This window comes from Trichosurus vulpecula, chromosome 7 (assembly GCF_011100635.1).
Source record: "Trichosurus vulpecula isolate mTriVul1 chromosome 7, mTriVul1.pri, whole genome shotgun sequence".
Lineage (NCBI taxonomy): Eukaryota > Metazoa > Chordata > Mammalia > Diprotodontia > Phalangeridae > Trichosurus > Trichosurus vulpecula.
This window is the reverse complement of record NC_050579.1, coordinates 227,741,015-227,986,866: the sequence shown is the minus strand read 5'-3', so window position 1 is coordinate 227,986,866 and position 245,852 is coordinate 227,741,015. Positions and strand designations below refer to the sequence as shown.

Here is a 245,852-nt window from a genome sequence, read left to right as displayed (position 1 = left end):
TTGGCCTAAAGGTTCATTTCAAATTAACAAGAGAAGTAACCCCATACCTAAAGAGGTACAATTTTACATAGATTCCCATGCTGCCCATGAGAATGGGAATAATCCCTGAACAACTACAAGCTCCCAGAGTTATGTCTCAGTTGGAATATGTTTAACAGTTCAATTCTCAGCAATTGTCTATGCCTCTCTGATGCTTTACCCTATTTCTTAAGTTGTGGGAGTTTTCATCTGGGGCTGGCATTGGGGCTCTTTCTTCAAAGGAAATATTAGCTCTCTTTTCTGAGCCTCTCCAGGCAACATGCCTGGAGTTAACACCATTTTCAGCTCCTTTGGTTACAGGCTCAGCCAGTAAACAAGGGATCCTCAACCTACTGCCAAGATTTTTTTTTTCAATAATGCTCAACCTCCTCCTTCAAGTAATTCTTGTAGCCTCCTGGATATTTAGGTTGGGAAGACTAAATTTCTCTCACAGGTCATTTTAAAATTATATTAAAACTTCTCCTTGAAAGGCAAATGCCTCTACATGCACAAGTGATCTCATTCTATCCTACCTTCTCCCATAGACTGCCCCCTCTCTCAGCTCTCTTCTCTCACTACTCTTCATTCTTGCCACTGGCCACTTGTCTACTGCCTACAAAACTAAGAAATGTTTCTGTATTTCAAAATAACAGATTTGGCCCACGGGCTGTACTTTACTGACCCCTAGAAAAGTCAGTAACGGTCTCAGAGAATATAATAAAACATATATCCTCTCTTGATGGGGTGCTTGTGCTTGGACCCTAATTCTAACAGCCTCTGCTTGGATGCCTGTGCCTGAACTCCAGTACTAAAACACATTCTGTCCCAGGCAGTTTCTCTCTAGCTAAAGGGCAGTGTGCCCCAACTTATCTCTGCTCCTTCCTCAGTAAGCAACTGTGCCTATCTATAGATTGATTTCCGGATGCTGATAATCGACTGTACACTGAGTCATAACCATATTTACTATTTACTGACCTTTCTAATATGTATCCTAGACATAGTATTTTGTCTAACAAGACATTAGATGAGAAACTACGAAGTGATTCCCCTTTAGCCCTGTTAACTTAGTGACATTTCACAGTAAAAACCACACGCCCTAGTAACCCCACTGTGGGTTATTTCCTAGGAAATGCTGGGTAATATGCTGCACAGTAGATACTATAAATGTGCATGTCACTTTAAGAACTAACCACTCCTTAACCATGCCTTAACTACTCCCTAATCCCACCCCAAAACATGTAACCGACATGTTTCCCCCCTAAAACCCTTTTATAAAAATTCCCCCTGTACCCCTGAAAGGTTGCAGTTTCCCTAAGAACTCTTGCCCATTGTAAAGCGTAATAAATCTTTGCCACCTTGACTGAAAGAATGCTTGGGATCATGAATTCATTCCAGGTGACCTTGCCCTGGGAACTTTGGTTTGGGATTACCAAATCCCTGGTTGTTTCCCCCTCAACAATCTCAAAACAGAAAAATAGGGGAATCAATACAAAATGTTCTGTTTGGCATTCAAAGTCATCCATAACCTAGTGCTCTCCTACCTTTCCAGTTTTCTTATGCTTACTCCCTTCCACACACTCTTGGATTCAGTGATATTGGCCTCCTAACTGTTCTACAAATAAGACACTCCATTTCTAGGTTCTGGACATTTTCTCTAGCTGTCTTCCATGTCTGGAACACTCTCCCTCCTCCACCCCAACCACGGACCTCCCTGGCTTCCTTCCCTCAACTAAAATCCATTCCATATGAAACCTTTCCCAACCTCTCTTATTTCCAGTGCCTTCCTTTTGTTAATTATTTCTTATTTATTATTAATATAGCTTGCTTTGTTTATATTTGTATGTTCTCTCCCCCATTAGATTGTAAGCTCCTTGAGGTCACAGACTGCCTTTGTAGCCCTGGTGCTTAGCATAGTGAATGGCACAAAGTAGGTACTTAATAAATATTGGTTGAATGACTTCTAGAAAAGAATCCTGTATACATTGTCAGCCTAGGTTTCTTTATTATGAAACAATCATTTAAGTTGTTACCACAGACTAGATAGCCTTCAAAGAAACGTTAAATCAATAAGTAGATATATTTTTTAAAATGAAGGGGTCCGATTGCACCATCTCTAAGGACATTCTGGATCTATGATTCTAGTTTTTTGTTTTTAACCCCTCTCTTCTTTTAGCTTATGCTCCATAGCTTATGCTCCACTGGTCTTTGGTTGCGTGTATACCATTCATTGTTCTCACTGACAACAAAAAACAAGTTTCTATCAGTTAAAGTCTCCCCCCCCCCCCATTCCTTCACACACTCACTCTCTCTGTCTCTCTCTCTGTCTCTCTCTCTCTCTCTCTCTCACACACACACACACACACACACACCCCTTAACTGAGAATTTTCTTGGTGTGGATTCTTACTCCATCAATACAGACCTAAACCTTTATATTTGGAAGGTCTTAGTAAGTTGCTGTGGCTGAAAAAGAGGCATCACGGAATGGCTAACATGTTGATGAATCTCTCTGAAATCACTGGTCCTTGGATGACTAAGGTCCATCACTGGACCTATTCCTTCCTTTCCATTAGCTACCACTCTAGTTCATGCCCTCATCACTTCTTGCCTAGACGATAATAGCTTTCTAGGTCGGCTCCCTGTCTCAATACATCACCTACCAACCTGCCAAATCTATATTCTTTTTCTTTTTTTAGAGTTTATATATTTTTTTTATTTTTTTTTAAATTTATTTAACATATTTAGTTTTCAGCATTGATTTTCACAAGAGTTTGGATTACAAATTTTCTCCCCATTTCTACCCTCCCCCCCACTCCAAGATGGCGTATATTCTGGTTGCCCTGTTCCCCAGTCAGCACTCCCCTCTGTCACCCCACTCCCCTCTCATCCCCTTTTCCCTTCCTTTCTTGTAGGGCAAGATAAATTTTTTTGCCCCATTGCCTGTGTATCTTATTTTCTTGTTGCATGCAAAAACATTTTTGTTTGTTTTTGAACATCTGTTTTTAAAACTTTGAGTTCCAAATTCTCTCCCCTCTTCCCTTCCCACCCACCCTCCCTAAGAAGTCAAGCAATTCAACATAGGCCACATGTGTATCATTATGTATAACCCTTCCACAATACTCATGTTGTGAAAGACTAACTATATTTGCTCCTTCCCAACCCATCCCCCTTTATTGAATTTTCTCCCTTGACCCTGTCCCCTTTCGAAAGTGTTTGTTTTTGACTACCTCCACCCCCATCTGCCCTCCCCTCCATCATCCCCCCCCATTTTTTTTATCTTCTTCCCTCTTCTTTCCTGTGGGGTAAGATTCCCCATTGGTTATGTATGGTATTCCCTCCTTAGGCCAAATCTGATGAGAGCAATGTTCACTCATTCCCCCCTCATCCGCCCTCTCCCCTCCTCCCACAGAACTGCTTCCTCTTGCCACCTTTATGGGAGATAATCCATCCCATTCTATCTCTCCTTATCTCCCTCTCTCATTATGTTCCTCTCTCATCCCTTAATTTGATTTCATTTCTTTTAGATATCTTCCCTTCATCTTCAACTCACCCTGTGTCTGCTCTCTCCCTCTCTCTCTCTCTCTCTCTCTCTCTCTCTCTCTCTCTCTCTCTATATATATATATATATATATATATATATATATATATATATATATATATATATATATACACATACCCACATAGATATATACATACATACACATTCACCCATATATATATATATATATATATATATATATATACATAAACATATATGTATGCATATTCTCATCAGCTACCCTAATACTGAGGTCTCATGAATCATACACATCATCTTTCCATGTAGGAATGTCAACAAAACAGTTCACCTTTAGTAAGTCCCTTGCAATTTCTGTTTCTTGATTACCTTTTCATGCTTCCCTTGATTCTTGTGTTTAAAAGTCAAATTTTCTATTCAGTTCTGGTCTTTTCACTGAGAAAGCTTGAAAGTCCTCTATTTTATTGAAAATCCATATTTTGCCTTGGAGCATGATACTCAGTTTTGCTGGGTAGGTGATTCTTGGTTTTAATCCTAGCTCCATTGACCTCCGGACCTTAATGTAGAGGCTGCCAGATCTTGGGTTATTCTGATTGGGTTTCCACAATACTCAAATTGTTTCTTTCTGGCTGCTTGCAGTATTTTCTCCTTGATCTGGGAGATCTGGAATTTGGCGACAATATTCCTGGGAGATTTCTTTTTGGGATCTACTTGAGGAGGTGATCGATAGATTCTTTTGATTTCTATTTTGCCCTGTGGCTCTAGAATAACAGGGCAGTTCTCCTTGATAATTTCTTTAAAGATGATATCTAGGCTCTTTTTTTGATCATGGCTTTCAGGTAGTCCAGTAATTTTTAAATTATCTCTCCTGGATCTATTTTCCAGGTCAGTGGTTTTTCCAATGAGATATTTCACATTATCTTCCATTTTTTCATTCCTTTTGTTCTGTTTTATAATATCTTGATTTCTCATAAAATCACTAGCTTCCACTTGCTCCAATCTAATTTTTAAAGTAGTATTTTTTTCAGTGGTCTTTTGGACCTCCTTTTCCATTTGGCTAATTCTGCCTTTCAAGGCATTCTTCTCCTCATTGTCTTTTTGGAGCTCTTTTGCCATTTGAGTTAGTCTGTTTTTTAAGGTGTTGTTTTCTTCAGTGTATTTTTCAGTATTTTTTTGGGTCTCCTTTAGCAAGTCATTGACTTGTTTTTCATGGTTTTCTTGCATCCTTCTCATTTCTCTTCCCAATTTTTCCTCTACTTCTCTAACTTGCTTTTCCAAATCCTTTTTGAGCTCTTCCATGGCCTGGGACCAGTTCATGTTTTTCTTGGAGGCTTTTGGTGTAGGCTCTTGCACTTTATTGACTTCTTTAGGCTGTATGTTTTGGTCTTCTTTGTCAGCAAAGAAAGAATGCAAAGTCTGAGACTGAATCTCGGTGCGTTTTCACTGCCTGGCCATATTCCCAGCCAACTAACTTGACCTTTGAGTTTTACAGTGGGGTATGACTGCTTGTAGACTAGAGAGTTCTATGTTCCACGTTTGGGGGGGAGGTGCCAGCTCTGCCACACTAGCACTGCTCCTTACCCAACCCCCAACCCGAACTGGGCTTAGATCTTCAGCAGGCCGTGCACTCCTGCTCTGATCCGCCACTTAATTCCTCCCACAAGGTGGGCCTGGAGCCGGAAGTAACAACAGTTGTAGCTGCCCCACCTCCGCTGCCCCCGGGGCTGGAAGCCGAACCGCGAACTCTTTCTACTCCCACAGCTTTTCCCACTAACCTTCTCTGCAGTCTTTGGTGTTTGTGGGTTAAGGAGTCTGGTAACTGCTGCAGCTCACTGATTCAGAGCGCTAGGGCGCCCTCCGCCCGGCTTCTGGTCTGGATGGTCCACACCACCCACGCTGGACTCTGCTCCACTCCATTCCCAGCTCCCAGCTCCCAGCTCCCAGCTCCCAGCTCCCAGCTCCGTGTGGGATAGACCTCACCCAGAGACCATGCAGGCTGTCCTGGGCTGGAGCCCTGCTTCCCTCTGCTGTTTTGTGGGTTCTGCCGTTCTAGAATTGGTTCAGAGCCATTTTTTATAGGTTTTTGGAGGGACTGGGTACGGAGCTCATACTAGTTCCTGCTTACCAGCCGCCATCTTGGCTCCGCCTCCCAAATCTATATTCTTAAAGCTCAAGCACTCCCCTGCTCAAGTATTCTAGAACCCTACAGGAGACACACAACCAGTCAGACTCTGGAGACCTGACTTATCAGTGTGAGTGGGAATTGGGATAAGGTTCCTCAGAGTTTTAATATATGCTCTATTTGTATTCCAGAATTTTATTGTCACAGAGTAGGTGCTTAATTAATATGTACTGACTGACCCAGCTCATCAGAGTAAGTGTGAATTGGGATAAGGATCCTCAGAATTTATATTCGAGGCTGCATTTGCATTTCCAGTCTTTAGTATAGACTGGTACATAGTAAGTGCTTAATAAATGTATGCTGAATTGAAAGTCTTTTTAGTTTGGTAGGACCTGCCAGACCTCCATTCCTGCAGACAAGGATTTTGACAAGCCAGGATCACCTCCATTCCAGCAGGAGGCATCACAGGAAAACTTTAGTAAAGAAACACATTGTATTAATGTGATCTATAATGAGAATATAGGATACTAAAGCTGAATGAACTTTAGTCCAACTCCTTCACTTTATGGATAAGAAAAATAAATCACACAAGACAAAGTTCAAATTAGCACCAACGTCATACTGACTTCTAATCCAATGTTCTTTCCACCACACCACACAGGGACAATTTAATTAGGAAAATTAAAAGGGAGCATAACTGTGTGCAGAACAGGGAGTTTATGATGTTTACTTGAGACTTTTCAAGTTGGCCTTTTGAATTCTAAGTTTCTCTCCTTGAATTCTTGGCTAGATCTAGTCAGTACTAAGGAGGGCATAATGTGCTAATTTATTGTCTATTGAAAATTCTATTCAACCCAGGTCTGGCCTGGGAGCGCACACTGTTCAGTGTTTGGACAGGAAGAGGACTCTCCCACCATCTCAACAGGATTGATTAGGATTAGTTCCTCTCCACCAGAATATTCCCACCTCTTGAGGTGTTCATGACACTCCTGCCATCTAGTTCTCTCTTATTCCATTCCTCAATATCCTTTGGTGCATTTTCATGTATTTTTAGCCTCTTCACACGTACCACAAGGCTCAGTCCTCAGCCCTCTTCTGCACTCTCTACACTCTTTCTCTTGGTGACCTTCATCAGCTAACATGGTTTCGATTATCAGCAGATGACTCCCAGATATGATATGTGTGTGTATAAATATATAATATATGTGTATGTATATATACATATATAAGTATATACTTTTATAGATAAATAGATAGCTATAGATATTCATTCCCCACTCTCTCTTCTGACCTCCAGTCCCACATCACTACCTGCCTATTGAGCATTTTCCAACTGGGTGCCCCATAGGCATCTCAAACTCAATATACCCAAAATGAAATGGGATACTAGCTTTTATGTTTTCTCTAAAACCCACCCATTTTCTTATTTCCCTGTTTCTATTGAGGATGTCATCAGCCTTCTAAACACTCAGGTTCACAAACTTGGAGTGATCCTCAACTGCTCACTTCCTAATCTCAGCCACCTTCCAATCAGTTGCTAAGTCTTATTGTTTCTACCTCCTCATCCTATCTCATGCCCATCCCTTTCTCTGTACTCACTGGTAACCGCTCTAGGTCAAACTCTCATCACAACTCTCACCTGGAGTAAGCCTCTGAGTTAGAATCCCCTGCCTCTCAGTGCCTAGGCAATTTTCTAAAACCAGTGGTTACAGACACCAATCTGTTTGTGTTCTAGAGGGGGAGGCTTCACAGTGTGAGTTCCCTACATGCTACATCAAAGAAACCTCAAGTCCAATTAAAAAAAAAAAAGAAAAGAAAAATGGGGGATGGGGTGGAAACATACAGATACTGGAATCAAAGTCTAGGAGAAGTTATCCTAGAGGATTACTTATAATTCTTACAGTTGCATATTGGGGAATGAGGAAGTGGGGCCTAGCAGCCTTTTGGTGAAAAGCATTTGTATTGGCAATTAATGTGGGACTTTCTTTTACTGTTTTCCCTTTTAGCACTTATTTAATCAAGTGCCCTAGAAGAGTCTGGCCTTCGTTTCTTTGATTAAATCAGGAGTCTTTGATGACCTCCTTGCCTCAAGGGAAAGCCTAGGTCATGTGGGTTAAGATACATGTTTGTGATTCGTTTAGGTCACTTGGGTGAGTCACATGTTGTGATGCACTTTGACCCTGAACAGAATATATAAACTCAAGAGGTTGGTGTCTTCTCTTGGGGGCTCTCAGTCACTGGAAGAGTGGTGTGGAACTCTGGGCAGCCGTTTTAAGAGCCCCACCACCACCACCACCACCCCCCACCCCAGCTCATAAACCCAGATGTTGATGCTTTCCTGGTAACCATGAATTGTGATTTGGTCTGTTTTTATTGTATATGTTTGTAATATGTTTGTATTTGCTCTGAAGCTCAGGTTGCTGGCTTTTCCTCCTGAACTAAGTGAATGATATTTGTATGTTGGATTAAAGTAAGATTGTTAACCCCTTAACATTGCTTGTGTTAGCAACCTTCTGTGTACTGGTTGTTGTTGGTTTTACACAGCCACAGCAGCTACTGGCTGAATTGTTGCTACAGCATTTGACCCCAATCTCAGGCAAAATCATTATGTTAATAGTCAAAGTCAAATATTGTATTTGACTCTGACTTCCAAAAACATTCCATCATTCAAAATTGTTGTGTCATCCAAATCAGCAGGCTTAAACTGATGCAACATGGCAGAGGACATGGCAGACCAAGACCTGAGGACAAGATGAAATAGTGGACTACCTTCCTAAGGTTGAAATTTTCAATAAAAACTATTAATAGTATTAGTCTCAAGCCAAAGAACAAGACCTAATGCAGTGAGCAAAGCCCTTTCAAATCTCACCAAAATTTACCTTTTCTACCTTATCTTACAATATTAGCTGACCAAGTTTGAAGCCCTGGAATTAAATCTAAGCTCTGTTGTTTACTATCTTACACAACTTTGTCCAAATCATTCAAACTCTCCTGCCCTCAGTTTCCTCCTTAGTAAAGCGAGGGAGTCAGACTAGATGATTGTTAAGGTTCCTTCCAGTTTTAAATCATATGATCTTTTGTGTCCCTTCAGCAACTTATAGCCAAGTTGGACTTTTCACTGTTCTCTGAATACATGCACTGTTTTCCTTTTAGGTCTTTTTAGAAAAAATCATTATTTATTTCTTTAATATTTTTAGTTTTCAGCATTAATTTTCACAAGAGTTTGAATTACAAATTTTTTCCCCATTTCTACCCTCCCCCCCCACTCCAAGATGGCATATATTCTGATTGCCCCATTCCCCAGTCAGCCCTCCCTTCTGTCACCCCACTCCCCCCCTCACCTTTTCCCTTACTTTCTTATAGGGCAAGATAGACATTTATGTCCCATTGCCTGTATATCTTATTTCCTAGTTGCATGCAAAAACTTTTTTTTTGAACATCTTGTTTTAAAACTTTGAGTTCTAAATTCTCTCCCCTCTTCCCTCCCCACCCACCCTCCCTAAGAAGTCAAGCAATTCAACATAGGCCACATGCGTATCATTACGCAAAACCCTTCCACAATACTTATGTTGTGAAAGACTATGTTTTGCTCCTTCCTAACCTATCCCCCTTTATCCAATTTTCTCCCTTGTCCCTGTCCCTTTTCAAAAGTGTTTGCTTTTGATTACCTCCTCCCCCTATCTGCCCTCCCTTCTATCATCCCCCCCTTTTTTAATCCCCTTCCTCCTTCTTTCATGTGGGGTAAGATACCCAATTGAGTGTGTATGTTATTCCCTCCTCAGGTGAAATTCATTGAGAGCAAGATTCACTCATTCCCCCTCACCTGCCTTGCGTCGCTTCCTGTAGAACTCCTTTTTCTTGCCACTTTTATGTGAGATAATTTACCCCATTCTATCTCTCCCTTTCTCCCTCTCTCAATATATTCCTCTCTCATCCCTTAATTTGATTTTATTTTTTTGGATATCATCCCTTCATATTCAACTCACCCTGTGCCCAATGTCTAGATATGTGTGTGTGTGTGTATACATGTATATATATGTGTATATATATATATATGTATATATATATATACACATATATATATGTATGTATATTCCCTTCAGCCTCCCTAATATTGAAGGCTCATGAATTATACACATCATCTTTCCATGTAGGAATGTAAACAAAACAGTTCAACTTTAGTAAGTCCCCTGTGATTTCTCTTTCTTGTTTACCTTTTCATACTTCTCTTGATTCTTGTGTTTGAAAGTCAAATTTTCTAATCAGCTCTGCTCTTTTCACTGAGAAAGCTTGAAAGTCCTCTATTTTATTGAAAATCCCTATTTTGCCTTGGAGCATGATACTCAGTTTTGCTGGGTAGGTGATTCTTGGTTTTAATCCTAGCTCCATTGACCTCCGCAATATCATATTCCAAGCCCTTCGATCCCTTAATGTAGAAGCTGCTAGATCTTGTGTTATTCTGATTGTGATTCCACAATACTCAAATTGTTTCTTTCTGGCTGCTTGCAGTATTTTCTTCTTGATCTGGGAGCTCTGGAATTTGGAGACAACATTCCAAGGAGTTTTCTTTTTTGGATCTTTTTGAGGAGGTGATCTGTGGTTTCTTTCAATTTCTATTTTATCCTCTGGCTCTAGAATATCAGGGCAGTTCTCCTTGATAATCACTTGAAAGATGATATCTAGGCTCTTTTTTGATCATGGTTTTCAAGTAGTCCAATAATTTTTAAATTATCTCTCCTGGATCTATTTTCCAGGTCAGTGATTTTTCCAATGAGATATTTCTCATTGTCTTCCATTTTTTCATTCCTTTGGTTCTGTTTTATAATATCTTGATTTCTCATCAAGTCACTAGCTTCCACTTGCTCCAATCTAATTTTTAAGGTAGTATTTTCTTCAGTGGTCTTTTGGACCTCCTTTTCCATTTGGCTAATTCTGCCTTTCAAGGCATTCTTCTCCTCATTGTCTTTTTGGAGCTCTTTAGCCATTTGAGTTAGTCTATTTTTAAGGTGTTGTTTTCTTCAGTACTTTTTTTTGGGTCTCCTTTAGCAAGTCATTGATTTGTTTTTCATGATTTTCTCACATCATTCTCATTTCTTTTCCCAATTTTCCCTCTACTTTCTTAACTTGCTTTTCCAAATCCTTTTTGAGCTACTCCATGGCTTGAGAACAGTTCATGTCTTTCTTGGAGGCTTTTGACATAGGCTCTTTGACTTTGTTGACTTCTTCTGTCTGTATGTTTTGGTCTTCATTGTCACCAAAGAAAGATTCCAATGTGTGAGTCCAAATCTGAGTCTGTTTTTGCTGCCTGGCCATGTTCCCAGCCAACTACTTGACCCTTGAGTTTTTTGTTGGGATATGATTGCTTGTAGACTAGAGAGCTTTGTCCCAAGCTTGAGGGGATGTGCTGTTATTTTCAGAGCTATTTCTATACAGCAAGGTCTGCCACACCAGCGCTTCTCTTCCCCCAAGGATTGCCAACCTGGACTAGGCTCAGATCTTAAGCAGGCTCTACACTCCTGCTCTGATCTGCCACTTAATTCCTCCCACCACGTGGGCCTGGGGCTGAAAGCAACTGCAATTGTAGTTCTATAGCTGCACCACCCCCGCTGGCCCTGGGGCTGTGGCCGAACCATGAACTCCTTTCACTCTGTCCCTGCAGCTTTTCCCACTAACCTTCTCTGTTGTGTTTGGTGTTTGTGGGTTGAGAAGTCTAGTAACTGCCACAGCTCACTGATTCAGGGCGCTAGGGCCTGTTCCATCCGTCTCCCGGTCAGGTTGGTCTGGGCGCTCTGCTCTGCTCCACTCCCAGCTCCGTGTGGGATAGACCTTACCCAGTGACCATCCATGCTGTCCTGGACTGGAGCCCTGCTTCCCTCTGCTATTTTGTGGGTTCTGCAGTTCTAGAATTTGTTCAGAGCCATTTTTTTTGGAGGGTCCTAGGGGAGAGCCCTAGGCAAGTCCCTGATTTCCAGCCACCATCTTTGCTTCCTATTTTTTTAAACTAATTATTCTTGCTAACTAGGTGGTAATCCCAGTTATTTCGATGCTGCTAAGAGGTTTAGAAGTAGATGGAATCTTAGAAACCCCATCTGAAGAAATGAGTCTCATAAAGCTCAAGTCACCTACCCAAGGTCACACACTAAATGACGGAGGTGGGCTTCCAATTAACATTCCCTGAATAAAAAATTCATACCAAAACTGCGCCAAATGGGGGCTCTCAATACCTGCTAAATTTTAGAGTCCAATCCCTACCTATTTTTCTTTTGTTTTTTTAATTTTCACATTAGTCATGTTGCAAAGAAAAATTAGAACTAATGAAAGGAACCATGAGAAAGAAGAAATAAGAGGGAGAGGGAGAGACAGACAGAGAGAGAGAGAGAGAGAGAGAGAGAGAGAGAGAGAGAGAGAGAATAGTATGCTTTAAACTGCATTCAGTCTTTATACTCTGCAGTTCTTTTTCTGGATGGGGAGAGCTTTTTCCGTCAGTCTTTTGGAGTTGTCTTAGATCCTTGCATTGCTAAGAAGAGCTAAGTTTATCAAAGTTAGCCATCCTACTATGTTACTGCTATTGTGTACAATGGTCTCCTGGTTCTGCTCATTTCACTCAGCATTGGTTCTTATAAGGCTTTTCAGGTTTTTCTGAAGTCTGCTTGCTCATCATTTCTTATGGAACCATAGTATTCTGTTACATTCATATACCACAACTTATTCAGCTATTCCAAAATTGATGGGCATCCCCTCAATTTTCAATTCTTGGACACCAAAAATGAGCTGCTATAAGTATTTTTATACATGTGGGTCCCTTTGCCACTTGTGTGATCTCTTTGGGATACAGACCCAGAAGTGGTATTGCTGGGTCAAAGGGTATGCACAGTTTTCCCTTTGGTCATAGTTCCAAATTGCTCTCCAGAATGTTTGGGTCAGTTCTCAACTCCACCAACAATGTAACAATGTTCCAAAAAAAAACCCAGAACCAGCTGTTACTTCTCAGCAAACAAGGTTCAATATTTTGTGTCTCATGTAAGTAAACAAGTATCTATTTGTCCACTCTGGATCAAACACTCTATGTTCTGATTGATTCTTGTTTCTTTTCATCTCCCATTTTATAGTCACACCAAAAACTTGAATGTTAGAACCAAAGAGTCCCCATAGCAATTGCTCACATACCAAAAAATACTGAACTGTCTGACCTGGGAGAGAGCAGCAGACACTCATGTAACTTGGAGGGTGGCCATGCAGCCAGGGAGGGGTAGAATCCCTTGCATTGTTGCCACTCATCACATAGCTGGACGTCAGCTGCGTTGGCTCACGGCTGCACTCACTTTGCCCTTGTTCAATGCGAGTAACAACCAAAAACACAGGGAAAAGATACAACTTTTGCTCCTCTTAGACTAGAGACAGACTGATGATGGTTGGCTGCAGTGACAAACAGGAGAGAACTCCCAGTGCCAACCTACCCATTAAGTTACATGATGGGCACAATAGTGACTAGTGGAAGGCAGCTTAAGAGGGCATAGACAAAGCACTCATTACACCTTTATTTTTTTTCCTTTACATTTTTCTTGGACTGCCTGAAATCCTTTGGTAGGCCGCAAGCAGCCCGCAGGCCATGTTGTGCAGGCCTGTCCTAGGTGATAAAAGAGTGATAGACATTCTCCAGAAGTTGATAGAAAACTGGCTCTTAGGTCCATAGAGAGCAGGGAGATGTTGGGAGAATGAATAGCAAAGGGAGCCTAGGAGGAGAAAGAGGGAATTTAATGGAAGCTAATAGGATTGAGTCTGGCTTCCGATTGATGAGTGTATTGGTATAGGCTTCAGCTATCCACTACAACGCTGACCCCGTGCTATTGATAACAACATGGCTAAAATCTTTATACTCTTTATTTCATCATCATTGATATAGAGCTCAAAGAGACCATGATCCACCCCCCTCATTTTACAGATGAGGAAACTGAGAGCCAGGGACAAGTTGTAAGCATCAGAGGCAGGATTTGAATCCACATCTTCTGATTCACGAGCTGAATCTCTTTCCATTTCTTAATTGGCCTACCCTTGGCCGTTAAGACGCTAGAACCTTCTTCACAGTAACAAAATAGTGGTCATCTGGTAGAGGTTTCCTCTGACTACCAGGCTGAAGGAATTTCTTAATTGTAGGGATATTGCTGATTCTTGTTTTAAATGCCTAATTCAAGTGGGGAAAAACATAATTAGGTGGTGAATTGCAAAAACAAAAAACAAAAAAAAAAACCCTACTATTCACAAGACAGACCCAAACTCTACGTGCATGCATGCTGGCTCCCTGACCCACGATACTGACAGAAATATTGCACCTGTGTGGACTGAGACATTGTGTGAGGAGGAAAAAGGAGGAACTAAATCAGCTTCTACGTGGAGATTAGTTTATCTGATTCAAAGTAATCCCTACTCAGATGCCAAGAAGAAAATAGGGTTGTGGGTACAACAAAGGAGAGCCAAGTTTCAATGCTGGGTAAAGGCAGAGGGAAAGGTCAGAGCACAGTCAGTCAACAAGCGCTTAGTAAGTACTTCCTATGCATCAGGCACTGTGCTAAGCACTGGGGATACAAAAAAAGGTAAAAAACCCTGCCCCACCCTCGAAGAGCTCACATCCTAATAGGGAAGAGAGTAGGTAGGTAACTATGTACATGCAAGATATATAATAATAATCTTTTTTGTTGTTCAGTCATGTCTGACTCTTTGTGACCCCATTTAGGGTTTTCTTGACAAAGAACCTGAAGTGGTTTGCCATTTCCTTCCCCTGTCCATTTTACAGATGGGGAAACAGAGACAGAAAGGGATCAGTGAGTTACCCAGGGTCACTCAGCTAGTATCTGAGGATAGATTTGAACTCAGAAAGAGGTGTCTTCCTGACTCTAGGCCCTGGCATTCTAACCACAGTACCACCTAGCTGCCCAATAATAATAGCAGCTAACACAAGGCCTACTATATGCCAGGCACTTTAAAAATATTACCTACGATTTGCAGAAATATTGTCTCCATTTTACATATGAGAAAACTGGAGGTAAACAGAGGCTAAAGTGACTTACCCAGGGTCATACAGCTAGCATTTGAGGTCACATCTGAACTCACTTTCCCTGACTCCAGGACTCCCTATCCACTGTACCACATAGCCACCCCACTATTTTACACTGAGTGGATAAAAGGTAGTCTCAGAGGAAACATACTAGGAAGGGGAGGGGAGGTGAAGGGGATCCTTAAAGGCCACCTTCAGCAGATCAGATTTGATATAAATATTGGAGAAAGTCAGGGACTAGGGTAGCCAAGAGATAGAAGTGGGGGAGGGAAAAAAAGTATTCTAGGTCTGGGAGACAGCCAGGATAAAGGAGCAGAGTCTAGAAACAGAATAACATGTATTTCCAAGCAGACCACTATAGCTAGAGAATAAATAGGTGTGGAGGAATAGGTCACTGCTATGAAGGGAGCTATGAGACTGGCACGCTAGGCAGCCAGTGGACAGCATGGGCTACTTGGCATGATGTAGAAAGGGGTAGGAGTGAGATGACCCTGGTAAGAGCAGTACTGAAGATAATCTCTGTAGAAAAAAATTATTTTTTTTGCCTAGGGTCAGTCCTTGCTTCCATTCAAAAAATAACACAAAACACCCTTGCAAATGGCTAAACAGTCAAACTAGAGACCCAGAGGATTTAATCTTTTCCCTATCCAGAAGACGTCTCCAAATTAGACGTGTTAGGCAATCAAAAGAACAAAACTAAATAGAAACACCTGGCTGGTCTCCTTTAATTTCTTTAGGATACCACATGGAAGCCCAGGGGTTAGCTTGGATGTATCATTCCTATTTCAATCTTTGTTCCAGCTATTTCTTTCAGGTGTATGTGGTGAGGTGGGTTTCCTCCTTTTCCCCTCCTTCTCCCAAGCTTAACTGGGTACCTGTAGCACAGGAAATTCAGAGAGCGCAGTAGCACATAATTCTTCTACCATTAAAATAACTTACAGCAGTTGTATGTCAGCCCAACTAAATTTGTTGCCAACCAGATAATCTTGTCCAGGATTTTTCAAAACCTGTAGAAGGGGAAAAAAAAACAACAAAAGGATGTTGGATCAAATCAAGCCCTTTCTGACCTTGGCTCAGTACACACTAAAGTATGCCATCATTTACTAACCTGGATAGTAGTCGTTTGTGTACACTGCTTTGGGTAGCTAAGTGGCATGGTAGATGGAATGATGGGCCTGGAGTCAGGAAGACTTATGGTCCTGAGCTCAAATTTGGCCTCCAGTATTTACTACTGTGACCCTGGCCAAGGCACTTAACTCTGTTTGCCTCAGTTTCATCTGTAAAAATGAGCTGGAGAAGGAAATAGCAAAACCACCCTAGTATTTCTTTGCCAGGGAAACCCCAAAAGGAGATCACAAAGAGCCAGACAGAACTATGCATATGAGTCTTCATAGGCTGTGAACAGAACTGGGTTCTTTGCTTGAGCTGGTTTCCTCAGTTGGCATTTAGACCAAGGTTTAATCCTCATAAAAGCACTTGAGATAAACTGCTTCACAGTCATAGTATCATAGGTTTAGAGCTGGAAGGGACTTCAGGGGCCTTCTAGTCCAACTCCTTTATTTAAAAGATGAAGAAACTGAGATGGGCAGATGAAGAGATTTGTCCAAAGTCACCCAGATAATAAGCGACAGAAGCAGGACTGGAACCCTAGGCCTCTGACTCCAAAACCCGTGCTCTCTTTCCAGTGTACTGTTGTAGTTGGGTCCTGTGTTTTCAAAGAGGACCAATAACATCACAGGGCTATGTCCTGACTCTAGTGAATTGGATTTAAGTGAGGCAGAGTTGCACAAAGCCCCTCTCTCTTCACAGGTCACCCAAGTGCAGCGACAGGACAAAAGTCAAGACAACTGCAGATGGCCAGGCAGTCATCTTGATGTTTGACCCAGCTCTAAAATGCTCCACAGTGCCTGCTTCAGTCACCTTCATGACCATTAGAACAAACTGCTCTATTCAGCCACTCCACCACGGGAAGTCTTCACATCCTTGGGGTAGACATCCCCCTAACTCACCTATGGCTTTGAGGTCCACTGCCAACCTCCACTGTACCAGTCACGTAGTGAGTTCCTAACTGGCCACCCCAAGGTGTATGTTCTTGGCCAGGAAGCTCATTCAGCCCAAATCTGCATGGTAATCTTGGCATCCAGAGAAAGCCACATGAAATACTAACTCAAATCTCCTTTTTAGGACAAATTCAGTTGGGTGAGGGAGAGGGACTGTAGGATACCATCCTGTGGAGTGGAGGCAGAGACCTTGGGACAACCAACCTCAGGAAGGGTAAAGGGGTGGGGCAGGACTGGGAAAAATGAACTGAGAAGGTACTCCCCTAGGATATAGATGGTGGAGGAAGGGGGCAGTTGGAGAATAGGTTTTTCTTGTTGTGGAGTCTTTTCAGTCATGTCTGACTCTTCATGATCCCATTTGGGGTTTTCTTGGCAATGATACTAGAGTGGTTTGACATTTTTCTCCAGCTCATTATACAGATGAGGAAACTGAGGCAAACAAGGTGGAGTGACTTGCCCAAGATCACACAGCTAGGAAGTGAATGGGGCCACATTTGAACTCAGATCTTCATTACTCAAGGCCCAGTATTCTATCTACTTCAACACCTAGCTTCCCTTGAAACATGTTACATACTTTCAAACTCCTAAACTCATTTAAACAGCTCTGTCTAAAGTATTAAAATCTTTTTTTCTAAATTTTGTAACTATTCTTCACCCTCAAAGCTTTATGACAGCCTTTGGCCAAAGTCCATAAAGTTCTACTCTGATGTGGCCTCCTCCTTGTTAGACGATATACAAATACTCTCTTTTGGGACAACCTTCAATTTAATCCCATCCAATCCAACAAACAGTTCTAAGTGCACACTCTAGTTAAAGCCTCACTCTAGATATAGAGACAGAAACAAAATAGCCCTTGTGTCCAAGGAGTTGGCATTCTCCTGGGGGGATACAATATGGACAGAAATAAGGTTGAAAAGTGAATGCAAAGTAAAATTCAAAAGGAAGGGCCTCAATAAAAGCAGGGGGAAGGGTTACAAATGGCCTGCTGTAGAAAAGGCCTGCTGAATTATGCTTTAATGGAAACCAAGGATTTTTTGAGGCCAAAGTGAGGAAGTAAATACATTCTAGACCCTGGTGGACCTATGCAAAAGCATGGAATTAGGAACTAGAATGTTGCATAAAGGGAACAACTCTCAGGCCACTCTCTCTGGAACAAAGAGTAGGTTCAAGCCTAGAAAAGAGAAAAAGGAATTTTTCATTTTTTTAAACTTATGGACTAAAACAAGCATTTCCATAATATAGACGATTAAGGAAAAAAGGAAAAGAACCTATATGTTTTAAAAGGTTTAGAACAGCTCTCTTTGGGGTGGCAAAGTACTGAAATTTGTCATGGTAGAGCATGTGAAATCCTTGGCTCACAAAGATTTACCTTTTCAAAGACGGGGAAATACCGCCTTTTGGCTTTCTCCAGGGTAACTTTAATCTGCTTCTCCTTTTCTTCAGGTGGCTTGGAATAACATCCATGGTCAAAACCATCAGGTCTGAGATGCCATCTGTATACATGTTAATCCTGAAAGCAGAGCATTTTAAGTTTCACTCAAAGCTATCCTTTTGGAACAGTTAATTTCTACACCAGTCTTTTCTATGCTATTTAGGTCATAGGCTCATAGATTTAGAGCTGCCAAAGAGCTTAGGTTCAGTCCAACCCCTGCATTTTACAGATGAGGAAACTGAGACACAGAGAAGCGAGATGACCTGCCCAGAGTCACACAGATAGGGATTGTCTAAAGATTCAAAACCAAGTCATGCCTGGCACATAGTAGGTACTTGTGGCCTTGACTATTCAAGACAACACACTGGTAGTAGTTATGTTTTCCCAGCTATCATTCTTTCATCTCTTAAATTCAGGAGCTATGAAACTGTGCTTGATTTGGGCCAAACTTACAAGTGGGCTTTGGCGATGGTGGTGAGATGTCCACCAAATACCTTTTGCAACTGGCTTGCTGATGCCTATAATTCTACATCATCCTTTTCTGAGTAATGTAGCAGAAAGATAATTCATTCTGAGACAATCAGAAACATGGGCATGAACAGAACAAAGGCTAGGTACACCTGTGCATGCTGGCTCAACTTGGAGAGATCACCACCATCATGGTGTAAAGACTAGAGCACACAACCTGGAGTCAAGAAAGACCTGAGTTCAAATCCTTCCTCAATCACTTAGTAATTCTGCACCCCCAGCAAGTCATTCTACCCCTCTCAGTCTCATTTGTAAAATGGGAAGAATGATAGCACAAACCTCACAGAATTGTCATGATCAAATAAGCTAATGCAAACAAAGGGCTTTGAAAAGCTTAAAGTGACATAAAAAGGCTATTACTAACATCACCATTATTATGTGATTTTTGAATTAATTTTTGTTGGGGAGGGATTTCTTTTCGCTAGGAGGGTATTGAGCTGGCTGAAATCCAACCCATGGGATGTGAAACTTACTTAAGGCCTCAGATAGGCAGCTAAAAGGTGAATCAAGGCTTCCCAAGTAATTTGACTTGGCTTGAGGAACGATTCATCTGATGCTGACTCTGTAGGCATGTAAATGTCCCCTCTCAACCTACCCTATCCTGAACCTTCTAAATGCAACCTGTAACTTGACTTAGTTTCCCTATAGAATCTATTTAACTAGGCTTGTTTCTTTAGGGGATATATGAGATTATGATTCTGTTTAAGTTTGTTCAACTTTTATGACATTGAAGAAGGCATGAGATTACAAATCTGTCTTAATTTTTATGGCCTAAAAGAATGCACGAGATTATAACATGTAAAAGAATTATTGCTCTGTCACTCTGATGTAATTTGGTCTACTAAAAGCCTCTTTATAATCCTGATTATTTTTCTACCTCCTGAGTCTGTGCTTAAGCATAATAAAACTAGGGAATGGCAAAACAAATTATGGTATATGAACGTAACGAAGTACTCTTGTAAAGTAAATAAAGATGAAAGAAATAGGTTCAGAGAAACCTGAGAAGACTTATATGAACTGATTCAGAGTGAGGTGAGCAGAACCAGAACAATTACTCAATAATCACTGCATAGTAAAGAAAACAACTTTGAAAGTCTCCCGAATTCTGCTCAATGCATCAACCATGATTCCAGAGGGTCAGTGATGAAGAATGATACCCACATCTCCTGACAGAGATGTGATAGTCTAAATATTCAGAATAACTCACATTTTAGGGCATGGCCATTATAGAAATTTGTTTTGCTTGACTATACATATTTGTTACAACGGTTTTATTTTTGGGAGGTGGGTGAAAGATGGGGAGGGTAGAGTGAGAAAAAAATGAATGCTTTTTAATTGAAAAAAATTAATTTAAAAAATTTCCCCAGGGTCAGTCAAGTCTGTCATTACATAACCCACCCTCATTCTCTTCTAATCAATCTACCCTCAGGTTGGCCTCCTCCAAAAAGCCTGTGACATCTGAATGGGATTTCTATTATGGGGAACTTATATTGTGCCAAAATCAAGGAAGAGCAGAGCTGATACTGTACAATGCTGTTTCTTTCAGGTCCTTCCCATACAGGTTGTATTTAGCAGCCAGGTAGCTAAGAATGGCTCGACTTTGGATGAGTTTCATTCCATCAATTTCAACCAAAGACACTTGTTGAAAGAGCAGAGATCCATCTGTGGGATGAAAACAGGCAGGTTCATTAAATCTATTTTCATGGTTGTAGGAACTCTTAAAGAAATACATTTGTTTTTATGTGGCTTAAACATCACTACTTAGGATTTTCTATAGAATAAGAATCTGCTATGACTCTTTTAAGGAACACAGTTATTTCATTGCCTTTCATTGCCTGTGCCTGGATGAATAAACACTGTAGTTAAAGAGATGTTGTATATGATTTACATGGAAACATGTTTTGCATGACTGCATGTATATAATCTATATCAAATTGCTTGCCTTCTCAATAAGGCATGAGGGAGGGGAGGGTGGAAGAGAATTTGGAACTCAAAATTTTTAAAAAATGAATGTTAAATTGTGACATTGTTGGTGGAGTTGTGAACTGATCCAGCCATTCTGGAGAGCAATTTGGAACTATGCCCAAAAGGCTATAAAAATATTCATACCTTTGATCCAGCAATACCGCTTCTAGGGTTGTATCCCAGAGAGATCACACAGGTGGGAAAAGGATGCATATGTTCAAAAATATTTATAGCAGCTCTTTTTGTAGCAGCAAAGAATTAGAAATCAAAGGGATGCCCATCAATTAGGGAATGGCTGAAGAAGTTGTGGTATATGAAGGTAATGGAATACTACTGTGCTATAAGAAATGGGGATGATACGGATTTCCTAATAACCTGGAAAAACCTATATGATATAATGCTGAGTGAGGGGAACAGAACCAGGAGAACATTATACACAAGCACAGATATGTGGATTCTGCGATGACTAACCCTGATAGACTTCTCTCTTCTCAGCGATATAAGGTGCAAAGACTACTCCAAGGGACTCATGATGGAGAGAGCTATGCACATCCAGAGAAAGAACTATGGAGTCTGAATGCAGACTGAGGCACACTTCAAACTCGCCTTTTTTTTCTCTTTGTTTTTTTTTTTTTTTGGTTTTGTTTCTTCTTTCTCATGATTCATTCCATTGGTCATAATTCTTATTTACAACTTGACTATTGTGTAAATAAGTTCAATGTCAAGTTATATGTAGAAGATATATCTGATTACTTGTCTTCTGTGGGAGGAGGGGGAAGAAAATCTGGAACTCAAAGTTATGTGGAACTGAATATTGAAAACTACAAATAAAACATCTTAATTATAAAAAAAGAAATGGAACACAGAAAAAATGAATGTTAAGAATTGTTTTTACATGCATCTGTGTAAAAATAAAATATTAAATACACTTTTTAAAATAAAAATTCTTTTAAAATATAAAGTAATATTGCAAAAATGGGTTTCTATTCATGTTAATTGTTACATATTGTTTACAACAAGAATAACAATCTGACCAAGGATAGAAGCCAGAAGTCACCAATGTGTCCTCAGGAATGTGTTGATGCTTTTTTTTTCTTTTTTTTTCCTCTTTTTAAAATGCTATTTATTTTTTTATTAAGTTAAGATTTTTTATTTTTAGTTTACAACACACAGTTCCGCATGATTTTGAGTTCCAGATTTTCTTCCTCCCCTTCCCCCTCTCCTCCCCCAGATGGCATGGTATCTGATATATCTTCTACACATAACTTCACATTAAACTTATTTACACAACAGTCAAGTTGTAAAGAAGAATTATGACCAATGGAATGAGAAAAAGAAACAAAACCAAGAAAAAAAAACAAAAGAGAAAAAAAAACAAAAGAAAAAAAAGGTGAGCAAATAGTTTGCCTCAATCTGCATTCAGACTCCATAGTTCTTTCTCTGGATGTGGATGGCTTTTTCCATCATGAGTCCTTTGGAGTTGTATTTGAACCTTGTATTGCTGAGAAGAGCCAAATCTATCAAGGTTAGTCATCACAGAATCCATATATATGTGTCTGTGGTTGTGTATAATGTTCTCCTGGTTCTGCTCCACTCACTCAGCATTATATCGTGTAGGATTTTCCAGGTTATTATGAAGTCTGTATCTTCCCCATTTCTTACAGCATAATAGTATTCCATTACCTTCATGTACCACAGCTTGTTCAGACATCGTCCAATTGATGGGCATCCCCTTGATTTCCAATTCTTTGTTACTACAAAAAGAGCTGCTATAAATATTTTTGTATATATGGGTCCTTTTCCCACTTGTGTGATCTCTTTGGGATACAACCCTAGAAGTGATGCTGCTGGGTCAAACGGTATGAACATTTTTATAGCCCTTTGGGTATAGTTCCAAATTGCTCTCCAGAATGGCTAGATCAGTTCACAACTCCACCAGCAACGTAACAGTGTTCCAATTTTCCCACATCCTCTCTGGCATCTATCATTTTCCTGATTTGTCATGTTAGCCAATCTGACAGGAGAGAGATGCTAAGAGTTGTTTTGATTTGCATTTCTCTAATCAGTAGTCATTTCGAGCATTTTTTCAAATGCCTATAGATATCTTTAATTTCTTCCTCTGAAAACTGCCTGTTCATATCCTTTGACCATTTCTCAATTGGGGAATGACTTGTATTCCTATAAATTTGGCTCAGCTCCCTGTATATTTTAGAGATGAGACCATTATCAGACACAATGGTTGTAAAGATTTTCTCCCAATTTTCCGCTTCCCTCCTAATCTTTGTTGCATTGGCTTTTTTATAGAAAAAGTTTTCAATTTGACATAATCAAAATTATCCATTTTGCATTTTGTAATGCTATCTCTTGTGTCATGAATTCTTTCCTTTCCCATAAATCTGATAGGTAAACCATTCCTTGCTTTCCCAAATTGCTTATATCAGCCTTCATTCCTAAATCATGAACCTATTTTGACTTTATTTTGGTATACGGTATAAGATATTGGCCTATGACCAGTTTGTGTCCTACCATTTTCCAATTTTCCCAGCAGTTTTTGTGAAATAGTGAATTCTTAGCTCAGAAGCTGGATTCTTTGGGTTTATCAAAGAGTACATTGCTATAGTCACTGACTACTGCGTCTTTTATACATAACCTATTCAAGTGATCCACCAGTCTGTTGCTTAGCCAGATAGATCTAATTAAAAGAGATAAGGAAGGACACTACATCCTGCTAAAAGGCACCATAAGCAATGAAGCAATATCATTGTTTAACATATATGCACCAAGTGGTATGGCATGCAGATTCTTAGAGGAGAGGTTAAGGGAGTTACAGGAAGAAATAGGCAGCAAAACTATAATATTGGGAGACCTCAACCTCCCCCTCTCTGAACTTGATAAATCTAACCTCAAAATAAATCAGAAAGAAGTTAAGGAGGTGAACAGAATTTTAGAAAAGGCAGATATGCTAGACCTCTGGAGAAAACTGAATGGGGATAAAAAGGAATATACTTTCTTCTCAGTGGTACATGGCACATATTCAAAAATCGACCATGTACTAGGGCATAAAAACCTCATAATCCAGTGCAGAAAGGCAGAAGTAGTCAAAGCATACTTTTTAGATCACGATGCAATAAAAATTATTTGTAGTAAAGAACCATCGAAAATAAGCTGAAAATTAATTGGAAACTAAAAAAATCTAATTCTAAAGAATGAGTGGGCCAAAGAACAAATCAGAGAAACAATTAATAATTTCATTCAAGAGAATGTCAATAATGAGACAACATACCAAAACTTATGGGATGCAGCTGAATTTTTTTATTAAAGCTCTTTTCTTTCTTTTAATATTTCTATCACTAGCTACTGACTTCTCCCCATCCTCTAATATATAATTACTTTGAAGACACATAAATACAAACAAGGCCATGGGCTTGTTAGAGGGATACATAAACTGGACTGCTACACTAATATGTTTGTTCTGCTAAAAGCTTGGGTCCATGCAGTTCTACCATGTGTAAATGACATCATAGGTTCAGTCCCCCCTCCCCAAAATTAGGTCTGTGGCTTGAGTCACTGATATTTTCTTGGTCATTTTGGGGGTGATGGGAGAATAACAGTAAGGACTGAAATATTTTCTAAGATTTCAGCATCCTCCTCTTCTCTTCATCATCCCCATCATCATCATCATCAGATTGGCATGTGGCTATGGCCCTGGCACAGCTGGCCCAATCCATTCATGGAAGGAAATCTGAGTGTAAGGTTGGTATGATTATGGTCTGGGTACATCAGGGTCTATCTATTCTAATGGATGCCTTCCTTACAAATGGGGTGTGCCCATCTGGAGCAGGTCACCATGCGACTCTAGCTGCATAATTATAAGACAAAGTAGAATTTCAGCTTACTTTTTACGTCTGTGAGAAACAAACTGAGATTGTGATTTTGTGATAAACAGATTGGAGACAGGCCAGTTTACAATTACCTTTCCTATAATAAGGGTGTAATGAGATCACAGAGTTGGGAAAGATCTCAAAGGCCTTTTAGTTCAACCCCTCATTATACAGATAAGGAAACTGGGGCCAAGAGAGGTTCAATGGTCTTCCTAAGGCTGCTCAGGTAGTATGTGGCAGAGCTGGAATTTGGACCCAGGTCCGCTGGTTCTTTCTCCAGCACTCTTTCCTCTGAACGTGCTGGTAGTCAACAAACAAAGAGCACGGTGGAATCTCTTCTTCCCTTTACTTTTCAGTCAATTATGTGACTGTAACAATGTGGTCTGACTACCTGTCACCTTCTGTTTTCTTTATAAAAAATGCTCTCAACATAGATTGTTCCCATTCAAATTTTTCAATAAAAAATAAAAGTGGGAAATGTGGTATAGTAGAGAGCTGGCCTCAGATTGAGAAAGGCCTGGGTTGAAGTCCTACCTCTGACACATACTGGCTGCCTGAGCTGGGCAAATCATTTAACCTCTCAGTGTCCAGCTCTCCCTCACTAAAATCCAATTCACTTGCACATCACGGCATCACTTCCATGACATCATGGTCCTCTCTGAGAATGAAGGAAAAACAACAGCCCCAGGCAATTCACTAAAGCAATGAATTGCAAAATTGATGCCAATCTGCATTAGTAGAGGGGTTCCTCCATCAGGAGTTCACTGTGTATGACTGACATCATAGGTCCAGTCCCCTCAAAGAATTAGGTCTCTGGCTTGAGTCACTGATATTTTCTTGGTCACTTTGTTTGGGGGAGGGGAAAATAACAGTAAGGACTGAAATATTTTCTAAGATTTCAGCATCCTCCTCTTTCTTCATCATCTTCTTCATCATCACCATCATCATCATCTTTGTCTCCCCAGCACTTTGAGGGTGCCTTGCATGTAGGAGGCACTAAATACATTAAATAAAAAGCTCAAAGATATTTTCCATCTAAATGAATGGGCAGTGATGTCCTCGGCAAGGACCATGATCCAACCTCCTTTAAAACTACACCTTCCAAGAAGCAAAGTTACTGCGGCTGTTCTTTCTCAACAGCTGCAAAAGACTGTGAACCAATTAAACCACCAACTACCCCCTTCATCTCCCAGCAAAACTACTAACCAAAATTCCCAAGATACAAGAACAGGATGGAACCCACAAGACTGAGACTTTGTTTACATGGAGGGCTTATATATCAAATAGAAGCTCATTTTTTATATTAAGGTAGCACACAAAAAAGGTAGCTAGGTGGCACAGTGGTTAGAGTGCCAGGCCTGCAGTTAGGAAGACCCAAGTTCAAATGCAGCCTCAGACACCTGCTAGCTGTGTGACCCTGGGCAAGTCACTTAACTGTTTGTCTCAGTTTCCTCATCTGTAAAATGAGCTGGAGAAGAAAATGGCAAACCATTCCAGTATCTTTGCCAAGAAAACTCCAAATGGGGCCACAAAGAATTGGACTGTACACAACTGAAAAACAAGTGAACAACCTACCACACAAAGAAAGGAAACACAACTCTTAAGCTCTTCTTAACAACAACAAAAAAGTATTACCTCTGCTGCCAAATTTTTCCCAGAGAACAGTCACCAGCCAGACAGGGACTGCTGTCACTCATCTGGTGAAAGAAGAAAGCCCTGCCCTGGGATCCAGTTTGGAGACCTCTTCCCCATTCCAGGAACCTGCTACCCTGGAATGTCCCACTAATAACACTTGACACTTACCAAAGTTTTTTTTTTAACTTTTAAAAGAACTTTTACATTTGTTATCTTAATTGGCTTTCACATCAACTATTTCTCTAACATTGGAGAGGCAGAATGGTGTAGTGGATAGGATAACAGACTTGAAGCCAGAAAACCAAACCTGGGTTTAAAGCCCAACTCAAACACAGAATTCTCCATGAAACCTTCGCTCTTCACTCCTGTCAGCAACCTTGTCCTTCAGACCTCACATAGCATTTTGTTTTGTATTTGTCTTATGCATTTATAAAAGAATTCTATGTCATAAGATTATCTAATTTTGTGTCTTATGTTTCCAGACTGTAGGTCTTTTCAATGCATGTGTTCTGTGCCTAGTATAGTACTTTGCACATGACAGGCACTAATTAAATATTTGTTGGATAGATAAATGAATGAATTGATTAATGAATGAAGTGATTCAATGAATCCCTAACTCCTTTTATGCTGAGCATTTTTTTAAAAATAATTGGTCATTTCCCTATAGGATTGTCTGTGTTCCTTTTTCTCCCTAATATGATCCTGAACTTTTCTATGCTGAACATCATTTCTATGCTGACCAGTCCTCCAGGGTAACCTGGCCTCAGGGGGATGACCATGAACAATCAATTATCTCTCCCAGCCTTGTGTGAGACACGATTTTCAGGCAGAAGTTTCAAGATACAAGGAGAGTCTACAGAGCAAGAGGTGGGGAACCTGTAGCTTCGAGGCCAAATGAGGCCCTCTAGGTTCTCAAGTGCAGCCCTTTGACTGAATACCAACTTCACAGAACAAATCCAAGAAATACAAAAAGGAGGGGTCATAAAGGTAGTAAGTGTCTGCAGCCAGATTTGAATTCAGAAAGATGAGTCTTCCTAACTCCAGCCCCTTCCTGACTCTATCCACTGCACCACCTAGCTGCCCAGCTCATATTCAGATGGGAGCCATGGTCTTACCCAGGGGTAGGGAACCTGTAGCCTTGAGGCCATGTGTGGCCCTCTAGGTCCTCAAGCATGGCCCTTTGACTGGATATAGGAACTTCATAAGTTTGGATTCAGTCAAATTTCCACACTTGGGACCACATGTGGCCTCAAGGTCACAGGTTGCCCACCCCTGTCTTACACCATATGAATAAGCTCCAAATAGCTATGTGACCTAAATATCATAGGTTACATCACAAAAAAATTAAAATAAAATGACAGAAGTAGCTTTTTACAACTAAGGTTATAGGAACAATAACTAAATGAGTGATAGTTGAGGTCATAAAAGAGAAAATATATAATTTTAATTATATACAATTTTTTAAAAATTTTACATTAACAAAATTAGTGCAAGTATAATTAAAAAACAATTAGATGGGAACATATTTGCATCAAATGTTTCAGATAAATACTCACATATAATATGCAAAAAGAATTGACAAGAATATATAATTGAAAACATTCCCTAATAGATCAATAGGTATGAATAATTTTAAAAGGATTACAGACCATCAACAACCATATGAATAAGTCTTCCAAATCACTAAATAAGAGAATATTAGAACAACTTTGAGATTTCACCTCATGCCCACCAGTTTCACAAGGATGCTAAAGGATGGAAATAATGTGAGCAGGCACATAAATGCTGTGAATCAGTCCAACCATTCTGGAAAGCAATTTGGAATTGTATGAGAAAAGTTACCAAATTGATCATAATTACAACCCAGTAAGCATCCATCTACCACAAAGTAATCAAAGACAGAAAGTGCAATCCAATACTCATAGTAGAACTTTTGATCTGGCAAGAAGCTGGAAGGAAAGTAGGTGCCTATCAGATTAGGTAAGGGCAGGCAGGTGGCACAGTAGATAAGAGTGCCAAGCTTAGAATCAGGAAGGTTCATCTTCCTGAGTTCAAATCTGGCCTCAGACACTTAAGTTGTGTGACCCTGGGCAAGTCACTTAACCCTGTTTATCTAAGTTTCCTTAGCTATAAAATGAGCCAGAGAAGGAAATGACAAAACACTCCAGTATCTCTACCAAGAAATCCCCAAATGGGGTCACAGAGTCAGACAACTGAAAAATGACTGAACATCAGAATGCGATAGAATATTCTATTGCGTTATAGAAAATGGCAAATACAAGAAATTCATAGAAATTTGAGTGGACTTGTATGAACTGAGGCAGAGATAAAAATGAAAAAGAAAAAGAAGACAATGATACAAATGAAAAGAATGTTGAAAGAAGACTGAACTCTAAGGCGATGACCAATCTTGACTCCAGAGGACAGACGATGAAACATACCTCTTTTCTCTTGTAGAAAAATAGAAAGAGTATTGGATTCTGGAGTCAGAGGGATCTAGGTTTAAATACTGTCTGTCTCTCCCACTACCCGTTTGATCATAGACCCTCTTTGAGCCTCAGCACTCCATTGTAAAAGGAGGGATTGGATTAGACAAACTCTAAGGGACCTTCCAGCTCTAAACCTGTTATACAAAATTAAGGTAGGGAACTCTAGGAATAGAATATTGCATACAGAGTAAATGAAGTAACTATTCATTTTTACCTTGGATTCTACAGTGTAGGGGTAGGGGAGATCAGGAGTGTGCCTTGTGTAAAAAATAAAAGATAATAAAAGTTTTTTTTTAACAAAGAACACTAGGCAGAATCTGAATATCAAAGTTTCAGTCTATCACTTATTAACTTTGTGACCTTAATCTTTCTGAAACCCCATTTCTTTGTCTATAAAATGGGGAAAGTAGAAAGGCAGCATGATGTAGTGATTAGAGTGCTTGACTAGGATTCAAGAAAACCTGGGTTCCAATTTCTATCTCAGATACTTGAGGGTTGTGTGACCCCTGAGGAAATTCACTTAACCTTGATGAGCCTCAGTTTCCTCATCTATAAAAAGGGGATAATAGCACCTCCCTCACAAGATTGTTGTGAGGAGCAAAGGAGATAACATATATAAAGCACTTCAAAAACCTTAAAGTGCTATATAAATTCTAGGTATTGTTTTTCCTACCTCATGATGTTGTAAAAATTAAATGAGAATATGTAGGTAAAATGCTCTATAAATGTAAACATTTTTATTGGGTGACATATTGACAAATACTAATGTCAGGAAGAAGTGTGCAATCATCTTTTTTTACTATACGTTGTTATGGAAATGCTTGTTTTATTCCATAAACTAAAAATAAAATAAATAATTTTTTAAAAAGAGAGAAGTAGAGCCTTGGTGTATTTTGGCTCTTCGTGTTAGGAGTCTGAAATCTCCATCTTTACCTATCTGCTTTTGCTTTACGACAGCTCGCTACAATAGCTCATGAGTACTACGTCTATCTCTTCTTCAGCCTGCACTCACAAATGAATCAATCTAAAAACAGCCTTCACAATGAAGAGAACCACAGGTGTAGCCAATGACATAGGGCAAGATGCTCCAAGGAGGAAGACGGTGACACGGGCACTTCCCAGGCTGTGTCCCCCAGGATGCTGAACAAAGTCCAAGTTGAAAGAATTACAAATAGAGCTAGGACCACTGGGAGAATAGGCAGTGGATCCTGCCTTTCTGTGTCAAAGTCCACAGAGTATTTGAGAAGTAGATAAAATACAGGAAGAATGGATGCTGCCAAAACAAAGGCAACTCCATCAAAAGCCTAGATAGAAGCCTAGATAATCAAACAGGGAAGTGACTGATGAAAATGATGACTCAGACTGATGAAAATGATGACTCAGACTGATGACTGATTCCCATCAAAGAGCTCAGGATCAAAGGGGCAAAGACTAGGGATTGTTTCAAAAGTTAATAATTAAGGTATTAAAGAAGAAAGAGCCAACTTGGTTCAATAAGCATGTAGTCTATGTTGGAATCTTCACCCCCCACCCCTCGCCCACCCATTAGACAACCAAGGGAAAAGTGGGCAAAACTTTTGGGAAGAGGGACCAATACGTGGAATAGCCAAAGAGGTGAGTTGGCAACCACTGGCCTTTCACCTTCCACAAAATCCCTTGTTTTAGACACTGAATTACTGAGCCTAAGGACCACTGAATTTGGAGAGAGGATCTTGTGGAAAAGAAAGACTATATTTAAATAACAATTATCTTTAAGGTTTTCGAAGCCCTTTAATGTTCTCATTTGGTCCTCACAATAATCCCATGAGGTTGGTACCATTATTGGGAGGAAATTGAGACTCAGAGGTTAAGCAATTGATACCTACAATCACAGAGATCTGATGAGGCAAGATTTGAACTCGGGTTTTCCGGACTCCAAGTCCAGGGCTCTACCCACTATACCACTGCCTTTCGGGAAAGTACTTCTCAGATTCCCAAATAATTAGGAGCGTAAGTATACAAAAGCATCCAGGCATAGGTCCTATGATGGCCCCTTTCATATGTTATAGGCAGACAGTGACAATAGTTCCAGATTATTTGAACCCCAATAAGATCCAAAGCCTGAACTAAACAACCAAACTGCTTTATGTTGCTCTAAAAATGCCCTTTCCTTTGTCAGCCACTTCAAAGACCACGTAAGGCTGACAAGGAGTATTCCTCCTGTTTGTAACCACTAAATGATAAGCCAGAATAATGGGATTTCTCTTATCTTGATATCCTAGGGCCATATGCTTATATAGGAGAAACACAGACATCTTGGGATCCTAATTTCTAACTAATACTACTTTGTCGATTGTCTTTAGAAACTTCCTTTCTCATGATATGGAGACCATAAATTGGAGTTGGGATTGTTCTAAAGTGTATTTAAACCTTCTCATTCTTTTATCAGTCAGTCAGAAGTTCCCTTCTGACTCCGTGATTATGTATCTGCTAGCTTTAAGGGAATAAGTAATATAAATGTTTATCACCTGGCCTGTTTGCCTCCTCTAACCAAACCTTCAGGTGGACAGTTGCCATAGACATCAGATTGAACTGGTGGAATGGGTCAAAGACAGAGCAGCACCGCACCTCACCAACACTAATGACTCAGGCACCTCAGCATTCATTTTTTTTCCTGGACTCTTAAACTTGACAGGGTCAGGCAAACTTGACAGGGTCAGGTAAGTTCCCCCTATTCCGAGTTTCCAAAGGACTCTCACTAGTTTGGTCAAAGTTCAAAATTTCTTTTTAAAGCTAGCTCTAGGAGCAGCGATCAAATCTTTGGTCAAATGCTCTCTGTAGATCCTCTGGAGGTAATGATGGATCTCAGGAAAATTAGCACAAGTATTGCCAGCGCTAGTGTCAGTTAACTAAAGATAGTCCAAATTATGTTGGCCACAATAGGGCTTTTTTGGGTTGGTCAAAGTTATTTTATCTTAAAACCAAATTAAGTTTAAAGGCCAACAAAATATCTATCTGGGGGTGGGAATGTTTTCAGAAGCCTTTTCCTTTAAGGCTCACAAAGCTGCTTCAGCATCACCCCCAGTACTGGCTAATTCCCTCTACCCCACTCTCCCACCTTTCCCAACAACCCCAGCCATTGATGTTCCTCCATTCTTTCTGCCCTATGCCTCACCTCCTTCCTCCCTCCCTTCCCTTAAAGGCTCTGATCCTGTGGAGGATAACTGCACTTTGCCATTACCCCCTCCCTCCTTGCCTTCCCTTACCTCATCTAGTCCTGAGGAAGATATCTCTGTTGCACCATTGCCTCCTCCCCCTCCCCACCTCCCTTAAGGCCTCTGGTCTTGAGGAGGACAGCTTTACTCTGAATGTAGGCTATGGAAAGTCAGAGACATCCGGGACACCAAGGCTCCCCCCAAAGATCATAGAGGTGCTCAGAGCAAAGCTTGCAGGATCCATCTCTGTCAGGTCTTGAATCCTTGCAAATTCCCCAACCTCCATTCCTTTGAGTGATAGTAACCAATTCATGATGGGGATTTCTAACAAGCCTCTAATTCCCCCCTCTCTGTCGTTCATTGTGAGCTCTGTTTGCATTCGTCATGTTGTTAATTGTGAATTTTGTCTGTCAGTGTGTGTCTGTGTGTATATGTGTGTATGGGTGTGTCTGTGTGTCTGTGTGCTGTGAATGAGTCTATTACCCTATAAGATTTAAAATGCAGGCAGCCAGAGACTTCTAAGCGCTGCAGCTGGTGAAACTGCAAGACTCTTCCTTGTGGTTCCTGGTCTGGCCAACCTGGAGCTACAGTTAGAAGTTCAAAAAAGCTAAAAACATCTTAGCAGATTCTGGAGGTTGTGAAATTAATCATTAAAAAGTTTGTCATTTTGGCAATGCAGGGAAAAAAATTCTGAGACTTTTGGGGTAACTCCAGGAGTTCACTCATGCTAAAACACCTCCCCCCAATCCTGATCACTTCTCATTCCTCACTCCCTCCCCAGAGTTAAGAGGGTGTCTCAGTGTGGGGATTTTTAACAGCCACAAGAGTTCTCGTTGACTCCTCTCATGTGAGATCAATATTAAGAGAAGAAAATGCAGAATCATAGGGAAAACTTAAATCACCCTTCCCACTCCGGGAAGAGGAGGGGAGCGATGGCACTCGCAGACTGGCAGTGATCCTAACAGTCCTGTGCCCCTGGACACCTTGTAGCCCACCCTTCTCAGCAAAGCTTGGAAATGTCACCCAGGTCCTCCTGTACATTCTGTCCACCCTGCCCCAGCAGCTGCAAACTGCCCCAGGCTCAGTAAATTCTGCAGTTGTGGGGAAAGGGAGAGGTGGATAGATTGGGTCTGTGGGGAGCATTCCCTAAGCCCTGCCTCCAAGAATTCTCATTACTGAGAAACCAGCCTCTGCCCTCAGTAAACTCCACACTTCTCTGTTCTGGTTGCAAAATGTATCAACTTTTGGCAAGCTATTTTAGCTCTGTTTGACCCGTTTCCTGATTTGTAAAGGGAAAAAAATGGCTGTTGGTATGGAATCAAAATGAGATGATTGTAAAATGCTTATTAACATAATGACTTGCATATGTTAGAACAACATTGTTATTATCTCTACTGTAATTGTTAACTTTGAAGTGGTTTTTAAATACCAAAAATAAGTTGAATAATTTCTATATGTGGTAATCTAGAAATGCAATGGATGTCATCTGAAGTTTATTGTTTCTGTGTTTCTAAAACTGTATTTCTAAAGTTCTCTTAGATTGTGAAATTTGACAGACTATTGTGTGGTAGAAACAGTGTTAAAGCAATTTTAATCTGAATTTTGTTGTATATGAATTGGGATTTTTAAAAGGATGTGATAAAAATTTGGTAATTTGAAACTGTTATATTTGTTTATAAACAAGAGGTAATATTACTGCTGATATTTCCTATGATAGCAGATTTTCCCTTTGAAATCTTGTCTGTTATGAGTATATATATATATATATATATATATATATATATATATATATAGTCATTTAAAGTTATAGCTTCAACATGTTAATGATGAGATGAATGATTCACTGTGCAAGGAGATTTAGAAATGCATTCACCTAATTTGACAATAGGTTGTTTCAAGTTTTAAAATACATAATAATGTTTAGGGTGTTGCAAGTTTTTAAAGGCCTGGTAAACTTTGTTAATTGTGATAAGGCTAATTTAAGTGGGTATGTTCTTCTTGACTTGTAGAAACTAAGTGTCCTCTCCATTACAAACACCTTTTTACTAAGGAACTTTGTGAAATCTAGGAATTCTGACTAGGGATTTCATTTATTATACTTTGGGAATGAATTCCAATTTTAAAGGTTTAGTTTTGCTTTAAGGAGGAAGGCGTAACTATTGTTTTAAAGGTTTCCAACTAATTTTCTTCATAAATGTTTAGTGACTATTCCTCTTAATATCAGGATAAATTTTAAACTGTTTTTAAAGAAAGGGAAATACTTTTAGAGTAAATATTTTGAAAAATTTCTAAATTTTCAAGATAATTTGTTGCTAAATTAATGTAATGAGCTATAAAGCAGAAGAGATCTTGCTGTCTTGATCTGAATTTGTAGCTATTCCATGGCCTAGCAAGGGTTAAAATTAGCATTTGACCTTATGATATGTAAAAGATTTAATTCCTCCTCAAAGACTGAGTATAATTAGAGAAAGGTAAAGGAGCTTGAGAAACAAAGACGTGTATCCATTCACTTGTGAGATCAAAGTCAAGAACCTCTTTTGTTTAAGGCAGATAAGAAGTTTTGGGGACAAATCGGGGTTATCCAAGCCTCTCCTGTCACTAGATAGTTGTTCAAGTATGCTGAGAGTGAGGAAGTACTTTAAGAAGACAGAAAAATTAAGTAACTTGATTGGATAATTAATAGCTTAATCAAATTCGAGATGGCTCTATCTGAAGGATATCTGCTCATATTTATTTGCTATTTAAGACTTTATAGGACTACAATTTACTATTTCTTTAAATCCTAATTACAGGTATAGTTGTCTGAGCTGTCATGAAGCCAATGGTAGGATTACATGGACTGCAGGCTGGGAACTGCTAAAGGTGGATGTCTGTGTCTTGGGAAAGGTTTTGAAGATAACCTTGGACATGACCTATGTGGGATCTTTTTAACTTTATTTCCAAATTGTGCTATTTCCTTTCTGATAAAGGAAAATTCCCACCTGATTAATCCTGAGCCTTGCTATGACTCATGCCTGGAATCAAGGAGTGCTAAAGAAGTGCTTTCCTTTTCTTAAGATATGTGACATTGTCCATCTTTTTCTTTCATAGCAAATTTCTATAATCAAGAAGTTCTGTAAGTATAAATATAATACAGAGATAACACCCTCCAAAAGGAGGAAATGATTAGACAAAGTAAGAAGACAATGACGTAATGTGACAGAGGTCTAATTAAATAGGATGGCAAATTTTGAGAAAAGCAACAGTATCAGACGGATTCCTCTAAGAATTATATACAAATGCATATGATTGGCTTCCAAAATTTATCATGTTTTGGTAAATAGATCTTAAATTTGGATTTTGCACAAAAATTATATAAGATAGTAGTAAAAGTGAAATTATTTCTCCTTTATTAAAGTACCTGTCTGATAATTTTAAAAGGCAGATGAGCTCATTTTACAGTTGGACCCTCACATTTTAAATAGCTTCTTATACCAGGTACAAGATTTAGGTAAGGATAGAAACAGCAGGTGATACACAAACTGAAATTCTCTAGTTTCAAAAATGGAGACCCAAATGTAAGTGATGGTACTAATTTATATTGTCAAAATTATTCGGGAACTTTTAGCCCTGAACCAGAGAAGCAGAACTCCCTTTTTGAACTGTCCTAAGAATAAAACCTATTATCAAAGAAAGGACCTCTAGGGACCAGATAACATCAGGCATCTGGGATTCAAAAAGTGCTGTTTAAATGGACATTGGGAATAGGTAACTGGGATACAAGGAATTTAATGTTAGTTAACATTTTTAATAATGATTGTATTGCTTTGTATGGTTCATGTTTAAGTTTTCTTGGTTATCTTGGTGATATGTAAATCTCCCTTCTCAAAACTAGTCTATTGTGAGCCATCTAAGTAGCTTAATCTGTACCCAACTTAATATAAATATTCAATTTTGTGAACTGTGAGAAAAACTTTATCGTATTGTTTGAACCTAGCCCTGCAAGGTTGGGAAACTGAACCATTTCTATGTGCCTTTAGCCATGTTAGCTATGTTTGTGTTGTTTCCTCTCATTTGTCAAATCATATGTCTTCTGGGAGCCATCAGGTCTGACTACTCCCATAGCTGCCAACCTGTGGATATAGACCCTTGGATCCATACGTCACTTCTAAAGATTGCCCTTGCTCATGAGTGGACATCTGAGCCCATAAGAGACCTTGTCCTCCAGTTTTGAAGGGGCCCAAAAAAAGATATCAGACAGCTTTCCCAAGAGTCCAGATCAGGGCTGCATGAAGCAAAGCTTCCTCCCCACCTGAAGTCTCTCCCCTGGGCTGGGTAGCTTGCTCAGATCCCTCCTCCTTTCTGCTGCTGGGGCGATTACTATACCTGCTCCCCTCCTACTAGGGGGTCTGAGAGGGCTGACTTTGGCCCACAAATGTTCCACCACCTTGGCAAACAAAATAATGCTGTCCATGGCTGTTTTCCTTTAGTCTGCGGGGCCCACTCCAGATGCAGAGAATAGCTCATCAACTTGGTCAACAAAGGAAGATTTTTTTTAGAACTTCCTTTCTCTTTCCCTGAAGAGGAGTAAGGTTTTTTTCCCCTCTTCTTCCTGTACCTTCCTTGTTCTACAGGTGTTGCCTTTGCTCACCTCTGGCCAAAAGGAGGAAAAGACAATCCTTTCAGATTATTTGAACCCCAATAATATCCAAAGCCTGAACTAAACAACCAAACTGCTTCACTTTGCTTTAAAAATGCCCTTTCCTGTGTCAGCAACTTCAAAGACCAGATAAGTTTGATAAGGAGTATTCTTCCTGTTTTTAACCACTAAATGATAAGCCAGAATAATGGGACCTCTCTTATCTTGATATCCTAGGGACATATGCTTACATAGGAGAAACACAGATATCTTGGGATCCTAATTTCTAACTAATACTACTTTGTCAATTGTCTTGTCTTACTTATTCAACTAAGAAACTTCCTTTCTCATGATATGGAGGCTATAAATTGGAGTTGGGATTGTTCTGAAGTGTATTTAAACCTTCTCATTCTTTTTATCAGTCAGAATGATCATGTATCTGTTAGCTTTGAGGGAATAAATAATGTAAATATATATATATATATATATATGTATATATATATATCACCTAGCCTGTTTACCTCCTTCAACCAAACTTTTAGGGCCACAATAGCTATCCCCTGAGGAGACCCAATAACAAGAATACCATGGACCAAAAAAATCTGATGATGGAACAAGTGGCATGTATATGTGTGTATATATACACATGTATATGTAAATCTGTGTATATATTTATAAATATATACATGGAACTATAGAATGCCACCAGGACCCCTTTGGGGAGACAGTATGGTACAGGGGAAAGAGCCCTGGTCTCCTATAAGGAACACACATGATGAAGGACAAGCTCCTCTGGTTTCTCCCTCTCTCAAGTTCCAACAAGTAAATTTCAAAATATGCCATCACACTAGAGGATTCTGGGAGAATTTTTGGTCATTTGCAAAGTCTGGCATCTTTATGGCATCTTTCTCCAAACAATAGCCTTGCTATTGCCATCACACCCCTTAAGGAACACTGGATGTTCCCACGTCCCTTGCAGCAGAGCTCTGCTGTATGTGATCTCTCTCCCAATTAGAATGTGAAGTCCTTGGGAGCAGGGAGTATCTTGCTCAGCTTCTTGTATCTGCAGCACTTAACACAATGCTTGACATTTGTATATGGTTAATGCAGGTTTTTCCACTCATTTACCTCAACCTGGGCCTAGAAACTAAATTTGTTTTCATGTTAGGCATATGAAGAACAGCAGAAAGAGAAGGAGAGTTAGAACAGGATGGGAAGGGAGAGAGAGGAAGACAGAGAAGGCTGGAAAGGCAGAGAGACACAGAAACAGATAGGGAGACACAGAGAGCACAGATACCCTGACAAACCTTCCTTTGGAACCAAAACAAAGAGAAGCAAAAGAGCTCCCCAGACAGAGCTCGTACTTGGATCTGTGACTCTGGAGATTTACATACAGATCTGGAATTAATTGTTGTTCTTTTAAGATTTTCTGGTTTTTGTTTCCTTCTTTTTGAAAGGAAAATGTCTTCTTTAATAGTGTAGCACATGCTTGCAAGTTGTAAGTCATTCTCAGAATACTGAGGGAGGGAGGAAAAGAGTTATATCTTCCCAGTTTTGAGTGAACTTGCAAGGAAAGAGAGTGAGAAAGTAGCATGTGACTCAAACCTAGGACCTTCTCCCCAAATCCCAAACCATGAACCCATCATCTATTCCATAATATTTGGGTCAAGTATATCAGGTATCTCTCAGTGCACTCAGACAGCAACCAAACACATGAAAAAATCTCCATGAGTTAACCCTCTAAGCAGTAATCATTTTGCCTCATCATCCTAGGGTTTATTCAAAGGATGTACTCCAAGAATTTTCTCTGCCCCTCATAATCTTCCATCTTCCACCTCCATGCCTAGAATGCTCTCCTTCCTCATATTCCTCAAGAGAACGGTGGACTTACCCTTAGGATCATTGTGCCTCCCCACCTCAGAATGAGTTGGGATAAAAACCTCACAGGAGATAACCATTGATACTAGGCATGAAATTTATTGAAGGAACACAAAACCTGGGAGAACTGTGTGGCTGGTTAGTAGATTCCATCCTTCCCCATCCCTGACCCTCAAACATCTTAACCTTTGAGTCAATACTTTCTGCCAGGGCTTGGAGTCAGGAAGACCTGGGTTCAAATGTGACCTCAGATACTATGTGATCCTGGGCAAGTCACTTAACCTGTCTGCCTCAGTTTCCTCAAAACTGGAAAGTGGAGATAAGGAGAACATCTACCTCCAAGAATTGTTGTGAAGATCAAAGGAGATCATTGTAAAGTGCTTAGCACAGTGCTTACCACATAGTAAGTGCTACATAAATGTTAACTATTATTATAACTAAGACCATAGCATCCGTGCTTAATCATTTATGTCTGTGAAGTGAAATATGTATACATTTACTTAAAGCACACTATGTATTTTCTAAATATTTTAAGAGCTTTGAGTTCTATGGTAATATTCTCTAAAGAGTTAGTTTCCATTTCAAGCATAAGATATCAGTAAAATAATTCAGCCTTACCCTCCAGTAACTTCAAAAATTGTTCTCTTGTTTCCAAAAGCACTTCTTCAAACTAAAAAAAAAGAAGACTATTTTGTTTCCAAAGTCCTAGATAAAGACACACTTCTACAATAGAAGCAAGAAGAGAACATCGATTACCATATTTTTTTTTAAAAAAGTAGTTTTAGAAACATAGAATCTCAAAGTTGGAAGGGATTTCAGGTGTTACCTAGTCCAACCTGTACCTGATGATACAGGTACCTTTATGACGTACCCTACAAGTGGTCATTGCCTCTGTGATGAGAAAGTCTCTACCTCCCAAAAGATCTTGGTTAAATTTATGCCACTTATGTAACCTTGGGTAAATCATTAAATTTTCCTGAACCTTCGTTTCCTCATTTGTAAAATAAGAGTTGGGCTAGATGGCTCATGAGGTTCCTTCTAGCTCTAAATCTATGATCCTGAGTCGCCTGTCCTATCTTGGGAGATATGGCAGTTCATCTGAAAAAAGTTTACTGCAGGGGCAGCTAGGTGGCCCAGTGAGTAGAGCACCAGCCCTGGAGTCAGGAGTACCTGACTTCAAATCTGGCCTCAGATACTTGACACATTTACTAGCTGTGTGACCTTGGGCAAGTCACTTAACACCAATTGCCCTGCCTTCCCCCGCCTGCAAAAAAAAAAACCACACCAAAAACCAAAAAGTTTACTGCACTGAAATCTCAATGTGAGCCAACAATGTGATATAGTAGTTCCCCCGCACCCCACCTCCCCCGCCAAAAAAGCTAATTTGATCTTAGATTGTATTAAGACAGGCACCTTACTCCTGACCCTCACCAAGCTATAATGCAGCCAAAGTGGCCTAGTGCCATTTTCTCTATACAATATTCTCTCTTCCACCTTCATGCCTGGAATATTCTCACTCCTTATACTATATCCACCTCTTAGAATTGCTGTCTTCCTTCATGGCTCAGCTCAAGGGCCTCCTGCTGTGAAAACCCTTTCCTAATTCTCCCAGTCTTTAGCAGTCTCCTCCCCTCCAAAACATTTTGTATACATTTTTAATTTGACTCCTCTGCATGCGTGTTGTTCTCTAAAAATTGTAATTCTGTGTCTGCAGCCGATATGCCCTCTTCTCTTCCTTCCTCCAGGGTTTCTCTATGTACTTCTTTCCATGATGAGTTGCTAATAAGACAGAGGGCAAGGAATAATCTTAGGTCTAGGGACATAAATGTTCAGGACATGTGATGGGCACAGAAAGGCCTGACTAGAGAAGAGGGATATCCCAAAGAACCCTACCCTAACTTTCTCCATCTCTTTCTCCACGTAAGAGTTTTATTCCTTCATTTGAAAAAAAAAAAAGGCGGGCCATTAGAAGCAGAAGATTGCAGGTGTACCCATGGAAACTGCAGGACTTCTTTTTCATGGAATACTGGCCATTTAAAAGAAAGTCCAAGTCCTGCGCAGTACTTGGCCCTAGAAAAAAAACAAACCCCAACTCCAGCTGCTGCTAGGAGCCATCGAATGGACTCCATCAGGCCTCTTCCGTTAAAGTAGTAGAGTCTGGGTTTCTCTGCCATGACTTCAGGTTATCAGTTGCCTATGGAACAAAATAAAGAGAAATACTGTATGTTTTTTTTTAAACAAATTAGGAATTGATTGGAGGATATTTTTCACCCAGACACTCTGTACTTGTAAACATCCATTTACGACTGAGTGGAACTATTCCCTGACTGTTCATTTTGTTGACTATGCTATTTGAGTGATTGTTACACAAAATTTATGTCCATCAACCCAAACTGTTTGCAATAGTTACAAGTTTGCAAAGAGATAGAGGGAAGGAGGATTCCATTAGTCTGAGGGAAAGATGACTGTGTCCCCCTCAGTGCACGATGGAGGAGCAGGGAGAAGTCAGGGAAAAGGGGCCTCTAATTTTCACAGCCTTTTAGCGTTCATGTGGGTACAAGCAATACACTAGACAGGGAGAGAAAGAATCACTCTTGGAACCCAAAAAGTTCACACATTGGAATTAAAGTCCACTTTTAGCTTTAGAATACTCTAAGAGTAAGTAGCTTCTCCCCCACCCCTTCGAGTGGCAGCTTTCCAGAGCAGCTGGCAAAAGGGAAGGGTGATGTCACCCATTCATCACTGGTCAGAACCAGAGGACTGTGCACAGGCAACAGCTTTATTGAAAACATGATTAGCAAGCTGCTATCTGCACTCAGAGCAGAAGAGCTTCTGGTTATGCAATGATTCATTTTTCTTAACCAACTGCTTCACATTCTCTAACTACAAAAATCAAGTTTTATAGTGTTATAGAAAAATTGAATAAGCTTATGCACAAAAATCCCCCAATAGTAAACCTCACCCAAATCATTTTACTGAGCGTTTGAAAGAAATAAGCCAGGAGGGAGAGACTGAAGAAGAAAGAAAAGCAATGCCTTCTATAGTCATATTTCTCTACTCTAGAACCTTACCTTACCTTTCCTTATCTGAGAAAGAGAACATCTCAGGTCTTTAATAAGAGATAATCTCTTTTTTTGGCCTTTTTTCTTTCTTTTAAATTTGAGCTCTGTGCTCAGGGCTAAAGGCGCTCGTGTCTCAGGCTTCTTGTTCCAAACTCTGGCTGTTTACCTGTTGCTGTGCTGATATTACCCAGAGACCTATGCGGGACCCTCTTGTCTAGTACTGTGTTGAAGTGGTACCTAGCACTGGCTTGGAGGGGTCTGGCAGCTTGACTGGTGCTGAGAGGAGTCCTAGTGGGGGTGTCTAGGGTGTGATGAATCCCTGTGGGGTTTTTCTGCATTTCCCTGGGGCTGTACTGAAGCACGTGGAGGCCTGAACTACCTTCTCTACAAGCTGGAGGGCACCTGTTTGCTGGATGCTGTGCTGAAGCACCTGCATATCTGTGCTACTGGGGAGGGGGTGGTGTGTTCCTGTTTGCCCAGGGTTACACGGAAGCACCTGCAAGTCTGGTTTACTTTCTCTACAAGCTTAGGGGGTGGACATGGTGGGAGAGGTGTCTGTTTGCCCTGGGCTACACTGAAGCAAGTATGATCTGGGTTAAGTTCCCTACAAGCTGGGGGTGGGGGTGGGGGGGTGGGTGTTCCTGTTTGCCCTGGGCTGAAGCAATCAAGTCAGAAGCACGGTCTTTGTACAAAAGAATCATAGTGGACAGTTGTGTGAAACCTTTCTGCCTATGGCTCTGGCTAGTATGGCCAGACTACTCCCTTTCTCCCTATACACACAAACAGAGAGAATGGCTCATAAGTTCTTTAGTGTAGGCCCTGACAACAAAAAAATCCCTACCTGTGTGGGTTCTTATCTAAATCATTATTAATGGATTTATCCACAAGGTACCAAAGGTCTGCTTACCCTAGGTTATTCCTTTGCCCCTCTGAGTATAAACCAATATTAGCCCTAACTGGTGCAGCCACTCCCGTCTAACCCGACCTAATGGGCACAGCTGGTTTCCTACAGCTACCTTTCTGCTGCTTCTAACTCTTGTGACCAGAATGGACATCTTTCACTTGTGTGGCCAACTAGCATAAGTATACTTAGAGCTTTCTGTTTTGTATGTTCTAGAAGGGTTTTTTAGGGCCAAGTATACAAATACAGAAGAAAAACAATCTCTTGGAGGTAGGTTCTAGTACCTTAACTTTTACTTTTGCATATGTGTGTATGTGTGTGCATGTGCATGTGTGGGTATGTAGTATACACACATATATATGCATAATATATATATATATATATATATATATATATCACAAGAAGTTGCACTGTTTCCCCTTCTCCCAAATAATTTTTACCCATATCCTTCATTTTTATATCAAGTTCATTTCCAAATTTATCCCTCCCACCCAGGGAGCTAGCCCTTTCAACAAAAAATAAAAGAGAAAAAAGAGCAGATAGGAGAAACTGAGTAACAGCTGAGTCTAACAGTATATGCAGTATTTCGCACCTATAATCTCCCACTTCTGCAAAGGGAGGAAAGTATATTTTATAATCTCTTCTTTAGGGACAAGCTTGGTCATTATAATTATACTTGTCCCCTTCTTAACAGGAACTTTCAATATTAGAATTATTAGAATATTAGGAAACTGTTTTGTAAGGTTCTTAACCTTCAGGACTTAAACCCACATCATTCCCAGCCAGATTCCAAGGCTGGTTCTCTATCTACTATGCCACAGTTTCTTGTGATGGGGCAGGGGTGGGGTTGGTGAGATATATGACCCAAGATAAAGTTTTCCAAATCATCCACTATAGCATTTATTTTTGTATTTGCAGCCTCTGAACCTAAGCCTGTGCAAAGACTTGAAGGCTATGGAACTAGTGGCATTTCACAGGCGTTGTAGTTTGGGGTGTTTCAAGTTTTGTTGTTCAGTTGTTTCAGTTGTGTCCGACTCTTCATGACTCCATTTAGGGTTTTCTTGGCAAAGATACTGTAGTGGTTTGTCATTTCCTTCTGCAGCTCGTTTTATGGATGAGGAAACTGAGGCAAACAGGGTTAAGTGACTTGCCCAGGGTCACATAGCTAATAAGTGTCTGAGACAGGATTTGAACTCAGGAGGATGAGTCTTCATGACTCCAGCCCCAGTGCTCTATCCTCTGAACCACCTGGCTGCCCCATTTCAGGTTTTAGTATGATTAATTTATTAATAATTCATATTATTAATTTAATATATCTTATATTATTAATTTATAAATTCATATTATTTTCCTAATGTTGAGCCTTCCTTACATCCCTGTTCAAACTCCAACTTAATCATAGTGAATGATGTTTTTTGATATAATGAAATAGTCTTTTTGTTCAGATTTTAAATTTTTGAGTCAATATTCATTAGTGATATTTATTTTTCATTGTTTTATAATTCCTTGGTTTAGGACTGTATTTGTTTGGTATATAGTAAGTGCTTAATTAAAGTTTTTTCATTCACTCATTCATTTTCATTTATTTATTTATTTTTTAAGACTAGATCTCTGTATCTCATTCAGCCTGGAGGTATGGCTACCACTCATGGGCTCAATCCCACTGTCCATCATCATGGGAGATTTAATCTGCTCTGTTTCTTATGTCAATTCACCCCTCCTTAGGCAACCTGGTGGCCCCCAGCTCTCAAGGGGTCACCATACTGATACCAGACTTATCTCAGAAAGGTGTTTGGCATGGCCCACTGCAGCTGAGGTAATATTTGTAAAGTGCCTGGCATATAGTAGGTGTTTAATAAATGTTCCTTCTCTTCATCTTTCCTTCCTTTCCTCCTTTCCTCCCTTTAGAATTCAAGAGATCCACCAGTCTCAGCCTCCTCTGTATCTGGAGTAGCAGGTGTGCACCACCACATCTAGCTATTCATTTATTCATACATAACAAGAGGCAGTATATCACACTGTGGTGTAAGGGTAAGCTACAGAAATGGGTTCTGGATCATTAAATGACTGAAGCAGTGGAATAAAGGAAGATCCACACAAAACCCTATTTGATATAGTGAATACTATTCTACTATGAAGAGGGCATCACTGAACGGGTCCTGCAGACTGCTTGGGATTCTCTAGGCAGCAATAGATGACTGGGCACCACCTCTAGAAGGGAGAATGGGGCAAATGCAGCTGTGTGTGAGCATTCTGAAGTACTGGACTCTTCCAGGTTTCCCTACCCAGAGAATAGAAACATGAGGAAAGTGACTACCAGAATGGAAATTCCTTGAGGGCAGGAACAGGTTTTGCTTTTTATTCATATCCCCAGTGCCAATCACAGTTCTTGGCACATAGTAACAACTTACTAAATGTTTCTTGAGTAAATGATTGTTGATAAAGTCTTTTTACTTTGGACTTTCAAACTGAACCCTAAAGAAATCGACCTTGACCTCCTTTCTGATCAAGAGAGTAATGTGTCAGATCTAGCAAAAGCACTAGAGTAGGACATTCCCCTGCACGGGCTTGTTATCAGGATAGCCCAGGCTCTTGGGCAAACTCTGAGGCAGAGATCACATCCACAACCAGAGAAAGAGTTGCCATTGTTTTCAGGAGATAATACTTGCTCTAGTAGGATAAGAGGAAGTTGAACCCTGTCTATCATATGCTACTAGAACACTGCAGGAGTGGAAGGGGCCAAGGAGTGAAAACCAACAGTTTGGGACAGTCCGAGGGAGCTTTCACATGTGAAAAAGGGGAGGATGGTCTACTTGGGGACACGAATGACGAAAGAAGGCATTGACTCATCACTCTGGGAGTATGAAAAGCCCTGATGGCCTCATCAAGCTGCCAACTACAGTCAGGAAGAGGGTGAAAACATTTCCACCTTTGACATCCTGCAGAAAATGGTGGTTAAAGGCACAATTTTCTTAGAGTATACGAACTATACCAAACTTGTCCAAATGTACAGAGGGGCCTTTGATGCTAAACTGCCACTGGAAACTATGACAACCTGAAAAACAAGACTGGATTCCCAAAATGTACTTAACCTTGAGCTGCAGATGATGTCATAAATATATTGCCATCTAGTCACAGAGAGGTTTTTAAGTGTTTCTTCTGTGACATAACTCCTGTTTCAAAGTGTTTTGGCTCCAACACCACTTAATTGGGCTTTTCCTGATTCCCTCAGTTGTTAGTGCCCACCCTCCCAAAACTTACCTTCTATTAATTCTGTATATCTCATATATGTACAGATTTTCTGTCTGATAGAATGTAATTTCTTTGGAAGCAGAGGTTGCTTAATTTTTGTCCTTGTATTTCCAGTGTCCAATTGATTGTCTCAAATTGTAAGCCCTAGGCAAAGAGCCCAGGAAATCCCCTTTTTATGTGATATGATCCACCAACTATATATCATCTTCCTGTGATACCTCATTGTGACATGGAGGTTGTCCTAGGTTTTCTAAGACATTTGAAGTGCACAAGTTCAGATGCCTCTTATATGGGGTCAGACATGGCAAGATCTATATTGGTTCTTTTGTCCATGGATCATCCTAACTAAGTCCAATGTATCTCATTACCAGGTTGGCCTTTTGCAGTCTGGGGATGGAACCCCTTTTAGGGATCCATCATTAGTGCCCCATTAGGCCCGGGGGATGAGTTTTTCAACCCCAGAAACTTTCCCAAATCATTCACCAAGTCTCAGAAGGGCTGCTATTTATGTTTATGAAGTGAATTCCCATGTGGAAGGAAAGCACAGCTCCTGGAAGATTCAGTACAAAGCATGATTATAAATTCCCACATCTTAAAGACAAATCAGAACTTGAACAGCAAAATGAATGTTGTCTACCTCAAAATCTTCAGGTTAAGAAGCTACGCCCTTGTTTCAACAATGCTCTCATTGCTTATAAATTCCTATTTTTCAAATTTTCCTTCAGGGTCAGTTTATGGATATTCAGAATTAGTCTCATTACTTTATACTTGTACCTCAATTTTTTAAACTCCAAATGGCACAAGCCAGCTAAAAATGATGGGTTTATATAAGCGGGCATGAAGGGTTTCTTAACTCATTAAGAAAAGCAAAGAGGCAGCCTATTAGTCTTATCTAACTCACTGCACTTTTTATTACAATTTGTAATCTCCCCAGGTTTCCTGGGAGAGGCAAACTCAGAGGACACACCTCCTCTCCAAACACTCTGAGTTTTTTTTATGTCATTCACCTTTACCCCAACAAACTGCCCATTCCCCACACAGTTTATACCACAAACTTTGGATACTCTCAAATTGCTGACTTGGATTAAACTCCCCCGAAGTAAACACAGAATATGCCTACTTATATAAAACAATTTCCTTTGTGTTTCTTACCTACATCCCAGGACTATCTCTAAACCAAATGAATAAACATCTATCTGGGTGGGGGTTTTTTTTGCACCTATAGACAAGCATGGAAACAGTCAATTAGCATTGAGTCATGAAGTCTAGAAACAGGAAATTCATCCCCCAAATAGCCTGTTTGCTGAATTAAGCTATCAAGATGCATTTTGAAAAATCTGTTCCTGTTGACCAAACCTTGAGACACTTCTATGAAAATATCACCACTAACCTTCAGTTCCTGAGCAGTCTCTTTGCTGTTCTTGACTGTATGAGAGCTTGGGACTTGCAGCTATATATCAAATGCCCCACCCCCCTAAAGGATAACATACAGGGTAACTCAGTAACTTAGTATTTACTAGAGCCCCTTTGTAGTCACATGCCTGGTCCTGGCTCTGAAGTCAGCCAACTGTGTTCAGGTTCTAGCTCTGACTTTTATTACCTGGGTGACCTTGAGCAAATTCCTTAACCTTCCTGGGACTCAGTTTCTTCATCTGTGAAATGAAAGGCTCAGATTAGATGATCTTTATGTATATGAACAAATGAAAATTAAAGTAAACAGAACCAGGAGAACATTGTACACAATGTTCTTATAGCCCTAGGTTGATGATTGGATGTAGAGTAGAATATAACAACGACCATCATCATCTCACATTTATACAGTACTTTAAGGAAGGAAACAAACATTTATTTAAATGTCTGCTATGTATCAGGCACCATGATTAGCATTGTATGGATATTATCTCATTTGATCCTCACGGCAACCCTGGGAGGAAGATGCTATTATTGTCTTGATTTCACAGTTAGGGAAACTGAGGCAAATAGGTTGAGTGACTTGCCTGGGTAACACAGCTAGAAAATGTCTGAGGATGAATTTGAATTCAGGTCTGCCTGACTCCAGGTCCATCATTCTATTCACTATTTGCCAAATACTTTCTGCCCTACCACAGTGAGTACAGGTATATCCCTATGTTATGAATGAAGAAACTGAGGCTCTCAGCCATTTGGCTGGGGTTGTATATTTATCATGATAAAGCTGGGACTTGAAACAAGATCTTCTGCCTTCAAGACCAGTGGTTTTTTTCAATAGGATCACCAAAGGGAACATATGGCTGCTGGTCTGGCCACAAAAGTGGTACAAGCTGGAAATATGGTGGCATACGGTGGCCACTGGTGCATAACAGAATGCATCCTCAACATGATGTCATGAAACTTGGATTGCAATCCTAGAGCTGCCTCACTTGGTACTTCCCCCTACTGTGCCTTAGTTCCCTTAACTATAAGACAGGTTTTTGGTTGTCGTTTTTTTTTTTTAAACAAACCTGTGGTTTCATTGCTATGGAGAACTCCCAGTAAGGAAACTCCTTTTACTGATGCATAATAGCACTTGCTCTTCAATTTATAGTCTCAGAAAGTTACCCAGAGCAGTGAGAGATTATTTTCCAGGACTCCCCCCCAATCTCGCTCTCCAATCTGAATGTGTGGCAGACTTTAACCCTGCCCTTCCTGATGCCAAGGTCAGTTCTCTCTCTCTGCCCCAGTGGCCTTTTGGAATCATAAACTGTTATCTGAATATATGCTGTTATTGTGAATTTATGGAAAACAGAATCGTGTTGGATTATGGTATTGACAGGAATGAGGATGATTTATATTAGATCCCTAATCTAATCTAATCTAAACCCTAATAAGGTCTGACCCTCTATGCAAATTCTGTTCTCCTGATGGGGGTGACAAGAGTAAACAAAATCCACAAGTACTTCAGAACTTTCTCTTTATGTAATGATTCTCACAGCCTCTCCCTTTGAAGGCTTTAGTAAGCCTGTTCCTATGAGGCCAAACAGGCTGAATGGAATTTTTCTTCCTCTGCCTGACCTTGTTCCCTGATGTATAACCAGCAAAGAATGGTCAAAGGGTTGGAAAGAGAAAAGCAGAGAAAGAAAGAAGTGCATATTACCTTCCCATAGGATAATCAGCTCAGTGCTGAGGACAGACCCCTACCAGGCTACTTTCCACCTTGTTAATTTTATTTTTTACTATATTTTTTGAAATGGGGAAAGCAGGGCAATTGGGTTTAAGTGACTTGCTGTATTAGCAATTTTGATTTGAAGATCTTTCCCACCCATTAGTAGGCCATGTGACATGCTTACACCACAGGAAGCCTAAGTTACATGGTGGGAGGAGCTTCTTGACAAGAAAAGGAAGTTATATCATAGAAAATGCAGAGAGAGAGAGAGAGAGAGAGAGAGAGAGAAATGTTATGGCTGCTGGTGGCTGCTAATGGCTGCCCTCCTGATTGTTAGAACTGAACAGGCTGACTTAGCTGTACTGCAAGTTTGTTTTGTTAAGACCCCAGCAGAGGGTCAGAGAGGTTTTGGGGTGTTGAGGCTCCATGTTGTGATTTTCTGTATTGAATGCTTTGCTGCTGTGGTTGACTGGATAAATGGCTTGTGGGATATAGTTCTCTGGTGTCTGAATAAATGGTTTACTTCTTCTACCTTCTATGTGGAGAGTCTCATATACTTTGCGATACAGAACTACACAGGCATTTTGATAATTATTATCTATGTTGTTATTATTACCTTATTGTTTTATTTGGTGACTAGGAGGATGGAATCACAAGGTATAAGATCTCTATGTAGAGGTAGAAGGACTTTAGAAGAAGAAATGGTTTTCCTAGGATGGGAGGATGTAACTTATTGCTCCCTTGGGAAGGAATGGTCTAAGGGCACTGGTCTCTGTGAGGACTGGAAGCAGAAGCTGCAGAGTGGAGGACCTAAAGATCTGGAGCAATGCCTCAGAGAAGTTATTGTTGAGCCAGGAATGGGGATCCCAAGAGCAATCTCTAGACGAGGCTGGATTTTACTCAGTCCATGTTGTATCGTATGTGAACACAGAGACAGACTATTAGGAGAGAGAGCTCAGGCTCAGACAGTTGCTGAAACGTCTGAAAATACTCAGCCTGTACCACAGCAAAATAGAGAAACTCAGGTGGCAGAACAGCAGGAAGCTAACAGCCTTGTAAATTCAACTAGAAGGCAGAGGGAGCCAAAGAGGTCAAGAGTGCACCTCAGTTCAGCCTAGGTCGAATCTGGCATTCAGTCTGGTTACCATGGTAACAGGGACAAAAAATCTGGACAGGAGGTTACAATGTTAGAACCTCCAGGAAGAAATGATACTTTGTTGCAGGGTACTTCTCATAGAGACAGGGAGACTGTATCTCAAAGAGAAGTGAGCCCCATAGAGCGGAGAACGCAGATAACAGAAGGTGATAATACCCAGTTTAAGCTGGTTTTAGAGGATTTTACACAGTAGGAAATCACAGATATCTTCAGTAGGTTCACCCAGAGAATGGGAGAATCATTAATATCTTGGATAGTGAGAATCGGTGATGAAGGAGCTGCAGGAGTGTCTGTAGATTCTGTGGATTGTATGAGATTTATAAGTATTAGTCAGAATTCTTTTGTACAGCAAGCTTTTAGGGATTATCATTTGCAAAGAACTAATCCAACAACCAATTTGTTGCCTTTGGCTGTGATAGGCTGCAAAGAGGAATATCCTGCTGATACCATGTGGCCTACTCCAAAGAGACCCTGGTATTCAATTAGGGTCTATACAATAAAGTTAAAGGAAGAGGTGATGAAGACTGCTATTATGTTGGGGAATGCCAAAGTTTATTATGAAACTCCCTTGGGAGTCTCTCATAGGAATTTGATCATTAAGGTGGCACCCCCCACTTATAAACAGGTGATTCTGACTCTGCTGATTGCAGAAGTAGGGAGCCCTTTTTCAGAGGTGCTAGATAAGATTTCACAGTTAAGTGACTTAGGAGACTGGGGAAAAGATGATAAGTTTCCTCGGGAAAGAAGGGTACACAGCCAACAGATTTAACATCCAAGGAATATAGTGACAAGGAAAGAGATGTTTACTGCTCTGTTGAAAGCAGGGGTAGATTTCAGAAGAATAGATGGTATTCCAACTAATAAGCTATACAAAATGTAGCAAGATAAGGGGCTTAATAGCAAACAGAATAGAGAAGTGAGAACTGCCCCTACAAATCCTACAGATCTTGAACCCTCATATCCGAGTGAGTCACACCTTCAAGGAGACTAGGGAATAGGCTGAGCCCCAGCTCAGATTAAAGAAACACAGACAGGATTATAGACCCCATATTAATCTGACGATATATTGGAAGAATGGATCAAATACTGTAACTAGGGCATTGATTGACACTGGGGCAGAGGCCAGCTTGACTTATGGAAACCCTGACAAATTTAAACATGGAACTCCTATTACCATCACAGGACTAGGAGCGGCTGATATATCAGCCAAACAAGTGAAACTGATGATGAAAGTTGGACAATTGCCTAAGAAAGAATATACTGTGGTCATTGTACCTATTCCTGAATACATCATTGGAATAGATATATTGAAAGGCATGACTGAATTTGCCTGAGGGGAGATATCAATTTGCAGTAAGGAAGATAGGAATTAATACAGTTTTGGTGGGAAAAGTAAAAATGGACCCAATCACTTTACCTGAACCTTCTAAAGTAGTTACTTTGAAGCAGTATCATTTGCCAGGTGGGCAAGATGAAGTTGTTAATACTATAAAGGAATATGTTGAAGTAGGAGTGTTAGTACCTACAACCACTCAATGGAATGATCCTGTATGGTCAGTATGAAAGTCACATGGAATGTGGAGAATGACAGTGGATTATAGACAATTCAATAAAGTGACTCCTACCTTGTATTCTGCTGTTCCAGATACTGTTACCTTAATAGAAAGGATCCAGATATATGATGGGACTTAGTACACAGTTATTGATTTGGCCAATGTTTTCTTTGTGATCCCAATAGACTCCAAACAATGGGACCAGTTTGCTTTCACATAGCAGGGCCAACAATATACTTTTACCGGATTGCCACAAGGACATCTGCACAGCCCAACTATTTGTCATAGGATTGTAGCTGAACATTTGGATGAATTGAAGTTACCTGATGTACAGCTTACCCACTATATAGACGATATTTTGATACAGGGAGAAAATGTAAAATAAGTGGAGAAGAGTTCGATGCTTTTAGCTGAGTGTACGAAAAGCAAAGGATGGGAAATTAACCCTGCAAAGATTCAAGGGCCAGCTCAAACTGTAAAGTTTTTGGATATACAATGGAATAAAGGACTGCAAGAAATTCTCCCAAAAGATTCGAGATTTTTCCTATCCTCACCAATAAGAAAGAGGCACAAAAGTTCATAGGATTGTTTGGATATTGGATATTCCACATCTTGGACAAATTTTGAAACCCTTATATAAAGTTACCCAGAAAAATTATGAATTTGATTGGGGACTTGAACAGAGAAAAGCTTTTGAAGAAGCTACAGCTGTACAATTAGATATACAATTAGCTCTGGATTTATGGCCTATGCAAAGTGGACCAGTGGAATTACAAGTGACTGTACAAGATGACCATGTGAATTGGAATTTATGGCAGAAACAACAAAGCAGAAATGTACCATTAGGATTTTGGTCAAGGAAATTACCTTCATCTGGATTACAATATACACCTTTTGAGAAGCAGTTGTTAGCTGCATATTGGGCTTTGATAGAGACTGAACAACTGTTTTAACAACCCAGCTAGCAGCTTCTCTGGGGGAGTAAGATCCCTCCCCCACAGCCGGCACCAGGGGGCTGCTGGGACCCAGGAGGCTGCCGGGATCCAGGAAGCTGCCAGGAAAGCACAGGTTCTTTTTATCTGCTTAAACAAGCAAAGCACGGTGAAGGGGTTGACCAGCTTACTTTAATCCAGCATTCACTTAGCATACAGACAACATTCATTTAGTTCAGGGGAAAACGCCAGCATTCAGTTAGCATTCGGTGAGTTCAGGGGAGCATACAGACAAGCACCAAGAGACAGACCAAATACAGATTCATTGACTTACTTCAGGGGAAAAAACCAGCACCCTGAGGCTCAAAACATTCATTTAGTTCAGGGGAAAAACAAACCAGCATCCCGAACCTCAAAACCAAAATACAAACAAATTACAAATATCAACAGACAGACCCAATACAATTCATAGTTACCAACATCTGGGCTTGGCCCGAGAGCACGGGCTGGCCCAGAGTCACGCTTGCTTGCCGCTGCTTCCCACACCAACTGGAAGAGGAAAGAGGGATCTTCAAGCTGTTCTCTCCCCTCTTATAGAGTTTTTGACATCATCAAGCGCCGCCAGAATGACCAGGGCCGATTGGTTCTTGACTTGGCCCCTCCCCCTAGCGTAGACCAGGTTCTGGAGCTAACACCTCCCCTCAGCCAGCCCCATGACTCATCACACAGGAAGTTGTCTGCTTCCTGGAATGCTCTTTGGGCTTCCTGCCCCGGAAGAGCAAGCCACAGTGTCCAGAGGCTCAATGAGGTAAGCTGAGTCATTCAAAGAAAACAAAGGCCATTCTGGGTACAACAACTGACTCTGGGCCATGAAGTGATATTGAGGCCTGGAATCCTGATTATGACTTGGGTAATGAGTATCCCAGCATCTCACAGAATTGGACATGCACAAGAGGCTAGCATAATTAAATGGAAATGGTATATTCAGAATAGATCAAAAACAGGCAAAAATGGAGTTTCTGCTCTACATGAATCCATTGCAAGCATTGACATTGATGGTAAAGACAAACCCTCTGAACCAAGGCAACACTTGGTACAATCCTTGGTAAAATGGAATGATGGATATGATGGACTGACTGAAGAACAGAAGAAACATGCGTGGTTTACAGATGGGACAGCAAAATATTTGGGGTATAAAAGACATTGGAAAGCAGTAGCCTATAACCCATGTACTAAGAGAACTTTGGAAAGTACTGGGATAGGTGGAAATAGTCAATATGCTGAACTGATGGCACTAGCACATCAAGCTATTAAAACAGACAAAGGAGGACAGTGTCATATATTCACTGATTTGTGGGCAATAGCTAATGGGTTAGCTACATGGATGCCAATGTGGAAAAACCAAAATTGGGAAATTCATAGTAAACAAATTTGGGGCAAAGAACTATGGGAAGATATATGGGACATGTCTTTGGTTACTAATTTGTCGGTTTTTCATGTAGACGCTTCCATGTCCCTCACTACACCAGAATGTGAGTACAATGCACATGCTGATCAACTAGCAAAGATTGTTACTGAACATATTGTCTCTACTCAACACCAACTGATGATCCGGTACTAGCAAAACAGGTCCGCCAAACAGCCAGCCATTTAGGGGTCCAGGCCACACACCGGTGGGCACAAGATTGAGGTATTAGTATCTCTTATTCATTGTTAAAGCAAGTAACAGAGAAATGTCATATATGTCAACTGGAAAAGGAACATACTCTTCCTTGGGTAGTAACTGGAGAAATATCAAGGATAAAAGTTCCAGCCCAGATTTGGCAGATAGATTATATTGGACCACTACCCCAAGATAAAGGATGTAAATTTATATGTACTTGTGTTGACACCTATTCAGGTGTACTAGTGGCTTGTCCTTATAAGAATTCAACCCAGAAAAACACCTGTAAAACTCTAGACATTATAAGTCTATATTATGGAACCCCAATGCAGATTCAAAGTGACAATGGGTCACATTTCAAAGGTAACAAGACGAAGAGATATTGTGTATTGAACAATATAGAGTGGATCTATCATATTCTATATTATCCACAAGCATCGGGATTGATAGAAAGAATGAATGGATTCTTGAAAGAACAGTTAAGAAAGTTAAATTCTAATAATTCATATCAATATTGGAAGGATAATTTGTTCACTGCTTTACATAATTTGAATAATAGACCATTAGGAGAAAGTACACCTCTAGCCAGAATGATGACCCCAAATCTGCAAATCAGAATACAGCAAACACACAAGATCCAAAATATTGAATATTAGACTGTGAGAGAAGTCCCACCACCATATCCAGGAATACCTGGTTAGGCAGGATATAATTTACATTGTTTAGAGGACTTTTGGTTGGATAGAAAAGAGATGAGAAAAATCTCTACTAGGATATGGATGAGAATCCCTAAGAAATATTTTGGACAGATATTACCTAAACCAGGGTTAGCAGCTCAAGGAATACATGTATTGTCTGGAGTGATAGATGCTAATTATCAAGGAGAAATTATTGTGACACTCCAGAATTTGGGTGAGGAACCTATACAGTTGTGTAAAAATGATAGAATAGTTCAATTGATTGTTATTCCTTGTGAAACAATACCTCTTGTGAAAACAGACCCTCCTTCCAAAAATAACTATCAGAGGAAAGGAAGGATTTGTTTCTACTGATAGAATAAAATTGGGAGCTAAAGTATGTAAAATGGAAGCCAGACAATGTTTCAAAGGCTGCAGAAATTGTAGCATATATTAAAGACAATACTGTAACAGTGGTCTGCCCAGGAGAAAATACTTATGAAACTCTATCTTTGACTCATGTTTTCTATCATGAATGAGGCTATGATAGTCTCTTTGTTTCTTTTTGGCTTTTGTCTATTAATTTTGTTTGTGAAATTTGTTTCCTGCAGGCTTAGTACCCTGCAGATGCCTGGTCACTTAAGCCAGATGTCACCCTCTGATATGTTCAGATGTCACCCCTGGACCTGTCCACGACTGTGATGTGTCATCTCTGGACCTGTCCATGACTGTGATGTGTCATTTCTGGACCTGGCATCAACTGAATTCCAGATACCAGATTGCTAAAGAACTGACATCTTGAATAGGACTCTATCTTTTGGGGCAGGGACAGCTCTACTTCCAATTTCAGCAGGAAGAAGCTTTGGAGGACGAGACCTTCACCCCTTACCCCAAGATTTTGAGCCCCATTTGTTCAAGGGGGGAATGGTGATATTGTTTTATATACTTATTTTGTGTTATCCCTGTTATATTATTGTGTAAAGTTCTGTTGACATCAGTTATCCCAGAATTCCTATTGCCCTATGTAATGGATAAGAAAGATCTTGGGGCTGAATGTATTAGCAATTTTGATTTGAAGATCTTTCCCAATCATTAATAGACCATGTGACCTGCAGGAAACCTAAGTCATGTGTGGTAGGAGGAGCTTTCTGACAGGAAAAGGAAGTTATGTCACAGAAAATGCTGAGAGAGAGGAATACAATATGGCTACTGGTGGCTGCTAAAGACTGCCCTCGTGATTGTTAGAACTGAACAGGCTGACTTAGCTGTACTGTGAGTTTGTTTTGGGAAGACCCCGGCAGGGGGTCAGAGAGGTTTTGGGATGTTGAGGTTCCATGTTGTGATTTTCTGTATTGAATGTTTTGGGTTCCTTGCTGTTATGATGAAGTGGACTGACTGGTTGTGGGAGCTGAGCATTTGGTTATGGGATGTGGTTCTCTGGTGTCTGAATAAATGGTTTACTTCTTCTACCTTCTATGTGGAGAGTCTCATATACTTTGCGATACAGAACTACATAGGCATTTTGATAATTATTATCCACGTTGTTATTATTGCCTTACTGTTTCACTTGTCCAAGGTCACACAGCTAGTAAGTGTGTCTAGTGTCTGAGGCTAGATTTGAACTGAGGTCCTCCTGACTCCAGGGCCTGTGTTCTGTTCACTGTGCCACCTAGCTGCCCCACACCTTGTAATTTTAAGCAAGTCATTGTAGTTTCCTGGGCCTCCTCCCTCGGTTTCCTTATCTGTCAAATTGGGGAGTTGGGCTTTAACTGTAAGGTCCCTTCTAGCTCTGAATCCAAGGATCTTAATGTCTATGTAAATAGATCTCCTCAATACGGTTGGCTTTTTCTGTTTCTGAGGAGGATTCTTTTTTTTTTATATGTGAAAACACAAATATTTATTATTTACATTAGGTTGTTAAAAAGACTTTAATAAATTTAACACGTAACTTTTAAATCTGTCATATTTCTCTGTGTTTCCTCATGAATTTCCTTTGGATTTCTTCTAGGCATCTCAAACATGTTGAAATAACTCCTTTCTTCTTTTTTTGAGGGATAGGCATTCTATGGCTAGCTCCCTCTCCTTTTTACCCCCTCAATACAGACAAATCAGCTAGTCAATCAATAAACATTTATTAAGTGCCTACTATGTGCTAGAAATCGTGTTAAGTATAATCTTCGTAAGAAATCAATATCATAAAGCAAAAAAAAAAATCAAATATCATCCTTGGACTCTTCCTGCACCTTGAGTCTATTGCACCTCTGTACACTCCTTTTAATTCTTGTTCAATAATCATCAGAAATATATATTTCTACCCCTTTTAAAATTATATTCACAATTTTAAACATCTTCATTTTTTTATATTTCTTATTTTTTTTTTAGTTTACAACACAGAGTTCTACATAATTTTGAGTTCCAGATTTTCTCCCCTCCCTCCCACCTCCCTCCCCAAGACGGCATGGAATCTCATATAACTACCATATATAACTTCGCATTGAATTAATTTATACACTAGTCAAGTTGTGGAGAAGAATTATGACCAATGGAATGAATCACGAGAAAGAAGAAACAGAACCAAAAAAAAAAAACCCAAAAACAAAAACAAAAAGTGTGAAGCATGAAGTGTGCCTCAGTCTGCATTCAAACTTCATAGTTCTTTCTCTGGATGTAGATAGCATTCTCCATCATGAGTCCTTTGGAGTTGTCCTTGCACCTTGTGTTGCTGAGAAGAGCAATGTCTGTCAGTGTTGGTCCTCACGGAATCCATATATCTGTGATTGTGTACAATGTTCTCCTGGCTCTGCTCCGCTCACTCAGCATTATGTCTTGTAGGTTTTTCCAGGTTGTTATGAAGTCCGTATGATCCCCATTTCTTATGGCACAATAGTATTCCATTACCTTCATATACCACAGCTTGTTCAGCCATTCCCCAATTGATGGGCATCCCTTTGATTTCCAATTCTTGGCTACCACAAAAAGAGCCACTATAAATATCTTTGTACATATGGGTCCCTTCCCCTCTTGTGTGATTTCTTTGGGATACAACCCTAGAAGTGGTATTGCTGGATCAAAGGGTATGAACATTTCTGTGGCGCTTTGGACGTAGTTCCAAATTACTCTCCAAACTGGCTGGATCATCTCACAACTCCACCAGCAATGTAACAATGTTCCAATTTTCCCACATCCTCTCCAGCATTTATCATTTTCCTGTTTTGTTATTTTAGCCAATCTGACAAGAGAGATGTGGTATCTAAGAGTTGTTTTGATTTGCATTTCTCTAATCAGTAGTGATTTAGAGCATTTTTTCATATGCCTATAGATAGCTTTAATTTCTTCCTCTGAAAACTGCCTGTTCATATCCTTTGACCATTTCTCAATTTGGGAATGGCTTGTATTCCTATATATTTGGCTCAGTTCCCTGTATATTTTAGAAATGAGGCCTTTATCAGAGATACTAGTTCTAAAGATTTTCTCCCAATTTTCTGCTTCCCTCCTAATTTTTGTTGCATTGGCTTTTTTTGTACAAAAATATTTCAATTTAACATAATCAAAATTATCCATTTTGCATTTTGTAATGCTCTCTATCTCTTGTTGGGTCATGAATTCTTTTCTTTTCCATAAATGTGATAAGTAAACTATTCCTTCCTCTCCCAAATTACTTATAGTATCAGCCTTTACTCCTAAATCATGAACCTATTTTGACTTTATTTTGGTATATGGTGTAAGATATTGGTCTATGCCCAGTTTCTGCCCTACCATTTTTCAATTTTCCCAACAGTTTTTGTGAAATAGTGAATTATTAGCCCAGAAGCTGGCCTCTTTGGGTTTATCAAAGAGTAGATTGCTATAGTTGTTGACTTCTCCATCTTGTATTCCTATCCTATTCCACTGATCCACACCTCTGTTTCTTAGCCAGTACCAGGTAGTTTTGATGACTGCTGCTCTGTAGTACAGTTTAATATCTGGTATGGCTAGGCCACCTTCTCTAGCATTTCTTTTCATTAATACCCTAGATATTCTAGACCTCTTGTTTTTCCAGATGAATTTTGTTATTATTTTGTCCAGCTCAGTAAAATAATTTTTTGGCAGTTCGATTGGTATGGCACTGAATAGATAGATTAATTTAGGTAAAATTGTCATTTTTATTATATTAGCTTGGCCTAACCATGAGCAACTGATATTTTTCCATTTATTTAAATCTGACTTTATTCACATGAAAATTGTTTCATAGTTATGTTCGTATAGGCCCTGGGTTTGTCTTGGCAAATAGACTCCCAAATATTTTATAGTGTCTACAGTAACTTTGAATGGAATTTCTCTTTCTATCTCTTGCTGTTGGGCTTTGTCAGTAATGAGGATTTATGTGGGTTTATTTTATATCCTGCAACTTTGCTAAAGTTGTTTATTATTTCAAGGAGTTTTTTACTTGATTCTCTAGGATTCTCTAAATAAATCATCATATCATCTGCAAAAAGTGATAATTTAGTTTCTTCTTTTCCTATTCTAATTCCTTCAATTTCTTTTTCTTCTCTTATTGCTACAGCTAACGTTTCTAGTACCAAATTGAATAGAAGGGGTGATAATGAACATCCTTGTTTCACCCCTGATCTTATTGGGAATGCATCTAGCTTATCCCCATTACAAATAATGCTTGTTGATGGTTTTAGGTAGATGCTATTTATAATTTTAAGGAAGGTTCCTTTTATTCCTATGCTTTCTAGTGTTTTTAATAGGAATGGGTGTTGTATTTTGTCAAAGACTTTTTCTGCATCTATTGAGATTATCATATGGTTTCTGCTAGTTTTGTTGTTGATATGGTTAATGATGCTAATAGTTTTCCTAATATTGAGCCAGCCTTGCATTCCTGGAATAAATCCCACCTGGTCATAGTGTATTATTCTCGTGATGAGTTGCTGCAATCTTTTTGCTAATATTTTATTTAAAATTTTTGCATCAATATTCATTAGAGAAATTGGTCTATAATTTACTTTCTCTGTTTTGACTCTACCTGGTTTGAGTAGTAGTACCATATTTGTGTCATAAAAAGAATTTGGTAGGACTCCTTCTTCACCTATTTTCTCAAATAGTCTGCAAATTATTGGAATTAGTTGTTCTTTGAATGTTTGATAGAATTCACATGTAAGACCATCTGACCCTGGAGATTTTTTCCTAGGCAGTTCATTGATGGCATGCTCAATTTCTTTTTCTGGGATGGGGTTATTTAGAAATTTTACTTCCTTTTCTGTTAACCTGGACAATTTATGTTTTTGTAGATATTCATCCATATCTCTAAGGTTGTCAAATTTATGGGCATACAATTGGGCAAAATAATTCCTAATTATTGTTTTGATTTCCTCTTCATTAAAGGTGAACTCACCTTTTTCATTTTTGATACTGGTAATTTGATTTTCTTCTTTCTTTTTTTAAATTAAATTGATCAAAGGTTTATCAATTTTATTGGTTTTTTCATAAAACCAGCTCTTTGTTTTAGTTATTAATTCAATAGTTTTCTTGGTTTCAATTTTATTAATCTCTCCTTTGATTTTCAGTATTTCTAATTTGGTATTTAATTGGGGATTTTCAATTTGTTCTTTTTCTAGCTTTTTCAGCTGCATGCCCAGATCATTGATCTCTTTTTCCCCTATTCTATTCATGTAAGCATTTAGGAAAACTTCCCCTAAGAACTGCTTTTGCTACATCCCATAAGTTTTGGTATGTTGTTTCATTATTGTCATTCTCTTGAATGAAGTTATTAATTGTTTCTCTGATTTGTTATTTGGCCCACTCATTCTTTAGAATTAGATTATTTAGTTTCCAATTAATTTTTAGCTTATTTTTCCATGGTTCTTTGTTACAAATAATTCTTATCACATCATGATCTGAAAAGTGTGCTTTGACTACTTCTGCCTTTCTGCACTGGATTGTGAGGTTTTTATGACCTAGTACATGGTCAATTTTTGAGTATGTGCCATGTATGGTTGAGAAGAAAGTATATTCCTTTTTATCCCCATTCAGTTTTCTCCAGAGGTCTATCATATCTGCCTTTTCTAAAATTCTGTTTACCTCCTTAACTTCTTTCTTATTTATTTTGAGGTTAGATTTATCAAGTTCAGAAAGGGGGAGGTTGAGGTCTCCCAATATTATAGTTTTGCTGTCTATTTCTTCCTGTAACTCCCTTAACCTCTCCTCTAAGAATTTGTATGCCTTACTACTTGGTGCATATACGTTAAACAATGATATTGCTTCATTGTTTATGGTGCCTTTTAGCAGGATATAATGTCCTTCCTTATCTCTTTTAATTAAATCTGTCTTTACTTTTGCTTTGTCTGAGATTAGGATTGCTACACCTGCTTTTTTTACTTTAGCTGAGGCACAATATATTATACTCCAGCCTTTTACCTTTACCCTGTGTGTATCCCCCTCTTTCAAATGTGTTTCTTGTAAACAGCATATTGTAGGATTATGGTTTTTAATCCATTCTGCTATCCGCTTCTGTTTTATGAGAGAGTTCATCCCATTCACGTTCAGAGTTATGATTTCTATCTGTGTCTTTTTCTCCATCCTGTTTCCCCCTGTTTGTGCTTTTATTTCTCCCTTTCCCCTTCTCCGAGGACGATTCTTTTTAAAAAAATAGAAACCGCAGTCCAGAAACTGAGACCTCCACAGTATAATACTGAGGGGAGAGGCATGCTTTTAAATGCCTAACAATAATCTGGCAGGGGAGGGGAGGAAATGTACCACAGACAGACTTTTTAGCTTAGTCTTCGTTACTAACATTTTCTCCATCATTTTCTTTTTTTTATTTAGTTTTCAGCATTGATTTTCACAAGAGTTTGAATTACAAATTTTCTCCCTATTTCTGCCCTCCCCCCCACTTCAAGATGGCGTGTATTCTAGTTGCCTTGTTCCCCAGTCAGCCCTCCCTTCTGCTACCCCACTCCCCTCCCATTCCCTTTTCCCTTCCTTTCTTGTAGGGCAAGATAAATTTCTACACCCCATTGCCTGTGTATCTTATTTTCTAGTTGCATGCAAAAACTTTTTTGTTTGTTTTTGAACATCTGTTTTTAAAACTTTGAGTTCCAAATTCTCTCCCCTCTTCCCTTCCCACCCACCCTCCCTAAGAAGTCAAGCAATTCAACATAGGCCACATGCGTATCATTATGTATAACCCTTCCACAATACTCATGTTGTGAAAGATTAACTATATTTTGCTCCTTCCTAACCTATCCCCCTTTATTGAATTTTCTCCTTTGGCCCTGTTCCCTTTCGAAAGTGTTTGTTTTTGATTACCTCCACCCCCACCTGCCCTCCCTTCTATATCTCCCCCCTTTTTTAATCTTCTTCCTCCTTTTTTCCTGTGGGGTAAATGGGGTAAGATACCCAACTGAGTATGTATGGTATTCCCTCCTCAGGTCAAATTTGATGAGAGCAAGATTCACTCATTCCCCCTCACCTACCTGCTCTTCTCTTCTTACAGCACTGCTTTTTTTTTTTTGGCAGGGCAGTTGGGGTTAAGTGACTTGCCCAAGGTCACACAGCTAGTACATGTGTCAAGTGTCTGAGGCCGGATTTGAACTCAGGTCCTCCTGACTCCAGGGCCGGTGCTCTACTGACTGTGCCACCTAGCTGCCCCACAGAACTGCTTTTTCTTGCCACTTTTATGCGAGATAATTTACCCCATTCTATGTCTCCCTATCTCCCTCTCTCAATGTGTTCCTCTCTCATCCCTTAATTTTATTTTATTTCTTTTAGATATCTTCCCTTCATCTTCAACTCACCCTGTGCCCACTCTCTCTCTCTCTCTCTCTATATATATATATATATATATATATATATATACATATATATGTATACACATACATATACACATACACATTCACATATACATATGTATACATAAACATATATATATATATATGTATACATATGTATATTCCCTTTAGCTACCCTAATACTGAGGTCTCATGAATCATACACATCATCTTTCCATGTAGGAATGTAAACAAAACAGTTCAACTTTAGTAAGTCCCTTGCAATTTCTTTTTCTTGTTCTTTTTCTTGTTTACCTTTTCATGCTTCTCTTGATTCTTGTGTTTGAAAGTCAAATTTTCTATTCAGCTCTGCTCTTTTCACTGAGAAAGTTTGAAAGTTCTCTATTTTATTGAAAATCCATATTTTGCCTTGGAGCATGATACTCAGTTTTGCTGGGTAGGTGATTCTTGGTTTTAATCCTAGCTCCATTGATCTTTGGAATATCGTATTCCAAGCCCTTTGATCTCTTAATGTAGAAGCTGCTAGATCTTATGTTATTCTGATTATGTTTCTGCAATACTCAAATTGTTTCTTTCTGGCTGCTTGCAATATTTTCTCCTTGATCTGGGAGCTCTGGAATTTGGTGACTATATTCCTAGGAGATTTCTTTTTGGGATCTATTTGAGGAGGCGATCGGTGGATTCTTTCAATTTCTATTTTGCCCTGTGGCTCTAGAATATCAGGGCAGTTCTCCTTGATAATTTCTTGAAAGATGATATCTAGGCTCTTTTTCTGATCATGGCTTTCAGGTAGTCCAATAATTTTTAAATTATCTCTCCTGGATCTATTTTCCAGGTCAGTGGTTTTTCCAATGAGATAGTCCACAGTGTCTTCCATTTTTTCATTCTTTTGGTTCTGTTTTATAATATCTTGATTTCTCATCAAGTCACTAGCTTCCATTTGCTCCAATCTAATTTTTAAGGTAGTATTTTCTTCAGTGGTCTTTTGGACCTCCTTTTCCATTTGGCTAATTCTGCCTTTCAAGGCGTTCTTCTCCTCATTGGCTTTTTGGAGCTCTTTTGCCATTTGAGTTAGTCTATTTTTTAAGGTGCTGTTTACTTCAGTATATTTTTCAGTATTGTTTTGGGTCTCCTTTAGCAAGTCATTGACTTGTTTTTCATGGTTTTCTGGCATCCTTCTCATTTCTCTTCCCAATTTTTCCTCTACTTCTCTAACTTGCTTTTCCAAATCCTTTTTGAGCTCTTCCATGGCCTGAGACCAGTTTGTGTTTTTCTTGGAGGCTTTTGGTGTAGGCTCTTTGACTTTGTTGACTTCTTTAGGCTGTATATTTTGGTCTTCTTTGTCACCAAAGAAAGATTCCAGAGTCTGAAACTGAATCTGGGTGTGTTTTTGCTGCCTGACCATATTCCCAGCCAACTAACTTGACCCTTGAGTTTTTCAGCAGGGTATGACTGCTTGTAGAGTTAAGAGAACTATGTTCCAAGCCTGGGGGGATATGTCAGCTCTGCCACACCAGCACTCCTCCTTCCCCAAGAACCCCCAACCCGGACTGGACTTAGATCTTCAGCAGGCTCTTCACTCCTGCTCTGATCTGCCATTTAATTCCTTCCACCAGGTGGGCCTGGGGCCTGAAGCAACTGCAGTTGTAGTTCTGTAGCTGCCCCACCTCCTCTGCCCCCGGGGCGGTGGCCAAACTGCAAATACCTTCTTAAACTCTGTCCCCACCAGCTTTTCCCACTAACCTTCTCTGTTGTCTTTGGTGTGTGGGTTGAGAAGTCTGGCAACTGCTGCAGCTCACTGATTCAGGGTGCTAGGGCCCACTCTGCCCGGCTCCTGGTCTGGTTAGTCCACACCACCCATGCTGGGCTCTGCTCCATTCCGCTCTGCTCCGCTCCCTGCTCTGCTCCCAGCTCCGTGTGGGATAGACCTCACCCAGAGACCATCCAGGCTGTCCTGGGCTGGAGCCCTGCTTTCTTCTGCTATTTTGTGGGTTCTGCAGTTCTTCGCCATCATTTTCTCAAGTCTAGACAATTAATAAAACACTAAATCAAGCTGTGTTTTGTGGTGTTTGCTGATTTCCAAGGTCTATCAGGGTTGGGGAAGATGCTGGCCCTCTAGGTCCTTGAGTGTGGCCCTTCGACTGAATCCAAACTTCACAGAGCAAATCCCCTTAACAAAAACATTTGTTCTGTAAAACTTGGACTCAGTCAAAAGGCTGCACCTGAGGACCTAGAATATGGCCCTCTAGGTCCTCAAGTGCAGCCCTGTGATTAAATTCAAACTTCACAGAACAAATCCCCTTAATAAAAGGATTTGTTCTGTAAAACCTAGACTCGGTCAAAAGGCTGTACCCAAGGACCTAGAAGGCCACATGTGGCCTTGAGGCCGCAGGCTCCCCACCCCTAGTACAGTTGCTCATGTTAACAAGTTAACAAAGGAGACCTGAACAGGTAGGAGCTAGCTTAAATACACCACTGCCTGGCAATACCCCTCAACTCTCAGGACAGGTTCCCCAGAGGACAATTACACCAGGCCCAAGGTAGGTACTCCATTGTCATTTTCCCTAAAACTAAAGCTCACAAGCGTCCTCCAATGGGAGGTCACATGGTATGGTGGAAAGAACACTGCTTTCGGAATCACAGGACCCAGCTTCAAAAGCTGCTTCTGTCTATGTGACCTTAAGCAAGTCACTCAAATCACTGTTGGTCCCAGTTTCCTCATCTGTAAAATCAGGAGACCTGAACTAGATCACTTCCAAAGTCCCTTCACATCTTTGACACGCTGACTTTAGATCTTCACATGGCTGCCTGGGACTGACTTCTTATGTTAAAGAAGAGGGATAGAAAATGGAGGAGTCCCTACTAAGGATCTACTATTGACTGTTGTCTAGTTCTTCTGTCTAGTAGCTATGAACAAGAAGACTGATCCAGCCACAAACTTTATTTGTTTATTTGTTTATTTTGTTGGAGTGGGGAAGGCAGGGCAATTGGGGTTAAGTGACTTGCCCAAGGTCACACAGCTAGTAAGTGTGTCAAGTGTCTGTGTCCAGATTTGAACTCAGGTCCTCCTGACTCCAGGGCTGGTGCTCTACTCACTGCACCACCTAGCTGCCCCTCCCCCCCCCCAGCCATTAAATGGTTGTATGACCTTGAGTTAAGTCAATTTACCTCTTTGGATCTCAGTTTCTTGATCTGCCAAATGGGGATAATACTGCCTATCCTTCCTAAGTTATGATGACAGATTATAAAAATTTGAGCTGGTTACTACTATCAGGCTAAACATTAAGTTCTGAGGCATCCAGAGACACTGATAAGAAAAGAGAGTGGGTGTGGTATCCCTCCACATTAATTCTTATTAATAATTAAGTTTTAGTTTGCACAAATATTTTTGTGGGCATGGAAACCATTTCTGGAGCTGAATTATTGTAAAATTTATGCATACTACCCTGTCCTAAGCACACGAGCTTCAAAGAGAGGGTTCTTGCCCAGAATGCTTTTGTATCAGCAACTCTGTTCTGTGGTTTCCTAAAATACCAGGTGATTGTCTATATAAGCATCGATAATTATATCTTCTAAGTCTTGACATTTCACTCAGCTGAGCCAGGATGAGACATTCCTGTGCCCTAGGCAAAGTTTGAAAATTGTACCTCCTAGGTCTATAAATGTAAATATTGTCTTCCCTGCTTCCCCACTGGATTGCAAGCTTCTTGAGAGCAGGAATTGAGTTACTTTTGTCTGTGTGTCTTCTGTCCCTAATAAAGAGTCTAATACAGGTACCTAATAAATGACTGCTGATTAATTTACTTGGTTGTTCAGTCAGTCTTTGTCATTGTTTGTGAGCCCAGTAAGGGTTTTCTTGGCAAAGATACTGGAATGGTTTGTCATTTCCTTCTCCAGCTCATTTTACAGATGAAGAAACTGAGGCAAACAGGATAAAATGGCCTGCCCAGGGTCACACAGTAAATGTCTGAGGCCAGATTTGAACTCAGGTCTTCCTGACTCCAGGCCTGGTGCTCTATTGTTACTACCCACTGTGATACTTCACTATAAGATATGTAATAACATCACAGAATAATTATCCATGTGCCACTGATAATAGAAGTTAGGGTACTAAATTGTGCACAATTCAGAAAATATTAAAATTCATGAGAACTTCTCCCTACTTCATGTGTGCCTTTTTAATTTTTAAAAAATAGATTGCATTGATATCTTTTATTTTTACAAAACCTCCATTTCTTACAGTACCCTTGCCCCGAAAGTGACTTTCTACGTCTTCTACCCTTAGTCCCGGTTCTACATCTCACAAAGTTAAACCTAGATGGCAGTGTGATCAAATGAGACAATGTTTGTAAAAGCATTTGGCACATAACAGACACTTAGTAAGTGCTTATTCCTTCCCTCTCAGTTTGGTAGAGTGGAAAAAGCACTTGCTCTAGAGTCAGAGGTGGTTGCTGTTGTTCAGTTATGCCCGACTTTTCACGACCCTGTGGACCATAGCATGCCAGGTCCTTCTATCCTCCACTATCTCCTGAAGTCTGTCCAAGTTCATGCTCATTGTTCCCATTACACAATCTATCCATCTCATCCTCTGCTGTCCCTTTTCCTTTTGCCTTCAATCTTTCCCAACATCAGGGTCTTTTCCAGTGGGTCCTGTCATCTCACTATATGGCCACAGTATTTAAGCTTCAGCTTCAGTATTTGACTTTCCAGTGAATAGCCTGAATTAATTAAGTATTGATTGATTTGATCTCCTTGCTCTCCAAGGGACTCTCAAAAGTCCTCCAACACCACAATTAGAAAGTGTTGATTCAGGTTCATGTACCACTTTTGATACTTACTATCTGTATAACCTTCAGCAAGTCATTGGGCCTCAGTTTCTTCATCTGTAGAATGAGGGATTAACTAGATAGGGGAAGGAAAGATGAAAGGAATGAACATATACCATGGACTATGCTCCAGACACTGTGCTAAGCACTTCTACAAATATCTTATTTTATCCTCACAAGATGGCATCTGAAGTTCTGTCTAGCTCTAGCAGGGATGCTATAGAGTTCATCTATGTCCAAGAAGCAGACTATACTGCAAAGTCATCTCCCCTCATGAGTCTCAGCTATTCCATTTGTAAGGACAAAAGAGAGAAATTGAGGTTTGTGGTGGAGCAGTCCTCTGTCACAAGGTATTGTGGCTTTTGTCAGAAATAGCAACAGGGCAGAAGTGGCATGCACTGTGGAAGAAGCACCAACTAGACAAAGGGGACGAAGTACATTGTTGGTGCTATTGCAGCAGAAAGGACACTGACTTGAACTGGGAAACTCCATAGATTTCCCAGGAAGTCAGGCCAGACAGAGACCTCTCCAAAACTCTTCTGATATGACATAATTTGACCTAGAGAGAGTGGTTCAGTCTTCAAAGTTTTTGGAGGTCTGATTTTTTTTTCTCCCTAAAAGAAAAAGTCTTATAAGAGGAAAAATAAGAAAGAAGGTCAGAACTCAGCACAGCTCTGATCATGTCATTTCTCTAGTGTAAAGGTAGGGAACCTGCAGTCCAGTAAACACGTTAAGATGCTCCCCATTAGCTACCACAGTGGTATCCAACTGAAATAGAAGGGGCAGGGGGCACTGTATATAAGGATCTCTGCTGGAAGCATGTTTACTTATTTGTTAAACATTTCCCAATCACATTTTAATCTGGTTCTGACTGCATTGGGTAGCGTTGTGTACCACATGTACCCTAGGTGGCATATTTGACACATCTGGCTTACCATATAAAATATATTCTAAGTCCTCTATATTCACATTCCACCTTGCCCATGTTGTGTCTAACTGAAATGGCTTACTATCTTTTCTTTTTCTTATCCTTTTCTCTTTCCAACCTTCATTTGCTGAAGCCCCAAGTGAGAAGCCACCTCGTTCATCAGTTGTGTTTGTCTTTTTTTTTTTTTTCCTGAAGAGGACCATGACATCAGGGAAATGATGATGTGACTTGCAGTTGACTCTGATTTGAGTGAGGGAGGGCTGTGCAAGGTCACCAGTCTCACTTTCTCCTACAGAGCCATCTGGATTCACTGAACAGTCATCAGCATGACTGGAGATGACCCAGGATGTAGTCATCAAGTCTTTCCTGAATACCCTCAGTGAAAAGATTCTTTCTGTCTCTGCTTCTATCTCTCTTCAAATTTCTCATAATATCTTACCCCAACCACTTTTTCTTTTTGGAGGAGAGAAGGGAAGGCAATTGGGGTTAAGTGACTTGCCCAAGGTCACACAGCTAGTAAGTGTGTCAAATGTCTGTGGTCAAATTTGAACTCAGGTCCTCCTGACTCCAGGGCTGGTGCTCTACTCAGTGCTCCACTTAGCTGCCCCCCAAACCACTTCTTTCCACTTATTTTAGGATTATAGGTTTGTAAGGGCAATCAGTGAATGGGAAGATCTTTCCTGCCCATTTGAGTGGGCTTTGGGGGCAGGGCTCTCAGGGTCCTGGGGGGAGTGGCTAGGACTGGAACCAATGGAAGCCTGTGGTGGGAGGAGCTTGCCGAAAGGTTGGAGCAGAGCTGAGAGGCAGTTGGAGAGGCAGTTGGAGAGGCAGTTGGTGAGAGCAGTTAAGAGCTGAAGGAGAGAGGAAGCAGTCAGCTAGCTGAAACACAGCTTGGAGATTATGGCGGAAGCAGTGGTGATAGTGGCAGGCATTACAAAAAGCAGGACTGACCCTCATGGAGACTGGAGAGTGCTGAGCAGGGGCTTGAGGCCAGTGAGTGGTCTTCTTGCTGGAGGGCCCTGGCATTGGGGGGGAAGCACCAATATGGCTTGGCTTGCTGCCATAATGTTTTTCTGTAGCCTCCTGGTCACTATTGTGAGATGGGCATACTGGTCTTGGAAGATTCTTGCCAGGATGTCGAACTGGGGACACTGGTCTGTGGGTCTGCTACTTTTGAGTTTCAATAAATGCTTTAACTCCTCTGCCTTCTACTTAGAGAATTCCTTATATCCTGCGATTCTGGACCATTCAGGCATATTCATGGTTATCTTTGAAGTCATGAATTCTGCCTTACTGATATAAGGTTTCAAGCCATCTAGTCCAACTTGACCATTTTACAAAAGGGGAAACTGATACTCAGAAAAGTTAAGTGACTTATCCAAGGTCACAGAGCAAGTAAATGGAGGAACTAGAATTTGAACCCAGGTCTTCCCGACTCCAAGTCCATCACTTCATACTGCTTCTCTTCCTCTGCCTCCCTCATATCATGATTATTTGTGTACTCATCTTTTCCCCTCACTTAGATCATCAGAATGGGGTCTGTATTGTAGCTATCTTTTTATTCCCAAGGCCCAGGACTGAGCTTTATACATAGGATGCCCATGGTAAATGTTTGCTGAATTGGATATACAAGGGAAGACAGTGGCCCTGGGACCTAAAGAGGGAAGAAGCCAATTCGCCAAGATGGAAAATGCAGTTCACCAGATTTAAACTAATGGGGAAAGTGTGAGCAGAATAGCCAAAGGAACCATTCTTTTGAGGTCATAGCCCTAGCCTCATATACTTCCTGAGTTTTAGTTGCCTGATTCAAAAAGGACTGTTCTTCCAGATCAGAGGTAACCTTCTGGCTTAGTCATACATAGGGCTAGCTCTATGGTACCCCCGTGTGTTTATAGAAAGAATTACAATTTAAATTGTAATGTCCACAACTGAGGCCCAGAAAGGTCATGCAGGAAAAAAGTAGGAGGAAGAGAAGGAGAAAGAGGAGGAGGAGAAGGAGGAGAGGGAGGAGGAGGAAGAAAAGGGGGAAGAAGAAGAAGAGGAGGGGGAGGAGGAGAAAGAAAAGGAGGAAGAGGAGGAGGGGAAGAGGAGGAGGAGGTTATATAGCACTTTACAATTTGCAAAGAGCTTTACATGCATTATCTCGATGGTTCCCCTCCCTTCCCTCCCTCCATCCCGAGGTGCACCCCCCGGCCCCCCAGTAATCCCATGAGTCAGATTGATTAGGAATTATCAACACAGTAAAGCCTCCTCAGATGTCCCATTGAGGCATGGAGATGAAGCCAGATTCTTGAAGGCTGTGCTAGGAGAACAGAAGCAATAGTGGGCTCTACCAAGCTGGAAAGGCCTCAAGTATGACCTCAGAATCATAACTTCTACTTGTGACCGAGGCCACACCATCTGATGATGCAGAACTGCCTCTTACTATACAACCCACCTTCTCTCTTTTATCCCAGTCACTAAAATAGTTGAGATCCATATTATGATGAGATAGAATTTTGCAGCAGAGATTTAGAACTTGAAAGAGACCTTATAGAGAATCTACACAGAACATAAACTCCTTGTCATTGTAACCCCAGCTTTTTGAACAGTGTCAAACACTTAATAAGTGCTTAGTCAGTCATCCAATCAATAAATATTTGTTAAGTGCCTACTATGTACCAGGATCTGTGCTAAGATTTGGGTTACAAAAGAAGGCAAAAGACTACCTGTACTCACATAGCTCACAGTTTAATGGTAAAGACAACATGCAAGTAACTATACACAAAGAAGCTATAGACTGATTGGAAATAACTAACAGAGGGAATACACCAGTATTAAGAGGAATTGGGAAAGGTTTCCTGCAGAAGGTGGGGTTTTAGCTGGGATTTAAAAGAAGCTAGGAAGCAGAAATGAGGACAGAGAGCATTTCCTTCATGGGGACAGCCGGTGAAAATGCCTGGAGTTGGGAGGTAGAGTCCAGTATTACTGGATCAAAGAGTATAGGGGTTGTTGTGTAAGGTAGGAGAAGACTGGAGAAGTAGGAGGCTTAGGTTATGACAGATTTTGAATGCCAAACAGAATTTTCTATTTGATCCTAGAGGACATAGGGAGTCACTGCAGTTTACTGAGAAGAGGAATGACATGGTGAGACCTGCACCTTAGGAAGATCACTCTGAAAGTTGGGCAGAGGATGAACTGGAGTTGGGAGAGACTTGTGGCAGTGATGAAATACCTGTGTCATTTTCCTATACTTGTTTGTATCTCTCATTTTAGTTTAACTTAAAGAATAATTTGTGGAAATGAGAACAATTTCTAATGCTATGGCAAAGGTGCTAGAAATCACAGGGCACCTATAAACATCATCTTAGCTGCTGGTACCCTAAAAGTGAGACTTTTATTCAATGACTGACAAGCTGAATGATATATTCATGAAAGAACTGGACCACATCAATATTCTCACAATAAATGAAACTAGAAGATAGTTGCAACTAAATGGAAGGATGGCCAGGAGGAGAAAAAAGAAAGGCTAATGACCTTGAACCTAAGCAGATGAACCAAAAGAATAGATATCAATAACAGAAGGGAATGTGGCTTCCAGATCAGCTAAACAAGCCCATATATCTGTGATTAAATATTTCAAGATAAAGAAAAATGAATCGATAACCGAAGAGGCAGGGGACCTATGGATTCCCAAGGGAGCACAAAACCAAAGCAGGAAGATGCTGAGAAAATCAGATTCCATTTTGTGATTGATTGCATCCTGTACCAACCTTTTGTATAAGTGCATTCACAATGTTTCTTTAGCTTAGAGTTAAATTCAGAAGTTCAGTCTTTTTGTAAATCACTGTTTTATTTTTATATCAAGAAAACCTGTCATCTCTGTACCACCAGCTCTCCTTGCGAAGATACAGGTGGACACAACCAATCAGCTTCTCCTAGCAACAAGGAGGAAAAATCTCATTCCTCTCACTGATAGAAAGCAGACGACTTAATCATACATCCTGCCTGTGTGCTGCTCTATTTTTATATGTTTTCCCTAAATGAAAAGAAGTCTTGAAAAACCCAGCTTGGGGTCTTTTGGCTTGCCTAGGAGCTAAAGATCCCTTTTATTGGTAACTGCTAGCCTTATCAATAAGTTGAACATGCTTGGAGCTTTGTTGCCTCAGTTTAACTTAATTTCAATCACTATAATCCCAAGTAGTTTAAAAGAGAAATAAGAATTGTGAAATCAGAATGTATGGCCTGCTCAGCCTAAATAATCAACAGAATAGAGTGTAAGCTCAGTTGTGAATATTAGAGAAGAAAATATCAGAAGATCATGAACTGTATTGCCTCATAAGTCAAGAAAAAGCATGGGAGGCAAGAAGTATTCAGGAAGGTTAGCATGAGACCCAATAAACTGTTTCATCCTTAAGGCATTTATAACTGAAACTAGGAGGAAAACAAATAGATGAAAAGCGGACCGATATGGCAAATATTGACTTCATGGCCATTGGAATAAATTGTTCTCATCCACCCATTTTGCCAGAGGAAGTCTTCATATGCATAGAGTACAGATTTCCCTAACTCACCGATGGCCTTATATAGCCATCCCCCTTAAATGGATTTAGCCTGCCTGCCCATTAGGCTTTAGTGGGGCTTTGCCTCTGCATGTGCTACGGCTTCTTGGAGCCACAGGTGAAAACTGGGTGAAGGGTGGACACCAAAGGTGGATGAGCAGCCCTGAAAAGGGCTGGGCAAGCCCTCACACCAGAAATGCCAGTCCTTCTGAACTCCCCATACACCCCGTAGGCAGTTTAAGTAATTAATTAACTCTCTTCTTTACTGAACAACAAGAACCAGGAAGAATCAAAATTGCAGGTAGAATGGAATGACAGTAAGTTCATAGATTCAAAGCTGGAAAGGATCTTACAGGTCATCCAGTCCAACTCTAATATTTTACAGGTGAGGAAACAGGTTCAGAGAAGTTTAGAGATGAGAGGATTTATCAAAGGATATGGACGAGAATCACACAGAATGAAAAGCATGAATCTCTTGGGCTCTGCATTTTTGCACCTACACTTGGGAAATCCTGTATTCACTGGAGTATAGAAGTTTACTGTTGCAAGAAATTGAGGAGAATTCTGCATTCCCAATAAGGTTTTCTATTAATTCTCAATAGAGACCTGCAGCAGTGATTCTCAAAGTGTGGTTCAAAGACCCTTGGGGGGTCTCTAAGACTTTCAGGATGGCCCTTGAAGTCAAAACTATTTTCATAATAATGCTAAGATATCATTTGCCTATTAAAATACTCCTCTCTTTTCCAACTACATATCTGGGTGAGGCTGGCTTTTCTTCATATACTTCAACCAAAACACCATATCACAACAGGAAGAATGCAGAAGCAGATGTGAGAATCCAGCTGTCAAATGAGCCATAGCATTAAAGATATTTGAAAAATATGTAAAACAAGACCTCTGTTCCCACTAAATTTTTGTTTCATAAATAGAGCTATTTTCACAAAACTTATTTATAATAACATGTAATGGATTTGATATTGCTTTTTAATGAATTCATATTTCAGAATTTTATCAGTTTTAATTTCTGATATGATAAATGTCAATAGGCATAACCCAAATAAACAAAAGCTCTTTGGGGTCCTTAATAATTTTTAAGAGAGTAAAGAGATCTCAAAACCAAAAAGTTTGAGAACTGCTGGCGTAAATTATTAGATTTTCAATGACTGATTGTCTATCCCCATGAGGTCACAAAAATAACATCAGAGGAAGGATTTGAATCCAGGTCCACCACCTGCTCCTTCCACTATGATGGAGGGAATCATGTTTCCACTATGTACTGCCCTCTAGCCAAATGCAAGCAACATGTGCCCTACAGAAGTTCTTGGTGGATTGAATGAGTACACTTCAGAATGTCACCAGGGTCAGTAGGGACAGGGGGAGAAAAATGGAGTTTCACAGAATAATAGACTAAGAGCCAGATAGAACCCTGGGAATTATCTATCCAATCTCCCCATCCCCATTTTGCAAAGGAAGAAAATGAAGCTCAGAGATGTTAAGTGACTTCCCAGGGTCACACACTCTGCAAGTGTCAGAAATCAGACCCAAGTCTTCTTGATTCCAAATTTTGTGTTTTATCCGTTATTCCATGCTTCTGGACCAAAATATTCTTTTTGGCTACTCCTCTCCACTAGGTAAATGGTTACTGGACTGGATGAAAGCAATGCATGGGAACATGGGGGGTTCCTTTCCTGGTTGACTTCTCTTCCAGCAAATATACCTTCAAGCCTGGGCTCATTTTTGCCTCTGATATAAGCCTAAGCAAAGTGGATTTTTGTTGGTATATTTTGGAGTTTGGCTTTCTAGGATCCATTGCCATAACAATCTCTTGTTCCCAGGTGTTAGGTATGAGTTCTATGGTTTAAAACATCTCCACCATGACTCATTAGAGTATAAGGTCCAGGTGTCACCTGTCTAGATTGTAAATGTGGGGAGCGAGGGGGGGTGGGGTTTGGGGTGTAAGTATAAAGCAGGTGAGTGGGGAACCTTTAGATTAAAATGCACAAGCTAGGATGTTGTGTGTGCCTTGCTCGATCCCCCATCAAGGCTTGGGGCGGGAATCTGTGTTTGCCTCAACTGGCCCCCATTGAGGCTCGAGGGGATTTAGGGGAATGTACAAGTTGTTCCTGCCTCGATTAGCCCTGCAGGGGGAGTTGCCCCCACCCTTCTTGCTGGCGCCTGTGAGGAGGGCGATTAGGGAATGCTGTAGGAGTTGGTGCCCAGCAACCCTCGTGAGGTTAGATGGAATCAAGTCTACATTGTTTAATTGTTAACCCCTTTGAAACTGGCTTTCTTTTATAAAAGCAGATCAAAGAACCTGTGCTAGCCGGTCACCCTGGGTATGCTAGGGTGCTTGCTAACACATCTGACTAGCTTTTGGTTTTCCTGTTTTTTACAGGAATCATGTTCCATATCAATGAATGGTCTCTTGTTTTCTTGTAAATTTCACCCCCCCCAGGAGACAGGCATGATGGAGACCAACCATAGCCCTATCCTGAAACACACAAACTCATACCTCTACACAAAGCACCTTGATAAGGGAAAAATTCTAGACCTTAGACAAATTTTGAGATGCTCAAAACTAGAAGAAAAATTATCAACATAGCATTGGGAAGAGACAGGATCATCATTCACATGTTCCCAAACCTTACTCTTCCCCTCCAAAAAAAAAAAGGTTATGCACCTTCTGAAGGATTTTGGCAAAGAACATTCATTCTATCCATACTAAACCAATAAACATAGAGTAGGTGCCCATTTTCAGTTCTAAAGGCAAAAATGAGAACATAAACCACAGATCTGTGCATAGAAAGCCTTTATTTGATGCATATCTATTTCATTTGTTGTCATGGTGCAGGTAACTGGGGCTTAGGTCAGTAGAATTACCTAACATTTTGTTATTTATTAGGCTCCAACTATTAGAGTAATCCAACTTCAAAAGCTATGTTCAGCACAAAAAGCACGGGGCAGAATTCAGCAAGTACTCAATGTCTTAGGTGCTGGAGCAGTTTAGATAAGGCCTTCCTCCCAAGGTCACTTCTGGAAGATGAAGAGGCATATATGTGGTGGAGGTCTCCCTCAGGTCAGGGAACAGATGGGGAGGGTTAGGCTTAGGACATGTATATCCCTGAAACTTAGAGAGTGAACCAGGGGAATCTGGGAGGGCTTAGAGCAATGGGCCTCAAAGTCAAGTGTTTAGAGAGGACTGAAGAAAGAAGAGATTGAGAATGGAGGGAGGACCCTCTCCTTGCCTCCTATGCCTTTGCTGGTTTTGTTAGGCTTCTCTGAAAGGCTACCAGAGCCTGTAGCTACATCTAGAGAAGGCTCACAAAGCACTGGCATGATTGGCATTAAGGGCCCTAGAATCACAGAGTAATCACACGCAATCGCTCTCCATAGGTGAGTTTGCTGTTTTATCCACGGAAGATCTTGATAATCGATTCTATAGATTTGGCATCAGGTGGGGGCTTTCTCTTGCTGCCAGGGGCCAGGAATTTCTTAATTGTTGGGACGTTACTCATGCGAGTTTTAAATGCCTAGAGGAAAAAATGTTGAAAGGAAAGTCAGTTGATAAAAAAAAAACAAACAATAACATCATGACACAAAGTCCAAATGACAATGGTGACACCCCCCCAAAATTCAGGGGTATCAGTATTGAAAGTGAAGATGGTCTTAATGAATAATCAAAACGGATGATTAATTAAGCGAACTAAAATCAGTTAAGTGACTTTCCCAAGGTCACACAGCTAATAAATTGTGGAGCCAAGATTAAGGCTTGTGACTCAACCCCTCTAAATTCTAGGGCCTTCACTCTAATAATTATTCTGTTTATTACTTCCTATTTATCCTGTATATAATTACTTGATATATATATTTGTTTGCATGTTGTCTCCCCTGTAAGCTATTTGTCCCTGGGCAAGTCACATAAATGTCAGTCAATTTCTCCTTTGTTCAAAGAAAAGCAAAAGACAATTCTTGCTCTCAAGGGGCTTACAGTCTAACGGGAGAAATGATATACACAGAAATTGTGTACAAACAAGCTATATACAGGATAAGCTGGAGATAATCAGCAGAGGGTTGGTGCTAGCTACATAGGGCACAGAGACTATAAGCCCTTTATGGCAGGTTCTGTCTTTTATCTTTTTTTTTTTTGTATCCCCAGTGCTCAGCACAGTACCTGGCATACAGTAAGCACTTAATAAATGTTTATTGATTGGCTGCAATCATCCATCTACCATAGAACACTGCTTACTCTTCTTGGTGCGATGTGAGTCAAATACATGAAAATGTGAGTAAGTGTGAGTGCCATCTATGGTTAAAAACAAAATCAGCTTCTACAGGTTTTGAACTTTGACACTTACTAGCTGTGTGACCCTGGACAAATCACTTCACCCTGTTTGCCTCAGTTTCCTCATCTGTAAGAAATAAGCTGGAGAAGGAAATGGCAAACCACTCCAGTATCTTTGCAAAGAAAACCCCTAAAGGGGTCACAAAGTCTTCCTGACTCCAGGCCTGCAACTCTATCCACTACGCCACCTAGCAGCCTAGTAGGCAATGAATACATGCTGATTTCCTTCCTTTTTTTCTAGAGTGAAGGCGGAAAAGGAAAGGCTTCTTGTCAAAAGTGGGATTTTGAAGGAAACCAGGGAAGCCGGGAGGCAGAGATAAGGAAGGAGACACAGTCAATGAAAATGTTGCATAAACTCTGAGCTTCAGTTTATCCATCTGCGAAATGGGGATAATAATGCCTGTAGCCCCTTTGCATTGGGTTGAGTATCAAATGAGGTAACGTATGTAAAATGTTCTGAAAACCTTGAAACACTATGTGATTGTCAGCTGCTAATAATTCATACTGGTCTTCCCTTTTCCAAATTAATCTTGAACTACTAAAGTTTGACTAGATGCAAAAATACGATTTTTTTTTCTTTTTATTCCTAATTAGGGAGTTGGGGGGTAGAGTTGTAATGAGGAAGGAGTGAGTCTCAGTGCCACAAGTACTGTTTTTTCCCCCATAAGCCGATATATCAATATGGTCAGAAAGAGATGGCTTTACTCTCTACCTGAAGCAGGGTGGAGTCATTAAGAAAGAGTCAGTCATGGAGTCAGGAGGATCTGAGTTCAAATTTTACATCTGATACCTACTGCCTGGGTTGTCCTGGACAAATTCACTTAACCTCTCCGTGCCTTAGGCAACTCCCCAAAATTCTAAGTTATCCAACATTTGCCCATTTGTGTTGTTGATAGAGGCAGTTACCTCGGTAAGAGTTCTCTATGCCGAAGAAATCTCAAATCACAAAGAGTCAGACACAACTGAAAACTACTGTACAATTGACTATTATGTGCCCAGCACTGTGCTAAGCTATTTACAGATAGCTTGCTTAACCTGGTGCCATATTAATCTGATCAAAGATCTTCCCCACCCATTCAGTAGGGCTCAGGTGGGCCTAGGTGGGAAGGCCTGATTATGTCTTTGTTTGTAAGTAGGCCTCAAGCCCCTACTTAGTAGGTGCTAAGCCGATGTGGGTGTGAAGCCCTCAGGGCCCTAAGGGGAGTTGGCTAAGACCACAGCCAATGGTATGTGTGCAGAGTTCGAGTCAATCAGAGGATGGCTAGGACTGCATGAAAAGAGAGCCCAGGACTGGGAGCAGCAGAGCTGAGAGCTGAAGGATCAAGAGAGAGTGCAGAGCAGAGAGTGCTAAACAAGAGAGAGTTGCAGAGCTGCAGGAGAGACTGCTGAGCTTGGAGAGTTAGAATTCTTGAGTGATCTTTTATAGGAAGGCCCTATTAGGGGAAGTTACAAGTGTGGCTTGGTTTCTTGCTATAATATTTTGTTATAATTTCCTTGTTACTACAGTGAGGCTTATTGGTTTTGGAATATTATTGCTACAATATCAAATTGGGGGCATTGGTCCTTGAATCTGATCCTCTGAAGTCTAAATAAATGTTATACTTCCTCTGCCTTCTACCTAGAGAATTCCTTATACTTTGTGATTCTGAACCATTCAGGCATGCCCGTGGTCCTCTTTGAGGTCATGAATTTTTGCCTTACTGCTATACCTGGGAGGTTGGTGTTATTGGGAGATGCATTTTATAGTTGAAGAAACTATATGACAAACAAGTTAAGTGACTTGCCAAGGTTCATACAGAGCCCCATTTGAACCCAGCACTTCCAAACTCCAGATCTAGTGATCTGTGCGCTGTGCCCTCTGCTGATTATCCAATTTATCCTGTATATAGCTCATCTGTACACACTTTGTTATGTGGTTTTCTCCCATTAGACTGTAAAGCCCCTTGAGAGCAAGGATTGTCTTTCACTTTTCTTAGAACAAAGGAGAGATAGCCTGACTGACAATTTATGCGACACACCGCTAGTAAGCATCAGAGGCAGGATTCAAACTCAGATCTCTCCCAATCCTGATTCCAGATTGTCCAGTGCTTACCGCTCTACTATACTTCCTGTTTAATGAAAAGCCAGAGCTATATGCATATAGTTTTATGGCATCCTACTACATAAGTAGGATTATATATATGCAAGTACACCGGCGAAACTGCCCAGCTGGAAGTACCTTTAAGGAATTAACAAGAATATGATTTACAGTTATAGAAATACTTTATAACTAAATATGAACTACTTGAAAGCATTTGGAAACAATTTGCTTAAACAACATAGGCACTTCTCTTTCGACATGAATTTCCTTTTCTAAGCCTGAATTTGCCTAGTAAATCTTTTTTTCCTCCTCACATTGTAACGATCAATAGTAACAGCTAATATTTACATAGTGCCTACCATGCGCCAAACACTTTCAATTATGGTCTCATTTGATCCTCACAACAACTCTGGGAGGTAGGGGCTATCATTACTTCCATTTGACAGATGAGGAAACTGAGGCAAAAGAATTAAGTGACTTGCCCAGGTTCACACAGCTGGTAAAGGTCTGAGGCTGGATTTAAACTCAGATTTTTCTGACTCCAGGCCTGGCACTTTATCCACCGTGCCACATAGTCACCCCAAACATATGGTTGGTTGAAAGGGCAAACTTCAGAGTCAAAATAAGAAAACTTGGTATTAGTGGAATCAAAATTAATTAGGTTTTAGTCTACCACCTGGATTTGTATCTACACACACAAACACATGTTTTATATATATACATATATATATATATATATAATATGATGTAATATATGTGTCTCTGTGTATATGTATATACATATGCATATATATGCATATTTATTTAACAATGGATAATAGGCCTCCCCATGGAGTCAAGAAGATCCGAGTGTAAATTCTATGTCTCACCCATACTGGCTGTAGGATCAAAAGAAAGTCATTTAACCTCTCTGGGGTCCAAGTGACTGTCTAAAGTAATGGTTTTTCAAGTGTGATCCAGGAACCCTAAGGCTGTCCAAGACCCTTTCAGGGCGTCTTCAAAGTCAAAGCCTATTTTCTTGATAATACATTTTAATTTCTAATAAGGTAAATATGAATAGATATAACCCACAAACACAGAAGCTCTTGAAGGGATTCGGGGTGGGGGCAAGGGCCCTCAATCATTTTTAAGTGTGTAAAGGAGTCCTGCCATCAAAAAGTTTGCATACTGATACTCTAAGGTGGAGGAACTTTCCACAATGGGATTCCCTAATCAGTGAAAATCACAGGTCCTGAATGAAAAGGCACTAAAAACCTTATCTTTATTGTATAAACGCCTGATAAGCTATCTACCTTGTTTGCACATTGGAATGATCACTGTTTCTGAACTTTGGCAACAGTAAACACAATGTGACCCAGGCCAAATCATACAGTGGATTGTCCCTCTTTGGAGGAGGGAAGATGGGGAAGCTGGAGGTCCTCATGGTTTGGGGATCATGTTTAGAAAGGGTTTGGGAGAGTAGTTGTCAGAGTAGAGATTAGAAGAGCAAAACATTTAGGTCAGATTTGGTACAATACCTACAATTTACAGTAATACTTGCTTAGTTACAGGGAATAATCTGAAGGAACAGATTTCAGTCGTGTCTGACTCTTTGGGACCCCATTTGGGGTAAACATACTGGAGTGGTTTGACATTTGCAGATAGATCAAGAGAATTCTGGGATTGATTGGAAACTGCATTTTTGTAAAATAATTTGTCCCTAAGACTCTTGAGAGGGGAATTGGATCTGGCCAGGCACTGACACAAAGAGACAGAGTGGGGAAAAGAGTGAGGACCGAGATATCTTCATGTGCTTGGAGAGGGAGGAATGGTGAAAGGGTGAGCCAAGTTGAGCTGGGCTTGCCACGAACCCTAACCCACTCCCTAGGCGGGCCAAGTGGCAAACAAAAGTGAACCAGATGTTTATACTAAGAAGAGTCCAAGCTACTCTCTCCCCACAGGATCCATAACCACAGCAGGCATGTCGTGTAGGGGGGTGGCCAGAGCTAGTCTGTACTTAGACATCAGAATTTTAAATTTGAGGCTCTCTAGATTTAGAAAAAGAGAAACTCCCCAATATCTTAAGCACTGACTCTTTCCTATTCTTTCCTATGCTTCAGCTTGCACAGAAGAGACTGATAAATTTATGTTTCAGGAATGTTTCCTTGGGTCAACTTTCAACAAGCAAAGTTTGAGTCCATGAAGCAGCTTGGGAGAAAAGTAGAGATAAAACCATTTTTAAGAATAAATAATCTAACCATGTAAAAGTACTGGGTATTGGGAATTCAATTCTCAATCTTTCTCTATCCTTACTTCAATCTATACAATATATATGTTTGTACATATCCATGTGTCTATGTATGTATGCATATACATAAATGCAAATACATGTATAAATCTTTCTATGTATTTATTTTCTTTTCCTTTCTGTCCAGAACTGTAATTGCATCATGGCTGAGAACTCATAATGTAGAAACTTCCTCATAAATCAGCATCTTAGAAAATTGCCTTGGAGCACCAAGAACCCCATGACTGGATGTGGTAGGACTTGAACCCTGATCCTTCTGATTTCCTAGGATTGTACGTTGGAAGCTGGACAAGACCCTGCAGTAAATGAAAGGTCATTTATCCCAACTCCTGATTTCATTTTATCTTTAAAAACTAGGTCTCCCTATCTCATCCAGCCTGGAAGTTCAGGGGCCACTCATGGGCCAATCACCTCTTCCACTTTGTGTGCCACCCCAACCACCTTGTCAACTCCTAACTTAGTGGGAATAAAAAGCCCATCTGCATTGCCTACCGCAGGACTCCAGAACTCAAGAGATCTAACAGCCTGTCTCCCACGTAGTCAAGTTTACAAGCCTGTGCCACCATACCTAGCCAACCCTCCATTTTCAGAAGAGGAATCCAAAGCCCAGAGTGGCAAGGTGATTTATCCATAGTCACCTAGCTAGTAAGAGGCAGAATCAGTTTTTGAATCCAAGTCCTCTTAATTACAATCTGACTGACTAGATTTAAAATTGAAAGTCAACTGGTCATCAGATATTTAAGGAAGAAGTCCTTGGTCAATTTTCAAACTTCATATTTTAATTACCTGGAGTGATGGAAATCCAGAGAGTGCATCAGGAATGTTCTCCTCCACTGTTAAAATAGCTTCAATCAGTTGCACATCTGCCAGGCTCATCCGGTTACCCACGAGAAAGTTTTGTCCGTGACCCTTTAAAACCTGAATGACATAAGTACAGGAGAATGTTGAGGATGCCTGTCACTTCACAGACAGAGGAGCGATGGATCGACTATAGCAGCAGAGTACATAGGAGTGGGTGAGACTGTCCAACGTCCAGCTAATGGCAAGTCAAGCTGGAATCCCTCTATACAGATCATGAAGGAGCGAGAAGAGGGAGTGAGACGGAACGCATGATTAACTATCAATTCCAATTCAAAATGAGGTTGCAACATTAAATTCCAGACTTTTTCTCCTCTCAAACGTCCTGTGTTTAAAGTGATGCCAGAGTACCCACTCAATTCCAGTAGAAAGCTTCTTTGTTGTAGGTCTAACTATTAGTCCATAACTGTTCTAGTGCTCAGTTTTTGGAGGCACTGACCTACCAGAGGCCATTATGGTCCCAGGCAGAAGCAAAGTTACTGATAGTCTAGGACAGAGCATCATAAGATTAAGGATTTAGAGTGGGTGGTATCCTCAGAGGCCATCTGGTCCAACCTCCTTGTTTTACAGATGAGGAAACTGAGGCCCAGAGAGATTAACTGACTTGCTCAAAGAAACCCACGTAGTGAGTGAGTGAGGCAGGAGCATGCTGGTTTTGTGATTGTGTTTCATCTTTCTTCTTGATGTTGCTCCTTTCGGACAAGATTGTGATAGTGAAGAACTTCCCTTACCAATAACCTTCTCTGCAACTAATAGTCTCAGATAATTAGAGGCAGCTGGTGGGGCAGTGGATGTAGTGCTGGCCTGGAGTCAGGAAGATCTGAGTTCAAATCCAGGCTTAGATACCTGCTGGCCATATGATCTTGGGCAAGTCTTTCATTCTTTGTATATCCAAGTTTCCTCATATCTCCTACCTCCCAGGGTTGTTGTAAAGATCAAAATGAGATAATAAAGTATTTAGCACAGTGCCTGGCACATAACGGGTGTTTTATACGTGTTGTTGTGTAATCAGTCATGTCCGGCTCTTTGTCACCCTGTGCACCACATCACACCAATCCTGTGCATGGGGTTTTCTTGGCCAAGATACTGGAGTGGTTTGCCATTTCCTCCTCAGGTGAATGAAGGTAAGCAGAGATAAGTGACTCGCCCAGGGTCCTCCTAGGCTGCCTCCTGGGCAAACAGAGAGCAAGTGGCTTACCCAATGTCACACAGCTAGGAATTGTCTGAGGGTGAATTTGACCTCAGGTTTTCCCGACTCCATGCCTAATTCTCTATCCACTGAGCTATCTAGCAGCCTCCATGTAAACATTAGCTAGCAGTAGTAATAATGGTAGTGGCAGCCTGGAGCACAGAGAATTCAAATGACTCGTCTAAAGTCACACAGCCCACATGCATCTGAGCTAGAACTTGAACCTGGGTCTTCCTGCCTCCGAGGCCAGGCCACCATCTACTATGCCACCCTGCCTTTCAGTGCCCCATCATGAGTCCTTAGCAATCTAAAATATGTTCTCCTGAGGTTAGTTTTACAAAAAACAACAACCAAAAAAACCATGGAGCAGAGGAAAAATCATTTAGAGAACTGCCTGAGTACCTGTTCCTCTTGCTCTCTTTTATTTTTTTCTGGTTTCATCATTATTTTTTTTTTGCTGTTTTTTTTTTGGAGGGGGAAGGCAAGGCTATTGGAGTTAAGTGACTTGCCCAAGGTCACACAGCTACTAAGTGTGTTAAGTGTCTGAGGTCGCATTTGAACTCAGGTCCTCCTGACTTCAGGGCTGGTGCTCTGCTCACTGCACCTGGTTTCATTATTCTAATTACATCAGATCCTCTGTCATTTACCTTTTCATAAGCAGGGAAGTATCTGTTTTTGGCCTTGTTATCCATTTCAGTGAATTTTTGCTTCTGCTCTTCTCCTTTTAGGAAAGGATACATCATGAGTAGCTCCATCAGATCCATTGCTCCCTCTGAGTACATGATAATCCTTAAAAAAAAAAAAGTATGTAGCGTCTCAGTTAACGTTTCCTTTCCTTGGCTTCCCCAACTAAGATCCTCTGTGGAGTCCAGAAATTCTTTTTTTTTTTAAATCCCCTGAAAAGTCTTGTCACAAATCAGGGAGGGTAATTCATCCCCCATTCTCCCAGCCAGTCTCTGCTTCCTATCTCCCAAAGAAGGAAAACAACTAAAGGCTTTTTCCCAATATGCGTTGGAAGATGCCACTACTGAGGGTGAAAAAAGGAAGGCTTGGCTTCTTTAAACCCCAAGTTAAATTCCTAAAAACAAAAAAGCTGTTGAGAATCAAAAGGTAGGCAGACAACCGAAGGTTAAATTGGTCCTGAAGACGCTCCAGTCTTTGCTCATTACTTAAACCAGTATCATACAGAAAAATCAAAGAGTCTGTTTGTGGATGACAAACCGTGTGGGACAGGGCCAGCTAACTACCTAGCCAAGTCACCCCCCAAGCAAGCATAGAACCGTTACAGTACATTGCTCTCTCCTTCATGTCCTTTCCAAGCAGATTGTGTTTCTCAGCAATATAGTGGAGAATGGCTCTGCACTGAACCAGCTTCATCCCATCGATCTCAACCAGTGGCACTTGTTGGAACGGCAGGACAGCTGAGAACAGAAAATACAGGCTTAGACATCAAAACTTTTGGCACCTGGCAACTCACACACACACACACTACAAGACTGTACTGTCGTGTCCTGGGGCAGCAGACCAGCCAAGATCATTAAAAGGAGCTACGGACATGAAGGAAGGATAGAAAACTCTGTGCATGGAAGCAAGAAGCAAAAGGAGTGTTGGTCTCACACACGGCCCCTTTAGTTCTTAAGGAGAGGAACAGAGACACACTTTTATATATAGCATTGATGTGTGGATGGGGACCTTAATAGAAACTCCTAGGTAGGCGTTGGATTTAAGAAGACCCGAGTTCTAATCCAGCCTCGGACATTCATTAGCTGCGTGAGTTGGGCAAGTCAGTCAAATTTCTATAGGCCTTAATTTCCTCATCTGAAAATGGAGGGTGATAACGGTACTTACATCCCAGGGTTGTTATGAAGGAACAATGAGGCATTTGTAAAACACTTTGCAAACCTTAAAGTGCTATATAAATGCTAGCTATTAATAATGATATTATTAACTGGTTGGAGTACTGGGTCAATGAAGCTGAAACCACTGGCTAATTTGGCCACTGGCCAACGTCCAGTGCCTACCAACCACTGTGCTTCGCTAAAGTCCCACCTTCTACAGGAAGCCTTCCCTGATTCCCCTTCAGTCTAGTGCCTGTCCGCTGCTGGCCATCTCCAATCTGCCCTGTGTATATCTTGTATGTACATAGTTGCCTGCATATTCTTGCTTCCACTAGAATGGGAGCCCCTTGAGGGCAGAGACTGCCTCTTGCCTTCCTTTGCATCCTAAGAACTTTCGCACTGTGTCCGGCACACATCCTAGTAGATGCTTAATAAATGTTTATTGACTGACTGCTTCCTGGTCACAGATCACTACTCTTACTCTAGGCCGGCCATCTTGCAAAAGGGGAATCAAATGTGAGTGGATAAACACAAATCCATCGCCCCAGCTAGGTAAACCACAAAGAAACCAAAGATATACAAGTGTCTTAGCAATGAGAGGTCAACTAAGGCAGCTTCGTTTACAAAGAACACACAAAGGATCCTAGGATATTAGACCTGGAAGGCACCCTCAGAGATTACCTTGTCCAGAACCGGAGACTAAGCCCTAGAGCAGTGAGTAACATGTCAGAGGCCATGCAGTGATTTAGTGACAGAGTGAAGACCAAAATTCAGGTCTCCCAACTCTCAGATGAGTGCTCATTCCCTCACCCTCCCACGTCTCATGCAGCACAGTATAATGGAATCTGCAGCTTTTAGGCGAATTGGAATTAGTAGGAGAGGCATCCATGGCCCCTAGGAAAGAGGGTGGGGAGAGGACTTCTGGTGTTTGTAAAATTCTTCAGAAATACACCCTAATAACTCAAAACAGGATTCCTGGTGATGAGTTATCAGTGCCCTTGTCTCTCCTCAAATTATATTGTATTTATCTGTTTAAATGTTGTATCTCTTAGTGAAATGTATGCTTCTTAGGGGTGAGAATTGGATTTTTATTTTTGATTTGGCACCTGCAGCACCTAGCATAGTGCCTAGTATACAGTAAATGTTTAATGAATAAATTCATGTCAAATGAATAAATGCACAGGGTCTGTGTCTGTTTGTGTCTGCTTGGTGCGTGACTTTAAGTTACGCTGTTGTTCAGCCACCCCATTTGAGGTTTTCTTGGCAAAGACGCCAGAGTCGTTTGACATTTCCTTCTCTAACTCATTTTACAAATGAGGAACTGAGGCAAACAGGGTTAAATGACTTGTCCAGGGTCACACAGCCAAATTTGAACTCGAGTCTTCCAGACTCCAGGCTGGAATTCTATCCACTGTGCCACCTAGTGGCCCCACTTTGAGCCATACCTCAGTGTTAATTTTGTGTAATACATTGGGTACAGACCAGATAATCCACATTTATATTATCAGTCGTCCTGTAGTGTAGCTAAAGGTATTTTCAGTTAAAAATACTTGTTCTTCCCACTCTAATTTGATTAGGACAGTGTTTTTGATGGCTTCCTTCAGCTTAATAAAAACTAAGGGCAAGATCATAGATTTAGAGCTAGAAAGGACTTAGTGATCCAACCTCTCATTTTACAGCTGAAGACAGTAAGACCCAGAAAGGTTAACCGACTCATCCAAAGTCACACAGGTAGTAAGCAGCAGGCAGAGTTGGGACTCAGACCAAGGTGTTCCAACTCCAAAGGCATCATTCTTTCCATTGAACAATGATGCCTTCCAGAGTTTCCATTGCATTTTTTATACTCACTTGCTCTCAACTTATCTAGTTGTTCTTTTGTTTCAAAAATTTGTTCTTCAAACTAAAACAAAAACAGAAATACAAAATGATATTAGGAAATGTCATAGGCAGTTCAGGAGAGTGTATGTTTACATATGCATATATTAACAGGCAGATGTGATTTATTTACACATGTGTTACATATTGTATGTTTATGTATCCATGTTGTCTTCCCTGATAGAATATTAACTCTTCGAGGGTTTGGAAGCTAGGCCAAGGTGGACCTGTCTTCACATCTCCCCATGCCTAACATAGTGTCTGATATGTCACAGGCACTTAATAAATGCTTGCTGACTGTTCACTGATCCCCTTTAGGAGAGTGATCTTGAGTGTGTCAGGTGGCTGCAAATTTAGTCAAGTCCCATTAAGCCAGAAAAGCTTTCATTGCGTGGTCAAAGACAAACTGGATGTTAGTCATCCGAGGACCTGCCTAGCTAAACTCTGAATGGCTCATCCCTGTATGGCTGGTCACCAAGTGAAGAATTATATATTTTTGCCATAGCAATTCACAAAACCTGTTTGCTCTGCTGCAGAGGGGTTTCATTGTGTAACTAACACAATATCCAAGTAAAAGCTGGGGCTATGATTAACTCCCCCAGGGAAATCACAGATCTTTAATCTTTATTCCATTTTCATAATGACAGTACAAGTCTTTTTGTAGGACCTCTCCTACTTCATTTATAAATTTACTTGCGAAATACTCTGTATTAATTACTCATTAAATACCTGGCAGAGACATTGAAAGCCCGAGGCAGGACTAGGGGAAGGCAAGGTAGGCAGTTACCAAGGAGAGCAGCCCCACAGGTGAACACGAGGGGACAACTTTTAATATTCCTTTTTTAATAAATGTACATATTGCATAATGTCAGATAATTCTGCCCTCTGCAACATGTAGGTATTGGTTTTTTGACAAGCAAAAAAAAATACATGTTAGTTACAGTGAAGGCTCAAAGCCTCAGCTTCACAGGGAGCCTGATTTTCTTTCTCTTTTTTTTAAATCTAAAATTTTAAAAATTAAGTAGCACTTATTTTCTCTCACTCCTACCTCCACCCTCCATTGAGAAAAACAAACAAGGAAAAAGGAAAGAAAATCCCTGTAACAAATATTTGTAGTCAAACAAAACAAATTCCCACCTTTTTTTTTTGAAGGGCATTATGGTCTATTTATTTAAGAGATCTTTGATTTTAAACAAAGCCTGTGAAAATGCTCACAAAAGCATCAACATATAGTCATACTTCCCCAAAATGTGTGGGATTCAATCCTTCCCTCAGACCACAAATACCTTGTCCTAGGCCCTAGACTGAAAAGCTTTGGGAGCTCAGGAAAACTAATGTCCAGTTTTGGAAAACTAGTCTTGAGAGCCACTGCTAAATTTGATTCATTCCTTGTACATAGGAAGCTCTCTAAAAACTGTACTTTAAATACCAGACTGAGGGCCTTCAGCAAGTCATTAACCTCTCTGGGTCTAAGTTTTCTCATCTATAAGAAGAGAGATTGGATTAAATGACTCTCTGAGATGCCTTACAGCTCCAGACAGATGATCAAGTATCTCTGAAACTATAAAGAAAAAAGCAATTAGAAAATAAGATTGTACTGAAAAAAAAAAAGCATATCCATTTGCACAAGTCAACTTTTGGAGGGAGGAGTGTTGGGTATAATAACTAGAGATGTTCAGGCCACAGCTTGTCCTAAGATGTCCCAGAGCTTGAGAACAATGAAATCTCCTTGGAAAGTCCCCCCCACCCCAAATTAGACAAACCTCCACTCCAGCTGCTGCTAAGAGCCATCTGATGGATTCCATTCGGCCCCTTCCATCAAAGTAGTGGAGGATAGGTTTATTTGCCATTGTGATGTTTTGTGTTTTCTGAAAAAGACAAAAAAATACATATGTAAGTGATACTTAGATGAGACTGGATTTCATGTTCCCAGTATAATCCCTTGCATACAGCTGGCACTAGATTAAATATTTGAAATCTTGATTTTATTTGTATGGGACAGGCATTTATAGAAGATTGGTTCATTATAACCAACTGTGTTAGGCAGGGGTATGTCTGTAAAAGACACAGCACATGCAATGTTGGCAGAAAGACAGACACATATACGAAATAGAAAATTATACAAGACAAACATCTAGTTGTCTGTAAAGATTGTGATACGAAAGGAAGAGCACTGAATTTGGAGGCAGAAGGACTAGATATAAACCACCGATCCTGATTATCTGTGTGGACTTGGGTAGGTAGGTAACTGGGCCTTCATTACCTCATCTATAAAATGAGGAAGTTGGGTTAGATGATGTCTAGGGTTCTTTCCAGCCTTAAACACAGGATCTTAGTCCTGCCATTTTCTTCATTTAACAAAAAAAAAACAGGAACTGTTTAAAATAACCAAAAAAAACCGAGAAAATATTTGCTTACAGTGTATCCCTCTATTATCTGGGTTTTTTAGGTCATTGCTTCCCAATAAAATCTCTTTTTAAAGTACAGTACTGTGTGTACCTAGTAAAAAAAAACACCACTTTTCATAACGATCTTAAGTATTCAGTCTTACCTAAGGAGAGGAGGACTAAGAAGAAGAGGACAAGGTTAATGATAGAAGAATAGCAGAAGGGCACATACTGGGAAAAAGAGAAGGGCAAGAGGGGTGGAAGGAAAAAACAGACTAAGTGGGCTCTGAGAAGATCGAAGACTGACTGAAGAAATGATTTTAGAGCTAGAAAGGACCTAGCCCAATGCATTTTTTTTTAACAGATGAGGAAATAAGTTTGAGGCATCCTGCCAATGACCACACCATAAGGTGTGCAGTTAATTTAATTCAGCAAATATTGATTAAGTACCTTGCCAATGCAAAGGACTCTCTTAGGAAGTTAGAATACAAAGGTGAGTGGGTAGAGATAGGCCTGGAGTCAAAAAGGCCGAAGTTCAAATCCAGCCTCAGATAATAGGTATGTGAACCTGGGCAAGTCACTTAATCTCTGAGGTAGTTTCCTCAGCTGATAATAACCTACCAACCAGGGTTGTCCTGAGGACCAAATGATATAATAACTGTAAAGTGCCCGGCAAATAGTAAGCTCTATATAAATGTCAGCTATCATTATCCTGCATTCAAGTAATTTACATTCTAGTGAGACTGAAATATACCCCCTTTCCATCATTATTCAAAAACCCATGAAATTTATTTCCCACAACCTCTAACCCTGAATCAAGGCTGACAAATGACTGCCCCATTTCATTTTTCACAATTATTAATTCAGGCGGTTCCCCTCTCCCTTTTCCTGTTACTCCCTCTACCCCACTTAGGATTATTAAGTCCCTCAGAGGGACTTTATGATTACATAACTTAAAACTGACAGTATAGAGAGAGTGAAACAAGAGAACCCCCACCATTCCCTCAACGCCCCGCCAAGTACACCCTGTTCCCTAATTCAGAACACCTAGGCAATGATCAACTCAGGCCCCATGTCTCCAGAAGATACATCATGGGTTAATTAAGTTTCTATGGACAATCCATGCCACTCGGCCACTATTTCTAAAAATTTTTTTAGATTAAAATTATCATTTTTTTAAAAGATGGGTACAATCTGTCAGCACAGTTTTTGATCATCAGAACACTAATTACAAATCAAAGGATTTCTATCCACTTACAGCATACATTTCTCATGGAAATATGGCAAGGTAGAAAGTTAATAAGTCACTGGGGCTCAGGCTTAAACCTCCCCCCACCCCCACCACCAAAAAAAAAGAGGTAATTGTGGGGAGGAAAGGCGAAGAGAGGATATAAGAAAAGAAAATTCATGTGCTCCTAGCACAAAAGTGGTTTTTAGCTATAGATGAAAGAATATTTACTTCAAAAGACTGGCAAATCTTTACTCTCCACCCCCCAGATTAGTAGACAGGACTCCATTAATTACAGTGTCCCATCACCTTCCTCACGCCCCAATCATCTGGTGGCCAGCTTTCTGAAGCTGAACCTTAGAACTATGATAAGTTGGTGCTTGGGCACCCCAAATCAGCCAATCCTTCAAGGACACCACAGGTTAATTAAGTTTTCACGGGCTGGGCTGACCTACCCTGACCAACTAACTACTATTTCTAACACTTTCTATGGGGAAAGAATTTTTGGATTAGAACCATTTTTACTTAAGGAAAAAAAAAGACAGGAATAGCCCACTCACACAGGAACTGGTTCTCAGAACATTCTGATTCTTCAGAATGCGCATCTATCGCTTTTGCCCAGGAGAAGTTTTCAGAATTCAAAACATTTAATTCATTATCTCACCAGGAGGGAAGATTAGTAGTTATTTCCAATAGTTTCTTAAAGACTATTTTGACAACTTCGGGTTTGGAACTGTTATCCAGCCCTCTGGGCCAAGAACTTTCTGAAAAGAAATAGTTACTCATTTCCAGGGCAGTTCAGGCAGGAATCCTTCCCAAAGAAAGGTCATTCATCCGTCCCTGGCGCCACACCCCCCACCCCCAGCCGCCCACCCCCACCCCCCGGACAAATTTAAGACGCAGGCACCGCTATAACAGGTCCTCAACTTTCCCAAATACTTCACGTATTTTATAGATGAGGAAACCGAGTCCCTTCGAGATTAAGTGACTTGTCAAATGTCACAGTGCCAAAACCAGAACTAGAAGCCCTGTTTGCCCACACCTGGAAAAGAGCCCCAAATTCGGAGAGAAGAGGTGGTAAAGGTGCAAAGCAGAGACCCTCTGGAGCAAGTACAGGGATGCGGGGAGCCTATTAGCAGTGAGAGCGGAGCGCAGGTAGGGAAGGAAGGGGCAGGGAGGGAAAGGCCGGGAGAGGCCAGGGAGTTCTGCACATTCTCACCGTCCGCTGCTGGAGAAGGGGATCCTGCGAGCAGGTGTCCAAGAGGGGCAGCTTCTGGGCGAAAGCTGGCTGGAGCGCACTGAGCTGGAGCCCTAGATATGCGAAGTGGGCGAGGACTCTGGACGAGATCTACCAATGGTGACTCTGGTGCTTTGCATGCCCAACCCAGCTGCAAGGTATCATGGGGAAAGAAAAAACATCCCAAACTGCGGAGCAATTTGACTGTTGTTAAGTGTCCCAAGAGGGTGCAAAAGGCGGTATTTTTAAGGAAGCGATAGAACTATGTCCCTGGGATTCTCCTATTTACTTTGCATGCGGTCACCCCACGCGTAAAGAAAGCCCAATTGCTGACTCTATATACTGAATGCCCCCAAAAGACTACTGGATGTGAGGGCGATCTGGCTGCGACATCTGTCACCCCATTGATCGCCAGGGTTGATTCGGCTGATCTGGCTGGCTAGGCGGGTGTCCCCTTCCTCCCTCACCGCTCCATGTGCGTCCCTCCCGAAGCTGCGCGCTCGGTCGAAGAGGACGACCTTCCCCGATAGAGGCGGTACCGTTCTTCGGTCAAGGGTATACGAGTAGCTGCGCTCCCCTGCTAGAACAAGCTCCCAAGGTCCATTTGTAGGAGAACGTAGGGTAGTCAAGCTTCCAAGACTCCAGACACATCCAAATGAGGCGCTGCACGTGGCAGTCTGCCTTCCTTTTGCAACATGCACGCCCGGAGGACCCCCAGCAGCCCATCCCAACCCAAAACTAACGAGAATAGAGGAAAACAGAGGGACGAAAATAGATGATGCATACGTCTGACTTGATTTTGCAAAATTCCCGGAACCCTGCAATTCGCCAATTCATTTATGTAGGAAAAGGAATGAAATGTAGAAACGGTTAGTGTAATTTAAAAGAAAAAAAAATCCAATAAAGTCAAAATATCTAACAAATTAACTTGTCTAGTCACTTCCCAGCCAGAAACATACACAGACCTTGTGATTTAATCTGCAATGACGAGTTTTCTTTTTTTAAAAAAACAAAGTAAAAAGAATAAACCCAATTTCTATCTATCATGGCTAAAATTCTCAACGAAAACAAGAAAAACCTCAAAGCAGAAGTTGATTTTGGCCACAAGGAGGCAGATTTAAGCTTCTTTCAAAGCTACTTTAAATCTTCACTAATATTGTAAGGCTCTAAAAATTATGCTGTTTTAAATCAGAGTTATTAGAGGCTCACTGTTCATTCCTCTCTTTCCCTCTCGGAGTTCCTAGTTCTTCCCCTACTTGCTATCTACACACTGTACTTGTATTCGTTAGATTACGTTTGGGTCACTGTGTGCGGGTTTAAAGCCACATTTTAAAAGGGAAGTTCGCGTTCTACAGTGAATACCGAGGGTAGCAAAGATAACAAGTGTCAAAGCCGAAACATAATGAGAAAAGGTGGAAGGGACGAGGTGGTTTAGCTCAGAAAAGAGAAGATTCAGGCAGAGTATGATCACGATTAGCTTTATTTATTCCAAGAACAGTCCTGCAAGAAAGGAAATAAGCATGTAGGTCTGTGTAGTTCTGAAGAGGAAGTTCCTAACTAAATCTGGAGTTCTTTTCTCTACTAATATCATAGGAAGGAATTTACATGGGGACAAAACGATGAAAGAAAGTCCATGGGAAAATAGCCAGTGTTTTGCCTGTGGAGGGGCTGTTGTTTATAAAAGACTGAAAATGCGTGTGTATACACACATATGTAAATAAATAATATACAAACAAATAATGTATATATGTGTATATATACACATATACAATATATGCTATCTGTATATGTGTATATGGGAAAGGAAGGGAAGGAATCAAAGAAACATTCATAGTTTCATATACGATCTTTTTCTGGTTTTCTTTGCATATGTTCATATCGGTCAAGTTCATGATTTTTTTTAAAAAGGAAAATTATAAAAAGACCAGCTTTTTGTTTCAGGGAAAAGCTTGGAGTTACCAAAAGAAATACAACAGGGCCAAATGTAGTGCAGTCAACTCCTCTTTTGTTCAATCTTATTTTGCAATCAGGGAAAAAAAAAAGGGATTTTGCAATAGTGGCTTTCCTTTTGTTTATTGCAAAACAGAATAAACAATCTGCAAACTGGGCCTTCTTCCCTCTCTGTCACTTTTAATGTGCCTTGATCAGAGTCCAAAAGTTGAAAGGCACTAATTTATCATTGGAGAGGAAAATTTTAAACACTTAACCTCTCTCTTTATGGGCCTCAGTCTAAAATGAAAGGTTTATACGATACAATCTCCAAGGTCTCATTCAAGCCTAACTCTATGGTCAGGTATGACTTTGTGGAGGGGTCAGCATTTGAACAAGGCTTTGTCAGAGGAACAGAAATGGACATTGGAGTCTGAAGTATATATTTATAAGTGAAGAAGGGAATTCTGTTTATCTTAAGTCTTCTCTTGGCAGACCTACCCCAGTTCCTTTAAAAGATTCCTTCTGTGGTATGGGGCAGCTAGCTGCTGAAGTGGTAGGAGCACTGGGCCTAGAATCAGAAAGACCAGAGTTCAAATTTGACCTCAGACACTTACTAGCTGTGTGACCCTGGACAAGTCACTTAACCCCTGCCTGCATAAAACTGGAGAAGGAAATGGCAAACCACTCCAGTTGATCCATGGGGTCATGACTGAACAACATAGTATGGTTTCAAAACTCACTGTCTTGTTCACCCTCTTCTAGATTTTCCTCAAATATTAATCTCTTTTAAAATGCGTCACTCAGAAATAGGTACATTCTCTAGATCAGGTGTTCTTAACTTGGGATCTATGGATAGATTCCAAGGCATCTGTGAACTTAGGTATGGGGAAAAAAAATTATATCTTTACTTTCACTTACCTTTAACTGAAATTTAGCAATTCCTTCAATTATTTAAAAATATTTTTCTAAGAAGAGGTCTGTCCATAGGCTTCATTGGATGGCCAAAGGGATCCATGATACAAAAAAGGTTAAGAACTCCTGCTCTGGGCTGAGGCAAAGATCATCTCCTCTATCACTCTGGGTACTATACATCTATTAAAAACCCCAGACAGCATTCTTTTTTAGCAATGACCAACTGGACTCCAGTCACAAATACAACTTCAAAACATTTGAGTCTTTTTCTGTGAATTTGCTATCTAGTTACATCTTTCCCATCTTCTACTTCTGCAGTTGGTTTTTACTTTAATCCCAATATAGAACTTCCTCTTTGTCCCTATTATATTTCATCTTAGTTTTAGGCCTGTTCTAACTCGTGGATTTTTGAATTCTGATTTTATCATTTAAAGCATTAAATATCCCTACTAAATTTACTGAATCTGTAAACTTAAAAAATGGCCCCTGTGTTCTTCATCCAAGCAAATGATTAACATATATATGTTTGTCTATATGTATTGAACCTGGGCCCAAGGGTGGGCACTTTGGCAATCTTTGTCCAGCTTGATATCAATCTATTAGCTAACATTCTTTCAACAACAAATTTAGTTCAACCTTGATTAAATGGTTTCCACATGCACAGTACCCGTCTGAGGGACTGGGACAGCTGCCAGGTGTACATATGAAATCGTTCCGGCACCCAGAGGGTTTACAATCTAGTAATAAGGGGGTGTGACATGAACACATGACTAAAAGATAGCCCGTTGGGAAAGCATAGGGAACAAAATGCACTCTCAGTGAGGGAGGGCTGGTGCCACACGAGGGTTGTTAAAGGAACTGGGGATGGTTAGCCCAGAGTAGACAAGGCTTAGCAGTGAGTGTCAAGCTAGCTGCCTTCAAGTATTTGAAATGCTGGAAGACAGAGTAGACTTGATTTCCTTGGCCCCAAGGGGCAGGATTTAAGAGCAATAGCTGGAGTTCAGTCGTGCCCAACTCTTGTGACCCCATGGGTCCCAGCACATCCATGCAGTCCACGTGGTTTTCTTGGCAAAGACACTAGCGTGGTTTGTCATTTGGCAAACAGAAGTTAACGTACTTGCCAACAGTTACACAGCTAGTGAGGGTCTGAAGGTCATTTTGAACTCAGGTGTTCCTGACTCCAGGCTCAGTGCTCTATCCACTGAGCCATCCAGCAGCACCTTTACAAATATAATCTTGCTTTATCCTCACAACAACCCTGGGAGGTGGGTTACATTATTATTACTCATTTTGCAGCTGAAGAAACTGAGGCAGATAAAGGTTAAGTAACTTGTCAAGAATCACATCAGGAGATGAGTCTTTCTGACTCTAGGCCTGGCATCTGGGTTGGGGTGAGGGAAGGAGAATTTTGTTTCAGAAAGTTACCCAAGAAAGCGATTGGAGCCGTGAGAGAGTAGATGGTTACACTCTTTCCAGGAGCAATGTCAGGACTGATGATTATGGTTCCAGAACAGAAAAGCTGGGAAGGTGGTAGATCCAGGCAAGAGACATTTGAACTAAGATTCAATGCTAAGACAGATTTGCCCAGTAATTCCTGTGTTCTCTCTCCTGTCCTACTAGTGGCATGGGAACCGATGGCAGCATGCCCCTGTATTATTGAGGGGAGGGGAGCTGGGAAAGAGGGAAGGGGAATTCTCCTTTTTATTTACCTTGTTATATGATTTAAATTAATTTAGGGGCAGGTAGGCGGCTCAGTGGATAGAGTGAATGCTAGGCCTGGAGTCAGGAAGATCCAAGTTCAATTCTGGCCTCTGACACTCAGTAGTTCACAGGAAGACTCATCATCTTGAGTTCAAATTTGGCCTTAGACACTTCCTATCTGGGTGACCCTGGGCAAGTCAGTTAACCCTGTTTGCCTCAGTATCTTCATCTATAAAACGAGTTGGAGAAGAAAACGGCAAACTAGTCCAGTATCATTACCAAGAAAATTCCCAAAAAGGAGTTAAGAAGAGTCGGACTGGACTGAACAATAGTATTTAATTAAAAACATTTGTTTTGAATTAATGCAACCTCTAGTTAGAATGAAAGGGAAATATCAGAGGCTTGTGAGCTATGACTTTATATAGACAGTTTCAGGGGGCCACCCTCAAGGAAGATGCAGGGTACATATAATAGAAGGTATAAAAAGTAGGTTTTCTGAACCAGATTTTTAAAGTCTTCTACTTATAGCAACTGATGCAAAGTGAAGTTAGCAGAACCAGGAAAACATTGTACACAGTAGCGGTAATATTGTAATGACGATCAACTGGGAAAGACTCAGCTACTCTAATCAAGACAAGTAATCCAAGACAATTCTAAGGGACTCAAGAGAAAAATGCCATCCATATCCAGAGAGATCTGATGAACTCTGACTACAGATTTCAGCATACTTTTTTCACTTATTTATCTTGACTTTTTTTTTGCGACAAGGCTAACATGAAAATGTCTTTCATGGCTTCACATGTATAATTGATATTAATATTACTTGCCTTCTCAATGGATGAGGGAGGAGCGGGGGGAGAGGAATTTGGAATTTTTTTAAATAAATTCAAAAGTAAAAAATATATATGTATATATGTATATTTACATGTATACACACACATATGTAAATTTTTTGAGGTCTTCTAGCTGGCTAATCTTCCTAAAGTGTGTCTGACCATGCTACACACACTTATATTCAGTAAACTCCAGCAGTTCCCCATTGCCTTCAGAATCACTTAGAAAATTCTCTATTTAGCATTCAAAGCCCTTAAAAACCAGACCCCCTCTGAACTTTCTAGTCTTCTTACACCTTACCTTGGCATATTCTGAAATCCAGTGACATTGACTTCCTGGCTGTTCCTCATATAAGACATTCCCTCTCACTCCATTATCATCATTTCACAGATCAATATAAATGGAGGCTCATTTTATTCAGTATCTTCACTGGTTGTCTTCACATGCCTAGAATTCTTTCCCTACTTATCCATCTCTTGGATTCTTTGTCTTCCTTCAGATCTCAACTGAAATCCCATGTTCTATGAGAGTTTACAGATTTCTCCTTAACGGCAGTAGCTGCTCTCTCTTGATTTTCCCCAATTTGTCTTGTCTGTACATAGTTGTTTGCGTGTTGTCTCCCCCATTGGATTGTGAACTGCTTCACAGCAGGGACTGTCTCTCACCTTTCTTTGTATTCCCCCGAGCACAATACCAGGCACACAGTAGGCATTTAATGTTGATTGAATAAAGTCAAATTATGAAACTCCCAAATAGAGGAGAAACACCTGCAGATTGTGGCAACTTTACTGTGTAAATGTGATGGGAGTCAATGTCAAAGAGAAAATTAAAATCATGGATGAACTTTGCAGCAATAGTAAAATTATAAAATATCAACCTCATCCTTGGATGGTAGAAAACCAATACAGAAACAAAACCCTTAAACCAACATTTCTTAAAAGTAACTTTATTTGGGCCAAGAAAACTTTCTTTACACAAAGTTAATGGGTGTTTTTAAATGGCCATACAACACATTCTTTGAAGTGGGGTATCAGATTTTGTGGGCTTTCCCCACAAATGATTATTTCCCCCCTTCCTCTGTTCCTTTAATTGTTTCTTTATTTGCATTAAAAATATAATCTCACTCAATTTTTTTTGTAAGTCATCAGGTAATCAAATGGTCTTACTGACCGGGTAACTGATGTGAGGCCTGGATTCAAGCCATCATATCCGCTTTTTTAGCTCAAAATAATTAGCACAGGGCACGCAGGGAAAAATGATATTCCGGATTAATGCGTTGCTCCCCCTTGACTCAGCTTCTGTAACATATCTACAAGAAGGTCCTCACATAAACTTATACAAAAGTACAGTACATTGAGTTGGAAATTTTAAAATCATCCTTAAAAACTCAAGAACATCTATTGGACATCTAAGTTGCTACAGTTTGCATCAAAGTATATAAAAGATTTGCGTGTTAAAATGTTTTCTCGTGAACATATTGCTTTTGGTCACATAGTGAGCAGCTGCCAACAGCCTGCGTTCTTTCTTAGAAATGGCACGAAGCAATGACTGACTGGTATAATTTCTATGAGGGAAACTGTTTAGAAAGGATGCACAGTGCGGAAGCTCTCCTGCCATGACCTATATTTGAGTTTTTAAGACAAAGTGAGAACAGTAAATCACATAAAGGAAGAATTGCATGTAAATATTAATCAAGGGTCAGGTTCTGATTTTGTTAACCATGAAAGTGGGGAGGGATTGAGGTCGGCAATGTGAGTAAAGGTTGTCTACACAATTTCCCTAAATAACCCCAATGTATAAGGGTGGTAGGCTAATGAAAGAGAGCCTACGGCAAAACAAGTCATTCCCTATCTCCCACCATACCCCACCCCACACACACACACACACACACACACACACGCCCAACTCCAACTACCACTAACTCATCTTCTCAGTAAATCCAGGTTTTACAAATATTGGATCTTCTTAAAGCAGGGATATGCCTGCATTTGCGTTTAAAACTGTCTCTGGACATTTTTGGACATAGTACAAGAGCTGAATCTGTGGCCATTAATGATAGTACACTGTGCTTTTTCCTTCAAAGTGATTAGCTGAGGTATAGCCACACATTAATACCACCAAGCTCATCATTGTATTTTTTAGTGTCCTTGCATCATAAATAAATATCGTTAAAACAAAAGCTAAAAATATGTGCAGCTATTCATTTCTACTTAAGAGAAATAGTCATCATTTGCCTCTGCTACACAGATTTGGAATACACAGTGTGTCCTTTCCCCATTTGGCAAATAAAAAAGCACTTTAAGTCTGTGGATAGTCACTCTAAATGCTAAATAACCATTGTTTTCCCTTCTACGCAACAGCTCTATCCCTCATATGCAGGTAACTTCATTGGGCTTTGCCAAGGAAAGCTGTTGGGACTTCTAATGGACACAGAAAAAAAAAAAAGAACAAAGGAAAAAAAATTTCTTATAGGTCGGTCTTAACAGATCATACAAAAATTTTTATAGTTCTGTAATGAGAATTGGCCTTTTGGAAAACAGGCATATCCAATGTTTGGAATTGATAAGATTCAATGAATTCAACATAAATTAGAGCCTGATGGAAATAAGGTACGTGTCTTACTTGTGATCTCCCAGGGTCTCTGTTTACAATGTGAAAACAGCTCTCCCCACCAAATCAGAATATGCTCATTTTCATGTAAACAGGATTTTTGTAATGATGTAGGATAGAAAATAAATATTTGCTAGCTAGTATACTAAAAAAGCCATTGCAGAAAACACATTTCATGTTGCTTTAAGAAATCACTGGTTACACAATACAATAAAATGAATGAATGCAGCTGCAAAGTGTGCTTGCATATATATCATTTCTTTTCTTAAATTTTGCTGCCAGTTTGCCAGCAATAAAACATAACAGTCCAAAGACCAAACCCATAACCACTATGTGCTTTTAAAAAAATTGTTTTTTTTGAACTCCCTGGGGTTCGGCAAAGAGCATAAGGTTGGTTAATAGATGACTACAAATTTTTGAGCCAGGTAAGTGCATAAGATACTCCCAGTTTGAAATTAGGAACCTTTGAAAGTTATTAGTCATTCTTTCATGCTGTAACTTGATACAATAAAACAACAATTTATAACATGGGACCCTTGAGCTTGGGAGATCTGAAAAGGAATAGTTAGGTATTGAATCTGAGTTCACTTACTATTAAAATGTTAATCAGGTTCAAATGCTTCAAAAACATTGAAATCACTAGGTTCTGTTAGAGGCAGCATGAGGCTGGCTTTAGAATTTGGAAGACCCAGATTTAAGTCCTGCCCCACTGGTTGAGTGGCCTCAGGCAGTTGACTATGAGGTAAGTCGTTAGTCTGTCTCTGTGAAGGGAGTTTCTGTACTGGGAATTCCGTATGAGGGTGGAATCATAGGTATGGACCCAGATAACCATAAATATTTTTGTTTTCATTGGAAATAACTTTCCCTTTTGCCCTTAGGGAAAGCCAGTAGGGGAGCAGAAAAGTCCTACAAAGATGGGTCAAGAATAGGTCTTCACCTTTTATGTTTTCTGCCCATAAACCAGCTTTGTCATTTTTAATATTGCTGTAAACATTCCTCTCCCAGGAACAGCCTCTGCCAGACAAATACAGTTTCTCTTCCCTTTGCTTGAGAGAAACTAATGGTTAAGTTCAAATATGACACATTATTGACACTAACATTACTGTTAATTTGGTTTCCCAACAAATCAGAGCCCCAAATCCTTGCTGCCGATCAGAATGCCATGAAGTATCTGGCAGGGACGGTGGGATTACATGCTATCTAGTCCTAACCAGACCTAGAGATATACAATGTATGTAAAATTCTATTTGGAATGGTTGGTGGGGGTGGGATCTCCCACCATAGTGAAGCACCACTGGCTATGTCTGCTAGCACTCATTATGAGGCAAGAACATATTGTCTGTGTTAGCCTTTAGATTAAACAGGCTTTTGCTCATCAAAAATTCAATTCTCTGTGTGTGCACAATTATCTATCGGCCTACTTCTCCCTGCAGGTTAATCTGTTTTAAAAACGGATAGAAAGGGAAATGGGAAGGTCTCTTACAGTGATCCCCAAACCTCACTTTGCAATACCTTAGGGTGTCTCCAATAATTTCAAAGGATGCTAGAGAATTCTCAAGATGAAACTCAAGAAATACTATAATACTTTTAGGAGAGGGGAATCATAGTGTTATAAACTCAAACCAAGGAAAATAGGGCATCTGAGAAAGCTAGGAATCACTTTTAGAGTACTAAAACCAAGTTAGTTTGTCAGAGCAGGCTAGATGTGCCTAATGTACCATATTTGCAAGTTAACCATGTCACAAATAACCACAAGGCAGAGGTGAATGCCCCTGTATCACACAGCTCTAAATTGCACCTATATTGCAATACTGCATTAGTTTCACTGCATTTCTTTTTTTTTGTATAAAATATTACCTGGACACCCTCCCAAAATAAAAGTTTTTTTTTAAGTTCATTATAAAGGTTCCTGTATAAAATGCCAGAACGTAATCTCCTATATACAAAATGTTGCTCTTTAAGAAAATAATAGGACCCAGTTATAAAACAAAATAATTTTGTACAAAAAAGGTACAACATTGGATTCAAATGAATATTTTTTAAAAAACTAAAAAAAAGGAATATCGAAATATCTTGATTGCAGAAGATAACTATAATATGTTGGGGAGAGGCCTTTGCTTATCATTTCTCATGTTTATTGCAGGTGAGATAGTTTCTTTCACCATAATTATCTGATGAAAAGTTTCTTGCTTTTCAGTGCAAAGTGCTTCACGTCTGTCACCGTCGAGATGCATATTTAGAAACCCAGTCAGTACGTCCATGGACTGGCTGGGCTGCAGGCGGCCGAGGCAATAATCCTGGCGTACTTCTGGGCTGGGTATGGAAAAGGGGTCGATTATGGTGAGGTCTCACAGACTTCAGCGAAGCATAACCTGCAAAAAGAAAAAAAAGTGAATGATGACCATTAAAAAGAAAGAAAAGAAATAGAATCTGGTTTTATTCGGCTCTCTTTGTACTCAACAAATGTATCATAATAATTTACTTAAATAATTTACATAAACAATTTACTGAACACCTACTGTGCGTACCAAATTAGGAGAAGTTCTGGGCATACAAAGACAAAATCAAAATGGGTCCTAGCCTGCAAGAGTTTATATTTTCCTTGGGGGTTACAACATGAACACAGTGACTAAATACAAGATGTAGGCAAAATAATTTCAAGAGGGAGAGAAAGAAAGGAAGCAAGCATTTATTAAATGGCTACTATAAGTTAGGCAATAATTTAATTCAGGCCATTCGTTGGAAAGTCAAACACTAAAGCTGAAGCTTAAATACTGCGGCCACATAGTGAGATGACCGGACCCATTGTTGGGAAAGATTGAAGGCAGAAGGAAAAGCAGACAGCAGAGGATGAGGTTGCTAATGTCATGAAACAATGAACTTGAACTTGGACGGAATTTGACAGAGAGCGGAGGACAGAAGGACTTGGGGTCACGAAAAGTCGGACACGATTGAACAAAAACACAAATAATAAATAAATACGATACAAACATTATCTTATTTGATCCCCAGAACTATCCCGGGAGACAGATGCTATAATATTCCACCATTTTATAGTTAAGAAACTGAGGTAGACAGAGGTTAAGTGATTTGCAACTCAACCACTTCACAAGTAGCCACAAGGTGGAGGCGGGTGGATGCCCCTGCATCACACAGCCCTCAATTGCATCTCTACCGTTCAGTTGTTTTTTAGTCATGTCCGACTCTTCGTGACCCCATTTGGGGTTTTCTTGGCAAAGATACTGGAATGCTTTGTCATTTCCTTCTCCAACTCATTTTACAGATGAGGAAACTGAGGCAAACAGGGTTACGTGACTTGCCCAAGGGCACGGAGCTGGTAAGGGTCTGAGGCCAGATTTGAACTCAGAGAGAGAAGTCTTCCTGACTCCAGGCCCAGCACTCTACTGTACCAGCTCTATTGCAATACTGTATCATTATGCAGGGTAACATAGCTAGTAAGTGTCTGGGGCTGGATTTGAACTCAAGTCTTTCTGACTCTAGGTCCAGAGTTCTATCCACTGTGCCACCAGGCTGGCTAAGAATGCAGAGAGGATAAGGAAAGATCCCTTTTAAGACGTAATATTTGAGCTGAGCTTTGAAGGAAATCAGATTCTAGGATTCAGAGGTGAGGAGGGAGTGTACTTCAAACAAATTGCTTATAAAATAATAAATGTGTCTTTGACAGATGTTTGATGAATATCAGGCCACTGGACCCAGATGGCTCTGGAGGAGAAGGTGAGGCCGGTGACCTTGCACAGCCCTCCCTCACTCGAATCAAAGTCAACTGCGAGTCACGTCATCATTTCCCTGATGCCACGGTCCTCTTAGAGAACAAAGGACAAACACACTCAAAGAACTTTGTGGACGATTTTCCTCCACATCTGGAAAGACACGGAAGATGAGGAAGCCCTATCTTCCAGAAACTTAACCATCCACTTCCAGGCTCAGTCTTCTAGGAAGTGCCTGACTCCACCACCCTCCCTGACTGCCTCCTACTACCACCGCCTCTCTTCATCTAGCCTTCAGGGGTGGGGAATGATTGGGGCAGTGTCCGGAAATTCTAACAGACATCGAGTCTTCCCCATTGGGAAATGAGGCTTTTGACCGGCTGTTGTGGATGTATAAACGGACCACTGAGTGTACAATTAATGCATTGTGTTAACTGAACTTACCAGGAGAAGGATCTGAGATTGGAGCTAGGTGCACTCTCTGTCCTGCAGAACCCACTTCTTTTCTCAGAAATGAAGGGAGATAGCTACCGGTCAGTCGGCCAGATCCTGTATAGCCAGAGACAACTGGCAGATAACAAGGGAGAGAAAGTAAAGTCCATTAGTGAGATGGCACGTCAACTGTGGGACTTCCTGAAGCGTTCACGTTACACTGAGGGGTAACAACAGGCACACAAGTAAATAAAGATACAAAAAGTCATTAAAGATAAAGTACTTTTCCTCTCTTTTTTTGGTTTTGTTTCTGCTCTCTCATGATTCATTCCATTAGTCATAAATCTTCTCTGCAACTTGACTATTGTGTAAATAAGTTCAATGAGAAGGTTTATGAAGAATCTATATTGGACTGCGTGCCGTCTTGCGGGGGAGGGGAGAAGGGAGGGAAAAGAAGAAAATTTGAAACCCAAGAACATGTAAAACTAAGTGCTGTAAACTGAAAATAAAAAATCTAATTAAAAAAAGAAAAAGATAAAGTAACTACAAGGGAGGGGAGGGAGAGCACCATTATTACTAATAGCCAATATTTATAAAGAACTTACTGTGCCAAGCACTTTAAAATTATTATTTCATTTGATCCTTGCAACAACCCAGGGTGGGGGGGTTAAGTTGTATTATTATCCCTATTTTACAGTTGAGAAAATTGAGGCAAACAAAGGTGAAGTGACTTGCCCAGGGTCACACAGCTACTAAGTGTCTGCATTTGAACTCAGGTCTTCCTGACTCTAGCCCCAGCACTTTATCCACCGCACTACCTTGGCTGCCCCTTGGAGCTAGATGGATGTGGAAGGGCGTCAAGTAGGGGATGGTGTCTGAGATAAGCTTTGAAGGAAACTTTTAAGAGGTGAGAGTGGAAGGCATTCCAGGCACGGGGCACAAGCCTGCGCCGGAGCAAAGGTGGGAGATGAAATGTTACGTATGAAGAACAAGGAGAACGGGTTTAGAATGCAGAGGATGACGAGGGGCGCGCTGCAGAGTCTCATCATACACCCGTGCAACTTATTCAAGTTCAATTATACATACTCAGAAAAAGAACAAGGGAAACAACAATTTTGAGAGCATCAGCCACGATGAACGGCGCCCACTCAGGGAGCGTATGAGACACACGTGTGCCGTCTGCTCATCATCTCAGCTCCCCCGTGCCTCTGGTAGTGTGGACATCTCCCTTAGCTGAGGAACATAGATTTGGACCTCGAAAAGACCCTAGAGGCCAGCAAATCCACCCTTCTGTTTTACAGTTGAGCAAATTGAGGCACAAAGAGGTTAGGGCTCTAAGCGACTTGCTCCGGGTCACACAGCTAATGAGTATCCAAGGCAGGGTTCAAAGACAGGTCTTCCTAGATCCCAGTCCAGCACTCAATCCTCTTCACCATTCTGACCCTACACAAAAAGAGAAATGCTCTCCAGGGGACTGGTTTTCCTTAAACCACATTTCCCAGCCTCCTACCCTATGGTTGCCCCACTTAAAACAGAAAAAGGGGGAGTGAGCTGATGGTGGGGCACTGAATGGATTGGCATTCAGCTCCACCTCACATGTTAGCCTGGCCGATCTATCCCTTTCCTGGACCTGAATCTGGAATTTACCAGCTTGCTGGCTTCTCTTATTTTCAACTTGCCGGAGGCTGTTCAACATAGAGACCTCTGGCAGATATGGATAGGCCAGATTTGTACCTTCTCTCCAAGATTTTCTGGGTCAAAGGAAGCTTCACCCAGATCCTGCTGGAATGTTTGCAAGTCATGGGATCTTTTTTTTTTTTTTTTGGAGCTAGGAGGTCCTGTCCTCTCCCCTTTCCCCCTCACAAAAATAAAGCAAAAAAAAAAAAAAACCCAACAATTTTTCCTGGGACTCTGCAGGTTTTTCTACCAACACAAGGAAGTTGAGGGAATGGAAGGGATATTCCACAAGATAAGGCCACAAGGGATAATGAGTGTTTGGATGAGGAGACCGCAGGAGCTTCCCTTGAGGGCAAACATTGTCTTTCTTTCTGTATATATTTATATTCCCAGAACTCAGCAAAATGCCTGGTTCATAGTAAGCAAATAAACTCTTACCGATTTGATGTGACACTGGAAAAATGAATCATAGGACCACAGGCTTAGAACTAGAAGAACTAGAAGAGGCCATCAAGTCCAACTATCTCATTTTACAGATAGGGAAACTGAGGCCCACAGAGGTAAAACCCAGGGACGCACAGCTACTAAATGTCTGAGGTAGGATTCAAATCCAGGTCTTTAAGTCTAACATCACTGAACTGTTAAGTGTTTGGAGTTAAGTAATAGGTATAAGGCTCTTCCTATAGAGAGTGTAGCTGGACCTTCTGATGTCTAAGGATTGAGCAGGTAGAACCACATGTGTCACCAGGAAAGTGTTCATCCAGTAACGGTCAAAGGAAGTTAAAAGGTGATGAGGGACTGTTGTTGAAGCTCTTCTGTGAGGCATTTAGGCATTCATTTGCCTCTGGCATGTGAACAAGGGAGAATTCTGTTGTCTTTCCTGCATGTATATCCAGGATGTAATGAGACTTGTCAAAACTGCCACCACCTCCTGGCAATCAGTGGTGCAGGCATGAGGTATGCCACCAAAAGTTGCCCAAAAGCATTGCTAGAGATTATAATGTTTCTGAAAGGGAACAGAAGACTTTAGAAGAGCAGGTAGTGGTTTTATCATAAATTTTGTAAAAAGTTTCAGTGGTAAATGGATTCTTTTTTCCCCCTGAAGACTGATAAAGCTATTGTTTTAGTGTAATGAAGGAAGGTGGCTAATTTCAGAGCAATCTCAGAATGAAGGGGAAAAAAAAAGATAAAAGGTTTGCATTTAAAAATGTATCTGAAACTTAAATAGCTGCCTGTTAACCTTTCTTTGACCTTGAAAAGAGAAAAAGTTGTTTAGATCAAGGGCTCTCAGATTCACTTCCCTCCAAACTCAGAGATTCCCCTCTGACTTCCACCCCAGCTCAGAGACCCTCTCCCTTTGACACCGGTTAACCCCCTTCATCTCAGATCAGGTTCTCAAATAAAGGAGTTACAAAGACAATAACAACTGCTGGAAAAATACAAGGGGCCATGACTTGGATTTTGGTCTCAGAAACTTGTTAGCTGTGTGGTATTAAGCAAGTTATCTTATCTCTGTTTGCCTTAAATTTGCTGATCTGTAAAGAAGAAAACAGTAATGGTACCCACCTCCCAGGGGTGTTGCTAGGATCAAAATGATGTAATGGTTGTACAGGGCCTAACACAGTGACTGGCATTTGGGGAGCACTCTATAAATGCTGACTATTATTACTATTTCTTTAATCAAATGTATTGCATACTGGATTGTAGATACGATTAGTATAAAATTACAAAGGTAATAAAGATTAATGATGTGTTATGTAGGATAATTTGGAAATACATTTGGCTGAATTGATATCATCTGGTAATAAATTTAGTTTCATGTTTTAAATACATGATATTGTGTGCGTTATTGTTTTTCTAAATTCTCTATCGTAAAATGCTTAGGGCAACTGTTTTATCAGAAATGCTGTTAAACATTAACTTTCCTTTTAATTTAGATTACGAATTAACCTTTTAAAAGAATGTGATTAAAAACAGCTTTTTGAAAACTGTTTAATATTTAATGGGATATATTATCTTAAAACAGATAATCATAATGAGTTTACTATAATAAAGTTTTACTTTGAAAATTTTTGAATATCTCTTATAAAAATAATGAAAATGTATATGGTGGTTTAAAGATACTTCAATATATTAATATGGGTTATCAGGTATTTGATGTATGCCTGAAACCCCAGAGTGTGGTTAGCTTTTATTTATAAGTAAAGGATAAAAGAAATGTTAACTGTTAGGGAAACATAAATAAAGATATTCAAGCCCTAAGTTGTAGTTAGAGAAGTTTTGTTATTTGAGGTAAAAATTCTTGGGACTATAATTTATTATTGTTTTGAGTTTTGATTACAGGGATGGTTGACTGAATTGTCATGAAGCCAGTAGTAGAAAATGACACATGCTGCAGTCTGAGCACTACTGAAGGTGGATGTCTGTGCTTGGGAAAAGTTTGGGGGATGACCTTGGCATGAGTCCTCATGACTTTGTTTCCTCACTGTGCTATTTCCTTGCTGAACAGGAAATTTCCCCACCTGGTTAATCCTGAGCCGCAGCTTTTGATACCCTGTGACTACATGATTGGCTGTCAGATATGACTCATGCCTAGAATCAAACAGAGCTAAGAGTTTTTCCCATGTTATAGTACATGTCAGGTCAGTCTGTGCCCTTGAGGGGACATGGTTATAACTATGTCTCTCCTTTTCCCTTCACAGCAAATTTCTATAATAAAGGCAGGTGAGCAATAGAAGTTTTGTAAATACAATACTAAATTGACTAATTGACAGACTGATAGTAGAACATCTCTGAGTTACTAAAATAGGATGTAAGTATGAAAAAAATCTTACAATTTCAATCGTATTTATGGTCAAATTATAATATTGGCATAATATCCTACAAAGAGGGGAATTAGACAAACTAATAAGACAAAGAGGTAAGGTAATGTAAAAGTTTTCTAATTAAATGGAAGAGTAAGTTTTGAGAAAGCAACAGGATTAGATTTTTTTTCTCTAAGAACTATATACAAGTGTATATGATTGGCTTCCAAATGCATTTAGTATGAAAATTCGGGTTTTGGTTATGTTTTGGTAATAAGTTTTCAAAATTAGATTAAGGTTTTTACATATAAAATTGTATTAATAATTGTAAAGAAAGTGAAATTATTTTTCAATTTTCAAAGTACCTGATAATTTTAAAAGACAGAAGAATTCATTTTACAAGTTAGACCCTCATGAATTTTTTTTTAAGATTCTTATATCAGGTACAGAGTTTAAATAAAGATAAAAACAGGAAGTAGTATATAAAAAAAATCCTGAAATTCTCTTAAGTTTCACGATTGAAACCAAATTTAAGAGATTGTGCTAAATTGTATTGTCTTGTTACTAGCAGATTTTGGCAGAATTATTTAGGATCCTCTCTACAAGTGGTTTGAAACCAGAGAAGCAGAGTTCCCTTCAAAGCTGCCCCAAGAATAAAAGCCTGTTCCAAAATGTGCAAGAGAAGATATCCAGGGACCAGACGACTACCTGGGACATCTGGAACTCAAAATGTTCTGATTAAATGGACATTGGGAGTGGGTGACTAGGACACAAGGAGACTTGATATTAATTTAAGTTTAAGTTCTCTTAGTTACCTTAGTGACATGTAAATCTCCCTTCTCAAAATTATCCATTGAGTCCTCCGATCTGCAACCTGAAATTCTTATTATGAATATGTGAAAAAACCTTATAGATTTGGCTTTATAGATAAGTGATCCATGGAGGGAGTGGGTTGCCTACTCCCACATAAATCAAAAGGGGGAAATTGCTGTCATTTGTAGAAAGTAATGCTTGAGCTGAGTCTGGAAGAAAAGTGAGGGATTCTCTGAGGTGGAAGTGAGATGGAGTGGAATTCAGGCATGGGAAATGGCCTGAAGTTGGAGAGATTGCTTAGGACTTTAAAAATCATCCAGAAGGGTTTATATCTTATCCTAAAACTAATAGGGAGCCATTGGAATTTATTGAGTATGAGAGGGGCATGATGAGATTTGAGCTTTAGAAATATCACTTCAGCAGCTGTGTGGAGTATGGATTGGAACAGTGAATCTTGAAAGAAGGAGATCAATTAAGATTCTTTGGCAATAGATTATCCAAGAAGTGATGGGGTAGTTGAACTGAACTTAGGTGGTGGCTATATAAATCCTGAGAAAGCATCATATGTGACAGACATTGGGTTGAAATGTCAAGATTTGGCGATCGATTGGATATGTGCTAAAATTAGGCTAAAAAAGGTGATTAAAATAGCCATAACCTTTGACCCAGAAGTCCCATTACTAGATAACACACCCCCTCAGAAGGTCAAAGACAGAACCCTCCCATGCACACCAAAATATTCATAGTAGCACTTGGAGTGGCAAAGAATAAGAAAGAAAGTAGGTTCCCATCAATTGGGGGAAATGCTAAAGAAATTGTGGTATTTGAATGGAACCATGCTATAAGAAATGGTAAATGCAAAGAATTTGGGGAGGGGCTAGAAGACTTATATAGAAAGATACAGAGTAAAGTAGGAAGAACCGGGAAAACAACATACCCAGTAACTTTATGGAAAGAACAGCGATAACAGAAACTCAACAATGTGGAATTAGGATGACTAATTGGCCTCAGGGAAGATACCAGAAAATTCACTTCCCTACTTTTTTCGCAGAGGGAGGGCACTATGAGTGCCGACGATTACATAATCTGTCAGATTCAGCCAATGTATGTCTTAATTTAGCTGAAATAGTTTGTTTTTTTCTCTTTCTGTTCTTATTCTTTGTTACAGAAACAGTTCACTGGATAGGGGAGGAATATATTTCACAATAAAAGTGATATAAAGACAAAAGAGAGAACTACAAAATGAAAATTAAAAAAATGTTTAAAGAAGATGGTATCTGAAAACAGGATGTGGATTTCCTGACTGTCACTTAAAGCATAGGAATGTCAAACTTTTAGGCAGTAATAGAAGATTGTGTTTAAGACTGGAATTCAGTCGTCTGAACCAAGGCTTAAATGTAAGAAAGAAAGGTTCTTTCAGTCAGAAAGCTTAAGTGTCTTGTGAATCTGATCAGGAAAGCAGCAGCACAGTGGAGAAAAGAAGGGATATGAGGAAACTATTCTTGCATATCTGCCAAGCCAGATTCCACAAAAACCAACCAACCAAACACACAAACTAAAACAACCAGAAGATACAAAAGAAGAATAAGAATGTATTATTGAGAGGACCAATAATTCATGGGAGGTGATACCCAAGAAGAAAGTCAGAAATAAAACCCATTGCCTCAAATATTTATACACATATGCACGAAATGTAAAATACTGTGACAAGGTTAACTATGAATTCCCAATACTGGTAAACAAATTCAACCTTATAGCTGGATGGAATTCATGACTGGAAAATTTCCCTTTATAGGTAAATCTCAATCAAAAAGAGAAGTTGAGTAGAATTTTATTTAAGAAGATGTGTTCATTGGAGGAAATGTAGGAAGTAGAAGGGGAAACATGTCAGAGAACACTTGGGTGGGAAATCAATCAACTGAGGTACAAAGGGAAGGGATATTGTCATGGTAGTTTCTACAGACCATATAAAAGAAGGAGAAAATAATGCCAAGTGCAACACAGTAAAATGTGAAAGGGCAAAAAACTAGGAGCATTAACTTCATTAGGTACTTCATTTGCTAGATCCAGTGTAATTTGCTTTTAGCGTGTCAGTATTACTCACCAGAATTCATCCTACTGATTCCTGATACTGACCCTGAAGACTTTCCAGAGAGACTAGAGCCGGACCATGAATTAGGTGGAAGAAAATCCTTGCCTGGGTTTGGAAGTATGCCATTTCTAATAGTTATCCCTAGTAGGAAACAATTAAAAAGTAATGTGTATAGTTAGTCTTACACCAGAGTTCAGATAAGCAATAATATAAAACCTGAACAATTAAACATTTCCTATAAAACCAACCATGAAAGCTGCCGAGTCTTGTCGATTTTTATCTCCACCATATTTCTTTGGATGAGTGTGTATGTTTTACACATACGTTTTATTGGTCATAGGAAATATGGAAGAATGATGTGCAGGTTAGAAGGAAGTCTAGCTGGATGGTGATCAGATTTGGATTCAATGAATTTAGGCAGAAAGTGAGAGTAAGAGAGAGCCACAACAGAGATAGACAAGTTGAGTGATTTGCCAGTGGCTAAATAGCTGTGGCTATCATTGTTGGGGCATTTTTCAGTCATGCCCAGCTCTTCATGACCCCATTTGGGGTCTTCTTGGCAAAGATATTGGAGTGGTTTGCCATTTCCTTCTCTAGCTCATTTTGCAGATGAGGAAACTGAGGCAAACAGGGTTAAGTGACTTGTCCAGGGTCACACAGCTAGTAAGTGTCTGAGGCCAGATTTGAACTTAGGAAGACTCATCTTCCTGATTCCAGGTCTGGCACTCTATCCACTGCACCACCAGCTGTCCTTAGCTAATATGTGTCAGAGGCTGAACCTCTGAATCTTCTCGAATCTGAGACTGGCTTCCTATGCATATTATCTCTCTCTGCCTTTGACTATCTGCCTGACTCTCTGACTCAATATACTTAATCCAAATCGGTAACCACTCACATCAACCTATATTTGATCCATATAATAGAAAATTTCTTAAGGGCAGTTTATCATAATTCATAGTGGACAGCTAGGTGGCACCATGGATAGAGTGCTAGGCCTGGAGACAGCTAAGACTCTTCTTCCAGTCGATTCTGGCCTCTGATACTAGCTATGTGACCCTATACAAGTCACTTAACCCTATTTGCCTCATTTTCCTCATCTGTAAAATAAGCTGGAGAAGGAAATGGCAAACCACTCCCATATCGTTGCCAAGTAAACCCCAAATGGCGTCACAAAGAGTTGAATGTGACTGAAAAATGACTGAAAGACAAAAATGTCTATTACTATTTCCTAGCTGAAATATTATTTCTCAAGAGGCTGAAAGGCAGACAACTTAATGTATACTGGAAGACTATTCTGAAAATTTTTCTAAACAGACTAGAAGACAACTCTTTCCTTTATTCCGAGAATGTTATTGAAGATAGAGCCTCAGTTTCTCACTAGAAAACTGAACATCAACAGCTACTTTTACAAGGGTTTGTTTCATGTGTTCACCTGTCTGCCTTGTTTCTCAAGTACAGATGATCACTAACTCTTTTAAAAAAACACAGCCCCACATTCTTATTGTTATACCTAAATCTAAGAGCAGGAAAATGGAAATTGAATTGATTTTCTGCTCATTGGACTTTAAATGGCAGCTCATGATGATAATACAAGTGGGTAGTCATGGGAACACTCCACAAGGTACTCATGTTCAAATTTTCCATCTTAGCCCAACTATGTGGCACAGGATGGCTTTAACAACTGTTCTGCATTTTCATTAGTTCTTACAAAGTCCACTGAAGGTCTGCCTTGCCTTCTAAAATACATTTTTTTGGACAAGGAACATCACTGATTTATCATCAACCAATCAATCGAGATTAAGTGTCTATAATGTTAAAAGTAAATAATTTCTACTCACCAGGCAAGTATCTAGAGTGCTTCAAGTAATGCTGCTTGGCTACAGATCGCAGTGTTGGGGTGTCTTGTCGCTGATAGGAAGTATGGGTGGGTGCACTGTTGCCGGTACCTATGGGTTCTGAAGGTTTCAGGTCCAAAACACTCTCAAATCTGTAACAAGAGAACATGCTTTATTTCAGCACCAAAGTAATGAGTGATTTTCACCAGTCTGATCATCATTTCTGGTATCTGTGATTTTATAACGGTCACTCTCTCCACAAATACACATCGAAGCCCCTATAGCACTCAATGCATGGCCTTAGCCAGCTGCTCGAATGGAAAACTCATCCCCTTGCAGTCCAGCAGCCGGCAATGAGCCTCTGAATTTATCTAGGCTGGTAGGCTGGTCCTTGGCAAAAGAGAAATACAGTACATTATTAGGATTATTCCTGGAAGTCTTTCCAACTGGGGAGAATCTGCCAGAGCTTGTATACCACATGCATAAACTCTGAGAGATGATAATATAAATATATAAAGATAATAAAAATAGAGAAAATAATATAAAACTTGCCTACAGAGAGTTTCATCACTCTGTCTTTTCTTATTTTTTAGATCAGTCCTGGTGAGGGAAGGGCTGAAATCGAGGTCATCCAAGTCATCCCAATCATCAGAATCCTTTGTTGACCTGGAAACATGGCCCCATCTCCTACTCTTTGGTTTAATTTCACCGTTTGGGTGCTCCATGCCAGCCAGAATTTTCTGTAAACACACAAAGGGGGAAAAAAGATAACCCTCAGCATTAAAAGCACTCCTCTAGGATTCATTAGCGTTCCTCACTCGCCCTCAAATTATTTTAACTTATTTTATATTTGCTTATCTGAACAGGTGCTCTTTCCCCGCTTCCCCTTAGAACAACGTAGACTCCTTGAGCACAAGGACTATTTTGTTCCTAGAACAACAGACCTAGAGCAAGGTCTGACACATCGTGGCGCTTAGGTAGTGTCTGTTATTAATAATAACAAGCGGCACTTAGATGGCTCTTTTAAAGTCTTCAAAACATTTTATACGTACGATCTCATTCGACCCTCATAACAATCCTGCAGGGTTGGTGCTGTTAGTAACTTCATTCTAGAGATGAGGAAACTGAGGCTGAGAGAAGTCAAGAAAGTCCACAAGCATTTATTAAGCACCGATTATGGAGGGCAATGTGTGACTTGCCCAGGCTCACACATCTAAGTAGCATTTGAACTCGGCTTCTGACTCAAAGTCTAACACTCAATCCGCTGTACCGCCGGGCTGCATGGTCACCACTTTGTGCGCCCCCTTGTCAACAAATCAAGGATGCCAGATTTAGAGCTGGAAAGGCTTGAAAGCTTATCTAGATCAATTTTTAAAATTTTACATGGGTTTGGGGAGGGGGAACTAGGGAGGTCACACCAGTGGCAGGTGGCAGGATTTGAACTCGGGTTTTCTCACTCCAACTCGAGTATTCATTCTAGTATACCACACTGCTTCCCTAATAAAAGCAGGACCGGGGCTATTACGTGTAATTATAATCAGGAAGAGGATTCTTGGACTTATCTTGATCTTGGATAATACAGATTATATCATTTACCAACTATGGAAGAAGTTATTGGTGAAAAGTGAGAAATGACTCCTTACATCTTTAGGAAGACTAGTTTCTCATCCTATCCTTATTTGTTAGAGAGTTAACACAATTCAGATCACCCTTTATACAAGGGCATCCACATCCGGTGTGGAGACCTGTATGACCGTTGTGCTAATTAATCACGAAACAGAACACACAATATTCTCCCCTCTGCCCTAGAGAGACATTTCTTATTAAGAACTATCTGCTCCCAACGCCTTCCTTTATTGCTGTGGTTGTCATTCAGTTGTTGAGGTCGTGTCTGACTCTTTGTGACCCCATTTGGGGTTTTCATGGCTGAGATACTGGAGTGGTTTGCCATTTCCTTCTCCAGCCCATTTCACAGATGAGGAAACTGAGGCAAACAGGCGTCGCTAGCATCTGAGGCCAGATTTAAACTCAGGAGGATGAGTCTTCTTGACTCTAGGCCCAGCACTCTGTGCACTGTGGCACCACCTAGCGGCCCTGCCTTCTGTTACAGAGAGCAGAAACTGGACTCAGCTCCTCACTCCACTTTTACATCTGCTGTCCTGGCTGGTTTCAGCTCCATGGAACATCCATGCCCAGTCCCTCTAAGTGCCCGATCTCTTCCCCATCTTGCCTCCTTTAGTGTAGTGTCTCCTGCTCCTTGGAGGCGGGGGCTATGTTTCTTTTTATTAATCGTACCGCAAGCACTTAGCACAGTGTCTGGCATTGAGTAGGTGCTTAATAAACGCTGATTGGACTGGATTGCATTGCTATCTTTTAACTATGTAGAATCAACTGCTTTTTACTATATATTTCAACCAAAAGATCAATTTTTTTGTAGGCAACAGAGTATCATTTTTATATTGTTCAGACAACCTAGTATTGTGTCCCGCACACAGAAGTTGATCAGCAGCCACTGAAGGACTGACAGCATTAAAAGCTTCAGCAGAAATTTCTGCCTCATTCAGAAAAAACTTCTTATCCTTCATGCTGTACAGCCTAAAAAAAAAGGCAGGGTCTGAGCTCCAATGCCCATTTTAAGTGGAACACTTATTGCTTTCTCTTTTAAAAATACACTGTGATGGTCCTTCAAGAAATGTCTTCAAAATCAAAAAGGTTTTGCAAAAGTGGGACGAGGGGATAAAAACCGTCCTTTCATGCACAAGGAAAGATAATCAGAATACCTCTATTTTTAACAGGCTTACGAGCTATTTGTAGTTTTATATATGGTGAGCCAAGAAATAAATGTTCTGTATGAAGAGTTTTTCAAGTCCACCAATTCTTATTTCTCTCTACCTTGGGGCTCCGCAGATGTTGTCTTCATCACGGCATTCTGTGTTTTCTGATGCTATCTTGTGTTATGTTTGTCTCTTGTGCAATAATAATGATGACGATGATAGCTAATATTTATATAGCACCAAATATGTGCCAGGCACTGTGCTGAAGTGTTTTACGATTATTATTTCACTTGATCCTGACCCCAACCTTGGGAGGCTAGTATGATCCTCATTTTACAGCTGAGGAAACTGAGGAAATAGAATTGAAGTGACTAGCCCAGGGTCATCTAGCTAGTAAATGTCTGAGGCAGGTCTTTCTGACCCTAGGTCCAGTGCTCTATCCACTGACCCACCTAGCTATATTCCCCTCTTGTCTCCTCAACCAGAACATAAAGCTCTCCTAAAGCAGGGATCATGTTCTCTTCAGTGTTGAAAACAGTGCTTGACACACAGTAGGTTCTCAGTAAATAACCTGTATTGAAGAACCAAGAATAACTATTGTGTCTAAGTATTAAAAAAATAAAATAATAGAATCATAAAATTTCAGAGCTAGAAAAGAAACTCTGAGGGCCACCGAGGCCAACCAATACCTGGAAAATAAAGCCCTGTATAATGTATCCAAGGGCTCACCCAGTCTTTGCTTGAAGGCTTCCACATCCAAGGATGCCCACTTTATTTCTGTTTGGAAGTTCTTCCTTACCTCAAGATGAAATTTGCCTCTTTGCTCAGAGGGTTAAAGGAGTTGGCCAATATCACACAGTTAGTTAAGGTCTGCAGGTAGGTTGTGCAGTGGATAGAGTGCCAGGCCTGGGGTCAGGAAGACCCATCTTCCGGTGTTCAAATCTAGCCTCAGACACTTAGTAGCTGGGTGACCCTGGGCAAGTCACTTAACCCTGTTTGCCTCAGTTTCCTCAAATGTAAAATGTGCTGGAGAAGGAAATGGCAAACCACTCCAGTATCTCTGCCAAGAAAACCCCAAATGGGGTCACAAAGACTCAGACACAACTGAATGACTAAACATCAACGAGAGAAGAGATTTAAAAAGGTTCTCTTGAAGTCCCTTACGTTCTGAGGGATCTTTTTGCGGAGGGCTGGGAAAAGCATCGGAGTAGGTTGGTCGTCTTGATGCTGGCTCTCGGAATCTGTCGTGGAAGCCTCAGCTTTGTAGGGGTATATGAGGTGCTGTGGGGGCTGGCTGGGTTGGTGTGGTCGGGAAGAAATCCGGGGGTGTGGTTTGGCAGGGGGGTTTGCAGGAGGGACGGGTTTAATATGAGGCGGTGGTCCCATCTTCTCGTGGAATTCCTTCTGCGGTTTCCCCATTTCCTGAAGGCCGTGGGGAGCGCTGCCTAGGGGATGTCCAACCTGGAAGTAGGGATATCGAAGTGCCTGAAAGCAACAAAGCAGACGTAATTAGATAAAGAACCATTCTTCCCAGGGCAGTGCTCAGAGTGTCTTCCCAGGTTCCTTAGATGTTATTATACTATGGTGAGGATGGTAACAATAGCCACGGGAGCTGGCATTTATATGGCACTTTAAGCTCTGCAAACTGTTTTACATATGTCTTTTGTCTATGAGTGGCTAGGTGGCTCAGTGGATAGGGCACTGCGTCTTGAGTCAGGAAGACCTGAGTTCAAATCCAGCTTGAGACACTTACCAGCTGTGTGACCCTGGGCAAGCAGCTTTGCTTCTGTTTGCCTCAGTTTCCTCCTTTGTAAAATGAGAATAGTAGTAACAACACCCACCCCCCCAGGATTGCTTCAAGGATCAAATGAATTTAGCTATGGAAATGTTAGCTATTATTATTATCTCACTTAAATAATCCTGGGGGGTGAGCGTCATTGAGAGCGACAACAGCCATAACGATCGTGGCTAGCATTAATACAGCACGTTACAATTTTCAAAGTACTTTACAAATATTACTGATTCAATCTTCGCGACGATGCTATAAGGTTGTTCTATTAATATCTCCATTTTACAGACGAGGAGACTGAGGCAAACAGAGGTTAAGTACCTGGCAAGAGTCAACAAAAACAACTGGTGGACATTGATTTTTTTTTTTGAGGGGGGAAGGCAGGGCAATTGGGGTTGAGCGACTTGCCCAAGTCACACAGCTAGTAAGTGTGTCGAGTGTCTGAGGCCGAATTTGAACTCAGGTCCTCCTGACTCCATGGCCGGTGCTCTACTCACTGCGCCACCTGGCTGCCCCCAAGTGAACATTTATTTACGTTGTGTAGACCATAGGTTCTTTTTAACCTAGTAGCTGTAAACTTAATAAAATATTATTTTAATAACTATTTCAACATAATAGATTTCCTTATGACCCCATATATTTATTTTATGCATTTTAAAATATTATTCTGAGATGGGGTCCATAGGCTTCACTACGCTGCCAAAGGGATTCATGACAAAAAAAAGGGTCAAGAACACCTAGTCTAGATCTATAATTTCATGTCTGTGTGAAACTCTTGGTATGGAATTTCCCTCCACTGATGAAGACTGGCAGTTCATATATAACTTACAATCCTCTTTTTTTTTGAATGATATTTTATTTTTTCCCCAATTACATGTAAAAATAATTTTTAACATTCATTTTAAAAAATTTTGAATTCCAAATTCTCTCCCTCCCTCCCCCTCCACACCCCTCGCAGAGATGGCAAGCTGTTTGAAAGAGTATAACTTACAGTCTTACGAATTCACACAGTCAAGCCCTCTCTCAGTCAAGTGGCAAAAAGTTTATTGTAACGCTTTAGTAAAAGTGGGCAAGATAGTGAGGACGGTGCTGGGGCTTATATGGAAAAGGGACAGTGAAAGGAGGCCAGGGATTCTAATCAGGCAATCTAGGGGTACAGGTATCTTTTGGGAGCAGGTGCCTGTGATCTATGGATGGGAAAATGCAGGCAGTCTACAGATACCAGACACTGAGGGAGTTGCCAGAGGCCCATACGGACCTTGGGGATCTGGCGCAAGGGAGAGTCCTGGGGCCAGCCCGGGGCAAGACTCCTTGAGCCAGCCAGGGACAAGAGTCCTTGGGCCAGGCACCCCTGTGTCTATTCTGATAAGAGAATATGTTCTACAACAAAAGAAAGTTTTCTCACAGGGCAGGGGCCTACTGAGAAATTGGGAGGTTTCCAGAGACATGATCTTAGGGCTGGGGCCCGAGCATCCCATCACTGTCAACAATCGGCAATCACTGATGTTATTATTGAAAAGCAGACTGGATTGAGACTAGAGTTTTGAACTTTAATTCTTGTTTCATCAATGATTTCTTGCGTTTTCTTTTATCTTTTTTTGTTGTGTGTCATAAATATGTCACTTGAGCCGTCTGAGCCTGTTCCACATTTTGTGGTAGTGGGAAAAAAAAATACAATCCTACTGCACAATGAAATGATCCTGGATGTGGACTGCTAAATAAACATCATGGAAACACTTTTCAGCTCGGGTCCTCTAACAGACAAGTTATACAATGACATTGTGGTCACTGAGAACCCTTGGGAAATTATTATGCAAAATCAGAATCACAGCACATTAGAGCTGGAAAGTCCTTCAGAAGCCATGAAATCATGGATAAGAATCAATAACATGTCTGGTAAGTACTCACCTAAGTTTTACTCGAATACCTCTAGGGAGTGGGAACCCACTACTCCCAGAAAGCATTCTATTGTTTTTCAAGATTGCTCATATATTTACAAAGTTTTTTTTTCCTGATTACCAAGCTGAAATCTCTCTTCTTGCAACTTCTACCCACTGCTCCTTAAATTCTTCCCTTTCAGATCAATTCAGATAACTTTCATTCCTCCCTTTTTCTCCTTTCTTTTTTTCTTTTCATCCCTTCAAATACCAAGAGACAGCTGTCACACAGCATCTGGGTTTCTACAGGCTAAATGTCAACAGCTTCTTTGATACTCATGTGGCATGATCTTTACACTATTTGTCATCCTGGTTACTCTTCTCTGGATGCCCCACCCACAAATGGTTTCTTCTAGATAGCCCCATATTTAAAGGATCATAGATTTAAAGTTAGGAGGGATCTTAGGGGCCATCTAGATCTCTCAAGTTCCAGACTTTTACACTATAATTGCTTTTGAAAATGGAAACTCTTCTAAAAGGTACCATACATTTCCTCCCCCAAACCTATCTGTTGCAAGAAGGAAAGCCAATTTCATTTTTCTGTCTCACTTGCACTGTTTGTTGATGGACCTGCCTCCCCGTGACAAGAATCTGTGCTAATATGTCTGGGATAGAACTAACTGAAAAACCCACAGCTTCATTATTAAAAGGTAACACCTACTAATATAACATCAGGACAGAATTCCCCCTAAGTTGTCTTTAATGATTTACTTTGAACGTCATCATTCCAGGCCCAGAAACATTAAAAATTATATCTTTAATGTCATAATAAGATGGAAAATCCTGTATAGGGCCTGCATCAATTTTCTCATGAATCTCTTCTGTAAAAATGTTTCATGTTTTGAGAAACATTGAAGGGAAGGAAAAGGGCAAAAAATATTCCCAAATGCAAATGCTACTTCTGTAGACACTCTGGCTGCATTATAATTTGCTGTCCTCAGGTAAACACAAGGCACCAAAAAAAGACATTAATGCCTTTTTGGAATCATCATTCCCAACACCCAACAAAACCCTTCCATCTTTCTGTCTTCTGAAAATTTGATGTGAATGCTTTTTTTTGAAGGCCTTATTTAAGTCACTGATGAAAAAAAATCAATAGGATAGGGCTGACAAGAGAGCCCTGTGGCATACTATTTAAGACTTCCCTCCCAAGTGGACGAGGATTCATTAATGAGCATTCTTTGTATATGGCTACTCAACTAGCTATATGCTCATACTGTTAACGAGCCCACACTTCTCCAAAGTGTCCACATGTTTTAAAAGACTCTGGCAAATGCCTTGTTGAAATACAACTAAAACAAAGTTTCCAGAAGTCTCCTGATTAACCGGTCTAGTAACCTTTTTGAAAAGAGGACAGAGAAGCGGTATGGCATAGTGGATAGAGACCTAATCTTGGAGTCAGGAAAAGCTGGGTTCCTGTTCCACCTCTGACACATACTGGCTGTGTGATCCTGGGTATATGTCACTTAATCACTCTGGGCCTCAGTTTCTTCCTATGTAAAATGAGGGGGTTGGTCTAGATGGCCTCTGAGGTCCCTTCTAGCTACATGTCTATGATTGCCTTAGCCTCTCAGTGCCTTGGCAGCCTTCTAAGAACGTTAACTTGTAGACCTTTATCCTTCCCCTTATATTCTCTTCTCACACCTACCTAATGGTATTTTACTATTAATTTATTATGTATAAATTAATTTACTAGTATTATTACCTATTACTATAGAAGGCACCATCATCCTCCCAGTCCCTCAGGCTTGCAACCTTGGACATCAAGGAGTCATCCATGACTCCTCACTATCTCTCACATCCCATATCCAGTCTGTTGCCAAGGTCTATTGATTTCACCTTTGCAACATCTCTAAAATGCACTCCTTTTGTTTCTCTGACAGGGCCACCATTCTGTGGCAGGCCTTTATCACTTAACCTACGGACCACTGTTGGTGGGTGTAACTGCCTCGAGTTTCTCCCTACTCCATTTTATGCTCCATTCAGCTGCTAAAGTGATTTTCCTAAAAACCCCATGTCACCTCTCTACTCAGTCAACTCTGGTGGTTCCCTATCACCTCCAAGATCAAATACAAAATTCTGTTTGACATTCAAAGCCCTCATAATATACTTCCCTCGCCTCTTTCCAGTCTTCTTATACCTTTGTGCACTTCCATCCAGTGACACTGGCCTCCTTGATGCTCCATGAATGAGACATTCCATCTCCTGATTCTCTGGCTGTCCCCATGCATGTAATGCTCTCCCCTCCTTGTCTCCACCTACTGGCTTCCTTAGCTTTTTTTAATTCCAAACTAAACTCCTTCTTACAGGAAGGCTTCTCCAGCCTCTCAACTACAGGGCTTTCCCTTTTAAAATTATTTCCTTTTTATCCTGTATATATCTAGTTTGCACATTTTTGTTTGGCTTGCTGTCTCCCACGTCAGATTGTGAGCTCCCTGAGGGCAGGGTCTGTCTTTTGCCTCCTTTTGTATCCTTAGAGCTTAGCACAGTACCTGGCACATAGTAGGTATTTAATGAATTTCTGACTAACTGTAGAACAGGGGCTGCTTTGCATTGGTAGTGGGAGTTTCCTCATCAGAGGTTCTCTATATCAATAAAATTATACTTACAATCTGAAAAAAACCGAACAGATTATTTCTTTCTATTAAGAATGTATGTGTGTGCTCAGTTGCTTAAGTCAGTTTAAGTCAATAAAAACCACCATTATACACTTAATAGATCAAATAGTCATTATTATCTTTAGAATTTTAAATATCTAAAAATCTCAGGGAATCTTCATAAAGTTAGGGTCCAGCAGTTATCCTAAATCAAGAACTATTGCTCTTAGGCTTTATTTTATTACAAAACACAACACGTCAAGAAATCCTGGCTTTCAGAAGCGATGAGCTACTTTGTAATATTCTCCAAAGACAAAAATAAAATATTTTTACATTATTATTATTTAATATATGACAGTGTATCATATAATATACCCCTATTTCTGACCAACTACAGTACTTTTGGTTTTGCACTTTAAAAAACCCTCCCTGTAATCACTGCGAATGTATTTTAAATGGCCACATTTCACCTCTGAGCAGATATGGGATTCAATACAACTTCCATTCAAAGCACCAATAAAAGCAATTCGAATTAGATTTGTAGAAATTACTCCTCGTGTTAAAGTGCACCATTGTGTAGTAGATAGAAGGCCAACCTTGGAGCCAGGAAGCCTGGGGTTCAAGTCCCAATTCTGACATGTAAACGACAGACAACATGCTTAACCCTTTGGTGCCTCATTCAGACTCCCAAAGACTACAAGTCAATCCTAATCCCAATCGGTGGAGACAGTTTTCATATGGGGGAGGAAGGGATCTCCTCTCCATCCCCTCCCTCCCTGCCAAACGATGATGGCAATGAAATTACAGGTCTGGACAAAAAATAGTAAAAACCAACAAGGAAAAACTGTTCACGTTAATGAAGAAATATGCATAAGAAAAGCACTGAGTAATGGAATATGAAGGAGAACCTGACTAGCTGTTGGTCGCTTTTTGGGATCCCACTGCAACATATCTCTCATGAGCTGAATTGCCTCACTGCTGGCATTTGGAATCAAGGTCTTTAGATTATTAGGGATGCACTGAGGCCAACGGAAGTTCATGGAACTAGAAAGTTGGTATCCTTCAGGCCAGTCATTCTGAAAGGAAAAAGAAAATCTCACTTAGCTGATGACCAAAAGAAGATGAGAGAGAGAAATTAAATATCAATATGAAATAAAATATCAGTTATGATAAAGCAATGTCCTGAAGGATCACACATTCTATATACGCCCACAGTTTTAGACAGAAGCTTCTACCTAGCCTTGATAGATGATAAGACAAGCACCCGTGGGTGACAAGATTATCAACTTTTCATTTCTTGCTCAAGAAGGATGACTCCTGGAAATTAATAAGAGCTAGCATTTAAATAGCACTTTAGGGTTTAAGTGCTTTACATATATTATCTCAGTTGATACTGGAAGCAGGGCCTCTAGTAGAAAAAACACTGACTCTGGGATTGTAGGGCGCAGGTTCAAGTCTTCTGATACCTGCCCTCTATGCAAGTTTGGGAAAATAACTTAGCTTCCTCGAGTCTCAGTTTCCTGATCTGTAAAATGTTGGATTAGGTGGTCTCTGAAATCCCATCTGGGTCTAGATCTACGATCATGTTTTAATATAGTAGTTGTATGGTGGAAACTCTTTAAGATGCCCCCCTAGAAAGAATGGGCAGCTAGGTAGGGCAGTGGGTAGAGTGCTGGGCCTGGAGTCAGGAAGACTTCTCTTTGTGAGTTCAAATCTGTCCTTAGACACTTACTAGCTGTGTGACTCTGGGCAAGTCACTTAACCCTGTTTCTACCCCTATAAAATGAGCTGGAGAAGGAAATGGTAAATCACTCCAGTATCTTTGCCAAAGAAAAAAAACCCAACATGGGGTCACAGAGAGTCAGACCCAGTTGAAACTCCTGAACAAACTAAGGAAGAATGTAAACTTCCTAAAAGCAGGCACTATTTCATTTCGTCTGTAAAATCCCCTTCAACTAGCAGGGTGCTCTGGCACATAATAGGTGCGTAATAAACGTTTATTGAGTGGTTGTTACCAACAGAATAGGACAAGCGCCATCTTAAAGCCTACTCAGGCTCCGGCAATAGAATTCAATTCAATTAAATATATATATATATGCATTCGATTAAATTCAATAAGCATTTATTAAGTGCCTAAGAGGTACCAGGCATTGTGTTAGGAGCATGGAAGGCCAGAAAACAATACCTGCTCACAAGGAACTACATTTTGTAATGGGAGAATATACTAGTTGGAAGGGCCCCTGAGGGCCATCTGGTCTAAATCCCCTCCTTTTATCGAGGATGACTGACTCCTAGAGAAGTTAAGTGATTTTCTCACATAGTAAATGGTAAAGCTGAGATCTGAACACAGATCTTTGACTCCAAACCTAGCCCCACACAAACACAAGATAATTGGGGGATCTAGAGAACAGTATCTGTCCTTTATTGGATATAGTTGTTATGTCTTGAGTGACAAGATTTGCCTTGCAGCATGATTGAAACCATTTAGAGGACTATGGTTCTACAGTTTTGTTGCTTATGAACAATGAGTAAACATTTCTATGGGCACTAGAAAAGTAGGACCAGGATGAGAATATAAGCAGGTGACAAAGCCATTCCACTGTCCTGCCTAGCTCTCTAGTCCAGAACTGCCTGTCCTACTTCCCATACTTCTGTCTTTTCTGAGAGCTCTTGCTAGCAAGCTACTGCTTTGTATCTATTGACAGCTACTGACAGCTCACTGCTATCTCAGTTAGCTGGAAAAAGACCAGTTTTTTTAAAAGTTGGTTCAGTAATCTAAATATGAATGCTGGACACTCTCCTGGATGCCCAGAATTCAGTACAGATTTGATGACCTCTATCACCAATCCTGGGGGCTAAACATTGGGTATGAGGGGCCTATATTTATGAGGGCTCCTCTCCTTCCTCCCAAGTTGGGTTAACAAACCAGGGAGCAGAGGAAGGAAGAAGGGGAGTAGCACGGAAGGAAGAGGACCACCTCCAGAACAATTTGGAAACACTGGAACCATTTTATATGATTGAGTGCAGCTCTACATGAGGAGAGTCCAGAAAGCTTCTGATGCAGGTAAAAGTTTCCTGGGTCCCAAACTCAACACAATCTCCCCAGGGCAGCCAGAGACCTCAGAGACCTTCTGAACCTTTTTAGACTATTGGTAGGTATATCTTACTACTTGGCAACGTCGGGTATAGGCGATAATATGAAAATCACAGCACAGGGCTTGGGAATATCTAGTAATTGTTCATTTGCTCTCATTCATTTCTTTAGCAAATTCTAACTAAGCATCTACTTTGGGTAAAGTACTGACTTAGTCACTTGTTGGAAGGGGGTGATACCAAGAAGAAAAATACGGAGTCTCACAGCTAATGACCTTATAATCTATTTGGGAGAGGAGGTATACACACAAACACACACACACAGAAAATAGTACAAAAATTAAATGTTAGTGTGAAACAAAACTATTAGAGTTATATCAATGTTCTGAAGGAGCAAATAAGTTTTATAGGAAAAAAAGGAGAGTCAGGAACTTCCTAACTCCTATGAGAGTCAAGAAGAGACAGAGATCGAAATGAGCCAGGCTATCGAGGGAAAGTTTCATGAAGAGTAGGGCACTTGAACTGGGTTTTATAAAGATACTAGAAAAGAGATAGGCAGGCATTCTGGAAGTATGCAGGATGGACTGGAGGGAAGAGAGATTAAAGGAAGAAGGTAAGGGAAGAGGCATTGATTAAGCACCTACTATGTGCCAGGCATTGCGCTAAATGCTTTACTGTTATTATCTTATTTAAGTCTCATAACAACCTTAGGATGTAATGCTGTTATTATTCGGATTTTACAGTGGAGGAAACTGGGGCAGACAGAGGTTAAAAGTGATTTGCCCAGGGTCACATAGCTAAGAAGTGTCTGAAGTCAGATCTGAATTCAAGTCTTCCTGGTTCCAGGTCTACTACTCTGTCTACTGTGCCACCTGGCTACCTAAAGTCAGAAAGATAAATGAGGAGATTACTGCAGTAATTATGACAGAATGTTGAAAACCTGGATGAACTAGGATGGAATTGGTTATAGAAAAGAAATGATGCTTTCAGGAGACATTATGAAGGAAGGACTCATAACACCTGGTGACTTGCTAGATGTGGAGGTTAAACAAAAGGGAAGAGTCATGTTTGACTCCTAGACTTTATTTAAGCCTGAATAAGAAGGAGAGCAATGGTACAATTATTCTGCTAGATGAATAGAAATCAGGAAGAGGACCTGGTTTGGCTATAAAGATGAAGTTTAGTCTAAATTCCTTGAGTTGGAAATGATGGCGGGACATTAATAAGGAAATGTGCAAGTGGTACTGTAGAAGAGAAACAAGTCAAAGATAGACATGGGAGTCACCTGGAGGAAGGGGAGAGTCGAAACCGGCTCTAAGAAGGGAGAAACTGTTTGATGGCTGAAGACTGGGTCTTGGGGAACATCCATACATAAGGGGCAGCAGAGGAAGACAAGTAAGTAAAAGAGGCGGGAAAATGGTCAGAGAAATGGAAGGAGGACCAGATTAGAGCTATGGAAGTAAAAAGAGGAGGAAAATTTAAGAAGGAATGGGATGGGCAACATTGTTAATGACGCAGAAAGTTAAGGAGATGAGGCCCAAGGAAGTCGTAGTCTTTGGCCTGTGCATCTAGACCCCACCTTATTATTACCTTTTTTGGCGTTCCCAGCACTTGGCAAATTTTGAATATTGTATCAATTTCACTGGCGCCTGGAAAGAGCGGCCGTAGTGTGTAAACTTCTGCCATGATGCATCCCACTGCCCAGACATCAATAGGAGAACTGTAGTTGGTAGACCTCAGGAGAACTTCTGGAGCCCGATACCTGGGGCAACAAAAAAGGACTGCTATTTACTGCTTTCCTTAATTGGAATTTAAATTAAGTAATGTGATTAATGCCAGTGAAAGAGTTTATAAATTTCATTTTTTAATCTAGCTAAGTGTGGAATATAGACCTGTCACAGTTTACGACTAGAGATGAATTAATGAAAAAGTACAAGACCCTAATCCACCAGGACAAATTTATTGCATCATGTGAGAGATAGCTCAGGCTATGTTAAGCATCAGCATGTTAATACCAATACTAAGGAAAGAGATTTTTCTTACAAGGTTTTGTATAAAACATTAGGACTCATAAGTCTTTGGGGAACTGCGTAGGGCCCCGTGGGAAATTGAGACTCACTAGAATGTCAAAGAATTGCTTCAACAGAAATTTCATGGTCAGTTTTTTTCCAGGTTAGCTTACGGGCTACTTCACTGCTATACAAGTCTTTATATCTGTTTACAAGATCCTGTGAGCCCTTTGCATCTTCTGAATTTTCCATAGTATAAAAAAGGCAGTCCCATACCCTACATATGTTTGCTATGCTGAGTGCTTGTATGGGTTATGAGTAATTCTTTTTTTTTTTTTTTGGAGGGGGGAAGGTAGGGCAGTTGGGGTTAAGTGACTTGCCCAAGGTCACACAGCTAGTAAGTGTGTCAAGTATCTGAGGCCAGATCTGAACTCAGGTCCTCCTGACTCCAGGGCCGGTGCTCCACTCACTGTGCCACCTAGCTGCCCCAGTTATGAGTAATTCTAAGTGAGTATAATGAGCCAAAAAGAGAAGCTGATCTTCAGGACTCATAAAACTTAGATGTGAGCCTAGAGTCTTGGGGAAGTTCTGGGTCTGTTACATTGATACCTTGAGCGATGAGTGCATTTATTTCAGACAGGTCTGCAAAACATATGATTGGTGGCATAATCACTCTAGACAAATATCTCTGCAACTCAAGTGCCTTCAGGCAAAAATGCTTTAGTCTAAAAACTATTCTTTAAGCATATAGGTAAATCAGGAAAAAAATGCCCTTCACAGAAAATGTACAACATGAACTATGTATTCTGCAGAATGTAATAATGTCTATTTGAAGTATTTCTCTTAATAAAACGGTAATGTGACTGGAGCATAACTTTAATGTTATCCTTACAGCGATGGTTCTTCATTGAAAGAAATATACGTATTTGAGAGAGAACAAACAGTATTCACCATCTTGTAGACACATAGTCTGTATATGGTGGTCTCGATCGGATTTCTCTGGCTAATCCAAAGTCAGCTATTTTCACAAGCTCTGGTCCCATGCAAAGGAGGTTTTCAGGTTTTAAGTCTCTATGGAAGAAACCTGTAAGAAGAATAAAATATAATACACATGCAATTTATGTTAGTATTTCATCTCTGTGCAATTTCTGTATTATGTGTACATGTATATTCATGTGTGTATGCACACGCTATGTGAATCCACACGTGTATATGTACACATTGTACACATGCACATATATTCACGAACATTCATCATACATATATACATGCAAGTGTGTCCCCAAAGCCTTACTGCAGTTTCAAGCATAAGCTTAACAGTAATCATAAGCTTCATTATATACTTCATTATGAATCTAGGATGTCATTAAACATTATATGCATTACCCCACTGACAGTGGGGTATTCTTTAGAATTCTGCAAGAAGACACTTCATTCATTTTCCCTTAACGAATTAAAAAACCGAACTCATCCAAGTTTTGTCCTTATCTTTTGTGTGCAAGGCAGAAAAACACCTGTTTTGGATATCTACACACAGCCTTAGGCTGAAGGAATAGGTTGTGCCCATCCTCTTCAAGTCAAATCAGGCAGGAATTTGAGATTTAAACCATCTCATGAGGAAGCTGTCTGCTTACAGGAAGCTGATGGGTCACTCCCCTAGCAGACAGACCAGAACTGAATATAGCACACCTGTTCTCTCCTGGCTACAGCTTAGCCAGTCCTTAAAGAAAGGAGAGGATTTAAGGACGTGGCCTACTCTGTAATGCTTTTGGCACACTCTGGCATGTACTTCTATAAGTCACATAATGTTTCACATTTTTAATTTCCTTTGATTGAAAGAATCCCAGCTCTGCCTGGGTGGCCTGAGACAGGACCTTTCTGGGCCTCAGTTTCATCTCTCGTAATAATAGCTTACATCTGCATAGTGCTTTCAGGTTTGCAAAGCCTGTGATCCTAACAACAATCTTGTAAGGAAGCAGTGCTATTTCTACTCCCATCTCACAGATGTGGAAACTGAGGCAGACAGAGAGGTTAAGTGGCCTGCCCAGGACCACACAGCTAGCGAGTGTCTGAAGGAGGATTCGGAGTGAGGTTCTCCAGATTCTAAGTCTAGAGTTCTGTCCACTTCTCCAAGCTGTGTTTCACCATGAGTCTAGTATTTTGTTGCCTCTCTAACAATCTCTAATAGAGGCAGTCAGGTAGCAGAGAGTATTAAGCCTAGAGTCAGGAGACCTAAATTCAAATTTGGCCTAAGACACTTAGTAGCTGTATGAATCTGGGCAAGTCACTTACCTTCTCTGCCTCAGTTTCCCCATCTATAAAATGGGGATACTAATAGCACCCAGAGTTGTTGTGAGCATCCAATGAAATAATATTTGTAAAGTACTTGGCATAGTGCCTGGCACATAGTAGGTATTTAATAAATGCTTATTCCTATTTCTTGCCCAATAGTGAGCCACCTATACTTCCAAACTATACTTCCTTACCAGCCAGTCACTCCTTTATCCCTTCAATCTTTTATCCACTCCTTTGTTGTTGTTATTCTGTCTTTTTTCAGAGATGTCCGATTCTTTGTGACCCCGATTTGGGTTTTTCCTGGCAAAGATGCTGAAGTAGTTTGCCATTTCCTCCTCCAGCTCATTTTACAGATGGGGAAATTGAGGCAAACAAGGTTAAGTGACTGGCATAGGGTCATACAGCTTGTACGTGTCTGAGGCTGGATTTGAACTCAGGAAGATCTTCCTGACTTCGGGCCCAGCACTTTATCCACCGTGCCACCTAGCTGCCCGCTATCCGCTCCTTACGTTCTACTGGAGCTATTTCCTCACAAGTCACCAGTCAGGTTGAGGTGTCTAAACCCAAAAGTCTTTTATTACTTCTCATCCTCTCTGGCTTTTCTAGAAAACTTAGATGATCGCTTCTTCTGCTTGATATTCTCTCCTGCGTCCTCCATGACACCACACTACTGTGGCCGCTTCAACTCTCTGCATACTCTTTCTTTGTCTCTTCATAATTAGACCTCTTCCTTCTCCTGTCCTTGAAGTGCAAGCATTCCCCAGGGTTCTGTTCTCAACTCCTTCCCTTGGTGATTTCTTTTACTGACACTCTGGAGGGGTAGGCCTTCGTCTGCGACACTGACCAAATTCAGACAGTAACGGTTTGGGTAATATTTACGAATGGCCTTTTATACATTGCCAAGAAAAATAACTCTGATAGAGATGAAACAGCCTCTGTACGAAAATGTGGCTGGTTCGTTACCAACATAACTAAATGAAGGTTATCAACGCCTACCAGAGATATGAGAGACATATGTTCTAACAATTAGGATAATTGTCCTTAGACCCTCTGTTCCATGCGATGTCCGTGAAGGCCCAATTGTCCGCTCCTCTCTTGGAATTAGCTGAAGAATGTGTAAAATTATGAGAAGTCCGGGAACAATTCTCGATTGTTTCTACTTCTGAGGGAACTCCCATAGGCCTTCACTCCTCTATTATGAACCACACTGAAAAGCAGGATGAACCGGTGGAGGGACTGCCGGACGAGGCATCAGGAGAGTCTGAGTTTACAATTACAACTCAGGGACTTATCAGCGGTGTAACCCAAGACAAGCCACTTAACCGCTGTCAGCTTTAGTTTCCTCATCCGTAAAGCGGGAAGAATTTATTCTGAAGAATCGTTGTGGGGGCCAAATGGGATAACATGTAAAGTACTTGGCAAACTTTTAATGCTCCATATAAATGTGAACTATTATTATAATGCTGTGGTCACACCATTTCTGCCTCTTTTTAGACAAGCATTCAATCGAGAATCATTTATTAAGCACCTACTGTGTACCAGGCGCTGCGTTTACAAAGACAAAGCCAAACAGTCCCTATCCAGCTTACATTGTAATATACAAAGCAATAATAAAAAAATAATAAAAAGAAGGTAATCTTGGAGAGGAGGTTTAGGAACTCAAAGATGTTTTCTTGTTGAGTCTTTAAACACTATTGTGTCTTAGCATATTGCCTCGTACATCATAGGAGCTTAATAAATGTCTACTGACTGACACTGTGAAAAGGAAATTATAGACATCCTTATTTAACAGGTAAAGCGAGACAGTGGAAAATGCATGGAACTGAGATTCCAAAGTTCTAGACTTCGCTACTAGGCCTGGGTAGGTTCTAAGCCAAGCCCACCACTTATTAGCTGTCCCACCTCAATCAAAGAATCAACCTCTGTGCCAAACTATAGCACAAGGTTGATTTTTATTTGCAGGAGAGGGGGTGGGAAATGATTAAATGAGACAACATATGTAAAAACACATTGGGGAAAAAAACCATAAGGGAGTTATGCAAATTAGGGAATAATTACTTAATAACAAGGACAAAAACACATTAAGATGAACTGTTTAAGATGACAGAGAATATTGAGTCATACGTATAATATGGTTAAATTAAAAATTTTTATCTTTTAATTCCCTAAGCTAAAATTGGGCTGAGGCTCTGATGATTGCTATCTTTTTCTCTCTGGTTAGGTCAAGACTATCATGTCATTTCTCTTGCTTTCAGCCTCTGACTGACCCCTTGTGGTACCTGACATCTAAGTTATTCTCCTCACTATTGATGCCAATCTAGTCCCAGCTAGATGACCTGCATCAAATTAACCAGCACTCCTGCCATAGAACATAGAATCTCACTGTAGATCAGCATCCTGAATTATCCAACGCTACCCATCTCCCTTTTGTCAAGACCTCTCCTCCGCTTCATTTGAGACCATCCTCCAATCCTACTCCAAAATGGGATTCTGTTTGCTAGAATGAAGACTCTGGGTTCTCACAAATTCCTGTGTAAACAAGTTTTTCCTCCTTAGAATTCACTTCAGGTCAATCATGCATTAGGGTAGAAAAAAAGCAAAAATTAAAGAACATCATAAAAGTGATTGATGTACATTAGACTTACGGGCTGAAAGACATATGTTGGCTATATATTTGGTCTCAATGTTATACAAATTCCTAAAGGCCAGTAGTTAGCAATAATAATGATAAGGAGTCATTGTGATGAAATGGATAAATATCCAACTTTGGCATCAGGTTCCAGTCAAGCCTCTGACACCTGCTACATGACCCCGGACTAGAAATTTAATCTCTCTGTGGCCCAGGTAACTAACTCTTTAAGACTGTAAGCTGTACAGGCAGCTAGATGGCACAGTGAATAGAGCACTGGCCCTGGAGTCAGGAGGACCTGAGTTCAAATCCAGCCCCAGACACTTGACACACTTATTAGCTGTATGACCTTGGGCAAGTCACTTAACCCCAACTGCCCTGCCTTCCCTCCTCCAAAAAAAAAAAGATTGTAAATTGTAAAGGAGTGCTAATCTCACTAGGAATTCCTTATACAGTTATCCCTTCTACATTGTGACTTTCCCCACTGAGGTTTCAATATATTGTGGGTTGGCATAAGAAGTTAAATGGGAATTTGGGGGGAGTTTTGCAGAAGCTGTGTCACATGTGAAGGCCAGCAGACAACACAGAGCCTAACCCAAATTTTACAACAAGGTACGTTCCACAAAAGAAAAAGAAAAAAATTCATATTTCTTCTCTGGTATGAAGGGAGGGCCAAAAAATTTTACATAGATTTTCCAGATTGCAGGGGTGCCATGACCCTAACCCCTCTGATGTGGAAGGGATGACTGTACTAATAAAATAACAAGTATGGTTTAATAAAAATGATGATGGTGATAGTAATGATAATTATAGGAAAGCATTATCATTGATAGGCAAAAGGAAATGTGTAGGATTCAGAAGCCCTGGGTTCTAGTCTTTGCTTTGTCACTATCTTTGTGTGTGGGACCTGAGGCAAGTCATTTTCCCTCTGTGGACCCCAGCTTCTTTTCCCTAAAGTACATGAAAGCCCCTTAAAGCCCCTTAGAGCCCCTTCCAACAGTAACAATCCATGTGATAATAATGGTGGTGACTACTGCTACTACTAGAGATAAATATATTTGCACAGAGCTTTACAGTTCACAAAGCATTTTTGTATGCACTACCCTACTTACTCTTTCCAGCAAACCAAGGATATAGGTAGAGCTAAGGACTATATATCCACTTTATTGATGAAGAAGCCAAGGCCCAGAGACACCAAGTGACTAACCTGAAGTCACAGTGAGTAAGTAGAAAAATTAGAACACTCTAGAAATCTGGGCTTCTGTCCAATGTTCTTTCTATTACACAACAGTGTATGTGCTTTTGTCCACCCCCATGCTTATAAATTTCAAAGAGCAGCAACCACGTCCAAGATCTCCCCCTTGGTTCCACTCTCCATAGGGCAGAATTGCCAAATTGTTCACGTGTTAATGACCTTAAGTGCAACGCAGATGGGACGATGCACTCTTTGGTTTCCTTTCCCAATGATGACTTTGCATTATGGATCATAGATCTACAGCTGTAAGGGATCTTAGGGATGGGCCATCAAATTCATCAGTCCCCTCACTTGGCAGACAGGAAAGCCAAGGCACAAAAATATTAAATAGCTTGACCAGCTAGTGAATGTCTGGGGCAGGTTTGAGGTACCTGATGTGAAATCTAGGGCTCTCTACTACACCATGCTGTTGTCCTTTGTCCTTTGTTTTCAAAGAGAACCAATGACATCATGGGGTGGTGACTCGTACGTGAATTGGATTCAAGTATGGCAGAATTGCACAAAGTCTCGCTCTCTTCCAGAGTCATCCAAGTCCAGTGGCAAGACAAAAGTCAAGGCTACTGGCACTGGCTCAGGATGCAGTGGATGACCTTGGCATCTTCAATGGCTGACCAGACTCCAAGCACTCCACAGCTCCTGCTTCAGCTGCCTTCATGGCCGTTAGAACAAACTGTTCTCATCTGCCCATTCTACCAGAGGACATATCCAGGTGCATGCTTGGAGGAGACATCCCCCTAACTCACCACAAGGTCTGAGGCCTGTCAGTTACCCTCAACCTGGTTTAGCCCACCTGCTGAAGTGGCTTTACCCGGGCGTGGCCACTGCACGTGCCACAGCTTCTTGGAGCCTCAGGTGAGAGTCGGGTGAAACGTGCACGCCCAAAGGTGGATGAGCAGCCCTGGAAAGGGCTCGGCAAGCCCTCGTACCAGAGGTGCTACAAGAAAGGACATGGCCACATGACCCCACTCATAATCACTAAAACTAGGATCTTGTTTCTGTTTTGCCACTAATGTGTTTTGTGATCTTTGGGTAAGTGACGTAACCCCTCTTCAATCTTCAGTTATAAAATCTATAAAATAAGGAGGCCAGGTGTCAAAATGAATAAAGTTCCTTAAGACCCTTAAGAGGTTAGGGGCAGGTAGGTGGCATGATGGATAGAGTGAAAGGCCTGAAGTCAGGAAGATTCTTCTTCTTGAGTTCAAATCTGGCCTCAGACACTTACCAGCTGTGTGACCCTGGGCAAGTCACTCAACCCTGTTTGCCTCAGTCCCCTGATCTATAAAACGATCTAGAGAAGGAAATGGCAAGTAACTCCAATATCTTTGCCAAAAAAAAACCAAACGCCTAAATGGGGTTATGAAGAGACTGACACGACTGAAAATGAATAAACAACTAGGAAGTTAAGTTATTCGCCCAGAGTCTTGTTTTTGTTCAGTCATTGCATGCTATAGCTTCTTGGAGCCACAGGTGAGAGTTGAATGCCAGGTGGGCATCAAAGGTAGATGAGGAGCCCTGAAAAGGGCTCACCCCAAAACTGCCAGTCCTTCTGGAACACCCTCTGCACCGTGCTGCCTCTCATTCAAAGGCCATCACCAAAATCATACACCTGCTTCCATCTTGGGAGCATCAGATTCAGGAAAGCCACCCTCATCGCTCACTATCAGCTACGACTCAACCACAAAGTGGAAGAGTCTTCCTGCTCTGAAAAGTGCCTGTCATCTGGAAAATGCTGACTGACATTGGTTTTTGTTTCAAGATGCCGAAGAATAGAAGAATGTGCCCTATCATCCTGGCGGGAAGTTAATACATGTAGTTATTCTATGTATGACCGGGTAAGCAAAATGCCAGCTGACAGAGTAGGCTTTCCCCCACCACCAATGTCACATTAGGTAGGTGATGCTGGTAGGAAAAGATGTCTACTGCAGGGCATATGGGAAGGAGACGTTGGTATTTCTATTTACAGAGCACACCTCGCTCCCCTCCCCTTATTATGGAGATGCATTGCTACAGCTATATTACTCAATTCACACACACAACACCATTGAGAGGAAAGAAGGATGCAGATACTATTCCCACCTTACCTGGGAAGGAACTAAAGCACAGAGAAGACTTAGAGAGAGAGGACAGATTGAAAGCCTTAAAGATCACCTAATCAGAAAGACTCATCTTCCTGAGTTCAAATCTGGCCTCAAACACTTACTAGCTGTGTGACCCTGAGCAAGTGACTTAATCCTGTTTGCCTCAGTTTCCTCATCTGTAAAATGAGCTGGAGGAGGAAATGGGAAACCACTCCAGTATCTCTGCCAAGAAAAAGCCAAATGGGGTCACAAAGACTCAGACATGACTGAAAATGACTGAACAACAATCCAACCCTCCCATTTTACAGGTGGAGGAAGCCGAGGTCCAAAGAGTTAAGTGATTTGCGCCAAGGTCACAAGGGTACTCACTGGCAGAGCCAGGATCTAAATCCAAATCGTGTGATTCCATTGCCTCTCCACACATCTTCCTCAAGGTCATCCAACAAGTCAGGGCTGGCTAGCAGCTTACTTCCAACAGAGTACAAAAAAACAGTAACCCTTAAATCGTGTAAAGCTTTCACGAGTACCTTCGGCAGGCCCCTTGTGGCCATGTGTGGTACAATTTACATAGTTAATGCCAGCAACAGACACGCGCTCTGACATTTTTCAGTGCCCTTAAAGTAAGGCTGTGTTTTCATTGCCAGTGGGGGAAAAAACACATCAGTGACATGAACTTACAGCTATGGCAACTGGGCTGTAGAACGGCTCTGCTCTCCCAAAGGGGTCTATTCACCAGAGGCAGGGTGCACTTTCTCACACAAGGAAGCATGAGACCCAGGAGAGCATGACTCCGTCAGCCGTTCTGCTCTTGATTTTTCCACCAAGTTTCAACACAGCAATAAGGGCTAAGAGGAATTATTATGGAGTTGCATATATCCTAGGAAGGGAGTATGGAGTGGTGAAAAGAGGGCTGGATTGGGGCAGCTAGGTGGCTCAGTGAATAGAGCACTGGCCCTGGAGTAAGGAAGACCTGACGGCCTCAGACACTTGACACTTACTAGCTGTGTGACCTTGGGCAAGTCACTTAACCCCAACTGCTATGCCTCACCTCCTCAAAACAAAAACAAAAAGAGGGCTGGATTTAGAGGCAGACCTGAGTTCGAATCTAGACTCTCCAATATGATCTTTGATGGTATAGTGGAGTGAACAGCGGACTAGAAATGCAGTAACAGGACCAAGGTTTCAAATCCCACTTCTGATACTTGTTAGCTATGGGACCCTGGGCAAATCATTTAACTTGTGTAGATCTCAATTTCCTCAGTTATAAAAATAAGGTGTCTGAATTAGATGGCCTTTGAGGTTTCTTCCAGATCTACGTCCATGATCCTATGCACCCTAAGCTATTTCAGATCTCCGGGTCTCGGCTTACTCATCTATAGAATGAGAGCACTGGATTAAATGACTTCTAAGGTCTCTTCAGCTCCAAGTCTGTGATTTAATGATTTCTGTTGTGGTTCAGTCGTGTCCAGCTCTGCGTGACCCCATTTGGGGTTTGCCATTTCCTTCTCTAGCTCATTTTACAGAGGAGGAAACTGGGGTAAAGAGGGGTAAGTGACTTTCCTAAGGTCACACAGGTGGTAAGTGTCCGAGGCCCACAGAAAGCGAGTCTTCCTGACTCCAGGCTGGACATCAGTGTCGGGCTTGTAGTCAGGGAGGCCTTAGTTAAAATCTGGTTTCAAACATTTACTAGTTATGTGACCCTGGGCACACTTAACCTTTCTTTGCCTCAGTTTCTTCATCTGTAAAATGAGGATAATAATAACGGTACTGACCTCCCAGGGTTATAGTGAGGATCAAATGAGATAATATTTGGAAAGCGCCTATCAGTGCCTGGCACATAGTCAGCACTAAATACATGCTACCATCATCATCATCAGCGTCATTACTGTTGTCGTTATCACAGCATTGCCTTTCTAAAGATGTGACATATTTTGCATGTTGTCGCTCAGTGTCGATGTCACTTTTGTCAGTAGGTTTTGCTGAACTGTTTTGCTTTGTGATAAAGGAAGGTTCAATGGTTAGTGGGAGAAGCATATTTGGAAATGATTGTTGCTCAAAAAACAAAAGTCATTAGTAAAACTTACAAAAGAATAATGGATTGAAATGAATGTAGACATTCCCACCAACCATCCATTACCTTAAGAAACTCCTTGTAGACACTACTACTGGTTGATGTTTTTGGTCTAAATATTTGGAGCTGGAAAGGACCTTGGAAGACATCTAGTCCAATTCTTTCATTTTAAGGATAAGAAAACCAAGGTCTGGAGAGGTTATATGATGAGGTCACCCAGGCACTCAGTGGCAGAGCTGACAATGTTAGCCCTTGTCTTCTGAATCCAAATCTAATGCCCTTTCTTCTCTATCAACTGGCTTTCCTTTTCAAACTCCCTGAAATGAGCTTTTATACCTTGTTCATGTCTTCCCATTCCTTAATCTTCTTCTTCTAAACCCTCAAAACACCTCATAGAAGCTCCAAATGCACCCATTCCCCATCTTTCACAGAGATGCTAGGTCAGGAATGGGTTTTCAACAAGTAACCTATGGCCAGAAAAAACTTTTTCACACAAGTCAGAACTAGGTTCCATCTTGGGTGCTTAATCATTAAGTATCTCCTTGCAACATACCACTACAGTTAGTTTCCCTTGGGAAAATCAGTATTTGGCTTCCTTTGCTCCTGCCCAGAGTTTCCTCTCAGAATGTAATACTTAGCTATTTGCTACAAAAAGATCCTAATAACTCACGAAAGCAGTCAGGCTAATACAGGAGAGGATTTATTTAGCCTAACCAAAAGTTAAAAATATAAAATGTTGACACCTAGGCCCTAAAACAATCGAGACAACTCTCCTCCCCTCTCTCAGGCCTCCACCTCCCAGGGAGAGATTTCTAAATCTATAGTACATTTATCTTAGGAACAGGACCTCCTTGAACATTGTACACAGTAACAGCAGCATTGTGTGATGATCAGCTATGGGAGACTTAACTCTTCTCAGCAATACAATGATCCAAGATAATTTCAAAAGACTGATGATGGAAAACGCTATCCACATCCAGAGAAAGAACTATGGAGTCTGAATGCAGATAGAAGCATACTATTTTAAACTTTTTTGTGTTTTTTTTCATGTTTTTTTTCTTTTTGTTCTGTTTCTTCTTTCATAATATGACTAATGTGGAAATATGTCTAACATGATTCCATGTGTATAACCTATATCAGATTGCTTGCCCTCCTGGGGAAGGGGGAGAAAGAAAAATTTGTAACTCAAAATCTTATAAAAATGAATGTTGAAAACTATCTTTACATGTAATTGGAAAAAATAAAATACTATTTAAAAAAGAGAAACAAATAAAAAAAGGAATAGGACCGCCTTACAAGTGGGAAAACACTTAAGGTTTCTAGAGGCTTGGGGCACCTTGCCCAGACCTTCAGAGTCCATGTATCAGTGAAGAGCAAGAGGTGGGTTTGTTCTTCTGTATACAGGCTTTATCTCTAGCTGTTCCTTGGCCCCTAGATCCTCCCAAGTCCAGGAATCAAACGGAACTTTTCAGCTGCCACTTGTTCATCAACACACACGGTTCCTTCTAGACAATGCAGGTCTGCATGGGTTTCTCTCTGGTCAGAGAACGAAGTCCAGGTGGGTCCAACTGGCTCTTCTCTGTCTGATTTCTCAGATGTGGTTCTTTGGGTCCCTTTGTCTCTTCTCTCCTTTTTAAAATGTCAAGTCCAAGCATGTAGCCTAGAAGCATGAACTGGGTGCAGATCAATCACCCTAATGTAGTATCAATGAGCAAGGAATCCACACCTGATCAAGGACATCATTGGTGCTAGGCAAGTTCTCACCAATGAGACACGAGGGCAAATTGACCTTTTTACATTCTGTATAGGGAATTTCACACCTGGACCCAAAACAATGCCACTGGCACCACCCACTACATTCTCCCTCTGGTTAAATTTGTAGCCACTGCAAATAACCGCAGGGTGCCTTTGGCCACAATGGCCTGTGACCCCAATTCTGGGTACCATCCCAGGGAATTAACGAGGTCTTAGGCAGTTCATTCGGTGAAACAGCAAATTGTCCTCCTTCCTCAAGACTTTTCCCAGTATCTTACATCCCTCCAAAGAGCCCACAACAACATGCAAGTTCATTTAGAGGCACTTAGTTGGTGCAGCAGGCAAGAGCAGGCAACTTGGAGTCAGGAGAGACCTGAATTCAAATTCTGCCTTACATATTTACTCTCTCATACCATTGCCTTCCTCATCTGTAAAAATGGTACTGGGCAGCTAGGTGGTACAGTGGATAGCTGGGTCTGGAATCAGAAAGACTCATTTTCCTGAGTTCAAATCTGGCCTCAGATACTTACTAGTTGTGCGACCCTGGGCAAGTCACTTCACCCTGTTTGCCTTGGTTTTCTCTTCTGTAAAATGAGTTGGACAGACAAATGGCAAACCGCTTCAATATCTCTGCCAAGGAAACCTCAAATGGAATATGACGGAAAACGAATGAACAACACCAAAATGGTTTTCCCCTACCAGGGCTGTTGTAAGGATCAAATGCTGCAATTTGCAGTGGCTACAAATGCAAACTTGATAATGCTATATAAATAATAGTTGTTATCACCATTTTATTAATACCTTCTTTAGAATCCATAGCAGCCCCCCAAATCAAAGTCCTTGGTGAGGGTCCAGACCTCCCATAACTGAGTGCCCTGGGGCTTACACAAACTCCCTATACATATTGCACAAAGTTCCTCCAAGATCATGTCTGCCTTGGTTAAGAGCATTTCTGCTGATACTTGGCAACAATTAGCAATGAAATCCTAAACCCAAACAGGAATCCAATTAGGGGCATCTCATTCCTACCTGTGTCCATTAGTGTTTGCCACTTGTGTGACAAAGGAAACAAACAACAACAAAGGAAAAAGCATCCTGGGAAACAAAGTGGTGTCCGTTGATTGAGGAGCAGCCAAAAAAAAAAAAACCTGACGTGTGCATGTAGTTTCGCCCTCATGAGTATTTTTTTTCTCTAACAATTGGTTTTCCTGTGCCTACCAGTTTTTGTTTTCTTCTATTTACAGCAGAGTGGAACAGTGGAAAGAACACTATACTTAAAGTCTGCTACTTACTACCTATGGGCAAGTCACTTCACCTCTTTGGGCCTCAGTTTTCTCATTTGTAAAATAAGGTTGGACTACATAGCCCCTAAGGTAGAAATCCAGCTAGAAATCTGTGAGCCGAAGTCTTAGTTCCTGCCTCTTTCCTGATAAAGAGCTTATCCGAGTGTCATGACAAGTAAAATTTATATCCAATTGTCTCTGTAGTAATCATATTAGGTCCACCTACTTTTATGTGTGTATATGTGTGTAAAATCTTCTTTTTAAAAAAATGGTTACTGATATCTTTTATTTTTACTTCATCTCTACTTCCCACCGTATCCTTCCTCTCATTCCCTCCCAGAGAGCATCCTTTATAATGAAGGAAAAAAAGAGGAAGAAAAAATAATTAATACATCAAAAAAGGTCTGATTTCATATGCATAGTTTCATACTCATGGTTCCCAATCTCTGAAAACAACAGGAGAGGGGATATCTGCCCACATCTCTTCTTTGGGGCCAAGCTTGGTCATTATAATTTGTAGCATTCTGTTTTATTGCCATTATTTTTTTAATTTACATCACCGTAGCACTGTGTTTTTGTTGTTCTCCTGATTCTGCCTATTTCATTCAGCATCAGGTCATCTGAGACTCCGCAGGCTTCTCCTGCATCCATCATATTCGTCATTTCTCATAGCACAGGAACATTCTACTAAATTCACATACCACGATTGGTTGAGCCATTTCCCAATCCACAGACATCTACACCAACTTGGGTTTGGTCACACAATCGCATACCTACTTCTCCCAAGAGAGGGCCCAGAGACTCCAAAGGGAATGTGCAGGGGTCTTGGAGCAGATCGGGAATGCTGGGAAGGCCGGGAAACCTGTCCCCCTCGTTTGCACTACCACTTTAAGCAGAATGAATAGATTGTCTATAGGTATGATGAGGAAGACACTGCAGAATCACATTTGCTGTGGAGACACGCATGCACCAATAAGAACGCAGCAACGGTCAGGGCATTCCTAAAGTCTGGACACACAGGCGAAAGTGCATGTTTTCAAGAAATGAAATGAATGAAATTTTCAGCAACATTACTGGAATATTAATAAATAACATCTTCGATATGATTTCCATCATTTGTGGTGCAAAGGTTGATGCGCTTTGCAAGATCCACACAAACTCGATGCAGTAACTCCACACTGCCGTCAATTGCCTGTGCGTCCAGACTGGATGGCAGAATAGCAAAGTTTTGTTGCCCACCTCGTGCTCAATCCAAGGGATGCACTCATTCAAAGGAATAACTGCAAAAGTCCTGTACTATTAGAATTGACTTTCTTTCCCTCCCTTTATTTTTAAAATAACACAATTCAATCCTGTGATGCTACTCCACTGTAAGAGGGATTCAGAGAAATACGGGAAGACAGGCTGCTTGAGCGTTGGGTCTGGAGTCAGGAAGACCTAAGTTCAAATCCAGCCTCAGACACTTACTAGCTGTGCAATGTCGGGCAAGCCACTTAATTTCTGTTTGCCTCAGTTTCCTCAACTGTAAAACGGCGATATTAAAAGTACCTACCTACCATTAACCAAATGAGTTAATATTGGTAAAGCATTTAGTACAGTGCCTGGCACACAGTAGGAGTTATATAAATGCTGGCTATTATTATTATTATTATTGTATCAACTGACTCAGAGTGAAATTAGCAGGGAAGAGGGAAAAAAGTCCCATGATGATACAATAATATAAATTAAAATAACAAAACAATGTTTAACTATATTGACCAATTTTGTCTCCAGAGAAGAAGTGAAGACATGCAGCACCCTCTTTTTGGGGGACGAGATGGAGGACTATGGGTATGGAATATCGTCAGAGGTATTGTGGGGAGTGGCTCTGCTTAACAATTTTTCTTCATTTCCAGAGAGGGCTCAGTGGAGATGGGAAGAAGTGGGGGGGGGGGGCACTTTTGAAATGAGGAAGTAGCTACAATGCAAAAACAAAAGGCAAAAAGAAAACTTAAAAAAACACTTTGAATTCTCACGTAATCACAATCTTTAAAAATTTTTTTTGGCAGATTGCTTTTCCTTGTGATCTTTGCTAATACACAAAGACATGAACCACCTGTCAGTTTATCAGGGTAGGGAACTACCAATGTGCGGAACTCCCTCCACCAAGCAGATTGTGAACAATCTTGTATCTTAGTAAATAAGTTGTTGGGAGTTGACAAAAATTGTACTAAGGCTAAATGACTGGTCCAGGGTCACAAAGCTAGCTAGTTTCAGAGGCAGGACTCAAATTTGGGATGCCCTGTCTCCAAGCACACACAGCATTCTATCCACCAGCACAGTTTAAGTCCTTTCTTTGCAGACAAGGCTAAAAAATTATCTGATCAGAGAGACATCTGTGTACTAGGAACTGGATGGATAACTTCCTGTTTGTTTTATACCTGACACCCTCTATTACCTAAAGACAGCAAAGGATACAGAGAAAGGTGGATGCTCATTAGCTGAACAATGAAGTTAAAATATTAGAGGATACCGACATGCTTTCTTCCTCTCCTCCACCTCAGAATCTCTAGCTTTTTTCGAAGCTTAGGTCAAGTACCACTTCCTACCTGAGACTTTTGCTGATGCCCTGAGCTACCAGTGCCACCTCCCACGAAATTGCCTTGCATTTGTCTATATGTGTATGTGTATATTTATCAGACAGAATAAAAGTTCCTTGAGAACAGAGACAGTTGGCTTTGTATCACCAGAACCTAGAATATTATATGTACTAGATAAATGCTTCTTGATTGACGTGAAGGATTGTTACTATGCAGTAAGAAATGATGAATAAGAATTCAGAGAAATGTGCGGGGAGATTCATGTGAACCAATGTGGAATGAAAATAATCAGAACCAAGCAAATAACATGCACAGTGAAGGTCCTGTAGAACAAATAATGAAATATATTTCCCAACTTGAGCCACTAGGTGGCGCAGTGGATTGAGTGCTGGACCTGGAGTCTGGAAGGCTCATCTTCCTGACTTCAAATCTGGCCTCAGACACTTAGCTGGGTGACCCTGGGCAAGTCATTTAACTCTGCCTCAGTTTCTTCATCTGTAAAATGAGCTGGAGAAGGAAATGACAAACCATTCCAGTATCTTTGCCAAGAAAACCCAAATAGGGTCACAAAGAGTTGGACATGAAGTACTACAATCCACAATGTCTGCAGTACTAAGGCATTACACATGGTATCAGATGCAGTCGATTGTATCAGCTGTTTTTTTTCCCCATTTATTTTTGTTTGTCACAAGAAAAGTTTTGTTCTAGAGGGAGAATTTGAAATAGCTGGAATGTAAAGACAAAGAGCATCAACAAAATGTATTTAAGAAAAAAGCAAGAAGGAAGGGGGGAGGAGAAGAAAGAGTAGACAGGGAGGGAAAGAGAAGAAGAGGCTGAACGGAGAGGAAGAGGGGAAGAAGGGGAGGAAAAGGAAGAGAGGAGGAAGAGGATGAGGGAAGAAGGGGAGGGAAAAGGGGAGGAAAGAAAAGAGGGAGAAGGGGAGGGAAGAGAGGGAAAAGGTGGGAGAGGAGAAGGGGAGGGAAAAAATACGGAAAGGGAGGGAGAGGGAAAGGATAAGGGGAGAGGATGAGAAAAGAAGTAAAGAGAGAAAGAGAAGGAAGAGGGATAGGGAGAAGAAAGAAGGAGGAAGAGAGGGATAGGAGAAGGGAAGGAGAGAGGGAAGAGAGAAAAGAAGAGGGAAGGTAGAGACTCAAGTAGGTTTAATGAAAAGAAGAAGCTTTCTCTGTAGAGAAATTACAACATGCTCTTGAAATTAATATTTTAATAACATTATTGCAAGAGTTTTGTTTTTTTTTAAATGCAGGGAAGCAAATAATGTCTATTTTTATCATCTTTAGTCAGCAATTAAGGGAAGGTTTTAACTACCTAAGGCAAGAGCAGACAGGGGGCAATTAAGAATGAGATCGGTAATTTTATTTTTTAGCTTTACTCTGGCTATGCCCCCTGCTGCTACTACCAAGCTGCTTACAGCAAGTATTTCCATTCAATGCTGAGTTGAACTGTAAATCTGAGATTTACAAAACACTTCAACCAGATCTCCTTGTTGGGTAATAAAAATCTGCCTTCTAGGCAAGAACCCTGAGCCAAGTGGTGGGTAGAAGTTGCAAAGAGGCAATTCTAAGCTTGAAAAGCTTCCCAATAGGCAAAGCTGCCCATAACGAAAATAGGTTGCCCCTAGAGGAACTGGGTCCCCTCTCAATTGAGGACTTCAAGCAAATTCTGGGTGACTATTTGTTAAATTTGTTGCAAAGAAGATTCTTCTTTCATTGGGTATTGGGGGAGATAGCCACAAGGTCCCTTTTAATGCTTGAGATTTTGTGATTTTGGGGTACAAGAACATCAATGAAAATTTTGACTTCAGAATGAAGGACAAAAAGAATTACATTTCTAATGTACAAAATCAGAAGACTCAGTGCTCTAAATAGTACACATGAGCCTAAAGGACCAGGAAGTCTATGCTTCCTCATTAACATAGCACGTAACCTTCAACTGGTAATAATTCTTGGATGCAGAAAAACAACAGTGATGTTAGAGGCCATAAACATAAGATATGTAAGCAAACAGGTTCATGACAAATAATGAGAGAAATCTAGGAATCAAGGAGGTGACAGACTCAAAAGTGTTATCAACGGTGCCTTAGCCATCTAGTACCAATGCTTTATACATATGAAACCATGTAATGTCACTTTACTGTGAATCAAAAGAATAATTACCTTAAATGACTTACCATGTTTGTGGATGAATGCAAGTCCCTGTAGTATCTGGTACATGATATTCCTAATAGCAGACTCAGGAAACAACTTGTTTCTGTATTAGGTAGAGAAAAAAAAAATCAAGTTGTAAATCTAGGTTAACACATAAAAATCTATTCTCTGTTCCTGAGTTCTTATGACAATAATAGGCAAAGAGCTGAGATAACACTTATATAGTAGAGAAACACTAGAGGCCTTTCCAATACTATCAGGGGTAAAGCAAGGTTATCCACTGTCGCCACCATTATTTGGTATAGACCCAGAAATACTAGCTATATAGCACTAAGATAAGAATAAGAAAATGAAGGAATAAGTATAGGTAAAGAACACAGAAATGTATCACTTCATGCAGATAATATGATGGCTTATCTACAGAACTCTAGAGACTCAGCTAAAAATTAAGTGACAATTAACTTCAATAAAGTAGTATGATACAAAATAAATCTACAAAATAATCCTAAGTACTAATAAAATCCAACAGAAAGATAGAAAAAGAAATTCCATTGAAAATCAATATAGAATGTATAAAATATCTGGGTTACTTACCAACATTATATGAATACAACTACAAAAAACTTTTTATAGAAGTAAAAGAAGACTTAAGTAATTTGGATAAAAGTTAATTGCTTATATTTGGGCCATGCCAAGATAATAAAAATGCTGATAATATCGAAACTACTTTGCCAAAGGATACTTTATAGAATGAAAAAAATTATTTTAAAAATCCATCTAGAGGAACAAAAGATCAAGAATCTCAAGGGAAATAATGAAAAATGACAGGAAAGAAGAGGATCTAAAAGAACCAGATCTCAAACTATACATTAAAACAGTAATAATCAAAATAATTTGATAATAGTTAAAAGAAATAGAAGAATAAAAAAGAATAAAAGAAATATAAAGGATAAAAGAAAATATAAATAAAAGAAAAACAAAAGAAAGTTATTAAAGTATGTTTTTAAAAATGTTCAGAGTAGAAGGCCAGGAAAAAAAAACACAGGCAGCTCTGAAACTTACATGCTGGATTTATTACATTCTTAAAAGGAATAGCACACTATATATAATAGAAATGGCTTCACATTCTACTTTGTATGTAGAAACACTAATTTTATTGGGTATTTAAAGTTCAGAAGAAAATTGGTTTTTGGTTTAAGTTTAGAATAAATTAAATAAAATTTTTAAATAGAAAATTTGATCAGTGGAATAAATTAGGTATACAAGATTTATAAACAATGGAAACATAGGAACATAGTGTTCACTAAACCCAAGGACACAAATTATTGGGATGAGGACTTATTATTCAACAAAACCTGCCAAGAAAATTTTGGAAAACAATCTGGGAGAAATTAAGCTAAAAGCCTCTCTTACCTTATAAAATAATAAGCTCTAAATGGACAGGCAATCTAAACATAAAAGGCCATATCATAAACAAATTATATGAGGATGGAAGGAGATAATTTTGACCACTAAGGATAGGCGAAGAATTCTTGACACAAAAAATAGGGCCTTGATGGCCTTAAGAACTACTGTCAGGTAAGATCAGCATCAACCATAGCAGGTAGACTTCTTATTACTGTCCTCCAGGCATTATAACCATAAAGAAATTGAAAAGAATTTGAGGGTACTTTTGAATGCATACAGTCTCTAAGGTAATAAACCTGTGCCTACTCTCTTGGGAATAATGACACACTCAGATGGATTAGATGATGAATGTTCTGAATAACCACCAAGGAACAGTCAATTTAAAGGTTTTAAAGTGGACTTCTGTTGTGTCATCTTGAGTCTTTTCCTGTATAATCTTGGTCTCATCTTCAGTCTTTCAAATGATAGGAAATTTCAAAAGCATCAGACTAAGCACCTTGGCTATTAAAAGTGGGGAAAGAGAAGCAGGAGATTTATAGTCTTTATAAAGCATTTAGCATAGTACCTGGCAAATAGGAGGTGTTTAACAAATGTTGATTGATTGATTACAGCCCAGCAAAAGCAGGAAAAAGGAAAGCATACTTGTGAGAAATTCCTTTCTAAAACAAATTCCCCAAACTGTACCTTTCTTTCATTAGCTGATAAAGGTTTTCCTTCATGTATTCGAAGATAAAATAAAGATTATCATTTTCCCTGATGACTTCTTTCAATTTCACTACATTTGCATGGTTGAGCTTCTTTAAAGACTGAAAAAAAAGGAAGAGGAAAGATTTTGGTTAGAAAAATAAAGTCTTTTACTGTCTACTTACTAATAACATTTAACATTTATAGGATGCTTTAAGGATTACACATAGTACCTATTATCTCATTTGAACCTTTTAGGTAGATAAAATAGATATTATCCCCATTTTACAAACAAGGAAATTAGTGGGGTGGGGGGAGTTGGGGGAGGGAGACTGAGGCTAGTGCAGGGCTGTCCAAAATATGGCTGCAGTGCGATTTTATGCGGCCCACCTGTGGGTTTTAATTCTCACAAGCGAAAAAATAAAACAATTTGCGTGGAATGCATATTAGATTTTTTAATTCCATCACTAATAAATAATCTCGTTGATGTTAATTTTCTTTGGTGCTTTTAAGCAGTATTACAGATGGACCATATTGCATGGAATTTTCAATCGATCTGTGGGATGCGTTCCATCTGTATGATGCACACTAGTCAGAATGCACCTACCTTTATATTGTTGTGTTGTCGCTTTGTTGTTTTGTGTTTGCTTTCGCGCTTCACACCTTCGCCTACCATATTGATGATGTACATTCCCCCACTTTCTATTAGTGTACTGTATTTTTTATTCTGTGTGCAGCCCTCGAATAATTGTATTATTTTAATGCGGCCCTAAGATAACCTAGGGTTGGGCAGCCTTGGGCTAGTGGATCACTTGAGCTCAGGAGTCCCGAGCTGCATCATAGCCAAGGCTGTTTAGGTGTTGGCACTAAATCTGGCACGAATGTGATAAGCCCCCATGCATGTGCATGAGGAAACCAGGCTGCTTAGGAATGGGCAAACCTGCCCAGATCAGAAATGGAGCAAGTTAAAACTCTGTGGATGATCAGTTTTAGGACTGAGCCAATGTACTTCTAGCCTAAGCAAAACAAGGAGACTCAATCTCAAAATAATAATTACAAAAAAATCTAAGGTTAAGAGAAATGACTTGCCTGTGGTCACACAACCAGCTGTTAAAGACAAGTGTTGAACCCAGTCCTTTCTGACTTGAGTCCAATATGCCTTGGTACCCTTAGAGCTGTTTTTTTAATCTTTTTTTGTGTGTCACAGACCCCTTTGTCAGTCTGGTGAAGCCTATGGACCCCTTCTCAGAATGATGTTTTTAAATGCATAAAGTAGAACAAAATAAAAGTGAACAGCAGATAACAAAAGAAAACTAACAAGGAAGTAAAGAAAAGATGTACAGCTCTCAACACAATGCATAGTATTTATTACATAGGATTTCTTGAAATGAAAATTTCTTGCTATATATTTTGAATCCTCTCATGTTAGGCTGTGCACATGACATGCTTTTTTTCTTTTCTTATTTTGTATTTAATTTTCAATATTTAGGTATAAAATATGTTTCTTTTTCTTTTCTTATTATGTATTTAAGTTTCAGTAATAAAAAAGCCAAAAAAATGCATAAAAGAAAATACGCAGGATTATGAAGTAATCCAATTATATTAAAACATAGTTATCAAAATATTTTTTAAAACAAGATTCTGGAACCCAGTTTAAGAACCCTTGCTGTAATTCTATAGCCATAAAAACACTATTTATAGCATTTGATTGGTATTATAAATAGAAATTTTAATGAAGGAAATGTTTCTTTGACATCATTAATAACTTTCTATGGAATAAAGATTTTGATAATCCGCACTGTACTTACTTGGTCCTTAACCATTACAGAGCACCCATTATTACGTGCCAGACAATGCACCAAGCACTGCATTATGAGCTTACGTGACTGCTTCCAGATGTATGAATCTGGAAATAACTAGAGAAGAACCAATAAAGAAAGCTGCCTTTTTTTTTTTCCTTCCCAGCTGCAGATACGGCAGCTGCTTCCTGCTGAGATCATTAGCTAAGTGTCTGCGTATACTTTGAAGTAAGAACGGCTGGATGCGGCCGAGGCAGATGGCCAGATTCTTAAGTCTTCTCCCATTTTCCTCTGTGTATTTTTTTCCATGTACTTCCCTTCACAAGCTCTGTGAGCTTAAGGCACACAGGAAACACTCAGAATTGTAGGGGAAGGAGAAAGGAGGGAGGGAGGAAAAGGAATAAAGGAAGGAAAAAAGATAAAGAGATAGAGAGACAGAGGGCTTTCATGATCCTAGGGCGACATGAGAGGAACCATTGGCCTGAAAAAGCAGCAAAGGGAAAAGAAACAGGCAAGAATGAATGAAAATGTATTTTTAAGTACTTACTATGTGCCAAATGCTGTGTAAGTACTGGGGATACAAATAGAAAAAAAGTGAGACAGTCCCTTCTCCCAGGAAAATCATGTTCTAATTGAAAGAGATCACATGTAAAAGAAAGCTTGGCTTCGGGATGGATAGAGGCCTAGAAATCACTGAGGTTTATAACTAGGGTGGCTGGCAAGCTCCAGGGCTCCTAGGGTTGCATCCATAGGTCTGATATTAATGACAGTAGTAATAATGGCTGGCATTGACACAGTTTGCAAAGAGCTTTTACATGGGTTATCTCATTTCAATCTCACAACACCTCTGTGAGGTGAGTGTTATGATTATCCTTATTTTACAAATGAGGAAACAGAGGCCAAAAGAGGTTATGTGGCTTGCCCAAGGTCATATGGCCGGCATATAAGGCAGGATCTGAATTCTTATCTTCCTGACTCCAAGTCCAGCACTTGATGCCATTTACCCCCCAGATGATTCTTGTGATAGTGCCAGGGACCTTGGGAGGCAAGGTTAGTGGTTAGGCCTGGAGGACCTTGGAGGTAATAGCAGGACACAGATGGTAGGGCCTCATGATCTCCCATCTCATTGTTAGGAGCAGAACTGGTTACTGCCATCTAATTCAAACAGTGGGATCAGTCAAGCAGCTAAGATGGGTGCTAGCTGGGGAGGGGGTCAAGAGAATAAGGGGAAGGCACTCCTATTGGTGGACTTGTTTAGATGGGTTCTAGAGGAGATCAAGTGATCAGGAATAGTACGATAGCCTAGAACATAGTGTATATAGTCTTCTGCTTGCTTACCCATTCTGTTTTTATACCACCTGTATATTTAGTGATGAAGACTAAATCTAGTTTTGTTTTGTTTTTATCAGTCGTAGCTCTGTAAAATAGCAACAGGTCAGATACATTGCAGTCAGTAAAACCCATCAGATAAATTGATTTTCTGTGTCCTTCTGAATTTTGTCCTCTTTGAAGAAAGCCCCACCCCTCCAAAGTAACCTTGGCCATTTGGGTAAATCCCTTTAACTCAACGAATGCTTTGTTTCTCACAGAAGAGGGTCAACTGTATTAATAACAATGTTAAAAAGTCCATTGGATTTTTTTTTCAAAAGTTATCGCAGAATATCATAGCTGAAAGGAGCCAGAAGGGAATATCTGATTATCCAAACCCCTCATTTTCCAAACTAGGAAACTGAAGCCCAGATGGTAAAATGACTTCCCAAGGTTTCACAGTTAGTGACAGGGACACACTGGAACCCAGGTCTCTGATGCTTAGTCTTGAGTGTCTGTTCTACTATGCCACACTGGCTCTGTTATTCTGGGTAAGAAAAAGAAGAAACTACAAAGTTTTTCCTGAAGAACAAAATGTTGAAATAAATCATATCTGAGCACAGAAAGAAACTCGATAATAAGGGAGATGATCAGGGTTTAGCACTTGGGTGGAAACGGTACTGGTACTCCTGTTAGCTGGGAAACGAGGCAAAAGGTGGTTAGTGAAACAAAAACAAAATTTTAAAAAGCAAAACCAGTCTCCTTTGAGGCCTGTTCCCTAAAAGACAAACTCTCGCCAAGGCACTTTCCTGGCAGTTCAGCCTCATCTGCTTGGCCCAGCCTGCTCTTCCTGCCTGGAATGCCATGAACTAGCTGGCTGATTCTACCTCCTTATTGGGTTGGGTTCCTTGTGCTCCATGGGTTACAGGCATAAACAAAGGCCAACTTGCAAAATGGCCACTCAACCCCTTCACTGTTCTCTAATCATTTTTTTCTGTCTGTTGGCTTAAAACAGATCACAGGCAATAAACCTGCTGTCTCAGAATAGTGAGACGGCCCAGAGGAAAATTAATTCAGAGACAAATGAAGTCATAGACAGAGTGTTTTCCAAGCAGAGAGTTCTAGTCAGGGAGTAGAGTACCTCTAACTGTTGGCCTGAGGGGAACATCATAAGCTAAGATTGCTTGTTTACGCTGAAGACAATGGTTCCTACAGAACTATACTTTTGAGAAAAATTAATGCTTGGGGGCAAGTTATATACCATTTTCATCTTCCTGTAAAACACACACACACACACACACACACACACACACAACTCCCTTGAATACTATTTCCAGGAAGGAGATCCCTCCCCTTGGCAGACTGGGCTATATTGGGCATGGAACACAGAGAAGGAGAATCATATATGGGGCATGGGGCATTTGTTTTCAAATGGGGCTTCTTCTGAAAAAGGATCATTGTTTTTAAAAGATACAGTCCAGTCTTCTGGACAATTCTGATGTTAGATATCATTAATAACAACAAGTTTTTATCTAGTAATATATTTATCTAGTAAGACATGGCATTTGGTGCTGGACCAAACAGTTAAAAGGAACTCATTAAGCACCTACTATGTGCCAAGGAGTGGGGATACAAATATAAAGAATAAAACATTTATCTACTACCATTATATTATATTATTATATTCCAATAGAAGATGGAATGTCTGGTGTGAGCAACAGAGAGAAGTTTGGTAAGACTGAAAAGTGTGGGTGGGAGAGGGAAGTAATGCATAAAGGACGAAGAGGAAAGTAAGGCACTATGCATAACCTCCTTCACAAAGCCTTTCCTGGTTCCCACAACCTCTAGTCCCTCCCTCCCAAACTATCTTGTATTTAATTATAATGTATTTATTCTCTTTATAGTTTGAGAGATTTATTTGCATTTATCCTCCATCTTTGAGCCTTTGCCACTGACTGGAATATGCTCCCTCCTCTGTGACAGCTGAATATATACATATATACATATAAATGTATATATTTTTATTTATACACATACACATACACATATATACATACACATATATGTCTTTCGGTGGAGGGTGGGTTTTGCTTAACTGTGTGGGGTTTTTGAGGCAGCACAATGAATTGCATGCTGGGCCTGAAGTCAATAAGACCTAAGTTCAAATGTGACCTCAGACATTTACAAGCTGTGTGATCCCGAGGAAGTCTTTTTAATCTGTCTCTGCCTCAGTTTCTTAATCTATAAAATGGGGATAATAATGGTAACAGCACTTACCTCCCAGAACTGTTGTGAGAACCAAATGTGGTAATAATTGTAATGTGTTTATTAGTAGCACAGTGTCTGGCACACAGTTAAGTGTTATATAAATTTTAAAAAAAATTTTTGTTTATAGGTCTTGGTTCAATGTGGGGGAATGTAGCCTATCAGGAAATGACATATAAAAAAAATACATTGTTTTAAAAATGGAAAAGCAAAGGATGGGTAAGGTTTAAGACAAACAGAGAGAAAGAGGAGAGCAGTTTAGTCAAACAGAAAGATTTGAGCCATGAGTCAGAGGCAAGAATGCACATGAAGATGGCACACATGCAAGCATTGAATAAGCTATACTAACGTGCTAGGGGCAGCTAGGTGGCTCATTGGATGGCGCACCAAGCCTGGAGTCAGGAAGACAAGAGTTGAAATCTGGCCTCAGATACTTACTGTCTGTGTGACTCTGGGCAAACCACCTAACTCTGTTTGCCTCAGTTTCCTCATCTGTAAAATGAGTTGGAGAAGGAAATGGCAAACCATGCTAGTACCTTTGCCAAGAAAATCCCAAATGGGGTCATGAAAAGTCAGACATGACTAAAAATGACTGAACAATGTGCTAGAGTTTACATTAATATTATGCTATTTCCAGATCAAAACCTCTTCCCTGTCTATTTCCCAAGCCCCAGCTTATGCCAGTTCATTCAAATTCTGATTCAGCCACTGCCATTATGCTTGGCTTGTATGGCCGGATGCCAGTCATGACCTATCCATTTGGACTTTAAAACATGCCCATTCTTTCTAGTTTGTTCTAACTCATATTTTGGCTTTGTCTTTAGGATTCACACTATCTGCCCCCTCCCAGCAGAAACTGACCTTGGCTGTGACCTTGGGCCTGTCTAGTGTTTTATCTGCTCTGCCCCACTGGACTGAACTGGTTCCTGCCTTTAGCCCCATAGTAACTCATGAAAACCTCACTTAAGGCATAAAAGCTCAGGTAAGGGATTATGTTCTGTAAAATGGAGGGAACATCCCCACCAAAGAAAATTATAGCTCATTATGAGGGCAGGGATCTTAGGATCACAGATTTAAAGCTGGAATCGGTCACCTAGCCCAATCCCCTCCTCTTACAGATAAGGAAACTGAGACTCCAAATCAAGGTCACATAGTAAGTCACAGAGCAGGCTTTCAAACCCAGGTCCTGACTCCACATGCAACACCTGTTCCACCATACCAGGATTTATTAGCCTTTTTTCTATCCTGGACTTTGACCCCTTTGACAGTGTGGTGAAGCCCATAGACCCCTTCTCAGAATAATATTTTTAAATGCACAAAATAAAACAGTTAGAATTACAAAGGAAACAATTATATTGAAATAAAGATATCCTTTTTTCCCATCCGAATTCATGGACCGCAGGTTAGGAAGTCCTATACTACACCATGCAAGCTACCATTTTAGAAATCTTTGTATTCCCAGCATCTCACAGAGTACCTTCACCCAATAAGTGCTTGATAAATGTTCAATGATGGTTATGGAATGAATGAATGAATAGTGTTTAATGCACATTGCCTTAGATATTTAATGATTACTGAATTGAATTAATGCTACTATTACTAAACATATTTACACAAGTAGTTTCTCCAAAGCCTCAAACATTTCTTCTTTCTTCTACCAAGTCTGCACAAGTATTGAAACCTTCCTCCCTATTTCTTTCTGGTGACCTATTCTGGTTGTCTTAACGATTCAATTCAATAGACACTGGTTAACTGTCTGCTACAGGCAAAAGGCAACGTGGTAAGCCCTGGTGATACACATAACAATAAAAATGAAACTGCCTGGCTTCAAAAAACATATATTCTATTGCAGGCTCCAACATGTTCACAAATAGATAAGCTTAAGATAATTTGAGAAGGGGGCGGGGGTGGGAATCCGGGAAGGGTTCATGGAGGTAGCATCTGAACCGAGACTCTTAGGTGCTGAGTTGAAGTGGGAACACATTCTAAGCATAGAGGTTGGCTCTAGGAAATGAATGTAGGAGTTAGAGGGAATGTCAAGTTCAGGGAAGAGCTGAGAGTCCGGTTTGGCAGGAGTACCAAATATCCCTAAGACTCCATTCTGTATTCTTCAAAACTTCTCAGCATCATCATTAGGTCTCTTCTTCCTATCTGTGGCCAAAGAAGGGTATCCTCCTCCTCCTTACCAAGGTTAATTCTTCCACCTATGTGCTTGATTCTATTCCCTTCCCACATCTCTATTAAGTTAGATTCTTTCCTCTCTCCTCCAGGTCTTCACCCACTCCCACTCTGATGGGTCCTTCTCATCTGCATTCAAACATCTCAGATCCCTCATTTAAAAACAAAGAAAAAAAAACAACAACAATAACAAAACCCTTCTACCCCATACAGTGATTTTCATCTTTTTTCTTCTTCACTGATAAACGTGGAAACAGGAAAAGTTCATTACATCCAATGCTTCTGCTTCTTCATTACACAGGCTTTCTTCATCTTTTTGCAATCTAGATTCCACCCCTATTATTCTAATGAAACAATACTCTCTAAGGCCACCAACAACTACCAAATGTTAGTGCTCATCTTCACTGAAGTCTCTGAAACGTTTTATAGTCTTCCTACTGGATATACTTCTTCCTTGGCCTTTTAATCGATCGTCTTGCCTCAAGTTTCTTCCCACTCCATTGCACCCCTCACATGGTGGTCAAAGTGATTTTCTTTAAGCATTGGTCTTTAAGCAACCAGAATAGGTCACCAGACTCATGCCATTCCCTACTCAGCAAACTCAAAGTACACACCTCTGTTTAGTTTTTCAAAGGCTTTTACAACCCACCCCCAACCTACTTTATCCTCTTTATACATTTTTTTTGAGCTCAAGTCCCATCTCTGACATATCTCAGCTATGTGATCTTAGGCGACTGATTTAGCTTCTCAGTGCTCTAAGTAAATTATAAGACAATGTTAACACAGGAGGTGCTCAATAAATGCCTGTTCACTGACATGAGTTGCCGAAAAGGTGCTGAACTGCATCAGTGAAAGGAGTTCCCCGTATCAATGAAATTACAACTCTGCTCCCTATCCCTATCCTCACCCTGAGCTCTAGGTCCAGCCAAACTGGTCTTCTTGCTGTTTCTCACACACAATGCCTTGTCTTCTGTCTCCTTGCCTTTGTGCTGGTTGTCCTCCATGCTCTCCCTTCCTGCCTCTGCCTCAGAGAAGCCCTCATTTCCTTCAAGAAAAAGCTCAAGCAAAAAAAAGAAACAAAAAAGAAAAGAAAAAGCTCAAGCACTACTTTCTATATGAAGCCTTTCTTGATGCCTCAAATGCTAGTGCTTTCCCTCCCTAAACTGCTATGTACTTATTCTCTACATAACTATATCCTCTGTGTGTGTGTGTGTGTGTGTGTGTGTGTGTGTGTGTGTGTGTGTGTGTGTATGTAATATCTCCCTTGATAGAATGTTAACTCCTTGAATAAAGGAACTGTTTCATTTTTTGTCTGTGTCCCCAGCACCCAATAAGTGTCTGGAACATAGTAGGCACTTTGATAAATCCTTGTTGATGGATTGGCTTCAGGGTCACCAAACTCTTCCTTGCTTCATCTCTGTTCCCTTTACTTCCTTGACAATCTTGTTCCTCGGGGCTCCGTCACTGGCTCTTCGAGGTACACTCTCTTATCAGTCTCATTCCCTCTCACAGCTTCAACAACCAACACTAAGTAAATGAATCTCAGATCCCTAACTCTAGCTCTGACCTCTTTTCTGAATTCCAAACCACATTTTCAACTGTCTACAGGTCATCTCCACTTGGATGTCTCCTGGGCATCACAAGTCCAACAAGTCTAAAACCAAGGTCAATGATCTTTCACCCCAAACCTGCTCCTTCTTTTTGTTTTTTTTTTTATTTATTTGTAGTTTACATGCACTTCCACAAGTTTTTGAGTTCCAAATTTTCTCCGCCTCCCTTTCCTTCCCCCTACCCACCAAGACGGCATGTAATCTGACATAGGTTCTATATATACCTTCACGTTAAACTATAGTCAAGTTGTAAAGAAGAATTATAACCAATGGAATGAATCATGAGAAAGAAGAAACAGAACCAAAAAAAAGAAAAAAAAAGGAGAGCAAATAGTCTGTCTCAATCTGCATTCAGATTCTGGAATTCTTTCTCTGGATGTGGATAGCTTTTTCCATCACGAGTCTTTTGGAGCTGTCTTTGAACCTTGGATTGCTGAGAAGGGCCAAATCTATCAGTTAGTCATCACAGATACCATGTGTCTATAATCATGCATAATGTTCTCCTGGTTCTGCTCCCCTCACTCAGTATCAGATCACATAAATCTTTCCAGGTTATTATGAAGTCTGTCTGCTCCTCATTTCTTAAAGCACAATAATATTTCATCACATTCATATACCACAACTTGTTTAGCCATTCCCCAATTGATGGGTATCCCCTTGATTTCCAGTCCTTTGCCACGATCTCCCAATACATCCTGGGCCATCGCCAGTTGTCCTGGTGAATATCAGGCCACTGGACCCAGATGGCTCTGGAGGAGAAAGTGAAGCTGGTAACCTTACACAGCTCTCCCTCTCAAGTCAAAGTCAACTGCAAGTCACGTCATCATTTCCCAGATGTCATGGTCCTCTTCATGAATGAAGGACAAACACAACAACAACCACAATTCTGTGCCACCACAAAAAGAGCTGCTATAAATATTTTTGTACATATGGGTTCCTTTCCCACTTGTATGATCTCTTTGGGATACAGCCCTAGAAGTCGTATCACTGGGTCAAAGGGTATGCACATTTGTATAGCCCTCTGGGCATAGTTCCAAATTGCTCCCCAGAATGGCTGGATCAGTTCACAACTCCACCAGCAATGTAACAGTGTTCCAATTTTCCCACATCCTCTCCAGCATTTATCATTTTCCTGTTTTGTCATTTTAGCCAATCTGACAGGAGAGATGTGGTACCTAAGAGTTGTTTTGATTTGCATTTCTCTAATCAGTAGTGATTTAGAGCATCTTTTCATATGACTATAGATAGCTTTAATTTCTTCCTCTGAAAACTGCCTGTTCATATCCTTTGATCATTTTTCAATTGGGGAATGACTTGTATTCCTATAAATTTGACTCAGTTCCCTGAATATTTTAGAGATGAGGCTTTTATCAGAGACACTGGTTGTAAAAATTCTTTCCCAGTTTTCTGCTTCCCTCCTAATCTTTGTTGCATTGGCTTTGTTTATACAAAAACTTTTCAATTTAACATAACATTTTGCATTTTCTAATGCTCTCTAACTCTTGTTGTGTCATGAATTCTTTCCTTTCCCATAAGTCTGACAGGTAAACTATTCCTTTCTCTCCCAAACTGCTTATAGTATCAGCCTTTATTCCTAAATCATGAATCCATTTTTACTTTGTTTTGGTATACAGTGTAAGATAGTGGTCTATGCCCAGTTTCTGCTGTGCCATTTTCCAATTTTCCCAGCAGTTTTTGTGAAATAGTGAATTCTTAGCCCAGAAGCTGGATTCTTTGGGTTTATCAAAGAGTAGATTGCTGTAGTAGTTGACTACTGCATCTTGTATACCTAACCTATTCCACTGATCCACCACTCTGTTTCTTAGCCAGTAACAAGTAGTTTTGATGACTGCTGCTTTATAGTACAGCTTAACATCTGGTCTGGCTAGGTCACCTTTCCTAGCATTTCTTTTCATTAATTCCCTTGATATTCTGGACCTTTTGTTCTTCCAGATGAATTTTATTATTTCACCAGCTCTGTAAAATAATTTTTTGGTTCTTTTTTTGGAGAGGGGAAGGCAAGGCAACTAGAGTTAAGTGACTTGCCCAAGGTCACAAAGTTAGAAGTGTCAAGTGTCTGATGCTGGATTTGAACTCCGGTCCTCTTAACTCCACAACCTAACCTGCTCCTTCTGACTTTACTCTGTCTGTCATGCCACCATACAGCCAATATATCACTTTCTTACCCTTGGTGTTATCCTTGATTCTTCCCTCTCCCTCACTTCGCATACCCAATCAGTGACAAAATGCTGTCAAAAACACCTCAACAATGTTTTTTTCTTTGGCACAAGGGAGGGTTCAATCTGGGGTTAGGTGTGGAAAATGACTACCATGTAAATAAAAAGACATCAATAAAACAAATTTAAAAAAAATACATTAGTAATCAGAGAACTGCAAATTAAAGGACCTGTGAAGTTACACTTCACACCCATTAGACTGACAAAGATGACAAAAAAGAAAATTTACAAATGGTTGAGAAGCTGCAGAAATACAGACTCCCTAGTACATTGTTGGTAGAGTTATTAGTAGAATTGGTCCAGTGATTCTGAAAAACAATCAAAACTGTGCCCCAAGAGTTACCAAACTATGCATTCTCCTCAACTCACCATTACCAACACCAGATTTATACCCTAGGAAGATCAAAGAAAGAGGTAAAGGAACCATATGTAGGAACACATTTATAGAAGTTCTTCTGGTAGTGACAATGAACTGGAAACTAAGGGAGTGCCCACCAACTGGGGAATGGCTAAATAAATTGTAGTATAGGAATGTAATGGAATAATGTTTCCAATGAATTATACTGTAAGAAATGATGAAAAGGACAGTTTCAGAGAAACCTAGGAAGACTTGTATGAACTGATACAGAGTGAAGAAGCAGACTGGGAGGAACATACATACAATTACAGAATTATAAAGGCAACTTTGAAGGCTCTAAGAACTTTGATCAATGCCATGACCAATCATGATTCCACAAGACTGACGATGAAGCTTGCTACCCACCTCCTGACAAAGAGGTGATAGGCTCACCTCAGGAGGGCAGAATGAGACTTAATTTTTGGACACAGCCAATATGGGAATTTGTTTTGCTCAATTATGCATATTTGCTATATGTTTTTTTCTTTTTTTATTATAAGTTGGGATGCATGGGATAGAAAAAAAATGCTCATTAATTAAAAATGAAAATAAAATGAAAAAAAATCTCAGCGACATCTCTCACTTTGTCCACCCTCACTATTCTCATTGCTTCAGTCATACTGTAGGCCCCCATCATTACCCACCTGGGCTATCAAAAAAGTGTTATAACAGATCTTTCCAGCTCTATTACCTTTTCTCTCCAGTTCATTCTTTATTTTTATATCAGAATAATTTTCTTCTTTTACTCATAGATCTGAATCATTGTTATGTTCAGAAATGGTCAGTGGTTCTCCTTTGGCCCACTATGACCAAGTAAAGAAAGTCAAAAATCCTCTTGCTTTAGGCCCTCCACAATTTAGCACCACCCAGAGCTTTCAAGGCTTGTCTCATTCTATTTACTTCCATTATTGTTAACTGTCTATCCAACATAAGCCACTTCTTCCTTTCCCCACCCAGTATATTCTACTACACTTTCCGGTCATTGTTTATGCAACTCCTACTTCTGGAATGTCTATCCCACTCCCCTTTTCCTGTTGAATGTCTACTGCCCTTTAAAGACATCTCAAAAGCTACCTGCCTCTCAAAGCCTTTTCTGATCCTCCCGGATGGTAATGATGATCCCTCATATAGCAATTTGTTTTGTAAATTTCTAATTATCTGTGTTTGTGTCTTATACCTCTATTGGACTATAAGTTATAAGAAGGCAATAGCTATGTTTAATCTATATTTTGTATTTCAATAAGCACAATGTTCCCTGTACATTATAAGCATTGAATAAATGAATGACAGAGATATCCTCACTCTGACCCCTACTCCATGAGCTGGGTAATTGAAGTAAGACCTCCCCACTTTCAGGCTCCTAGAGTTTGGAGGATTTATCAGGAGTCTGGAAGGTTTGTGAGGAGTTCGTAGGGTTTTTGATGGACAAGGGTTCCAAGGTACAAAATGGTATGATAATGGTATGGTGGGATATTTGTACATTGGGTGAATGGTGGCATCACAGGGTAAAGTCAGAAGGAGGAGCAGGTTCGGAGTGAAAGATAACAAGCTTGGTTTTGGACTTGTTGAGCTTGAGATGCCTAGAAGACATCCAAGTGTAGAACATGGTGTAGTGAGGAGAGGGATGGGAGGTAAAGAGGGTAAAAAAGAGAAACAATACAATGACACAACAGGATTTGTTTCCCTCCCTTCCCTCCCCATCTCATGTTTCCTCTTTCCCCTTGCTGCTTCTGACCAGCACGGGGCACTTAGGTAGGGTAAAAGCTTCAGTTGTAGGCTCTCAGTTGTAGATGGAGGTTGAGGGAGGGAAACAGCAGAAAGGACTTCCCTTCTTTTCTTCCTCACTGCCACCAACCCACCTGTGTGAGTGCGCATGTTCAGGGATGGGGAGAGGATTAAAATGTCAAAATAGGAATTATGTATGTGTTGAGAAATAGCAAATATTTGAGAATTAACTCTGTCATGCTAAGAAAGTTTGCATAGGCTCATTCTAACAAGGAAGTAGTTCCAACAAAATTTCCTTTCAGTGAAAAAAACGTCCTTGGAGAATACTTGATTTCACCTTGGTGAACTTTGTACTGACAGTTTTTGATAACACAGGGCTTTATCTTCTGGTTTAATCTACCCCTCCTCCCACTTCCAGGCTTTTAAGGAAAGGTCAGAGATAGGTATATAATGTTATATTAAGGTAATCAAGACAGAGGTATACTGTGAACTAAGAAAGCTAAGAAATTGGACAACAGAAGAGTAATTTTCAACATAAATCAGGTAGCTTATATTAAAGAAAAGCTATTTGGGCAAGAAAAAAATGAGTTGCTAACTATTCCAATAGGAAGGAATGATTGAATTGTGTCATTCATTTAGAAAAGAGAAAACTAAAGGAAAGAGAGGGAACAGGAAAGATATCTGGCTGTCATATGCTGGATTAAGAAAAGTTCCACCCCCAACATAAAAGCCCCCAAAATAGGAAATGGTATTATAAAAAAGTTTGATACATATTTATCTTGATTATGGTTATATTTTATAAGAAATCAGTTTGGAGAAGGAAAAAAGTAAAGGATTAGAGGTAGACAGGAAAAATCGAAACAAGATAAGAATCTAATTGGAAAAAAGAAATATAATCTTTACCTCCTACCAACTAATTTTCAAAAATATTAATACTGAACCTTAGTTTAAAGACTAGCTGAAGGCATTCCAACAATACAATGAACCGATGTATTTAGTTTATCATATAGTAAAACCTTAATAGTAGGGTGGGGCTCTGTGTTCAGTGAGAATTCATTTATTATTGTAGATAATACTACAATACTTTAGAGTCATTACATTTATTAACTGCTCTGGACTGTCAAAGTTTCCCTTGGGGGATGAAGTATTAATAATATTTAACAAAGGGAAAACTGAAATTGTGGTTAAAACTACTGGTCATCACTAACTCACACAGACAAACTGTTAAAAATTTGCCATTAACACAAAAGATTTGTTCATGTATTTAAAAATACCTTAACCTCCCGAAGATTCATGCATTCCTCCCAGGAATAAAACTTTCTTTTCATCCTAAGAAAGAAGAAAAGAACAAACAGTGTATTTAGTGAAAACAACTATCTATGCTTCATAATAAAAGTCAGGGGTTTTCATTATAAACTGGACAAGGCTGACTATCCTTTCCAGGCTCTACCCCATGGAAATCTACAAGATGACCTCATCATTCTATATCGCTCTAAATTGTGTTGCATCCTAAGGCCCGTCAGTTCATTCTACTCTATGCCACAAGGTATGGAAGGAGATACAGTATGGCATAGTACGATGAACCAGTCAAAGCAGGAGATCTAGGTTAGTTTCAACTGTCACTAAGCAGCTCTCCAACTTTGAGCAAAGCATTTAAACCCCCACGGCCTCAGCTTCCTCACCTAAAGAGTAACAACTAGGGCGTGGCAACTATGATTTTGTCCTAGGATACCCATGCCAGAAGGGCACACTTCCTGGTGCTTCATTCTATCTACTGGCACTACACAGGGCCACAGGGTTCCCACCTCTCTCCCATCTCAGTGTTGTAGCCTACACCTATACCATCTGCTTGCTTATTCCCGGGAGTTGCTGGAGACGGTCTGCATGACTTCATTCAACCAAGGCAAATTATTCTCCCCCTACACCCACCAACTGAATTTTCCCCCGGTGACAGAATTTCCAGTGATGGTTCTGCCCACATGTGACATGAGGGGGATGACCTCTAAGGCCCCTTTCTAGCTCTTACCATCTATGATTCTAATTCACCGACCAAAGAAAAGATTTTAGTAGATCTTTAACAAAATCAGATAGTCAAAATCATCAATTAATTTTTTCTTCATACTAACTCAATGAACTAGGTTAACGTTACCAGGCTAACATATGAGTTATAAGGAAAACAGGATGCCTTCAGGGTCATATTCTGTAGCATGAGTCTAAGGATAGTAGGTGAGACCTACACATTGTGGGCACCTGGCTGGCACAGTGGATAGAGTACCAGGTCTAGAGGTGGAAAGACCTGAGTTCAAATCCAGCCTCAAATACTTACTAGTGTATGACCCTAGACAGGAAGGCACTTAACCCTGTTTGCTTCGGTTTCCTCATGGCAAAGCACTGCAGTATCTTTGCCAAGAAAACCTCAAATGGGGACACAAAGACTCAGACACAATTGAACAAGAACAACAAGGGGTACTAGGATGACTTGCTGCTCTAGCCAAGCTGGCTTGCCTAAACCATTAGAGGCGCTCATCTAGTAGTTGGTGCCGAGTGGCAATAGACACGGGGCGGGGCGGGGGGGCATTCTCCACAAGTGTTGCTCCCCTGGACTATGGCTCTGGGAGTCAGACTAGAAACAGAAGGGAAAGGGGGAAGGAGGTGCTGCTATTCTCCCAGGACTCTTGTGTTGTGTTACGTACTTACTAGGTAATATTGTGTCTAGTAGCTAGCTCTATGTGTGGTTACTTAGATTGTCTCTTATTAGACTATCAGTTCTTAGTGGGTAGAGATCATATTTTATCTAAACTTTATACATCCTCCAGCATGTGTCTCAGACTCTGCCTACAGTAGGTATGTAGCAAATGTTTTTTGAATTATATTGTATCGTTGTGTTTGTTACATGATTAAAAAGGTGTTGCAGCAAAAAGACTTTCTACTTTACATACAACTAAGTCCTTTTTTCCCCTTCTCCAATCTCTCAGCTTTCTTATGATCATAGATGTAGAATTGGAAGGCCATAGAGTCCAACTCCTATTCTATTTTACAGATGAGTAAACTGAGGCACAGAATGGTTAAGTGACTTGCCCAGCATCACACAACTAACCACAATAGAGAGGATTTATATGGAACTTTATAAACATCACCTTATTTTATCCTTATAACAACCCTGGAGGTTTAGTTATCCCCCTTTTACAGAAAAGTAAATTGAGGCAAGTAGGGATCAAATGACCTGACCAGAGTTCCAAAGCTAGTAAGCACCTGAGGCTGAATTTTAACTGAGTTCTTCCCGACTCCGGGTCCACTGTTCCACTGGCCTTATGGCCAGTAAGTTCTGATATTTGATTTTAACCCGGGCCCTCTGGACTCCAAGCCTATCTATCTTACTAGCTTAATGCATAGTTATATTTCTTTTTTTGTTTTGTTTTTTTGGAGGGGGGAAGGCAGGGCAATTGGAGTTAAGTGACTTGCCAAGGTCACACAGCTAGTAAGTGTCAAGTGTCTGAGGCTGGATTTGAACTCAGGTTCTCCTGACTCCAAGGCCAACGCTCTACTCACTGCACCAGCTAGCTGCCCCTACGGTTATATTTCAAAAGCAAAATTTGATCTGGGGGCACGAGCCTCTGATTCCTTCATTCTAAATCCTCTGTGGCTGAGGGGGAAGGAGGTAGTTACCCTACCAAGCCTAATCTCTAAAAAACCAGAATCTTAGCTCTCCTCTGCTTCAAATGAAATAAACAAATATTTGTCCAACACCTTCTGTGTGCAAGGAATAGCGATAGACACAATGGAGGATAGAAAAATGTGAATTGCTTCAGGGTGTTTGCTCATTGTCACTGAATGCAGTAAAAGTAATCTATCCAGTAAGTATGTTTATGTGTGTGTGTGTGTATATATGCATGTGTATGTATATATGTATGTACACACACACACACACACACACACACACACAAACAGCAGTATATGTACCCAGTAATAATCTACCCAGGGCAACTAAGTGGATAGCGAACCAGGCCTGAAGTCAGAAAGACTTTTCCAGAGTTCAAATCCGGCCTCAGCTTGGTGACCCCAGGCAAGTCACTTAACCCTGTTTACCTCAATTTCTTCATCTGTAAAATGAGCTGGAGAAGGAAATGGCAAACCGCTCCAATATCTTTATCAAGAAAACCCCAAATGGAGTCACAGAGAGTCAGGTGGGACTGAAACCACTAACAACAACAAACACCTGTGTGACCTTGGTCAAGTCACTTATCCTCTCCTTGGGCCTCAACATCTCATCTGTAAAATGAGGGGATTGGATAAGATAGTCTCCGAGGTGACTTCCAACTCTAAACTCTTGATCCTATGAGAATGATAATAATAATGATAATAATAATTACTATTTCCACAGTCCTTTTAAGTTCCCCAAGATCTTATTCCTTACAACAGCCCTTCAGGAGATATACCATAGGCATTCCTCCTTCCATTTTACAGATGAAAAAACTGCTCAAAGAAATTTATGGGGCTGTAGGATTATGAATATAGAGTTGGACTTTAGAAGCCATTAACTTCAACTCCCTCATTTTGCTGATGAAGAAACTGAAGTCCAGGGTATTTACCCAAGGTCATACAGTTAGATGTGAATAAACAGGACTTCAACCCAAGTGTTCTGACAGCAAGTCCAGCATCCAAGCCATTGCATTTAAAAATAGAGTTTTCTACTTTCCGTTTGTCAAGTTAGCAAGGTTGGGATATGTTGTATGAGACAATGATCAGTGTCCCAACTTTAATTGGAGACCATATTTTAATATAGATTGATAACTAAAGTGGTATATCTTAAATCTTAAGAGAAAAAGTTGAGCAATGTTTGCTGACTTGACCTTCCAGGGTGAAAAATAGAAAATTTGATTTTTAGATCCTCACACCTTAGTGTTAGTTTGATAAAATTATATTTCCTTCCTTGGTGGTAGCAGTACTAGCATTTAGTTAGACTATCTAATAATCATGGCTTATGTGGGGGTAAAAAAGGTTAAATTTATTTTTTGGAATGAAATTTAGGCATAATTATATCTAAAGGAAAAATTCCTTTAGGTAAAAAAAAGGAATATCAAAACATGACTAGAAAAATTTCCACCATGTTTGAGTGCATGCTAAAAATCAAAGGGCCATCATTATCTACCTCAGTTTTACATCTCTTTATTTTTCTCCTCCTTCCTCCAACCCAGTGGGGTTCAGCCTCATATTCAACAAGACTAAGGAATGGAGATTATGTACTTAATAATGATAATAACTATCACTTATATTGTGCTTTAATGTTTGTAAAACACTTTACAGATATTTTACCCTCACAACAACCTTAGGAGGTAAATAATATTATTTTCTCCACTTTACACATAAGGAAACTGAGGCAGATGGAGGTTAAGTGACTTGCCTAGGGTCATATAGCTAGGTAATATCTGACCTCAGATAAGAAAGTGAGGCTCAGAACATGGCCCATGGTCATCCAGGTAGTAAGTGACGGAGTCAGGATTTGAACCCAGGTCCTCTGAGACCAAATGACATTGCTTTTCCCACTGTACCTCACAAAGTTGGCTTCCACCATCGCTGATCTATGGGTCAAGGCAAGAGATACAAAAGCAGAAAAGAGGAGGGGAAAGTACAGTATGCTCTACTAAAGGAACCTACATGTTGGCCTTTCTTTCCTTCTTCCAATTCCCCATTCTACCTCACTCACTCACTAATTCATTCAACAAACATTTATTGATGTAAAACTAGGGGAGATAATTGACTTTTAATTTTCTAAGTGCCACTCAATACTCTGAGAATTTTTCCTTCTGGTATAAGTTTTCCAATTCCTGGGCTTCATTTCAAAGGTGAATTTAAGATTTTTTCCTCCATAATTAGACGGTGTGACAAAGTGACAATCCTACCACCAGTAAGACAGAAAACATAATCCTGTAATGCTGACATTAATGTGTGAAGATCTAGAAATTGACTTTTGTATTTTCCATGACATAAGGTTCCTGCTATGCTCGGGGCACCACCCTGAGCAATGAGGGGGTCTACAAAAAATGAGTAAGACAAGATTCCCAGACCTCAAGGGGCTCCTGAGAGTCCAAAGATCATTCTCTTCTTAAAACATGAAATGAAGAAATTCATGTAACTGAGAGGAGATTGAATGCAAGGGCAATGTCCCTAGGGTGAGGACCACAGAGATAAACATTAACCTCCCTCTTTCCCTCTCTCGTTTCCTGTATTCAACATCAGCATGCTCCTTTTCCCCAGTATCTAAATGACCATTTTTGTTTCTTTTCAGGGCAAGTACATAGGGGTGCAGTTGGTGTACCTCAGGTCTGTTTACAAGGTTTTTTTTATAATGGTGCTCCAGAAATAGTTATAAAGAACACACTTAAGTAACCAGGATTCATGCCACCCCCAGTGGAACAAAGTCCCAGTGTTGTGTCTTCCCTGATGAGCCTCAAAGTCTTTTGTGGTCTATGGCGTGAAGAAGTTTGAGGTTTACTCCAAAGGAGCAGCTGGCTCTCATTTTAGATCAGCCAACAGAATTCCTGGTATGTCGAGTCACTGACGGAGGGGAGAGACAGTGGCAACTCACTTCAATTGGGCCTGTGAAAGCCAGGCATGAACCAAGTCTTCTTCAATCCTCTGTAACAAAATAGAATCCTACACATCTAAATCAGGAGACTCTATTATCAGGAGCTAACTTCAGGCTGCAGTGGAGCTGAGTTCAGATCCACCTCTGAGGCCTATTTACCTACATGACCTTGGGCAAGTCACTTCACCTCCATGTGCCTCAGTTTCCCTATCTGTAAAATGGGAAGGTAGGAATATATGGTTTCTGAGATTCCCCTCCAGCTCTAAATCTATGATCCTATAAACATTTTTTCCTACCCCGGCCATAATCTGCCTTCTGTAGTGTGGGGAAGAACAAATGAATTCCTACAACTTAAGAGGAGTACTTCGCATTTGTACTGTCCTTTCTATTTGTCAATGCACTTTCATCTGCATCGTTTCAGTTGAACCTATGTAACAAAACATTACCTGGAGGTTAAGTGACTTACCCAAAGTCACACAGCTAGAATGCTAGTTAATGGCAGAGGTAGAAGTGAGTGTAGGTCACCTGCTTCTTGTATTTAACACAGTTTGTACTGTTTGTAATTTACATAGAGTTTAAGAGTGGCAAAGTCCTTTTAAAGCATTCTCACTTGAGCCTCACAATAACACTGGGAGGAAGGTAAGTACCAAGGTAATTATTACCCTTGGGTTTCAGATGAAGTCAAAAGACTAGTCCACAGTCACACCGCTAAATAAGTGTTAGAGCAGTGGTTCTCAAAGTGTGTATATGTCAGGGTGTTAAGTATACCGCAGAATTTTGGATATTATTGAAAACAACAAAATTTATAGATACTTTGGTTAAATATATAATTTTACCTACCCAGTCAATACAGAATGGTAAAGATGTGTGGTGTTTAGTTGTTTTCAGTCGTGTCTGACTCTTCATGGCCTCATTTGGGGTTTTCTTGACAAAGATACTGGAGTGGTTTGCCATTTCCTTCTCCAGTCCATTTTACAGATGAGGAACTGAGGTAAAAAGGGTTAAGTGACTCAACCCAGGGTCACACAGCTAATAACAATAATAAGGCCAGATTTGAATTCAGTTAGATGAGTCTTCCTGACTCCAGGCCCTTCACTCTATCCAATGTGGCACCTAGCTGCCCTAATATTAATCTTGCAGGAAATTTAAAAAAAAAAGCAAAAAAGAAATGTATTTGGAGCCATATGTCCTGCTGGAAACACCTGTATCCCATAATAAAAGTAATGCTTTATGTCTGCATAACAATTAAAAATTTTAAAATAGTGATTTTTAAAATATACCATCCCATGTGATCATCAGAAATTCTCCGCCACACAACTACTTGTGGGATTATGCTCATTTTGGAGCAGAGGAAACTTGAGGTACACAGAAGCTAAGCTAAATCGTCCAAGGTCACTCAAGTAGCTAGGAGCAGAGCTGACAGTACAACCCAAGTCTCCCGGTTACTTTATTATGCTGCCTCAGTTGACTCATTTGTAGAATGGAGATCATAACCACCCTTCAGTAAATACCTTACAGTTCTCATGGGGATCAAAGGAAAGCATGGAAATTGGAACCTTTTAAGAATCAGAAGGCACTAAACAACATAGAATGTCCTTAAGTCTAACCCCGCTAGCATGCCAAAATCAATTATCGCTTAATACATAAACTGACTGCTAAGGCTGAATCAGTGCTAACAATGAGAGCCATCGAAAGGGTAATGGGCTCTCTTACTACTGGAGGTCTTCCAGCCAGGGATAGATGACCACTTCTTTTTTTTTTTTTGGAAAGAAGAAGGCAGGGTATTTGGGGTTAAGTGACTTGCCCAAAGTCACACAGCTAGTAAGTATGTCAAGTGTCTGAGGCCCAATTTGAACTCAGGTCCTCCTGACTCCAAGGCCGATGCTCTACTCACTGCACCACCTAGTTGCCTTCTTGACTATGTTATAGAGGGGATTCTTGGTCAAGCATAGATTGAACAAGATGGCGTCTGAGGTACCTTCCTTCTCTGACATTCTATGACTCTGTTTCTGTGGTCTGGGATGTACCTCCTACTTACACTGTCTGCATGTCATTAGCATGTGAGTACATTGAGGGCAGAGATTTGGTTTTTCCCTTTCTTTGCATCCCTAGCCCTTAACACAGTTCCTGCAACATAGGAAATGCTTAATAAATGTTTCTTGATCACTGAATGATTGATCGATTAATGTCAAAGATGGCATGCGCAGTTAGGGATCATAAAATTTAGAGCTGTGAAGAACACGGAAGAAAATCTATTGAACCCCTATCATTCTACAGGTGAAGAAAGGAGACCCAGGATGGGGAAGTAAGTGGCTTGTCCCAAGTCACACAGTCCCTAAGTGGCAGAACCAAGACTCAAGCCTAGAGCTGATTCCAAATCAGGCAGAACCGCAGAACTCCCACCCTGCAAGAATCAGGGTGGGAGGTAGCATTGGTGGAAAGGGTGAGAGTCCTTGGCATGAGCAGGGAAAGCGTAAAACTTACTTTTTAATGGCAATCAGCTCTCCAGACTCAATGCTTCTTCCTAGGAGGACAGAGCCATAGGTTCCATCACCAAGCTGCTTGATCGTCGTATATCTATGCATGGTGTGTCCCTGCTGGCTTTATACTCATCTCAGTCCTGAGACTGCTCCTTCCTGTCATGGAAGCAGTTCTCCTCAGAATGTAGCCACACTTTTCGGTGACAGCACCAGCACAAGGTATTCGAGATGTCGTGACAGTCTCTCAAATACATAGTTTCAAGGCTCAGTCTTCTGCCTGCTGTGAAAAAGGAAAGATGACGATGAAGTCTATCACATTTTCAGTGATGTAGGTTATGCGTCTTTTTTTTTTAACAGCTAAATAAAGTCCTTTTTCCATTTTTTACTAGAGATAAGATGTAGGGAAATAGTATGCATTTTTTTCACTGACTCAATAATGAATCGGCTCCAATTCAATGTTTTTCTGATGACTAACACGTTCTGTGCAGGCCCAGCCTGTCAAATATACTAAGTGAGAATAGCTTTGTGAAAGGGAGCTAAGTTTATCAATGTAAACATACAAGCCCAGAAGAGCTAAATTTAAAGTTCTCAGACAAGATTTTGAAGGGAATTATCCACACTGCACAACCTATTTATGGGTGTATATGCAGGATGACTTTTACTATTAGATACTCACGATCTAAGCAAGAGACTAGAAATTTAAGGACTGTGGCTGATCTGTTAGATGCCTCTGGCCAAGTCGTTATAATTGTAAAATTGGGAGAATATAGCATGTCCCAAAAGTCCTAGTGCCATTTGAAGCTTTAACAGTTATTAATGGAGAAATGTTTTGTGTGACTGTGTATGTATAATAGGCATCGTATTTCTTACCTTCTCAATGGGTAGGGAGGGAGTGGAAGGAGGGAATGTGGAACTGAAAATAAAAATAAAATGAAAAAAGTAATTCAAATAAAAAAATAAAATCAATCAAAAAGATTTATTAAGTGATTAAGCTATTCAATAGCTACTAAGACCAAAAATCTTAGTGCAGTTTTCAGCTTTAATAGTTATTAAAGCTTCTCTAAGAAAAGGAAAGCATTTAATAAGCACCTACTATGTGTCAGGTACTGCACTAAGTACCTTACATATTTTATCTCATTTGATTTCCACAACAACCCTAGGAGGTAGGTACTATAATGACCATTTTACAGCTGAGGCACACAGATTAAGTGATTTGTCCAGCTAGTAAGTATCTAAGGCTGGATTTGAACTCAGGTCTTCCTGATTCCAGGATCAGCACTCTATCCACAGGACCTTAGTTGTCCCCAAAACTTTTGAGACCCTCTGTGTGCCCGTCTCCCTAGAGGCAGGGGGCTGTGCACGTGAAGTCTGGACTTATTAATTTGGGATGACCTTATGAAAGTCACTTAACATCCTGTAGGCTTGGTTTTCTAATTTGGAGATAATAATGCTTATACTTCCTACCTCCCTGGACTCTTGCGAGGAATGTATTTTGCAAATAACTTGTTATAAAAATGTGGGTTATTATGCCTACAGAGGTAGAAACATAAGCAATAATAATTCATTGAAATGGGCTGAGATAGCATTTTGAAATTTGACATTATACTAGGAAAGTTACTGAACTGTATATATACATTCTTTGACCCACAGATACTTCTGTTGGGCTTATATTCCAATGAGGTCAAAGGTAGAGAAAAAAGTTCCACATCTTTAAAAAAAATTTGTACCAGCACTTTTTGTGGCAGCAACGAAATAGAAGCAAAGAATGGCAAACAACTAAACAAATGGTGGTATATGAATTAATAGATTATTAGACGGAGAGAAATTATACCTAGGAAGAATTCAGAGAAACTTGGAAAGAAGCATATGTACTGATGCAAAGCAAAATAAGCAGATTCAGGAGAAAAATTCACACAATGACCACAAATGATGAAAAGGAAAACAGCACCAAAAGACAGGAGCCCTCTTATCCCTGAAAGTGACCAATCTTGACTCCCCCTGACTAGCAGTAAAATGCACCTCCCTCTTCTCAAGAGAGGTAATAGACTCTAGGGGTAGAGTATGGCATATGTTCACAGGGAATATGCTGGCAAATGTTTAACAACTGGCTCTCAGGAATATATTATGACACACTTCAAAGTTTAATCAGCACTATTAACGATTTCTCTATCACTTTCTTTTTAAAAAAAATTTTTTTTTGGAGAGGGAAAGGCAGGGCAATTGGGGTTGAGCGACTTGCCCAAGGTCACACACCTAATAAGTATGTCAAGTGTCTGAGGCCAAATTTGAACTCAGGTCCTCTTAACTCCAGGGCCAGTGCTCTACTCACTGTGCCACCTAGCTGCCCTTCTCCATCACTTTCTTAAATGTAGACAATGAACAAAACAAGAAATCAAGCCCTGATTTGTAGAATTTTCTGATTTCCAACGTGTAGTTGTTTACACTGAAAATTTAACAACCTGTTCTATGTACCCCATATACCCCTTCCATATACCCCTGCATATGTTAGGCAGGGACAATGTATTATTTTGGTTTTGCTTAGCTAAACTATATTTCTTTGTAAAAAGGAAGGAGCCTATTGGGGTTGGAGGGAAGTTCTTTGTGAAATGAGTCATATGAGAAAGGAAAAAAATAAAAAATTTGTTTTTTTAAAAAAATCAGAAGGGATAGGCCTGGAACTGGGTTTTTTGAAACTGTAATCTTCATGAGGGTAAGGACAGTGTCTTAGCTAAATTTTGTATATTCTTTAAGACTATAATAAACATTTGTTGAATATTTAAATATCCCTAAATAAATGGATTAACCAAACTCAATAAAGCTGGAGCTGATAACTCACTACCTTGAGGTTTTAAGATTTCCTCAATATGGAGACTCCCCACCCAAAATGTAGATAACAATCTATTCATGCTTTCTCATTTTCTATGACTTTTGTTCATGTTCTTCCATAAATTCGACAAATAATGCTAAGTGTACTAATTGGGTAGAAATTCCATTTTTTTGCAAAGAAATTTATAAGGATATAAAAATATGACCTATGAATATGACTAGTGATTAACCAGGATAGGGAATGGAGTAGATGAAAATATGAGGAAAAACATACGCTACATGTGCTTGTGAGTAGTATTCAGTGTTATATAAGTCCAAGCAAATGTCAACAAAAATAGGCCTGGTCAGATTGCAGAGCCTCAGTAGCTCTGACAGTGAGTGATAAAATAAGGCTACATTAAGCACTTGGATGGCTTTTTATTTTTTTTTCTGTAGCCCCATGGACAGACTACATAATTGGAAGGACCATAATTGAGACTTTAAACGTCCTCCTAGGAAGATGTATTGAGTCTAGAGAACTGATTGCCATAAAAAGTTGTTTTGCACTTTCCGCATTGATGCCAAGGACTGTCACCCTCTCTATCTATCTAGCTACTTCTGTAATTCATGCTCATGGATCGTGCTTGAGGAAATTATGGTACTGGGGGAAAAGGATTTGAATGAGACATATGCCAAGGTCTTGATTTAAGTGGTGTGTGTGTGTGTGTGTGTGTGTGTGTGTGTGTGTGTATCAATCAAATGATTGAATCCAAATGATGGGTAAATTTGTGGGAGTACTTATTGAGCCAATGAGCTGACAGTCTTAAGAAACTAATAATAACAGTAACAAACTGGCTAAAGAATGTGATGACATACCTAGATTTTTTGACCCTGTGCAACTGAGTGACCAAGGACTACCATATGCTTTCTCACTTATTTCCTAACTGAGGAATCATCAGGAGTTTGAAATCTGTGCCCTGTTTCACAATGTTGAAACAAAGAGCAGGAAGTGCCCTTGAGAGAGCATTTGGTCCGGCCCTCTGCCCTCAAGCAGGTGAATATCCAAACCAGGTAGGAGAGAAAGTTGCTTATTCTCTTCTTGATATTCTTCAGGGATAGGGACCCTTCTGTTTTATCTTGGTGGGAAAAGCAAAAAAGAACCTTTCCTCATATCTAACCAAAATCTGCCAGTCTTTAATTTTAAGCTAATTTCATGGCTAGGGACATCTGTTCAATGGCTCTCTCATGAAAACTTTTTGCTTACTTGAGACCAGTAATCAAACCACCCTAAGATTTCTCTTTTCTAGGATAAATAGTTTTTCTTCAAAGGACCTGTTTTCCATCCCCATTGTTATCCTTGTCTCATTTGATGGGACTCTGGTTCTTCACATCTGTTCGGAAGTTCCAGAACTACTCACCACAATATACCTCATATTCCCTATTTCAATATATCCCAGTATCATATGAGGTTTTTACACAGTGACACCACATGGCTGATTCATAGTCAGTCAACTATTAACTTATTTTTCTTTGATCCTTATCTCAAGTCACTTGTTCACCCACCAAACAACAGTAGAGTGGATTGATATTTTCCCAGCTCATAAATGAAAGAGAGACTCTTGAGATAAAATTAAAAGTCTTACTGACGGGTTACATTCAATGCCTTTCCTTCATCCAGTACTCAAGTTTGGGTGGAGGAGGGGTAGCTAGATGTTCCATGTGTAAAAGATGTGGGAGTTTTAGTGGTTTACAAGCTCATTATGAGTCAAGATTGTGACGTGGCAGCCAAAAAAACCCCCAATGCAATCTTGGCCTGTATTATGAAATGCACAATGTTCAGAATCAGGGAGATGATATACTTTGCCCTGTTTAGGCAACATCTAGAGTACTGTGCTTGGTTCTAAGCACCATATTTTAGGAAAGCCATTGGTAAACCAGGAATGGATGCTAAGGTTCGTAACGAGGATGGTGAAAAGACTGTAGACTCATGGAATACAGGGATCATTTGAAGGAACTAAGGATGCTTAATTCAGTAAAGAGAAGACCTAGGGGAGTGACATATATTGTCTTCAAGTACCTGAAGGGCTGTCACATGGAAAAAAAGGATTAAATTTGTTTTATTGGAAAAAAAAAAAAAGAAAAAACAGAAAAAAATTTTGTTTTATTGGGCCTCAGAGGGTAAAACTAGGAGTGATGGATAAAAGTTATTAATTCCCTGCAAGAAAGGATTCCTTTTTTTTTTTTTAGTGCCTAGCAAAGTGCCTAGAACATCTGGTTTAATAAATGCTTCTTAGTTGACTGATTAAAGAGCACAGCTTCAGTTCATTCCAATTAATAGCATCTGGGATGATAAGTACACCTAACCCATAGTTTTACTTTCCCTTTGGCCTCATTCTTCTTAGTCCATTTTTTTAGAGCATGACAATGGTTAGCAAAGCTCAGGCTCTGGGTATCATACTTGATCTATGGTACTGAACCTATTTTCTGCCTGAGCTTTGGCAAGGAAATCAAAAGAAAACATCTTTTAGTAAATACTTTATGCCTCTTTGACACCTGTGTAACGGATAATTCCTACCTTTATATATCAGCTCTAAACAAGAAAGCATAATAAATGACCAATGACACACAAAAAGACGATAAAAATTCATTGCATACTCAAAAGGAAAAGCAAGCTCTACACTACAGAAATTTAAAGTTTTGTGTACAATCCTCTTCTGTTCTACTACTTAAATATGGAAGTGGGAACTCAAAGTTTTAAAAGTGAATGTTAAAGTTGGTTTTTACATGTAACTGGGAAAAAAATAAAATACTACATAAAAAGAATAAATATGGAAATGTTGCTTTATTTGGTGTTTGTTAATTTAAGAGTAAAATAAAAGGAAGAGGGGGTGAAAAGAATGATTAAAAGTTGGGACATTTGCAGGTATCCAATGTTGTAGATGGTTCAGCGGCGGGGAACCCTCGGCCTTAAGGCCACTTATGGCCTTCTAGATCCTTGGGTGTAGCTTTTGACTGGGTTAAAGTTTTACAAAACAAATCCTTTTATTAAGAGGATTTGTTCTGTGAGGTTTGGATTCAGTCAAAGGGCTGCACTTCAGGACCCAGAAGACCACATATGGCCTCGAAGCCACAGGTTCCCCACTCTGGTTTATCTAAATGCTGATTTCTCCATTTTGTCTCTAACTCTAACCCAAGGATGCAAATGTAACAAAGAATTGCACGGGACAAGCAGAATGAAGGATGTCACCTTAGAGCTGCATCATCCCCTACCTCAAAAAAAAAAAAGAGCCAATCAAGCAAGGAGAGCCAAGGACAGCTGATAAACAATCATGGTGTTCCAGTGGTAGCAACGCATTGTCAATAGTCAACTCCAGTTAACAAGTATGTATTAAATATCCACAATGCACCAGGCATTGTGTGAAGAGCTGAGGATACAAAGACAGGCAAAAACAGACCTTACCCTTAAGGAGCTCATAATCTAATGGTGAGACAACATACAAACAACTGTGTACAGACAAGGTATGTAGAGGATAAATCTTAGAGGGCAGGCACTAACATAAAGGAGGACCAGGAATAGAGGAAGGCCACCGGCACATTTGGTGGACTCTCTCTGGAGGACAGACAGGAAGATATGGATAAGATTTTCATGGGATAGATAGTCATGGATGGGTTATTATCCATGTCCTTGGAAGGAGGCTCCACAACAATGAGACCCACCTAACTCCGAACACAAGCTGCCACCATATCATTCAGTTCTGCCTCTAGGGAGGCAACTTGGGGTAGTGCTGGAGTTTAGAGTCAGGAAGCCCCACTTCAGACACTTATTAGATTCGTGTTCCTGGGGTAAGTCACTAAACCTCACTGAGCCTTAGATTTCTCATCTGTAAAATGGGAATAATGAGTACCTACTTCAAGTGATACAACAGATATAGAACTTTGTAAACCCTAAAGTTCTACATAAGTGTGAGCTATTATCATTACTCCACCTTAAGGTCACTGCATTCACTTCTGTCCTAAAAGTTAGCATCCTTGGTTTATCAAAGGTCATTGTTATTGTATTTTGTTTTTCGTTTTAGAAAGAAAGAAAGAAAGAAAGAAAGAAAGAAAGAAAGAAAGAAAGAAAGAAATAAAGAAAGAAAGAAAGAAATAAAGAAAGAAAGAAAGAAAAAGGAAAGGAAGAAAGAAACCATTTAGTGAGGGATACAACGGTCAATTGCACAGGGTTCATGCCATATCTCTTTCTTATTTGCTATTAGGACTGAACCTATTATTTCCTTGGTACAAGGGACTCCCAGTAGAGAAACTCCCTCTACCAACACAGACCACATACTTAGAATCTTAGCTGTCTCAAACACCGAGAAGCTAGGTGATTGGCCCAGGGTCATGAAGTAAGTGTCACAAGACGACAGTGAAGCTAGGTCTTCCTGGCTTCGAGGTGAGCCCTCTATTTACTAATCAACTTCATGATTTCTATATTTGAAACAATTTCCTCTCAAGTGTTACTTCGCCTTCACCTTCCATAAACAACTTCTTACTGAGCACAGAACCACATGGGAACTACAGTTCCAGGTTCTGTCAAGGACACACAGAAATATAAGGCATAGTTTCTATCTGCAACAACCTAAAAATCTAGTTGGGAAGTTGACATAAACACAAATAACGACTATACTTGAGAACAGTGGGAAATGCAAAAAGGGCCATGAGAGAGGGAGTGTAAGGTAACAGAAAAATTGTCAGACTTGAATTCAAGAAAGACCGTGTTCACATCATATCATATCATGTCATGTTCATATCATACATTTAATAGTTGTGTACGAGTCACTTTATTTCTCCTGGCCTCTGGTTTCCCATCAGTAAGAAGCAGCTAATAAGAAATATATAACCAGAGGAAAAAGATAAGCGGCTCATTGAGCAAGGGCATAAGACAAGCAACAGACAGCCTTTGCACTCCACTGGTACCCGGGCAACTTTGAGAAGATCCAAAGACCGTTGCGTGGACCCCCATGGAAGACCTGTAGGACACAGACCAGAATCACCAGGATGTAATGGGCTGCCATCTGCCATCTGCCATCTGCCCACTGACATCAATGAGAACCTAGATGCATTGACATATCAAGTACCTTTCTCACAGGGCTGGTGTGAGGAAAGAACTACAGAGAGAAGGGCTGTTATTATGTGAGTGGCATAGACAGTCAGTGCTATAGGCATTCTGAGTAAGGGACATTTCAATTGTCAAATGATATCAATGAGAACGCAGAAGTACTGAAATATCAAGTACCTCAGACAACTCAGAGCGACAGGGATTCAGAGGAGGGAGACATTATTTCAAGTGTCAATTGATATTCAAATCAATTATTCATTCAACAACTGCCAAGTTTTCTAATAAAGTTTTGCCCAACATCCTGTCATTCACTGAGACTTTTGGGACATCCTGTATTTACTTAATTATAATTTATGTACATGTAGTATTGTACTCATTTTTATGTACATTAAGCAAGAGATTTAAGAGATGAATTAATGATAAAATATTTTATTCTAGAGTAGAGAGTCAACAGGGTTTTTGAATAAGGGAATAACATAGTCTGAAATGCACTTTGGGAAAATAACTTTGGTAATTGTGTGGTGGATGGACTGGACAGGGGAGAGACCTGAGGCGGGTAGACCAATTAGAGACTGTTGTAGTAATACAAGAGGTGTTAAGGGTGATTGTGTGAGTAGAGAGAAGGGGAAAGGTGCTAGAGATGTTACAGAGATAGAAACAAGAAGACTTGGCAAATGATTAAATGTGGATGGTGAGGGACAGTGAGCAGTGGAAGATGACAGAGGTTGTGAAACCGAGTTACTTGAAGGATGATCGCCAACCCTCAAGAGAGATAGGGAAATTCAGACGAGGGGTAGGTTTGGAGATAATGTCATCTTCAGTGAAGATCATAATCCACCCGTGTCTTTTCAGCCAATCCTACACACTCTCCCTCATCCAAAATGAAGGGGGTAGGCAGGACTCTTATTCACAGGTCACTGCCCCAAAGCCCAGAGCCTATACTCTGAGGGGTACCTGCCATAGACATAAGGTGATCTGGGGGGCAGATGGATAAGTATACTGTAGATGGGAGGGTACAGAATTTTCCCAATGACAATTGCACAGCTTTTGCTATGAGTGCCTGGGTAGTACTGTAGTTAGGATATAACTCCCCTGAAGAGCTGATATCTACTCAGGAGAGGTTGGAAGTTTGCATGGCAGAGAGAGGGGGGAAGAGTTAGGGAATGTCGGAAGATAAGGGTAGGAGCAATTGTATTAGAGACAAGCATCATGATTAGCTATGACAAGGAGGATACACTCCCTCAGATGTGGCCACGGCCCCCACTTTGAAGATGTTTCCTTACCAGGGGCTCCTTACATCAGTGAACTATTGTTTGGGACCAAAAAAAAAGTTTATAGCAATACTAACAGTACTTTCCCAAGCTCCATCAATGACATCAAGATGCAGGAATTTCTTGGTGCATATACAGCCAGTGGGACTTGGGAAGTGAACAGGATATAATGGCTCCATCAGCCACCTTGGGAGTCAACAGTTCCAAACCTGGCAGGACATCTAGATCCCTTTCCAACTCCATGTGTGATCTGGAATAAACTGCTTACCACAACTGCTCCTTGTTTAGTTTACCAACTTGTCAGCTACGCCAAAAATATTTATGTACCTAACAAGGTGCATTGCCAAAATAATTATTGGTAAAATGCTTTAAAATCCTAGAAAAGCATTCATCATTATGATTAATGCTAAGCCCATTTGTGATAAACAATGATGGTGACTGAAAGAATGGCAATGGCTTAACTTTCCGATTAAGCATCACCAGAATCAAGCTGATATTTGCAGCACTTCTGCCAGGTCTAATTTGTCAGCCTCTATGTAAAAATGAATCTCCTGTCATCACACCATCTGTGGTCAGCTAGGAATAAAGCACTCATCTATGCCAGGGGCTCTTAACCTTGAATCTGTCTACTTGGTTTAAAAAAAATGTATTTTGATCATTGTATTTCAGCATAATTGGTTTCCTCTGTAATTCTGTTTATTTTATTTGATGCACTTAAAAACATTATTCCTGATAGGCTTTAATGGCCAAAGGAGTCCATGACATTCCAGTGGTTAAGAACCTTTGATCTATATGGAATAAAGGTATTATTGGAGAAGGAGTGAAACCTACTTTTTAATAGTAATCAGCTTTCCAGACTCAGTACTTCTCCCTAGGAGGGTAAAAGCCATATGTTCCAGTGAACTTGATAGTCATATGCACGATTCAAAGTTGTCTATCCTCTTTTTCCCTCTTTGGGAATTCTGTAAGAGGAGGGAAGACAAAAATCCATAGGGAATGCTGGTACCATGCAACCCATCACTGCTGGGGAACAACAGGGCCCATGGGATTCAGCATCACAAATTCTTAACTTCTGCTCTGTGTTTCCTGTGCCATTCTAGGCATGGATCCCAACCTCTACGTACCTCTGATGTCTCATCTACAGGTAATCATAGTTAAGACAAATCACCTCCCCCTCTCTAAACTTGTTTCATTATTTCCTTGTATAATAATCTTGACCTTCGTTACTCCACATGTTAATATTTTTGTCCAATTCTGTAAAATATCCCCTTGATGATTATATTGGTAAAGCACTAACATTCCAGATCAGTTTGGAAACCATCGTCATTTTTCCCTGATGGTACGGGCCTAGCCAAAAATGTTGACTCTCTCTCCATTTGTTGGGGGTCCTTCTTTATTTCTGTGAAAACTGTTTTGTGGTTGTAGTTCTATAAATCTTGCATGTTTCTTGGTAGGTAGGTTAGCTCCCAGATTCCATTTAACATGTTTTTATTATTTTAAATATTATTTCTCATTATATTTCTCCTTGGTTTGCTTTTTTAAGATTCAATTGTGATAACATTCTCAATTTATTTTATATCTTGCTACTTCACTGAAACAATTATCTCAATTTTTTGTGGATTCCTAAGTTTTAAAAACAAGAGTTATATTGTCATCAAATAGATAATTTGGCTTATTGTTTTATTAATGCGTATTTCATTAAATTCTTTTTCTTCTCTCACTACAATGGCAGCATTTTTAGTATTAAATCAAGCAATAACAGTGGCTTATATCAAACAATAACAGTGGATATCCTTGCTTCACTCCTAATCTTACTGGGAAAGCTTTCAGTGTTTGTCCGTGGTAAATGATACTAGCCTTCGGTTTCAGATAAATACTTTTGGTTATATGAGGGAAATACTCTCATTCCTATGCTGTTCTCAGTGTTTTAACTCAAAGAATACTGTAGGTTATCAATGAATTTTTCTGCATCTGTTGATATAATCATGTAGGCCTCTTACTAATATTATTTATTATGCCATTTTCTCCTTCGTTGAATTTCTGGTTTCAATCAATAAACATTAAGCTTCTACTATGTCCCAAGAATTGTGCTATGCACTATGGGTACAAAAAGAGGCAAAGGACAGTCCCTGCCCTCAAGGAGCTTGTAATTCAACTTGTTAATAATTAAGAATAATTTAGTTATATTGCTCTAAATTATCTGCCAATGTTGAATTTTTGTATTATTATGTAGTACTAATATTAGGTATAAGGTGACAGATTTAGAAGTCATATAGTCAAACCATTCTCATTTTACAAATTAAGAAACTGAAGCCCAGAGAGGCTAAATGCCTCATCCAAAATTGAACCCAGGTTCTCTGACTCTAAACCTGATGTCCTCGGCTTTATCTTTGCCTGGTTTGGAAATCAGAAACCTAAATCATGAGTCTAGAGAACTGAAGATGAAACGCTCATCTGCCAGAGGGGTGGCAGACTTAAAATGCAGACTGTATTGCAGACGCATATTTTTAGACATGGCCAATGTGGGAATTTGTTTTGCTGGACTATGTTTATTTCTTATGAGGTTTTTTTATTGTTCAAATGGAGGAAATAGTGGGAGGGAAAGATAATAAATGCTTATAAAAATAAATGAATGAATGAATGAATGTCTAAGTAAATAAATGATTTTTTAAGAATAAACCAAGATCAGGTTTTTCTCATAGACAGAGTATAGAAGGAAGTCTTCATTTTCAAATTTTTGAGAACATTTTATATTGTATAGTCATATTTTTTGAGCCGGTGGTCCTATTAAGAGGACTATATTGTATGGATAGTTAAGAGGGGAAAAACCCTATCGAAAAAAAATTCACAGATACTTTATTTGTGATAGCAAAAAAATTAAGACAATCTATACGTCCATCAACTGGAGAATGGCTGAATAAACAGTGGTATATTAATGTAATGATACATTGCTATGCCATAAAAAGTGACAAACATGAAGGATACAAAAGAACATAGAAAAATTTATATGAAATGATACGAGGAGTAATACAAGAACAACATTTGTACTGACAAAAATTGCATTAAAAATTATTACTGAGAATGGTCACAGTATCATAACTCCAGAGCTGGAAGGGTCCTCAGAAGCCATTTAGGCCAATGCTTCATTTCACAAATGAGAAAACTGAGGCCCAGGGACGTTAGATGAGTTGCCCATGAACAATAAATTAACAAGCATTGTTAAGTATCTTCTAGGCACCTAGGTGGTGCAGGCCCTGGAGTCAGGAGGACCAAGTTTAAATCTGGCCTCAGACCCTTGCTAGATGTGAGACCCTGGGCAAATCACTTAACTCTGTTTGCCTCAGTTTCCCCATCTGTAAAATGAGCTAGAGAAGGAAATGTCAAAGTACTCTAGTATCTTTGTCAAGAAAACCCGCAGATGGGGTCATGAAGAATTGGACACGACTGAAAAACAGCTGAACAAGCTAATTATCTTCTACATTAGACATTGGAAATACAAAACAAAGAATGAAACAATTCCTACTCTCAAAAAATTTAGCTTCTAATGGAGGAAATGAGTATACATTTAAGTGCATATTAAGCAAATACAAGGTAGTTAAGGAAAGAGGGTCTTGACAGTGGAAAGACCAGGAAAGACTTCATGTAAAAGATAGTTATACAAATTGTAAGCATCAGAGAGAGGATTTGAACCTAGGTCTTCTAATTCCAAAATTAGTGCTGTTTCTATTGTGCCATATAGGTGATAGACGTCAGAGTGGCTTATAGATAAAGAACCGACCTTTGAACTACTGTGAAAATCGTGGTATTAAAAAAAGGATTTGGGAGAAGAAAAGATCTCAAATGGTCAACTAGGCCATCTTCCTGCCTTGAGCCAGAGCTATACCTAAATCGTAACAGACATATAAGCCTCTGCCCTCCTTTAGTTAGCTCCAGAGAAGGGAACTCAATGTCACTATTAAAACACTCATTTCTCACTATCCTGAATGGGATAAGTATACTACTAACCCTTACTGCAATTTGAATCCATTCCTACATACTGAAACCTAAGTGAAAACTGAACTTGGGCAACTAGCTTTAGCTTAAATGTTCACGTAAGATCCCTGAAAAAAAAGAGATAAACGGCATAAACTCCATATAATTCTGCATTTTAAAGTTATCTTATTACTGAACACAATTCATTCTGAAATATCTCTGGTGTACCTACTGTGTACAAGTCACTGTGTTAAGCACCATGAAGGGGGTTTTTGTTGTTGTTTTGTCAATTAGTCAGGTCTGACTCTTTGTGACCCCATTTGGGGTTTTCTGGACAAAGATACTAGAGTACTTTGACATTTCCTCCTCCAGCTCATTTTGCAGATGAGGAAATTGAAGCAAACAGGGTTAAGTGACTTACCCAGGATCACACAGTTAGTATCTGAGGCCAAATTTGAACTTGGGTCTTCCTGACTCCAGGGCTGGCACTCTATCCAATGCACCACCCAGCTGCCCATGGAGGGATACAAAAAATGAATAAAACATAGTCCCTATCCTCAACAATTTCATACTCTAAAACAGGAAACTTCACACACACACACACACACACACACACACACATACTTAGTCATAATACAAAACAGAATGTGTTTAGAAACAATAAGAGGTACAAAGTGCTATAGGAGTATCTAGGGGGAAGAGATCACTCTGGAGGACTGTCAGGAGGAGGAAGGGAATCAGACAAGGCTTAATGGAAGACATGACACTGGAGTAGGACCTTGAAAGATGGAGGGGATTTCAACAGAAATATGTCCCATTTCCTCCTTGAGAACCTCATTCTAATAATCTCTTCTCTTTCTATGTACCTTCAATTTCTTCCTCTCCACTGGCTCATTTCTATCTGCCTAAAAATATGTTCAGGTTTCCTCGATATTGTAAAAGTTTTTCCCTGACCTTTCTATCCAATCCAGCTATTGGCCTATTTCCTTGGGGGTGTGTGTGTGTGTGTGTGTGTGTGTGTGTGTGTGTGTGTGAGATTTTCTCCATCACATGCTTCCACTTTTCATTATCTCTCCTCAAACCCTTATAATCTGGTTTTTTTTTTCACTCTATTGAAACTACTCTTCCTAATATCTGCAATGATTTCCTAATTGCTATATCCAACGACCTTTTCTCAGGCCTCTACTTCCCTGGTTTCTCTGCAGCTTTAGACACCATCAACAATTCCCTCCTTCTTTAGCTTTAAAACATCACTCTCTTGTTTATCTGTTCCTCCTCCTCTTGTGGACATTCCTGAAGTGCCCAATCTTGTCCTTCCTCTCTTTCTCTCTCATACAAAACTTAGTTTTTCAACTCTGTAAGTCACTTGTCATGTTAACATTGTGTATTATAATTATCTGTGTTGGTGTATTAATGCTCCAATCAGGAACAGTTGTATGAGGGCATGAACCATGATGCTTTAGCTAAACCCTGAGCCCTAGGCTTAGCACAGTATCTTTAAATGTTAGATATTTGATATATGTTGACTGAATTAACAAATGAATAAACAAATTGAATGAGCAGGCAGAGATATGAGCATGGGTAGTCCACTCAAAGAGAGTATCATGATCAAAGGTAGGGATATAGGTAAATACCAGGTGTTTGGGGAGGATAGAGGAATGAGTAGTTCAGTTGAGCTGGAGCTTAGAATAGATGAAAGATGGTTTGAGATAAGGCAGGAACTAAGTGGAGTAATAAAAGCCTAGCATAACCTGGGTGCTGGGTCCCCAGGGAGCCTCTCTATGATCATCATCTCCTTCCTCCTCTTGCTGGTGATTGAAGATCATCTCAGACAAGGCCCAGATTCCTCTTCTGGCTATAAGACAAGTGTGATCTGCTCTTCTGGAGATGCGGTCATAGCTTTTTCTCTCTTTTATTTTCTTTCTTCCCCACCTATGCTCTGGGTGTCTTGAGGTTAAAATATGCCAAATAAAAGCCTATTGCCTTTTAATATCATTGGCTGATTTAAGTCTTCTCTGGAACCGTCTATGTCTGTAAGGCATAACGGACTGTGACAACCTTTAAGCTCCTTCCTGCTTTTAAATCTATGAGCCTAAAGAAGAGAGGGTCGATACGATGCAGTCTGGGGTTGCTGGGAACTCCAAAATGTCAGAATACAGGGCGAGTCCACCTGGAAAGAATTCAATCATTCAAGTCTTCTTTCAGTGAAGGGGTAGTTTACAGTAATGCCAATAGGAGTCAGAAAGATTCTTAAAGAATCTGCAAGTTAAATGGGGGTGAGACCTAAGCTTACCATATTTCCCCGTGTAAAAGACACATCTCAATTTTGGGGCCTGAAATTTGAAAAAAAAAATGTATTACATAAGGTTATTGAACTCAAGTTTTATTCATCTGCTCATAGCTTCCAGGCATCTTTTGGGCAAGTCTAGTGTGTGTACACATGCTTAGTCCATTCTATTTCATGAATCTGAAGCACCAATTGTGTCCTCCTTTGAAATCAGTAACTTCTTTTTCATCAGCAATTCTCCTTGCCTCATGCTGAACCATCTTCATGGACACAGGAATTCCAATTGCTCTTTGCTCTTCAATCCACATCTTCAATTCCCTCTCTAATTCAGGCCATTTTGCTGACTTGCCTCTCATGGACTTCTTCTGCCGTGGTGTTTTCAGTAGGGTTTCTTCTTCCTGTAGCCAGTCTCAGATTGTTTTCTCAGTTGGAGGAGGACCAAGCTTATGTTCAGCAGTATGATTTCCATTCTCTTTTGCAAACTGGATCACTTTTAACTTGAATTCAGCAGTGTAAGAAAAATCTTTTCTGAGCCATTTCTGGGCAGAACGTGGCAAAATGTAACCTAATAAACGGGTAACAAATGTGAAACAATGAGCGCAAAGACGACAAGCGCGAAAAAGCGGGAATGCAAGTAAAAAAAATCTACAACCACTGTATAAGCTGCACCCAGTTTTTAGATGCCAAATTTTTCAAAAAGGGGTGCATCTTATACATGGGGAAATATGGTATATACAAAAAGGACGGTGAAAAGATCTGCATGGGATTAAGCAGTGGTAAGTAGACTGGGGTAGAACAGGTGCCACAGCCAAAGTGCGCTAATTAGGTGATCGAGATGGCATTAATGAGTGGCTGGTTTTTGCAAGTAGTTAGTGAAAGGAATGTCAAGTAAACTAATTAGGTGGTCTAGGTGGGCTGGGGTAAGCCAGTTGCCTTGGGTGGAGGCGCCAATGATCTGGGCTGCAGAAATGTATGGGAAAATTCAGCCACTTGGTTGATTTCAAAGACATACTCTTTTCCTTTTAGGGGTCCAGATCCCATCACCCCATCAGATATGGGAAGGAAATAATTCTATATTAGTGATATTTTACAGAGCATACAATATCCGAGTTGTAGTCATGTGGGATGAGGGTGATGGGATTTAGACTGTGGGAGCCCCCTGGAACTCCCCTTGAATTCTTCCCACTAGATGAGGTGTTTACCTTGAGGCCATAAGCCTTTCATTATGGCTAGGCCCAAATCTCTAGGCTGGGTTTCTCTTAACCTACAATCTTTGGGTATATAAGTTTCATCTTGCCTCCAGGAAGGTGCTCAGAAATCTGAACCTCTGGGGAAAACGAAATTTCTTAGGAAAACCCAATATGGCGAACCTGTAATAAACTTTGTCTTTCTTTGGCTGTAAGAAGACTTGAGTCAAATTCATTCAAGCAGGACCTGACCTGTTGGTATTTTGGGGTCTTGAGCACCCCTAAAAACATACAGTTCTTTAACCTCATCTTATGTTTCTTTAACCTCATCAAGGGGAGTGGGGAAAGTGTTGTCTTTTTTTCTTTAAACACGATTGACCTTCATGACAGACTTCATCTCTCAGCCAGGATTCTCTGATCTAGGAGTCCCAGTTTTTTATTTTACACACACACACACACACACACACACACACACACACACACACCCCAATCCGTATTTTTCTTCATGTCAAATAGTAGACTCTAAAACTCAATCAGTTATCCAGGTTTAAAACCATCAGAAATGAGAATAAGATTAAACTTTTTGTTTCCAAAAGCAGACCTAATACAGAATTTACCCATGTGTTGGTCTTCCTAGGTTCTTTTTGCATTAATTTCACAGACAAAAAAATGTTTGGAATGTTTCTCCTTTCTTTTTTCCTTTCTGATTTAGAAGAGTAAAGGCAATGTTAAGAAAACCTGCTCTAAGTCACATGATAGTAAGATTATACAGATCTAGGGCTAGAAGGAACTTCAAAGGCCATAGTCCAACCCCTTATTTAACAGTGGAGGAAAACTGAGGCCCAAACCAGGGTATTGATGTTGACCTGCCCAAGGTCACAGAGGTAGCGTCAAAGGTAGTTTAACTGACTTTGTCTTTGCCTGGGCAGAAAAGGTCAAGTTAAAGCCACAATCAGCTGTTTGCCACTATCTTGGGTAAAAAAACAAAAGAAGAAATGTGAACTGAATTGAAGGAGAAAAAAGTCCACCCTCCTATTGTGATGTGCTACTTTTAAAATTTTTTTTAATTTATTAAATAAAACAAGCATTTCCATAACATAAAACAATAAAAAAGATTGCACGTGAAAGTGCAAATCTATTATGTACAAGTTGCTATTTCTTTTGAATATATAATAAAGTTATCATGTAGATTTCTTTTTTGTCATCCCTTGCCCCCCAGTCATTCCTTCCTTATTTCTCCTACATCCCTCAGGCCAGAGGGGAGAAAACCATCTCGAGCTACTAATAATTAGTATCCAAAATTCACTTCCAACTCTATGATGAGGGGAAGATACTAATTTAGGACTGCAGTAGCTGCCTGGTCCTTCCCCCAGACCAAAGGTCCAAATATCCCAAACCTGGAACTTGAAAAGAAAGGACATCATGTCTTTAAACAAAAGTTTTGCTCACTTATAAACCATCTCAGTCACAAAAGAAATCTTACTCAGTATTTTGCTCTAAGGGCAAAGGAAGTGAAAAACACCTTCATGGGAGAAATATTAAGAGATTTGGATTCCAATTAACTTTGCCACTGGTTTTCAGCATAACTCTCAGTGACCCAAGGCAGTGGGGGTGGGGGGGGTGGGGGGATCCCCAGTCATCCTGATCTATGTCTTGCCACTGGACCCTGATGACTCTGGAGGAGAGGGTGAGGCTGGTAACTTTGTACAGCCCTGCCTCACCTAAATTCAATTCACTCGCAATTCAAGACATGACTTTCCTGATGCTACTGCTCCTCTTCAAGAACGAAGGACAAACAACAGTAACCCAAGAATAATGACTACAGAGTGTAACAGAGGCCCAGAAGTAGGATGGTTATGTGATTTCTACCTTATTATAGGATTAAAATATGATAGAGCAAGAAGATGGAAAGTACGTAAAAGTGTGGGACAAAGCCCTTTTTAGATTGTGCCCATTTCTGACCTGGACCGGTTCATACAATGACTGTCTTACATCCAGAATGACCTGTTCTAAACTAAAAGGCGTGAAACTGCTAGAAAAAGGAAGTTCATGTAAATAACTGTATACACTGCATGGCTCCTTTAGTAGGCATGAAGAAGTTCCTCCATCCATTTGATGAAATTGTAGGAAAATTATACAATGGCTGTCTAACAAAAACCAGCTACATCCCTGGTGGTCTTCAAAAAGCCATCTAGCTCTATGGACAGAACATTCTCTAAAGAGCTCTGGTCATTGAGAAGAGTCTAGCTTTTAACTTTGAATTGTGGAAAGAAGGACCAGGAAGCCTAATAGCAGATACACAGCACACAGGGGATCAGTGGGAATATCACCAGGAGAGAAAAGATGGTAGGCTCCGGTGTCCTCTGTGTTCCCTAGGTATTGGTCTCTCTAGTATTGTATATATGTCTAGTCTTCTGTCTTCTGTCTCCATTTCTGTGGGAGAGAGCCTCAGGTTTATGAGGGAGATGTTTTATTGCTCTTCTCCTCAGGATGAGGTATAGGTTACTGAAACTGACAGGGTATAGACTGTGGGAACCCCCTGGAGCTCTCCCTAAAATCTTCCCACTAGATCTGGCTTTTCATGCCCAAATCTTATTCTCTGTTACCCCTGTGGTCTGGTTACCTCCAGATTGCCTCAGGCCATTTCCCACCCTTGATGGTATCAAAATATCTATACCCAAGTCTGTTACTTTAGCTCTCCATCATCTGTCATCTCTGTCACCTCGAGATAGCCTTCAGCTATTTCCCACCCTTATTCCCATTCCTGGAGTCTGACCTCACCCCAGTCCCTCAATCACCCCAGTCCTCCCTAAACCCCTCCTCCCATCACCCCAGACTACCTGACCACCCTAGATGCCTCCCACAACCTTTCTGGATATAAGATCCATCTTGCCTCCATGAAGGTGCTCAGATTCAATCTGGCTCACTTGTATTACAATCATCATAAATGCTCAGACTCTTTGGAGCCTACCCAATATGGCAAATCTTTAATAAACTTTGTTTTTCTTTGGCTGTAAGAAGGCTTGGGTCGAATTCATTTGGCAGGACTCGGTGCATTGGTATTTTGGGGTCCCGAGCAACCCCCAACCTCACCATCACCATGTTACTTTAATTAATGCCTTTGCTTTAAGCGAACTGTTATCATATGACTGACTTGAAGACAGGGGCTCATCAGTAGGGACTCAAAAGCTATAGTTTCAGGAGTAAGGACCTACAGCACATCTGAAACCTGGATCAGGGATCCTCCATGTGAGTACAGCCCCAGAGTGCTGAGTTACGATGGTATTCCGGGGGGTTATCATTACTTATTGTATAGTCAAAGGCATGTATACATAGTATTTTTAATTCCTCAATTGTTCTAAAATGTTTGACTCTGATTAACCTCAGGTAGGTGCTACACTGTCTAATTTATCCTTTTCTCATATTCAGGTTTGCCTTTGTAGGTTTTAGGGCACAAGAGGGTACTTTCTATAATTTGATTTAGCATCTGGCATTTTTAACAAACCCTGATGAGGTAAGTGATGGTGAGAACTATTGGTTGTCAACACCTCCCATGTAGGAAATGAGTTTGACCCCTGTCTATTTCACAAAGACAAATGCAAGAAGAACTTTCGGACATAATTGTTTTGTCATACTACTACTTACAAAATTTTTTATATTACAATAGCGTATTAATTATAATATCCCATATTATAATAGCTATATGTATATAATATATATAGCATATATATAATAGCTATTGTCTTTTTCCATTTAATTCTCTCTACTCCCCTACCCAACCAGCTATTCTGCTTTTCCCCTGACAAATTTTGGAAGCTACTTTGAAGGTTTCCTATAATGTACTCATTAGATATGAAAGTAACTACTTTTATTTTCAAAAAATCAGCATGGTTTGTATCACAATGCTCTGAAAAATAATTCATTGGGCCATGACAGTACAGGATATATAGCTAAACAGCCATCTAGCTACATTTCACTCATTTATACAAATGCTAATGAATGCAATGTAGACAATCCCTTTTCCCTTCAACATATTTTGGAATAATTTTTAAAATGACTGGATCTTCAAAAAACTGTCTATTATTGCAGGTTTAGAATATATAAACAAAACAAATTGCTAGGGCTGGGAGGAAATTGCCTTGGTGAAGTTAGCTTTTGATATATGCTTTCTTTAAGAAAAGGTAGGACCAACTGGGCAAGACTATTGTGTAGGTCTCCTAGGCATTAGAAGTTCATACAGATATTTACTTTCTTACTAGGGCCAAATAGGCAGCTGAATATTATACAATAATGCTTTCTCTTGTTGGTGCTAAGCTCTTATAACTGCTTACAGTAACCTTCAGGCCAGTCAGTCACATGTTATCAGCAGTTTAATGTAGGTCATGCCGCACCTTTAGGATGAATGTAATGTGACTCATCTAATACAATTCCACCCAGGCCTTTCAACAGAAGTATGTGGCTGTCATAAGAGTAACTACAAATATTTGTTAAATGCAATCTACATAGATCCAGCAAAAGGTTAAACACTAGAGAGAACACAAAAGATTTATACATCAGTCAGTCAGCAAGCATTTTTTAATTGCCTAAAGACATAATCCCTGTCCTTAATAAGCTTACAATTTATTCTGGAAGACAAGACATAAACAAAGAAAAATTAAGGAAAAATACAAAACATTATTAATAACCAGCTAGAAGGCTGCATGACATTGTAGACTGATAACTGGTTTCAGACTCAGGAAAACTCAAGTTCAAAGTTCCTTCTCAGATACTTTGTGACCTTGGACAAGTCATCAAATTTCTCCGTGCCCCTAGGCAACTCTTCGAAAGTATAAATTGCAGATTAGTGAACATCCACACTGTTAGAGGGAGTTTCCTCACCAGTAATTCTCTATACCAATGAAATCATAGGTTTAGATAAAACAAAACAAAACAAAACACCAAACATATGTGTATGATCAATACTATGTGAAGCCAGTTATAAAATTAAGTCCACAAATGTTCATAGTGGCCAGACTGGGTACACTTCACGGACTGAAGAAACAAGGAAACAATGAACTTTGGAGTTGTAGGGGACCTCAGGGGTCATTCTTCATTTCACTAGAGAGCTATCATGGAAACAGCACTAGCTTTAGAGTCAGAAGACCTGCTCTGATGCAATTGTCTGAGCAAGTCATTTAACTGTTGTGTGACTTTGCTTATCTCTACAATGAGGGAGTTGGACCTGGTGGCTTGTAAGGCCCCTTCTAGTTCTAAATCTAAGTTCCACTGACCTCCTAATACATGGGAGAATTAATAATCTTTGTAGAGAAAGGAACTGCCCAAACCAGAGAAAACATGAATCTTTTAAAGTCAGAAGGTGTACAGCTATATTTCAAAGGCTGACTAAGTAACCAAATGTACTACATTATAATAGAAAAACAATGCCTGAGTAAGGTATAGGTGCACCTCTATTTGCACATTCCCCCCTAAACCACAAAGAAGGGACAATTCTATGAAGAGCAAATTTCTGAATTACTCTTCATCCCCTTTTCCTGGAACACCTTTTGCTCCTCTAGCCAACTGGTGAAAGAAGCAAGGGCTGAGTCCGACACCATGGACAGGTTTACAAAGCAGCATGTACAGAGTTTTCATTGTACTTAGAAGCCTCCCAAGAAACCACTTCAGAACAGGAACCTGGGCACAGTATGCTTCCTGTATTTCCCCCCTCACCACCACCCCAATAAAAATGTGAGAGCATAAGTGAACGTTCTATGCCAGTGAAACCTCCAGGGGATATGCAATGGAAGCACTAAGTGGGGGGTGGACCAGGGCATCCTTAAATTTTAAACAAAACAAAATGGCATTAGCATTCCTGGCTAGTTTCAAGTGGGAAAAAAAGGGCAACGGGTCTCCAGAAGCAATGTCTTAGCCAGGAATAACCTACAAGCCACAAGCCACTGTAGAGGAGGACAATGGAGAAATGCTGCCCTAACCTTTGGTTCTCTGGATATCCACACTGAGCCATGATGTTTGGTCCGTCACCCCCAAATTGCTCAATGTATGTTTTCCCCGTGTGGAATATAAGTTCCATGAGGGCATGAACTTTGTTTTTACCTTTTTACCTCCAATGCTTAGCATAGTGCCAGGCACATAGTGGCCATTTAATAAATGTTTGTAGACTAAATGAATGAAAATTACCAATTTTTATAGAATGTTGAGTTCTATGTTGGGCAAAAGGCCATGAGGAATATAGAGGCTGACACAGACTGGTTCCCGTGTCCTCAAGGAGTTTATAAACTAGAGCAGGAAATAAGATTAAAAGATGTAAGAAGACTAGTCAACAACAGATGCTAGGGACAGTTAAGTGTGAAATAATGTGGCAGACAATATATGCTCCATAGTAGTCAGGGAAAGAGAAGATCGAGAAGAATTGGGATAATCAGCAAAGGTTTCACAGAGAAGGTAGAAATCTGTAGACCTTAGAGAATGGGCAAGATCCTAGTTGAGAGGCCAACTCTGTAGCTACAATACCATGTGGCCTTTCACTTGATTACCCTCTGTCTTATTTTTCTTTAATTTTTATTTCACGGCTGGTCTTCCAAAGTAGACTGTAGACCCCTAAGAACAGGGATCCACTTGAAACCAGGAATGCTAATGTCATATTGTTTTGTTTAAAAAAGATTTATAAATCTTTCACATTGTATAGATAAGTAGTAGGGGAAGAGGAGGGCATCTCAGGTGAATGAGCAAAGGTGAGAATGAGAATGGACAAAGAGGCTATCGTCAAGTCCAGAGGAGGACATTTTGAGGGGTAGGTTGTATACAGTGAGGTCAGATCATGGCATTCCTTGAAAGCAAGGCAGGAGTTCACTACCTGGCACAATCACTACAGTTTGAGGGGCATGGTAGTGGCATTTTTTTTAACCAGATCTGTTATGGAATTAATTGATATAGGTACCTCTCAGTGAGAAAACTCACTCTATCAATGCAGATGTGTACTTGCTTTACAACTTACAGTCTTAGAGAGTGGAGTGGTTAAATGACTTGACTAGGGCCACCTAGCCAGCATATATCAGAGGCAAGTCTTAAACATTCATCTTCCTAACTCCAAGGCCAACTCTTTATCTGCTATGTCATAATGCCTCTCTACTAGCAACATTATTAAGAAGGAAAGTACAAGATATTACATCTGTTGCCTTAGTGCCTTTCCACTAAATGGTCCCTCATGTTTGGAAGGCACTACTGCATAATAGAAACCCTAGCTTCCTTCAAAATAGAGCTCAGGTACTACCATCTAAGTCTCTTCTTGATTCCCGCTAGTCTGGTACTCTCTATCTCTCTCTCTCAACTTCTTTGTAGTAGTTTTTGACTTGCAGACCCGTTGTCTCTCCCAGCAAAATTCAAGCTCCTTGAAGGTAAGGACTACTTTGATTTTTGGAGGCAGCTGGAGGTATAGAGGGCAGAGTTCTGGGCCAGGAATCAGGAAGACTTGAGTTCAAATCCAGTCTCAGATATTTACTAGCTATGTGACCTTGAGCAAGTCATTTAACCTCTGTATGCCTCAGATTTCCCAACTGTAAAATGGGGAAAATAATAGCTTCTCCTTTGAAGAGTTGTTGTTAGGCTCATTTGAGATAGTAGTTGTTTAAAAAAAAACATTTAGCACAGTACCTGGCTTTATATAAATGTAAAAGACTTTATATAAATGTTTATTCCTTCCTCTACATTACCTCTTTGAAACACTAGCACCCAATAAACCCTTAATTAATGCTTGCTGAATTGAATTAATGAGAGCAATATTTAAAAAAGATTAGTCTCCTAGTTGTATGCAGGATGGATATGAATAAGAAAAGTCTGGAGTTATAGAGTCCAGCCAAGAAATAGCTACAGTAATCCAAAGAAGAATTAATGGAGAACTAGGCTGAAGTGATAGCAATGAAGATAAAGGGGTCTGGATGAGCAGGAGAAACATATCTATAAGACTTGGCGACTGATAGAATATAGGGGATAAAGGAAAGAGAAGTGTCAAAGATGACCCCAAGGTTTTGAGATCTATGCAGTTTCCATCTTTATTAGGCAATGTAGAAAGCAACATAATTACAGCATCATGAATTGATTAAAAAGAGCTCGAATAGATGAGATAGTTATCTAATGTATTGCTAAATTTTCCCATTTTTTTATTTTCTTTTTAAAAAAATCATTGTTATAAAGGACAGCTCTCAGGCAAGGGGAGAGGAAGGGATAGAGGGAGAAATGTAGGCAATATAAAGAAAATTTATTTTTAAAAGAGTGAATTGGATCAATATAAGCCAAAAAGTATGATTACATTTTCTTAAGTCCATCATTTGGACTTAAGATCCAGGAACAATGGATTTTAAGTTAGAGGACTTAGGCTAAAATCCTAGCTCATATTATTTTGGGAAAGCTTCCTTAGGCCAATGAAAGGTTTGGATTAGACCAGCTGTTCTCACATTTTTTTTTTGAATCGAGAACCCTTTTCTCAAAAATTATTGACAACCTAAAGTGCTTTTGCATATGCAGTCTATGTATGTTGATGCTTACAGTATTAGAATTTAAAACTGGTATTTTAAAAATATTTAATTAATTTAAAAACAATAAGAAGTTAATTACATGTTAACATAGATTACATTTTATGAAAAACCATTTTATCAAAACAAAAAAATTTAGCAAGAAGAACAGCACTGTTTTACATAGTTTTTGCAAATTTCTTTAATGTCAGGCTTAACAGAAGAGAGCTGGATTCTCATATCTGCTATTGCATTAAATCTGTTTTAATATGCTGTTTTGGTTTAAGGCAGTGAGGTGGCCCAGTAGATGGAGCACTAGACCTGGCATCAAGAAGGCTTGAGTTCAAATCTGACCTTACTAGTTGTATAACCTTGGGCAAGCCACTTAACCACTGTCTGCCTCTCAACAATAAAATGATGATAATAATAGAACCTACCTCCCAAGGTTGTTTCAAGGATCAAATGAGATAATATTTGTAAAGTGCTTAGTGAAGTGCTTGGCACATAGTAGGTACCTAATAAATACTTGTTCCTTTTTGCTCTATGTGAAGAAAATGGTAGTTGGAAAAGAAAGAAATATTTTAATAGGCAAATAGAATCTTAGTATTATTAAAAATAATTTTGACTTTAGTATTATTATAAAAATAGTTTTAGACCACACTTTGAAAACTGCTCAAGTAAGATCACTAAGGTTCACTAAGGCTTTAAATCCTATGGGCCACCCTTCTGTAGATCTGCTCAGCCTGCTTAACGGTGGAAAGAGCACAGGCTCTAGAATTAGAGGACCTGAGTTCAAATCCCACCTCCATCACTCATGACCTATGTGAACATGGACAAGTCACCTAATCTTCCCCAGCCTCAGCTTCCTCATCTATAAATAAATGTCCTAAGGACTCATAGATCTGATCCTATAACAAAATAAAAGCAAAAATTCTGAATGAACCGTAGTTAAGAAAATATGAGAAGCTCTGATTCTCCTCCCCCTTAGTACTAGAAATACAACTTCTAGTCCTGGGGAAGGTAGGAGGTGCATTTAGGAAATGGTTTGCCCTGAGAAGGGGTGTGGTAGAGAATCAAAGCCACAATAAAATAAAAATAGAACCAACGGGCTTCTCTTTTGGCATGGATTCTCTCAAATAAGAAAGCATCTCAAACTGATTACCAAAGTCATTCAGTCAATGTACAGGGCTAAGTGCTGGAGATACAAAGAAAGGCAAAAGATATCTTGAAGTCTAATGTTTGGATGTCAAATAATTCACGGCATAGTCAGCAGGCAGGCCACATGCGAATTATTCTTGGTGATTTAGGCACTAGCTTGGCAAAATTAAAGCATTTTAACTTAATCGTCACAATACAATACAGTATCACGGGCTGCCCAGCAATCTAATTCATTGGAAGAAATGAGAACGACGGGTCCTTATGAAACTTCCGGTTACCCACTAGCAAGTGACCAAAATCAAAAATCCAAATGGAACATACCTTTGAGAAATCCAGCCCGGCATGCAAAGCTCAACGCTCAAAGTGGCAGTTGTCTCTCTGCAGAGTGCAGCTTTAGCAAAAGAAGAATATGACTTAGTTTTAAGTCCAGCTAAACCAACTCCTGCCGGATCTATCCAGCCACATTAAATAAAAAAGCCCTCATGTAAAAGTCTCAGAGTTGAACTTTTAAAATATACATGGAAATATGAAGGCCAAGGCTGCTCCTGAAAACTCTAAGCATTCCTTAAACGTCCACCCCAGCCAAGGAGGACGGGAATAAAATCACCATCTGCAAAGCCGATAAAAAATGGTTGCGACTAAGTATGTGAGGCTTCCTACTTAGATCTCCCCCCCTTTGTGGGGCACTCAGTGGCCTAATCGGGAAAATTCCATGTGCAGCTACTTGGGGCCCCCCTCCCCAAAAAAGGTTTGAGATCATTAAAGTGCCTCCCCACCCTTTAAGACTGAAAGGAAAACAGTCATCCAAATCTTCCGGTCTCCCAGGAAACAGAGTTTTGATGCCACGGGTCATGCAAAGCCAACACTGCCTTATATACCTTTCCCTTCCTTTCCACTGGTGTCTAGGCATCTGCACAATCAGATCTGTGAGACACAGCGACATTCCCCCTCAAAGAACACACGCGGCCATCCCCAGTCTGGTTAATCATCTTCTCCAAAGCAGGCTAGAGGAGGCTGAGCCCCAGGCAATGGATAAACACAGTCTCGCAGCTCCCGGAGACAGCCCTCCCCCTACCCCACCGTGAAATAACTACCAACGTGGTACCAACCCTGCTAGGAGAGTCCGTGCGGTCCATCCTGGGGACTCTGGGAGGTTCTGAGAGTGAATGGGCCTAGGCTGGCCAGAAAGCTCATGGTAAGTATCGCAGGAGAGAGAGCAGCTTTCCACCCACCAGGAGAAAAACAAACAAAAGCCAATGTGGCTTCTAATCGGGGACAACCAGTAGCATTCCCTGGTCAAAGTTACACTGTAGCTCCCCTTGCTGGCTTTGGGTATTTCTGCACCCTCGTTCGTTTTCTGACATTGTAGCCTCTTTTTTTTTTATTTTATTTTTTTTCAGGGGAGAGGGAGGGACTGGTTAGTGGTAAACCTCGAACAGAGGGGAAAGATGTTAAAAATAAATACCTTCTTGATCCTCCCAGGCTTACACACACACACACACACATTTAGTCAATAGTCATTTTTTTAAAAAGTACTTAACTATGTAGCACACTCTGTTAGGTGTTGGGAATATAAATACAAATAGAAAGACAGTATTTGCCCTCGAGAAGCTTATATTCTAATAGAAGTCAATTTATAAAAGGCAGCTGAAAAGGGGCTGGGGGTGGGGGGCTCAGAGTTCAGAGTGGGTACTTGGTAGGGGAAGTCCAGAGTGGACGAATGAAACCTGTGTAGCCTGAGTGGCCCCCTTAAGTGGAGATTTTGGGAGGAGCCATCCAATCAGAAGGAGAGGTGCAGGGGTGGAAGGTAGGTATGTGTGAATATGTATGTATTTATTAATATTACATTTATTCTGTATATAGTTTTGTGTGTACTTGTTTCCCCCATTGGAATGTATGTTCCTTGCAAGTAAGGATTGTTTCTTTATATTTGTATCCCCAAGGTACAGTGCCTGGCACGTAGTAGGCCCTTTAATAAATATTTGATTGATTTACTGTCAAACAATACAAAGTATTCTTATTTGTTGATACAAAGAATGAAACAATCACTGCTTTCAATGAACATATATTCTAATGAGGGGAAACAAGCATGTATAAAAATATATACGGAATATAATATTAATAAACACATACATATTCACACATACATACTTCTACCCTGTACTACATTCTAATAGGGGAAACAAGACTCTATAAAATACATCCAGCGTAAGTGTAAAGTTTCAGCCTCACACAGTACTGAGGTTTGAAAGCAGAAATAGTTTTTAATTTCAGAATTCTAACATTTGGCTACAGGACACACAGCTAATAAAGTATCTGAGGCTAGATTTTAATACGCATGTGAATATGTGTATATACACATATGTTTTATATGGGAAGGAAGGAAGGAAAGAGGGAGAGAGGGAGGGAGGGAGAGAGACAGAGATAGAGAGAGAGGCAAAGAGAGAGAGAGAGAGAGAGAGAGAGAAAGAGGAAGGAAGGAAGGAAGGAAGGAAGGAAGGAAGGAAGGAAGGAAGGAAGAAAGGAAGAAAGAAAGAAAGAAAGAAAGAAAGAAAGAAAGAAAGAAAGAAAGAAAGAAAGAAAGAAAGAAAGAAAGAAAGAAAGAAAGAAAGAAAGAAAGAAAGAAAGACCTGCCCAAGCTCCACTTAACAGCTATATTTTGGGCCCTCCTGGCTCAGAGTGAATGACAATAGTAACTGTTTCTCTTTTGACAGCAACCCTGAGGGTCTTCCCCTCCCACTTTGATTTTTTTTTTCTTTTTTCTAATTAAAGGGGCCATCCCTTGACTCACTTCTTAAAATGGCCTATTCACTGAATGGGCATTACCTCACTCAAAGTGAGAATCTGAAAAGGCCTTAGCCTAAAAGGGCCACCATCTCCCATTGCATCCTGGGCCTTCTCCAGTCATCCTGACGAATATCTGGATGGCTCTGGAGGACAAAGTGAGGTTGGTGACCTTGTACATCCCTCCCTCATTCAAATCAGTGAACTTTAAGTCACTCCATCATTTTCGTGATGAAATGGTTCTCTTCAAAGACAAAGGACAAACACAACAATATGCATATGTGTACATTCATGTACCCATACATATCAAATGATTACTAGGCACAGGCATTTTAAATTTTAAAATTTCCCTGGATTGTTTTTTCAATGGTTGAATTCAAAGTGTGAAAATGAACTTGACTCAGTTACAACAAAAGACTATTTATATCTAGTTCCTTAAATGCCATACCAACAGTATAAACTCAGAAAAATAAGGGTCTTATAGAATACACATATAACCTTAAAGGAGAGTGATTCTGCAATGCTGGACCTGGGAAATTTCAATCACATTGATTCAATTCAGTTGATATTAAACATTGTGCAAAGCAGGGAGACTAGGTCTTATGGTAGGGGTATGTCTAGGAGTAATAGAATGGAAGGAGACCCTTTGCAAAAATGATTTAAGAATATGAAATTGCTTACAGTAACCAAATTCCCCCTCCCCTGTGTTGGTGGGTTTTTTTTTTTTTAACTAGGAAGTTTGTGTTTTGTTGTAGTATTCCTTCCTGTTATCTTTTCTTATCTATGAATTTAACTTTCCTAATTTACTATCATTGCAGCTGCGAGAATCTCAAAAAAGCTTAAGAAGGGGCCTTAGAAGCCAAATAAAAACTGAAGCATAAATCCTCCTTGCTTTTTTGCTCACTGTTTTTGTCAGTCTAGAAACATTAAGGACCTAATATGTGCCAGACACTGTGCTAAGTACTGGGAATACAAAGAAAGGCAAAAGTCTTTGCTCTCAGGAGCAAACAACTATGTACAAACAGGCTACAGACAGGATAAAATGGAAATAATCAAGAGGGGGAAAGCACTAGAAGTAAGAAGGAATGGGAAAGCCTTCTTGTGGAAGGTAGGGTGGAAAAGGAGAATGTTTTTCAGGGTAAATTTTTTTTACAAGAAATTTCCTCTTCCTTCTTGCTCCAATTTAAGAAACCTTCCAGGATAAGGTCAAAATTTTCCAGACTTCCACTCCCTGCTAAGGACTATCTGACCAGTTAGTGAATCTATATAGACAACTCAAACTCTAAGACAATAGAATGAACTGCCTTTAAATTCTTAACAGAAAGCATTTTTTTTAAAGTAACTCAAACTCTGTAACAATAAGTTAAAATCAATAATGCAAACATTACACTGGGGAAACACTGCTTGAGGCAGTCAGATGGCCTGTGGAGTAACTTGTACTTTTCCAGAGTGGGGAAGGAACAGCGGTGGACTACTTCCTGGTCCTGGAAACTAATCTGGCATTCTGGAAATCTTTATAGCTGTGTGGAGGCAGCCTGATGCTTCAATTAAGGGCATTATTATCCACTAGCTTTGGAGAGAAAATCAGGAACTATGAGTTACAGTAACTTTAATGAAATCACATTTTAAAAAAATTATTAGTTCATTATAGTATTGCTAAAGCTTACACTTTAATTCCTTGCCAGACAAAATAAAACCTGTGTGCCCAGACTGGATTGGTCACAATGGACTATTCTGACAAGCAGAAAGTTAAATGGACAGGACTTATTCTGAGTGCTGCTCAGTAGCCCATATCCTGCTTGCAAACAAAACCTTTTTTATTCCAGGACACCCAATTCATTGTTTCTTTATAAAATCTCCGGTCCCTCCCCCATATCATTTTAATTTCAAAACTGAATTTGTGAATTTTTAAAATGGGGAGAGGGGGAGGAAAGAATGTTTATTTCCTCAGGAGATGTAAGTCACTAAACTATAATTAAATACTCCAATTAAACTTTTGCCAAAAATTGCTCAAGGGCACTTTTTGTGTTGGGATATTATCAAAAAAGGACTAGACAACTCAAGTGACCCCCAAAATATAATAATCTTACTGTGAAATAAAAATTTTCATCCTAGGGGCAGCTAGGTGGTACAGTAAATAGAGCACCAGCCCTGGAGTCAGGAGGACCTGAGTTCAAATCCGACCTCAGACACTTGATACTTACTAGCTGTGTGACCTTGGGCAAGTCACTTAACCCCAATTGCCCTGCCTTGCCCCCTCCAAAAAAAACAAAACAAAACAAAAATTCATCCTACTATCTTTGCCTTAATGGGTTAAAAAAATGCAGAGTCAGTTGACACAGATTGATCTTTTGAGATGTTCTTAAATTCCAGTTCCTCTAGTGTTAAAACACAACTTTGAGAAGGGTGGCTCCAGGGTTTGAGTCCACAGGTGGGCTCCAGGTATACAAAACTTGGCATTTGTTATCTGTCTGTCCCCTTTTCAATGTCACCATCCTCCTTTGACAGTCCTTCAGCCCCATTTCCCACCTAATATATTTCCTCGACCTTCAAAAACAAAGCAATCGATTTGACATTTAAGCCCTACTTTCAGCTACTAATAGGTTGATTTTTTTTTTCATGGACAGTGACTTTTCTGCCTGTTCTGAAGGAGTTTCCAAAATATTTGACTTCCCAAAGTAAGAGAACACTTGAGTATTGAAGAGCCTCAAAATTGGATTTTACTTTAGAAGAAATTAAATAAATGCACTTGACCTTTAAGAGGCAGAGTACGAGCAGCCTCTGTCAGATCCAGCATGCAACACAAGTTTGGGAGACTACAAATCCCAGCATACATCACTGTTACCTTCTGTAGATAATGGGGAAGCAGTGCATGTAGGGATCTGCAGCGAGGTGGGATCTATAGTCAGATTATGTCAGAAATCATTGGTAAAAGGTTTTTCTGAGTATTTCTTTGCCCATTTATGTATCCCTTCCAAGTCCAGGTTGCCCTCATACTGTAGCATGTGTCTAGACTGCTAATAAGTACAATCCCTTGTTACACACTGCTATGACGTAAATCTTCCCTTATTACTGAGCACGTATATCCAAGAGCTAAAAGTCACCTTAGAATTTCAGGATCTATACTCTGTTATTCTGGTTTTAGAAAAAGCAGCCAAGGGAAGAGTGAGGGAATGTGTTGTGATAATTTGGGGGCAACATGTGCTAAGTGTATGCTACTTTCAGCACTTTTTCCCCCAGAACACAACAATGTAGTAAAATGTCAGCCCTGAATTTTACAAATCTTATGGGGGAAAAATCACTTTTGCTTAAATCTATAATAGCAGAATCCTTCTGAAATGGGAAACTTGTCAACCCGATTAGGAATCTAACTTCACAACCAATATTAAAGCTGAAAAGGAATGAGTAGTTACATCTATAGAGTAGGAATTCTTAACCTTCTTTTGTGTCACAGATAACTTTCAAAGTCTGGCAAAGCCTATGGATCTCTTCTCAGAAAAACTTATTTTAAATCATTTTTTAAAAATCATAATTGAAGGAAATGCTCAATTTCTGATAGGGGTTAGTAAAAATATGTATTTTTCCCATCCAAGTTCATGGAACCCTTGAAATCTATCAGAAGAGGGGTTCTTCATGGGCTCCACGTAAAGAATCCCAGGGTTATGGGGGTCAGGCAAAAAGGGGACAAGAAATAAAGAGAAAGATCATTTCTCCTTGGAGATTTCCCAGCTAACAACTGTGATTTTCTTTTCAGGGTTCTTAGATTGCAACCTATTTAAAACAAACAAACAAATGCATTTGAAGATAGGGGTGGTGGTGAAGAAAGCAGAAGTCCATTTCACTGTGAAAGAGAGGAAATCCATATACATAGGTTTTCTCCATTTCTCTTGATCCCAATTCATTTTTTCCAATTTAACTTATATGTCCCCAGCACCCACTTTCTCACTGAGGTCTGAATATCAACTTAGTGGCAAGTCTCTAGTAAGAAATATTAGTCAGTACTTCAGGAAAAGAGACAAAACCAATCCACAGGTTCTTCCTCTTTTGCCCAGTTCAGCAGGCTTAGGGATATGTCTAACCAACCACACTTAGAAAAACAACTCAGACGAAAAAATATATATTCCCCAGACCACGGTTTTGTCAAACTGGTCTATCAGGATATACTTCTACACATCTATAGCTATATATTTATAGAGGTCTGACAAATGGATGAGATGGAACCAAAATTGAAGTGGAAGACAATCAATCAAGTTGCATTTGAAAAACTGCTCAGATCATTCAGTAATCCCTATTTCCTCCTTCAAAAACCCATCTTTTTAACATAGTCTCCTGCTGATGCTACATGAAATAAGCACTGAAAATCAAGGTTTGGAAAAAGTAAAATTACAAATAACCCAAAGGCCAATGGAAAGATCATAATGGGCATAAGTGGGCTGACATATTACAAACCATGATTTTCATAATGACAGTATTAACATAAACGAAATAATTAAAGAAAATGAAGGAGGCCAGTCACATATCAAGCAGTAACAGGTTACAGCTCCAAGGACTGACGTGTGTGTAATGCTTTTTACGAAGACACTTGGGTACCCTTGAAATACTGAATAGCCCTTCTGGTACATCTTCATGGAAGATTGAGAAAATATGGAGAAGAAATTCATAGTGGTAGAACATGAAGGGGTTCGATCCCTTTCACCATACCGTCAAAACAGAGATCTACCAAATTACCATGGAGTACTCAAGAACAATCAATCAACAAGCATTTATTAAGTGCTTTTGATGCACCAAAACTGTTCTAGGCAGTGGGGATTCAGGGACAAAATTGAAGCCATTTTGTCGAGCTCAAAGACCTTATGTTCTATGGGGGATATAAGATGTAGATAGGATATCTGTAGATACAAAGTCAGGGAGAGGACTAATAGCTGGGGGTGGGGGACAGATAATTAAGAGTGGCTTCATGCAGAATGTGGTATTTGAGCTGAGTTTTGAAGGGAAGTAAGGATTCTAAGAGGTGGAGGGAAGTAAGAAGGAAGCGTTAAGGAGAGGCAGCTTGTGTTAATGCATGGAGAAAGGTGGAGTGCTGTGTATGTTGAGGTCTGTTTGGCTGGATATAGAGTACATGAAGGGAGTAATGTATAATAAGGCTAGAAAAGTAGATTATGAAAAGATTTACATGCCAAACAGTTTAGGGGTGGGTGGGTGGGTGTGTGTGTGTGTGTGTGTGTGTGTGCGCGCGCGCACGGTGGTAGAAGTTGTTGTTCAGTCGTTTCTGACTCCATGGACTTTTGTTCCTGAGGTTTTCTTGGCAGAGTCACTTCTTTCTTCAGTGTGCTTCCATTTTATGGATGAGGAAGTGAGGCAAATAGGGTTAAGTGACTTGTCCAGGATCACATCACAAGTGTTTGAGGCTGGATTTGAATTGGTGGTGGTGGTAGTAGGAGGCAGTTAACAGAGAGCCAATGGAGCTTTTAGGGGAGTTAACACAGTCAGACCTGTGTTTTAGGAAAATCATTTTACTAGTTGTACAGGTAATAGATTGGAATAGGAATGAGACTTTAACCAAGGAGATCAATTAGGAGGCCTCCAAATGGATACATGGCCTAGATATGTAATAATAATAATTTATAGCATTTATTATGTGCCAGACACTGTGCTAAATAAAAGGTTACATCATGAGCAAATTGAAGGAACAAGAAAATACCTTTCAGATCTATGGATATGGGAAGAATTTATCACCAAACAAAGGACAGAGAAGAACAGAAAAGATAAAATGGATAATTTTGGTTAAATGAAATTTAAAAGTTACAAATCCAATGCAACTAAAATTAAAATGGAGACAGTTAAATGAGGGGAGTGGGAATCTCTGAGGCAAGTTTCTCTGATGAAAGTCTCATTTCCAAAATATATAAAGAATTCAGTCAAATTTCTAAGAGTGAGAGATATTCCTCTATTGATCAATGGTCAAAGGATATCAATAGGCAGTTCTAAAGGGAAGAGATCCAAGATATCTACAGCCGTATGAAAAAATACTCCCAATTACTAATAATTAGAGAAATGTAAATCAAACTAGTTCTGGTGTTCTACCTCACCACCATCAGATTGGCATAGTTGACAAAAAAGAAAAATGATAAAATTTGGAAGGGATGTGGGAAAACAAATCCATTGATGCTCTGTTGGTGGAGTTGTGAATCATCCAGGTATTCTGGAAAGCAATTTAGAGCTACATTCTCAACGTTGGAAAGAATTTTAGAACAATGCTCCAAAAAATTAGTAAACTGTGCATGCCCTTTGACTCAGTGATATCACTACTAGGTCTATACCTTTGATCTCTTAATCAAAGAAGAAAAATATAGCAGCTTTTAAGAAAAAATAGTGGCAAAGAACTGGAAAGTAAAGGCTGTGCGCTTCAATTGGGGAATGGTTGAATAAGGTGTAGCATATGAATGTAAGGGAATACTGTCAAGCTGAATGAAATGAGAAGGAAGCTTTCTGAGAAACCTGGGAAGATTTGTACAAACTAATGCAGATGGAAGTGAGCATAACAAGGAAAACTTTATACTATAACAACAACACTGTACGAACAACTTTGAAAGACTTAAGAACTCTGGTTAATACAATGATCAAATATGATTCCAGAGGATTGATGATGAAAAATGCTATCCAACTCCTGACATTGAGGTGATGAACTAAATATGCAAAACATACACTTTTCTTTGATACAGCCAATATAGGAAATCTGTTTCGCTTGACTATATATATTTATTACAACAGTTTTGTTTTCCTTTTTTTTTCTCCAGTGGGAGAGGAGGTGGTAAAAATTAATTCAAAACAAAATAGCAACAGAAAAGGCTATTACAATAGCTTAGGAAAGAGATAATGAAAGCCTGAACTGGGGTAGTAGCTGATGAATACATGGCAGAGGTGTCAAACTTGTGGCCTATAGGCTGAATTTACCAGAACCAGATTAAAATGTAATTGGGAAATGTTTGACAAATTAAATAAAAATATAATACAACATAGAAAAATGTTAATTTGTGGTTTTCTAATATGCAGCCCTCAGGTATCCAGTTCTATTTGAGTTTGACACCACTGGTATAGAGAATAGGACAGATGCAAGAAACGGTGTGAAAGTAGGAATGACAAGATTTAGCAACTTGTTGAATATGAGAGTTAAGTAAGAGTGAGAAGCTGAGGATGATACGGATATTGTAAACTCAAATGACAGAGGTGCCCTTGACAGAAATAAAGGAGTTCAGAAGGGATGCGTTTGGGGTAAAAGATAATGAATTCTGTTTTAAGATATGTTGAGTTTGAGATGTTTATAGGACACCCATTGTGAAACGTGTCAAAGCTGTTGGCAATGTGGGCTGAGTGCAGGAGAGAGACTATGGCTGAGTATTTATATATAATAGTGATCATCTGCATAGAGAAGATAATTAGACCCAGAAGAGCTAATGAGGTCACCAAGTGAGTATAGTATACAAAGAGAATAGAAGAGGGTCAAGATTAGAGTACTGGAACACATCCACTGTTAGAGAGTATGTTGATAATCCAACAAAGGAGAGTGAAAAAGAGAAAATTAGATAGGAAGGAAGACAACTAAGAGGGTGCAATGTTACCAAACCTAAAGAGAAACCAGTATCATGGAGAAGGTGATTAACAGTGTCAGATATTGCAGAGAGGTCAAGAATGGTGAAGACTGAAAGTGATTAGACTTGGTAATTAAGAAATCATTGGTGATTTTGGAGACAGTAGTTTCGGTTGAATGATACATTAGGCAGCCAGGTTGTTGAGCCTTGAGAAAAGAGTGAGAGGAGAGGAAGTAAAATTCACAAGTGTAGAATTCTTTTTCTAGGAATTTGGCTATAAAAGAAAAAGCAAGGGGCGATGGTGGGAATTGGTGAAGATTTCTTAAGGAGAATGAGATGTTTCAGGTCTAGTTTGAGGAATAGTTCGATGTTCCTGTTCATAGTGTTGTAAGATTATAGATTCAGAGCTGGGAGGGACCTTAGAAATCAAGTCCAACAACCTCATTTTACTGATGAGGAAACAGATGAGGCTTTGAGAGGTTAGGTTAATAACATTGGAGTTGAACAAAGTTTCGCACATGGTTACCATGACAAAAACCTTAAAGTTTACATACTGCTATAAAGTATTTTTATTTCTGTTAGAGTACTTAAGAGTCAGGAAGACCTGGGTTCAAATCTCACTTCTGACACTTAACTAGCTGTGTGATTTCAGGCCAAATCACTTAACCTTTTAGGGCCTTAAGCTTATCATCTGAAAAAAATCAGAAATCCACTTTTCAGTGTGGTTGCAAAGCTCAAATACAATGTTTTATATGCTTTAAAGCACTGTACAAAACCCAGTATAGGGACTCCACCCACCAAAACAAATAATGGTTTAGTAGAGAATACATAAGGTGGTAAGCAATTTGCTCAAGGTCACATAGCTAGTAAGTGTCAGAGGCTGGATAAAAATTGCATATATTCATAGAGCCCGTAAGGCTTGAACAGGTCTTTCCATGTTTACATTTGATCCTCAAAACAAGCATATGAGGTGGGTGTTATTATTATCCCCATTTTACAGAAGAGGAAACTAAGACCCAATGAAAAGAAGTCTAGGGTCCACTGTAAGTAAATGTGGTAGAGTCTGAACCCAGGTCTTTTTCACTCCAGGTCCAGAAGTCTATCCACTAGGGAGCTATTTTAAATGTGAATTATCTTTATTTGTTGAGATCTGGTTCATGCTATAGTTCAAGTCCCTCCCTCACCTTAGCATCATCACACAGTGGGCGCTCTGTAAACAGCCTTCCTTGCCAACCAGCCTGAATGGTACACCCACAGACTTACTGCCACATTCTACATGGAGCCTTTCCTAATCCGTCCAGCTGATAGTGCCCTTGTCTCACCAACCAAAATCACCTCATATCTAATTTGTATATACTTATATGTGTGCATGTTGTGTCCTCCATCGAACAGAAGCTCCTTGAAGGTAGGAATTGTTTGTCATCTTTGTATTTCCAGCAACTAGCACAGTGCCTGGCACATAGCAGGGGATAAATAAAGGTTTATTGCTTGCCTGACAGCTTAGGTCCTAATTGCATGCCTGCTTGCCAGATCTACAAACTTTCTGCCTGCTGCAAGGACTGCTAGACCGCCTGCCTGACCCCTGTGCAAAGACTCATTGCCTGTCTGTGTGTTGGACTCACCGACTGCCTGCTGGACTTAGAGCCTCTACCTGTCTGAATGCTCGATACACCGACTCAGGCTTCCTGAGTGCTGGACGCACTGCCTCCCTTGCCTGTATGCTGAACACATCGAAGCCCTGCCTGCCTCTGTGATGGATGCACTGCCAGCCTGTAAACTGGGCACATTGACAGTCAGCCTTCCTGAGTGATGGACACTGCCTCCTGTGTGCTGAGTTGAGGGTCAGCCTTCCTCGGCAATGGACGCACTGGCTCCCTGGATGCTGGGTAGGTTGAGGGTCAGCCTTCCTGAGTGATGGACACTGCCTCCCTGTATGCTGAGTTGAGGGTCAGCCTTCCTCGGCAACGGACGCACTGGCTCCCTGGATGCTGAGTAGGTTGAGGGTCAGCCTTCCTCGATGATGGTAGGTTGAGAGTCAGCCTCTCTCAGCGGTGGCAGGTTGAGGGTCAGCCTTCCTCAGCGATGGTCGCGCTGCCCGCCTGCACGCTGGGTAGGTTGAGGGTCAGCCTCCCTCGGCGATGGCAGGTTGAGGGTTAGCCTCCCTCGGCGATGGCAGGTTGAGGGTCACCCTCCCTAGGCGATGGTCGCGCTGCCCGCCTGTACGTAGGCCGCCTCACCTCCCCGTCTGGGCACCGGTCGCGCTGCCCGCCCACACGCTGGGCACTCGGGCTCCCGGCCTCCCTCCGCGCCTGCCCGAGTGCGGGGCGCACGGAAGCGCTCTGCCGGCCAGGGACGCAGCGCTGGACGTCTGCCGGCCGGCCGGCTCCTCCCGCCAGCACCTGTTTCTGCGGCTGCCCCTAGATCCGACCGCGGCTGCCGCCTCGCGGGGGTCGGGCGAGAGGGAAGGGGGGCACTCTCGGGCCGCCGCACTGGGCATGCTCAGAGAGCCCGGCGCAGTTTCCAGCGGCTGTGTAGGCAGCTCGGGAGCGGAGCCGTGACCGCGAGCCGGCCCCACAGACAGACGCCGCACCTCCCCGGGAAGGCCCCTCCGCGCCTCGGCTGGCCGTGGGCGTCCCCCCAGCCAGGCCCCGCCGCCCTCCGGCCCGCCCGCCCGCGCCGCCCCCGGCCCGCCCCAGCCCGGCCGGCCGCGCTCTGGCGCCCTGCTCCGGGAAGATGGCTGCCGTCCGCCGGGCCCGCAGTCACTGCCGCTGCCTGGTGCGTTTCTCCGACCGAGAACTCTGCTAAGCCAGGCGGGCCGGAGGAGGAAGAAAAGACCGAGCCGCGACACCGCGCCCCTGGCAGGGAGAGGGGCCGGGCCCGCCCGACGTGGGGAGCCAGCCCCCCGCCGACACCGCTGCAGCCGCCGCAGCCGCCGCAGCCAGCATGGTAATGGAGCCCGAGCGCGGCGAGGGGTCGGGGTGGGGGGGTGGAGCCGCGGCAGGGGAAAGGGGGGGGTCCTCTCTCCTCCCCATCCCCCTCACCACCTTGGGTCTGGGAGGGGGACCCAGCTCCGAGTGCAGGGTCTGACCCGTCTTAGGAGCTTACTCCATGCATGCTGACTTACTGGAAGTGAAAAAGTGGGCTGGCTCCCTCCTACCCACTTCTAATCAATCAGTCAACAAGCATTCTAGGAAAGAGAGAAACAAACATTTATTAAGCTCCTACTATGTTCCCGGAGCTTTACAACTCGTTTGATCCTTGCAAACAACCTTGCGAGGCGGGTGCTGCTGCTGTCCGCGTTCTACAGATGAGGAAACAGAGGCAGGCTGGTTAAACGAACTTGCCCAGGGTCACGCAGCTAGCTAGTAAGGGTCTGAAGCTAGATTTGCACCAGGACTTGAATTCTTTGCCGAAGCCCTCCCGCCTTATTGCCCTGGCAACCTGTGGATTCCCATCACTCCATTCCCGCACCCTCTCCAGGAGGTAAATAGTTATACCTACCCTGAAAATTCCAGAGGCTGCGTTTTTTGTTGGGGAACATTCAGCCTCCCTCCCCATGGTTCCCCCAAATGACAGGTCAGAAATCACCTAATTTAAGTGGGCGCATGGGAAAGTATTAGAAAGAAACTTTAGAGATGAGAGCATTCGTTACTTTGGTCTCCTCTGGGAAGCGGGATTAAATTTTCAGTTCTCTTTCTGGGCTCGTGCCTTTTTTGGAGTCGGGAATTTCAGGGAGCCAGCAGCTCCCTGTGGACAGGGCAAGAAGCCCCGGGAACAGCAGTAGCCGCGGCTGTGGGTGGGAAGCCTTTTCGGGCTGTTCTGGTTGATAACCTTACTTGCTGACTTTTGGGGGAGGCTTCTGATGGGGTAAAAAGAGCCCAGGCTGGTAGCATGGACCACTTTGTAATTAGACTTTAAGAACTTGACAGCTGGAAATTGTATGTTGCATGCTTGGACACGGAGCTTCCCATCTATGCAGTCAGCTTTCACAGAATCATAGGACTCAGAGCTGAAGGAAGCCTGGAGATCTAGACCAGGTGTCCTTAACCTTTTCTGAGTCATGTTCCTCTTGGTAGTCTAGTGAAATTTAGAGATCCCATTCTCAGAATAATATTTTCATGAGCTTAAAACAAAATCCCTTCATTTTATAGAAGAGGAAACTGAGGGGCCAGAGATGTGAAATGTATCTCTTTGGTACCACATAAATTGCCAATTTAAGTAGCTAAATTTATAGTTTTAGCAACCAAGGAATGGTCCCAAACTAAGTGGTTCAATTGCTGGCTACTATTAACTATGTGCTGTCAACTTTGACTCTCTTTTTTCTATTTCTTCTAATAGTGCAAGGAAAAATATTCTGACCTGGTGTAAATGGAGCTCCATTACCATGCTGTAATTGTAAATTATTCCTGTGATTTTCTTCTCCTATATCATTATAAATTATTTAAATTAGTTTGGGGATAGTGGGAAAAGTATTAGATTGGAAGGTTTTCAAAGCAGTTCCTTTCTCAAGTCTTATCTTTTAGGGAAGAATGTTGGGAGAGTAGAAGTATTCAAAAGAAAGATAGTATGAAAGTTAAATACTGTCACAAGATACTGTCACAAGCCTTTGGGTTCCTTGAGTTAACCAGTTTCTCGTTGGATCTACCATTTTGTACTTCATTTAGGGGTTATGGGGGAGGCTATTGAAGGGAATGGAAGACGGAAGAGTGGGAATTGGGGAGGATAGATGACTATTAAAACTTCAACTAGACTTGATTATGGTGCAGGAGGTATTCAGTTCAGGTTTAAAGGGTTCTCTTTGAGTCTTTCCAAAGGAAACTGTTTGTAGACCCTTCTTGACATTCAAATGATGTTAGGTACTAGTGTCTGATGAAAACTTGCTAACTTCTCTCTTTCTCCCTATCTCATACTTATTATTTATTTCTTTGAAAACTGAAAAATTAAACTCGCTTCTAAACTTGGGATTTGATTCCTAGGACCAAAGCAAATTTGTTGAGCCCTGGTTTGTTTTTTAACTCCGTAACAATTTACTATTCATTGAACACTCTTCCCTTCCTCATGATTATTTTTCTGAAAACTCCTTAAAGTCTTAGTTTAAGACTTCAATATTTACTATGTTAGTGAAAGGCTAGTTAGAGTCTGTCCACTGAAGATAAGAGAGAAAGGAAGAAGTCTTCTATAATTATTTGCAAAGTAGTGCTGCAGGTTGGGAATACTGCACTTTATAAAAAAGTAGTGAAAATATATGACTGATGCAAAATTATTTTTTTTGCGTTTTCCAAGCCATTGTAAGGAAACTCAAATCCAGCTAAAATTTGGTGCCATAACCTTTAGAACATTATATTAAACTTAAGTTGTGTATTTGTTTCTGGTAACTATAAAAGGAAGATACAAGGCAATTTCCTTGGTTGCCACAGTTTTTATGTGACTGACCACATTCAGTGTTGAGCAAACTCCTTTTGCATTTCTACAGGGAAGAACAGCTTATCATAAGAACTCAGTTTTATTGGTAGTTGTAAAAGAAAAGTCTGGGAGATACATCCTTATCTAATGGGGGGAACCTTTTTTGGGCTCTCTATTATTCACTAAAGCAACACACAAATATTAGTTCTTCTTTTTAGAATTATTCCTGAAAATAGTAGTCTGGCTGTACCCCCATAATGCGCATCTAATATAGGAAAACCTGGATTGAAAAATAAAATAAGTGGTTAGTTAATATTAACAAATTGTCACCTTACAAAATAATTTACCATAGCCCCATTAAAGAATTAACTTTCCCAACACATTTGAAAAATAATCTACTTGGTAGAAATTAGAATCACATATATTTTTAGGAATATGCCCTTATGGAAAACAAGCAATCTGTGTAATAATTCATGTAGTGATTAAAGTTTTAAAAGGTGTTTTATTTCAATAATTTCATGTAGTAGACAGTTAAAATATTCCCATTTTAGAGTTGTAGTTGTAGTTGTAGTTGCCTATGGGCAAACACCTAATAAGCTTCTGAGCCAGGATTTGGACATAGGATGTCCTTACTCTCTAAGTCCATCTGTCTTTCAGCTATGCCACATTACCAGATTCTTGAATGAAATATTCTGATTTGCTGATTCTCAAACCAAAGTAAATTCAAACAAAACAAATACCCTGCTTAATGAATCTGGTCAACCTGGAACTTAGCCTATTTTATTTTTAAATATACTGAGGACAAAACTGTTACATACTAAGAACTGAGTCAAGTTCCTTGGAGTAACTCACAGAGAATTTGTCCAGAGGTCAGGAACTACTTCGTTTTCATGAAACTACTAGTAATTTAAGAAAACTTTTTTTTTTAGGACTTTCTGCATCCTAGACACTATTTGAGTTCTGTTTCTGTGTCAGCTGGATTTAAAACCTTGTGTTCTGGTCACCTGCTATTGTAACTTGTACAGTACACTATGAAGTACTCCCTGCTAGGTATGGGTTAATGAGTCAAATAAAACAAATAACCTAAAGACATTTATGTAAAAACAGAAGATTTCTCAAAATAGGAAAAGTTGGTAGTTCACAGCAGTGTGTAATGAAGGAACAGGTTTCCTATTTCTTGTCAGCTGGCATTCTTTGGGTGAAGATACATTTCTTTTTTTTATCAAAATTCTTTGGAAAGTACAAAAACTGAAAAGGGAGTTAAAATGAGGTTACAAAACCAGATTATAATTAAATACAATGTAATGTTCACTTTTAATAGAAATTTCTAGGTAGGAAATCTCTTGGCTACTAAAGAGCCTCAGATGGGAAGTCATGGGAGAGAGGTGAAATTCAGAACAGTACTTGTTAACAACATGGTTAAAAGTATGGTGGTAGAGGAGGTGGAAACCATTGCTGAAAACAAGATCATGGAATTATTGATGATACATTAATTCTCCGGATCCTTATTCCTTATGAGCACAATCTAATTATCAAGTAGTTATTAAACACCTCTTTGTCAGGCACTGTGCTGCTGCTGTTGATCCAAAGAAACAAATCAGACAGTCCCTTAGTCAAAGTCCTCAGGAACTTTACATCTATTGAGATAAATTGCATATATGTGTATAGGCTCAGGGATAGGACATGGACCTGTGATTTAACCTCAGGTTAGGAAGCTCCCGCAGGGGACACCTTCTCTGCAGTTTCTAGTCATAGAGGATTGCCTAGAGCTTGAGAGGTTGTAACTTACCTAGGGTCACATAATAGAGGTGGGATTGGAACACATTTTTTCTTGCCTTTGAGACCATGCTGGTTTGGGACATATATACTTACAATGTAAGGTAATTGGGGGCCAGGGGAAAGAGGCAGTAGCAACCACTGGTAAGATGAGGAAGATCTTCCTGTCGAAGGTGGTGAGTGAACTGAACTTTGAAGGGAAAGTAAGGATCCAGAATATACTTTGTGTGGAATAGCAGGAAGACCAGTTTGGCTGGAACAGAGAATGTGAAAGGGAGAAATGTATAGTAATTCTGGAAAGATAGTAACAATAATAATTATAATTATTAACATTTGTATAGAAGATTAAAGTTTGCAAAGTGCTTTTACCAAATTTATTGCCCAGTTTGAAGGTAAGTTGGAACCCAGTTCTGAAGGTCTTTAAATGCTAGAGGAGCTTGAACAGAAAGTCATATGTTGATTGTATTAAAACGAGTATGTTGTTACAGTTGGACTAGGATTGTTTTTGGTGAAATAATTTTCAACAAGTTTGTCCCAAACATGTTAAGGTCAGACTCTTAATTTGAAATGCCTATGTTTTCCTCTCAGGCAGAAGCTGAAGAAGATGATTGTCGCTCTGATTCCAAAAGAGCTGAAGATGATGAAAATACAAGCCCGGAAGAAGCTAACCTGCAGGTACATCATTCATTGGTTCCATGAAACAAAATCGAGTACCTGTTGTCACATGCTAAGCACTGAGCAGTTACAAAGATGATTAAGGCACAGTACTTGTTAAGGATTCCATTACTATGTCTTTTTACATTGCACATTTAGTTCTTGTTTCATTTTCTTTGGAAATAAAGAACCACAGAATCTTACAGTTGGAAGGAACTTTGAGATGATCAGCTCTAGCTTTTTGATTTTATCGGTGATCAGTTTGAGGCTTCCATAAATAATAGGAAATGGCAGATCATAAGTCTGAAAACCTGGTGCTCACATTTGCAGAGCAGTTTCCTTTATTTTTTTAATTGCAAGTTTTTTTAATTGCATCATAGTTAGTATTTTAGATTTTTTCCCCCCTGTGGAAGTACAAGTCACCATAGTGTAGCTTTATGTGTAATATAAAAAACTTTAAACTAGGAAAAATTTTGATCATCCCAAAGAATTTTTACCAGTGCTTTTGTGTCACAGAGATATTATCTGATGTATATGAATATCAGAAGGCTTCCACTGAGTAATCCTTATTCTGTAAGTTATTCTTACAGATCTAATGACAATTTTGGCTTATTTGTAGCACAGTTTTTTTTGTGTATTGTACTCATTTCTTTTGGGCCCTGACCCATGTACTAATTTACATTGTTTATTTCAAGTTGTTTGAAAATGAAAATTCTAAAGTAGAGTTGTTATGTGTATTTTATTGGTGAAATAAATTTTGTAATTTGGCATCCTTAATTATTGCCTTCTGGTCTTATAATATTAGGCTTAAAAATAGCCGTAGGTGTTACAGATCTATTTAAAATACTATAGTTTCGAAGTTGTGCTGCTCACTTTTTTAAAAATCTAAAATTATACTAATGATGAATTTAAACACTTTCTTAGGCACAGCTCCAGATGTTCCGAGCTCAGTGGATGTTTGAACTTGCTCCTGGTGTGGGTTCCAGTGGTTTAGAAACTCGTTCATCCAGGGCATCAGTGAGAGGGCCGTTAGGGAAGGCCACAGATACCAAAGGAAAGCAGGACCAGGCAAAAGAAGAAAAGGTAGGGACCACAGGTTTCCTCTATTTCGAGGTCCTGACTGTTCAGACTCGTAATGGGTAATCACTTGTGTTTTCTCAACATTTGGGGGATATTCAGCTGGATAAGCCTTGCCTTCCTTGGAATAAATCAGTTTTTTCAATAAATGTGAGTTTGGAAAGATCATGTTGACCAAAGTAAAGTCAGTTTAACAATTTGTAACTTCTTCCACCTCAGAATAACTTGATAGCTTATATCTATCAGATTAGCTGACCTTCCCAGGCTGAATTGGATGGTACCAACATTGTATCCTTTGTTGGGCTTCTTTGCCTTTCCATGACTGTGGATGGCATTACTTTCTATTTGTTTTTCGTCTTCAGGTCCTATTTTCGGTGTCAAATATGTCCCTAGAATATCTCTTGGTCTTGACAGTGTATGATATCCCAGAAGTCTTAGTTCATTTTTAAAGCTTTAATAGCTTAAATAATACACTAAGACTTCTGAAATACTTTGTATCGAGGTCCAGTGAGCCAGTGAATTCAGGTGTATCAGTGTCTATTTGAACGAATTCACTTGTTCAAATATTAACTTGTTTTCCAAGAATATGTATTACATTTCTGTGAAGAAGCCAAAAGATAAAGTAGAGCAAGTTTAGTGTAATTTCTTTTCCTCTTTTGTTCTGTTATTATATCCCTGTGAGGTATAATTTTGAAAACCTTCAGCAGGAAATTGGTTCAAATTCTTTCAAATGAAGCAGCTAGGTATGGTACAGTGGAGAGAGCACTAGGTTTGGAGTCAGGAAGCGCTGAATTCCAAGCAGCCTCAGACATTTACTAGCTATGTGACTGTGGTCAAGTCATGTAACCACTGCCTTGGTTTCCCCATCTGTTAATTGGAGATGGTAATAATAGTACCTACTTCACGATATTATTGTAAAGCTCAAATAGCTAAAGCATATGTAAAATGCTTTATAAACCATAAAACAATAATAGCTAATAATACTAGCTATTATTATAAAAGAGGCAGACATGCCATTGTCTCGTTATAATTTTTTTCCATTTATGTGAATTCTGACCTGTATATCCAAATAAATTTCCCCATAACTAGATTTTAAATGATCTGTTAGTGCTGTGCTCAGTGAAAATTTACATCTTTGGCTTTGTAGTATTTTTTTTTTGAAGTTAAATCTTTACATGATTTTACAGGCTAGAGAACTGTTCCTGAAAGCAGTGGAAGAAGAGCAAAATGGAGCTCTCTATGAAGGTAAAATGCCCCGTCTAGACTAATACTGTTTAAATACATAATTACAACATTTCTCATTAGCAACTTTTTGTTGTTGGATGACTTTTGTCATGAGAATAAATTTGATGAGGTACGAAGGGGGCAGAATTTGAAGTCAGGAACATTTGGATTCAAGTCATATTTCTGACACATGACCACAGGCTTTGTGACCACAGGCAAAGCCATTAATCTCTCAATGCTTTATAAAGCTCTCAAGGACTCTTAAATTATAGATAAATTGCTGATTTGCATTAGAGGAAGGAGTTTATACACTGGAAGTCTCCCATGCCAGTAAAGCCTCAAGTCTAGACCTTCCGTCCTATTTACTCCATATTGTGTCTAAAAAAATCTTTTTTTTGTATTTTTATTTATATTGTCTATAAAAGTGTTGGTGCCAGAAGAAACCAGCACCAAAACCATAACGTTTTGGAACCAATGAGGGTTTAATGAAGGAATAAAAGGACAAGGTTTATAGAGGTCTCAGTTAGGCGGGAGGTAGACTGGGGATGGGGCACCTCTTGATTGGATGGGTCTTGTTCCTTGGGCCTTGGGGATGAGATTGGGGGATGTTTATTTATTATCTGTAACAAAGAATAAAAAAGAAAGGGGGAAAAACCAGTTCATCAAAACTGGCCAACACACTAGCCCAGTCTAACAGTCAATGTAGTGTTCCACACCATCGTCTCCCATGTTTGATCATTATAGTTAAACAGTGTCTAGTGTTGGTTTTGTGCTCTCCATTTACCTTGTTGGAGCCATCATATATATATTTTCCTAGTTTTGCTTCTTTTTGCATTGGTTCTCTGTATTCCTTATATTCATTGTTTCTTATACAGTAATCCACTGCATTCATGGTGCTCAATTCATTTAGTCATTCTCCGGTTGATGGGCATGTACTTTGTTTCCTATTCTTTGCTACCATAAAAAGTACTGCTAGACATATTTTGGTGTATGTGGAGCCTTTTTTTTGTTTTTTTGTCTGGGACCTCCACGGGGTATTATGCCTAGCAGTGGAATTGCTGAGTTAAGGGATATGCTGATTTTAGCCTCTTCCTTTATATAATCCCAAATCCATTTCAGAATAATTGAACCAGTTTACAGCTTTAGCAACAGTGTGTTACTAGGCTGGTCTTTCCATACCTCTTCCAACATTGACTGTTCCTATCTTTTCCCGACTTTTCCAGTTTGCTAGTGAAGTAAAACCTCAGCGTCATTTTGACTTGTATTTCTCTGAGCGTTCGTGCTTTCTGAAGCACTCATTTATATCTATGTGGTTGTTAATCGTTTGCAGCTCTTTCAGAAGTAACTTTAGTTTGTATAGTTTGACTACTCTACTGAGAAATGGAAAATCCCAGTTTCTTAATGTGGCTTTTTAAAGCTACATTTATTTTAAATAGATTTTAAAACCAGAAAGAGAATATTGAAATTAGTAAGCTTCTTTGGGGCTGGAATGGTATATTTCTATAAGAGGTGGTATAGTGAAAAGAGTAGTAGAAAGTGTTTGTGTCTTGGCTCTCACACTTAGTAGATTTATGGGTTTTACAGTAGGAAAGAACCTTAGAGAACATCTAGCCCAGGGTTTCTTAACCATTTTTGTGTGTCATAGATCCATTGGAAGCAGTCTGGTAAAGTCTATGGATTCCTTTTCAGAATAATCTTTTTAAATACATAAAATAAAATTTCTAGGATTACAAAAGAATATAGTCATTAAAATACTAAGAAAACAAGTGCATGGACCCCAGGTTCAGAGATCGTGAGAGGTCACATGGCACAAGTATTAAGTAGGTGAGCTGGGATTTAAACTGAGACCCTTTAATTCCATATCTAGTGAGTGCTCTGTTTACAATATCCTAGTATCTTTTTATTTGTCTCTGACATTTAGTAGCTATGTGACCATGTCGAGTCCCTATCACCTCTCAGTTCCCTTATGTATATAAAATGAGAATGATAATGATGATGATGATAATTGCTACCACTTAACTCATAGATTGTGAGGAAAGTGTTTTGTAAAATATAAAACATCAGAAACTTTCATTGTCATCATTGCGTTCCTTCACACAGGCTTTTCACCATGGCTATAAGGTGTACCTCTCCTCCTCTCTGCTTCTCAGCATCCTTATTTTCCTTCAAGGATCACCTTCTCCCTTGCAAAGCCTTTTTAGTTTTAGCTTTGTATCTCCAGCACCTATGCCTTACACCTTCCTAATTGCTTCATAATAGGTGCTTCATAAATAGTTGTTGGATTTTAATATAACCCTCAATAATAGTGCAAGAGGCATCATGATATATGAGATAGGGATCTGGCTTCTAAGTCAAGAAGACCTTGGGGTTCAAATTTCATCTCCAGCATTTACAGGCCATGTGACCCTGTCAAGTCCTTTATCTTCTCAGGAACCCGTGTAGCTCTCTAAGACTGTAAGTTGCAGAAAAGATACCTATTTTACTTCAATAAAGGAGGTTCTGAACTGGGAGCTCATCACACTAATCATGGCCGATTTAATTTAGATCCTAAAACTAATTATTGGATAGTGTGGTGATGATATGCCATGGATGTACCTACCGGATGAGAAAAAGAACATTGACCTCAGTGCATGATAGTGATTCAATATGTACTCTATCATTTCTAAAAGATAGCAAATGCTTTTTGATTGACATAAACTGAAATTGTGACACACATCAAACCCAATGTTCATTTTCACAATAAAGTATTAAAAAATTCCTAAATAAAGGCTTTACAACATAACCACAGTTTCTAAGGAAGTAATACAGTTATTTAAGACCAAGAGCCATTCTCTAATGCTCAAATAAGTGGTGAAAAGATACAGTTTTCAAAAGAAGTGCAAACTATCAATGGCCATATAAGAGCTGTCTCTAAATCCCTCATAATAAGAGGGAAATTTTAAAAGCTCTGGGGTTTCACTCATATCTGTAGTATGGCAAAGTTTTTTTTTGTTTTTTTTTTAAAGCTCTGGGGTTTCACTCACATCTATAGTATGGCAAAGTTTTCTTTTTTTAAATTGGGAAAAAATCCCCCAAAACTAAGCAGTCAAAGTTAAGAGGGTCTGTGTAAAGACAGTAGTACGTTGTTGGTGGAAGTGTGAATTGGTTTGCCTGTTCTGGAAAACAAGTTGGAATTATGTGATAAATGTAACTAAATTGTACCTTTGAACTAGTGATCCCACTACTAGGCATTTACTCCTGGGAGGTCAGAGACAGAAAGAAAATTCCCATATTTACCAGAATACTCAAAGTCCTTTTTTGTTTTTACAACAGTCATTTCCCACCCTCCAAACAACCTTTTCATGTAGCAAAGAAAAAGTTTTAACAAACATTTTTTAAGGGCTTTGTGCCAGGTATTGTGCTAAGAGCTGAGGATATATTCCCTGCCCACCCCCCCCCCCCCAAAAAAAGCAAAATAGTCAAGGAGCTCACATTCTAGTGGGAGAGGTAACATGCAAACATTATATACCTACAAGATGAATACAGTACAAACAAGAGGTCAGAGCAAAGGCATCAGCAGTGGGATGACCAGGAAGGACCTCTTGGATAAGGTGGGATTTGAGCAGTCTAGAAGGAAGTCAGGAGAACCTAGAGACAAAGATGAGGACATAGCATTCCAGGCGTGGGGGTTCTGCCAGTGAAAAGACACAGAGTTAGGAGTGTTATGGGGGAGGAACAGCAAGAATGTCAGAGTTGCTAGATCTTAGAGTTTGTGGAGGGTTGTATAAGTGAAGAAGATGGGAAAGGTAGGAAGGGGTAAGGTTATGAAGAGATCTAAAAGCCAAATCTAGGTTTTTATACTTGATCCTGGAAGTACTAGGGAAGCCACTGGAGTTTCTGGAGGAAGTGGAAATGGAGTGAAATGGTCAGGTCTAAGTTTTAGGATGATGACTTGGATAGCTGAGAGGAGGGACTATAGTGTGGGGAAATTTGAGGCAGGAGGACCAACCAGGAGGCTCTTGCAGTAGACCAGGCATATGGTAAAGAGGGCTTGGCCCAGGGTGGTGGTTGTATGAGTGAAAAGGATACATAGGAGTGTACTGTGGCCATAGAAATAAAAGACTTGGCAACATATTGGATGTATGGGGTGTACAAGTGAGGAGTAGAAGATGACATCGAGGTCTATAGTAACCGCATCCGACAAAGGACAATGATCTGCCCTAATAGTTCCCCACCTCTCTGCCAGGAGGAGGGAAATATGTTTCAGAATCTGTTCTCCAGGACCATCATTTATTTTTCAGTTACTCAGAGTTCATCTTCCTTTTAGTGATCTTTTCATTTACACTGTTGTAATCATCATATATATTGTTCTTTTAGTTTTCATAGTTTATTTCATTCTGCATGGAGATTTTTTTCCATGTTTCTCTAAATTCCTCATATTCTTAATTTCTTATTGCCCAGTAATGTTTTGTTACATTTGTATGTCATAGTTTTTTCATCTGTTGCTCATTTGATGGATACCCATATTATTTCCAATTCTTTGCTGTCACTAAATGCTGATATGAATATTTTTGTATATATTGGACCTTTCTTTTTGTCTCTTACTTCCTTGAGGGGGAGTATTTGGGGCTCACTGAGTCAGAGGGGATGAATGGTTGGTTCATTTTTCATGCACAATTCAGAACTGATAATCCAGAAGCATTGATCCAATTCACAGTTCTACCAATAGTGGGTTAGTACACCACCCATCTTGATACATCACTGACTGTTCCCTTTTTTAATCATCTTTGTCAGTTTGCCGGCCATGAGGTGCAACCTGAGAGTTATTTTAATTTGTATTCCTCTCACTGCTAATAATCCTAGACTATGTTTTCATATGGCCATTCATGGTTTGCAGTTCTTAATTTGAAAACTAGTCCTACACTTTCAGAGAACTGGAAACAAAGCAGGCATGAGGCTGGTTATGGAATGACAGAACACACTAGTTTATAAATGTATTGGCATATGATTGGGCAGGAAGAATTTATGGAATTCAGAGAAATATGGAAAGATTTGCATGAATTAATGCAGAAAAATAAACAGAACCATAAAGAATAATATACAAAATGATTACAATAATTCAAATCAAAAGAACACTAAAAAGAAGCCAGATTCTGAGTAATTATAATGAATGATCTTGGACCTAGAGAAGAGACAACAAGGAATAGACCATAGTGTGGTAGATGGAGCACTGGATTTGAAGTTCATTAGACTTGGGTTTGAATCCTACCTTAGAACTTTGGTAGCTAATTGGTCCCTGGGTAGTTCATTTAACATGTGTGAGCCTCAGTTTCCTCAGCTATAAAATGATGGAGTTGGACTTGATGGCCTCTAAATTCTCTTCCAGTTCTAAATGTGTGATCCCTTAGTAGCTGTGTGACCCTAGGTAAGTGTCATTGTAACCTCTCTGAGTCTCGGTTTCCTAATCTATAAAATGAAGGGTTAGATTTGATGACCTCCAGGTCAGCCTGGAGCCAGGTCAACCCTAAATCCATGATTCTGTGATTTCCCTCCTTATGACAGAGAGGTGGGAGATTAAAGGGGCAGAATGTTACATTAATTGGTCGAATTGTTATTGTGTCAGTTGTGGAAGAAAATCAATACTCTGCATTTCATTTTTTAAAAATAAATTTTTATTGATATCACTTGGTTTTGTGCATCACCAGAATTTCTCCCACTGTTCCTTCTCTCCTTCCAACAGAACCATTCCATATTACAAATATTTAAAAAAAAAAGAGAAAAGAATCAGTAAAACTAATTCATACTTTAAAAGAGCCCCAAAATATATGCAGTATGCCATACCCCTGTACTTCTGCACCTCTGCAAAGGAGTAGCCTGGGGCCAGGGGTATTATGAGAATCAAGTGAAATAATAGGTGTTGAGCACTTTGCAGACCTTAAAGCTGTATCGATGCCAGTTATCAATGTTACTATTCTTGTTAACTTATTAATTATTAAGTCACCAGGCCTCCAGTCTGGAGATGACTTCATTCCTTGAGCATTCTGCTACGCTCCTACTGAGCTCAAGCAGTGTTTATAGAGCAATGCAGGGCCCCCACAGTTATCTTTTGTTGGATTGGTTTTTTTGGTTACAAAGGGGGGTTCAGTTGTAATATTGAACAAAATTAAATGTTGAACAATTTGAATGTTTAACAACCTGGCCGGGGGTAGGGTGGGATTTTATGTTCATACACTTTAAAATTTAATCTGTATCATTAACATTTTCTTAAGTCTAGACAATCAGCACAGTAAATCAAACCCTGATTTTTAGCATTGCTGATTCCTAAGGTACAAATGATCATACTGAAAATGTAACAAGGTTCCAGGACTCTGGCTGGTCAAGACTGTTTTCCCATATCTCTTCTTTGGAGCCATGCTTATGCTTTGTAATTTTGCAGCTGTACTCTGGCACCGTATCCTTTTTCTCTCCAACCCCTCAATTGATTTTCTTTTATTTAATAACCTTAGTTCTGAATTTTTATAGAGCAGCTGAGATCTTAGTATCATTAGCTTCCACGGTTATTTTTCGTCAAGTAGTTTTTCTTTGTTATAAAGGACAGTTTAATTCTAGGGGATGAGTTATATTCAGAAAGGACAATATAAAAACAAAAGAAATCAGTAAAATGTATCTTAAAGTTTGAAAGAAATCTTAAAAAGAAAAAAACGCAACCATAGCACTTTTGCAAATAGACTGTATAGTTGGATGAGTAGAGGAAAGATACACTGTTGCCAAGGATAGTTACAAAAATATGTATGTTGACAAGTGGGGTAGAGGATAGTTTCCTTAAACTCATCCCATACTGTTGCTTTTGAAAAGGTTTAGATGAGAGGAAGAGCATTCCAGGCATGGGGGACAGCCAGTGAAAATGCTTGGAGTCAGGAGATGGGGCGTCTTGTTTGAGGAACAAGCAGGCTAATGTCACTGGATTCCAAGAGTACATGGGAGGGTGTAAGGTGTAAGAGGACTGGAAAGGGGAAGGGGGAGTAGGTTATGAGAAACTCTGAAGGCTAAGGAGAGGATTTTCTGTTTCATCCTGGAGGTAAGAGGGAGCCAATGGAGTTTATTGAGTAGGGACGAGATGCTCAGACGTGCTTTAGGAAAATCACTTAGGCCTCTGAATAGAAGATGGATTGGAGAGAGAGACTAGAAGCAGACAGACCCACCAGCAGGCCATCTGAGTAGTGACGTATGAGGAGGACCTGACCCCAGTGGTGGCACATCCCAGAGGAGAAGGGGTCTTATGCAAGGGATGTAGCAGAGGTGAAATCAGCAAGCCATGGCAACAGATCTGATATGGGTACTGACACGGAAGAGTCCAGGGGTATAAATTTTTAAAATACACTGATTAATTAGGAATAGAAGAAAAGGCAATTTTTAAAAGCCTTTCAAGCTTCTACTACTCCTGGCATCAGTCAGTCAGTGGTTTCTTTAATTTAACTCCTTGTTGGTAAGAAAAAGTATATTCTCTTTAGCTGACAGTAGTGCTGTCCCTCTGTCGATTATTTCCTATTTATCCTCTATACAGCATGTTTGCATATCTGTTGTCTGCATCTGCTCCTCAGGACCAGGGACTGTCTTGTGTCTTTCTTTTTATTTCCAGGCTTAGCCCAGTGCCTAGCACAGAGTAGGCACTTATTTATTGTTCATTGACTGGCTGAGTAGAAGCAATTGCTGTTTCAAAGCTCCCCAAAAATGTGAAGTAGGGAAATAGATAGGGGAAGTTAGTCCAACTGATGCTTACTGGGCATCTTCTCTGCATATGTCCATTGTGTTAGATGTATATGGGGACTTGGGTATAAAATACTTTTGGTCCCTGCTCCCAAAGAATTGTAATCTAGTAAGGAGGAACAAAATATTGTAAGTTTTTTAATAAGTATTACTGTAAGTAAATAAGTTAAAAGTTCACATGATTTCCCTGCTTTAGTAAGAAGAAGACATGTATTTATTAACCAGTTAGGTTTATAGTAATCTTGATTACTGTGAACTGCCAGTAAAACAATAGTAAAGCATTCAGAATTACTACATTCAGAGAAAGGGATTTTTGGTATGTTAAAGAAAATCACCAAATTAAGTAACCATTAAGATGGAACCTATAACAAAATGTGTTTAATTTCATTTTATTTCTTTTTTTAGCCATCAAGTTTTATCGCAGGGCTATGCAGCTTGTACCTGATATAGAGTTCAAGATCACTTACACCCGGGCTCCAGATGGTGATGGTGTTGGAAATAGCTAGTGAGTATATGATTAGATCTACTCTGTGGCATAAAGATTTAAGCATTTTTGCCCAATTGACAGAATATGTAGTAACAGAATGGTGGTAATTATGTAGTTTCAACCAAATTATATTTAGATCAATGACATTTTAGAAATATTTAAAGAATGAAAACTTGGTAGTACAACATTGAAATAAAAATTCTAAACAGATCGTTTGACTTTGCCCAAAATTGGTGATTGAGAAATATTTTTTATTAAAAGCAAGTTATTAAAAAGGATTAAACTGAATAACTTTTAAACTCCTTTTATTTTAAATAGGACTTAATTTAACCAGGGAATTTATATTTTACAATATATATATTTATTTATATTTAATATATTTATTTGATATTTAATTTAATATATTTATTTATATTTAAAATATATACAATATGTATTTTATAATAATTTAATTTAACAATACCTTAACAATAATAAACTAACACCTCCAATTCACATTCTTCCTTCTACTTGGAATGCCCTTACTCTTGGCTCTACTTGTTCAATTCCTTTCATCCTTCCAAGACCCAGTTCTGGTACCATTCTTTCCCTACAGTGTTCTTTGATCCGTCCATCCAGAGTGAACTCCTCCTTTCAACTCCCATAGCATTTTGTGTGTTCACCCTCTATCTTGTATCATAGTTGTGTATGTCTTATCTTTCTTACTAGTTTTTAAGCTTCTAGAGGGCAGACACTATGTCTTATTCTTCTATCAGTTCCCCAATAACATTTGGCACAGTACCTTTCACACATAGTAGATACTCAATAATTGTTTTCATTCTTAATAAATAAGCATGTAAACAATTACTGCTGTAATCCCAAGTCTTAGATATAGGTTCTAAAGGGATTTGGTTCAAGTTTAATTGAAATAATCTTGCTTTAGGAGGTCATCAAATCTCAAAATGTCACTATGTTGATTATCTAGTGGACACCTAAGACTTAAAAAGTTTTTGAGCTATTTATAAGACTGAAATGGTGTGGGGAGTTTTTTGTAGTTGAAACTTAAATTTCAAAAGGCCTCTTTCACTGTTACTAGAATGAGGTCAAAGAACCCCAAATGGGCGGAAAAACATTAAACAAGAATATTAAATTGCCAAGTTTAAAATGAGAAATGAATATCAAACTCTAGATTTTAATTAGTGGTATATTTTTCTATTTGGGCAGTAGATTACTACTACTGAGTGAACAGTGGAACTGAGTGGAACAGTGAATTTAATTAAAAGGTACCTTCATTTGGCATCTTGATAAATCTGTAAAGCAAACCTGTAAATGAAGGGATCAAACTAGATGTATTTTGAGGTACCTTTTAGCTTTAGAGCTAGGAGCCTATGATCTGCCCCCTCTACCCCACCCCACTCCCACTTCAGTTTGTAGCTGCAGAGAAGAAAAGACATTACAACTATAGTCTTTATTTTTTGAGTTGCCATAAGCTCTTTATACTCTTAGAAACATTTTCCAATATAAATACTAAGTTTCCAGAGCCCATCTTAAATACAAAATTTTAGAAAAACTGTATTAAAAGGAATTCACATCATTTGGTGTTTTTAATTTTGCTTAGATTGCTTTATAGCAAATCAAACTATTCACCAACTTGTGCTTTTAACAGTATAGTGTACAACAGTGGTGTCAAACTCAAATAGAAACCCTGGGGGCCACACATTGACTTAGAAAACCACAAATTATCATTATTCATTTGTATTTTTGTTTATTTTATTAAATGTTTTCCAGTTATGTTTTAATCTGGTTCCCAATGAGTTTGACACGTCTGGTGTCAAATACAACCTCTCTCAGATGTGAGTGGGGTCAACTCTCCAACAGTAACTTTTAGCAGCATTTTAAAAATCTCATATAGGGATATCTGCATCACATTACTTGTTGAAGAGAGTTATGTTGAATATAATATAGAAATACTCTTCCTTCATCTTCCTTTTAAGATAAACTTAATGGCTATGAAAAGTATTTAAGAATTGATCTCTTTTCTTAAAGAGTTGATAAGTGCTTTTTCTTATAAATTTTTTTTCAGAAAGTAGTACTTAAGTTTGCATATCAATATTTCATATTTATGTAGCACTTAAAAAGTTTGTAAAATGCTTTCCTTACAACAATCCTTTAAGGTTGGTAGTATGATTGTTATTATCTTTATTTTGTAGTTAAGGAAACTGGTTCCTAAATTTGCCCTTCTTAGGCAAAAAGCCCTTCTTGGCTTTCTAATTCTTAACTTCTTCTGAACCTTTCATTAAGTCTTTTTATCTTCATAACTAACTACATTAGGGAAAGAAGGACAGAATGTTGAAAATTAATCTGTTTTCCAAAGTTCTGAACTGCAAGCTTGTTTGCACTGGTAGATGACTTAAAAGCCCTGCTTAAATTTTCCAGTTGACTCTCTTCCTTTACTGAAGGTGGATGAAATTAGGACACATCTGTTAGGAAACTCTTAGAAAGTGAACTGCCACCTGTGTATTACATCTGCTTTGCTAGATTTCATATTTTCTTTCAAGGAGAACTTGATACATAAACCACTCCAACCACATGATTTTAAAACTTTTGGTCTTTGAAGTTATCTTTTGTACTTAGCTCATGAAGCTTTATATTCTGCTTAAAAATAAAACTAAACTCTTCATTAAATCCTGAACATGCTTACAAAACACTCCCAAACCTTTTTTCTAAAAGCCAAGTTTGAAATTGCAAAGTTATTTCTCTGCAAATCAGGAGAAACCCATCACACCATTGCCTTTCTTATATTGGGAGAGCTCAGAAAAAGGCAACTTTCAATATATAGGTATATAGATTGAAGTATTTACTTCATTTTTTTCTCCCCTTTCCCCCCCCAGCATGGAGGATACGGATGATGATAGCAAAATGGCTGATTTATTGTCCTACTTCCAGCAGCAACTCACTTTTCAGGAATCCATGCTCAAACTTTGTCAGCCTGAGGTTGACACCAGTCAGACTCACATTTCAGGTATGAAATCTTGGATGCTATAACTTGACAAGAAATACTTTTACTTAAGATGCATTGTAAGTGTAGTAAGCTTATCAAGTCTTCAAATACCTTTACCAGCTATATAGCAGTTGTTCTGGCCTACAGTGTAGAAGAAATCTAATTCCTTAATATGTTTTTTGGCAGTTAATATTTAAAAAATTTGATACAGCGCTTGTATTGGAGATATTTCTGGTTTTGGAGGGGAGAATATTGAAGTTGATAAGTTAGGTGTTTGAGTCAGGATTGTATATTGTAATGGAGCTAGGAGACTTTGAATAGATTCAAAGGCCTTATATACCAGCAAATATGTACAGTAATTTGGGGATAGTGTGAATGATTAAAAATGATTATACTTAATTATTTGCTTGAAGCAAACGTGTTAAATTTGCCTTGGGAGTTTACAGACCCAGAAGACAATTGGAAATTTCAAACAAGTGCAAAAGATTTAATAGGATAATGTTTTGTTGCTATCAAAAGCAATATAGATTAGACATGGAGACAGGTCTGTAATACTTATTCTTGTGTCTAGACAATTCCCTGTATTTACTGTGCTATCAGGCATTATAAGATATTTAGGAGGCATGGGGGCAGGGCAAGTGCTTTGGGTAGTATGTGAAGATACCTGCTTGCTTTAGTGGAGTCTTATTTTACTTCCAAACTTTAAACAAAAAGTTGTTTCCTCCTTGAAGTCGATTGGAATAATGAAGCATCTTGCTCAGAAATGTGAATTAGGTGAAGTCAAATATAACCAATTTGCTATACATAGAGAGTATAGTTAATCTATTTTTGGTTATTTAAATAGAAACCACTGATTCATTGGTTTTATATAAAAACGGGCATAAGATAGTCATGGTATATAGGAAAAACTTTTTTTTTTTTAACATGATGGTCTTTCTAATGATTATATTTTGTTTTCAGTTTTGCCAATGGAAGTCCTAATGTATATTTTCCGATGGGTGGTTTCTAGTGATTTGGATCTTCGGTCATTAGAACAGTTGTCTCTGGTGTGCAGAGGATTCTATATTTGTGCCAGGTATTAACTTTTTGAAACATTTAACTCAGTAGCCAAATGACACAATTGAGGGAAGACTACATCCGTTATGTGATAAAGTGATATACTCAAAATCCTCAGTGTGGTATAGTTGAGAGAGTACTGGATTTGGCATTGGAAAACTTGGATTTGGATACTAAATCTACGTAAGTCTGTATGACTTTGAGCAAGTCTAGGCCTTAGTTTCATCATCTATAAAATGAGATTGGATTGTATAATGTCAAAGACCTCTCCCAGTTCTAAATCTTATGAACTCCATGTTAACAGAGTTCTGAAGAAAGCTATAGAACAGTTTTCCGATGAGATTTGTGTAACCTATTTGTTCAGTAAGATAAATGTAATTTTATCTGTTTTCATGTAGAACAGTGTGCTACTTTCAGTGGGTAGTTTGCATGCCAACCAAACTAATTTAGGAAAGAAATGTTTTTGAGAAATCTTACTTTGACCATTACTTTTTATCACTTGGTATACTTCTTTGTCTCAGATGATACGTATCAATTAATTTAGTAACTCTTTGATCAAGTGTGGTTTACATTTAGATCAGAGCAAACTGCTAACTGTGTGCGGGGGAGGGATGGTGGGGAATGGGGCTTTTTAAACTTTTAATGGTTTTAATATTTTGCTGCCTGCTTGTGTCAAGCAAATGGATGTTTTGACACCTGAAATTGGAAGAAATTCTCAGGGGTAAATTTTGAGTTTTTTTAGAATCTTAAATTTTTAATCTATTTTAAAATTTTTATCAGTTTCTTCATTTTACTATTGAATCTGAAATAACTGTTTGATTGGATTTCTATGACATAATTTAACCAGCATTAAACACTTGCTGTGTTGCCACTTAATTTTTGAAGAACTTAGCACTCTTGTATTCCTTTATTTTTTTTCTTATAGTTAGAGAACAATATTGTAGGGGCGTAATTAGAAAGGAGAAATTTTCATTACAACAGTTTTTTATGTATTATCTCATCGTGTAAAAGCAGTTAAAGCATAGTCCTTAGACAAATATAATGGCTAAATAAAACCATAAAAGGTAGCTGCACGCTGTCATTTCAGTCAAAAAGCAGTAAATTTAAAGTTAGGTAAAGACTTATTTAATCCCTTTGCACTACCATAACTGATGTATTTCTCTATGTCTCCAAGTAGTGGGACTTACTCCATTCAGTATAATGAAGTTGGACATGTGCTCTAATTACCTAGGGACCCTGAAATCTGGCGTTTAGCCTGCTTGAAAGTTTGGGGCAGAAGTTGTATTAAACTTGTTCCTTACACCTCCTGGAGAGAGATGTTTTTAGAACGGCCCCGGGTTCGGTTTGATGGTAAGTTAAGCTTATAGAAGTCAGGAAGTATGGAAAAGTAGCATGAACCTTTATTAAATACATATTTTTATTTGCTGAAATGGAATTGTAACAATCAGCATATTTAGTAGAAAATGTTTAGAGGACAAAAGTGGGGCTAGAGGGACACATAGATTTCTCATCTTACACACAATTGTGGTTTTTAAAGTATTTTTTTCTTTTTATAATCTTGCTTTTAAGAATCTGTTCTTTTTCCATAGGAGTTTATATCAGCAAAACAACATATATACGTCAAGGTGAACAATCACTTGATGGTTTCTATCGGGCCTGGCACCAAGTGGAATATTACAGGTACAACTGTAGTAAACTGAGTGAGTGAAAAATTATATCTATCCCAGTATGATTCAGATAGGAAAATTGTACTTGTTCAATGCAAATTGGTTTAGATTTTTTTTCTCCTTAGTTACTTGCTCAGGCGCCATGTGGCATTCCTACACAAAATGTCCCTGCTGCCTTTATTATTGTTATTCACAGGAGCTATACACCTTTAATTAGAAGTAATATTTCAGTTTTTCTAGTTACACCAAAAAGTGACATTTTGAACATTCCTCCTTGTTTGCCTATTCAGTACGTGGATATAAACTTGCCAGAGTCTCTTTTACCTTTATTGTACTTGTTTACTACCACCACCACCCCTTGTTCACCTGTCCACAGGCCTTGCAATTCCTCTTCAATGTCCTGTTCTTGAAGTGTGGCTTTTTCAATGGGGTCAGCAGTAAAACTTTCTTAGTGTGGAAATATCTATTCTTAAGTTGACTGGAAGGGCTGCTTGACATGGATCAACAGTCTGCCTGTCAAAAATAATACGACAACTTTTTCATGATTGATATTCTTTCAGGGAGTGAAGCTCAAAATTTAAGTTTCTTCTAAAAAAAGATAAAAAGAACTTCAATTTTTTATCGTCAACTGCTGGAGCTATCAGTCATCGTTATTTTATGCTCTTCAGTCAGTTGTATTTAGGCTGTGAGATACAAGCTTTATAGAAACAGAATGAGCCTAGGTGTCCTACGGATTAGTATGTTTTATTCAGATAGAATAATGCATCTTATTATGAAAGACATTATTCCTTACCACCCACCTTAGTCCCTGAAATTCGTAACATAGAAGACATAATTTGTTCAGCTTTTCCAGGTTTTATGTACTGTACACCTGTGTCAGTAGTGTTTTGAGGTTCTCTTTTCTCTTTTTTTCAAACACAGATATATGAGATTCTTTCCCGATGGCCAAGTCATGGTGCTGACGACCCCTGAGGAGCCACAGTCCATCGTTCCTCGTTTACGAACTAAGAATAGCAGGTTTTTATTTGTTGAGTCCTTTCATCCAATCTCCATGTTAGAGTAACTTGTTACAGAGTCCGTCACTCATTGGTCTCCTTTCTCTTAGGGCTTACGTACATCTAAAAGCTAACTAATGGGCTTTTCTCTTATTTTAGAACTGATGCAATCCTCCTTGGTCATTATCGCTTGTCCCAGGACACAGACAATCAAACCAAAGTATTTGCTGTGATAACTAAGAAAAAAGAAGAAGTAAGTGTGAGCCTTGTCCTTTCCCAGTTTGTTTTGCATTCAAAGCCACCAGTGACTTCTCGAGCTCCCTGAAGAGCCCCCCCTCTAGTATGGCCTTGGACCTGAGACCTCCTTTCACACCACTTCCCCTTCCCCCACCCAAAAAAACTTTGCATTTACTTGTGTGTTAAATGTATAGCATGCATTCCCTGTTGGAGCGGCTTCTTGAGGACAGGGACTATTTCACTTTTTTCTTTCCATCATCAGGGTCTAGTCCAGTACCTGGCTGAGTCAGTGCATAACAAATACTTGCTAATTGATCAGTCACACAAGGAAGAAAGAGTCATTTATTTTCTTTCTTCAATTCAGTATTCATTAGTGTTGTTCCTTAAAAGACACAAGAAATGACTGCTTCACTAGTGACAAGAACCATACTATTTAAAAAAATAAGAAAACCTCATAATTTTATATCTGAAGAGAACTGGAATGTTTTCTAAACTCTAGTCATTTTTAGGGTTTACTGTGAGTTTGATAATTTTAGGGCTAAAGCCAATTGAGTGTCTGCACTTTGTCCAGTGCTAATGTGATAGGCCCTTGGGAAGAGAGGGCTTGCAGGCTGCCTAACAAGGGACAAGCTGTCCCTCATCAGAAAAACAATAGGTTAAAAATTCTCTGTCTTTCCACACTGGAACTGTGTCTATGAGTGCTCAGCACCCTTCCAGCCTAGGGAAGAGAAGAAGAGCCAATCTCAAAAAAGAAAATTTGACCTTATCATCCTCTCTAAACTACTACCACCCTGTATCTCTCCTCCCTTGCATAGTCAGATTCCTAGGAAAAAACTGTCTATAAATGTTACCTCACTTCCTTTTCTCTCACTCAGTTCTCAACCCCTTTGTTCCTACCTTCATCTTTCATTTGAAACTTTCTGAAGTTATCAAAAATTTCTTAATTGATAAATCTGATAAAACCTTTTCATAAGCTTCAACTTTCTTGACCTCCCTTTAGCATTTGACACTGTTGATCCCCCTCTCCTCTTAGATAGTCTGCTCTGCTTTCATGAAACTGCTCTCTTGGTCTCCTACCTGTCTGACCATTCCTCAGTCCTCTTTGTTGATCACTTTTTCACATTGTGCCCCCTAAATTATGGGTATGTCACAAAACTCTGTGATGTGTCATTTTCTCTTCTTTTTCAGCTCCCATGGGCTCAGTTATCCCCATGCAGATGACTTTTAGGTATATACATCCAGCCCTAGTCTCCTGAGCTCCATTTCTGAATCACTAGTTGCTTATTGGACATTTCAAACAGGATGTCCAGAAGGCATCTCAAACCCAACATGTCCAAAACATAACTCATAATTTTTACTCCCAGCTCACTCCTTTTTCTTACTTCTCTTTTTTATTGAGGGCAACACCATCCTTCCAGTTACACAGTTCTATAACCTGAGGTATCCTTGATCTCTCACTATTGCTTATCCCATATGTGCAATCAGTTGCCAAATCCTGTTGATTCAAGCTCCACAACATCACTTGCATCGTTCTTTTCTTTCCTCTCACATAGTTGTCAACCTTATGATGGGACCTCCTCACTGGATTATTGCAATGTACACAATTGGTCTTCCCACCTTCCAGTCCTCCACACATTTGTCAAAGTGATGGTTCTAAAATACAGGTGTAACCATTTCACTCCCTTTCTCAATAAACTGCTGTGGCCTCCCTAAAGCCTCTAGGCTCAGTTACAAATTCTGTCATTTGAAGTCTTTCCCAACCTGGCTCCAGTCTTACCTTTCCAACCTTACGATGCATTCATTACTCCCCTCCACTGATGATGCTTCAGTACAAATTGACCCTTGCTGTTCCTCATACCCCAAATTCCCTATTTTGTCTCTGTACCTTATACAAGCTATTCCTATGTACTCCTTCCTCATCTCTGTCTCTTAATCTCAGATAGCCTTCAAAGCTCATCTCACATGTCATCTTTGTGAGGACTTTCCTAATGCTTCTCTACCTACTTGTATTTCCTCTGCTAATTACTGTGTGTGTGTGTGTGTGTGTGTGTGTGACTGTCAGTGTCATTTTCCCTTCTGAACTTTGTGTACTTTCTGGGCAGGAACTTGGATTTTTTTTGCTTTATATTCCCAGCACTTAAAATGCCAAACACATACTAGTTACTTAATAAGTGCTCTTTTGACTGATTGTTTGGTTGATTTCTCAGGGATGCTGCTAGAAAATCATTTCTATTCCCATTGAAAATGAGCTTGAAAAAGTCTTTTTTTCACTCTTGGAAAAAAAGAAGTAAACAGTTCAAACAGGTGTTTCTGGCATCATGACATTCTTGGGTTTTTATCATCTTCACACTAACTCTATGAGTGTTCACTTCTTGTACGCTTCCGCCCCTGCCCTCTTCTCTATTCCAGGTAGTTATTTGTGAGCTGATAGAAATTATTAGCTGCTTATTGTCTTTAAGGGATTAAGAGGTGCCTAAATACAATTGAGTGTGTGTGACTGTAGACCTATAGCTCTGTAGCCCTTTGTATCATGCAGTGAAATACATAGGGCAGGATTTGGTCTGTGGAAAGTTCTGATTTTGTGACCATCTGCTGCTGCCCTTCCTGCCCCATCTCCAGGTGGCAGCTGGTGCTTGGGAAGATGGCCACAAAGGTAGCAGAGATCATGGCTGACTGTGGTTTTGACAGTATTACTCCTAGGGTAATGTCAGAGGAGAGGTCTGGGCATGCACTAAACCTTCTCTAATCGACAGTTTGAGTCCTCATTTCAGAGGAACTAAAACCACCTGGTTTTGTGTCTAAAAAGTAATAAAAATTTATTAGTTCTCACATGTTAATGTGTTTTTTTAACCCATTTGATGCAGTATGATTTTTTTAGGGGGTCCTAGCATGAAAATACACACACACACACACACACACACACACACACACACACACACACACGCACATTCACTCACACCTTATTACTGCAAACAATAAACTGTTCTTATTTTTCTTTACAAATTCTTATGTTGAAGGGAGATCCAAGTGTGTCTAAGTCCAGCAATGGACTGAGAGTCAGAATATCTGGATGTTGGAAGCTTTGGGGTATAGCAGAGGAAGGCTGCTTTATATCGGGGGCCTGGGGCCCAAGTTTTTGTCATGGTCCTTCCACCAACTGGCTCAATAAATGTCTTTTGATTCCCTGAGCCTCAGTTTTTTCAGCTGAAGAAAAGCACACTGGGTAGTTCTATCCAACCTGTGTATTCACAGAACTTTCGTGGTGAACTAAATGAGATGTCAATTAATAAAGTGCTTTGAAAAGGCACAAACTATAGGATTATTAATAATGTTAATAATTAAGTATAGGATTATTAATAATGTTATCTTGGTCACTTTCACTTAAACATGTACAGAAATAATCGTTGGAGTAGAAAAGGTTCTTAGGTCTCATTTACCTTTTCTTTTATAGAAACCAATTGACTATAAATATAGGTATTTTCGTCGAGTCCCTGTGCAAGAAACAGATCAAAGTTTTCATGTTGGTCTCCAGCTTTGTTCCAGTGGCCATCAGAGATTCAACAAGCTTGTTTGGATACATCATTCCTGCCACATTACTTACAAGTAAGCAAATGTCTTGAGTGTAATAAGAAAAAATATACATAAAAAGGGTTTTGTTTCTTCCCCAGGCCATCAGGTTTGGGATTCTTCAGGGTAGATGAGGTTTCTTGCAGGGTAGGATGATGACACTGATTTACTGTAGATTGATTATTTAAATTATACGGGAAAAATTTTTAATGCTCTGCTATTTCCTCCTTTCCTCCTTTGCACCTTTTAAACTTTGGTATCTTTCCTCCCACTGCCATTTAGTTTGTGGTTGGGGAATGGAAACTAGTTTTATTGTTATATTAAGCAGAACCTAGTTAGGAGCATTGCTCTTCTCAGAACATCAAGTAGTGCATTGTTGGACCAGATATAGGTGATTCTTGGGTTATCCACTCTTCTGAACTATGCATGCCCCAATTCCCTTTCATTAGTAGTCACCTGGAAAATATTTATTAAGCACCTACCTTGTCATCATTCCTCCTCCCAAACTCTACTTCATTGTGTCCTCATAGTCTGGAAGTGATTCTGGGTTCTCACATGTTATGCTAATAAAGCACAAACTCTGTTACCTCCTCCTAAGCTGGAAGGGCTTTGAGTACCAGACCATTGACAGACCATGTCTGTCGTCTGAGAATCAGCTAAGTTTAAGTTCAGAGAAACTCATCACCAGAAGGTTGGCCACCAGGTGATAATTTATTATTTTTTTTGGCCACAGCATTTCATGAAGACATCTACTAAGGCATGCGAGGGGTGGTGATCTTCAACCAGGGAAGGAGTACCCCACACCAGTGAAACTACGGATCTTTTGAAGTATGTACCCATTACTGTGCTACATACTAGCTAGCAAGAGATATGAGAGAAATATGAGACATGAGATAGTCTCTACCCTTCAAGAGGCTCACTTGGGGATACAAGAAACTTTTAGTGAAAAAATAATCTTAACATGTTTATTGTGTGGCATAAAAGCCAGTTTTTCTTTTGAAGTTAGGTAAAGACGTTAGTTTGCAAAGATAATCAGCTTCTTTTATTTAGATTTGAGAGAACACAGACATTTGACTTCTAATAAGATAACCTTTTCTTCTTAAGTTCTGCATTTTGAGAAGTAGAAGGTCTGGGTACTATTTATTAGCAGTTCTACCAGCATGGTTTGGGGACTTAAAAAGATTGTTTAAAAATTGTATCACTTTCAGATATATAAATAACGCATTTTCCCCACCTTGGGAAGTTCCTACAGACATGAGAGACTATTTTTATTTCTCTCCAATCCTGGCCTTCAGTGGGGGCACACATAGTTCAAAGCAGTAGATAATCCCAAAGGCAGTTCTCCTACTGCTGTAGTCTGCTAGAGGGTCTCAAGCAGTAAAGAAGAACCAAGCTCAGACATTGTATAAAAGAGGTGGCAAGCAGCTCTAATTGGTTTTAACTAATATAAAAGGCAATTGGTCCCAGAAATAAGACATATGTAGTCTTGGCTCCTTCCTTTTTGGTGCTGGTCAGTTACTTAACTTTTGTTCTTTAGTTTCCTTATCTATTTTTTCCCCTTAACTATTTTTAAAAGAGCTTAGATGTCACTTTCCTCCCTCTCCTCCCTCTTACCGTGATAATCCTGTTGATTGTACAAATTCTGAATGATTATATCCTATGTGCCCTAAGAAATATAAAAGGATTTCAAGAGAAATTAGTTAGAAATTAATATTTTGATCTTCTCTTTCTAGATCAACTGGTGAGACTGCAGTCACAGCTTTTGAAATTGACAAGATGTATACCCCCTTATTTTTTGCCAGAGTGAAGAGTTTTACTGCATTCTCAGAAAAACCTCTCTAAGAATTTTACATCTTTCCTCTTGTAACTCTTGCATGGGTCTAAAGTGTAGAGCAAAAGAGCACTTAAGTTATGAATATGTATATATTTGGAACTTATTTTAAATTGTTGGGGTTCTTTTGAGAAAAGTATAAACTGATATTTTTATTTTGGGGTAGTTGATTTGGGAAAGTGTTTTCTTTTAGAGTTAAGATTATGAGTTGTCTTTAGCATTTATGTTGTCAGAAACAATATGAGCTGTTTTAATCATGTCATTTTTCAAGCAGGTCTGTAAGCAGTTATCTTTAAAGCAAATCTTCATCTGCCTGATGATTATAATATTTACATGAGTCAGGGATGGACTCAACTGAAAAAGAATTTTGCTGTACATGCGACATATAGTATATGTTCTCTGAAGGCTTAAAATGCAAAAAAACAAAACATTGTTCTACATTTCTTTGAAACTGAAGAGACTCTAAATAAATGTTTCTTTCAAGAAAATGTACCTGGTTTGCCTTTAAAAAAAAGTCATTCTCTTTACTCCAAAGCACAGAACATTAAGTGAACCAAAGGAGACTTGGAGCCATTTCTTCCATAGGTTAGTATAAATAGCTACACACTTACACCCTGACCTTGGCTCACTGTCTCCTGCAAGCATGATAATTCCAAGGACCTGGCGAAAGGGTGGTTGGCTCAGTGCAGTCCCATTACTTCTCCTGGAAAAGTAACTCAAAGGGTAAAACCTCCTGGCTGAGTCAGGACCCTCATCCTTGCTATGAATGGACCTGTGAGCCTAGAGAGTTTGGACTCCAGAAGACAAAGCCCAGAGGAGCCTAGAACTAGAGTCATAGAATGGAGATCATGCCATCCCAACCCCTTTATCTTTACACATGAGGATCTGGAGCCAGAGAGGTAAAGTAATGTGTTGCCAGTAAACGACCAAATTAAAACCGGACTAAGACTCCCTGGGGGTAGGGGTGAGGCAGAGATGAGGTAGAGAAGGGAACGAACTTTGTGTCAGGTACTATGTGTGCTAACCACTTGGCAGATGCTCATTTTCATAGTAAGCCATTCCAGAGCTCATCTCCTTTCTATTATATCACGTTGCCATACATTTACATTAGCGCTTCTTTGTGATCCGGAGGTTTGGGGGGCTTTCCTGTTCCCAGAATTTGATTCCAGTGTTAGAATGGTGTGACGGAAAGAGCACTGGATTGGGAGTCAGAAGAGCCAAGTACCATTCACAGCTCTGCTACCTAAGGGGGCCTAGAGCTAGGCGCTTGACCTCTGTTGTGGTTTCCTTATCTGTGAAAAGGATATTGAGCTAAGTGACCGTGAAGGTCCCTTGCAGCTCTGAATCTGTGATTGTATTTGGGTTGCTCAAGTCTATTTTTGGAGGAAACCAGTAAAGCCAGTGTACTCATCTCTTAAAAAGAAAAATATTAACAATGGAATTATCCCATTTGCAGTCCTTCCTACCAACATAAACATGACATAAAGCCTCCTTGTAATTATAAACCGTTTAGAGCTGGCAAGAGAATTCTTATGAGATGTATGAAAACCTTTTTTTTGTCTGTGTGTAAGACGAATATATTCATAGGCCCACGTATGAGAAACTTTTTAAATGAAGTCCATCTCATTGTCTTGGGACTATAGGGATGGGACCTGGACCTGTGTTTTCATTCGTACAGAGAACTCCCTCCACCAGTGAAGGTCAGCGCCTTCTCTAAAATATAGTCTTAACCTAGAGTACTGAGTGATTAAACTACTTGTTTAACCAATATGTGTCAGAGAGAGGACTTGAACCCAGGCCTTTGAGACTTTGGGTCCAGCTCTATGTTCTGTGCCATGCTGCCTCTCATAGGAGCAAAGGAACCTCAAATATTGCAGGGTTGGAGAGAGAATGCAACTTAGCTTTGGTTGGGTGCTCTGTATCAGACTTAAGTGATGCTGTCAGGATCCAAAGAGGAGTGAGTAGCCAGGAAGAATTCTGAAGAAAATGGCAGTGTGGATTAAATGAGCCAGATATTTACAATATGGCTTTATTAGTTTTATCTGAAAGGTCAGTTACCCACGCATCTGTTATACTCCTATAAACCCACAGATAGAAAGTCAAATATATTATCTATCCTGCCATCCTTCCCTCCATCAGCATGGATAATTGAGAGCTGACAATAAGTAAACTCTTGACAACTAAGCAAATTTATTTTTTGCTCATTTTCAGTTGACTTGAGGTTAAAAACAATAGTTTCTTCCTTTTTTTTTTCCTAAACTCAATTTTGTTTTCCCCACATCCATCATTGAAACAAGAAAAACGAAACTCATTCATTACAAATATGTATAGGCAAGCAAAACAGATTTCTACATTAGCCATGTCAAAAGAAATGCCTCAATCTGCCAAGTCAATCACTTCTTTCTCTGAAGTGCATAATGTGTTTTATTATGAATGCTCTGGAATTGTCCGTGGTTGGTCATCGGATTAATCAAAGTTCCTACGTCTTTCAAGTTCTTTGTATAACTTTGTTACTGTATAAATCGTTCTCCTGGTTCTGATTACTTCACTTTACGTTAGTTCATGCAAATCTTCCCAAGGTTTCTCTAAAACATTCCCCTCATTATTTCTTAAAAACAGTAAAGCTAGCTTTGACATTTTTATAATCTGTCTTACAGAAATTTTATGTTATTTGAAGTTCACTTCCAAATGGTACTGAGAAATCAGGAAAGCTATCCCTGAAGTCAATCCCTCTTTTCCCCTCGATCTCTTCCTCTTTACATCCTACCATTCTTTCAAGGTAAAGTGAAGCTGAAAATCCCACCTTTACCAATAAGGCCTTTCCTGATCACCACTCCTCCCACCAAAAGTGGTCTCTCATCATCTGCTCTCATTTCAGTCATTCTAATTCATATTTTAATTGTCTACGTAGTGTCTCCATTACTAGATAGTATTTTACTTAAATTTTTTCTCAATTAATAAGCCTTTATTTTTTCCCCCTTCCACTTCCCTTTCCCACAGTGGAAAAAATAAAATTCTTGCAAATATTCATGATAAAACAAATACCCACACAGTGTCTAAACCATGTATATCTCATTCTGCATCTTGAGTCCAATGTGTCTCTTGACAGGAGATGGGTAGCATGTTTCATCATTGGTCCTATGGAATTGTGGCTGCTTGTTGCATTGGTTGGAATTAAGTTTTTCAAAGTTGATTGTCTTTACAATGTCACATACGTTATTTTCCTGGCTTTATTCACTTTATTCTGCATCAGTTCATACAAGTCTTTCCAGTTTTTTGGTTTTTTTTTTTGTGAGGCTGGATCTCATATTTCATCAAGGCTGGAAATGTATCAATCACTCATGAACCCAGTCCTAATACTGTTTGGCTTGGGAGCTTCAACCTGCTCTACTTTTTCAGACCTGAACTAGTTCATGTGTCATTAGGCCTCCTGCTGCCAGGGGCTCCTTGTATTGGTGCCAGACTTAGTACAGATACCCATTCAGCATTAGCCCTGTTGGTCCTCCAAACTCTCAAACTTAAACTCTGCAGATCCACCAGCCTCAGCTTCCCCAACAGCAAGGACAACAGTCCTGTGCCACTACACTCAGCTCTTCCATAATTTCTTACAGCGCAAGAGTGTTCCATTACATTCATATACCATAATTTGTTCAGCCACTCACCAGTTGATGGGCTCCCCTTTAGTTTGCAGTTTTTTGCCACTACAAAAAGATGTGCTATGAATAGTTTTGTATACAAAGCCCAAAGCTTCTGCCTGCCAGGCAGCAGAGCTAAGTATTTGGAGCATAGCAAAAAGCCCTAGAAGCTGATAGACCTTGAACATGTGGTGGCAAGGACACGGAATGGAGACTAGGTTGCCCAAGTGGAGGATTATCTAGTGCATATAAACCAACACCCTACCTATATCTGAATGGATTTGAAGTACAAAGTGTCCTGAAAGTCTTAATGAACTCAAGTTTCAATAGCTTAAATTATAATGTAAGAGAAGACACCAAGGATAAAACCAGATAGTCCATTTGAAGGAAGCAGGAAGAGCAGGTGCATTCAGATACTAGAGAAGGTGACAAGAACAATGTTTGGCCAGATAAATTGAAATATAAGTTCTTTGCTTGATGGCTTCTATTTCCATGCTTTGGATTTTAAAGACCCTTGCTAGGAATTTTCCTATTAAGCAACAATTCCTGAAGAGCTACAACTGTTGGGGACAATTAGGCTGTAGTGTTAATGTCCTTACAGCCCCAGCTCCCCAAGGTTTTTCTAGCTTTAGAGGGACTAGTTGTGGTCAATGAAGAATAAGAAGAAGTCAAGGCAAGACTGACTACCAGTCAATCATTTTTATAGCAAACTTGGAAAGTGCTGGGTTTGGAATGAGAGGGCTTGGGTATAAATTGTGGCCTTCTAACCATCTGTAAGACCTTATTCAAGTGACTTAATCTCTTAGGGCTCTAGTTTTTTCATCTGTAAAGTCAGATAAAATTTTAAATTATTACCTTTAAATATTTTGATAATATAACTTGGGGAGTTGTTTGTTGTTGAGTCATTTCAGTCATATTTAAATCTGTAACTCCATTTGGGGCTTTCTTGGCAAAAATACTGGAGTGGTTCATTTCCTTCTCCAGTTCGTTTTACAGATGAGAAAACTGAGACAAACAGGATTACGTTGACTTGCCCAGGTTCATTCAGCTAGTAAGTGTCTGAGGCCTGATTTGAACTTATATAATAAGTCCTCCTGGCTCCAGGTCCAGCCTTGGTCCACTGCCATCTAGTTACCCCACTTGGGGAGTTACGGGATGTTAATAAAAATTAACTTAGTTGTCATTTACGAATGACATAGTATCATAGAATATAAGCACTGGACAAGATCTTAGCACTAAACTACAACCTTTTCATATTGAAAATGAGGAAACAAACCCAGAGAAGGCACAATGATTTGTGGAGGCCTTATCAGTGGCTTAGGTCAAGATGACAACCCTGGTCTTCTGATTCCCAGTTTTATGAGATTGAAATACTGAATTTTTAATGGCCAGGAGTCAATGTCAATGGGTTGTGGCTCGTATCCCAAGAAAAGAAGACAGAGCTGGAGCTCTTTTGTTTCCTTGTATAGCCCAATGTGTACATGTGGGCAGGTAAGAGGCCTTGAAAAGAGAAACTATTTGAGAGCTTGGACTTCTGGGTGTTTGCCAGTAGGTGGCACTATAAACACAGGAATGTTCTCTTCATCTCCTCAGTTGATGAAATACAGGTTGATCATTTGAAAAACTTTTTTCTTCTTTCTGTTTTAAACATGACAAACATCAGCAAACCGAAAAATTTATATACACAAAGAAGAATAGGAAAAAGGGGTTGTATGTTCATGCTTTTTGTTGAATAATAAAAGGCAGGCAAGAAATACCGACCTTTGATTCTAAGATATGATGGAAAAGGTGTCATCTCTCCACCTCCTTCTTTACACTCACTCACTATTCATTCAGCAAATATTAAGATGTAGAGCTAACATAGTACCAAAGATATAGAGCAGGAATGGACCTCAGAGGCCAATCTAATCCAACCCCTTTATTAAGCTGCAGAGGCAAGATCTGAATTTAGTTTCTCAAACTTTATAGAGTCAGCGTTCATTCCATTTGACCACCGTCACTCCCTCGTGACACCAGATAAATGCCTAATCCCTGACCTTAGGGAGCGTATAGTCTAGTAGGAAAGACAGGATGTGCACAATGTGATATAAAATTACTGTTTTGATGAGGGAAAGGGGCAAAATCTGTGTTTTCATCAGGCAATACTGATACAGGTAAGCATCTTCTCTATCACTCACAGTCCTAGAGAGTTGGGTAGGGCATTGAGAGATTAAAGAACTGGCTTAGGGTCCCACAGCCCGTTTGTGTCAGAGGTGTGACTTGAACCCAGTGTCTTCCTCATTCTGGGGCCAACTCTCTGTCCACTATCCCATGCTGCCTCTCATTATTAATTATTATTAACTGTAATATAAAATGCATGCCAAGTGCATAAGAGAGGTACAAACAAAATGCTGTGACAGGTGAGAAGGAGAAACCATCCCTCGCTGGGTGATCAAGGAAAGCTTCATGGAGGAGGCAGTTCAAGAAGGCCCTTGAAGAATGAGTAATAGTGACCAGAATAACCAACATTTCAAAGATTCATTTTATACAGTGATTTAAGATCTTTATAAGCATTCTTATTTCATAGGAGGGACCTTAAAGGTTATCTAATCCATAATTTGATTCCCACAAAACTCTGTGAAATAGGAACTAAAGGTTTTATTATCTTCACTTTTGACAGGTGTGGAAATTGAGGCTCAGAGATATTAAAGTAGTTGTCTGTGATCACACAGTGAGCATATCAAAGTCAAGAGATGGAGATGAGGACATAGGCATTCCAGGCACAGGGAATGAGTGATGTAAGCAAAAACACCCAGGCAAGAAAGCCTGAGATATTAAAATACCTGGGGTGAGGGTTAGGGGGGTGTTAATAGTGTGGTTAAAGACAGGAAAGCTAAATTAGAATTAATTTCTAGAGGATTTTTAATGTCTGGCTAGAGTTCAGACTCTTAAAATTTTATTTTTAGTTCTAAATTCCTTCCCTTTTCTTCCTCTCCCACCTATTGAGACCAAAAAAAAGCCCATTACAAATATGCATAGTCATACAAAACAAATTCCCACATTATCCAAGTCAAAAGAAAGGAAGAAAGGGAAGAAAATATGCTTTAATTGGTACCCTAAGTCCATTAGCTCTATATCTGGAGATGCAGAATGTTTCATCATGAGTCCTTTGGAATTGTGGTTGGTCACTGTATTGATCAGAGTTTCTAAATCTTTCAGAGTTGATTTTAAACTTTATTTAGTAGGAAAGAAAAGGCACTGAAGGTTTTGTGTGTGTAGGTTTTTGTTTTTTCCCCAGGAGGAAGTGATATAATCAGAGTTGTGCATTAGGAAACTTTATCTGATAGCATGTAAGATGAATTTGAGGAGTGAGAAACTGGAAGTAGTAGATGCTTGATAAATTCTTGCTGAGTTATCGATTGATTGATGGTGGTGTGATCAGTAAGGATGATTAAGGAACAGATTAGAGAACATCTCAGGTTCTCTAAGATTTCTAGAGACCGGCTAGAAGACCAGCTATCGTGGAAAGAACATTGGAATGAGCCAAAAAACCTGGCTTCAAGTCCAGAGTCTGATGCTCAAAGGCTATCCAACCTTGATCAACTCTCATAACTTCTGAATCTCAGCTTCCTTATCTCTGGATTGGTAATGAGAATATGTACTCTTCCTACCCTACTCAGCTGTGACGAAGAAAGTGTTCTATGCAGAATGGAGATGACAGTGGTAGCTAGCACTTACATAGGCTTTAAGGCTTACAAAGCTTGAACTCATTTCTTATTGTCTATTAATCTAGGTTCCCAGTCCATTTGCAAATCAAGACATCATCCTTGTGATGTCATCAGTCCTCTTCGAGAACGAAGGAGAAACTACCATAATTTTGTAATCTAGGCTAGAAATAATGAGGTCCTGACCTTTCCTGTGCTTCTTAAGCGTAGGGACAGTTTCATTTTTGTATTTCTATCCCAGTGCCTAGCACAGTGATTGATAAATGTTTAATTAATTGGTGGTAGTGTGGCCAATCGCCTGCTAGGCAGCACAGTGGATATAGTGTTGGGCCTGGAGTCAGGAAGACTCATCTTCCTGAGTTCAAATCCGGCCTCATGTTTAACTGTGTGGCCCTGGAGAAGTCACTTCACTCTGCATCTGTCAAATGAGCTGGAGAAGGAATGGCAAACCACTCCAGTGTTTTTGCCAAGAAAACTCCAAATGGGGTCATGAAGAGTTAGGACTGAAACGACTGAACAGCGACAGCAAATCATGTGGCCAATAAAGACAGTTAAGGCATAACCCTTCTAGACCTTCTCAATATGTAGGATTCCCATTGATGTCTTTTCTAGAAATCTGTATGGTAGATATGATCACTGGAGTCACTAGAGACTTTTTAGCGATGAGTATCATCACAATGTTTAAATTTAGATATCTCCAGAACT

The 245,852-nt window shown here is 39.9% G+C and overlaps 3 protein-coding genes and 1 pseudogene across 7 annotated transcripts; 1 reads left to right on the top strand and 3 right to left on the bottom strand.

Moving 5' to 3' along the window:
- Window positions 1–13,715: 13,715 nt before the first annotated feature.
- LOC118856195 lies at window positions 13,716–47,039 on the bottom strand (annotated as a pseudogene).
- A 28,608-nt stretch (window positions 47,040–75,647) lies between these two features.
- Window positions 75,648–92,177, bottom strand: LOC118858455 (glutathione S-transferase-like). 2 transcript variants are annotated; one of them, XM_036768980.1, is made up of 7 exons: window positions 92,075–92,177; window positions 89,004–89,108; window positions 87,214–87,265; window positions 84,819–84,948; window positions 84,175–84,316; window positions 82,267–82,398; window positions 75,648–76,301 (listed from the first exon to the last, which is right to left on the bottom strand). In XM_036768980.1, exons 2-7 carry the CDS (start codon window positions 89,088–89,090, stop codon window positions 76,179–76,181), a joined length of 666 nt encoding a protein of 221 aa, XP_036624875.1. In that variant the 5' UTR covers window positions 89,091–89,108; window positions 92,075–92,177; the 3' UTR covers window positions 75,648–76,178. The 2 variants fall into 2 exon arrangements, with proteins under 2 accessions (XP_036624875.1, XP_036624876.1); XM_036768981.1 differs by lacking the exon at window positions 92,075–92,177 and adding an exon at window positions 91,520–91,619.
- A 6,224-nt stretch (window positions 92,178–98,401) lies between these two features.
- Window positions 98,402–197,995, bottom strand: CILK1 (ciliogenesis associated kinase 1). Of its 3 annotated transcripts, none has more exons than XM_036766667.1 (16): window positions 197,845–197,990; window positions 197,057–197,126; window positions 171,318–171,360; window positions 170,452–170,727; window positions 162,656–162,710; window positions 147,863–147,984; window positions 145,795–145,874; window positions 128,613–128,745; window positions 127,243–127,414; window positions 123,468–123,635; window positions 117,401–117,721; window positions 114,015–114,202; window positions 113,466–113,614; window positions 111,640–111,768; window positions 104,254–104,376; window positions 98,402–102,453 (listed from the first exon to the last, which is right to left on the bottom strand). In XM_036766667.1, the coding sequence occupies exons 4-16, from the start codon at window positions 170,550–170,552 to the stop codon at window positions 102,299–102,301; spliced, it is 1,896 nt and encodes a 631-aa protein (XP_036622562.1). In that variant the 5' UTR covers window positions 170,553–170,727; window positions 171,318–171,360; window positions 197,057–197,126; window positions 197,845–197,990; the 3' UTR covers window positions 98,402–102,298. The 3 variants fall into 3 exon arrangements, with proteins under 3 accessions (XP_036622562.1, XP_036622563.1, XP_036622561.1); XM_036766668.1 differs by lacking the exon at window positions 197,845–197,990 and adding an exon at window positions 197,614–197,700; XM_036766666.1 differs by lacking the exon at window positions 171,318–171,360 and having other exon boundaries at window positions 197,845–197,995.
- An 11,822-nt stretch (window positions 197,996–209,817) lies between these two features.
- On the top strand, window positions 209,818–238,296 carry FBXO9 (F-box protein 9). 2 transcript variants are annotated; one of them, XR_005010934.1, is made up of 14 exons: window positions 209,829–210,054; window positions 214,876–214,962; window positions 215,866–216,024; window positions 217,206–217,263; window positions 225,394–225,493; window positions 228,346–228,476; window positions 229,416–229,530; window positions 230,743–230,861; window positions 231,101–231,191; window positions 232,100–232,195; window positions 232,333–232,426; window positions 235,862–236,013; window positions 236,711–236,805; window positions 237,711–237,798. XR_005010934.1 is itself a non-coding variant. In XM_036768875.1 (13 exons), exons 1-13 carry the CDS (start codon window positions 210,052–210,054, stop codon window positions 237,817–237,819), a joined length of 1,314 nt encoding a protein of 437 aa, XP_036624770.1. In that variant the 5' UTR covers window positions 209,818–210,051; the 3' UTR covers window positions 237,820–238,296. The 2 variants fall into 2 exon arrangements, 1 of the variants encoding a protein (XP_036624770.1); XM_036768875.1 differs by lacking the exon at window positions 236,711–236,805 and having other exon boundaries at window positions 209,818–210,054; window positions 237,711–238,296.
- The last annotated feature ends 7,556 nt before the right edge of the window (window positions 238,297–245,852 follow it).

What these genes read in the sequence shown, in the direction of transcription:
- LOC118858455 (XM_036768980.1), bottom strand. Translation starts at nt 89,090, where the DNA reads ATGGCAAATAAACCTATCCTCCACTACTTTGATGGAAGGGGCCGAATG. An exon ending in ACTAGATAAGTTGAGAGCAA is followed by an intron (nt 84,949 to 87,213) that starts GTGAGTATAAAA and finishes TTCTGTTCTCAG; the next exon opens with CTGTCCTGCCGTTCCAACAA. An exon ending in CTGGATTTCCATCACTCCAG is followed by an intron (nt 76,302 to 82,266) that starts GTAATTAAAATA and finishes TTTTTCCTCTAG; the next exon opens with GCATTTAAAACTCGCATGAG.
- CILK1 (XM_036766666.1), bottom strand. Translation starts at nt 170,552, where the DNA reads ATGCATAGATATACGACGATCAAGCAGCTTGGTGATGGAACCTATGGC. An exon ending in TGAATCTTCGGGAGGTTAAG is followed by an intron (nt 147,985 to 162,655) that starts GTATTTTTAAAT and finishes CTTTTTTTTCAG; the next exon opens with TCTTTAAAGAAGCTCAACCA. An exon ending in GCAAAAAGATCCCTCAGAAC is followed by an intron (nt 114,203 to 117,400) that starts GTAAGGGACTTC and finishes GTGTGTTTACAG; the next exon opens with AAAATTCTGGCTGGCATGGA.
- FBXO9 (XM_036768875.1), top strand. An exon ending in CGGAAGAAGCTAACCTGCAG is followed by an intron (nt 214,963 to 215,865) that starts GTACATCATTCA and finishes ACACTTTCTTAG; the next exon opens with GCACAGCTCCAGATGTTCCG. An exon ending in GGATTCTATATTTGTGCCAG is followed by an intron (nt 229,531 to 230,742) that starts GTATTAACTTTT and finishes CTAATTACCTAG; the next exon opens with GGACCCTGAAATCTGGCGTT.